Source organism: Rhinoraja longicauda, chromosome 44, assembly GCF_053455715.1.
Source record: "Rhinoraja longicauda isolate Sanriku21f chromosome 44, sRhiLon1.1, whole genome shotgun sequence".
NCBI classification, from domain to species: Eukaryota; Metazoa; Chordata; class Chondrichthyes; order Rajiformes; family Arhynchobatidae; genus Rhinoraja; species Rhinoraja longicauda.
Window position 1 is genome coordinate 2,830,305 of NC_135996.1, and position 214,412 is coordinate 3,044,716.

The 214,412-nt window shown below is 49.5% G+C and overlaps 2 protein-coding genes across 2 annotated transcripts in view; both read left to right on the plus strand.

The window, feature by feature from the left end:
* The first annotated feature begins 17,735 nt into the window (after nucleotides 1-17,735).
* On the plus strand, nucleotides 17,736-153,166 carry iqgap3 (IQ motif containing GTPase activating protein 3). The gene is made up of 35 exons (XM_078432052.1): nucleotides 17,736-17,815; nucleotides 20,163-20,319; nucleotides 23,041-23,118; nucleotides 25,831-25,907; nucleotides 26,831-26,898; nucleotides 29,418-29,531; nucleotides 37,485-37,676; nucleotides 41,544-41,624; nucleotides 54,711-54,874; nucleotides 57,217-57,377; nucleotides 58,859-58,983; nucleotides 69,383-69,546; nucleotides 73,178-73,268; nucleotides 76,070-76,237; nucleotides 79,294-79,436; nucleotides 80,281-80,451; nucleotides 82,950-83,033; nucleotides 86,455-86,526; nucleotides 90,638-90,707; nucleotides 93,782-93,990; nucleotides 97,509-97,661; nucleotides 102,148-102,311; nucleotides 107,614-107,838; nucleotides 113,562-113,702; nucleotides 117,814-117,898; nucleotides 119,696-119,928; nucleotides 128,715-128,847; nucleotides 133,615-133,717; nucleotides 134,050-134,194; nucleotides 137,433-137,520; nucleotides 142,513-142,731; nucleotides 144,438-144,604; nucleotides 144,882-145,007; nucleotides 151,556-151,664; nucleotides 153,053-153,166. The coding sequence occupies exons 1-35, from the start codon at nucleotides 17,751-17,753 to the stop codon at nucleotides 153,164-153,166; spliced, it is 4,659 nt and encodes a 1,552-aa protein (XP_078288178.1). The 5' UTR covers nucleotides 17,736-17,750.
* A 59,120-nt stretch (nucleotides 153,167-212,286) lies between these two features.
* gatad2b (GATA zinc finger domain containing 2B) overlaps nucleotides 212,287-214,412 on the plus strand; it is an 80,747-nt gene continuing 78,621 nt past the window's right edge. The window contains 1 exon segment of the mRNA XM_078431906.1: nucleotides 212,287-212,499. The gene's annotated coding sequence lies outside the window, so the exon portion shown is untranslated.

A 214,412-nucleotide genomic window follows, 5' to 3' on the forward strand; every position in this document is an offset into this window, starting at 1 on the left:
TCTCTGTGGTGTGTCTGAGGTGAAGAGGAGGCCTGTTAAAAGTATAGGGAAATTATAAGAAGCGTAGATAGGGTGGACAGTCAGAAGCCTTTACCCAATGTCAAGGACTAGAAGGCACAGCTTTAAGGTGAGAGGGGCAAAATGTGAAGATGTGCAGGGCAAGTTTTTCTCACACAGTGTGGGTGCCTGAAACTGCCACTGCCAGGGGTGGAGGTGGAGGCAGATACTATTGTGGTGTTTAAGAGGCAATTAGTTTAAGAAGCAATTGCAGATGCTGGTTTAAACTGAAGATACACAGATGGAGTCGCTCAGTGGGATAGGCAGCATCTTTGGAGAGAAGGGATGAGTGATCGAGAAGGGTCGAGACCCTTCTTCAGGCATTTAGATAGGCACATGGATCTGCAGGGAATGGAGGTGGTGGCAGGAGATCAGATTAACTTGGCATTGTGTTCAGCATGGACATTGTGGGCTGAAGAGCCTGTTCTTGTGTGCTATACTGTTCTATGAATGCTTTGTTAAACAATAAACTAAACAGGACAATATGCAATCAACTAAACCACACCATTACTTCAGCACTTTGTGTCTATCTTTGGTGTAAACCAGCATCTGCAGTTCCTTCCTACGCTAAACTAAACCATTAGGTAGACACAAAATGCCGGAGTAACTCAGTGACTCCACAGTTAAAAAGGCCCAACAGAGGATGATCTTCTTGCGGCAACTGAGGAAACACAATCTGCCACAGGCAATGATGGTCCAGTTCTATACTGCTATCATTGAGTCCGTCCTCACCTTCTCCATCATGGTCTGGTTTGGCTCAGCCACCAAGCCCGACATCCGGAGGCTGCAACGGATCGTTCGATCAGCTGAGAAGGTTGTTGGCTGCAACCTTCCCCTCATTGACGAACTGTACACTGCAAGGGCCAGGAAGCGAGCGGGCAAGATCATCTCTGACCCCTCTCACCTTGGCCACAAACTCTTTGAAGCACTTCCCTCTGGAAGGCGACTCCAGACTGTCAAAGCAGCCACAGCCAGACATAAAAACAGCTTTTATCCACGGCTGGTAGTTCTACTCAATAACCAAAGTCTGTAGTCTCTTTTTTGCCCTGGTTTATTTTCACCCACATGTTTAGACTGTAATGTTGTATCCTTATGCTAATGGCATGTTGGCCTTCATAACGAGAGGATTTCAGTATAGGAGTAAAGAGGTTCTTTGCAGTTGTATAGGGCCCTGGTAAGACCACATCTGGAGTATTGTGTACAGTTTTGGTCTCCTAATTTGAGGAAGGACATCCTTGTAATTGAGGCAGTGCAGCGTTGGTTCACGAGATTGATCCCTGGGATGGCGGGACTGTCATATGAGGAAAGATTGAAAAGACTAGGCTAGAATTCACAGGAGTTTAGAAGGATGAGAGGGGATCTTATAGAGACATATAAAATTATAAAAGGACTGGACAAGCTAGATGCAGGAAAAATGTTCCCAATGTTGGGCGAGTCCAGAACCAGGGACAACAGTCTTAGAATAAAGGGGAGGCCATTTAAAACTGAGGTGAGAAGGAACTTTTTCACCCAGAGAGTTGTGAATTTGTGGAATTCTCTGCCACAGAGGGCAGTGGAGGCCAAATCACTGGATGGATTTAAGAGAGCGTTAGATAGAGCTCTAGGGGCTAGTGGAATCAAGGGATATGGGGAGAAGGCAGGCATGGGTCATTGATTGTAGACGATCAGCCATGATAACAATGAATGGCGGTGTTGGCTCGAACGGCACGGTGGCGCAGCGGTAGAGTTGCCGCCTTACAGCGAAGGCAGCGCCGGAGATTCAGATTCGATCCTGAATACGGAGTTTGTACGTTCTCTCCATGACCTGCGTGGGTTTTCTCCGAGATCTTCAGTTTCCTCCCACGCTCCAAAGACGTACAGGTATGTAGGTTAATTGGCTGGGCAAATGTTTTAAAAAAAATTGTCCCTAGTGTGTAGTGTTAATGTGCGGGGATCGCTGGGCGGCGCGGACCCGGTGGGCCAAAGGGCCTGTTTCCGCGCTGTATCTCTAAAGGCTTCCTCCTGCACCTATTTTCTATGTTTTTATTGTTTTGATGTGTTTATGCTTTATTCTTAATTGTTAACTGTATGTTTGTGTTGTCATTTGTGAGCAGAGCACCAAGGCACATCCTTGTATGTGCACATACTTGGCCAATAAAGTTATTCATTTGGTCCCAGTCTGTTGCTCTTCCACCTCAGGTGTGCAGTTTCTTTCTCCATTCCATATTTGCCCATGGAAATAGAATACAAAAGAATTATAAGGGATGTAGGAGTACACGGGAGGGAAATGAGGAGGACGAACTGGCGATGAGGTATTCCTGGCAGATAAGATAAGAAGAATCCTAAAAGATTTAATCTTTGTATTAAGAGCGAACGGGTAATGAGGGAGAAAATAGGTCCACTTAAGTATCAGTGTATGGAGACATTTATTCACGAAATGCCGGAGTAACTCAGCAGGTCAGGCAGCATCTCAGGAGAGAAGGAATGGGTGACGTTTCGGGTCGAGACCCTTCTTCAGACTGATGTCAGGGGGGCGGGACATAGGAAGGATATAGGTGGAGACAGGAAGATAGAGGGCGATCTGGGAAGGGGGAGGGGAAGAGAGGGACAGAGGAACTATCTAAAGTTGGAGAAGTCGATGTTCATACCGCTGGGCTGCAAGCTGCCCAGGTGAAATATGAGGTGCTGTTCCTCCAATTTCCGGTGGGCCTCACTATGGCACTGGAGGAGGCCCATGACAGAAAGGTCAGACTGGGAGGGGGAGTTGAAGTGCTCAGCCACCGGGAGATCAGATTGGTTAAGGAGGACCGAGCACAAGTGTTGAGCGAAGCGATCGCCGAGCCTGTGCTTGGTTTCGCCGATGTAAATAAGTTGACATCTAGAGCAGCGGATAGTGTATGGAAACTATCAGTGTATCAGTGTAGGAAATTGCTGAGGTCTTAAATGAATACCTTTCGTCTATGTTTAGCATGGAGAAGGACATGCCTGCCTTCATTGTTCGGGGCATTGAGTATAAATTGGGAAGTCATGATGCAGCTTTTGTAGGGCTTTGGTTAGAGTGCATGCAGTTCTGGTTGTCTCGATACATGGAGGATATGGAGGCTTTACCAGAATGATGCCTGGATTAATGGGTATTAGCTCCAGGCAAAGGTTGGCAAGCTTGCCAGCAAATCGGATGATTTAGTTGCCTGATTGCAGCTGGGTAGAAAAAGGGCGGTTGGTTTGTGTGATGGTCTGGGCTGCGTCCACAATTCTCTGCAGTTTCTTGCGGTCTTGGATGGAGTTGTACACAAACCAGGCTGTGATGTATCCACATAAAAATGCTTTTGACTGCGCATTTGTAGACGTTGTTGGGGACATGCCAAACTTCCTAAGCCATCTAAGGAAGTGGAGGCATCTGGTGTGGCCATTTCTTGGCCATTGCTTTGATATGGGTGGAGACTGAATTGGAGGTTCCACCCTCGGAGAACTTCTCCCCTCTTGCCTTAAAGCTCTACCCTCCGGTGTTTTCTTGGATTGGACGTTTCCATCCTCAAAGTTTTATAAACTTCTGTCAGGTTGCCCTCAGTCTCCGTGGGATATAATTCAAGTTCATCCAAACTCTCCTTGTAGCTGGAGATAACAGGGATTGCAGATGCTGGAATCTTTATCAAAACAATGTGCTGGAATAGCTCAGTGGGTCATGCAGCATCTGTGGAGGGAATGGGAAGACAATGTCTTTTTAGTTTAGAGTTACAGCGCGGAAACAGGCCCTTCGGCCCACCGGGTCTGCGCCGACCAGCGATCCCCGCATATTAACACTATCCTACACACACTAGGGACATTTTATTTTTACATTTACCAAGCCAATTAACCTACATATCTGTATGTCTTTGGAGTGTGGGAGGAAACCGAAGATCTCGGAGAAAACCCACGCAGGTCACGGGGAGAACGTACAAACTCCATACAGACAGCACCTGTAGTCTGGATGGAACCCGGGTCTCCGGCGCTGCATTCGCTGTAAGGCAGCAACTCTACCGCTGCGCCACCGCGCTGTACCACTGCGCTGTACCACTGTCCATGTCTCAGGTTGGGACCCTTTTTCAGACTCCGAAAAAAAAAAAGAAGGGGTTCCGAAACATTGCCAGTCCATTCCGCCTCCACATGGTGTGTGTGATCTGCTGAGTTCCTCCAGCAATTTATGTTTCACTTTCCCTGTAGCTACCTTCCACCCCCGGGATCTTCCGTAGCTCTGGAGGGGTCCATGCCAACCAAGATGACGCGACTAAGCTAGTCTCATTTGCCTGCGTTCGGCCCATACCCCGCTAACCCGCTGGTTCCCAACCTCCGGCCGCTGTCCCAAATTAGGCTGCAAAGGATTGAACCTGGGCCACGAGGGTGAAATACCGGTAAAAGTTGTTGAAACAGTTGTTCTGTAGCCTAGCTGCAGTTTAGTTTAATGTGGAGATACAGCGTGGGAACAGGCCCTTTGGCCCACGAGTCGCCGCCGACCCATGATCCCCACACATTAACGCTCCCCTGCACTCTGGACAATTTCCATCTGTACCAAGCCAATTAACCTACAAAGCTGTACGTCTATGGAGAGCGAGAGGAAACCAAAGATCTCGGAGAAAACCCTTGTCGGTCACGGGAAGAATGTACAAACTCCCAACAGTATGTTTTTCTTTGGAATAAAACTTTTATATATTTAAAAAAACAAACAAAAAAAAAAAACAGCTAGCACCTGTAGTCAGGATCGAAGCTAGGTTCTCTGGCGCTGTAAGGCAGCAGCTCGACCGCTGTGCCACCGTGCCAAGTTACAGCATGCAAGGGGCAGGCGGGTATCAGCATTCAATGTCGTTACAATATTCATTGTGTGCCCGTGAATGACTGTGACTTAACTGATTCCATTCAGTTTTTCTAAGCCCACAGACAGATTGCTTTCCCCGTGGAAAGATTTTACACCATTGTCCATTTGCTTTTGTTTATACCTAGAAACAAGGACCTGCAGATGCTGTTTTACACAAAAAGACACAAATATGCTAGAGTAACTCAGCAGGTGAAGCAGCATCTCTGGAGAACACGTATAGTTTAGTTTAGAGATACAGCGCGGAAACAGGCCCTTTCGACCCACCGAGTCCGCACCGACCAGTGAATCCCGCACATTAACACTATCCTATACCCACTAAGGACAATTCTTTTTACATTTACCAAGCCAAGTAACCTTCATGCCTGCACGTCTTTGGAGTGTGGGAGGAGACGGAAGATCTCGTAGAAAACCCACGCAGGTCACGGGGAGAACGTACAAACTCCGGACGTACAGCACCCGTAGTCGGGATGGAACCCGGGTCTCCGGCGCTGCATTCGCTGTAAGGCGGCAACTCTACCGCTGCGCCACCGTGACCGCCCAGGTCACCAGATAGGTGACGTTTTGGGTTGGGACACTTCATCAGTCTGAATTTTTGACCAGCGTACAAGACCTCATGGCTTAATTCCTATACCTAACTTTGCCCAGTCCCGACCTGAAACGTCACCTATTCATGTTCTCCAGGGATGCTGCCGGAGGCATATGGGCCAAATGCAAACAAATGGGACGAGCAACATCATGGCTAGCATGGACAAGATGGGCCGAAGGGCCTGTTTCCATTTTGTACTTGTCTGATTCCACGGTGACCCATAATTAGCAGTTTGAAGTGGTGCATGGATCTGTTGTGTATTGATTTGTAATTGAAATTGATATGCAGACCCGATTTAGTACCAGACAAAGGGGGGGATTGTTTTCGTAGACATGGTTAAAGCACGTTCACTTCGCCAATTACTCTTTCTTTCCATAAATCTCTACTACGTGTGTTTAATGAGCAGCTCCTCCCTGTGGGTAAACATTGGATACTGGGCGTCTGCCAAAAGTCAATTTGTTTTAAGTAGGAAAGATTGTTCGGGCCAGTGAGTTGGTCAGATGTAATAAAATTTGATTCTGCCCCGCTAATCCCAGTGGCTGCTCCAGAAATGTTTCACTTTTTCCTTAATATAAAGAATGTATAAATGGATTCACAGAATGGTTAGTGGGTCATTTGTTGTGTCTGTCCTGTCACTGTACCTGCCTGATCTCAGTCTTTTGGAAAGGGGCCTCGTGGTTTTGATTTCCACAAAAATGCCTCTGACGTAATCTAATTCTGAGTTTTCCAATCTGCTCATCGCGTTTGACTTGCACGTTTTTAGAATAACGCGCTTGTCTAATTACTACCAAAGTTTAATTTAGGTGCTCCTATTTCTGGAATAATGTCCTCGGATTCATTCCTGGCATGGGTTTGATTTACTCACTGCATTTCAAGTGTGTAACCCCTTCCCATAAAGAGTGAGGCGCCTGTACTCGGCATCTTTGTCATGACAAGTGCTATTGACAAGGGAGGTATTTATTCACAAAATGCTGGAGTAACTCAGCAGGTCAGGCAGCATCTCGGGAGAGAAGGAATGAGCGACGTTTCGGGTCAATAGACAATAGGTGCAGGAGGAGGCCATTCGGCCCTTCGAGCCAGCACCGCCATTCAATGTGATCATGGCTGATCATTCTCAATCAGTACCCCGTTCCTGCCTTCTCCCCATACCCCCTGACTCCGCTATCCTTAAGAGCTCTATCTAGTTCTCTCTTGAATGCATTCAGAGACTTGGCCTCCACTGAAATTCCACAGATTCACTGCTCTCTGACTGAAAAAGGTTTTCCTCATCTCCGTTCTAAATGGCCTACACCTTATTCTTAAACTGTGGCCCCTTGTTCTGGACTCCCCCAACATTGGGAACATGTTTCCTGCCTCTAACGTGTCCAACCCCTTAATAATCTTATACGTTTCGATAAGATCTCCTCTCATCCTGCTAAATTCCAGTATATACAAGCCTAGTCGCTCCAGTCTTTCAACATACGACTGTCCCGCCATTCCGGGAATTAACCTAGTAAACCTACGCTGCACGCCCTCAATAGCAAGAATATCCTTCTTCAGACAAGGGAATCAAAGGAGGCATACTGTCGTTTTCACACCTTACCCTTCCATATCTCCAGTTTTCCCCCCTCCCCTGACTCCGTCTGAAGAAGGGTCTTGACCTGAAACGTCATCCACTCCTTCTCTCCAGCGATGCTGCCTGTCCCACTGAGTTACTCCAACATTTTGTGTCTATCTTCCGAATTGAAGGAGAGGACGGCAAATAGAGGAGAGTGGTGCTGAGTTTGTTTGGCTGATGGGTGGACTAAGTGACAAAGGCTTGAGATGAAAAGGAGACAAAGGGTGTCAGATAAGAGAAGTGAAATGTGAAGCCAGAATGAGGGGTAACAGAGCCTTTATACAGGCATGTGAATTTTCCGCGGATTTCCGCGTTTTTAAGATTCAGTTTCAGCACTTTTTGCATGATTTCCGTGTTTTTCACTTTGCCAAAATCGCGTTTACCAACGGAGAAAGCGGATTGAAAAAAAAGAAAATAAACGACGTAGAGCATCGTTTGTCAACCGGGGTTCTCCTATACACTGGGGTTCCGCGAGTGTTTAGCTCTCTAGCTCTCTCTGGAGCGACTAAGCTTTTATACACTGGAATTTAGAAGGATGAGAGGGAATCTTATCGAAACTTATAAGATTATTAAGGGGTTGGACACGTTAGAGGCAGAAAACATGTTTCCAATGTTGGGGCCACAGTTTAAGAACAAGGGGTAGGCCATTTAGAACGGAGATGAGGAAAAACTTTTTCAGTCAGAGAGTTGTGAATCTGTGGAATTCTCTGCCTCAGAAGGCAGTGGAGGCCAATTCTCTGAATGCATTCAAGAGAGAGCTGGATAGAGCTCTTAAGGATAGCGGAGTCAGGGGGTATGGGGAGAAGGCAAGAACGGGGTACTGATTAAGAATGGTCAGCCGTAATCACATTGAATGGTGGTGCTGGCTCGAATGGCCTACTCCTGCACCTATTGTCTGCTGCGTATGGGGCTGCACACGGAGGACCAACAACGTGTTAGGCAGGTGGTCATAACGTTTTGGTTCATCAGGTCATAATGTTTTGGCTGGCCGATCGGTGTATAGTCCGTGAGCAAGCTTATGTGAGACTTTGTTGAGTAAAACTGTGAAGCACTCGAGGCAAAAGTGTCGTGCAATTGCAAGTTGTTTATAAATCACGTGAGACTGCTCTGATATTAAGCAATAATTGTCACCCTGGAGTAAGATTTTTAGATTTAGAGATACAGCACAGAAACAGGCCCTTCGGCCCACTGGGTCCGCGCCGCCCAGCGATCCCCGCACATTAACACTATCCTACACCCACGAGGGACAATTTAAAAAAAGTTTTTTTTTTTTACATTTACCCAGCCAATTAACCTACAAACCTGTACGTCTTTGGAGTGTGGGAGGAAACCGAAGATCTCAGAGAAAATCCACGCAGGTCACGGGGAGAACGTACAAACTCCGTACAGACGGCGCCCGTAGTCAGGATCAAACCTGAGTCTCCGGCGCTGCATTCGCTGTAAGGCAGCAACTCTACCGCTGCGCCACCGTGCCGCCCCTGTGTGGGCACTGTCTGATCTTGGCCTGATAAATGACATGGAGCATTTTTTCACTGCATGTCACGGGCCATGCCCATCTGGAACAAGAGCTTCCTCCTGCACTGACACTGCATGCACCACTGCGGCACTTACTCATGGAGCTGGGAGTGTGCCATCATAGATCAGCACTTAATCAGACCGAAAGCTATCATCAGAACATAAGCTAGATACCCCAAACAAGTCACCTCCAGCTTCTTGGACCTCCCCTCTGTCTGCAGGGGACTTGGCATTGAATGCCAGCTTCATCTGCTACACAGGCTGTTCTACAAATTCTATCGCTGCCATTCATCCAGTTTAGGGTCTCTCTTTCTTTCTTCGTTAAATCGTTTGACAATTTTCTCGATTCGGTAAAATTGGAGACATAAGACTGCAGATACTTGAGTAGCCCTCACTGCCCTTCTGCGATCCCCACGCCTCTCTTGCTCTTCATCCGGGCATGTTCGAAGAAATCATTATTTTTTCCTTCTGCCTTTTGACGTAGAACAGTATTGCACAGAAACGGCTTGTCTGTGCCAACACTCTCTGTGCCGAACATGATGCCAGGTTAAACTAATCGCCCCTGCCTGCATGTGATCCACATCTCTCCAATCCCCTACAAATCCACGTGCCTATCTGAAAGCCGCTTAAATGCAGCTATGGTATCATCTGCTTCCACCACCTCCCCTGGCAGCACCATCCAATCACCCACCACACTCTGTGTTTTTAAAAAAAAATCTTGACTCACACATCCTCCGATTAAAATTTTCTCCTCTGACCATAAAGATATGCCACCTGGTTATGACATTTCCACCTTGGGGGAGGGGAGGCGGAGAAGGGGAAGGGTTCTGACTGTCTACCCTATCAATGCCTCATAATTTAAGATATGTCCATCTATCGGGCGGCACGGTGGCGCAGCGGTAGAGTTGCTGCCTTGCAGCGAATGCAGCGCCGGAGACTCTGGTTCGATCCTGACTACGGGCGCCGTCTGTACGGAGTTTGTACGTTCTCCCCGTGACCTGCGTGAGTTTTCTGCGTGAGTTTTCTCCGAGATCTTCGGTTTCCTCCCACACTCCAAAGACGTGCAGGTTTGTGGGTTAATTGACTGGGTAAATGTTAAAATTGTGTGTGTAGGATAGTGTTAATGTGCGGGGATCGCTGGGCGGCGCGGACTCGGTGGGCCGAAGGGCCTATTTCCGCCCTGTATCTCTAAATCTAAAAAAGAAGGCTTAACCTCCGACGCTCCAGAGAAAACTGTCCGAGTTTGTCCAACCTCTCCTTGAAGCTAATACCCTTGAATCCAGGCAGCATGCTGGTCTGCCATTTCTGTGCTCCGTCTAAAGCCTCCCATGTGCGTCCTGCAAAGGGCATGCAATGCTCCAAATGTGGCCAAACGAAAGTCCTATAAAGCTGCAACGTGGGCCTCGGAGTGAGAACAGTGCGCTTGGGAATCAGGGTCCTGGTGAGTGGACAGTGAGTGTTTAGTTTATTATCACGTGTACCGAGGTACGGTGAAAAGCTTTGTTGCGTGCTATCCAGTCAGCGACAAGACTATACGAGCACATGATTACAATCGAGCCGTCAACAGTGTGCAGATACAGGATAAAGGGAATAACATTTAGTGCAAGATAAAGTCCAGTGAAGTCCGTTTAAAGATTGTCCGATGAGCTAGATGGTAGCTCAGGACCGCTCCCTAGTTGGTGATAGGACGATTCGGTTGCTTGTTCACAGCTGGGAAGAGACTGTCCCTGACTCTGGAGGTGTGGTTTTCACACTTCTATATCTCTTGGCTGATGGGAGAGGGGAGAAGAGGGAGTGACCGGGCGTGAGACTGGTCCTTGATTGTGCTGCTGGCCTTGCCGAGGCTGCGTGAGGTGGAGATGGAATCAATATTCTCCCTGTGCCCTTGTGGGTTTCCTCCGGGCGCTCTGGTTTCCTCCCACATCCCAAAGACGTGGTGCGGGTTAATTGGGCTCTGTTTAAGGTGAGAGGGGCAAGATGGGAACCTGAGGGACAACGTCTCCTCTCAGTGGGTGGTGGGTATATGGATATAGCTGCCAGAGGAGTTAGTTGAGGCAGACACAATAACAAAATTTCAAAGACACTTGGACACAATGCTCTCCTACTACAATCAAGGGTCTCGACACGAAACGTCACCCATTCCTTCTCTCCTGAGATGCTGCCTGACCCGCTGAGTTACTCCAGCATTTTGTGTCTGCCTTCAATTTGAACCAGCATCTGCAGTTATTTTCCTACACAGGTACAAGGATAGTAATAGTCTAGAGGGATATGGGCCAAACACAGACTAGGTGGGACTAGCATAGATGGGGTATGTTGGTTAACATGGATATGTTGGGCTGAAGAGCCTGTTTCCATGCTGCATGACTCTATAACTGGTGATGTTGAAAGGCACCATACAATTGCATTCTGTTGTGTTTCAACTTATTGCTGCTTTGATTGAAAGATTCGGCATGGAAACATGCCGCTCATCCCACAGAGTCCACGCTGACCATCATTCATCGGTTCAAACTAGTTCTGAAGAAGGGTCCCGGCTGAAACGTCACCCATCCTTTTTCTCCAGAGACGCTGCCTGATCTGCTGAGATACTCCAGAACTTTGTGTCTATCTTGTGTCTATAAAGCAGCATTTGCAGTTGCTTTCTACACTAGTCTATTGGGTGGCAGGTGGGCAGCATGGTGGCACAGTGGTAGAGTTGGTGCCTCACAGCGCCAGAGACCCGGGTTTGATCCTGACTATGGGTGCTGTCTGGTGCGACTAGGCTTATTTATATACACTGGAATTTAGAAGGATGAGAGGGGATCTTATCGAAACGTATAAGATTATTAAGGGGTTTGACACGTTAGAGGCAGGAAACATGTTCCCAAGGTTGGGGGAGTCCAGAACAAGGGGCCACAGTTTAAGAATAAGGGGTAGGCCATTTAGAACTGAGATGAGGAAAAAAATTTCAGTCAGAGTTGTGAATCTGTGGAATTCTCTGCCTCAGAAGGCAGTGGAGGCCAATTCTCTGAATGCATTCAAGAGAGAGCTAGATAGAGCTCTTAAGGATAGCGGAGTCAGGGGGTATGGGGAGAAGGCAGGGGTACTGATTGAGAATGATCAGCCATGATCGTATTGAATGGCGGTGCAGGCTCGAAGGGCCGAATGGCCTCCTCCTGCACCTATTGTCTGTTGTCCTTCTATCCAGAGATGCTGCATGCCCTGCTGAGTTAAACTAGTTCTATATTATCCCAACTCGTTCCCATGCTTCTTTTGGCTAACGTTCCTGCCTCTAGTTGGGTCAGAACGTCTGGTGTTTTGGCCAAGTATTTATTTTTCCCGTGTGATCCTGGACCGGTGGTGTTGATGGGATACTTAATGTGACTGCGGTTTACAGCCAAGCATAAATGCTTCACAGCCTTTGCTGTGGATGATCGGCAAAGCCTGATTTTCCCTTCTGCCACAACTCCCAATCCCTCCCCCCCCGCCCCCCCCCAACCCGAGGGATAAAAACAAATTCTGACGTTGAGTACAATTTAGTATCTTGTATGCAATCAAATCATTCAGCATGAGCAGAAACGTCTGACCTGGGGGTCTTCGGGTTGATGAAGTTTAAATCGACAACAGATGGTGCTCTTTCCCCATAGCTGGTGGGGGTTTCAATGACTGGCTGCAGTATTCTTTTACTTTCGTTCATTAGGAAGTAATCTGGTTTAACTCGCTGGGAGACTATATACCGGGATAGACACAAAAGGCTGAAGCAACTCAGTGGGTCAGCCAGCATCTCTGGAGAAAAGGAATAGGTGACGTTTTCTTTTTCTCCTTTCTCCGAAGATGCTGTCTGTCCCGCTGAGTTGCTCCAGCTGTTTGTGTACACCGACACGGAAAGCTGGATTAAATCAGTGGGACAGACGGCATGTCTGGAGAGAAGGAATGGGTGATGTTTCGGGTCGAGACCCTTTCTTCAGACCCTTCTACAGTCTGAAGAAGGGACTGGATCTAAAATGTCACCCATTCCTTCTCTCCAGAGATGCTGTAGTCCCGCTGAGTTACTCAGCTTTTTGTGCCTATCTTCGGTTTAAACCAGCATCTGCCGTTCCTTCCTGCACTATTTGGGTCTATTGTAGGGACATACGGATTAGCGGGGGGGGTCTCGAACCCTCGGTTGGGCTAACGAGACACGGGATGCGGGAGCGCGAGGTATAGTTGTGTCTGGCGCCCAGCTGGAGAGATGAGATTAGATTGTATTGGCTAGTTAAGTAGTGTGTGTCCAAAGTAAGGAGTTGCAGTTTGTTACGGTTACCTACGAATAAAGACCTTTGAACAATAACGCTCGTTTTGGACTCACTACACTATCTTCATTAAACCAGCATCTGCAGTTCCTTCCTACACATATATATCAGGATTGTTTGATCCAGCCATACATTACTCTACTTGCGTGAATTTTATTTAAAACTAGACCAAGTGGACCCGTTGGGCCCAAACCTCTCCTGCATTGGTGCAGCTTACTCTCCTTGCCCCCCTCTCTCCCTCCACCCCCCCCTCCACCCCCTCCCTTCACCCCCCACCCTCCTCCCTCCACCTCCTCCCTCCACCCCCTCCCTCCACCCCCTCCCTCCACCCCCTCCCTCCACCCCCTCCCTCCACCCCCTCCCTCCACCTCCTCCCTCCACCTCCTCCCTCCACCTCCTCCCTCCACCTCCTCCCTCCACCTCCTCCCTCCACCTCCTCCCTCCACCTCCTCCCTCCACCTCCTCCCTCCACCTCCTCCCTCCACCTCCTCCCTCCACCTCCTCCCTCCACCTCCTCCCTCCACCTCCTCCCTCCACCTCCTCCCTCCACCTCCTCCCTCCACCCCCTCCCTCCACCTCCTCCCTCCACCCCCTCCCTCCACCTCCTCCCTCCACCCCCACCCTCCTCCCTCCACCCTCCACCTCCTCCCTCCACCCCCACCCTCCACCCCCTCCCTCCACCCCCTCCCTCCACCCCCTCCCTCCACCTCCTCCCTCCACCTCCTCCCTCCACCTCCTCCCTCCACCTCCTCCCTCCACCTCCTCCCTCCACCCCCTCCCTCCACCCCCTCCCTCCACCCCCTCCTCCACCTCCTCCCTCCACCTCCTCCCTCCACCTCCTCCCTCCTCCCTCCACCTCCTCCCTCCACCTCCTCCCTCCACCTCCTCCCTCCACCTCCTCCCTCCACCCCCTCCCTCCACCCCCTCCCTCCACCCCTTCCCTCCACCCCCTCCCTCCACCCCCTCCCTCCACCCCCTCCCTCCACCCCCTCCCACCACCCCCTCCCTCCACCCCCTCCCTCCACCCCCTCCCTCCACCCCCCTCCCTCCACCCCCTCCCTCCACCCTCCACCTCCCCCCCTCCACCCCCCCACCCTCCTCCCTTCACCCTCCACCCTACTCCCTCCACCTACTCCCTCCACCCTCCACTCCCTCCCTCCACCTCCTCCCTCCACCCCACCCCCCCTTTCCCCTTCCCCTCCCCCTTACCCTCAACCCCCCTTCTCCTCCCCCCTCCCTCCCTCTCCTCTCCCTTCCTAGGAGATAAATTTAAACTTTAAAATGTGAATAACTTTAAAAATATAACACCGATTTCAATAAAACTACTTGCATTATCACTAAAGTGACAATGGTGAGTAAGGTGGGTCTAAAATTGTCGCGCTACTGTGCACCGTTTTGGCTGTAGTTTGATCACAAACAAACAAACAAACAAACAAACAAAAGTTTTAGTATATAGATAACTTATTTATCTGTATTAAAATAGCCGAGAATGAAACTTCACCTGAATATAGTTTTAAACACTCTATCTTCAGAAACCATTGTGTGTTGTGGCAAGATTTCCCAGGGTTTAGAACTAAATGGGACTAAAGCAAATCATGATAATGCATCTAATTAGATAATGCAGCTAATCATTGCTGCTCCACAGGAGAAGATCTGCATGTATGTTTACTCAAGATAGACACAGAATGCTGGACTAACTCAGTGGGACAGGCTGCATCTCTGGAGAGAAGGAATGTCGAGGCCCTTCTTCAGACCGTTACTTGGATAGTTCCCCTCACTTAAATGATACAAAAACTTTGTAAGCCTTGTGGAAACTTCTCATTTCATGACAGTTTCAATAGTTAAGAAAGTTGCGTCTTTGCTTGTAGAAACAAGGAACAGTAGATGCTGTTTATTCACAAAATACTGGAGTAACTCAGCGGGTCGGGCAGCATCTCAGGAGAGAAGGAATGGGTGATGTTTCGGGTCGAGACCTTTCTTCAGACAGTAGATGCTGGCTTACCAAGGAAAGGCCCTATGATTCCTCATTCCCCTGATCCAAATCATCACCTATCCATGTTCTCCAGGGATGCTGCCCGAGCCACTGAGTTACTCCAAAATTTTGTGTCTTTCCATCCTTCTCTTCCAGACTTTTCCCTGTCCACTGTCCTCGCTTGCACGGGCAAGTGTAACAAAACGCAAGCTGACACACAGGGTTCTTGAGTAAAGCACAAAGTGCCTGAGGAACTCAGTAAGCCAGGCATCTGTGGAGGGAATGACGGACGACGTTTTGGGTGGGGACCCATCTTTAGGCTGATTGGAGTAGGAGGGAGAACGCTGGAAACGAGAAGTGGTGGTGTGACAAGGCCTGGCACGTGATACAGGTGCTGGCTGGGTGATTAGCGGATGGGGGGAGATTGTGACAAAGGCTAGAGATGAAAAGGAGACAAAACTGTGTCAGACCCAAAATTGGGTACAGGGCCCTAGTGAGACCGCACCTGGAGTACTGTGTGCAGTTTTGGTCTCCAAATTTGAGGAAGGACATTCTTGCTATTGAGGGCGTGCAGCGTAGGTTCACCAGGTTAATTCCCGGAATGGTGGGACTGTCGTACGTTGAAAGACTGGAGCGACTAGGCTTGTATACACTGGAATTTAGAAGGATGAGAGGGGATCTTATCGAAACGTATAAGATTATTAAGGGGTTGGACACGCTAGAGGCAGGAAACATGTTCCCGATGTTGGGGGTGACCCGAACCAGGGGCCACAGTTTAAGAATAAGGGGTAGGCCATTTAGAACGGAGATGAGGAAAAGCTTTTTCACGCAGAGTTGTGAAGCTGTGGTATTCTCTGCCTCAGAAGGCAGTGGAGGCCAATTCCCTGGATGCTTTCAAGAGAGAGTTAGATAGAGCTCTTAATGGTGCCTTCCATCACAGTGAGGAGGGGACTGGAGGAGACTCACTGTGATGGATGTTTCTTTTTTTTGTGTTGGTTGGGGTTGTGTAATTTGCTTATTTTATTGCTCTTATTGTTGGACTGTGGGTGACTAAATTTCGTCCAAAAAACTTGTTTTTTGGATGACAAATAAAGATATCCTGAATCCTGAATAGCGGAGTCAGGGGGTATGGGGAGAAGGCAGGACCGGGGTAATGATTGTGGATGATCAGCCATGATCACGGTGAATGGCGGTGCTGGCCCAAAGGGCCGAATAGCCTCCTCCTGCGTCTATTGTCTAACAAAGGCGGTACGCTGGCGCAGTGGTAGTTTGCTGCCTTACAGCGCCAGAGACCCAGGTTCGATCCTGACTACGGGCGCTGTTTGTATGGAGTTTGCACGTTCTCCCTGTGACGCCGTGGGTTTCACCAGGTGCTCCGATTTCCTCCCGCATTCCAAAGACGTACGGGTTTGTAGGTTAAATTGCCTTTTGCAAATTGTTCCTAGTGTGTAGGATGGGAACTTGTGATCGCTGGTCGGCGTGGACTCAGTGGGCATGGACTCGGTGGGCTGACGAGCCTGTTTTCATGCTGTATCCCTAAACTAAATGAGAGGAGGGATGCTGGATGTAAAACTGGAGGAAGCAATTTGGGTAGAAATGCACAGGTGGGAGGTGACAGAAAGGATGAAAGAGAGCTGGTGGGCGCGCTCTGGGATGGGAGAAAAGGAGCAGTGAAATGGAAAGTGGAGGGAAGAGACAGGAGAGAGAAAAGGGGGGAGGGGAGAAAAGGGGGGGATACTGACTTGTTTCTCTTTTTGAAGCGTGCAGGATTTTAACTTTTTTTCAATGGTTCATGGGGTTACCAATAATTAAGGACTAGACTTTGCAAAGAATTGAAATTAAACATAATTACCACACATGAAAATCCCAATACAAAAGATTTGCAGCTGTTTTAAGGGGTTGGACACGTTAGAGGCAGGAAACATGTTCCCAATGTTGGGGGAGTCCAGAACCAGGGGCCACAGTTTAAGAATAAGGGGTAGGCCATTTAGAACAGAGAGTTGTAAATCTGTGGAATTCACTGCCTCAGAAGGCAGTGGAGGCCAATTCTCTGAATGCATTCAAGAGAGAGCTAGATAGAGCTCTTAAGGATAGTGGAGGTATGGGGAGAAGGCAGGAACGGGGTACTGATTGAGGATGATCAGCCATGATCACATTGAATGGTGGTGCTGGCTCGAAGGGCCGAATGGCCTCCTCCTTCACCTATTGTCTATTGTTTTGAGGACTGCTCCTCGATAAATTGTCTGCTTGTGCAATAAACAGTTAAGACATTTTGGTTCTCTGGCAGTAAGTAGTGATTGTTGTTTCTTATTTCTTGGTCATTTTCTCGAGTTATTCAGAATGTTAACTTCATAGGTTATAGGACAGAATTAGACCATCAATAACCAATTATAGCATGTGGAGGAAGGAAAGGAACAGCCGATGCTGGTTTAAATCGAAGGGCCCGTGTCCTTGCTCTATCTCAAAACCAAACTAGGGCGGCACGGTGACGCAGCGGTAGAGTTGCTGCCTTACAGCGAATGCAGCGCCGGGGACTCGGGTTCGATCCTGACTACGGGGTTCTCCCCGTGACCTGCGTGGGTCTTCTCCGAGATCTTCGGTTTCCTCCCACACTCCAAAGACGTACAGGTATGTAGGTTAATTGACTGGGCAAATGTAAAAATTGTCCCTAGTGTGTGTGGGATAGTGTTAATGTGCGGGGATTGCTGGGCGGCGCGGACCCGGTGGGCCGAAGGGCCTGTTTCCGCGCTGTATCTCTAAATCTAAATCTAGTTCTATGTAGGAACAAACTGCAGATGCTGGTTTACACCTGAAACTGATTCAGTCTGAAGAAGATTCTCATCTCTGTCAAATTGTGAGTGTTTATTTTAATGTCTTCCCATCTCTTTGCAGATGGCCTGGGCAGCGAGCGCCTCACTGCGGAAGAAATGGACGAACGCAGGCGGCAAAATATCGCCTACGAATACCTCTGCCACTTGGAGGAGGCCAAACGGTGAGATGGCTTTTCAGAGGCCTTTGGTGTGTGGCTTATTTGTGGTACAGGTCTACCACTGATTTTCCGGCACTATCTATCTATAATCTATAATACTAAAACTCTCGTTTGTTTGTGATCGAACATCAGCCAAAACGGTACACGATAGTGCGACAATTTTAGGCCCACCTTACTCGCCATTGTCACTTTAGTGGTAATGCAAGTAGTTTTATTGAAATCGGTGTTATATTTTTTAAGTTATTCACATTTTAAAGTTTAAATCTATCTCCGAGGGAGGGAGGGAGAGGGGTGGAGGGGGGGTGAAGGAAGGAGGTTGAGGGGGATGGAGTGGGAGGGAGGGGAAGAGGGGAAGGGTAAGGGGGTGGAAGGGGGGAGAGAGGGAGGGTGGGGGAGGAGGGAGGGTGGGGGAGGAAGGAGGGGTGGGGGAGGAAGGAGGGGTGGGGGAGGAAGGAGGGGTGGGGGAGGAAGGAGGGGTGGGGGAGGAAGGAGGGGTGGGGGAGGAAGGAGGGGTGGGGGAGGAAGGAGGGGTGGGGGAGGAAGGAGGGGTGGGGGAGGAAGGAGGGGTGGGGGAGGAAGGAGGGGTGGGGGAGGAAGGAGGGTGGGGGAGGAAGGAGGGGTGGGGGAGGAAGGAGGGTGGGGGAGGAAGGAGGGGTGGGGGAGGAAGGAGGGGTGGGGAGGAAGGAGGGGTGGGGGAGGAAGGAGGGTGGGGGAGGAAGGAGGGGTGGGGGAGGAAGGGGGGAGTGGGAGGAAGAGGGGAGGGGGGGGTGAGGGGTGGGGGGACAGGGTGCTGCACTAATGCAGGAGAGGTTTGGGCCCAACGGGTCCGCTTGGTCTAGTTTTTTACTAAAGCACTGCTTTATTATCTGTTTTGTCGGACCACCAGAGGTCATGACCTGGGGGGGGGGGGAGGGAAGGGGGAAGTGGTTATTTATGAGGGAAGTGGGTATTAGGAATGAGTTGCCAGTAGAGATGATAAAAGCAGGTACAACTACAATGCGTAAAAGTCATTTAGACAAGTACATAGATAGGTTAATTCCCGGATCGAGCCTGAGTCTCCGGCGCTGCATTCGCTGTAAGGCAGCTACTCTTCACACAGTGGTGAATCTGTGGAATTCTCTGTCACAGAAGGTAGTTGAGGCCAGTTCATTGGCTATATTTAAGAGGGAGTTAGATGTGGCCCTTGTGGCTAAAGGGATCAGGGGGTATGGAGAGAAGGCAGGTATGGGATACTGAGTTGGATGATCAGCCATGATCATATTGAATGGCGGTGCAGGCTTGAAGGGCCGAATGGCCTACTCCTGCACCTACTTTCTATGTTTCTACCGCTGCGCCACTGTGCCGCCCAGACAGTCCAGCGAGGAGCCAATGAGGTAGATGGGAGGTCAGGAGCATTTTCTAGTTGGTGATAGGATGGGTTCAGTTGGCTGATAACAGCTGGGTAGAAACTGTCCCTGAATCTGGAGGTGTGCGTCTCCACACTTCTGTACCTCTTGTCTGACTGGAGAGGGGAGAAGAAGGGAGTGACCGGGGGTGAGACTGCTCCTTGATTGTGCTGCTGGCCTTGCCGAGGAAGCGTGAAGTGCAGATGGAGTCAATAGAAGGGAGGTTGGTTCGTGTGGTGGTCTGGACTGCGTCCACATTTCCCTGCAAGGTCTTGCGGTCGTGGATGGAGCTGACCACAAACCATCCCAATAAAATCCTTTCTATGGTGCATCTGTGGAGGCCAGCGAGAGTTGTTGGGGGGGGGACGGGGACTGCCGAACTTCCTAACCTTTCGAAGGAAGTAGAGGGTGGATACAAAATGCTGGAGTAACTCAGCGGGTCAGGCAGCATCTCGGGAGAGAAGGAATGGGCGACGTTTCGGGTCGAGACCCTTCTTCAGACTGATGTCAGGGGGGCGGGACAAAGGAAGGATATAGGTGGAGACAGGAAGATAGAGGGAGATCTGGGAAGGAGGAGGGGAAGGGAGGGACAGAGGAACTATCTAAAGTTGGAGAAGTCGATGTTCATACCACTGGGCTGCAAGCTGCCCAGGCGAAATATGAGGTGCTGTTCCTCCAATTTCTGGTGGGCCTCACTATGGCACTGGAGGAAGGGTCTCAACCCAAGACGCCACCCATTCCTTCTCTCCCGAGATGCTGCCTGACCCTCTGAGTTACTCCAGCATTTTGTGTCTACCTTCGATTTAAACCGGCATCTGCAGTTTTTCTTTCCTACACAAGGAAGTAGAGGCATTGGCGTGCTTCTCGCCTGGTGGGGGAGGGGAGGAGAGGCAGTGACTGGCGCTTGACTATGCTGCTGGCCTTGCCGAGCCTCTGAGCATTGTCTCTGTTTTTTCCTGATGTAGGTGGATGGAGGTGTGCTTGGGTGAAAAGCTCCCGCCCACCACTGACCTGGAAGAGAGTTTGAGGAACGGTGTCATCTTGGCTAAGCTGGGCCACCATTTTGCGCCCATTGTCGTCCCACAGCGGAAGATCTATGACCGCGAGCAACTGCGGTACAAGGTAAGGGGGGCATTATGCACTGATGGGTGTGCGGTTGATCTCCTGAGAGAATACCACCGGTGGACACCCTTCATCCATTTAAAGCAAGACCGATAATGTCGGTTATGTGGAGCAACAGGTCGTGTAGTAACACGCGATGGCTTGGGTTAAAGCATGTGTTCCAGGTCTGTGTTTTAGTTTTAGAGATGCAGTACAGAAACAGGCCGTTCAACCCACCGAGTCCACACCGACCAGCGATCCCAATTGCTATTGAGGGCGTGCCGCGTAGGTTTACTAGGTTAATTCCCGGAATGGCAGGACTGTCATGTTGAAAGACTGGACCGACGAGGCTTGTATACACTGGAATTTAGAAGGATGAGAGGAGATCTTATCGAAACGTATAAGATTATTAAGGGGTTGGACACGTTAGAAGCAGGAAACGTGTTCCCAATGTTGGTGGAGTCCAGAACAAGGGGCCACAGTTTAAGAATAAGGGGTCGGCCATTTAGAACGGAGATGAGGAAAAACTTTTTCAGCCAGAGAGTTGTGAATGTGTGGAATTCTCTGCCTCAGAAGGCAGTGGAGGCCAATTCTCTCAATGCATTCAAGAGAGAGCTAGATAGAGCTCTTCAGGATAGCGGAGTCAGGGAGTATGGGGAGAAGGCAGGAACGGGGTACTGATTGAGAATGATCAGCCATGATCACATTGAATGGCGGTGCTGGCTCGAAGGGCCGAATGGCCTCCTCCTGCACCTATTGTCTATTGTCACTCTGTAGGATAGTGTTAATGTGCGGGTAAACACAAAATGCTGGAGTAACTCAGTGGGTCAGGCAGCATCTCTGGAGAGAAGGAATGGGTGACGTTTTGGGTCGAGACCCCTTTTCAGACTTTCGATTTAAACCAGCATCTGCAGTTTCGGGTCGAGGAATCGCTGGTCGGTGTGGACTCGGTGGGCCAGAAGGGCCTGTTTCTGTGCTGTGTCTGAACTAAACTATGACACAAAGCGCTGGAGTGATTCAGTGGGCCAGGCATCTCCAATCTAAACTGAACTAGCACTATCCTACACACTAGGGACAATTGACAATTTTTTACCAAAGCCAATTAATCTACAAACCTCCTCCCACGTCTTTGGAGTGTGGGAGGAAACCGGAGCTCCCGGAGAAAACCCACGCAGTCACCGTTCTTTCGTAACGCTACAAGTGAAGTAGCTGATTTGCACCACGGGCCTGGAACGCATGCTTCAACGAATCCATCGCGCTGTACGTCACGATCTGAGTGGCGCAGCGGGTGGAGCTGCTGCCTCACAGCGCCAGAGACCCGGGTTCAATCCTGGCTATGGGTGCTGTCTGTCCAGAGTCTGCACATTCTCTTGTGAATGCGTGGGTTTTCCCCGGGTGCTCCGGTTTCCTCCCATATTCCAAAGTTCTACAGGCTTGTAGGTTAATTTGGCTTCGGTAAAAATTGTAAATTGTCCTTGGTCTGTAGGATAGTGTTGGTGTATGGTGTGATTGCAGGTCGGCATGGATTCGGGGAGGCTGATGGGCCTGTTTCTGCGCTGTATCTCTAAATTAAATTAAACTAAACTAAGACAAAAGCCCGCGTTCCCAATCTCGTTGTATCCCTGTACAATGACAATAGATAGAAACATAGAAAACAGGTGCAGGAGGAGGCCATTCAGCCCTTTGAGCCAGCACTGCCATTCATTGTGATCATGGTTGATCATCCACAATCAGTACCCCGTGCCTGCCTTCTCCCCATATCCCTTGATTCCTCTAGCCCCTAGAGCTCTATCTAACTCTCTCTTAAATCCATCCAGTGAATTGGCCTCCACTGCACTCTTTGGCAGGGAATTCCACACATTCACAACTTTCTGGGTGAAAAAGTCCCTTCTCACCTCAGTTTTAAATGGCCTCCCCTTTATTCTAAGACTGTGGCCCCTGGTTCTGGACTCCCCCAACATTGGGAACATTTTTCCTGCATCTGGCGGCACGGTGGCGCAGTGGTAGAGTTGCCGCCTTACATTGAATGCAGCGCTGGAGACTCAGGTTCGATCCTGACTACGGGCGCCGTCTGTACGGAGTTTGTACGTTCTCCCCGTGACATGCGTGGGTTTTCTCCGAGATCTTCAGTTTCCTCCCACACTCCAAAGACGTACTTAATTGGCGTAGGTTATTTGGCTGGGCAAATGTAATTTTTTAAAAAAAATTGTCCCTAGTAGGTTAGTGATAGTGTTAGTGTGCGGGGATCGCTGGGCGGCGCGGACCCGGTGGGCCGAAGGGCCTGTTTCCGCGCTGTATCTTTAAATCTAAAAATCTGGCTTGTCCAGTCCTTTTATAATTTTATACGTCTCTATAAGATCCCCTCTCATCCTTCTAAACTCCAGTGAATACAAGCCTAGTCTTTTCAATCTTTCCTCATATGACAGTCCCTCCATCCCGGGGATCAATCTCGTGAACCTATGCTGCAGTGCCTCAATAGCAAGGATGTCCTTCCTCAAATTAGGAGACCAAAACTGCACACAATACTCCAGATGCGGTCTCACCAGGGCCTATACAACTTCCCGATGGCAGGGGTGAAATGAGAGCGTGGCCAGGGACGTGTTGGTCTCTGATGCTGGCTGCCTTCTTGAGGCAGCGGCTCCCATAGATCCCTTCGATGGTGGATGACTGTGATGGGCCACTTTTTTGCAATCTCCTGGTTTTAATGCAGTACGTAAGAGTGTCAAATTTGTGTTTCCACAGGCAACTGGGCTGCACTTCAGACACACTGACAACATCAACCACTGGCTGAACGCCATGGCCAAGATTGCCCTCCCATCGGTACGGTGAAAGGCAGTTCCTCTCCTGATCCGTGAAGCTTTGCGGCGATCAAGCTTTTGTGATCGTGTTGGAGTCCGGAACGCGCGGACGCGAGAATCACGGGGCAGAATGATGGAACAAAGACACCAAATGAATCATTGCATTTGTTCGTTATCCTGGTGAAGCCTGAGGGTTGTTTGAGGGTAGACCGGGATCCTTGTTGGCCTGATGCCATTCCGAGTTGAGAAATGGACGAGTGGAAATGTGAAATAGAAATCAAAAACAGCTGAGGCTAATTGTCAGTTGAGGAAACTTAAAACTTTGGTGGACACAAAATGCTGAGTAACTCAGAGGGTCAGGCAGCATCTCTGAAGAGAAGGAATGGGTGACGTTTCGGGTCGAGACCCTTCTTCAGACTTTCGATTTAAACCAGCATCTGCAGTTTCTTTCCTACTATATAGCAGCCAGCCTTTAGACAATAGACAATCGGTGCAGGAGGAGGCCATTCGGCCCTTCGAGCCAGCACCGCCATTCATTGTGATCATGGCTGATCATTCTCAATCAGTACCCCGTTCCTGCCTTCTCCCCATACCCCCTGACTCAGCTATCCTTAAGAGCTCTATCTAGCTCTATCTTGAATGCATTCAGAGAATTGGCCTCCACTGCCTTCTGAGGCAGAGAATTCCACAGATTCACAACTCCCTGACTGAAAAAGTTTTTCCTCATCTCTGTTCTAAATGGCCGACCCCTTATTCTTAAACTGTGGCCCCTTGTTCTGGACTCCCCCAACATTGGGAACATGTTTCCTGCCTCTAACGTGTCCAACCCCTTAATAATCTGATACGTTCCGGTACAGGTCCACCACCGATTTTCTGGCGACTGGTGGTCCGACACCTCCTTTTAACCCGGACAAAATTACGAGAGCGCACTTGAAATCCCCCCTGGAAGTCCCCCCCAAACATGTGGTGCCCAGGCCGGGTGAGGCAACCCATCGGGACTTCCGCGGACAATCGGCGGGTCAAATGTCCTCCTTGCGGCTGGGGCTTTGAAACTCCGGCCCGACCAGAGCCGGCAAATCCGTCCCTGCAGCCGACTACCGAGACTGATCGACGGTTCCCCCTTCCGGCTGCGGCTCTGGATCTTCCCTTCCCATCATCAATCTAAGCCCTCGAGTTTTGCGCTCCCCTACCCTGGCAAAACGACTGTCCATCCACCTTATCTGTACCCATGGGCAACCTTGTCTACAATGCTCCAGGTCCCAGCCTTTGTCAATGGCACACTGATGTATTAAAGTAGTATATTATAAAAGTGCAACTTTTAAATGGCATTTTGACACAAGTAGCACGGTGGCGCAGCGGTAGAGTTGCTGACTTACAGCGAATGCAGCGCCGGAGACCCGGGTTCCATCCCGACCACGGGTGCTTGTCTGTACGGAGTTTGTACGTTCTCCCCGTGACCTGTGTAGGTTTTCTCCGAGATCTTCGGTTTCCTCCCACACTCCAAAGGCGTGCAGGTATGTAGGTTAATTGGCTTGGTAAATGTTAAAAAAAAAAAAATTGTCCCTAGTGTGTGTAGGATAGTGTTAGTGTGCGGGGATCGCTGGTCGGCGCGGACTCGGTGGGTCGATAGGGCCTGTCTCCGCGCTGTATCTCTAAACTAAACTAAATATGTGAATAGAAAGGGTTTAGTAAGATATGGGCCAAATGCATCAAATGGGACTAGTTCACAATGCCAACTTGGTCAGCATGGAAAGGTGGGCTAAAGGGCATGTTTCTATGCTGTACAACTCCATGACTCTAGTACTTTATAGCTGTAAAAAATGGTGTGATTTTAGTTTAGAGATATAGTGCCAAAACAGGCCCTTCGTCCCATCGAGTCCGCGTCGACTAAAGATCTCTGCACATTAACACTATCCTACACACACTATATACCAAGCCAATTGACCTACGAACCCGTACTGGTCTTTGGAGTGTGGGAGGAAACCCACGTAGGTCACGAGAAGAACGTACAAACCCCACACAATACAATACAATGCATCTTTATTGTCATTGTACAGGGGTACAGCGAGATTAGGAATGCGCCTCCCATACGATGCAATAAATTAATTAGCTAGTCAGTATTAATTTAAACAACCCAATGAAACAAATTAGAACAGTTTTAAACAGAATAAAGTGCAAGTAGATCTGTGCCGGTTCGCTGTGCGATGTGACCATCCGGCTCAGCAGGACCGGTTCATAGCAGCTATGGCCCTGGGGATGAAACTGTTCCTGAGTCTGGAGGTGCGGGCGTAGAAGGCCTTGTATCGTCTGGCCGATGGTAGAAGTTCGAACAGGGGTGTGAAGAGTCTTTGTGGATGCTGGTGGCTTTTCTGAGGCATCGTGTGTTGTAGATGCCCTCCAAGGCTGGTAGCTGTGTTCCGATGGTCCTCTGAGCTCTATGGACTACCAGCTGCAGAGCTTTCCTCTCTGCCTCCGTGCAGCTGAGATACCACACAGGGATGCCATGTGTTAGGATGCTCTCTATGGTGCAGCGGTAGAAGGTCGTCAGCAGCTGTTGGGGTAGACCAGACTTCTTCAGTGTTCTTAACAGACAGTACCCGAGGTCGGTATCGGTCCTGGGTCTCTGGCGCTGTAAGGCAGCAATTCTACTGCTGTGCCACCGCGCTGCCTGTAATGTGCTGTAGAACCTTTCATTGGAAGAGCGTCATTAGAAAGATTTTTTGTTCCATTGCAGATATTTTATCCGGAAACCACGGACATCTACGACAAGAAGAACATTCCCCGCGTTGTTTATTGCATTCACGCTTTCAGGTACGATACGATAGAACTTTATTTGTCCTAGCAGAGATATTGATCTGCCAACAGTCATAAAACATCAAGATATGTGAAATTAATGTAACGAGTGGAAAGGATTGGCGATATGCAAAGATTGGGAAGGGAGTCACTCTATCCCACGACAGAAGGGGGAGGAGTTGGACGGTTTGATAGCCACAGGGAAGAAGGATCTCTTGTGGCATTCTATACTATATTGGTACAATACTTTTAAGAGGAGCAAAATTAGGCCATTCGGCCCATCAAGACTACTCCGCCATTCAATCATGGCTGACCTATCTCCCCCTCCTAACCCCATCCTCCTGCCTTCTTCCCATGACCTCTGACACCCATACAAATCAAGAATCTGTCTATCTCTGCCTTAAATACATCCACTGACTTGTGGCCTCCACAGCCGTCTGTGGCAAAGAATCCCGTAGATTCACCACCCTCTGACTAAAGAAATTCTTCCTCAACTCCATCCTAAAAGAACGTCCTTTAATTCTGAGGCTGTGCCCTCTGGTCCTAGACTCTCCCGCTCGTGGAAACATCCTCTCCACATCCACTCTATCCAAGCTTTTCACTATTCTGTAAGTTTCAATGAGGTCCCCCCTCATTCTTCTAAACTCCAGCGAGTACAGGCCCAGTGCTGTCAAACGCTCATCATATGGTAACCAACTCATTCCTGGGATCATTGCATTCGAAAATCTTGTTTTAAAATTTTTACAAGTGCCGGGATGGTGTACTATCACAAAAAAAGGACTGCTTTTAACTTGAGATTGTTGTACGGGTTTGATTATGATTCCTCTGTGTGGAAGTCACGTGTGCTTGGCCACTTCTCATTGTCCTGCAGCAGAATGAGCAAGATTGGTAGATTGGTGATGTGCACTTTGGCAACTGAGCTTTCCTTTATCTTTTTGCAGCCTTTACTTGTTCAAACTGGGTCTGGCTCCACAGATACAGGACCTCTATGGAAAGGTGAATTTCACAGGTAAGACTGACTTGTAGTCATCCGATCATCACCTGCGTGGTCAGTGTATTTTAAAATTTATGTTAGTTTAGAGATACAGCGCGGGAACAGGCCCTTCGGCCCACCGTGTCCGCACCGACCAGCGATCCCCGCACGTTAACATTATCCTGCACTCACCCGCGACAATGTTTACATTTACCAAGCCAATTAGCCTACAAACCTGCACGTCTTTGGAGTGCGGGAGGAAACCGAAGATCCCGGAGAAAACCCACGCAGGTCACGGGGAGAACGTGCAAACTCTGTACAGGCAGCACACGTAGTCGTGATGGAACCCTGGTCTCCTGTGCTGTATTCGCTGGAAGGCAGCAACTCTACTGTTGTGCGACTGTCCAGCTTTATTTTAGTTGAACACAACTAAAATAGGGTGGCGCAGTGGCGTAGCGGTAAAGTTGCTGCCTTGCAGCGCCAGAGACCCCGGTACGATCCTGACCTCGTGCTGTCTGTACGGAGTTTGGACGTTCTCCCTTTGACCGCGTGGGCTTTCTCTGGGTGTTCTGGTTTCCTCCCACACTCCAAAGAAGTGCGTGCTTGTAGATGAATTGGCTTCTGTACATTGTCTGTGTCTACACATTGGGGACATTGTTTCTGGTCTTCAGACTGATAGTGAAGTGGAGAGAGCTGGCAGAAAGAGTTGAGGGGAAGGAGTTGCCACAGGATAAACTGTGACTCGAAACGTTGAGTGTCTATATCGCTCCATAGATGATGCCTGACCCAATGAGTTCCACCAGTAGTTTGTCTTTGGCTCAACATTGCAGCATCTGCAGTTTCCTTGAAGGTTTCCTTGACAGCACATCCTAAAGTCTGCCTAGGCCTATATGATCTCCCAGTTGCAAAACACTTTAATTCCTATTCCCACACTGACCTTTCTGTCCTGGGCCTCCACCACTGTTAGAGTGAGGCCAAATGCAAATTGGAGGAACAGCACCTCATATTTCGCTTGGGTAGCTTACACCCCAGCGGTAAGAATATTGATTACTCTAACTTCACGTACCCCTTGCTTTCCCTCTCTCTCTGTTCCTCGCCCACCCTAGTCCTCCAACACGTTTACTGTTCTCCTGATTAATGTTACTGTTTGGATGCCTCATTGTCACCTTTCCCCTCAGCCATTAATTAATGAACCGTTCTACATTTCCTTGATCATAGAAACATAAAAACATAGAAAATAGGTGCAGGAGTAGGCCATTTGGCCCTTCGAGCCTGCACCGCCATTCAATATGATCATGGCTGATCATTCAACTCAGTATCCTGTACCTGCCATCTCTCCATACCCCCTGATCCCTTTAGCCACAAGGGCCACATCTAACTCCCTCTTAAATATAGCCAATGAACTGGCCTCAACTACCTTCTGTGGCAGAGAATTCCACAGATTCACCACTCTGTGTGAAAAAAAACTTTCTCATCTCGGTCCTAAACGACTCCCCCCTTATCCTTAAACTGTGACCCCTTGTTCTGGACTTCCCCAACATCGGGAACAATCTTCCCGCATCTAGCCTGTCCAACCCCTTAAGAATTTTGTAAGTTTCTATAAGATCCTCCCTCAATCTTCTAAATTCCAGCGAGTACAAGCCGAGTCTATCCAGTCTTTCTTCATGTGAAAGTCCTGCCATCCCAGGAATCAATCTGGTATCATCGTCTGCTTTGATCCATTGTTTTCACATCTCACCCTTCCGTGTCTCTAGTTTCCCTCTCCCCTGACTCTCAGTCTGACGAAGGGACTCAACCCAAAACGTCGCCCCTTCCTTCTTTAGTTTAGTTTAGAGATACAGCGCGGAAACAGGCCCTTCGGCCCACCGAGTCCGCGCCGACCAGCGATCCCCAAACATTAACACCCACGAGGGACAATTTTTACATTTACCAAGCCAATTAACCTACAAACCTGTACGCCTTTGGAGTGTGGGAGGAAACAGAAGATTTAGATTTTAGATTTAGAGATACAGCGCGGAAACAGGCTCTTCGGCCCACCGAGTCCATGCCGCCCAGTGATCCCCGCACACTAACACTATCCTACACACACTAGGGACAATTTTTTTAAACATTTACCCAGTCAATTAACCTACATACCTGCACGTCTTTGGAGTGTGGGAGGAAACCGAAGATCTCGGAGAAAACACACCCAGATCACGGGGAGAACGTACAAACTCCGTACAGACAGCGCCCGTAGTCGGGCTGGAACCCTGGTCTCCGGCGCTGCATTCGCTGTAAGGCAGCAACTCTACCGCTGCGTCACCGTGACCGCTTCTCTCCAGAGATGCTGCCGCTGAGATACTCCAGCATCTTCACCCTGAAGACATGATCTTCCTCCTGCCACGGTGCATCTTGTAGCCGATGACTGTAGTTACCATGGAACAGCTACGCAGAGTGCTCAAGGCGAGAGTTGGCGTATCGGTTGTGCTGCCAGCTTCATTCTCCTTGACTGTTGTTGGAACGTCACTCGTATTTTAATCGGCTTGCTTAGCTTCTGAACTCTGCTTTCCTTACAGAGGAGGAGATCAATAACATGAAAACCGAGTTGGACAAATATGGAATACAGATGCCCTCGTTTAGTAAGATCGGTGGAATCTTGGCCAACGAACTTTCAGTCGATGAAGCAGCAGGTAAGGTGGAACACAGAACATGGAACAGCACATGGGTCGGCGCAGGGGTAGAGTTGCTGCCTCATCGCGCCAGAGACCCAGGTTCGATCCTGACCACGGGTGGAGTTTGTACGTTCTACCTGTGACCGAGTAGGATTTTCTCCAGGAGCTCCGGTTTCCTCCCACATTCCAAAGATGTGCGACTTTGTAGGTTAATTGACTTTGGTAAAGATGGTGTGTAGGATAGTGCAAGTGTATGGGGGGGTATTTATTCACAAAATGCTGGAGTAACTCAGCAGGTCAGGCAGCATCTCGGGAGAGAAGGAATGGGCGACGTTTCGGGTCGAGACCCTTCTTCAGACTGACCTCAGGGGGGCGGGACAAAGGAAGGATATAGGTGGAGACAGGAAGATAGAGGGAGATCTGGGAAGGGGGAGGGGAAGAGAGGGACAGAGGAACTATCTAAAGTTGGAGAATTCGATGTTCGTACCGCTGGGCTGCAAGCTGCCCAGGCGAAATATGAGGTGCTGTTCCTCCAATTTGCGGTGGGCCTCACTATGGCACTGGAGGAGGCCCATGACAGAAAGGTCAGACTGGCAATGGGAGGGGGAGTGGAAGTGCTCAGCCACCAGGAGATCAGTTTGGTCAATGTGGACCGAGCGCAGGTGTTGAGCGCAGGTGCATGGGGGGGATCGCTGGTTGGCGTGGACCCGGAGGGCCGAAGGGCCTGTTTCCGTGCTGTATCTCTAAACTAAACTGACATTTTACACGTGCTTGATTTACATGCGTTTAGAATAACCCGCTTGTCTTATTACGACCAAAGTTTAATTTACGCGCTCCTATTTTCGGAATAACACGCTCAAATCTATGCCTGGTGCCCTGTGGCAGCATAAGCGCCTGGCATAGGTTTGATTTGTGCGTATTTTTGATTTGCGCGCTAATTTTCAAGCACGTAACCCCTCGTATAGCACAGACGCAGGTCCTTCGGCCCACGATGTCGGTGCTGAACGTGATTCTCTGTAAAAGATTTGGGCATGCTGATAGATAGATATTGTTTTTTTTCCTAAATCTTAAAGCAAAATCCAAACCACCAGGGATATTCTTCCAAGATGGTCTTCCCTTTATTCAATGGAATTGTCAGTGAAATACTTTGTTTTTTGTACAAGCCGGTGAAATCATACAGTAGGCCTCAGTGGCACGGTGGCGCAGCGGTAGAGTTGCAGCCTTGCAGCGCCAGAGACCCGGGTTCAATCCTGACTACAGGTGCTGTCTGTACAGAGTTTGGACCTTCTCCCCGTGACCTGTGGGTTTTCTCCGGGTGCTCCTGTTTCCTCCTACACTCCAAAGACGTGCAGATTTGTCGGCTAATTTTCTTGGTAAAATTGTGTCCCTGGTGTGTGTCGGACAGTGCTAGTGTGCGGGGATAGCTGGTCGGGGTGGACTTGTTGGGATGAAGGGCCGGTTTTTGCGCTGCATCTCTAAACTAAACCTAGGCAGATAACAAAGAGTCACCAATGTTACTCAATGTAAGAGTCTCAATGTAAGAGTCTCTTGCCCAGAGTAGGGGAATCAAGGACCAGAAGACACGGGTTTAAGGTGAAAGGGAAAAGATTTAATAGGAATCTGAGTGGTAACTTTTTCACACAAAGGGTGGTGGGTGTATGGAACGAGCTGCCGGAGGAGGTAGTTGAGCCTGGGACAATAGACACCAGACAATAGGTGCAGGAGGAGGCCATTCGGCTCTTCGAGCCAGCACCGCCATTCAATGTGATCATGGCTGATCATTCTCAATCAGTACCCCGTTCCTGCCTTCTCCCCCTGACTCCGCTATCCTTAAGAGCTCTATCTAGCTCTCTCTTGAATGCATTCAGAGAATTGGCCTCCACTGCCTTCTGAGGCAGAGAATTCCACAGATTCACAACTCTCTGACTGAAAAAGTTTTTCCTCATCTCAGTTTTAAATGGCCGACCCCTTATTCTTAAACTGTGTGGCCCCTGGTTCTGGACTCCCCCAACATTGGGAACATGTTTCCTGCCTCTAACGTGTCCAACCCCTTAATAATCTTATACGTTTCGATAAGATCTCCTCTCATCCTTCTAAATTCCAGTGTATACAAGCCTAGTCGCTCCAGTCTTTCAACATATGACAGTCCCGCCATTCCGGGAATTAACCTAGTAAACCTACGCTGCACGCCCTCAATTTTGTGTCTACCTTCGATTTAAACCAGCATCTGCAGTTTTTTTTCCTACTATATAGCAGCCAGCCTTTAGAGACATACTGCACGGGAACAGGCCCTTCGGCCCAGCTCAACTATGCTGACCGAAATGTCCATATACACTCGACCCATTTCCATACATTTGTCTCGTATCTCTAAACCTTTCCTATTCCATGTTCCTGTCTTACTAATGTTGTTATTGTACCTCCCTCAGCCACTTCCTCTGGCAGCTCGTCCCATGTTAGTCACTGTGTGGAAAAAGTTGCTCCTCAGCTGCCTGTGAAATCATTCTTCTTAAACCAAGGCGCTCTAACTCTTCAATTCGTAACCCTGAGGAAAAATGCGATGTGCGTTTACCCTGTCTATTTCCCTCGCAATTTTATACACCTATAACATCATCCCCCACCACCCCCGGTCTCCTTTGCTTTGGGGCGGTCACAGTGGCGCAGCGGTAGAGTTGCTGCCATGCAGCGCCGGAGTCCCGGGTTCCATCCTGACTACGGGTGCTGTCTGTATGGAGTTTGTACGTTCTCCCCGTGACCTGCGTGGGGTTTCTCCAAGATTTTCGATTTCCTCCCACACTCCAAAGACGTGCAGGTTTGTAGGTTAATTGGCTTGGTAAATGTAAAAATTGTCTTGAGTGGGTGTAGGATGGTGTTAGTGTGAGGGGATCGCTGGTCGGCATGGGCCGAAGGGCCTGTTTCTGCGCTGTATCTCTAAACTAAACTAAAGGGGATAAAGTCTCAGCCTGTCCAACCTCTCCCTGTAATGTAGGCCCTTGAGTCCTGGCAACATCTTTTGTTTATTCTGTGGTCTTGACTTCCCATGGGTAGTTTTGTGCTCTTGTGGTCTGGCATTAAATAACTTTGCATTCTGGAGCAAGATTCAACATTTATACCTGCAGAGTTTAGTTTAGAGATACAGCACGGAAACTGGCCCTTCGGCCCACCGAGTGAAAGTGGTGGGGGAGTAGGGGCGGAGGGGGTGGGGAGAGGGGGGTCGGGGTGGGGCGGACCACTCCTGCATTGGTGCATCCCCCTCCCCCCTCCCTCCGTCCCCCTCCCTTTAAAATGTTAAAAACTTTAAAATGTGAATAACTTAAAAAATATCACACCGATTTCAATAGACAATGGGTGCAGGAGGAGGCCATTCGGCCCTTTGAGCCAGCACCGCCATTCAATGTGATCATGGCAAATCATTCTCAATCAACTTGCCACGTCGGGGCGGTCGTGGCTCCCGACATTGAAGCCCCCGCCGGGCGGAGAAAATCCCGTGGCCTATTCCAGGCCGCGCCGGACGGTGAAAGGTCCGTTGCGGGCCGACCCAAGTCCCGCGATTCGGGACGGGGGAAGACGCTGCCGCTGCCGATGTCGGCCCCCACCCAGGGGCCTGTGAGCTTCCGACGCTTGTTTGTGTAGTTTTGTCAATCCCACCCTTCAGTTTATCCCTGCAAATTATGTCCCCTAAATCAATATCTAATTTCCTGTTTTAAAAAGCCCTGACTGATTGTGATACTGAGATGCTATGAAAATATGTTGAAATTTGCTTAAATCCATTGTAAATTCAAGTCCCCTCGACCTTGTACCATAACTAATGGGGCCAGCTTCGTAGTATTTACTACCAGCTTCGTAGTATATCTCTATCCGTAATGACCCTCCTGTGAGGTGTAATTGGGATGTTTTATTGAGTTAAATGTACAACGACAGCCCAAGTTATTAATTGTTGCCAACACAACATGCTGGAGTAACTCAGCGGGACAGGCAGCATCTCTGGGTAGAAGGAATGGGTCGAGACCCTTCTTCAGACTGAGAGTTAGGGGTGAGGGAGTCACAGATATGGAAGGGTGAGGTGTGAAAACGAGACATCAAAGGGGATCAAGTGCAAGGAAAATGTAGAATAGATCATTGTTAGCTTGGGGCAGGGGACAACGAGGCAATAGACAATAGGTGCAGGAGGCCATTCGGCCCTTCGAGCCAGCACCACCATTCAATGTGATCATGGCTGATCATTCTCAATCAGTACCTCCAGGTGCGGTCTCACTAGGGCCCTGTACAACTGCAGAAGGACCTCTTTGCTCCTATACTCAACTCCTCTTGTTATGAAGGCCAACATTCCATTGGCTTTCTTCACTGCCTGCTGTACCTGCATGCTTCCTTTCAGTGGCTGATGCACTAGGACACCCAGATCTCGTTGTGCGTCCCCTGTTCCTAACTTGACACCATTCAGATAATACTCTGCCTTCTTGTTCTTACCACCAAAGTGGATAACCTCCCACTTATCCACATTAAACTGCATCTGCCATGCATCCGCCCACTCACACAACCTGTCCAAGTCACCCTGCAACCTCATAGCATCTTCCTCACAGTTCACACTACCACCCAGCTTTGTATCATCTGCAAATTTGCTAATGGTACTTTTAACCCCTTCATCCAAGTCATTAATGTATATTGTAAATAGCTGCGGTCCCAGCACCGTGCCTTGCGGTACCCCACTAGTCACTGTCTGCCATTCTGAAAGGGACCCATTTATCCCCACTCTTTGCTTTCTGTCTGTCAACCAATTTTCTATCCATGTCAGTACCCTACTGCTGAGGCATATAGAGTGATGATACAGTGTGGAAACAATAGACAATAGGTGCAGGAGTAGGCCATTCAGCCCTTCGAGCCAGCACCACCATTCAATGTGATCATGGCTGATCATCCGCAATCAGTACCCCGTTCCTGCCTTCTCCCCACACCCCCTGACTCCGCTATCCTTAAGAGCTCTATCTAGCTCTCTCTTGAAAGCATTCAGAGAATTGGCCTCCACTGCCTTCTGAGGCAGAGAATTTCACAGATTTACAACTCTCTGACTGAAAAGGTTTTTCCTCATCTCTGTTCTAAATGGCCTACCCCTTATTCTTAAACTGTGGCCCCTTATTCTGGACTCCCCCAACATTGGGAACATGTTTCCTGCCTCTAACGTGTCCATCCCACTTAATAATCTTATATGTTTCAATATATCTTGTATGAAACAGGCCCTTCGGCCCAACTTGTCCACACCGGCCAACATGCCCCAGCTACACTAGTCCCACCTGCCTGCGCTTGGTCCAGTTCCCTCCAAACCTGTCCTATCCATGTACCTGTCCAACTGTTTCTTAAACGTTGGGATAGTCCCAGCCTCGACTACCTCCTCTGGCGGCTCGTTCCATACACCCACCACCCTTTGTGTGAAAAAAGTTATCCCTCAGATTCCTATTCAATCTTTTCCCCCTCACCTTGAACCTACTGTGTCCTCTGGTCCTCGATTCCCCTACTCTGGGCAAAAGAATCTGTGCACCTACCCGATCTATTCCTCTCGTGATAAAGATAAAATGTAATCAGGACAGTCGGACTGGCTGGAGCACTCGAACGGGGGAGGGATGAATAGAGAGGGAAAGCAAGGGTTACTTGAAGTTCGAGAAATCGATCTTCATACCGCTGGGTTGTAAGCTGTTGATGGTATTGGAAACCGTTTCTGCTATCGAGCTGAAGCGAATACTGCTCCTGAACAAAGCACCTGCAGCACACCCCTTTGTTGAGGCTGAGATCAATGAACCGAACACTGCCCTGGAAAGCATTTTTATTCATTAATGAGATGGAGGCCTAGCCAGCAAGGTTGTCTCTGGTCGATGTGGCAAATCCAACAGCCTGACCGCGGGACAAGACGGCAGGGAAGAGAAAAAGACATTTTGGCCTTCCATCACAGTGAGGAGGGACTGGAGGAGACTCACTGTGATGGATGTTTCTTTTTGTTTGGTGTTAGTTGTGATTGTATGTGTTATTGCATTTTTATTGATTAATCTTATTGGTCTTATTGTTCAACTGCGGGTAATGTTTCATTTTACTACACATTTATGTGTATGTAACAAATAAACGACTATTGACTATTGATGGATATGAAACCGTGAGAGGCATGGATAGGGTAGACTACCTGAATATAGACACAGCGAATGGCTCGAATGGCTCTTCTCTGGAGAGAAGGAATGTGTGACGGTTCGGGTCCAGACTCTTCAGACTGGTCAGGGGAAAGAGAAACGAGTATATATACACAGTGATGTAGAGAGATCTCTCGTTTCCCTTTCCCCAAACTAGTCTGAAGATCTGAAGAGGGGTCTCGACCTGAAACATCACCCATTCCTTCTCTCCAGAGATGCTGCCTGTCCCGCCGAGTTACTCCAGCATTTTGTGTCTATTTTCCCTTTATCATGTATCTGTACACTGTGAATGGCTCGATTGTAATCGTGTATTGTCTTTCTGCTGGCTGGTTAACACGCAACAAAAGCAACAGGTGACAATAAACCACACTGAAACTGAAAATGCAGGAGTAACTCAGCAGGTCAGGCAGCATCTCTGGAGAAAATGGTACGGTGACGGTAGAAGGGCCGAAGAGCCAAATGGCCTCCTCCTGCACCTATTGTCTGTGTTTCTAAGAACCGCAGCTTGCTTCCGGCCACGTGATCACGTGCATTCAATGCATTTCGACTTACAATATTTTCGCTTTCCAATGAGTTTCTCGGAAGGGAACCCCCTCATAAGCTGAGGAGCACCTGTACATGATTACAATCGACCCATTTACAGCGTATTGATACCATATAACCATATAACAACTACAGCACGGAAACAGGCCCGTTCGGCCCTTCCAGTCCACGCCGACCACTCTCCCTGACCTAGTCTCATCTACCTGCACTCAGACCATAACCCTCTAATCCACTCTTATCCATATACCTATCCAATTTACTCTTAAATAATAAAATCGAGCCTGCCTCCACCACTTCCACCGGAAGCCCATTCCATACAGCCACCACCCTCTGAGTAAAGAAGTTACCCCTCATGTTACCCCTAAACTTTTGTCCCTCAATTCTGAAGCTATGTCCCCTTGTTGGAATCTTCCCCACTCTCAAGGGAAAAGCCTACCCACGTCAACTCTGTCCGTCCCTCTTAAAATTTTAAAAACCTCTATCAAGTCCTCCCTCAACCTTCTACGCTCCAAAGAATAAAGACCCAACCTGTTCAACCTCTCTCTGAAGCTTAAGTGCTGAAACCCAGGCAACATTCTAGTAAATCTCCTCTGTACCCTCTCCATTTGATAAGGGAATGTGTAGGAAGGAACTGCAGATGCTGGTTTGAACCAAAGATAGACACAATGCTGGAGTAACTCAGCGGGACAGGCAGCATCTCTGGAGGGAAGGAATGGGTGACGTTTCGGGTTAAGACCCTTCTTCAGACTAGTCAAGTCAAGTCAATTTTATTTGTATAGCACATTTAAAAACAACCCACGTTAACCAAAGTGCTGTACATCAGTTCAGGTACTAAGGACGAACATACAATGGCACACAAACATAACAGCACATACATAAACAGTTCACAGCGCCCCCTCAGAGGGCCTCAAACGCTAGGGAGTAGAAATAGGTTTTGAGCCTGGACTTAAAGGAGCGGATGGAGGGGGCAGTTCTGATGGGGAGAGGGATGCTGTTCCACAATCTAGGAGCTGCAACCGCAAAAGCGCGGTCACCCCTGAGCTCAAGCCTAGACCGCGGGATAGTCAGTAGCCCCAAGTCGGCCGACCTGAGGGACCTGGAGATAGAGTGGTGGGTTGGAAGATTTTTGATTGGCATTCCTTCTCTCCAGAGATGCTGCCTGTGTCCCGCTGGGTTACTCCAGCATTTTGTGCCTGTCTTCGTGATAATGGCGTAACGTGTAGTGGTTGTGACTGAGTGCCTGCCTTTCTTCTCCGCTCAGTGCACGCAGCTGTGATCGCCATTAACGAGGCCGTCGATCGAGGGCTTGTGGAGCAAACCGCGGCGGCTCTGCGTAACCCCAGTGCCATGCTGGTGAACCTTGTCGACAGTCTTGCCCCAGTGTACCAGGAGATGCTCTACCAGGCGAAGAGTGAGAAGGCAGCCAATGCCAGGAACCACCTTGACACGGTGAGTCGTACTCCGCAAACTGTTCATATCTGTTTTGCTGCCACCATAGTTAAGTTTTGAGCTGCGGCGCAGAAACGGGTGCTTCAGCCCACCGTGTCCGCGCCGACCAGCGATCCCCGCGCACTTTGTTGTTGTTGTTTGTCCTTCGGGTTGGAAGATGACCATGACTTCACTTTCAGTTGGAGGAATGGTGACTGTGGGTCCGGAAGTGACTGGTGAGGCCAATCCGGGCCCGGAAGGCACGCCCACACGTAGGACACAAGTGGATGCAGTGTTGCAGTGGGAGTGGAGGTAGCCCGAGCCTTGCTCGCGGTGCGTTTCCTCTGGGCCTCTGCAGTGCGTCTGTTCTCTGCTGCACGCGTTCCTGTGGTGAGCTTGCTACGCCAGGTTGGATGGTCCAGAGCAAGAGACTCCCAAGTGCTGAGGTTGATGTCCAAGTCTTTGAGGGACACTTTGAGGCAGTCCTTAAACCGTTTCTTCTGTCCTCCTACTGAGCGCTTGCCCTGACACAGTTCTCCATACAGAAGCTGTTTTGGCAGTCGACTCTCGGGCATTCTGACGACATGGCCTGCCCATCTGGCTTGGGCTTTCTGTAGGAGGGTGTGGACGCTGGGGATTCCGGCCCGTTCCAAGACCTCTGTGTCGGGAATTTTGTCCTGCCACCTGATGTGAAGGAGTCTGTGTAGGCCGCTCATGTGAAAGTGGTTGAGCTGTTTGGCATGTCTGCTGTAGACAGTCCAGGTCTCACTGGCATAGAGAAGAGTGGTGAGTACCACTGCACTTACAATATCCTACACGCACTAGGGGCAGTTTACAATTATTTTACTTCAGAGATACAACGCGGAAACCGGCCCTTCGGCCCACCGAGTCAGCGCCGACCAGTGATTCCCGCTCACATACACGACCCGACACACACTGGGGACAATTTGTAATTATACCGAAGCCAATTAACCTTCAAACCTGTACGTCTTTGGAGTGTGGGAGGAAACCGAAGCACCCGGAGACAACCCACGCAGGTCACGGGGAGAACGTACAAACTCCGTACCAACGGCACCCATAGTCAGGATCGAGCCCAAGCCAGATGGGCAGGCCATGTCGTCAGAATGCCCGAGAGTCGACTGCCAAAACAGCTTCTGTATGGAGAACTGTGTCAGGGCAAGCGCTCAGTAGGAGGACAGAAGAAACGGTTTAAGGACTGCCTCAAAGTGTCCCTCAAAGACTTGGACATCAACCTCAGCACTTGGGAGTTTCTTGCTCTGGACCGTCCAACCTGGCGTAGCAAGCTCACCACAGGAGCCCGTGCAGCAGATAACAGACACACTGCAGAGGCCCAGAGGAAACGCACCGCGCGCAAGGCCCGGGCTACCTCCACTTCCACTGCAGCAGCCATCCACTTGTGTCCTACGTGCGGGCGTGCCTTCCGGGCCCGGATTGGCCTCACCAGTCACTTCCGGACCCACAGTCACCAATCCTCCAACTGAAAGTGAAGTCATGGTCATCTTCGAACCCGAAGGACCAACAACAACAGTCAGGATTGAACCCGGGTCTCTGGTGCTGTTAGGCAGTGTCTCTCCCCTCTATGCCACCGTGCCGCCCAAAATATACCATGCCAATTAACCTACAAACCTGTACATATTTGGAGTGTGGGGGGTAACCAGAGAACCTGGAGAAAACCCAGGTAGGTCATGGGGAGAACGTGCAAACTCCGTACGACAGCACCCAATCCAGACAGTAGTCAGGATTGAGCCCGGTTCTCCGTGGCTGCAAGACAGCGACTATACAGCTGTGCCACCGTGCTGCCCTTCTGTTCCTGAGCTTTTCTCCTGAGAAAATTATTCGGTATCCTTTCTTGATGTAGGTGAGTCAAGAAGTATCGAGCAGGCAGCATGGTGGCATGACAGTAAAGTTGCTGCCTCACGGCGCCAGAGACCCGTGTTCCATTCTGACTATGGGTGCTGTCTGTACGGAGTTTGCACGTTCTCCCCGTGGCCTGCGTGGGTTTTCTCCGGGTGCTCCGCTTTTCTCCCACATCCCAAAGACGGGGGGGTGGGGGCTTCTGCACCCGACCTTGACAGTGAGGAAGATAAGACCCCCTGGTTCGTCTCACCAGGCCTTTAGTCCAGCGTCCCACTGCCATCGCTAAAACTTCATCCGATCTGTGGAATTCTTTGCTACAGACGGTATGATACTTTAATTGCCACGTGGATAGAGTGGATGCGGAGAGGATATTTCCACTAGTGGGAGAGTCCAGGACCAGAGGGCACAGCCTCAGAATTAAAGGATGTTGCTTTGGATGGTGCGGCTCGGCCGCTGGACTTAACATCGCCCGGTGCGGCTCGGCCGCGGGACGTTTCGGTGCCCGGTGCGGCTCGGCCGCGGGACGTTTCAGTGCCCGGCGCGGCTTGGCCGCTGGACTTAACATCGCCTGGTGCGGCTCGGCCGCGGGACGTTTCGGTGCCCGGTGCGGCTCGGCCGCTGGACTTAACATCGCCCGGTGCGGCCGCGGGACGTTTCGGTGCCCAGGGTGGCTCGGCCGCGGGGCCTTGCGGGGGCTGTGCGTGTCGTTTGCCTCGATAGTCAAGTCAAGTCAAGTCAATTTATTTGTATAGCACATTTAAAAACAACCCACGTTGACCAAAGTGCTGCACATCTGACTAGGAAAAAAAGAAACATACAGTGGCAGGCAGCCAAACACAACGGCGCGGCCATCTTGAACAAAATGTTAATTCAATCACCCACAGTCCAACAATAAAAGCACTAAACAGGCACCCAAATTACCCAACCCCAAAAACCCCCCAAAACACAGTCCAACAATAGAAGCATTAAATAGGCATTCAAATCACACACCCTAAAACCCCCAAAAACACAGTCCAACAATAAAAGCATCAAACAGGCACTCAAACCACCCAACCCCAAAAACACACAAAAAAGAAACATCCATCAAAGAAACATCCATCACAGTGAGTCTCCTCCAGTCCTCTCTCTCCTCACTGTGATGGAAGGCCACAATGTCTTTCCCTTCTCCCGCTGTCCTCGCCCGCAGTCAGGTTGTTGTGGTTGCAGGCCGCACCGGACGGTCCACAGCGGGCCAAGCCCAAGGCGCGTCGCGTCGCAGCCACTCCCGCAGCCTCCGAAGACGGCCGGCTCCGCCGATGACAAGTCCGATCCGGGGCGGGCGAACACGCTGTCGCTGTCGCTGCCGCTGTTGCTGCACGTCGGGGCGGTCGAGCTGCCTGTCCGTGGGTGCGGGGGGAAGAGAGGGGAAGTTTTGTTGCCTCCATCACAGTGAGGGGGTGTTTGGAGTCACTGTGATGGATGTTTGTGTTGGGGTCGGGTGTCCTGTGTTCTTTTCTTTTTTGCTGTGTTTTGTGTGACTGCTGAAATTTCGTTCGGTGTAAAAAGCCGAGTGACAATAAAGTGTTGTTATGTTATGTTTAGGAAGGAGATGAGGTGGAATTTCTTCAAGTCTGAAGGTGGTGAATCTGTGGGATTCTTTGCTACAGACGGCTGTGGAAGCAAAGTCAGTGGATATATTTGAGGCAGGGATAGATAGATTCTTGATAAGTACGGGTCAGAGGCTATGGGGAGAAGGCAGGAGAATGGGGTTAGGAGGGAGACATAGATCAGCCATGATTGAATGGCGGAGTAGACTTGATGGGCCGAAAGGCCTAATTCTGCTCCTATCACTTATGATCTTATGATTGCCGGGGTCAGTGGGATCCCGGTTCCACGGCGGGCGAGCCAGGCCAGCGGTAGGGATACGGCCGCGGCTCGCTGGGCACTTTGTGCTTTGGTCTTGGTTCCAGCACCTGCAGTTCCCTGGGCCTCCGTTCTTACTGACTTGTCCGTTGGCTTATTCTCCAGTACAAAGCGGAGCTGACCGAGGGGAAGGACGTGTACGAGGAGCTCTTGACTCACGCTGAAATTCAAGGCAATATTAACAAAGTCAATGGTAAGTAATGCCTGGCGGTAGGACTGGCGTGAGGATGAGTGTTCTCTGTGTAGAGAGGGGTAATGATCTGGACCTCTTTTAGAAGTCCCCATTGCTCTCACCGGTCCACCTCTCTCTCAGTCCCTCCTTGCTCTCCCTTGGCGGGTTCCCATCGACACCAGTAGCTCCGGGTTGATTTGGAGCCGAGCCTCCCGGGCGGGTCCTCCGCCCTAACTGGGAAGGGGGAGGGGATAGAGAGGGAGAGCAGGGACTATCTGAAGTTAGACAAGTCAATGTTCATACCGCTGTGGTGTAAACTACCCAAGTGAAGTATGAGGTGCTGTTCCTCCAATTTGCGCTGGGCCTCACTCTGACAATGGAGGCGGCCCAGGACATACAAGGAGATATACGGACTGGAGGGAAGTAGAGTTGAGATAGAGCATCTGGTGTGGACTTAATAAAAGCAGAACAGGCTCGAGGGACGGTAGTCCTCCCATGACCGCTCTGTGTTGCTTGACTAGCCCGCACCATGCTCCCTGTGATGTGTGACGTTTCCCTTCTCAGTGCAAGCGGCGCTGGAGCACGTGGACGAGGCGCTGGAGAAGAGAGATGTGCAGGCACTCAACTCGGCTCTGCAGAGTCCAGCGTTGAACCTACACGAGGTGAACCGGGAGAACACGGAATGGTACATGGACCAGCTCCTCATCGACCGCGAGCAGAAAGCACTGGTATTAAACGTTGCACTTTATTCATGTATTGGTCATGGACTCGGCACTTATCGGTAGTAAACAATGTCAATTCATTTATTTCAAGAGGGCTTCTATACAAAAACGTGGATGTAATGCTGAGGCTGTGCAAGGCGAGAATACCTGTGCACCAAGCCACCCTTTCACCAAACACTTGCGCTCGGTCCGCCAAGGCCCGCTGGATCTCCCGGTTGCTGACCATTTTAACTCCCCTACCTATTCCCACGCACAGTACAGATGCCCCTCGACTTACGATGCTTCCACTTACGATATCTCGACATTGCCCTGGTGCAAAAGCGATGCACATTCAGCAGAAACCGTACTTTGGATTTTGAATGTTGATCTTTTGCCGGGCTTTTCCCGGACTCACAGATTTAGATTTTTTTAGATTTAGAGATACAGCGCGGAAACAGGCCCTTCGGCCCACCGGGTCCGCGCTGCCCAGCGATCCCCACACATTAACACTGTCCTACACACACTAGGGACAATTTTTACATTTTACCCAGTCAATTAACCTGTCCTTGGAGTGTGGGAGGAAACCGAAGATCTCGGAGAAAACCCACGCAGGTCACGGGGAGAACGTACAAACTCCGTACAGACAGTGCCCGTAGTCAGGATCGAACCTGAGTTTCCGGCGCTGCATTCGCTGTAAGGCAGCAACTCTACCGCTGCGCCACCGTGCCGCCCAACTGGGAAGGGGGTCCTTCCTCTGGGAGGTGCAGCCCAAAAGATCTGTCTGCTGCTCAGACCGGCAACGTCTTACGCGGTACGATACTCTGGTGACGCCGGGCAACGGTAGGTTAGGTGGCTGTGATGTTGGGTAGGTTAGGTGGCCATGATGTTCAGTAGGTTAGGTGGCTGTGATGTTGGGTAGGTTAGGTGGCCATGATGTTGGGTAGGTTAGGTGGCTATGATGTTGGGTAGGTTAGGTGGCCATGATGTTGGGTAGGTTAGGTGGCTGTGATGTTGGGTAGGTTAGGTGGCTGTGATGTTCAGTAGGTTAGGTGGCCATGATGTTGGGTAGGTTAGGTGGCCATGATGTTGGGTAGGTTAGGTGGCCATGATGTTGGGTAGGTTAGATGGCTGTGATGTTCAGTAGGTTAGGTGGCTGTGATGTTCAGTAGGTTAGGTGGCCATGACGTTGGGTAGGTTAGGTGGCTGTGATGTTGGGTAGGTTAGGTGGCTGTGATGTTCAGTAGGTTAGGTGCAGGAAAAATGTTCCGAATGTTGGGCGAGTCCAGAACCAGGGGCCACAGTCTTAGAATAAAGGGGAGGCCATTTAAAACTGAGGTGAGAAGGAACTTTTTCACCCAGAGAGTTGTGAATGTGTGGGATTCTCTGCCACAGAGGGCAGTGGAGGCCAAATCACTGGATGAATTTAAGAGAGAGTTAGATAGAGCTCTGGGGGCTAGCGGAATCAAGGGATGTGGGGAGAAGGCAGGCACGGGTTACTGATTGTGAATGATCAGCCATGATCACAATGAATGGCGATGCTGGATCGAAGGGCCGAATGGCCTCCTCCTGCACCTATTTTCTATGTTTCCATGTTAGGTGGCTATGATGTTAGGTGTGTTAGGTGGCCATGATGTTCAGTAGGTTAGGTGTATTAAATGCATTTTCGACTTACGGTATTTTCGATTTATGATGGGTTTATCGGAACGTAACAGGGGCATCTGTACAGTGAAATTGTTTTTTTACATACAGATCAGTAAGATTATTGCCAAACACAAGTACAATCCTCGAGTAATGTTGCCCCCCTCCTAAAGGTCGCCCCCCTCTTAAAGGTCGCCCCCCCCCCAAGGGCTCCTCCCTCCCAAGGGCTCCCCCCCCCAAGGGCTCCCCCCCCCCCAAGGGCTCCCCCCCCCCCCAAGGGCTCCCCCCCCCCAAGGGCTCCCCCCCCCCAAGGGCTCCCCCCCCCCCAAGGGCTCCACCCCCCCCCCCAAGGGCTCCACCCCCCCCCCAAGGGCTCCCCCCCCCAAGGGCTCCCCCCCCAAGGGCTCCCCCCCCCCCAAGGGCTCCCCCCCCCCCAAGGGCTCCCCCCCCCCAAGGGCTCCCCCCCCCCCAAGGGCTCCCCCCCCCCCCAAGGGCTCCCCCCCCCCAAGGGCTCCCACCCCCCCAAGGGCTCCCCCCCCCCCAAGGGCTCCCCCCCCCCCAAGGGCTCCCCCCCCCCAAGGGCTCCCCCCCCCCCAGGGCTCCCCCCCCCCCCCCCAAGGGCTCCCCCCCCCCAAGGGCTCCCCCCCCCCCCAAGGGCTCCCCCCACCCCCCAAGGGCTCCCCCCCCCCCCCAAGGGCTCCCCCCCCCCCCAAGGGCTCCCCCCCCCCCAAGGGTTCCCCCCCCCCCCCAAAGGCTCCCCCCCCCCAAGGGCTCCCCCCCCCCAAGGGCTCCCCCCCCCAAGGGCTCCCCCCCCCCCCAAGGGCTCCCCCCCCCCAAGGGCTCCCCCCCCCCAAGGGCTCCCCCCCCCCAAGGGCTCTCCCCCCACCCAAGGGCTCCCCCCCCTCCCCAAGGGCTCCCCCCCACACCCAAGGGCTCCCCCCCCCCAAGGGCTCCCCCCCCCCCAAGGGCTCCCCCCCCCCCAAGGGCTTCCCCCCAAGGGCTTCCCCCCCCAAGGGCTTCCCCCCCCAAGAGCTCCCCCCCCCCCCAAGAGCTCCCCCCCCCCAAGAGCTCCTCCCCCCCCAAGAGCTCCTCCCCCCCCAAGAGCTCCCCCCCCCCCAAGGGCTCCCCGCCCCCCCAAGGGATCTTCCCCCCCACCCCAAGTGTTCCCCCCCAAAGGTTCTGCCCCCCCCCACATGTTCCCTTCCCCCCCTAAAGGTTCCCCCTCCCTCCTAAAGGGTGCCCCCATCCTTCCTCTGCTTTAGATTCTACCCCTCATTACACACAGTGATCAATTAACCTGCCAACCTGCATGTCTTTGGGATGTGAGAGAGAACCAGAGCACCCGGAGAAACCCCAAGCGGTCAGGGAGAGCGTGCAAACTCCACACTAGTGGGCGGACCTGCAAACTAGCGGCTCAACCGCTTTTGCCACTGTGCTGCCCTTTGGTTTAGTTTAGTTTAGAGATACTGCGTGGAAACAGGCCCTTCGGCCCACCGAGTCCGCGCCGACCAGCGATCCCCACACACTAGCACTACACCTTTTTACACGATTAACCTACAAACCTCTAGCTCTTTCGAGTGTGGGAGGAAACCAAAGCAACTGGAGAAACAAAAGCAACACAGTCACAGGGAGAAGGTGCAAACTCCGTACAGACAGCATCGGTAGTCAGGATGGAATCCGGGTCTCTGGCGCTGTGAGGCAGCAACTCCACTGTGTGTTTCTGTGTCCGCACCGCCCACTCTTATATTGCCTTTCTTACTTTTCTCTTAATGGTGAGACGGAATTCCTCCAGTGCCAGCCTTGATTCCGGCCAGGCCTGACACAGAAACACGCACAAAGGCCAGTTGTGTTTCCTCTTAATTTGTGCAAAGAATTTCCCCTCAAGGGAAACAATATATCAGTCGGCTGACAGCATCGACCGTCCTCATTTTCCCACCCGACGTAAAATGTTAGCAAGCATGAAGATTCCCTGCTTCAGTTTCCCAGGCAAATAGAGAGTGTTCTTTGATACTCGTGTCTTGTGGTTTTGTAAAGGTTCGGAAAGGCTTTGGGGCAACAGGCAGTGATTCATTCGCCAGAGGATATGTGTCCCACTCTTGTAGTCATGATGTTTGTGTGACTGGCTCTTTGGCGTATTGTTTAGTTTAGTTTAGAGATACAGCGCGGAAACAGGCCCTTTCGGCCCACCGGGTCCGCGCCGACCAGCGATCCCCGCACACTAACACTATCCTACACAGACTAGGAACAATTTTTACATTTGCCCAGCCAATCAACCTACAAACCTGCACGTCTTTAGAGTGTGGGAGGAAACCGAAGATCTCGGAGAAAACCCACACAGGTCACGGGGAGAACGTGCAAACTCCGTACAGACAGCACCCGTAGTTGGGATGGAACCCGGGTCTCCGGCGCTGCATTTGCTGTAAGGCAGCAACTCTACCGCTGCGCCACCGTGCCAACATGGATACAGCGTGGAAAAGGTGTGAAACGCCCAGGATGAGGTGTTTCACACTAGGGCTTCAGAGATGTCCACGTTCTTCAGGAAACGGGGCTTCCCCTCTTCCATTATAGATGAGGCTCTCACTAGGGTCTCTTCTACACCCCGCAGCTCCGCTCTTGCTCCCCCTCCCCCCACTCGTAATAAGGACAGAATCGCCCTCGTTCTCACCTTCCACCCCACCAGCCAGCGGATCCAACAAATTATCCGCCAACATTTCTGTCACCTACAACGGGACCCCACCACTGGCCATATCTTCCCATCCCCTCCCCTCTCTGCGTTCCGCAGAGACCGTTCCCTCCGTAACTCCCTGGTCCACTCGTCCCTTCCTACCCAAACCACCCCATCCCCGGGCACTTTCCCCTGCAACCGCACGAGATGCAACACCTGTCCTTTACCTCCCCCCTCAACTCCATCCAAGGACCCAAACAGTCTTTCCAGGTGAGACAAAGGTTCACCTGCACCTCCTCCAACCTCATCTATTGCATCCGCTGCTCTAGATGTCAACTTATTTACATCGGCGTTAACCAACCTGATCTCCCGGTGGCCGAGCACTTCAACTCCCCCTCCCATTCCCAGTCTGACCTTTCTGTCATGGGCCTCCTCCAGTGCCATAGTGAGGCCCACCGGAAATTGGAGGAACAGCACCTCATATTTCGCCTGGGCAGCTTGCAGCCCAGCGGTATCAACATCGACTTCTCCAACTTTAGATAGTTTCTCTGTCCCTCTCTTCCCCTCCTCCTTCCCAGATCCCCCTCTATCTTCCTGTCTCCACCTATATCCTTCCTTTGTCCCACCCCCCTGACATCAGTCTGAAGAAGGTTCTCGACCCGAAACGTCACCCATTCCTTCTCTCCCGGGATGCTGCCTGACCTGCTGAGTTACTCCAGCATTTTGTGAATAAATACCTTCGATTTGTACCAGCATCTGCAGTTCTTTTCTTATATATAGGCTATCTCAGGTAGATTGAAAAGGCTTTTGGCATATTGGCCTTCGACAGATCACCGCCTGACTCGTTGGGTTCCTCCAGGGGTTTGTTTGTTTTCATCAGATTCCAGCATCTGCAGTCTCTTGTTTTTTTTGTCATTTGCAGGTTGACAGTATGTTTAGTTTAGAGATACAGCGCGGAAACAGGCCCTTTCGGCCCACCGTGTCCGCCCACGCACACTAACTCTATCCTACACCCACTAGGGACGATGTTTTTACATTTATACCAAGCCAATGAACCTGCAAACCTGCACGTCTTTGGAGCGTGGGAAGAAACCCACGCAGGTCACGGGGAGAACGTACAATCTCCGTACAGACGGCGCCCGTAGTCGGGATTGGACCCGTCTCTCCGGCGCTGCATTCGCTGTAAGGCGGCAACTCTACCGCTGTGCCACCGTGCTGCCCAAAAGCGTACGTCAGCAGTGGGATATGAGTAGGCTACTCAGAGCTTTGCTGGGTTTTTTGCACTGCCAATCTCTTAATTTGGCATGAATGAAAAGTTATTTTTGTTTTGCCTCTCGCAGTCTCTACTTTTTTTAAATGGGGTAGATGGAGAGAAACATAACCCCAACCTCTGCCTCAACTTCAAACAAAGTTTTGCTTTATTTACCGGTGGTTATGCTGGCCTAAGCTGACGCTGTGCACAGTGGCGTAGCGGTGGAGTTGCTGCTGCACAGTGCCAGAGACCCGGGTTCGATCCTGACCACGGGTGCTGCCTGTACGGAGTTTGCACGTTCTCCTCGTGACCAGCGTGGGGTTTCTCCCAAACATTCATAAGGACAGCACAATGGTGCAGTGGGTAAGTTATCAGCACCAGAGACCCAGGTTCCCAGGTTGCCTTCTGACCCTGGAGGCTGTCTGTGTGGAGTTTTCAGGTTCTCCCTGTGACTGCGTGGGTTTGCTCCAGTTCCATCCCGCATTGAAAAGACGTTCACAGGTTAATTAATATATCCTTCCTTTGTCCCGCCCCCCTGACATCAGTCTGAAGAAGGGTCTCGACCCGAGACGTCACCCATTCCTTCTCTCCTGAGATGCTGCCTGACCTGCTGAGTTACTCCAGCATTTTGTGAATAAATACCTTCACAGGTTAATTGGTTTCTGTAAATTGCCACTGCAGATGCTCCTCTACTTACAATGGGGTTATGTTCCCATAAACGCATCGTAAATCCAAAATATCGTAGCTCGAAAATGCATTTAATACACCTGATTGTGAGCTGCAGCTCGTTGCCGTTTAGTTTAGTTTAGAGGTACCGCGCGGAAACAGGCCCTTTCGGCCCACCGGGTCCGCGCCGACCAGTGATCCCCGCACACTAACACTATCCTACACACACTAGGAACAATTTTTACATTCTCCAAGCCAATTAACCTGCAAACGTGCACGTCTTTGGAGTGCGGGAGGAAACCGAAGATCTCGGAGAAAACCCCCGCAGGTCACGGGGAGAACGTACAAGATGGGATGGAACCTGAGTCTCTGGCGCTGCAAGCACTGTAAGGCAGCAACTCTACCGCTGTGCCACCAAAGACTGCAAGAATCCACAGAGAGTTGTCAACCAGAATCCCACTATTGACTCCATCTACACGTTACCCTGCCTCAGAATAGCAACATAATCGAAGCCTTGTCGCACCCCGGTCATTCTTTCTACTCCCTGCTCCCGTCTGGCAGAGGGTCTCAAGCTTAACACCAAGCACCACCTGATTCAGGGGCAGCTTCTTCCCTTCTGTTACCAGGCCTCTTCTGAACGGTCCTTCCATAGGGGCGATAACATAGAACTCGTGTGAATTGAAGACAGACACAAAAAGCTGGAGTAACTCAGCGGGTCAGGCAGCTTCTCTGGAGAAAAGGAATAGGTGACGTTTTGGGTCGAGACCCCTTCTTCAGTTACGCCAGCTTTTTGTGCCTGTCTTTGGTTTAAACCAGCATCTGCCGTTCCTCCCTGCACACTAGTGTGAACGGCATGGACTCAGTGGGCCGCAGGGCCTAGAGTCATACAGTATGGAAACGGGCCCTTCGGCCTGACTTGCACACATCTACACAAGTCCCACCTGCCTGCATTTGCCCCATATCCCCCTAAACCTCAGAATCAGAATCAGAATCGCATTTATTGTCATCCAAAACAAAAACAAGTCTTTTGGACGAAATTCCATTACCCACAGTCCAACAATAAGAGCAATATAAATAAGCAATAACACACACATTCACAAACCAACACAAAACAAAACAAAAGAAACATCCATCACAGTGAGTCTCCTCCAGTCACCTCCTCACTGTGATGGAAGACTTCTATCCATACACCCGTCTAAATATTTTTTGATCGTTGTGATAGTACCTGTATCGACTACCTCCTCCGACAGCTCGTTCCATATATCTACCACCCTTTGTGCAGTTTATATCAATATGTTTTTTTTTAAAGTTGCCCCTGCGGTTCCTATTAAATCTTTCCACCTGCTCCTTAAACCTATGTCCTCTGGTTTGGTTTAGTTTAGAGATACAGCACGGAAACAGTAGCGCAGCGGTAGAGTTGCTGCTTTACAGCGAATGCAGCGCCGGAGACTCAGGTTCGATCCTGACTACGGGTGCTGCACTGTAAGGAGTTTGTACATTCTCCCCATGACCTGCGTGGGTTTTCTCCGAGATCTTCGGTTTCCTCCCACACTCCAAAGACGTACAGGTATGTAGGTTAATTGGCTGGGTAAAATGTAAAAATTGTCCCTAGTGGGTGTAGGTTAGTGTTAATGTACGGGGATTGCTGGGCGGCACAGACTTGGTGGGCCGAAAAGGCCTGTTTCCGGCTGTATATATATGATATGATGTGATAACAGGCCCTATCGGCCCACTGTGTCCGCGCCGGCCAGCGATTCCCGCACATTAACATTATCGCCACGAGGGACAATTTTTAAAATATTTACCAAGCCAATTAACCGACAAACCTGCACGTCTTTGGAGTGTGGGAGGAAACCGAAGATCTCAGAGGAAACCCACGGGGAGAACGTACAAACTCTGTACAGACGGCACCCGTAGTCGGGATTGAACCCGGGTCTCCGGCGCTGCATTCGCTGTAAGGCACCAACTCAGAAGGCAGTGGAGGACAATTCTCTGAATGCATTCAAGAGAGAGCTGGATAGAGCTCTTAAGGATAGCGGAGTCAGGGGGTATGGGGAGAAGGCAGGAACGGGGTACTGATTGAGAATGATCAGCCATGATCACATTGAATGGCGGTGCGTACAGGCTCGAAGGGCCGAATGGCCTCCTCCTGCACCTATTGTCTAACTCTACCGCTGTGCCACCGTGCAGCCCCAAAGGTTCTTGACCTTAAACCTATGTCTTCTGGCCTGTTTCCGTGCTGTGTCTCTAAAGTAAACCTACAGGCCTCCCTTGTCTTGCATAAGCTCCCTCTTCCCTGTTGCAGGATGCTGATGGTTTTCTACGTTCTGTCCTCAGGAGCTGGGGATGGTGGACCCGCTGGAGAAGGAAGAGCTCCAGGTCGCTGTTCACGCGGCCAACGAAAACGCCAGTGTGCATCTGAGCAGTGAGTAGGAAAGTTTCAACACTTTGGGAACATCGTATCTCATCGAGTCATAGAGTGATACAGTGTGGAAACAGGCCCAACTTGCCCACACTGGCCAACATGTCCCAGCCACACCAGTCCCATCTGCCTGCGCTTGGTCATATCCCTCCAATCCATGTACCTGTCTAACTGTTTCTTAAACATTGGGATAGTCCCAGCCTCAACGCCCTCCTCTGCCAGCTTGTTCCAAACACCCATTACCCTCTGTGTGAAAAAGTTACCCCTCAGATTCCTACTAAATCTTTTCCCTTTCACCTTGAACCTGTGTCCTCTGGTCCTCGATTTCCCCTTCTCCGGGCAGCATCTCTGGAGAGAAGGAATGGATGACGTTTCGGGTCGAGGCCCATCTTCAGACTCCTCTCCAGAGATGCCGCCCTGTCCCACTGAGTTACTCCAGCATTTTGTGTCCTATTGTTGCTGTAAACCAGCATCTGCAGTTCCTTCCCACACATATACCTGTTCAGGAAAAAAAGTCTGAAGAAGGGTCTCGACCCGAAACGTCACCCATTCCTTCTCTCCCGAGATGCTGCCTGACCCGCTGAGTTACTCCAGTGTTATTAAGAGGTTGGACACGTTAGAGGCAGGAAACATGTTCCCAATGTTGGGGGAGTCCAGAACCAGGGGCCACACAGTTTAAGAATAAGGGGTAGGCCACTTAGAACGGAGATGAGGAAAAACGTTTTCAGTCAGAGAGTTGTAAATCTGTGGAATTCTCTGCCTCAGAAGGCAGTGGAGGCCAATTCTCTGAATGCATTCAAGAGACAGCTAGATAGAGCTCTTGAGGATAGCGGAGTCAGGGAGTATGGGGAGAAGGCAGGAACGGGGCACTGATTGAGAATGATCAGCCATGCTCACATTGAATGGCGGTGCGTACAGGCTCAAATGGCCTACTTCTGCACCTATTGTCTATTGTCTATTGTTTTGTGTCTACCTGTCCAAATAGACAATAGACAATAGGTGCAGGAGGAGGCCATTCGGCCCTTCGAGCCAGCACCACCATTCAATATGAGCATGGCTGATCATTCTCAATGTCTTTTAAACATTGTTATTATACCTGCCTTAATTGCTACCTCTGGCAGCTTGTTCCATTTACCCACCATCCTTTGAGGAATCAGGTTCCCATTAAATCTGTCCCCACTCACCTTAAACCTATGTCCTCCAGTTCTTGATTCCCCATCCCTGGGAATTTGACTCTGTGCATTCACCCTATCTGTTTCCCCCTTATGGATTTTAAACAAAGGAATATATTCTCCTTTAAGGCACAAATATCCAAAAGGAAAAGAGATTCTTTCATTGCTGACTATTCATAAATGACAGCATTAAATCAAATAAAGTCACCAGAAACATTGGAGCATTTTAGTACTCTGAGGGGCAGCAGGGTGGAGCAGCGGTAAAGTTACTGCCTTACAGCGCCAGAGACCCAGGGTCGATCCTGTACGGAGTTTGTGCGTTTTCCCTGTGATCGCGTGTGTTTGCAACGGGTGCTCTGGTTTCCTCCCACACTCCAAAGACGTGTAGGAAAATAACTGCAGATGCTGGTACCAATCAAAGGTATTTATTCACAAAATGCTGGAGTAACTCAGCGGGTCAGGCAGCATCTCAGGAGAGAAGGAATGGGTGACGTTTCGGGTCGAGACCCTTCTTCAGACTGATCTCAAGGGAGGGGGGCGGGACAACGAAAGAATGTAGTTGGAGACAGGAAGACAGTGGGAGAACTGGGAAGGGGAGGGGAAAGAGATGGACAGAGGAGCTATCTAAAGTTGGAGAAATCAATGTTCATACCACTGGGCTGTAAGCTGTCCAAGCGAAATAGGAAATGCTGTTCCTCCAATTTGCGGTGGGCCTCACTATGACACTGGAGGAGGCCCATGACAGAAAGGTCAGACTGGGAGTGGGAGGGGGAGTTAAAGTGCTGAGCCACCGGGAGATCAGGTTGGTTAAGGCGGACTGAGCGAAGGTGTTGAGCGAAACGATCGCCGAGCCTGCGTTTGGTCTCGCCGATGTAAAGAAGTTGACATCTGGAACAGCGGATACAATAGATGAGGTTGGAGGAGACTGAAAAGACTGTTTGGGTCCTTGGATGGAGTTGAGGGGGGAGGTAAAGGGACGGGTGTTGCATCTCGTGCGGTTGCAGGGGAAAGTGCCCTGGGATGGGGGGGTTTGGGTAGGAAGGGACGAGTGGACCAGGGAATTACGGAGGGAACGGTCTCTGCGGAACGCAGAAAGTGGAGGGGATGAGAAGATGTGGCCAGTGGTGGAGTCCTTTTGGAGGTGATGGAAATGTTGGAGGATAATTGTACATCCAAAGATTTATAGGTTAAGTGGCTTCGGTATTTTTTTAAATGGTAAATTGTCCCCGATGTGTAGGATAGAACTAGTGTACAGGGTGATCGCTGGTCGATGTTGGCTCGATGGGCCGAAGGGCCTGTTTCCCTGCTGCATCTCTAAAGTCTAAAGAACTCTGCAAAAAGGGAAGGCAAGAAACCAATAAAGAAAGCAGTATGAATTATAAGATAAATAAAAATAATTGTAATAATTATAAGAGAAATAAAAACAAAAGGGAACGTACAACGAGACCTGGGTGTCCTAGTGCATCAGTCACTGAAAGGAAGCATGCAGGTACAGCAGGCAGTGAAGAAAGCCAATGGAATGTTGGCCTTCATAACAAGAGGAGTTGAGTATAGGAGCAAAGAGGTCCTTCTGCAGTTGTACAGGGCCCTAGTGAGACCGCACCTGGAGTACTGTGTGCAGTTTCGGTCTCCAAATTTGAGGAAGGATATTCTTGCTATTGAGGGCGTGCAGCGTAGGTTTACTAGGTTAATTCCCGGAATGGCGGGACTGTCATATGTTGAAAGACTGGAGCGACTAAGCTTGTATACACTGGAATTGAGAAGGATGAGAAGGAATCTTATCGAAACGTATAAGAATATTAAGGGGTTGGACACGTTAGAGGCAGGAAACATGTTCCCAATGTTGGGGGAGTCCAGAACAAGGGCCACAGTTTAAGAATAAGGGGTAGGCCATTTAGAACTGAGATGAAGAAAAATCTTTTCAGTCAGAGAGTTGTGAATCTGTGGAATTCTCTGCCTCAGAAGGCAGTGGAGGCCAATTCTCTGAATGCATTCAAGAGAGAGCTAGATAGAGCTCTTAAGGATAGCGGAGGTAGGGGGTATGGGGAGAAGGCAGGAACGGGGTACTGATTGAGAATGATCAGCCATGATCACATTGAATGGCGGTGCTGGCTCGAAGGGCCGAATGGCCTCCTCCTGCACCTATTGTCGATTGTCTATTGTCTAATCTCTAAGAAACTTTTAATACGTAGAAAGGGAAAGACTAGGAAAAACAAATATGATTACTTTGATTGCTGGTAATCTGGCCTAATCATCAAAATGGCACCCCGCTTTACAGTAAGTGTATACAGTAAATATCTATTTGGGCAGTCACGTTGGCTCAGCGAATGCAGTACCGGACACCCGAAGGGTTCCATCCCGATTACGGGCGCCGTCTGTACGGAGTTTGTATGTTCTCCCCGTGACATGCGTGGGTTTTCTCCGAGATCTTCGGTTTCCTCCCACACTCCAAAGACGTGCAGGTTTGTAGGTTAATTAGCTTGGTAAATGTAAAAAAATTGTCCCTAGTGGGTGTAGGATAGTGTTAGTGTGCGGGAATGGCCTCCTCCTGCACCTATTGTCTATGAGGCTGACTGTCTCTTTGTGCTCAGTGATGCAGTCCGTGGCCAGGATCAACGCGGCAGTATGCAAGGGGGTCCCCGCTGAGACGACGAAAGAGTTGATGGACCCCAGTGCCAAGCTGCCTGAGGTCTACCCATTCGCAGCGGCGCTGTACCAGAGGGAGCTGGCTGCCCTCCAGCGACAGAAACCACAGGTGAGCGAGCACCCTCCGCCTCCCCTTCACCGCCAGCTCAATAGACAACAGACAATAGGTGCAGGAGGAGGCCATTCGGCCCTTCGAGCCTGTACGCACTGCCATTCAATGTGATCATGGCTGATCATTCTCAATCAGTACGCCGTTCCTGCCTTCTCCCCATACCCCCAGACTCCGCTATCCTTAAGAGCTCCATCTAGCTCTCTCTTGCATGCATTCAGAGAATTGGCCTCCACTGCCTTCTGAGGCAGAGAATTCCACAGATTCACAACTCTCTGACTGAAAACGTTTTTCCTCATCTCAGTTCTAAATGGCCTACCCCTTATTCTTAAACTGTGGCCCCTTGTTCTGGACTCCCCCAACATTGGGAACATGTTTCCTGACTCTAACGTGTCCAACCCCTTAATAATCTTATACGTTTCGATAAGATCTCCTCTCATCCTTCTAAATTCCAGTGTATACAAGCCTAGTCGCTCCAGTCTTTCAACACACTGCAGACGTTCAGATCCAAGAGCGTATAATTGGCACATGTATTGGAGGTCACGGTGGCGCAGCGGTAGAGTTGCTGCCTTACAGCGAATGCAGCGCCGGGGACCCGGGTTCCATCCCGACTACGGGCTCCGTCTGTACGGAGTTTGCACGTTCTCCCCGTGACCTGCGTGGGTTTTCTCCGAGATCTTCGGTTTCCTCCCACACTCCAAAGATGTGCAGGTTTGTAGGTTAATTGGCTTGATGAATGTAAAAATTGTCCCCAGTGGGTGTAGGTTAGTGTTAGTGTGCGGGGATCGCTGGTCGGTGCGGACCCGGTGGGCTGAAAGGGCCTGTTTCCGCGCTGTATGTAAAACAAAACAAAACTAAAGAAGGGGATGTAATGCTGTGATGTCTGAAGAAACATAGAAAATGGGTGCAGGAGGAGGCCATTCGGCCCTTCGAGCCTGTACGCACCACCATTCATTGTGATCATGGCTGATCATCCACAAATGTAACCCGTGCCTGCCTTCTCCCCATACCCCTTGACTCCACTAGCCCCTGGAGCTCTATCTAACTCTCTCATCCAGTGATTTGTCCTCCACAGCCCCCTGTGGCAGAGAATTCCACAAATTCACAACTCTCTGGGTGAAAAAGTCCCTTCTCACCTCAGTTTTAAATGGCCTCCACTTTATTCTAAGACTGTGGCCCCTGGTTCTGGACTCGCCCAACATTGGGAACACTTTTCCTGCATCTAGCTTGCCCAGTCCTTTTATAATTTTATATGTCTGTGTAAGATCCCCTCTCATCCTTCTAAACTCCAGTGAATACAAGCCTAGTCTTTTTAATCTTTCCTCATATGACAGTCCCGCCATCCCAGGGATCAATCTCGTGAACCTATGCTGCACTGCCTCAATTACAATACTAATAATATAATGCCTTTGTTGTCATTCAAAATGAATTGAACGAAAATCATTTGCCACACAGCCACAACAGTACAGAGTAAAGACACACAATTTTCACACAAACATCCATCACAGTGACTCCTCCAGGCACCCCCTCACTGTGATGGAAGGCAAGAAAATTCTTCTCTCTTCCCCTATGCTTCTCCCAAGGACGTCCTTCCTCAAATTAGGAGACCAAAACTGTACTCAATACTCCAGATGCATAGAAATTTAGAAACATAGAAAATAGGTGCAGGAGTAAGCCATTCGGCCCTTTGAGCCTGTACGCACCGCCATTCAATATGATCATGGCTGATCATCCAACTCAGTATCCCATACCTGCCTTCTCTCCATACCCCCTGATCCCTTTAGCCACAAGGGCCAAAAAGACTTCCCCCTTATCCTTAAGCTGTGACCCCTGGTTCTGGACTTCCCCAACATCGGGAACAATCTTCCTGCATCTAGCCTCTCCAGCCCCTTAAGAATTTTGTAAGTTTCTATAAGATCCCCCCTCAGTCTTCTAAATTCCAGCGAGTACAAGCCGAGTCTATCCAGTCTTTCTTCATATGAAAGTCCTGCCATCCCAGGAATCAATCTGGTGAACCTTCTCTGGTTCACCTTCTCTCCCTCTATGGCAATAATGTCTTTCCTCAGATTAGGAGACCAAAACTGTACGCAATACTCCAGGTGTGGACTCACCAAGGCCCTGTACAACTGCAGCAGAACCTCCCTGCTCCTATACTCAAATCCTCTCATTGTGAAGGCCAACATGCCATGGGGGGGGGGGGGCGGGGTCTCGACCCAAAACGTCGCCCATTCCTTCTTTGCAGAGATGCTGCTTGTCCCGCTGAGTTACCCCAGCTTTGTGACACCGACTGTGCGGAGGCTGTGCGGGTGTGAGGTTGACCATGCTGTGTTGTCCTGATGCAGGGCGGGCTGACTCAGGAGGAGCTGTACGTGGCTGTGGAGATGCTCTCGGCGGTGGCGCTGATAAACCGAGCCCTGGAGGCAGGGGACGTCGGGGCGTTTTGGAGCAGCGTGCTCAGCCAGGTGACGGGCCTGACTGACGTCAAGGACGAGTGTGTGCAGAGGTAAGCAAAGCCCCCCCGCTGCAACCTGGAGCGTTCGATAATTCATTATCCGGCACGGTGGCGCGGCGGTAGAGTTGCTGCCTTACAGCGAATGCAGCGCCGGAGACTCGGGTTCCATCCTGACTACGGGCGCCATCTGTGCGGAGGTTGTACGTTCTCCCCGTGACCTGCGTGGGTTTTCTCCGAGATCTTCCGTTCCCTCCCACACTCCAAAGAAGTGCAGGTTTGTAGGTCAATTGACTGGGTAAATGTAAAAATTGTCCCTAGTGTGTGTAGGATAGTGTTAGTGTGCGGGGATCGCTGGGCGGCACGGACTCGGTGGGCCAAAGAGCCTGTTTTCGTGCTGTATCTCTAAATCTAAAAATCTAACAATTAACACCTGACCTAATTTGAGGAAGGACATCCTTGCTATTGAGAGAGTGCAGCTTAGGTTCACCAGGTTAATCCCCGGGATGGCGGGACTGTCATACGAAGAAAGATTGGAAAGACTGGGCTTGTATTCATTGGAGTTTAGAAGGATGTGAGGGGATCTTTAGAGACGTATAAAATTATAAAAGGACTGGACAAGCTGGATGCAGCAAAAATGTTCCCAATGTTGGGGGAGTCCAGAACCAGGGGCCACTATAATGCATAGAGGAAGCACAAATAGGTTGGCTTTATTTAACATGGCAGGACATGTCTGGAGTACTGTGTGCAGTTTCGGCCTCCTAATTTGAGGAAGGACGTCCTTGCTATTAAGAGAGTGCAGCGTAGGTTCACCAGGTAAATCCTCCGGGATGGCGGGACTGTCATACGAAGAAAGATTGGAAAGACTGGGCTTGTATTCACTGGAGTTTAGAAGGATGAGAGGGGATCTTATAGAGACGTATAAAATTATAAAAGGACTGGACAAGCTGGATGCAGCAAAAATGTTCCCAATGTTGGGGAGTCCACAACCAGGGGACACACACAGTCTAAGAATAAAGGGGAGCTCTGTAGCTTATAGAGACATATAAAATTATAAAAGGACTGTACAAGCTTGATGCAGGAAAAATGTTCCCAATGTTCGGGGAGTCCACAACCAGGGGCCACTATAATGTATAGAGGAAACACAAATGGGTCGGCTTTATTTAACATGGCAGGACATGTCTGGAGTATTGTGTGCAGTTTCGGCCTCCTAATTTGAGGAAGGATGAGAGGGGATCTTATATAAACGTATAAAATTATAAAAGGACCGGACAAGCTCGATGCAGGAAAAATGTTCCCAATGTTGGGGGAGTCCAGAACCAGGGGCTACAGTCTAAGAATAGTCCCGCCATTCCGGGAATTAACCTAGTAAACCTACACTGCACTGCCTCAATAGCAAGAATGTCCTTCCTCAAATATGGAGACCAAACCTGCACACAGTACTCCAGGTGCGGTCTCACTAGGGCCCTGTTCAAGGTCAACTAGGTCATGGGAAGCATCAGGCCTGTAACTGTTCCGTGTGGTCTGATTGTCAGGTACTTTGATGCGCTGAGGAGACTGAAGCACGAGAGCGGCAGGAACGGGGAGACCACGCTGTCCTGGAACAGTCTGCAGCTGTGCGTGCACGACGTCAACTCCGCCATGCAGGAGGAACACCAGAGTAAGTGTCGCCATGGGCACGGTGGCGCAACTGCCTCACCGCGCCACAGACGCGGGTTTGTTCCTGACTACAGATGACACAAAGCTGGGTGGCAGTGTGAACTGTGAGGTTGCAGGGTGACTTGGACAGGTTGTGTGAGTGGGCAGATGCATGGCAGATGCAGTTTAATGTGGATAAGTGTAAGGTTATCCACTTTGGTGGTAAGAATAGGAAGGCAGAGTATTATCTGAATGGTGTCAAGTTAGGAAAAGGGGACGTACAACGAGATCTGGGTGTCCTAGTGCATCAGTCACTGAAAGGGAGCATGCAGGTACAGCAGGCAGTGAAGAAAGCCAATGGAATGTTGGCCTTCATAACAAGAGGAGTTGAGTATAGGGGAGTCCAGAACCAGGGGCCACAGTTTAAGAATAAGGGGTCGGCCATTTAGAACTGAGATGAGGAAAAACTTTTTCAGTCAGAGAGTTGTGAATCTGTGGAATTCTCTGCCTCAGAAGGCAGTGGAGGCCAATTCTCTGAATGCATTCAAGAGAGAGCTGGATAGAGCTCTTAAGGATAGCGCAGTCAGGGGGTGTGGGGAGAAGGCAGGAACGGGGTACTGATTGAGAATGATCAGCCATGATCACATTGAATGGCGGTGCTAGCTCGAAGGGCCGAATGGCCTCCTCCTGCACCTATTGTCTATTGACTACGGGTGCTGTCTGCGCAGAGTTTGTATGTTCTCCGTGTGACCGCGTGGGTTTTCTTCAGGTGCTCCAGTCTCCTTCCACTGCAAAGATGTGCAGGTTTATAGGGTAATTTTTAGTTTAGTTTAGTTCAGAGATACAGCACGAAAACAGGCTCTTCGGCCCACCAGGTCCGTGCAGTCCAGCGATCCCCACACACTAACACTATCCTACACCAACTAGGGACAATTTTTACATTTACCATGTCAATTTACCTATAAACCTAATTTTTACATTTACCAAGCCAATTTACCTACAAAGCTGCACGTCTTTGGAGTGTGGGTGGAAACCAAAGATCTCGGAGAAAATCCACTCAGGTCACGGGGAGAACGTACAAACTCCATACAGACAGCACCCGTGGTCGAAATCGAACCCAGGTGTCTGGTGCTGCATTCGCTGTAAGGCAACAACTCTACCGCTGCGCCACCATGCCACCCTTGAAATGGCTTCTGTAAAATATTCCTAGGGTGTATGGGATAAAACTGGTGTATGATCGCTGGTCGGCGCAGTCCATAGGCCAAAGGGATTGTTTTCATGCTGTATCACTAAACTAAAAGGAAACTAACTAGAAGGAAACTAGCTAGAAGGAAACTAACTAGAAGAAAACTAACTAGAAACTATAAGGAAACTAACTAGAAACTGGAAGGAAACTAACTAGAAACTAGAAACTAGAAGGAAACTAACTAGAAACTAGGAAACTAACTAGAAACTAGAAGGAAACTAACTAGAAACTAGAAGGAAACTAACTAGAAACTAGAAGGAAACTAACTAGAAACTATGAGGAAACTAGAAACTAGAAGGAAACTAGAAACTAGAATGAAACTAACTGGAAACCAGAAGAAAACTAGAAACTAGAAGGAAACTAGAAACTAGAATGAAACTAACTGGAAACCAGAAGAAAACTAGAAACTAGAAGGAAACTAGAAACTAGAAGGAAACTAACTAGAAACTAGAAGGAAACTAACTAGAAACTAGGAAACTAGAAACTAGAAGGAAACTAACTAGAAACTAGAAGGAAACTAAAACTAGAAGGAAACTAGAAACTAGAAGGAAACTAACTAGAAACTAGAAGGAAACTAACTAGAAACTAGGAAACTAGAAACTAGAAGGAAACTAACTAGAAACTAGAAGGAAACTAAAACTAGAAGGAAACTAGAAACTAGAAGGAAACTAACTAGAAACTAGAAGGAAACTAACTGGAAACTAGAAGAAAACTAGAAGGAAACTAGAAACTAGAAGGAAACTAACTAGAAACGGTAGCGCAGCGGTAGAGTTGCTGCTTTACAGCGAATGCAGCGCCGGAGACTCAGGTTCGATCCTGACTACGGGTGCTGCACTGTAAGGAGTTTGTATGTTCTCCCCGTGACCTGCGTGGGTTTTCTCCGAGATCTTCGGTTTCCTCCCACACTCCAAAGACGTACAGGTATGTAGGTTAATTGGCTGGGTAAAATGTTTTTAAAAAATTGTCCCTAGTGGGTGTGGGATAGTGTTAATGTGCGGGGATCACTGGGCGGCACGGACTTGGAGGGCTGAAAAGGCCTGTTTCCGGCTGTATATATATGATATGATGATATGATAACTAGAAGGAAACTAACTAGAAACTAGAAGGAAACTAACTAGAAACTAGAAGGAAACTATCTGGAAACTAGAAGAAAACTTGAAGGAAACTAGAGACTAGAAGGAAACTAGAAACTAGAAGGAAACTAGAAACTAGAAGGAAACTAGAAACTAGAAGGAAACTAGAAACTAGAAGGAAACTAACTAGAAACTAGAAGGGAACTAACTGGAAACTAGAAGAAAACTAGAAACTAGAAGGAAACTAACTAGAAGGAAACTAACTAGAAACTAGAAGGAAACTAACTAGAAACTAGAAGGAAACTAACTAGAAACTAGGAAACTAGAAACTAGAAGGAAACTAACTAGAAACTAGAAGGAAACTAACTAGAGACTAGAAGGAAACTAACTGGAAACTAGAAGGAAACTGAACTTAAACCGAAGCACCCAGAGGAAAACCATGTGATGACAGGTAAAACGTGCAAACTGCATGCAGATGTTACTTGAGATGAAGACTGATCGTGGGTCTCTGGCGCTGTGAGGCAGTGGCTCTACTAGCTGAGCTGCCCGTGTTATTGAGATGAAGACTGATCGTGGGTCTCTGGCGCTGTGAGGCAGTGGCTCTACTAGCTGAGCTGCCCGTGTTATTGAGATGAAGACTGATCGTGGGTCTCTGGCGCTGTGAGGCAGTGGCTCTACTAGCTGAGCTGCCCGTGTTATTGAGATGAAGACTGATCGTGGGTCTCTGGCGCTGTGAGGCAGTGGCTCTACTAGCTGAGCTGCCCTTGGTTACTGGACCTTTACAGCCCTCTTGGATTGGAAATTCCAATAGTATAGAAAACAGACACAAAATGCTGGAATAACTCAGCGGGTCAGGCAGCATCTCTGGAGAGAAGGAATGGGTGACGTTTCGAAATGTCACCCATTCCTTCTCTCCCGAGATGCTGCCTGACTGCTGAGTTGCTCCAGCATTTTGGGTCTACCTTCGATTTTAACCAGCATCTGCAGTTTTTTTTCTTACACAGTAAAGAAAGCTCATCTCTCCTCTGAATGAGTTCTAGAAACCTTAGCCTGGGAAAGCAATGACTTCACATCTGGATTGATATGTTGATTGAGTTTACCACTCGTACATCTAACCGTAACGATTTGGACCTGGCCTTTAAAAAAAAAAAAAAATTAACTTTATTCAGAATGGAAAAAAGGAACAAAACAAAAATTTGGAGAAATCGTAATAAATTCTTTGTGTTAGTGCATTGAATATTGCTACTGTTAAATCCAGTAGTGTTGGCACCTCCTTTTTCTTATGCAGATTTTCAGTTTAGTTTATTATACCGAGGTGCAGTGAAAAGCTTTTGTCGTGTGCTATGCAGTCAGCGGAAAGACAATACTAGATGTCAACTTATTTACATCGGCGAAACCAAGCGCAGGCTCGGCGATCGCTTCGCTGAACACCTGCGCTCGGTCCGCATTGACCAACCTGATCTCCCGGTGGCCGAGCACTTCAACTCCCCCTCCCATTCCCAGTCTGACCTTTCTATCATGGGCCTCCTCCAGTGCCATAGTGAGGCCCACCGGAAATTGGAGAAACAGCACCTGCACCTCATATTTCGCCTGGGCAGTTTGCAGCCCAGTGGTATGAACATCGACTTCTCCAACTTTAGATAGTTCCTCTGTCCCTCTCTTCCCCTCCTCCTTCCCAGATCTCCCTCTATCTTCCTGTCTCCACCTATATCCTTCCTTTGTCCCGCCCCCCTGACATCAGTCTGAAGAAGGGTCTCGACCCGAAACGTCACCCATTCCTTCTCTCCTGAGATGCTGCCTGACCCGCTGAGTTACTCCGGCATTTTGTGGAAAGACAATACATGATTACAATTGAGCCGTTTACAGTGCATAGATACAAGTAACGATGGTGAGATGGAGAAATATAAAACAAATTAGACCAAGTGGACCCGTTGGGCCCAAACCTCTCCTCCATTGATGCAGCACCTTCTCCTACCCCTCTCCCTCCCCTCCCCTCCCCACTTCCCCTTCCCCCTCCACCCCCCTCCCTCCCTCCCTTCCTCTCCCTCCCCTCTCTCCTCCCTCCCTCCTCCCTCCCCCCTCCCTCCCTAGGAGATAGATTTAAACTTTAAAATGTGAATAACTTTAAATATATAACACCGATTTCAATGAAACTACTTACATTATCACTAAAGTGACAAGGGTGAGTAAGGTGGGCCGAAAATTGTTGCGCTATCGTGTACCGTTTTGGCTGTAGTTCGATCACAAACAAGATAACAAACGAGAGTTGTAGTATATAGATGAATGAAAGGTACGCAAAAAAGTAAAGATGATCAAGAATATGGTCCATTGTTAGCTGTGGGCTAGGTGAAAACGAGTTATACAGACATTGTATACAGAGTTACACACTGTCTAACTGTAAGCTCTGCTTCCTTGAAGATTGTTACTTTTTTGCATTTCTACTATTCATTTGTTCTATCTCACTGTCTATAATCTCTCGTTTCCCTTTCCCCCCCGACTCTCAGTCTGTAGCATGGTCTCGATCCAAAACGTCGTCTATTCCTTTCCTCCAGAGATGCCGTCTGACCCGCTGAGTTACTCCAGCCTTTTGTGTCTGCCTTCGGTTTAAACCAGCGTCTGCAGTTCATTCCTGCACTTAATAATCCCGTGGCAGTCTCACCAGGGCCCAGTATAATTGGAGCAAGATGTCTCTACATAAATTGACTTGTAACAAAGGTCGACCTGCAGATTGCCTTCCTAATTGACTGCTGAACCTGCTCATTACTTTTCTGCGAATCGTGTATTGCAATGCTCCGATCCAGTTGAACAAAACTACTTTTCAAACCCTCATCATTTCAAAGGACTCTGATTTTCTGTCTTGTGAACTAAAATGCTTAATCTCACATCTTCCACATTAGATTCAATTTACTTTATTGTAACTTTATTGTCAGTTTAGTTTAGCGATACGGCGCAGAAACAGGCCCTTCGGCCCACTGAGTCTGTGCCGACCGGCGATCCCCGCACACTAACATTATCCTACGCACACTAGGGACAATTTCCAATTTTTACTGAAGCAAATTTGCCTACTAACCTGTGTGTCTTTGGAGTGTGGGAGGAAACCGAAGCACCCGGAGAGAACCCACGCAGTTCACTGGGAGAACGTACAAACTCCATACAGACAGCTCCCGTAGTCAGGATCGAACCCAGGTCTCTGGTGCTGTGAGGCAGCAGCTCCATCGCTGCTTTGGGTAGAGTGAGATTATTATTTTGCGTACAGACCAGTGAGAATATTGCCATTCATAAGTACAATCACCTGTTAAGTACATTAGGTGTAGACTACTGAGTCTATATGCAAGGTCGCCAGGTCTTGGCGCCATTCCACAGTCCCAACTGCTGTTGGCCATAAAGGCTTGTTGCAGCCGTCGCCCCATATGGTCGTCCCGTGAACCGACGTCACTCCCTTGCCCGGCCTCCTTCTGTCTGAAGAAGGGTCTCGATCCATTCCTTCTCTCCAGAGGCGCTGCCTGTCCCGCTGAGTTACTCCAGCCTTTTTGCGTCTCTCTTCGGTTTAAAGGGCGTGCAGCGTAGGTTTACTAGGTTAATTCCCGGAATGGCGGGACTGTCGTATGTTGAAAGACTGGAGCGACTAGGCTTGTATACACTGGAATTTAGAAGGATGAGAGGGGATCTTATCGAAACGTATAAGATTATTAAGGGGTTGGACACGTTAGAGGCAGGAAACGTGTTCCCAATGTTGGGGGAGTCCAGGACAAGGGGCCACAGTTTAAGAATAAGGGGTCGGCCATTTAGAACTGAGATGAGGAAAAACTTTTTCAGTCAGAGAGTTGTGAATCTGTGGAATTCTCTGCCTCAGAAGGCAGTGGAGGACAATTCCCTGAATGCATTCAAGAGAGAGCTAGATAGAGCTCTTAAGGATAGCGGAGTCAGGGGGTATGGGGAGAAGGCAGGAACGGTGTATTGATTGAGAATGATCAGCCATGATCACATTGAATGGTGGTGGTGGCTCGAAGGGCCGAATGGCCTCCTCCTGCACCTATTGTCTATGGAGTTTATCCAGCCTCCCTCCAGTAAGGGCGGCAGTGGTAGAGTTGCTGCCTAACAGCTTTTTGTGTCTGTCTCCTTATAGCTAATCCACGCAACGTTCTAATAAACCTCTTTTGCATCCTCTCTAAAGACTCCACATCCTCCCTGTAATGGGGTGAGCAGAATAGCTTAGGGCCATACCGTGGCGTAGTGGTAGAGCTGATGTCTCACAGCGCCAGGGACCTGGGTTTGATCCTGACAATGTGTGCTTGTCTGTACGGAGTTTGTACGTGACCTGCGTGGATTTTCTCTGAGATCTTCGGTTTGCTCCCACATTCCAAAGACGTGCAGGTTTGTAGGTTAATTGGCTTGGTATAAATGTTTCTGCGTTGTATCTCTAAACTAAACAGCTCTGAATTGTTTCTATTTGTCCCGACCACTATAATGCATAGAGGAAGCACAAATGGGTTGGCTTTATTTAACATAACAAGGACTGGATGGTTTGGAGTTTGTAAAATGTGTGCAGGATAGTTTTTTGCAGCAATACGTAGAGGTGCCTACCAGAGAAGGGGCAGTGTTGGACCTCCTGTTGGGAAATGAGACGGGTCAGTTGACGGAGGTATGTGTTGAGGAGCACTTTGGGTCTAGTGATCACAATGCCATTAGTTTCAATATAATTATGGAGAAGGTCAAATCTGGACCAAGGGTTGAGATTTTGGATTGGAGAAAGGCTAATTTTGAGGAGATGAGAAAGGATTTAAAAGGAGTGAAATGGAACTTTTTGTTTTATGAAAAGGATATAATAGAGAAATGGAGTATATTTAAAGGTGAAATTTTGAGAGTACAGTCTTTATGTCCCTGTTCGGTGGAAAGGAAAGAATAATAATTTGAAAGAGCCGTGGTTTTCCAGGGAAATTGGACACTTGGTTCGGAAAAAGAGGGAGATATACAATAAATATAAGCGGCAGGGAGTAAATGAGGTTCTTGAGGAATATAAAGAATGTAAAAGGAATCTTAAGAAGGAAATTAGAAAAGCGAAAAAAAGATATGAGGCTGCTTTGGCAAGTAATGTAAAAGTAAACCCCAAGGGGTTCTACAGATATGTCAATAGCAAAAGGATAGCGAGGGATAAAATTGGTCCATTAGAGAGTCAGAGTGGACAGCTATGTGCTGAGCCGGAAGAAATGGGGGAGATATTAAACAATTTCTTTTCTTCGGTATTCACCGAGGAGAAGGATATTGAATTATGTGAGGTAAGCGAAACAAGTAGAGTAGTGATGGAAATTAGGAGGATTAAAGAAGAGGAGGTACGGACACTTTTGAAAAATATAAAAGTGGATAAGTCTCCAGGTCCTGATAGGATATTCCCTAGGACATTGAGGGAAGTTAGTGCAGAAATAGCAGGGGCTATGACGGAAATATTTCAAACGTCATTAGAAACGGGGATGGTGCCGGAAGATTGGCGCATTGCGCATGTTGTGCCTTTGTTTAAAAAAGGTTCTAAAAGTAAACCTAGCAATTATAGACCTGTTAGTTTGACGTCTGTGGTGGGAAAATTAATGGAAAAGATACTTATCATATCATATCATATCATATATATACAGCCGGAAACAGGCCTTTTCGGCCCACCAAGTCCGTGCCGCCCAGCGATCCCCGCACATTAACACTATCCTACACCCACTAGGGACAATTTTTACATTTTACCCAGCCAATTAACCTACATACCTGTACGTCTTTGGAGTGTGGGAGGAAACCGAAGATCTCGGAGAAAACCCACGCAGGTCACGGGGAGAACGTACAAACTCCTTACAGTGCAGCACCCGTAGTCAGGATTGAACCTGAGTCTCCGGCGCTGCATTCGCTGTAAAGCAGTAACTCTACCGCTGCGCTACCGTGCCGCCAATATATAACTTAGGGACAATATATATAATTATTTGGATAAACAAGGCCTGATTAGAAACAGTCAACATGGATTTGTGCCTGGAAGGTCATGTTTGACTAATCTTCTTGAATTTTTTGAAGAGGTTACCAGGGAAATTGATAAGGGCAAGGCTGTGGATGTTGTCTATATGGACTTCAGTAAGGCATTTGACAAGGTTCCACATGGAAGGTTGATTAAGAAGGTTAAATCGTTGGGTATTAATAGTGAGGTTGCAAGATGGATTCAACAATGGCTGAATGGGAGATACCAGAGGGTAATGGTTGACAATTGTATGTCAGGTTGGAGGCCAGTGTCTAATGGAGTACCCCAAGGATCTGTGTTGGGTCCACTGTTGTTTGTCATTTACATTAATGATCTGGATGATGGTGTGGCAAATTGGATTAGTAAATATGCAGATGATACTAAGATAGGTGGTGTAGTTAATAATGAAGTAGAGTTTCAAAGTCTACAGAGAGACTTGGGCCTTTTGGAAGGGTGGGCTGAAAGATGGCAGATGGAGTTTAATGTTGATAAGTGTGAGGTGCTGCATTTTGGTAGGACAAATCAAAATAGGACGTACAGGGTAAATGGTAGGGAATTGAGGAATGCAGTGGAACAGAGGGATCTGGGAATAACTGTGCATTGTTCCCTGAAGGTGGAATCTCATGTGGATAGGGTGGTGAAGAAGGCGTTTGGTATGCTTGCCTTTATAAATCAGAGCATCGAATATAGAAGTTGGGATATAATGTTAAAATTGTACAGGGCATTGGTGAGGCCAAATCTGGAGTATGGTGTGCAGTTCTGGTCGCCAAATTATAGGAAGGATGTCGACAAAATGGAGAGGGTACAGAGGAGATTTTCTAGAATGTTGCCTGGGTTTCAGCACTTAAGCTACAGAGAGAGGTTGAACAGGTTGGGTCTTTATTCTTTGGAGCGTAGAAGGTTGAGGGGGGACTTGATAGAGGTTTTTAAAATTTTAAGAGGGACGGACAGAGTTGACGTGGGTAGGCTTTTCCCTTTGAGAGTGGGGAAGATTCCAACAAGGGGACATAGCTTCAGAATTGAGGGACAAAAGTTTAGGGGTAACATGAGGGGTAACTTCTTTACTCAGAGGGTGGTGGCTATATGGAATGGGCTTCCGGTGGAAGTGGTGGAGGCAGGCTCGATTTTATTATTTAAGAGTAAATTGGATAGGTATATGGATAAGAGGGGATTAGAGGGTTATGGTCTGAGAGCAGGTAGATGAGACTAGGTCAGAGAGAGTGGTCGGCGTGGACTGGTAGGGCCGAACGGGCCTGTTTCCGTGCTGTAGTTGTTATATGGTTATATGGTTATATGGCAGGTCATGTCTGGAGTATTGTGTGCAGTTTTGGCCTCCTAATTTGAGGAAGGACGTCCATGCTATTGAGGCAGTGCAGTGTAGGTTCACCAGGTTAATCCCTGGGATGGATGGACTGTCATGTGAGGAAAGATTGGAAAGACTAGGCTTGTATTCATTGGAGTTTAGAAGGATGAGAGGGGATCTTATAGAGACGTATAAAATCATAAAAGGACTGGACAAGCTAGATGCAGGAAAAACGTTCCCAATGTTGGGCGAGTGCAGAACCAGGGGCCACACAATCTAAGAATAAAAGGGAGGCCATTTAAAACTGAGGTGAGAAGAAACTTTTTCACCCAGAGAGTTGTGAATGTGTGGGATTCTCTGCCACAGAGGGCAGTGGAGGCCAAATCACTGGATGGATTTAAAAAGAGAGTTAGATAGAGCTCTAGGGGCTAGTGGAATCAAGGGATATGGGGAGAAGGCAGGCACGGGTTACTGATTGTAGATGATCAGCCATGATCACAATGAATGGCGGTGCTGGCTCGAAGGGCCAAATGGCCTCCTGCACTTATTTTCTATGTTTCAATATTTCTATGACACCCATATCCATGAATCCCACTGGGAATATAAGGAGAAAACGGGTGTCAGTGGTTATGGGGAGAAGGCAGAAGAATGGAGAGATAGATCAGCTGTGATTAAATGGCAGAGTAGACTAGATGGGCCGAATGGCTTAGTTCTGCTCCTATCACGTCTGAACTTCCATCGGCACTCGATGACTGCCCTGAGTGTGTGACATCTTCTCCTCTCCACTTGGGTAACCTCCGCACTTCTCTGCAGAAATCGCCGCCATCGGTTTAATAAACGAAGCGCTGGACCGCGGAGATCCCGAGAGAACCATCGCCGCTCTCCTCATGACCTCCGCCGGGCTGGCTGCACTGGACTTCCCCGCGGCCATCCGTTACCATCGTGTGCTTGCCGCCGCCAAGCGCCACAAGGCCAAGGTAGGAGGAGGCGTCCTTAAAGACGCAAGGACCTGTTCCCGCGCCTGAGGGTCGAACCCGGGCAGCGTTCATATCATATCATATCATATCATTATATCATATATATACAGCCAGAAACAGGCCTTTTCGGCCCTCCAAGTCCGTGCCGCCCAGTGATCCCCGTACATTAACACTATCCTACACCCACTAGGGACAATTTTTACATTTACCCAGCCAATTAACCTACATACCTGTACGTCTTTGGAGTGTGGGAGGAAACCGAAGATCTCGGAGAAAACCCACGCAGGTCACGGGGAGAACGTACAAACTCCTTACAGTGCAGCACCCGGAGTCAGGATCGAACCTGAGTCTCCGGCGCTGCATTCGCTGTAAAGCAGCAACTCTACCGCTGCGCTACCGTGCCGCCCGTAGCGTCCCAATAAAAGGTCAGTTATTGTCATTGTGTTACGGCTATGTTCTCTGTAGACCAGACAGTGAATGGCCAAAGTTTAAGCTGGAAACTGAAATCCTTACCAATGATCCGGAGGTCAAACAAGACATTGTAGTGAATGTCATTAGTAAGGGGGCCTACACCCAGACAGAGACAGACAACTGACTGTAAGCTATAACTACATTTCATCCCCGAGAAGTAATGGCTATCGAAGTGGGATTTCGAGATGGTATAGAAACTGCCATGCTCACCATCCTCCGAGTCTAAACTGACCTACAACCTCGGTCACCACGCTAGCCACCTCCAATCTAGACACTCCCCATTACGCATTAAGTCACACCCACAAGCAGGCAAAAAAGACATCAACTAGAAATATTAAAGCATAGCCGTAACACAATGACAATAACTGAATTAAGCATAAATGGCTCCTACAGGTAGACACAAAATGCTGGAGTAACTCAGCGGGTCAGGCAGCATCTCGGGAGAGAAGGAATGGGTGACGTTTCGGGTCGAGACCCTTCTTCAGACTGATGTCAGGGGGGCGGGACAAAGGAAGGATATAGGTGGGGACAGAAAGATAAAGGAAGATCTGGGAAGGGGGAGGGGAAGAGAGGGGCAGAGGAATTGTCCCAGTCTGACCTTTCTGTCATGGGCCTCCTCCAGTGCCATAGTGAGGCCCACCGGAAATTGGAGGAACAGCACCTCAAATTTCGCCTGGGCAGCTTGCAGCCCAGTGGTATGAACATCGACTTCTCCAACTTTAGATAGTTCCTCTGTCCCTCTCTTCCCCTCCCCCTTCCCAGATCTCCCACTGTCTTCCTGTCTCCACCTATATCCTTCCTTTGTCCCGCCCCCCCTGACATCAGTTCTGAAGAAGGGTCTCGACCCGAAACGTCACCCATTCCTTCTCTCCCGAGATGCTGCCTGACCCGCTGAGTTACTCCAGCATTTTGTGCCTACCTTCAAGTACAGTGGGGTACAGGTTCAATGAAAGTCTTGCTCGCCGCTACATCACAGGCTCACAGACTCAGTCCAACACACAGAAGCATGAATTAGACATACAATAAATAATTTCTGCAGGATGGTTTAAAAAAAACTGCAAAAAACAACCGATGCAAAAGTATACGCTTAGAAAAGAAACAAAACCATAGGGTTATTAAGGGGTAGGAAGGAACTGCAGATGCTGACTTACACCAAAGATAGTCACAAAACGCTGGAGTAACTCAGCAGGACAGGCATCATCTCCGGAGAGAAGGAATGGGTGACGTTTCGGGGTAGAAGAAGGGACTCGACCCGAATGGTTAATTCCCAGAATGGCGGGACTGTCGTATGTCGAAAGACTGGAGCGACTAGGCTTGTATACACAGGAATTTAGAAGGATCAGAGGGGATCTTATCGAAACGTATAAGGGGTTGGACACGTTAGAGACAGGAAACATGTTCCCAATGTTGGGGGAGTCCAGAACAAGGGGCCACAGTTTAAGAATAAGGGGTAGGCCATTTAGAACGGAGATGAGGAAAAACCTTTTCCGTCAGAGAGTTGTGAATCTGTGGAATTGTCTGCCTCAGAAGGCAGTGGAGGCCAATTCTCTGAATGCATTCAAAAGAGAGCTAGATAGAGCTCTTAAGGATAGCGGAGTCAGGGGGTATGGGGAGAAGGCAGGAACGGGGTACTGATTGAGAATGATCAGCCATGATCACATTGAATGGCGGTGCTGGCTCGAAGGGCCGAATGGCCTACCCCTGCACCTATTGTCTATTGTCTATCTGGAGATGCAGTCTGTCCCGCTGAGTTACGCCTGCATTTTGTGTCTACCTTCGATTTAAACCAGCATCTGCAGTTTTATTTCCTAAACGTCTTTTGCATGGAACTGGAACTTGTGTGCGGGACTGACTGCTGATGAAAGAAGGGGTCGACTGAGCTTGTATTCACTGGAATTTAGGATGAGAGGCGATCTTACAGAAACACATAAAATTATTAAAGGGTTGGACAGGCAAGATGCAGGAAAGACGTTCCCGATGTTGGGGGACTCCAGAACCAGGGGGTCACAGGTCAAGAATAAGGGGTAGGCCGTTTAGGACTGAGATGAGGAAAAACTTTTTCACCCAGAGAGTTGTGAATTTGTGGGATTCTCTGCCACAGAGGGCAGTGGAGGCCAAATCATTGGATGGATTTAAGAGAGTTAGAAAGAGCTCTAGGGGCTAGTGGAATCATGGGATGTGGGGAGAAGGCAGGCACGGGTTACTGATTGTGGATGATTAGCCATGATCACAATGAATGGCGGTGCAGGCTTGAAGTGCCGAATGGCCTCCTCCTGCACCTATTTTCTATGTTTCTATGATCATGGTAGGGAATTGAGGAATGCAGTGGAACAGAGGGATCTGGGAATAACTGTGCATTGTTCCCTGAAGGTGGAATCTCATGTGGATAGGGTGGTGAAGAAGGCGTTTGGTATGCTTGCCTTTATAAATCAGAGCATTGAATATAGAAGTGGGGATGTAATGTTGAAATTGTACAGGGCATTGGTGAGGCCGAATCTGGAGTATGGTGTGCAGTTCTGGTCGCCAAATTATAGGAAGGATGTCGACAAAATGGAGAGGGTACAGAGGAGATTTACTAGAATGTTGCCTGGGTTTCAGCACTTAAGCTACAGAGAGAGGTTGAACAGGTTGGGTCTTTATTCTTTGGAGCGTAGAAGGTTGAGGGGGGACTTGATAGAGGTTTTTAAAATTTTAAGAGGGACGGACAGAGTTGACGTGGGTAGGCTTTTCCCTTTGAGAGTGGGGAAGATTCCAACAAGGGAACATAACTTCAGAATTAAGGGACAAAAGTTTAGGGGTAACATGAGGGGTAACTTCTTTACTCAGAGGGTGGTGGCTGTGTGGAATGAGCTTCCGGTAGAAGTGGTGGAGGCAGGCTCGATTTTATTATTTAAGAGTAAATTGGATAGGTATATGGATAGGAGGGGATTGGAGGGTTATGGTCTGAGAGCAGGTAGATGAGACTAGGTCAGAGAAAGTGGTCGGCGTGGACTGGTAGGGCCAAACGGGCCTGTTTCCGTGCTGTAATTGTTATATGGTTATATATTGAATGGCGGTGTAGGCTGGAAGGGCTGAATGGCCTACTCCTGCACCTATGTTTCTATGATTGGCTGACAGGGTTGTTCCTTCCTCTCTCCCTCCCTCCCTCCCCTCATCCCAGGTCACACGGGACGAAGACGCCATGCTTTGGGTAGAGGAAATTCAGGAGGGGATTCACAAGGCCAATCAAGACAGTCAGATGGCGAGAAAAAGTGAGTTGTTCCATCAGTAGCTACATGCGGAAAGGCCCAATCGTGGCATTGAGAGCCCGGTGTCAAATGAAACTAAAATACAAACTGCAGATGCTAGATGTCTGAAATAGGGCGCGGCGGTAGAGTTGCTGCCTTACAGCGAATGCAGCGCCGGAGACCCAGGTTCCATCCCGACTACGGGTGCTGTCTGTACTATCTCCCCGTGACCTGCGTGGGTTTTCTCCGGGCGCTCCGGTTTCCTCCCACACTCCAAAGACGTGCAGGTATGTAGGTTAATTGGCTTGTAAAATGTAAGAATTGTCCCGAGTGGGTGTAGGATAGTGTTAGTGTGCGTGGTTCGCTGGTCGGCGCGGTGGGGCGAAAGGGCCTGTTTCCGCGCTGTATCTCTAAACTAAACTAAAAGCGGAACATACTGGGAACATTCAGCAGAGCCGGCAGCATCTGTGGAAAGGGCAAAGGAAACACTCGAGGCTTTGGGTTAAACTGAGAAATGTTCGCTGTGCCTCTTTGCATGGATGCTGCCTGACCAGCTGAGTTGTTGATTTTGAGCTTAGTTTAATGTCACGAGTACCGAGGTGTGGTGAAAAGGTTTTGTCGTGTGCTGACCGGTCAGCGGAAAGACAATACATGATTACGTTCGAGCGAATGGTTGTTATCTCGATGCCGGGACACGAGGTTGTCATTCTCTTTCCTGAACTCCGTCTCATCATTATTTTAATATCCGGCCCACAGTGGTGGTGTCGTCTGAGAATTTGAAAATTGAATTAGATTTGTACGTGGCTGTGGGTGTACAAGGAGTAAAGAAGGGGGCTGAGAACACTTCCTCGCCGAGCACCATCCTTGCGGGCTTTCTCCGACTTACAGGTTCGTCGGTTAATTGGTTGCTATAAATCGTTAAAAAAATTGTCCCTAGTGTGTGTAGGATAGTGTTAGATTAGTTTAGAGATACATCGCGGGAACAGGCCCTTCGGCCCATCGAGTCCGCGCCGACCAGCGATACACATTAACACTATCCTACACCCACTAGGGGCAATTTTTACATTCACCAAGCCGATTAACCTACAAACCCGCACGTCTTTGGAGTGTGGGAGGAAACCGAAGATCTCGGAGAAAACCCACGGAGAGAACGCCACTAGCGGCACGGTTGCGCAGCGGTAGAGTTGCTGCCTTACAGCGAATGCAGCGCCGGAGACCCGGGTTCCTCCCGACTACGGGCGCCGTCTGTACGGAGTTTGTACGTTCTCCCCGTGACCTGCGTGGGTTTTCTCCGAGATCTTCGGTTTCCTCCCACACTCCAAAGACGTGCAGGTTTGTAAGTTAATTGGCTGGGCAAATGTAAAAATTGTCCCTAGTGGGTGTAGGATAGTGTTAGTGTGTGGGGATCGCTGGGCGGCGCGGATCTGGTGGGCCGAAGGGCCTGTTTCTGTACTGTATCTCTAAATAAAAATAAAAACACCGTACAGACAGCACCTGTAGTTGGGATTGAACCCGTGTCTCCTTCGCTGTAAAGCAGCAACTCAACCGCCAGGCCACTGTGACCGCCCTTGTGCGGGTATCGCTGGTCGGTGCGGACTCGGTGGGCCGAAGGGCCTTCCTCCGTGCTATTAGTCTAAACTAAACGCGGGACAATTTGCAATCTTTACCAAAGCCAATTAACCTACAAACCTGCACGTCTTTGGAGTGTGGGAGGAAACCGGAGCGCCTGGTGAAAACCCACTTGGAGAACTTACAAACTCTATACAGACAGCACCCGTAGTCAGGATGGAACCCTGGTCTCTGGCGCTGTGAGGCAGCAACTCTACCGCTGTGCCACCCCGCCACTCCTCCAGCACTTTCTTTTTGTCTTGTACGGAGTTTGGCTCAAAGGGGCAGGACTTGAGGTCGGATCTTTGCCATTTTCTCCTTTTGTGGTACGTGGTTGTCAAATGAACTACTTGATGGAACATTTGGTGATTGTCAAAAAAAAGGGTGCAAAGGCTTTGTCCCGCCCCCCCCCCCCATCTCGTTTCCAGCTCTCTTTTGCCCCCCACCCCCCACTACAATCAGTCTGAAGAAGGACCCTCCCAAACCGAAATGTTGCTTATCAATATTCTGCAGAGATGCTGCCTGACCCGCTGAGTTACTCCAACACTTTGTGTCTACACCGTTATAAACCAGCATCTGCAGTTCCTTCCTGCACATCTATACTCAATACCCTGACTGATGAAGGCCAATGTACCAAAAGCCTTCCCGACCACCCTATCTACCCCACTTTCAGGGAACAATGTACCTGCGCTCCTAGATCCCTCTGCTCTGCAACACGCCATCTACCTGTGACGCCACTTTCAGGGAACTATATACCTGCACTCCTAGATCCTTCTGCTCCACAACACTCCCTATCTACCCGTGACCCCACTTTCAGGGAACTGTGTACCTGCGCTCCTAGGGCCTTTTTTTTGTCTTTTTCTGTAAACCAGCATCTGCAGCTCCTTGTGTCTCCATTAAATGTATGTCATTGGTTGGAAGGGGCATTAGGATGCCCTGTCTCCGTTTGGTATTTATTCACAAAATGCTGGAGTAACTCAGCAGGTCAGGCAGCATCTCAGGAGAGAAGGAATGGGGCACGTTTCGGGTCGAGACCCTTCTTCTCGACCCCGAAACGTCGCCCGTCCCTTCTCTCCAGAGATGCTGCCTGTCCCGCTGAGTTACTCCAGCTTTTTGAGTCCATCTTCGGTTTGAACCAGCGTCTGCAGTTCCTTCCCACACATGACCTTTGTATTCCTGTGTAACCATCTCTGGTCTGGTCTGGCTTTTGTTTTCAGTGTCGCTGGGGATGGCTGCCATTAACCAGGCGATCAAGGAGGCCAAGGTTTCTCAAACGCTAAGGGTCCTGCGGTCGCCAGAGGTGGCGCTGTGCAGCGTGGTGGCGGAATGTGCCGGTGCCTACCAGAATGAGCTGGCCATGTTGGCGCGGGTCAAAGTGGAGATGGGTAAGACACCTGTTGAGTGAGGTTTCTTCAAATGATTGTCGGGGCGGCATGGCGTTCACGGCACAGAAACCCGGACTCAATCCTGACTCTGTGTGGAGTTTGTACGTTCTCCTTGGGACCTCGTGGGTTTTCTCCAGCTTCATAAGTTTCTTTGAGCAAAATTAGGCCATTCGGCCCATCGCGTCTACTCCGCCATTCAATCATGACTGACCTATCTTTTCCTTTCCATTCCCCTGCCGTCTCCCCATAACCCCTGACACCCATACCATTCAAGAATCTGGCAAACTCATTCCCAAACCAAGGTGTGATGCATCCTGATAAAATGCTTTATCCGGCGCATCTGTAGAAGTTGGTGAGAGTTGTCGGGGCACAGTGCTGAACTGCCTAAGCCTTCTAAGGAAGTAGAGGCGTTGGTGTGCTTTAGCAAAGTGACCATATCTGAACGCAGTACTTGGATCTACTTCTGAAACAAGTTCAAAGAAAAGATTTGCAAGACTGTCGTAAAGGGGCGGGTAAGGAGGTACAGCAGATTGTAGAGGTGTGATTCTTTGGCTGGATCGACGCTCCAACCGCGCACGGCCTGCAGACTTTAACGTCAAGGAGCTCGCAGTCTCGGGTTGAGACCGAAGTCGGGAGCTCCAAGCTGCACGAGGTTCGACTGGTCCCAATAGACAATAGGGTGCAGGAGGAGGCCATTCGGCCCTTCGAGCCAGCACCGCCATTCAATGTGATTATGGCTGATCATTCTCAATCAGTACCCCGTTCCTGCCTTCTCCCCATACCCCCTGACTCCGCTATCCTTAAGTGCTCTATCTAGCTCTCTCTTGAATACATTCAAGAGAGACGTCTGTGGTGGGAAAATTAATGGAAAAGATACTTAGGGACAATATATATAATTATTTGGATAATCAAGGCCTGATTAGAAACAGTCAACATGGATTTGTGCCTGGAAGGTCATGTTTGACTAATCTTCTTGAATTTTTTGAAGAGGTTACCAGGGAAATTGATAAGGGCAAGGCTGTGGATGTTGTCTATATGGACTTCAGTAAGGCATTTGACAAGGTTCCACATGGAAGGTTGATTAAGAAGGTTAAATCGTTGGGTATTAATAGTGAGGTTGCAAGATGGATTCAACAATGGCTGAATGGGAGATACCAGAGGGTAATGGTTGACAATTGTATGTCAGGTTGGAGGCCAGTGTCTAGTGGAGTGCCCCAAGGATCTGTGTTGGGTCCACTGTTGTTTGTCATTTACATTAATGATCTGGATGATGGTGTGGCAAATTGGATTAGTAAATATGCAGATGATACTAAGATAGGTGGAGTAGTTGATAGTGAGGTAGATTTTCAAAGTCTACAGAGAGACTTGGGCCTTTTGGAAGGGTGGGCTGAAAGATGGCAGATGGAGTTTAATGCTGATAAGTGTGAGGTGCTGCATTTTGGTAGGACAAATCAAAATAGGACGTACAGGGTAAATGGTAGGGAATTGAGGAATGCAGTGGAACAGAGGGATCTGGGAATAACTGTGCATTGTTCCCTGAAGGTGGAATCTCATGTGGATAGGGTGGTGAAGAAGGCGTTTGGTATGCTTGCCTTTATAAATCAGAGCATCGAGTATAGAAGTTGGGATGTAATGTTGAAATTGTACAGGGCATTGGTGAGGCCGAATCTGGAGTATGGTGTGCAGTTCTGGTCGCCAAATTATAGGAAGGATGTCGACAAAATGGAGAGGGTACAGAGGAGATTTACTAGAATGTTGCCTGGGTTTCAGCACTTAGGCTACAGAGAGAGGTTAAATAGGTTGGGTCTTTATTCTTTGGAGCGTAGAAGGTTGAGGGGGGACTTGATAGAGGTTTTTAAAATTTTGAGAGGGACGGACAGAGTTGACGTGGGTAGGCTTTTCCCTTTGAGAGTGGAGAAGATTCCAACAAGGGGACATAGCTTCAGAATTGAGGGACAAAGGTTTAGGGGTAACATGAGGGGGAACTTCTTTACTCAGAGGGTTGTGGCTGTATGGAATGGGCTTCCGGTGGAAGTGGTGGAGGCTGGCTCGATTTTATTATTTAAGAGTAAATTGGATAGGTATATGGATAGGAGGGGATTGGAGGGTTATGGTCTGAGTGCAGGTAGATGAGACTAGGTCAGGGAGAATGGTCGGCGTGGACTGGTAGGGCCGGACAGGCCTGTTTCCATGCTGTAGTTGTTATATGTTATATGTTATTCAGAGAATTGGCCTCCACTGCCTTCTGAGGCAGAGAATTCCACAGATTCACAACTCTCTGACTGAAAATGTTTTCCATCATCTCCGTTCTAAATGGCCGACCCCTTATTCTTAAACTGTGGCCCCTGGTTCTGGACTCCCCCAACATTGGGAACATGTTTCCTGCCTCTAACGTGTCCAACCCCTTAATAATCTTGTATGTTTCAATATATCTTATATGAAACAGGCCCTTCGGCCCAACTTGCCCACACCGGCCAACATGCCCCAGCTACACTAGTCCCCTTAATAATCTTATACGTTTCGATAAGATCCCCTCTCATCCTTCTAAATTCCAGTGTATACAAGCCTAGTCGCTCCAGTCTTTCAACATACGACAGTCCCGCCATTCTGGGAATTAACCTAGTAAACCTACGCTGCACGCCCTCAATAGCAAGATCGGGTAGATTCCCCGGCGCGGGGGAGCTGAGATTCCCCCCGATGCAGGAGCTGGATCGCCCCGACGAGGAATGCCCGCCGCCCGCTACGAGAGTCAAGATCGCCCGTCAACGAAAGGTTCGAGGTCCCCGACCGCTGGAGGACAAAGAAGGGAGAGATTGAACTTTTTTTCCCTTTCCATCACAGTGAGGGACGGGGAGGACTCACTGTGGTGGATGTTCAAGTTAAAATGTATTTTGTGTGTCCTGTTGCGTTTTATTGTGATGACTGTACGGCAAATGAAGTCCCTCGCACGTTGCAGGACATACTTGGCTGATAAAGTGTTATTGTGATTGTGATTGTCCGACCGGTGGAGAAAAATAAAAAAACTTGCTTGAAACAAAACTTTCCCGGCTCTTCAGGAGACAACCGAAGCCCTTGGGTCAAGCACTCGCTGAAGGATGGGTCCACGTACTACTTCAACCTGCAGAGGCTGGAGGGAAGCTGGGAGCGCCCCAAGGCATTTGTGCAGAGCTCCACACAGCTGAACAGGGATGAGATTCAGGTATGGAGCTGCTCCCCCCCCCCCGTCATCCACTTCATCAGTTCCACCAGCAGAATTAGGCCATCATCTACTCCGCCATTCAATCATGGCTGGTCTATCTTTCTCTCTCAACCCCATTCTCCTGCCTCCTCCCCATAACCCTATATGGCAGTGGAGGCCGATTCACTGGATGAATTTAAAAGAGAGTTAGATAGAGTTCTAGGGGCTAGTGGAATCAAGGGATATGGGGATTTAAATTTTTTTTTTTTTTTAGATTTAGAGATACTGCGCGGAAACAGGCCCTTCGGCCCACCAGGTCCGTGCCGCCCAGCGATCCCTGCACACTAACACTATCCTACACCCACTAGGGACAATTTTTACATTTGCCCAGCCAATTAACCTACAAACCTGCACGTCTTTGGAGTGTAGGAGGAAAACGAAGATCTTGGAGAAAACCCACGCAGGTCACGGGGAGAACGTACAAACTCCGTACAGACGGCGCCCGTAGTCAGGATCGAACCTGAGTCTCCGGCGCTGCATTCGATGTAAGGCAGCAAATCTACCGCTGCGCCACCGTGCCGCCACAGGGAGAAGGCAGGCACAGGTTACTGATTGTGGACGATCAGCCATGATAACAATGAATGGCGGTGCTGGCTCGAAGGGCCTAATGGCCTCCTGCACCTGTTTTTTATGTTTCTATGTTTAACCCCCTGACACCTTTACGAATCAAGAATCAGCCATGATTGAATGGCGGAGTAGACGATGGGCCGAATGGCCTAATTCTACTCTTATTCCTTATAAGCTAAACCAGCATCTGCAGTTCCATTTTATTACTAAATATTGACAGATCTCTTTCCTCCCCCAGTCCACTGTTGCTGCCGTTACAGCAGTTTACAATCGAGAGCGACTCTGGCAGGCTAGCCAAGACCTGATCGTCGGGCTCCAAGCCCACATGAAGGGTTACCTCATACGAAACGATCTGTCTGCTCGCAAATACTTCATCCGGAGGCAACTACCAGCCATCGTCAAGATCCAGGTACGGACCATCTGTGTAACTTACCCTGCCTGAACCATTGGTGAAACGAAGATAGGCACAAAATGGTGGTGTAACTACCTCAGCAGGACAGGCAGCATCTCTGGAGAGTAGGAATGGGTAACGTTTCGCGTCTTCAGACCTGACAGGGTGGCGCTCGCTTGCAGCGCCAGAGACCCAGGTTCGATTCCGACCACGGGTGCTGTCTGTGCGGAGTTTGTACGTTCTCCCCGTGACTGCGTGGGTTTTCCCGCACTCCAAAGACGTACAGGTTTGTAGATTAATTGGCTTGGTGTATGTGTAAATTGTACCTAGTGTTAATGTGCGGAGATCGCTGGTCGGCACGGACCCAGTGGGCAGAAGGGCCTGTTTCCTCGCTGTATCTCCAAACGAAACTGTATCTCCAAACGACTCGTCCCGAGATGTTTCGGCCCAAAACATCACCCGTTCCTTCTCTCCAGAGATGCTGCCTGTCCCGCTGAGTACTCCAGCATTTTTGTCTATCTTCGGTATCTGCATCTGCAGTTCCTTCCTGCACAACCCATTAGTGTTCCAGGTTTGTAACCACAGGCCGGTCCGCCCACCTTGGGTTTCTAGTGTGTAGGAAAAAAACTGCAGATGCTGGTTAAAGTCGAAGGTAGACACAAAATGCTGGAGTAACTCAGCGGGTCAGGCAGCATCTCGGGTGAGAAGGAGTGGGTCAAAATTCGAAGTACGGTTTCTAATGAATGTGTACGAATTTTGCCCCATCATAAAGTTGAAAAATCGTAAGTCGAAGCATCGTAAGTCGGGGCGCGTCTGTATACAGATTCATTAGAAATCAATACACATTCATTAGAAACATTCACATTCATGTGAATCTGTGGAATTCTCTGCCTCAGAAGGCAGTGGAAGACAATTGTCTGAATGCATTTAAGAGAGAGCTAGATAGAGCTCGTAAGGATAGCGGAGTCAGGGGTTATGGGGAGAGGGCAGGAACGGGGCACTGATTGAGAATGATCAGCCATGATCACATTGAATGGTGCTGCTGGCTCGAAGGGCCGAATGGCCTCCTCCTGCACCTATTTTTTTTTTAAACCCATATTTTGAATTTTGATCTTTTCCCGGGCTTTTCCCAGACTCACAGTCCGCCGCTGCCCCATTATCTCCTCAGCCCGGCCACAGGATCAACATTTACCCACTGCCACATCACTCAGCAGCGTCACTCAAACGGCCTCCTGGGAGCATTCAATGCATTTTCGAGGGAGTAGAAATAGGTTTTGAGCCTGGACTTAAAGGAGTGGATGGAGGGGGCAGTTCTGATGGGGAGAGGGATGCTGTTCCACAGTCTAGGAGCTGCAACCGCAAAAGAGCGGTCACCCCTGAGCTTAAGCCTAGACCGCGGGATAGTGAGTAGCCCCAAGTCGGCCGACCTGAAGATAGAGTGGTGGGTTAGAAGATTTTTGATATGGGGGGGGGGGGGGGCAAGCCCATTTAGGGCTTTGTATGTGAATAGGAGGAACTTGAAGTTAATTCTGTACCGCACTGGGAGCCAGTGGAGAGAGGCCAGAATCGGGGTGATGTGGTCCCTTTTACGGGCACCCGTCAAGAGTCTCGCTGCGGCGTTTTGGACCGATTGCAGGCGGGACGGGGATGATTGGCTGATCCCAGTGTATATGGAGTTGCAGTCGTCTAGGCGGGAGGAAATGAATGCGTGGATGATTTTTTTCAATGTCGTCAAATTGGAGGAATGGTTTGATTTTAGCTATGGTAAGAAGCTGGCTTTTACCACAGCGTGGACTTGCTTGTCAAACTTTAATGCAGAGTCAAATATCACGCCAAGGTTTTTGACATGCGGTTTGACTAGGATGACAATGGGTTTGTCGGAAAGTAACCCCATCGTAAGTCAAGGAGCATCTGTAACATTAAATGATCTGAAGGGAACGCGTGCATAAGAATGCAGAAAAATTGTCCCTAGAGTGTGTAGGATAGTGTTAGTGTGCGGGGATCGCTGGGCGGCGCGGACCCGGTGGGCCGAAGGGCCTGTTTCCGTGCTGTATATCTAAATCTAAAAAATCTAAATGCTTTTCACTGTACCTCGGTACATGTGACAGCAATAAACCTACAACCTCCAGTTGCTGTTGGAGTATTAAATGATTTTCCCTTTCTTCCTTTGCTGTATTTAATTGTTCAAAGTAACAAGTTTAGTTTAGAAATACAGCGCGGAAACAGGCCCTTCGGCCCACCGAGTCCGCGCCGACCAGCGATCCCCGCACACTAACACTATCCTACACACACTAGGGACAATTTTTCTGCATTCTTCTGCATGCGTTCCCTTCAGATCATTTAACTCTCTACAGACAGCACCCATAGTCAGGATGGAACACGGGTTTCTGCCGCTGTGAGGCAGCAACTCTAATCGCCGCGCCACCGTGCCGCCCTTGTGAACGGTTTTATAAATTGTACTAATGTGATGCCAATATGTATGGGGCAGAAAGTTCTCAGCTCTTTTTATTTTTCAGTCACACTGGAGAGGTTACAGACAAAGGAGAGATTACCAGGCAAGACTCTATCACCTCTATGACAACACGGAATCCGTAATTAAGGTACAGTGTGCTTGGTTATGGCCACTTTGTGCCAAGGCCTATCAATTAAAGTGACAGTCTGGTGCCATAACCATGATGATTATTTCCAAGCATCTCCAGTGGGTTTAGTTTAGTTTAGTTTAGAGATACAGCGCGGAAACAGGCCCTTTTGGCCCACTGGGTCCGTGCTGACCAACGATCTCCGCACATTAACACCATCCTATACCCACTAGGGACAATTTTTACATATACCAAGCTAACTAAGCTACCAACCTGTAAGTCTTTCGAGTGTGGGAAGAAACCGAAGATCTCGGTGAAAATCCACGCAGGTCACGGGGAGAACGTACAAACTGCGCACAGACGGCGCCCGTAGATTTAATTTTTTTTAGATTTAGAGATTTAGAGATACAGCGCGGAAACAGGCCCTTCGGCCCACCGAGTCCACGCCGCCCAGCGATCCCCGCACACTAACACTATCCTACACACACTAGGGACAATTTTTACAGTTACCCAGTCAATTAACCTACATACCTGTACGTCTTTGGAGTGTGGGAGTAAACCGAAGATCTCGGAGAAAACCCACGCAGGTCACGGGGAGAACGTGCAAACTCCGTACAGACGGCGCCCGTAGTCGGGATGGAACCCGGTTCTCCGGTGCTGCATTCGCTATAAGGCGGCAACTCTACCGCTGCGCCACCGTGCCGCTTGTTTGGTAGAACTCTGTCCAACTGAGTTGCTGAGTTCCTCGGACAAGATTGAAACCAGGGACAATTCACAGCACCCGGGCAGGGGTTGGGTGCGATGTGCAGCTCTCATTCCTAGGTGGGGTGGGGAGGCGGAGGTTTGGGGGAGATGGGGAATGGAAGTGTGGGGCGGGAGGGTGCGTAGGTCTTCGGGAGGGGAATTCAAGTTGACACTTACCTGTGTGTGTCGGCTGCTCTGACACCTGAGCTCAGCGGTAGAGATGCTGCCTTACATCACCAGAGACCCCGGTTCCATCCCGACTACGGGCGCTGTCTGTATGGAGCTTGCACGTTCTCCCCGTGACCTGCGTGGGTTTTCCCCGGGTGCTCCGGTTTCCTTCCACACTCCGAAGACGTACAGGTTTGTAGGTTAATTGGCTTGGTATAATTGTGAATTGTTGTTAGCGTGTGTAGGATAGTGTTAGTGTGCGGGGATCGCTGGTCGTCGTGGACTCAGTGGGCCGAAGGGCCCATTTCAGCGCTGTATCTCTAAACTAAGCTAAACAAAGTTGGATTCATCCCTGGGTGGGATGGTGGCAGAGGTTTGTGGGAGATGGGGACGGTGGTATTGGGGAGGGGGATTCATGTTGGCTTGTACCTATTTGTGTCGACTGCACTGACACGTGGGCGCATGGTGGCACAGCAGTAGAGATGCTGCCTTACAGCGTCGAGAGACCCAGGTTTGATCCTGACTATGGGTTCTGTTTCTACGGAGCTTGCACGTTCTCCCCGTGACCTGCGTGGGTTTTCCCTGGGTGCTCCGGTTTCTTCCCACACTCTAAAGGCGTACAGTTTTGTATGTTAATTGGCTTGGTATAATTTTAAATTGTCCCTAGTGTTGGTAGGTTCGTGTTCGTGTGCGGGGATTGCTGGTCGTTGGAGCGGAATTGAGCCATTCGGCCCATCGAGTCTGCTCCACCATCTTGTCATGGCTAATCTATGTTTCCCCCTCATCTCCATTCTCCTGCCCTCTCCCCATAACCTTTGGCACCCTTACTAATTAAGAACCTACTCTGCTTTAAAAATACCCAAATGACTTGGCCTGCACAGCCATCAGTGGCAATGAATTCCACAGATTCACCACCCTCTGACTAAAGAAATTCCAAGGAAAATAACTGCAGATGCTGGTACAAATCGAAGGTATTTATTCACAAAATGCTGGAGTAACTCAGCGGGTCAGGCAGCATCTCTGGAGAGAAGGAATGGGTGACGTTTCGGGTCGAGACCCTTCTTCAGACTGATAGAAATTCCTCCTCGCCTAAAGATGCATTCTTTTATTCTGAGGCTGTGTCCTCTGATCCTGGACTTTCCCACTGCTGGAAACATCCTCTCCACATCCACTCTATTCAGGCCTTTTCTTTATTCGATAGGTTTCAATGATATTTCCCCTCAACCTTCTAAACTCCAGCGACGTACACCGAGATCTGGGTGTCCTAGTGCATCAGTCACTGAAAGGAAGCATGCAGGTACAGCAGGCAGTGAAGAAAGCCAATGGAATGTTGGCCTTCATAACAAGAGGAGTTGAGTATAGGAGCAAAGAGGTCCTTCTGCAGTTGTACAGGGCCCTAGTGAGACCGCACCTGGAGTACTGTCGTAGTTTTGGTCTCCAAATTTGAGGAAGGATATTCTTGCTATTGAGGGCGTGCAGCGTAGGTTTACTAGGTTAATTCCCGGAATGGCGGGACTGTCGTATGTTGAAAGACTGGAGCGACTAGGCTTGTATACACTGGAATTTAGAAGGATGAGAGAGGATCTTATCGAAACGTATAAGATTATTAAGGGGTTGGACACATTAGAGGCAGGAAACATGTTCCCAATGTTGGGGGAGTCCAGAACCAGGGGCCACAGTTTAAGAATAAGGGGTCGGCCATTTAGAACGGAGATGAGGAAAAACTTTTTCAGTCAGAGAGTTGTGAATCTGTGGAATTCTCTGCCTCAGAAGGCAGTGGAGGCCAATTCCCTGAATGCATTCAAGAGAGAGCTAGATAGAGCTCTTAAGGATAGCGGAGTCAGGGGGTATGGGGAGAAGGCAGGAACGTGGTACTGATTGAGAATGATCAGCCATGATCACATTGAATGGTGGTGCTGGCTCGAAGGGCCGAATGGCCTACTCCTGCACCTATTGTCCATTGTCTATTGAGTACAGGCCCAGAGCCATTTCACACTCCTCATACATTAACCCAATCATCCCTGGGATAATTCCCGTAAACCTTCTTGGGATCTCCTCTTATGTCAGCACATCCTCAGATATAGGGCCCAAAACTGATCACAATAATATTCCTTCCTCTTCCTCTCTTCCATCTCGCTTCACCCCCCCCCCCCCCCCCCAACACAATCAGTCTGAAGAAGGGTCCCAACCTGAAACATCAACGATTCTTTTTCTCCAAGGATGCTGCCTGACCCGCTGAGTTACTCCAGCATTTTGTGTCTATCATCATAATATTCCAAAAGTGGTCCGATCATTTGATAAACTGTGTAGGGAGGAACTGCAGATGCTGGTTTAAACCGAAGATAGACTCAAAATGCTGGAGTAACTCAGCGGGACGGGCAGCATCTCTGGAGAGAAGGAATGGGCGACGTTTCGGGCCGAGACCCTTCTTCAGACTATCCTTGCTTTTGTATCGTAGTCCTCTCAAAATGAATGTTAACATTGCTTGTGTCTTGTTGATAATTGCTGCCTTTGCTTCAACCATTCCCAGATCCAGTCGTGGGTGAGAATGTGGCGGGCACGGAGGAGGTACAAGGCAAGGCTTCAGTACTTCAAGAGGAACGTAAGTCCTGATCAACGTGAAGATGTAACCAAGAAGTTTATATAATAAGGCAGCATCTCGGGAGAGAAGGAATGGTTGACGTTTCGGGTCGAGACCCTTCTTCAGACTGATGTCAGGGGGGCGGGACAAAGGAAGGATATAGGTGGAGACAGGAAGATAGAGGGAGATCTGGGAAGGAGGAGGAGAAGAGAGGGACAGAGGAACTATCTAAAGTTGGAGAAGTCAATGTTCATACCACTGGGCTGCAAGCTGCCCAGGCGAAATATGAGGTGCTGTTCCTCCAATTTGCGGTGGGCCTCACTATGGCACTGGAGGAGGCCCATGACAGAAAGGTCAGACTGGGAATGGGAGGGGGAGTTGAAGTGCTCGGCCACCCAAGAAGTTTGATGAGGGCAGAGCTGTGGATGTTGTACATATGAACCTGCAAAGTCTGAAGAACATCACCCATTCCTTCTCTCCAGAGATGCTGCCTCTCCCACTGAGTTACTCCAGCATTTTGTGTCTAACTTCTGCAAAGCATTCGACAAGGTTCCACATGGTAGGCTGCTCTGGAAGGTTAAGTCACATGGGACACAAGGAGAGATAGCTGAACGGATAACACATTGGCTCCATGGAAGGAAGCAGAGGGTGATGGGGGAAGGTTGCTTCTCGGACTGGAGGCCTGTGACTAGTGGTGGGCATCAGGGTTCGGTGCTGGGCCCATTATTGTTTGTCATCTACATCAATGATTTGGATGAGAACACACAGGGCAAGATTAGCAAGTTTGCTGATAATAATAATAATAATAATAAACATTTATTTTTTATAGCGCTTTTCCAAATGCTCAAAGACGCTGTACAAAAACAGTCAAGACATAAAAACAAACAAACAAACTGTCCTGACGGAGAAGCGGCGAACAAATAGCGCCAGCGTCCTCTCACGTCAGGGTCCGGCACTGGACAATAAAGAACACATGACACACAATTACAATTTTTAACACAAACAGCCATCACAGTGATTGCTCCAGGCACACCCTCACTGTGATGGAAGGCAAAGAAAAGTCTTAGATCCTCCTCATTCTTCTCCCGTGGTGCCACGAGGCGATCAAGGCTCCCGACTTTTGAAGCCCCCACCGGGCGATGGAAAGTCCCAGGGCCGAGCCGAGCAGGCCGATGAAGGTCCTGAGCCCCCACCGGGCGATGGAAAGTGCCGTGGCCGAGCACTTTGAAGGGCCTGCGAGCGGGTCAATCAAACCTTGCGCTTCGAGGCGGTCGAAGCTGCTACGGCTGGAGCTCCCGAAAGCCGGTCGTCAGCCGGGGACCTGCGATCTCCCGATGTTGCGGTCTGCAGGGCCCACGGCCGAAGCCTCCGAGATGGTAAGTCCAGGCCCTGCGACCGGAGTCTTCAAGGTCGATCCCAGCTGGAGGCCGACGACTCCACGGTGTTAGGCCGTAGCGCGAACGGAGACACAACACGGTAAAGGTCGCATCTCCGTTGAGGAGGAGATTGGGAAAAAAAGGTTTCCCCCACCACCCCCCACATAAACAGAGTTAAAAATAAATCAAAAGAAACATTTAAACGATAACAAAGACAAAAACAAAAAAAAACAGAGAGACTGCCGGTGAGCCACAGCTGCAGAACACAGCCACGCCCCCTCACTGATGATACAAAAGTGGGTTGTTTTGCAGATAGTGAAGATGATTGTGAAAATTTTGCAGCAGGATTTTGATCAGTTGGCCAGGTAGGCTGAGGAATAGTTGATGGAATTTAACACAGAGAAGTGTGAGGTGTTGCATTTTGGAAAGTCTAACATGGGCAGGACCTACACAGTGAATGCTAGGGCTCTGGAGAGTGTTATAGAGCAGAGGGATCTAGGAGCGCAGGTGCATGGTTCCTTGAAGTTGGAATTGCAGGTAGATAGGGTGGTCTAAAAGACTTTTGGCACATTGGCCTTCATCGGTCAGAGTGTTGAGTATAGAAGTTGGGAGGCCATGTTGCAGTTATATATAAGACGTTGGTGAGGCCACATTTAGAGTATTGTGGACACCATGTTACAGGAAAGATGATGTCAAGCTGGAAAGGGCACCGAGAAGATTTACGAAGATGTTGCCAGGACTAGAGGGTGTGAGCTACGGGGGGAGGTTGAGCAGGCTGGGACTCTATTCCTTGGAGCGCAGGAGGATGAGGGGCGATCTTATAGAGGTATATAACAACATCATGAGAGGAATAGATCAGGTAGATGCACTTGAGTCTCTTGCCCAGAGTAGGCGAATCGAGGACCAGGGATTTAATAGGAATCGGAGGGGTAACCTTTTCATACAAAGGGTGGTGGGTGTATGGAACGAGCTGCCGGAGGAGGTTGCTGAGGCAGGGATTATCGCAACATTTAAGAAACAACTAGACCAAGTGAACCCGTTGGGCCCAAACCTCTCCTGCATTGGTGCAGCACCCTCTCCTCCCCCCTCCCCCCGTGACCTGCGTGGGTTTCCTCCGAGATCTTCGGTTTTCTCCCACATTCCAAAGACGTACAGGTTTGTAGGTTAATTGGCTTGGTAAATGTAAAAAACATTGTCCTTAGTGTGTGTAGGATAGTGTTAGTGTGCGGGGATCGCTGGTCGGTGCGTACCCAGTGGGCCGAAGGGCCTGTTTCCGCGCTGTATCTCTAAATTAAATTAAAGTAAATGAAGGATGAGGGAGAAGAGAGAAATGGGGGGCGAGTTCAGGTGGGGCACAGGGATAATAGACAATAGGTGCAGGAGGAGGCCATTCGGCCCTTCGAGCCTGTACACACCACCATTCAATGTGATCATGGCTGATCATTCTCAATCAGTACCCCGGGCCCGAAAAGGCCTGTTTCCGCGCCGTATATATATGATGATATGATATGAAATCCATCCAGTGGATTGGCCACCACTGCCCTCTGTGACAGAGAATCCCACAAATTCACGACTCTCTGGGCTCTATAGAGGTCTGTTATTGCGCGGGCCTAATGATCTGGTGATTGTGTACTTTTACAGGAAGGTTTCGATGAACAAGATCAAAATACTCACCTCGTTCTCACCTAGTAAACAGCTAACAATGGCCTGTTTCCTTTATCATCGTGACTTTTTTTCATATCTTTCATTTCTTTGCTCCATACCTCTCTACATCACTGTCTATACCTCTCGCTTCGCTCCACCCACCCCCCCCCCCCCACCCCCGACTCCCAGTCTAAAGAAGGGTCCTGACCCGAAACATCACCTATTCCGTTTCTCCAGAGATGTTGCCCGATGACCCACTGAGTTACTCCAGTTTGTTGCGTCCATCTTCGGTTTGAACCATACGGGACTGTCATAACAGGAAAGATTACAAAGACTGGGCTTGTATTCACTGGAATTTAAAAGGATGAGAGGGGATCTGAGAGAAACGTATAAAATTATAAAAAGACTGGGCAAGTGAGAGGCAAGAAAAATGTTCCCAATGTTGAGGGAAGTCCAGAACCAGCGGCCACACATAGTCTAAGAATATAGGAGTGGCCATTTAAAACTGAGGTGAGAAAAAAACTTTTTCACCCAGAGAGATGTGAATTTGTGGAATTCTCTGCCACAGAGGGCAGTGGAGGTCAATTCACTGGATGAATTTTAAAAGATCTTATCGAAACGTATAAGATTATTAAGGGGTTGGACACGTTAGAGGCAGGAAACATGTTCCCAATGTTGGGGGAGTCCAGAACCAGGGGCCACAGTTTAAGAATAAGGGGTAGGCCATTTAGAACGGAGATGAGGAAAAACTTTTTCAGTCAGAGTTGTGAATCTATGGAATTCTCTGCCTCAGAAGGCAGTGGAGGCCAATTCTCTGAATGCATTCAAGAGGGAGCTAGATAGAGCTCTTAAGGATAGCGGAGTCAATAGACAATAGACAATAGGTGCAGGAGTAGGCCATTCAGCCCTTCGAGCCCTCCTCCTGCACCTATTTTCTATGTTTCTAAACCAGCATCTGAGGTCCCTTCCTACACGTCAAAATGTGCGAGCCTTTTTGTCCCGCCATTTCCATTGGCAAGTGCGTCCGTCCCATTTGTAGGCCTGGCAGAGGTTCCTGGCAGCGATGTGGTTCCCTGCATAATCTAATAACTCAATTTCTTGCGATCCCACAGATTGCTTCAGTGGTTAAGATCCAGGCGTTCGTCAGGGCAAATAAGGCCAGGGCAGACTACAAGATGCTGGGTAAGTGCCTTAAACCCAGCCATGTTGTGTGGATTACAAGTACTATTTTGAAATTGGCAGTGGTTTCCTTTCTGTAAGCATTACCAGCTGCGGTCATTTCGCCCCCAGAGCTCGCAATGCAGAAGATGCCGTGTGGAATTCACAACTCGTTGTGTTTCATTTTGTTCCCATTTCCCAGAAAGCTCCAACAGCTGGAAGCACTAAGGGCCCGATTTCAGGGGGCGTCTGCAGTGCATTGATTTAGATTTAGAGATACAGCGCGGAAACAGGCCCTTCGGCCCACCGAGTCCGCGCCGCCCAGCGATCCCCGCACACTAACACTATCCTACACACACTAGGGACAATTTTTACACTTACCCAGCCAATTAACCTACATACCTGCACATCTTTGGAGTGTGGGAGGAAACCGAAGATCTCGGAGAAAACCCACGCAGGTCACGGGGAGAACGTACAATCAGGCTGCTGGGGGTTTGTGACCCGCACACAGACCTATGTGCCCAGCCCAAACAAGTCAAGTCAAGTCAAGTTTATTTGTCACATACATCTACAAGATGTGCAGTGAAATGAAAGTGGCAACGCCTGCGGATTGCGCTAAAACTACGGACGGTGAAAGGTCCGCGGTGGGCCGACCCAATAGGTGCGGGCGAAGACGCTGCCGCTGCCGGAGCTCCCGATGTCGGCCCCCACCCAGGGGCTGCGAGCCTCCGACGTCCTCGCGGCCGGAGCCTCCACAGGCGAGTCCCAGGTGGAGGCCGCCAGCTCCAGGTGCATGGCTGATGGTAGGCTGCAGCGGGAACGGAGACACCGCCCAGAACAAAAGGTCACGTCTCCGTTCGGAAGAGACAACTTTACATTTACAGTCCCCCCCCCCCCCCCCACATAGTACACACCCCAAAAAACGACATCACATTTACAGTACAATCAAGACAAAAAAACAACATAAAAACACAAAGACAGACGTACTGCAGGTAAACCGCAGCTGCCAGGGCAGCGCAGGCACAGAGTCCTCCCACATGTAGGATGTAGATCTAACTAATAACAATTGCTCCCAGCCTACGCTTCCGACCTCCTGCCTAGTAACATTGTGGGAGGTCACGGTGGCGCAGCGGTAGAGTTGCCGCCTTACAGCGAATGCAGCGCCGGAGACCCGGGTTCCATCCCGACTACGGGCGCCGTCTGTACGGAGTTTGTACGTTCTCCCCGTGACCTGCGTGGGTTTTCTCTGAGATCTTCGGTTTCCTCCCGCACTCCAAATATGTACACGTAATTGGCTTGGTAAATGTAAAAATTGATACCTAGTGGGTATAGAATAGTGTTAATATTGCGGGGATCGCTGGTCGGTGTAGACTATGTGGGCCGAAAGGGCCTGTTTCCGCGCTGTATCTCTAAACTTATTATTGATTGTACGCCTCGCTGTCATCTTCCCCTTAGCCAACAATGTGCCATTCTACATTTTCCTTGACCATCGTCCCCTTTGGTCTGCGTTTTCACACCTTACCCTTCCATATCTCTGTGTCTCCCTCTCCCCTGACTCTCAGTCCGAAGAAGGGTCTCGACCCAAAATGTCACCCAGTTCTTCTGTCCAGAGATGCTGCCTCAGTTAATCCAGCATTTTAGAAACATAGAAAATAGGTGCAGGAGGAGGCCATTCGGTCCTTCGAGCCAGCACTGCCAGTCATTGTGATCATGGCTGATCATCCACAATCAGTAACCCGTGCCTGCCTTCTCCCCATATCCCCTGATTCCACTAGTCCCCAGAGCTCTATCTAACTCTCTCTTAAATCCATCCAGTGATTTGCCCTCCACTGCCCTCTGTGGCAGAGAATCCCACACATTCACAACTCTGGGTGGAAAAGTTCCTTCTCACCTCAGTTTTATTTGAAGCCTCTCCTTTATTCTAAGACTGTGTGGCCCCTGGTTCTGGACTCCCCCAACATTGGGAACATTTTTCCTGCATCTTACTTGTCCAGTCCTTTTATAATTTTATATAGGAAAATAACTGCAGATGCTGGTACAAATCGAAGGTATCTCAAAAAGCTGGAGTAACTCAGCAGGGCAGGCAGTATCTCTGGAGAGAAGGAATGGGAGATGTGGAATAATTTTATACGTCTTTAAAAGATTCCCTCTCACCCTTCTAAACTCCAGTGAATACAAGCCTAGCCTTTCCAATCTTTCCTCAGTGGTGCTGGCTTGAAGGGCCGAATGGCCCACTCCTGCGCCTAGACAGTAGACAATAGGTGCAGGAGGAGGCCATTCGGCCCTTCGAGCCTGTACGCACCACCATTCAAAGTGATCATGGCTGATCATTCTCAATCAGTACCCCGTTCCTGCCTTCTCCCCATACCCCCTGACTCCGCTATCCTTAAGAGCTCTATCTAGCTCTCTCTTGAATGCATTCAGAGAATTGGCCTCCACTGCCTTCTGAGGCAGAGAATTACACAGATTCACAATTCTCTGACTGAAAAAGTTTTTCCTCGTCTCCGTTCTAAATGGCCTACCCCTTATTCTTAAACTGTGTGGCCCCTGGTTCTGGACTCCACAACATTGGGAACATGTTTCCTGCCTCTAACGTGTCCAACCCCTTAATAATCTTATACGTTTCGATAAGATCCCATCTCATCCTTCTAAATTCCAGTGTATACAAGTCTAGTCGCTCCAGTCTTTCAACATACGACAGTCCCGCCATTGAGGGAATTAACCTAGTAAACCTACGCTGCATGCCCTCAATAGCAATAGCAAGAATAGCCTATTGTCTATTGTCTCATACGACAGTCCCGCCATTCCAGGAATTAACATAGAAACATAGAAAATAGGTGCAGGAGTAGGCCATTCGGCCCTTCGAGCCTGTACACACCGCCATTCAATATGATCATGGCTGATCATCCAACTCAGTATCCCATACCTGCCTTCTCTCCATACCCCCTGATCCCTTTAGCCACAAGGGCCACACCTAGTAAACCTACGCTGCACGCCCTCATTAGCAATAGCAAGAATAGCCTATTGTCTATTGTCTCATATGACCGTCCCGCCATCCTGGGGATTTTGTGTTGGAAATAAAATCTTGTCCTCCCCAGTCCACGCCGAGAACCCTCCTCTGAACGTGGTGCGCAGGTTTGCCCATCTCTTGGACCAGAACGACCACGACTTCCGCGAAGAGTGGGAGCTGATGCAGCTGCGGGAGGAAGTGGTCCAGCGCATCCGCTCCAGTCGCCAACTGGAGCAAGACCTCAACGTCATGGACATCAAGATCGGACTGCTGGTGAAGAACAGGATCACCTTGCAGGTAGGAAGGTGCTCCGTCTCTTCAGCTCTGGGGCCCTGGGCGTGCGGCACGGTGGCAGAGTTGCCGCCTTACAGCGAATGCAGCGCCGGTTCCATCCCGACTACGGGCGCCGTCTGTACGGAGTTTGTACGTTCTCCCCGTGACCTGCGTGGGTTTTCTCCGAGATTTAGATTTTTTTTTAGATTTAGAGATACAGCGTGGAAACAGGCCATTCGGCCCACCGAGTCCACGCTGCCCAGTGATCCCCGCACATTAACACTATCCTACACACACTAGGGACAATTTTTTTTAACATTTACCCAGTCAATTAACCTACATACCTGCACGTCTTTGGAGTGTGGGAGGAAACCGAAGATCTCGGAGAAAACCCACGCAGGTCACGGGGAGAACGTACAAACTCCGTACAGATGGCGCCCGTAGTCAGGATTGAACCTGAGTCTCCGACGCTGCATTCGCTGTAAGGCAGCAACTCCACCGCTGCGCCACCGTGCCGCCGATATCTTCGGTTTCCTCCCACGCTCCAAACGCGTACAGGATTGTAGGTTAATTGATTGGGTAAATGTAAAAATCGTCCCCAGTGGGTGTAGGATAGTGTTAGTGTGCGGGGATTGCTGGTCGGCATGGACCCGCTGGGCCGAAGGGGCCTGTTTCCACACTGTGTCTCTAAACTAAACATTGGTTGACCTGCTCTTTCCATGGTTGCAACCAATATGGTTATTTTGTACAGTAAAACATTTGTACTGGAGTTGCAGGGGTCGGCAGGCAAGGTGATGTTGCCGATCTCAGCAGAAAGACAGATGTACGCGCCGTTAGTTTGAATGTTTAAGGAGTGTGGATATCTAATTTGCCTGTTTGTTTTTCTGTTTTGGGGGGCAAAGTGGTAGAGTTGCTGCCTCACAGCGTCAGAGACCCGGGTTCCATCCTGACTATAGGTGCTGTCTGTACGGAGTTTGTACGTTCTCCCCGGGACCTGCGTGGGTTTTCTTCCACACCCCAAAGACGTACCGGTTTGTAAGTTAATTGGCTTGGTATAATTGTAAAATTGTCCCTAGTGTGTGTAGGATAGTGTTAGTGTGCGGGGATCGCTGGTTGGCGCGGACTCGGCGTGCCGAAGGGCCTGTTTCCGCGCTGAATCTCTAAACTAAACTAAACTCTCGCAATAAAGGACCTCTGTATGGCGGTTTTCAGTTATAGCGGTCCGCTATATCTGCCGTAAAAATATCCAGTGACTTGACCTCCACCGCCGTCTGTGGCAATGAATTCCACAGATTCACTCGTGGTCAGGATGGAACCTGGGTCTCTGCCCGCTGTGAGGCAGCAGCTCTACCCGCTGCGCCACCGTGTCAGTCTAATGGTGGACAGAAAAGTCTGTGTTCATGTTCTCTGGTTTGTTTTATGTGGGGGGGATGGGGGGGAAACATTTTTTCAATCTCTTACCTTGCCGGAGATGCGATTGTTTTCCGGATCGTATCTCCGGTCGCTCTGCGGCCTAACATCGTGGAGCTGGCGGCCTTGCCTGGGACTGACTTTGAGCCCCACCGTAGGGCTTGGACTTAACATCTGAGCGTGCGATTCCTTGCCTGGATCGACGCTCCAACCGCGGCCTGCGGACTTTAACATCAAGGAGCTCGCAGTCTCGGGTTGAGACCGAAGTCGGGAGCTCCAGGTTGTTAGAGGTTCGACTGGTCCCGACCCGGGGTAGATCGCCCGGCGCGGGGGAACTGAGATCTCCCCCCCCCCATGCAGGAGGTTGATCGCCTCGACGAGGAAGGCTCACTGCCGGCTACAGGAGTCAAGATCGCCCCATCAACAGGAGGTTCGAAGCCTCCGACCACTGGAGGACAAAGAAGGGAGAGATTGAACCTTTTTACGCCTTCCATCACAGTGAGGGATGTGGAGGAGTCACTGTGGTGGATGTTCGTGTTAACATGTATTTTGTGTGTCCTGTTGCTTTCTATTGTTATGACTGTACGGCAAATGAGGTTCCTCGTATGTTGCAAAACATACTTGGCTAATAAAGTATGATTGTGATTGTAATGGCCTTCATGACAAGAGGAGTTGAGTATAGGAGCAAAGAGGTCCTTCTGCAGTTGTACAGGGCCCTAGTGAGACCGCACCTGGAGTACTGTGTGCAGTTTTGGTCTCCAAATTTGAGGAAGGACATTCTTGCTATTGAGGGCGTGCAGCGTAGGTTTACTAGGTTAATTCCCGGAATGGCGGGACTGTCGTATGTTGAAAGACTGGAGCGACTGGGCTTGTATACACTGGAATTTAGAAGGATGAGAGGGGATCTTATTGAAACATATAAGATTATTAAGGGATTGGACATGTTAGAGGCAGGAAACATGTTCTCAATGTTGGGGGAGTCCAGAACCAGGGGCCACAGTTTAAGACTAAGGGGTCGGCCATTTAGAATGGAGATGAGGAAAAACTTTTTCAGTCAGAGAGTTGTGAGTCTGTGGAATTCTCTGCCTCAGAAGGCAGTGGAAGCCAATTCTCTGGATGCTTTCAAGAGAGAGTTAGATAGAGCTCTTAAGGATAGCGGAGTCAGGGGGTATGGGGAGAAGGCAGGAATGGGGTACTGATTGTGAATGATCAGCCATGATCACATTGAATGGCGGTGCTGGCTCGAAGGGCTGAATGGCCTACTCGTAGAAACATAGAGGAGTAGGCCATTCGGCCCTTCGAGCCAGCACCGCCATTCAATGTGATCATGGCTGATCATCCAACTCAGTATCCTGTACCTGCCTTCTCTCCATACCCCCTGATCCCTTTAGCCACAAGGGCCACATCTAACTCCCTCTTAAATATAGCCAATGAACTGGCCTCAACTACCTTCTGTGGCAGAGAATTCCACAGATTCACCATTCTCTGTGTGGGAAAAAAACTTTCTCATCTTGGTCCTAAAAGTCTTCCCCCTTATCCTTAAACTGTGACCCCTTGTTCTGGACTTCCCCAACATCGGGAAAAATCTTCCTGCATCTAGCCTGTCCAACCCCTTAAGAATTTTGTAAGTTTCTATAACATCCCCCCTCAATCTTCTAAATTCCAGCGAGTACAAGCCGAGTCTATCCAGTCTTTCTTCACATGAAAGTCCTGCCATCCCAGGGATCAATCTGGTGAACCTTCTCTGTACTCCCTCTATGGAAAGAATGTCTTTCCTCAGATTAGGAGACCAAAACTGTACGCAATACTCCAGGTGTGGTCTCACCAATGCCCTGTACAACTGCAGCAGAACCTCCCTGCTCCTATACTCAAATCCCCTCGCTATGAATGCCAACATGCCAACATACTCCTGCACCTATTGCCTATTGTCTATTATCACATTGAATGACGGTGCTGGCTTGAAGGGCAGAATGGCCTCATCCTGCACCTATTGTCTATGATCATTGCATGTATTTACTCACGCGTGAGGCCGAGAGACAAGTGGTTTTCGCTGAGCCAGCCCAGAATCATCTTTAGCTCCCGAAATTCACCTGAAGGTGGAAACGTGTTTGATTTTAACCTTTGGTTTGCAGGAAGTGGTTTCCCACTGCAAGAAACTGACCAAGAAGAACAAGGAACAGCTGTCGGACCTGATGGTGATCGACAAGCAGAAAGGGTTAAAGGCCCTGAGCAGAGAGAAGCGGGAGAAACTGGAGGCTTACCAACACCTCTTCTACCTCCTGCAGGTACTGTACGACGCGAGCGGCCATGATCTCCTCCTTTGCTGTTCCGTCCAGGGTTGGGGGCTGAGGGCAGGATGGGCTCTGTAGAGGATGAAGTCAGTCATGGTGCAGAGACGTAGTGGTAGAGTCGCTGCCTTGTGTAGGAAGGAACCGCAGATGCAGCTTTAAACCGAAGATATGGACCAAGCGCAGGCAGGTGGGACTAGTGTAGGTAGGACATGTTGGCCAGTGTGGGCGGCCACTTGGGCCAAAGGGCCTGTTTCAACACTGTATCACTCTGAGCCTCTTATTATCTTCCCTACCACTGATGTGGGCCAATTCCCTGGGTTCTCTCCCCTTTCCCTTCTAAAATAAAGGAACAACATTAGCAGTGTGCAAGAAGGAACTGCAGATGCTGCTTTACAACGACCATTATACAAAATAGAAGAATCAGAATCGCCTTTATTATCATCCAAAAAAACAAGTCTTCAGGACGAAATTCCATTACCCACAGTCCAACAATAAGAGCAATAAAAATAAGCAATAACACACACAATCACAAACCAACACCAAACAAAAAGAAACATCCATCACAGTGAGTCTCCTCCAGTCACCTCCTCACTGTGATGGAAGGCCAGAATGTCTTTTTCTCTTCCCCTGCCGTCTCCTCCCGCGGTCAGGCTGTTGAAGTTGCCACGTCGGGGCGGTCGTGACTCCCGACATTGAAGCCCCCGCCGGGCGGAGAAAATCCCGCGGCCTATTTCAGGCGGCGCCGGACAGTGAAAGGTCTGCGGCGGGCCGACCCAAGCCCCGCGATCCGGGGCGGGCGAAATCGCTGCCGCTGCCGGAGCTCCCGGTGTCGGCCCCCACCCAGGGGCCTGCGAGCTTCCGACGTCCACGCGGCCCGCGGCCCGCGGCCGGAGCCTCCGAAGGCGAGTCGCAGCCGCTCCCGCAGCGCCACCACAACCTCCGAAGGCAGCCAGCTTCGCAGATGGTGAGTGCGAACCAGACCCCAAGGTGGTCCCAGCTGGAGGCCGCCAGCTCCAGGTGTTTGGCCGATGGTAGGCGGAGATGGAGACACGGCCCAGAAAATAAAGGTCGCCTCTCCGTTTACAGCCCCCCTCCCCCCCCACACACACACACATAACACACAACCACAAAAAACACTGCATCACATCTAAACACTACAATTAGGACACAAAACAACAAAAAGCACAAAAGACAAACGGACTGCAAATGGCAACATCCTTGTGCAGGCAGTACACGCGTACTGGAGTAACCCAGCGGGTTAGACAGCATCTCGGGGAGAGAAGGAGTGGGTGGCGTTTCAGGTCGAGACCCTTCTTCAGTTGCTGCCTTACAGCCAGACTCCCGGGTTCCATCCTGACTACGGGCGCTGTCTGTACGGAGTTTGTACGTTCTCCCCGTGACCTGCGGGGGTTTTCTCCGAGATCTTCGGTTTCCTCCCGCACTCCAAAGACGTGCAGGTTTGTAGGTTAATTGGCTTTGGTATAAATATAAATTGTCCATCGCGTGCATGGGATAGTGTTAGTGTGCGGGGATCGCAGGTCGGCACGGACTCGCTGGGCTGGAGGGCCTGTTTCTGCGCTGTATCTCTAAACTAAACTCAACTTCACGGGATTTTTCCCGGCTTCTGACCTTCGGGTCGCCGATCCTTATTCCCACCCCCCCAGCACTTCTGCCAGCACCTGCAAAACTGCCAACACACCATCTTGGAAACAACGTCAAGTCAAGTCAATTTTATTTGTATAGCACATTTAAACACAACCCACGTTGACCAGAATGCTGTACATCAGTGCAGGTACTAAGGACGAACATACAATGGCACACAAACATAACAGCACATACATAAACAGTTCACAGCGCCCCCTCAGAGTGCCTCAAAGGCTAAGGAATAGAAGTAGGTTTTGAGCCTGGACTTAAAGGAGTGGATGGAGGGGGCAGTTCTGATGGGGAGAGGGATGCTGTTCCACAGTCTAGGAGCTGCAACCGCAAAAGCGCGGTCACTCCTGAGCTTAAGCCTAGACCGCGGGATAGTCAGTAGCCCCAAGTAGGCCGACCTGAGGGACCTGGAGATAGAGTGGTGGGTCAGAAGATTTTTGATATGGGGGGGGGCAAGCCCGTTTAGGGATCTGTATGTGAATAGGAGGAGCTTGAAGTTGATTCTGTACCGTACTGGGAGCCAGTGGAGAGAGGCCAGAATCGGGGTGATGTGGTCACCCAGGTGTAAGGGGAGGGATCCCCAGGGTGATTGACATAGCCCCACGCTGACACTGAAGAGCTCAACATAAGCTGCAACAACAGCCGCCTGAACCAGTGATGAAAGGCTCACTTCTGCAGATGGCATCTGCACCTGGAAACATAGAAAATAGGTGAGGGGAGTCGGCCATTCGTCCCTTAGAGCCAGCACCACTATTCAATATGATCATGGCTGATCATCCAAAATCAGTACCCTGTTCCTGCTTTCTCCCCATATCCCTTGATTCCGTTAACTCTCAGAGCTAAATCTAACTCTCTCTTGCACATGCCTTGTTTTAAAGGGAAACTAGACCTGAAGTAACTCAGCGGACTAAATCAGTCTGAGGAAGGGTCCCGACATCACCTCTCCAGAGATCCTGACCTGCTGAATTACTCCAGCTCTTAGTGTCTTTTCAGTCATAAACACATAAAGGGTGGAAACAGGCCCTTTGGCCCAACTAGCCCACTCCGGCTGCACTAGTCCCACCTGCCTGCGTTTGGGCCCATATCCCTCCAAACCTGTCCTATCCATGTTCTCCAGCGATTGGTTCCATCTCAAAATATTTGTGACCAGCTGCCTGCTTTTCAGCCCCATGTACACAAACAAACACGACTTCAAGGAGAAGGGTCTCGACCCGAAATGTCACCTATTCCTTCTCTCCAGCGATGCTGCCTGGCCCGCTGAGTTACTCCTGCACTCTGTGACTTTTCATTTGCTTTCAGAAGTATTTTTAAATGCTTCTGTGTGTAGACATCATCGTGACCCTCCCGATGAATGATCACGTTCCACTCCCACCCAATTCTTCTGCTGAGCACTCTCTTGGCTGTTTCGGTGTACACGAGGAGCGTCTGATTACTGAAATTAGTATTGGTGGGAATAAAAGTGTAGCCTTAATTAGTCAGTGTGCAATAATTATTTAGTCGTACATAGACACAAAATGCTGGAGTAACTCAGCGGGTTAGGCAGCGTCTCTGGAGAGAAGGAATGGGTGACATTTTGGGTCGAGACCCTTCTCCTTGAAGTCAAGTGTTTGTGTACACTGGGCAGAAAAGTAGGCAGCTGGTCACAAATTCTTTGAGATGGAACTAATGCTATAATTGAAGATAGACACAAAATGCCGGAGGAACTTATCGGGACAGGCAGCATCTCTGGGGAGAACCTCCATTTTAAATTCCATTTGGAATATTTTGGAGGACCAAGAACCAATGGGTGACGTTTTGGGTCGAGACCCTTCTTCAGACTGAATCAGGATCAGTCTGAAGAAGGGTCTCGACCCGAAACGTCACCCATTCCTTCACTCCAGAGATGCTGCCTGTCCCGCTGAGTTACCCCAGCATTTTGTGCCTTTCTTCGATTTAAACCTGCATCTGCTGTTCCTTCTTACACATAATGCTCTAATTGGTTATTGGTGGTCTGAATGGTCTCATTCTCTCCCATAACATTCGGGTCAGAACCCACCATCAGACTGAGAGTCAGGGAGGGGGGAAAGTAGAGGTATGAAAATGTGCAGAGCCTGCATCGATGATTCGATATGTTTGTGTTGTTACTTGCGAGCGGAGCACCAAGGCACATTCCTTGTATGTGCACATACTTGGCCAATAAACTTCATCCAAGGAAGATGCCACACCTGTCCCTTTACCTCCCCCCTCAACTCCATCCAAGGACCCAAACAGTCTTTCCAGGTGAGACAGAGGTTCACCTGCACCTCCTCCAACCTCATCTATTGCATCCGCTGCTCTAGATGTCAACTTCTTAACATCGGCGAAACCAAACGCAGGCTCGGCGATCGTTTCGTTCAACACCTGCGCTCAGTCCGTCTTAACCAACCTGATCTCCCGGTGGCTGAGCACTTCAACTCCCCCTCCCACTCCCAGTCTGACCTTTCTGTCATGGGCCTCCTCCAGTGCCATACTGAGGCCCACCGGAAATTGGAGGAACAGCACCTCATATTTCGCCTGGGCAGCTTGCAGCCCAGCGGTATGAACATCGACTTCTCCAACTTTAGATAGCTCCTCTGTCCCTCTCTTCCCCTCCCCCTTCCCAGATCTCCCTCTATCTTCCTGTCTCCACCTATATCCTTCCTTTGTCCCGCCCCCCTGACATCAGTCTGAAGAAGGGTCTCGACCCGAAACGTCACCCATTCCTTCTCTCCCGAGATGCTGCCTGACCTGCTGAGTTACCCCAGCATTTTGTGAATAAATGGCCAATAAACGTATTCATTCATTCATTCATTCATTCTCTTTGTGCCAGACCAAGCCCATCTACCTGGCCAAGCTGATCTTCCAGATGCCTCAGAACAGATCGACGAAGTTTATGGAGTCTGTCATCTTCTCGCTGTACAACTACGCGTCCAACGAGAGGGAGGGCTACCTGCTGCTGGGTTTGTTCACCACTGCACTCCGGGAGGAGATTAGGTATGTGATGGTACCAGGGACATTTCCCACCCCTCTCCTGCTTGTCCATGCCTTGCCAAAGCACAAAGAGCAGTGGTAGAGTTGCCGCCTTACAACGAATGCAGCGCCGGAGACCCGGGTTCCATCCCGACTACGGGTGCTGTCTGTGTGGAGTTTGCACGTTCTCCCCGTGACCTGCGTGGGTTTTATCCGAGATCTTCGGTTTCCTCCCACACTACCAAAGACGTGCAGGTTTGTAGGTTAATTGGCTTGGTAAATGTAAAAATTGTCCCTCGTGGGTGTAGGATAGTGTTAGTGTACGGGGATCGCTGGTCGGCGCGGACCCGGTGGGCCGAAAGGCCTGTTTCCACGCTGAATCTAAATTATACTAAACTAAAAACTCTAAACACAACCTGCTGTGTACAAACCGATAGACACAAAGTGCTGGAGTAACTCAGCGGGACAGGCAACATCTTTGGAGGGAAGGAACGGGCGACGTTTAAGGTCGTGATGCTTTAAACCAGCATCTGCAATTCCTTCATGCACGTTTCGTGTACAAACCCATGCTGACTGTCCCTAGTTAACCCACTCTCTTCCAGCATAAACCCCACGCTAAAGAATCACTGAGACGCATGGAGTCTTTTGCCCAGAGTAGGGGCATCGAGGACCAAAGGACACAGGTTCAAGGTGAAGGAGGAAAAGATTTAATAGGAATGTGAGGGGTAACCTTTTCACACAAAGGGTGGTGGGTGTATGGAACAAGCTGCCAGAGGAGGTAGTTGAGACTAGGACTATCCCAATGTTTAAGAAACAGTTAGACAGGTACATGGATAGGACAGGTTTGGAGGGATATGGATCGGCACGGTGGCGCAGCGGTAGAGTTGCTGCCTTACAGCGAATGCAGTGCCAGAGACTCGGGTTCGATCCTGACTACGGGCGCCGTCTGTAGTGAGTTTGTACGTTCTCCCCGTGACCTGCGTGGGTTTTCTCCGAGTTCTTCCGTTTCCTCCCACACTCCAAAGACGTGCAGGTATGTAGGTTAATTGACTGGGTAAATGTAAAAATTGTCCCTAGTGTGTGTAGGATAGTGTTAGTGTGCGGGGATCGCTGGGCGGCGCGGACTCGGTGGGCCAAAGGGCCTGTTTCCGCGCTGTATGTAAATAGGAAATAGGACCAAACGCAGGCAAGTGGGACTAGTGTAGCTGGGACATGTTAGCCGGTGTGGGCAAGTTGGGCTGAAGGGCCTGTTTCCACACTGTATTACTCTGTGACTCTGAGCCTCTTCATTAACTTCCCTACCACTGATGTGGGGCTGGCTCACTGCCGGGAATTTCCTGGATTATCTCCACTTCCCTCCTTAAATAAAGGAACAACATTAGCAGTGCGCAGGAAGGAACTGCAGATGCTGGTCTAAAACGAAGATTGACCTGGAGTAACTCAGCGGGTCAGGCAGCATCTCTGGAGAGAAGGAATAGGTGACGTTTCAGGTCGAGACCCTTCTTCACTGTTGATCTGTGAGACCGATGGATGAAGAGCATGGGAAATACTGCCCACTGCTCCTAGCCTATGTGTATCCCCCAACTCTTGGTTAGTGCGGGTGTCAGGGGTTGTGGGGAGAAGGCAGGAGAATGGGGTTGAGAGGGAAAGATAGATCAGCCATGATTAAATGGCAGAGTAGACTTGATGGGCCGAATGGCCTAATTCTGCTCTGACAACTTATGAACCACTCTCACTAAACCAGATCATTGCTAGAAAAGCAAAATACTGCAGGTGCTGCAAAATCTGGAATAAAATAGGAAAATGCTCTAACTAGAAACATAGAAAATAGGTGCAGGAGTAGGCCATTCGGCCCTTCGAGCCTGTACGCACCGCCATTCAATATGATCATGGCTGATCATCCAACTCAGTATCCCGTACCTGCCATCTCTCCATACCCCCTGATCCCTTTAGCCACAAGGGCCACATCTAACTCCCTCTTAAATATAGCCAATGAACTGGCCTCAACTACCTTCTGTGGCAGAGAATTCCACAGATTCACCACTCTCTGTGTGAAAAAAAACGTTCTCATCTCGGTCCTAAAAGACTTCCCCCTTATCCTTAAGCTGTGACCCCTGGTTCTGGACTTCCCCAACATCGGGAACAATCTTCCTGCATCTAGCCTCTCCAACCCCTTAAGAATTTTATGTTTCTATAAGATCCACCCTCAGTCTTCTAAATTCCAGCGAGTACAAGCCGAGTCTATCCAGTCTTTCTTCATATGAAAGTCCTGCCATCCCAGGGATCAATCTGGTGAACCTTCTCTGTACTCCCTCTAAGGCAACTCAGCAAGTGGACCAGTATCTGCCTCACACCGTCTAACCTTTTGCATCGGGATATTGTTGCCTTGCCACCTGGAGGAGTTTACTGTGCAGAGCAGTTGCTATACTGTGCTTGGAGTCAGACAGCACGGGAACAGGCCCTTCAGCCCACCTTGTCCATGCCAACCAAGTGGACAATCTAAGCTAGTCCCATTTATATTTTATTTTAATTTTTATTAGCAAGGAAGAAAGGGAATTACAAATATAAAGGTTATGGGGATAGATCTGGGAGATGATGAGTATGGTTGTACATCCAACCCTAAACTCAAGTTTTAACTTTAGTTTTAAATTTTAGTTTTGTGTCAAACCCATTTACTTTTTTTAAAATTCAATAAATAGAGACCAAATTTTAAAAAATAGATCTGGTTTGTCAATTAAGTCCCATTTGTCTGCATTTGCCCATATCCTGCTATACCTGTCCTCTCCACATACACCAATCAGCCAAAACATAATGACCACTGACAGGCAAAGTGAATAACATTGACTATCTTGTTACAATGGGAACTGTCAAGGGGTGGGATATATTAGGCAGCAAGTGGGATCTATTAGGCAGCAAGCAGTTCTTGAAGTTGATGTGTTGGATGCAGGAGAAATGGGCAGGCGTAAAGACCTGAGCGACCTTGATAAGGGACAAATTGTTCTGGCCAGACGACTGGGTCAGAGCATCTGTGAAACGGCAAGGCTTGTGGGGTGCTCCCGGTCAGCAGTGGTGAGTACCGACCGACCGACAGTGGTCCGAGGAGGGACAAACCACACACCGGCGACAGGCAGGGTGTTGGGCGCCCAAGGCTCATCGATGCGCGAGGGCAACGAAGGCTATCCCGTCTGGTCCAAACCGACAGAAGGTCGACTGTGGCACAAATCACAGAAAATGTTAATGGTGGTCACGGGAGGAATGTGTCACAATACACAGTGCATCGCACCCTGCTGCGTATGGGGCTGCACACGGAGAACCAACAGCATATTAGGCAGGTGGGCATAATGCTTTGCCTCATCAGGTCATAATGCTTTGGCTGATTGGTGTATGTCCAAATGTTTAGTTTGGTTTAGTTTAGAGATATAGCATGGAAACAGGGCCATTGAGTCCAGCCTCTCCATGTAGCTAATACCCCCTAATCCAGGCATCATTCTGGTAAACCTTCTATGGAGTGGAAACAGGGCCCATCGAGTCTGTGCTGACCAAGTCAAGTCAAGTTTATTTGTCACATACATATACAAGATGTGCAGTGAAATGAAAGTGGCAATGCCTGTGGATTGTGCTAAAACTACAAAACACAATAGAAAAAAGAAATTTTAACACAAAAAATAAATTAATACAGTAAATTAAATGAGTCCCTGGAGTTATAAGAGTTAACAGTCCTGATGGCCTGTGGGAAGAAACTCCGTTTCATCCTCTACGTTTTCGCAGCGTGACAGCGGAGGCGTTTGCCTGACCGTAGCAGCTGGAACAGTCCGTTGCTGGGGTGGTAGGGGTCCCCCATAATGTTGCTGGCTCTGGATCTGCACCTCCTGATGTATAGGTCCTGCAGGGGGGCGAGTGTAGTTCCCACGATACGTTCAGCCGAACGCACTATTCTCTCCAGGGCCATCCTGTCCTGGGCAGAGCTGTTCCCAAACCAGACTGTGATGTTGTCGGACAGGATGCTCTCTACAGCCCCAGAGTAGAAGCACTGAAGGACCCTCAGAGACACTCTGAATTTCCTCAGCTGTCTAAGGTGGTAAAGGCGCTGCCTTGCCTTACCCACCAGTGCAGCAATGTGTGTTGTCCATGTCAGATCCTCTGTGATGTGGACTCCCAGGTATTTAAAGCTGCTCACCCAGCGATCACCCGCACACTAGTTCTATCCGACACACTAGGGACAAGTTACAGAGGCCAATTAATCTACAAACCTGCACGTCTGTGGGAGGAAGCTGGAGCACCTGGAGAAAACACACACGGTCACGGGGAGAGCGTTCAAACTCAGTACAGACAGCACCTGTAGTCAGGATGGAACCCGGGTCCCTGGCGCTGTGAGCAGCAACTCTACCGCTGCGTCACCGTGCCACTATGTCTTAAATTGTTCCATAGCTTAAAATGCATTGGGACATCCTGACCACAGTGTGAATAGCGCTGTAGGTATACAAGCCTCACTCTTGTCGGAAAAAGAACTGCAGATGCTGGTTTAAATCGAAGGTAGACACAAAATGCTGGAGTAACTCAGCGGGACGGGCAAAATCTCGGGAGAGAAGGAATGGGTGACGTTTCGGGTCGAGACCCTTCTTCAGACTGACGTCAGGGGAGGGGGGCGGGACAGGAAGACTAGTGGGAGAACTGGGAATGGGGAGGGGACAGAGAGGGGAAGTAGGGACTACCTGAGGTGGAAGAAGTCAGTGTTCATACCACTGGGGTGTGAGGTACCCAAGTGAATTATGAGGAGCTGTTCCTCCAATTTGCGCTGGGCCTCACTCTGACAATGGAGGAGGCCCAGGACAGAAAGGCCAGAATGGGAGGGGGAGTTGAAATGCTGAGCCACCGGGAGATCAGGTTGGTTGAGACGGACTGAGTGGAGGCGTTCAGCGAAACGATCGCCGAGCCTGCGCTTGGTCTCGCCGATGTAGAGAAGTTGACACCTGGAACAGCGGATACAACAGATGAGGTTGGAGGAGGTGCAGTTGAACCTCTGCCTCACCTGGAAAGACTGTTTGGGTCCTTGGATGGAGTTGAGGGGGGAGGTAAAGGGACAGGTGTTGCATCTCCCGCGGTTGCAGGGGAGAGTACGGGTGCTGTCTTTCCGAGTTTCTCGATCCGAAACGTCACCCATTCCTTCTCTCCCGAGATGCTGCCTGACCCGCTGAGTTACTCCAGCATTTTGTGTCTACCAAGTCTCTCTCTTGTTTATTTAGACCAGGGGATTTGAGTCAGGCAAGGGGGGGTGGCAGTAAAACGTTTCTCTCTCTGGTGCAACCCTTTCTCTTTCGCCCTGCAGGTCGAAGGTTGACCATGTCCACGAGATTGTGACGGGAAATCCCATGGTGACCAGACTGGTGGTGAGCTTTTACCGGAACATACGTGGGCAGAACGCCCTGCGGGAGATCCTGGGGCCGGTGGTCAAGGAGGTTCTGCAGGATAAGACCCTCAGCATCAAAACCGACCCTGTCGACATCTACAAGAGCTGGGTGAACCAGATGGAGAGTCAGACTGGGCAGAGAAGGTAGGGGTCATAGTGGACCGCCATTTTGAGCCCCTTTTAGTTTCAGTTCAGTTATAGACAATAGACAATAGGTGCAGGAGGAGGCCATTCGGCCCTTCGAGCCAGCACCGCTATTCAATGTGATCATGGCTGATCATTGTCAATCGGGGCGGCACGGTAGCGCAGCGGTAGAGTTGCTGCTTTACAGCGAATGCAGCGCCGGAGACTCGGGTTCGATCCTGACTACGGGTGCTGCACTGTAAGGAGTTTGTACGTTCTCCCCGTGACCTGCGTGGGTTTTCTCCGAGATCTTCGGTTTCCTCCCACACTCCAAAGACGTACAGGTATGTAGGTTAATTGGCTGGGTAAATGTAAAAGTTGTCCCTAGTGGGTGTAGGATAGTGTTAATGTACGGGGATCACTGGGCGGCACGGACTTGGAGGGCCGAAAAGGCCTGTTTCCGGCTGTATATATAATGATATGATATGATGATAATCAGTACCCCGTTCCTGCCTTCTCCCCATACCCTCTGACTCCGCTATCCTTAAGAGCTCTATCTAGCTCTCTCTTGAATGCATTCAGAGAATTGGCCCCCAATGCCTTCTGAGGCAGAGAATTCCACAGATTTATAACTCTGCACCAATGCAGGAGAAGGTGCTGCACCAATGCAGAAGAGGTTTGGTGTAGTGTGCTTTGTGTAGTGTGCTCTAATTTTGCACACTAATCTCTTGTGTGGGACCTTGTCAAAGGTTGGTTTTTTTAAAGTCCAGATACACCACATCTATTGCCTCTCCCTTATCCTCTCTCTTTGTTACATCCTCAAATAATTCAAAAGATTAGTCAAGCATGATTTTCCCCTCCAGAAATCCATGCTGACTTTGTCACTGTTTTCCAAATGTCTTCACTCATTTTATTTTGGGGAGGAGTCTCTACAGGACTGGAGTATTTGAGTTCAGTTTAGTGGACTGGACAAGCTAGATGCAGGAAAAACGTTCCCAATGTTGGGGGAGTCCGGAACCAGGGGCCACACAGTCTAAGAATTAAGGGGAGGCCATTTAAAACTGAGGTGCGAAGAAACGTTTTCAGCCAGAGAGTTGTGGATTTGTGGAATTCTCTGCCACAGAGGGCAGTGGAGGCCAACTCACTGGATGAATTTAAAAGAGAGTTAGATAGAGCTCTAGGGGCTAGTGGAATCAAGGGGTATGGGGAGAAGGCAGGCACGGGTTACTGATTGTGAATGATCAGCCATGATCACAAAGAATGGCGGTGCTGGCTTGAAGGACCAAATGGCCTCCTCATATCATATCATATCATATCATATATATACAGCCGGAAACAGGCCTTTTCGGCCCTCCAAGTCCGTGCCGCCCAGTGATCCCCACACATTAACACTATCCTATACCCACTAGGGACAATTTAAAAAAAATATTTACCCAGCCAATTAACCTACATACCTGTACGTCTCCTCCTGCACTTATTTTCTATGTTTCCATGTTTATGGTCACATGTACCAATAGACAGGAGTAGGCCATTCGGCCCTTCGAGCCAGCACCACCATTCAATGTGATCATGGCTGATCATTCTCAATCAGTACCCCGTTCCTGCCTTCTCCCCATACCCCCTGACTCCGCTATCCTTAAGAGCTCTATCTCGCTCTCTCTTGAATGCATTCAGAGAATCGGCCTCCACTGCCTTCTGAGGCAGAGAATTACACAGAGGTACAGTGACAAGCTTTGTTGTTGCGTGCTATCTAGTCAGCGGAAAGACAATACACGATTGCAATCGAGCCGTCCACAGTGTACAGATACAGGATAAAGGGAATAATGTGAATAACGTTTAGTGCAAGATAAAGTACGTTCAAAGTCTGATAGACAATAGACAATAGGTGCAGGAGGAATCCATTCGGCCGTTCGAGCCATTCAACGCGACTATGGCTGATCATTCCCAATCAGTACCCCGTTCCTGCCTTCTCCCCATACCCCCTGACTCCGCTATCCTTAAGAGCTCTATCTAGCTCTCTCTTGAATGCATTCAGAGAATTGGCCTCCACTGCCTTCTGAGGCAGAGAATTCCACAGATTCACAACTCTCTGACTGAAAAAGTTTTTCCTCATCTCAGTTCTAAATGGCCTACCCCTTATTCTTAAACTGTGGCCCCTGGTTCTGGACTCCCCCAACATTGGGAACATGTTTCCTCCCTCTAACGTGTCCAACCCCTTAATAATCTTATACAGTTCGATAAGATCCTCCTCTCATCCTTCCAGTGTATACAAGCCTAGTCGCTCCAGTCTTCCAATATATGATAGTCCCGCCATTCCGGGAATTAACCTATTAAACGTACATTGCATGCCCTCCACTGATAGTTCATAGATAGGTCATAGATAGTTCGAGGGTTTCCTATGAGGTAGATAGTGAGCACTGACTGCACTGTAGGGATCCAGTGGCAGACCCAAGACCCAAGGGGCAGCACAGTGTCGCAGCGGTAGAGTTGCTGCCTCACAGCGCCAGAGACCCGGGTTCGATCCCGACCACGGGCGCCGTCTGTACGGAGTTTGTACGTTCTCCCCGTGACCTGCGTGGGTTTTCTCCGAGATCTTCGGTTTCCTCCCGCACTCCAAAGACGTGCAGGTTTGTAGGTTAATTGGCTTGGTGTAAATGTTAAAAAAAATGTCCCCAGTGTGTGTAGGATAGCGTTAATGTGCGGGGATCGCTGTATCTCTAATCTGAAAACGAGACCAGCTGAAGTTTAGCTGAGGTGATTGTTTGCAGCTTGCCATCCTGCATTCCCCACTGATTCCGTGCGTGGACAGAGCGTTTGGTATGTGCAGCGCGCTCTGCAGAGAAGACGAGGGAAACGTAGAATGATGGCAAAATTACCAACATGAACTGTTGAAAACAAGATCTATTGATTATTATGTTAGCCGCTGCTGAGGGAGGCACTGAAGCGTTGTGATACTCCTGACCCTCGCTCCAGCTACTCGCTGCTATCAATTACAGCTCCTACAGAGACTCCACCTGACAGAAAATCACTACAGCTATTGCATCCATTGTGGAAGGTTTAATCTCTTGTCAGTGGCTGTATCCTCCCCCACTGTGTGGCTGCTCTGATCTGCTCGATCCCAGGGATGGTGGAGGTTTAGTTTATAGACAATAGACAATAGGTGCAGGAGGAGGCCATTCGGCCCTTCGAGCCAGCACCGCCATTCAATGTGATCATGGACAATAGACAATAGGCGCAGGAGGAGGCCATTCGGCCCTTCGAGCCTGTACGCACCGCCATTCAATGTGATCATGGCTGATTATTCTCAATCAGTACCCCGTTCCTGCCCTCTCCCCATACCCCCTGACTCCGCTATCCTTGACAGTTCTATCTAGCTCTCTCTTGAATGCATTCAGAGAATTGGCCTCCACTGCCTTCTGAGGCAGAGAATTCCACAGATTCACAACTCTGACTGAAAAAGTTTTTCCTCATCTCCGTTCTAAATGGCCTACCCTTTATTCTTAAACTGTGGCCCCTGGTTTTGGACTCCCCCAACATTGGGAACATGTTTCCTTCCTCTAACGTGTCCAACCCCTTAATAATATTATACATTTCGATAAGACCCCCTCTCATCCTTCTAAATTCCAGTGTCTACAAGCCTAGTCGCTCCAGTCTTTCAACATATGACAGTCCCGCCATTCCGGGAATTAACCTACGCTGCACGCCCTCAATAGCAAGAATATCCTTCCTCAAATTTGGAGACCAAAACTGCACACAGTACTCCAGGTGCGGTCTCACTAGGGCCCTGTACAACTGCAGAAGGACCTCTTTGTTCCTATACTCAACTCCTCTTGTTATGAAGGCCAACATTCCATTGGCTTTCTTCACTGCCTGCTGTACCTGCATGCTTCCTTTCAGTGACTGATGCACTGGGACACCCAGATCTCGTTGTACGTCCCCTGTTCCTAACTTGACACCATTCAGATAATACTGCCTTCCTATTCTTACCACCAAAGCGTGGATACAGGGTGGAACTAGGCCCTTCGGCCCACTGAGTCCGCACCGACCAGCGATCACCCCGCACACTAACGCTCTCCGACACACACTGGTAGTATAAGAAAATAACTGCAGATGCTGGTACAAATCGAAGGTATTTATTCACAAAATGCTGGAGTAACTCAGCAGGTCAGGCAGCATCTCGGGAGAGAAGGAATGGGTGACGTTTTGGGTCGAGACCTTTCTTCAGACTCAAGGGTCTCGACCCGAAACGTCACCCATTCCTTCTCTCCTGAGATGCTGCCTGACCTGCTGAGTTACTCCCGCATTTTGTGAATAAATACCTACACACACTGGGGACAGCTTACAATTTTACCAAGCCAATGAACCCACAAACCTGCACGTCTTTGGAGCGTGGGAGGAAAAAACGAAGATCTCGGGGAAAACCCACGCGGGTCACGGAGAGAGTGTACAGGCGGCACCCGTGGTCAGGATCGAATCCGGCGCTGTAAGGCAGCGACTCTACCGCCGTGCCGCCCAAAATGCGTGGGCGCAGGGGCAAGGTAGAGGATGGTGGAGGGGGGGCCCAATTAGTCCCCATGCCTTTTGATGTGAGCCAAATCCCTTTACGATTCCCGTCCTTCCGGTTGAGCTTGAGCTTGGGAATTGATTTAGGGGAAGAAAGTTTCAATTAGAAACGGAGGGGGAGAGGGGGGGAGCAGGATTGATGACCTGTCTGCTTTTAAATCGGCCTCACCTTATCAGCAAATGTAGTTCTTGCCTGTTACTCTGAACCCGGCATCCTGCTTCATTCACACCTCCTGATTGTGATGCAGTCGATTTTCCTTTTTAATTCCTCCAGGGACATCCTTCAGATCTGTGGTGATTTTTCAGGAGGAATAGACAATAGATAATAGGTACAGGAGGAGGCCATTCGGCCCTTCGAGCCAGCACCGCCATTCAAAGTGATCATGGCTGATCGTTGTCAATCAGTACCCCGTTCCTGCCTTCTCCCCATACCCCCTGACTCCGCTATCCTTAAGAGATCTATCTAGCTCTCTCTTGAATGCATTCAGAGAATTGGCCTCCACTGCCTTCTGAGGCAGAGAATTCCACAAATTTACAACTCTCTGACTGTAAAGGTTTTTCCTCATCTCAGTTCTAAATGGCCGACCCCTTATTCTTAAACTGTGTGGCCCCTGGTTCTGGACTCCCCCAACATTGGGAACATGTTTCCTGCCTCTAACGTGTCCAACCCCTTAATAATCTTATACATTTCGATAAGATCTCCTCTCATCCTTCTTCCTACACAACTACGAAACCCCCGTGCTTTTCTCATTTCTATCATCGCTAGCAGTTAACTCGGTGAATGCGATCTGTGCCGAGCGGTGCTGTTCACGTTCATCAGTGACAGGAGCAGAATTAGGCCATTCGGCCCATCAAGTCTACTCCACCATTTATCCTTCCCTCAACCCCATTCTCATGCCTTCTCCCCATAACCCCTGACACCCGCACTAATCAAGAATCCAGCTATCTCTGCCTTAAAAATACCCACTGACTTGTGGCCTCCACAGCCGTCTGTGGCAAAGAATCCCACAGATTCACCACCCTCTGACTAAAGAAATTCCTCCTCGTCTCCTTTCTAAAGGAACATCCTTTAATTCTGAGGCTGTGCCCTCTGGTCCTAGACTCTCCCACTGGTGGAAACATCCTCTCCACATCCTCTCTATCCATGCCGCTCACTGTTGTCGTGTTTTCTTTCCCTGCAGTCAATTGCCGTACGAGGTGACGCCGGACCAAGCCTTGACCCACCCGGAGGTCCAGCGGAGACTCGACATATCCATCCGCAACCTGAGGGCGGCCACCGACAGATTCCTCGACGCCATCGTTTCGTCCGTGGACAAGATACCGTAAGTGCTCAGTCGTCCTTCCTCCAAATGGCAGTCGTCTCTACCTCGTGACCTGGCTGTTGACGGTCAAGGTTTGGCACTTCCTCGCCGCTGGGACCAGCCCCCACCCTCTTCCAAAAATAGTTTAGAGACACGCCGCGTAAACGGGCCTTTTGGCCCACCGGGTCCGCGCCGACCAGCGATCCCCGCACACCAACACTATCCTACACACACTAGGGACAATTTACAATTATTCCAAGTGTACAAACCCAAGCCAATTAACCTACAAACCTGCACGTCTTTGGAGTGTGGGAGGAAACTGATGTTCTCGGAGAAAACCCACGCAGGTCACGGGGAGAACTTACAAACTCCGTGCAGACGGCACTCGTAGTCGGGATGGAACCCGTGTCTCCGGCGCTGCAAGCACTGTAAGACAATAGACAACCGGTGCAGGAGGAGGCCATTCGGCCCTTCGAGCCAGCACCGCCATTCAATGTGATCATGGCTGATCATTCTCAATCAGTACCCCGTCCCTGCCTTCTCCCCATACCCCCTGACTCCGCTATCCTTAAGAGCTCTATCTAGCTCTCTCTTGAATGCATTCAGAGAATTGGCTTCCACTGCCTTCTGAGGCAGAGAATTCCACAGATTCACAACTCTGACTGAAAATGTTTTTCCTCATCTCCGTTCTAAATGGCCTACCCCTTATTCTTAAACTGTGTGGCCCCTGGTTCTGGACTCCCCCAACAATGGGAACATGTTTCCTGCCTCTAACGTGTCCAACCCCTTAATAATCTTATATGTTTCAATAAGATCCCCTCTCATCCTTCTAAATTCCAGTGTATACAAGCCTAGTCGCTCCAGTCTTTCAACATATGACAGTCCCGCCATTCCGGGAATTAACCTGGTGAACCTACGCTGCACACCCTCAATAGCAAGAATATCCTTCCACAAATTTGGAGACCAAAACTGCACACAGTACTCCAGGTGTGGTCTCACTCGGGCCCTGTACAACTGCAGAAGGACCTCTTTGCTCCTATACTCAACTCCTCTTGTCATAAAGGCCAACATGCCATTAGCTTTCTTCCTTTTAGACAATCTTCTTCACATTAGACAATATTTTTTCACTTTAGACACTTTAGTGCAAGATAAAGCCAGCAAAGTCTGATCGAGGATAGTCTGAGGGTCACCGAAGAGGTATATAGCAGTTCAGCACCGCTCTCAGGTTGTGTGGTAGGATGGTTCAGTTGCCTGAGTGGCATGGGCCAAACGCGAACAAATGGAACTAGCTTAGATGGGGCATCTGGGTCAGCATGGGCAAGTTGGGCTGAAGGGCTTGTTTCCATGCTGTCTGACTCTATAACAAGGAGATTATAACCTCTAATCCATGTGCTGTGAGCTTCAGTGACATCAGGCTGATAAATGACGAGATAATTTTGTTAAACTATGTTCACTGAACATTAAAATCAATGCCAGAGTGAAGAGTATTTAATTGTCATATGTACCAGTAATGAAATTCTTACTTACTACGTCCTGACATGCTCCAAAAAAGCATCCTACCTAGCTTCCAGTAGTGGAGAGTTAGTCAGAGTCAGCACAGAAACAGGACCGTCGGCCCAAATTGCTCATGCAGATCAAGATGCCCGTCTACACTAGACCAAGGGTTGCCAACGATTTCTCCGAGATCTTCGGTTTCCTCCCACACTCCAAAGACGTGCAGGTTTGTAGGTTAATTGACTGGGTAAATGTAAAAATTGTCCCTGGTGTGTGTAGGATAGTGTTAGTGTGCGGGGATCGCTGGGCGGCGCGGACGCGGTGGGCCGAAGGGCCTGTTTCTGCGCTGTATCTCTAAATCTAAATCTAAAAACACGCATAAATCTTCTCTACTTTATCCTGCTCTTTGATGGTCATACCCCTCTATGAAAACACCCCTCTCCGGGATCTCTGGTTTCCTCCCACACTCCGAAGAAGTAGGTTAATTGGCGTGCTATGATTGTAAATTGTCCCTGGTGTGTGTAGATTAGGGATAATAATAATAATAATAATAATGCATTACATTTATATAGCGCTTTTCATACACTCAAAGACGCTTTACAGGGATTTAAAGAACATAGGGAAGTGAATAAATAGATAAATAAGTAAACGAACAGAGAAAGGAGACAGAAGGTGAGGTGACCTTCAGTGGTTGAAGGCAGTACTGAACAGGTGAGACTTCAGCGATGTTTTGAATGTGGTGAGTGAGGAGGAGTCTCTGACGGTTTGAGGTAGTGAGTTCCAGAGGGTGGGGGCAGCGATGGAGAAAGCCCTGTCCCCCCAGGATCTGAGTTTGGTCCGGATGTGGGGGGATAGGAGATTGGCAGCAGCAGAGCGGAGGGTGCAGGTGGGAGTGTGCCTGTGGAGGAGTTCAGTCAGGTAGGATGGGGATGTGCGGGGATGTGCGGGGATCGCAGGTCGGCGCGGACACGGTGGACCGATCGGCCTGTTTCCACGCTGTTGTATCTCTAAACTACCACAGATTTCGGCTCACTAATCTCTTGTTCCCAGGCTTTTCCCTGCAGTCCCTCTTAAACAGAGGCACAACATTTATAAAATTACTGGACCAAGTGGACCCGTTGGGCCCAAACCTCTCCTGCATTGATGCAGCACCTTCTCCTCCCCCCTCCCCCCTAGAAGAGACTGAAAGGAAGCATGCAGGTACAGCAGGCAGTGAAGAAAGCCAATGGAATGTTGGCCTTCATAACAAGAGGAGTTGAGTATAGGAGCAAAGAGGTCCTTCTACAGTTGTACAGGGCCCTAGTGAGACCGCACCTGGAGTACTGTGTGCAGTTTTGGTCTCCAAATTTGAGGAAGGATATTCTTGCTATTGAGGGCGTGCAGCGTAGGTTTACTAAGTTAATTCCCGGAATGGCGGGACTGTCATATGTTGAAAGACTGGAGCGGCTAGGCTTATATACACTGGAATTTAGAAGGATGAGAGGGGATCTTATGGAAACATATAAGATTATTAAGGGGTTGGACACGTTAGAGGCAGGAAACATGTTCCCAATGTTGGGGGAGTCCAGAACAAGGGGCCACAGTTTAAGAATAAGGGGTAGGCCATTTAGAACGGAGATGAGGAAAAACCTTTTCAGTCAGAGAGTTGTGAATCTGTGGAATTCTCTGCCTCAAAAGGCAGTGGAGGCCGATTCTCTGAATGCATTCAAAAGAGAGCCAGATATATCTCTTAAGGATAGCGGAGTTAGGGGGTATGGGGAGAAGGCAGGAACGGGGTACTGATTGAGAATGATCAGCCATGATCACATTGAATGGTGGTGCTGGCTCGAAGGGCCGAATGGCCTCCTCCTGCACCTATTGTCTATAGTCACCCGTAGTCAGGATGAAACCCTGCACCTATTGTCTATTGCGATGGTGCTTCCATTCTAAGTAGTGGATGAAGACTTCCAAAGGGAATAATTGCAGAGCTATGGGGCGGCTGTGGGAGGTGGGTGGGTGAAAAACTTGCCTAGGCTTTTGGTCCGCCTGCAATTGGTCCAAAACGCCGCAGCGAGACTCCTGACGGGTGCCCGTAAAAGGGACCACATCACCCCGATTCTGGCCTCTCTCCACTGGCTCCCAGTGCGGTACAGAATTAACTTCAAGCTCCTCCTATTCACATACAAATCCCTAAACGGGCTTGCCCCTCCCCCCCATATCAAAAATCTTCTAACCCACCACTCCATCTCCAGGTCCCTCAGGTCGGCCGACTTGGGGCTACTGAATATCCCGCGGTCTAGGGTTAAGCTCAGGAGTGACCGCGCTTTTGCGGTTGCAGCTCCTAGACTGTGGAACAGCATCCCTCTCCCCATCAGAATTGCCCCCTCCATCCACTCCTTTAAGTCCAGGCTCAAAACCTATTTCTACTCCCTAGCGTTTGAGGCCCTCTGAGGGGGTGCTGTGAACTGTTTATGTATGTGCTGTTATGTTTGTTTGCCATTGTATGTTCGTCCTTAGTACCTGAACTGATGTACAGCACTCTGGTCAACGTGGGTTGTTTTGAAATGTGCTACACAAATAAAATTGACTTGACTTGACTTGCCTAGGCTTGGTGCCCTGCATGAAATCTAATCTTCTTCTTCCTCTCACTTGGGACAAGGTACGGAATGAGGTACACGGCCAAAGTGCTGAGGAGCTCACTGCGGGAGAGGTTCCCAGGTGCCACCGAAGAGGAGTTGCTCAAGGTAAGGCCTCAGCAGCGGCAGTGGAAAGCCCCCCAGAGCCCTCGCTTTGAGGGGCTCATCTCTGACCCCTCTCACCCTGGCCACAAAAGCACTTCCCTCTGGAAGGCGACTCCGGACTGTCAAAGCAGCCACAGCCAGACATAAAAACAGCTTTTTCCCCCCGAGTAGTAGCTCTGCTGTTGTTGGTCCTTCGGGTTGGAAGATGACCATGACTTCACTTTCAGTTGGAGGATTGGTGACTGTGGGTCCGGAAGTGAGTGGTGAGGCCACTCCGGGCCCGGAAGGCACGCCCGCACGCAGGACACAAGTGGATGGGTGCTGCAGTGGGAGTGGAGGTAGCCCGGGCCTTGCGTTTCCTCTGAGCCTCTGCAGTGCGTCTGTTCTCTACTGCACGGGCTCCTGTGGTGAGCTCGCTACGCCAGGTTGGACGGTCCAGAGCAAGAGACTCCCAAGTGCTGAGGTTGATGTCCAAGTCTTTGAGGGACACTTTGAGACAGTCCTTAAACCGTTTCTTCTGTAGCTCCACTCAATAACCATAAGTCTGTAGCCTCCTTTTGCTATGGTATTTTATTTCATTCACATGTTTAAACTATAATGTTTTATGCTTTATTCTTAATTGTTTACTGTATGTTCGTGTTGCTACTTGCGAGCGGAGCACCGAGGCACATTCCTTGTATGTGTACATACTTGGCCAATAAACTTGAGTCTGAAGAAGGGTCTCGACCCGAAATGCCACCCATTCCTTCTCGCCCGAGATTTTTTTAGATTTAGATTTAGAGATACAGCGCAGAAACAGGCCCTTCAGCCCACCGAGTCCGCGCCGCCCAGCGATCCCCGCACACTAACACTATCCTACACCCGATTTATTCACAAAATGCTGGAGTAACTCAGCAGGTCAGGCAGCATCTCGGGAGAGAAGGAATGGGTGGCATTTCGGGTCGAGACCCTTCTTCAGACTCAAGTTTATTTGCCATCAGTCTGAAGAAGGGTCTCGACCCGAAACGTCACCCATTCCTTCTCTCCCGAGATGCTGCCTGACCTGCTGAGTTACTCCGGCATTTTGTGAATAAATCGATTTGTACCAGCATCTGCAGTTATTTTCTTATAGTATCCTACACCCACTAGGGACTTTTTTACATTTTACATTTTTCACATTTGCCCAGTCAATTAACCTGCAAACCTGCACGTCTTTGGAGTGCGGGAGGAAACCGAAGATCTCGGAGAGAAAACCCACGCAGGTCACGGGGAGAACGTACAAACTCCGTACAGACGGCGCCCGTAGTCGGGATCGAACCCGAGTCTCCGGCACTGCATTCGCTAGTCCTGCATTCGCTGAGATGCTGCCTGCCCTGCTGAGTTACTCCAGCACTTTGTGCCTGGCCAATAAACTTATTCAATTCAATTCAATTCAGAGTCCCCGGCCATGTTTCGTTGGGTTGTTGTTGTTTAAATTGATTAAATTATTGCATCGTATGGGAGGCGCATTCCCAATCTCGTTGTACCCCTGTACAATGACAATAAAGATATATTGTATTGTATTGTATGTTCCACAACGGCCCGTGACACAGTTGAGTGACCGTGGGCTGCCCCGTCCCGCTGCCTTTCCCCCGCGCGTTACTCCAGCACTTTGTGTCTCTCCAGCCCGTGACTGTGACGGTCTCCTCTGTTGTTGCAGGTGGTGTGGAACCTGCTGTACTATCGCTACATGAACCCTGCCCCCCCCCCCCTCCCGCGCGTTACTCCAGCACGTTGTCTCTCCAGCCCGTGACTCTGTGACGGTCTCCTCTGTTGTTGCAGGTGGTGGGGAACCTGCTGTACTATCGCTACATGAACCCTGCCGTGGTGGCCCCGGATGGCTTCGACATCGTGGACGTGACGGTGGGAGGCGGGCTCCACGCGGACCACCGCCGCAACCTGGGCTCCGTGGCCAAGCTGCTCCAGCTCGCCGCCTCCGGTAAAGCCTGCGAGGGCCACAACGCTCAGCTCCGCACCATGACCGACTACTTGTTCCGGGCCCAGCAGAGATTCAGGTCTCCACTTTCTCTCGCTTCCTCCAAATGTATAAGATTATTAAGGGGTTGGACGCGTTAGAGGCAGGAAACATGTTCCCAATGTTGGGGGAGTCCAGAACAAGGGGCCACAGTTTAAGGATAAGGGGGAAGTCTTTTAGGACCGAGATGAGAAAGTTTTTTTCACACAGAGAGTGGTGAATCTGTGGAATTCTCTGCCACAGAAGGTAGTTGAGGCCAGTTGATTGGCTATATTTAAGAGGGAGTTAGATGTGGCCCTTGTGGCTAAAGGGATCAGGGGGTATGGAGAGAAGGCAGGTACGGGATACTGAGTTGGATGATCAGCCATGATCATATTGAATGGCAGTGCGTACAGGCTCGAAGGGCCGAATGGCCTACTCCTGCACCTATTTTCTATGTTTCTATTGTCTATTGTTTTTCCTGCTTTCCTTTTAGATTTAGATTTTTTTTTAGATTTAGAGATACAGCGCAGAAAATGGCCCACCGGGTCCGCACCGCCCAGCGATCCCCGCACATTAACACTATCCTACACCCACGAGGGACAATATTTACATTTGCCCAGCCAATTAACCTACAAAGACCTTGCTATTGAGGGTGTGCAGCGTAGATTTACTAGGTTAATTCCCGGAATGGCGGGACTATCATATGTTGAAAGACTGGAGCGACTAGGCTTGTATACACTGGAATTTAGAAGGATGAAAGGAGATCTTATCGAAACGTATAAGATTATTAAGGGGTTGGACACGTTAGAGGCAGGAAACATGTTCCCAATGTTGGGGGAGTCCAGAACAAGGGGCCACAGTTTAAGAATAAGGGGTCGGCCATTTAGAACTGAGATGAGGAAAAACATTTTCAGTTGGAGAGTTGTGAATCTGTGGAATTCTCTGCCTCAGAAGGCAGTGGAGGCCAATTCTCTGAATGCATTCAAGAGAGAGCTAGATAGAGCTCTTAAGGATAGTGGAGTCAGGGGGTATGGGGAGAAGGCAGGAACGGGGTACTGATTGAGAATGATCAGCCGTGATCACATTGAATGGCGGTGCTGGCTCGAAGGGCTGAATGGCCTCCTCCTGCACCTATTGTCTATTGTCTATAATTAAGAATAAAGCATAACCACATCAAAACAATAACGATACAACATTACGGTCTAAACATGTGGGTGAAAATAAACCAGAGCAAAAAAGAGACTCCAGACTTTGGTTATTGAGTAGAACTACCACTCGTGGATAAAAAGCTGTTTTTATGTCTGGCTGTGGCTGCTTTGACAGTCCGGAGTCGCCTTCCAGAGGGAAGTGCTTCAAAGAGTTTGTGGCCAGGGTGAGAGGGGTCAGAGATGATCTTGCCCGCTCACTTCCTGGCCCTTGCAGTGTACAGTTCGTCAAAGGGGGGGGGGGGAAAGGTTGCAGCCAACAACCTTCTCAGCTGTGCGAACGATCCGTTGCAGCCTACGGATGTGTGCAGGATAGCGTGAATGTGCGGGGATCGCTGGTCGGCGCGGACTCGGTGGTCCGAAGGGCCTGTTTCCGCGCTGTATCTCTAAACGGAAAACAAGGGACTATTTACGATTTTGCAGAAGCCAATTAACCCACAAACCTGCACGTCTTTGGGATGAGGGAGGAGGTCACAGAGGGAGCACACAAACTCCGTGCAGACAGCACCCGTAGTCAGGATTAACCGGGGTCTCTGGCGCTGTGAGGCAGCAACTCTACCGCTGCTCCACCCTGCCACCCTCACTGGAGGGACACAAGGTAGGCTCGACAACTAGTGAGGGGTGTTGGCTTCCATCGATTGACTCGATCAATACTATTTATCGGTGTTTCTGATGCACTGTGCTACCAAACGGAAACAGTCTTCAACTTCATGATGGAAGCCTGTGCATATTTTATTGGCAGATGATTAAAAAATATCAGGGATTGATAGAGTTGTCAAATTAAAAAATAACACGGCGTGAGGCTTTCTGCGATCGGCTTGCATTAAGGCACTTCATTATTCCTGGCTTGTCACACGGATATGGTGGGATGTGGATTACATGCAGAGTCAAGAGTGTTATACTGACATGCTGGCAGCACAACACTATATGTGAACATAGTGCTCTGTAAACAATTAATAAACAAGAACAGAACGATCAATGTGTGTGTGCACACACGCGCACACACACACACACGCACACACACGCACGCACGCACGCACACACACACACTCTCTCACTCACACACACACACTCTCACTCACACACACGCACACACACTCTCACTCACACACACACACTCTCTCACTCACACACACACACTCTCACACACACACACACTCTCACACACACACACACACACTCTCACACACGCACACACACTCACACACACACAAACTCTCTCACACACACACACACACAAACTCTCTCACTCTCACACACACACTCACACACGCACACACACATACACACAAACTCTCTCACTCACACACACTCTCACACACACACGCACACACACACACACAAACTTACTCTCACACACACACTCTCTCACTCTCACACACACTCTCACACACACACACACACTCTCTCACACACACACACACACACACACACAAACTCTCTCACTCTCACACACACTCTCTCACTCTCACACACACACACACACACACACACACTCTCACTCACACACACACACACACATATGTGTAAATATATAATATATTTATAGACACAAAGTGCTGGAGTAACTCAGCAGGACAGGCAGCATCTCTGGAGAGAAGGAATGGGTGATATTTTAGGTCGAGACCCTTCTTCCTTAGGACCCAAAACGTCACCCATTCCTTCTCTCCAGAGACGCTGCCTGTCCCGCTGAGTTACTCCAGGACTTTGTGTCCACCTTTGGTTTAAACTAGCATCTGCAGTTCCATCCCACACATTCCGTCTGACGAGGGAAGGTAGCTGGCTGCTTTAATGTCTGGCCTTTTGATGCCGGGCGTGTGTTTGGGGAAGGGAGGTCTGGCCTTGCTTCTGATGCACACCGGGAAGCTGCCTCTGTAACAGACTGGGGAAGGAGGCAGCACCTCTCAGTCACAGCCTCTCGCGGGTGCCTGGCAGCCAGGCTTGTGTTCACTGTCAGACTGCCGCACGTTAACTCACTCACTCACTCACTCACTGCCAGAAGGTTCTCCGCTTGATCAGGCTGTGTTTTGCCCTCAGCTGATTGAGCTCCAGTCACTTTTCATCTTCCTGGGTTCGGGTGAGAAATATTAGAGTGGGTTTTTAATCCGTTTTACAGATACTGTATAACATATATAACCATATAACAACTACAGCACGGAAACAGGCCCGTTCGGCCCCACCAGTCCACGCCGACCACTCTCTCTGACCTAGTCTCATCTACCTGCTCTCAGACCATAACCCTCTAATCCCCTCCTATCCATATACCTATCCAATTTACTCTTAAATAATAAAATCGAGCCTGCCTCCACCACTTCCACCGGAAGCCCATTCCATACAGCCACCACCCTCTGAGTAAAGAAGTTACCCCTCATGTTACCCCTAAACTTTTGTCCCTCAATTCTGAAGTTATGTCCCCTTGTTGGAATCTTCCCCACTCTCAAAGGGAAAAGCCTACCCACGTCAACTCTGTCCGTCCCTCTTAAAATTTTAAAAACCTCTATCAAGTCCCCCCTCAACCTTCTACGCTCCAAAGAATAAAGACCCAACCTGTTCAATCTCTCTCTGTAGCTTAAGAAAATTGACTTGACTTGACTTGACTTAAGTGCTGAAACCCAGGCAACATTCTAGTAAATCTCCTCTGTACCCTCTCCATTTTGTCGACATCCTTCCTATAATTTAGCGACCAAGTCAAGTCAAGTCAAGTCAAATTTATTTGTCACATACACATACTCGATGTGCAGTGAAATGAAAGTGGCAATGCCTGCGGGTTGTGCACAAAAATAATTACAGTTACAGCATATAAATAAAGTTAATAAGTTACTAAACATAGCACAAAAAGTGTCGACAAAAATTTAGTCTCTGGGGTTATCAAAGTTGACAGTCCTGATGGCCTGTGGGAAGAAGCTCCGTCTCATCCTCTCCGTTTTCACAGCGTGACAGCGGAGGCGTTTGCCTGACCGTAGCATCTGGAACAGTCCGTTACTGGGGTGGCAGGGGTCCCTCATGATCTTGCTTGCTCTGGATCTGCACCTCCTGATGTATAGGTCCTGCAGGGGGACGAGTGTAGTTCCCATGGTGCGTTCTGCCGAACGCACTACTCTCTGCAGGGCCATCCTGTCCTGGGCAGAGCTGTTCCCAAACCAGACTGTAATGTTGCCGGACAGGATGCTCTCTACAGCCCCAGAGTAGAAGCAATGAAGGATCCTCAGCGACACTCTGAATTTCCTCAGTTGTCTAAGGTGGTAAAGGCGCTGCTTAGCCTTACCCACCAGTGCGGCAATGTGCGTTGCCCACGTCAGATCCTCTGCGATGCGGACTCCCAAGTATTTGAAACTGCTCACCCTATCCACAATAGACCCATTTATCTCCAGTGGCGTGTACGTCCTTGGATGTTTAGCCCTTCTGAAGTCCACAATCAGCTCCTTTGTTTTAGTGACATTCAAGAGGAGGCTATTGTCCTGACACCAGAGTGCCAGATCAGCCACCTCCTCCCGGTAGGCCTTCTCATCGTTGTTGGAGATCCGGCCCACCACCACAGTGTCATCAGCAAACTTGATGATGGAGTTTGAGCTGAACCTGGCCCTACAGTCATGTGTGTACAGGGAGTACAGTAGGGGGCTAAGGACTGCACACCATACTCCAGATTCGGCCTCACCAATGCCCTGTACAATTTTAACATTACATCCCAACTTCTATATTCGATGTTCTGATTTATAAAAGGCAAGCATACCAAACGCCTTCTTCACCACCCTATCCACATGAGATTCCACCTTCAGGGAACAATGCACAGTTATTCCCAGATCCCTCTGTTCCACTGCATTCCTCAATTCCCTACCATTTACCCTGTACGTCCTATTTTGATTTGTCCTACCAAAATGCAGCACCTCACACTTATCAGCATTAAACTCCATCTGCCATCTTTCAGCCCACCCTTCCAAAAGGCCCAAGTCTCTCTGTAGACTTTGAAACTCTACTTCATTATTAACTACTCCACCTATCTTAGTATCATCTGCATATTTACTAATCCAATTTGCCACACCATCATCCAGATCATTAATGTAAATGACAAACAACAGTGGACCCAACACAGATCCTTGGGGTACTCCACTAAACACTGGCCTCCAACCTGACATACAATTGTCAACCATTACCCTCTGGTATCTCCCATTCAGCCATTGTTGAATCCATCTTGCAACCTCACTATTAATACCCAACGATTTAACCTTCTTAATCAACCTTCCATGTGGAACCTTGTCAAATGCCTTACTGAAGTCCATATAGACAACATCCACAGCCTTGCCCTTATCAATTTCCCTGGTAATCTCTTCAAAAAATTCAAGAAGATTAGTCAAACATGACCTTCCAGGCACAAATCCATGTTGACCGTTTCTAATCAGGCCTTGTTTATCCAAATAATTATATATATTGTCCCTAAGTATCTTTTCCATTAATTTTCTCACCACAGACGTCAAACTAACAGGTCTATAATTGCTAGGTTTACTTTTAGAACCTTTTTTAAACAACGGCACAACATGCGCAATGCGCCAATCTTCCGGCACCATCCCCGTTTCTAATGACGTTTGAAATATTTCCGTCATAGCCCCTGCTATTTCTGCACTAACTTCCCTCAATGTCCTAGGGAATATCCTATCAGGACCTGGAGACTTATCCACTTTTATATTTTTCAAAAGTGTCCGTACCTCCTCTTCTTTAATCCTCATAATTTCCATCACTACTCTACTTGTTTCGCTTACCTCACATAATTCAATATCCTTCTCCTCGGTGAATACCGAAGAAAAGAAATTGTTTAATATCTCCCCCATTTCTTCCGGCTCAGCACATAGCTGTCCACTCTGACTCTCTAATGAACCAATTTTATCCCTCGCTATCCTTTTGCTATTGACATATCTGTAGAACCCCTTGGGGTTTACTTTTACATTACTTGCCAAAGCAACCTCATATCTTTTTTTCGCTTTTCTAATTTCCTTCTTAAGATTCCTTTTACATTCTTTATATTCCTCAAGAACCTCATTTACTCCCTGCCGCTTATATTTATTGTATATCTCCCTCTTTTTCCGAACTAAGTGTCCAATTTCCCTGGAAAACCACGGCTCTTTCAAATTATTATTCTTTCCTTTCCACCAAACAGGGACATAAAGACTCTACTCTCAAAATTTCACCTTTAAATATCCTCCATTTCTCTATTATATCCTTTTCATAAAACAAAAAGTTCCATTTCACTCCTTTTAAATCCTTTCTCATCTCCTCAAAATTAGCCTTTCTCCAATCCAAAATCTCAACCCTTGGTCCAGATTTGACCTTCTCCATAATTATATTGAAACTAATGGCATTGTGATCACTAGACCCAAAGTGCTGCTCAACACATACCTCCGTCACCTAACAGGAGGTCCAACACTGCCCCTTCTCTGGTAGGTACCTCTACGTATTGCTGCAAAAAACTATCCTGCACACATTTTACAAACTCCAAACCATCCAGTCCTTTAACAGAATGTGATTCCCAGTCTATGTACGGAAAATTGAAATCACCCACAATCACTACTCTGTGCTTACTACTAATATCTGCTATCTCCTTACATATTTGCTCTTCCAATTCTCGTTCCCTATTTGGCGGTCTATAATACACCCCTATAAGTGTTGCTAAACCTTTCTCATTTCTGAGTTCCACCCAAACAGCCTCCCTAATCGAGCCTTCTAGTCTGTCCTGCCAAAGCACTGCTGTGATATCCTCCCTGACAAGCAATGCAACACCCCCACCTCTTGCCCCTCCGATTCTATCACATCTGAAACAATGAAATCCTGGAATATTTAATTGCCAATCGCAACCCTCCTGCAACCATGTTTCACTGATCACTACAACATCATACTTCCAGATGTCAATCCAGGCTCTAAGCTCATCCACCTTTCTTACAATGCTCCTAGCATTAAAATATACACATTTAAGGGACCCATCATTTCTTATTCTCAGTTTATTTCTTTTCATTTCTTTCTCTCCTACATATTGGGTCTGAGTGTTTCCCTTTTCTGCCTCCTGCCTCACACACAACCTATTAGCTATCTGTGTTTGAGTCCCTCCCCCCAACCGTACTAGTTTAAAGTCTTGTAAACCGTACAGTTTTATAAACAGGCCCTTCGGCCCACCGAATGCGCAGGGACCACAGATCGCTCGTTCATATTCGTACTGCAGCTTCCCTCTTCCCCCGATTCTCAGACTGAAGAAGGGTCTCGACCCGAAACGTCACCCATTCCTTCTCTCCCGAGATGCTGCCTAACCTGCTGAGTTACTCCAGCATTTTGTGAATAAATACCTTCGATTTGTACCAGCATCTGCAGTTATTTTCTTATACTTAAAGTTTAAATCTATCTCCTAGGGAGCGAGGGAGGGAGGAGGGAGGGAGGGGGTAGGAGGGAGGATAAGGGGGGTTGAGAGGGATGGAGGGGGATGGGAAGGGGAGGGGGGGGAGGGAGGAGAGGGGAGGGGGAGGAGAGGGTGCTGCACCAATGCAGGAGAGGTTTGGGCCCAATGGGTCCACTTGGTCTAGTATCCCTATAAACTTTTTCGATCCATGTATCGGTCCAAACGTGTTTTTAATTATTTTATTGTACATTGCACCTGCCTCAACTACTTTCTCTGTTGAAGAAGGAACAGCAGATGCTGGTTTACACTGAAGATAGACACAAAATGCTAGAGTGACTCAGTGGGACAGGCATCATTCTTGGATGAGGTGACGTTTCTGTCTGATACCCTTCTTCAGAAGAAGGTCTGAAGAAAGTTCTCGACCCGAAACATCACCCATTCCTTCCAACTGCTGCCTGTCCCGCTGAGATACTTCAGCATTTTGCGACTATCTTCAACTACTTTCATAGAAACATAGAAAGCAGGTGCAGGAGTAGGCCATTCGGCCCTTCGAGCCTGTACGCACCGCCATTCAATATGATCATGGCTGATCATCCAACTCAGTATCCTGTACCTGCCTTCTCTCCATACCCCCTGATCTCTTTAGCCACAAGGGCCACATCTAACTCCCTCTTAAATATAGCTAATGAACTGGCCTCAACTACCTTCTGTGGCAGAGAATTCCACAGATTCACCACTCTCTGTGTGAAAAAAAACGTTCTCATCTCGGTCCTAAAAGACTTCCCCCTTATCCTTAAACTGTGACCCCTTGTTCTGGACTTCCCCAACATCGGGAACAATCTTCCTGCATCTAGCCTGTCCAACCCCTTAAGAATTTTGTACGTTTCTATAAGATCCCCCCTCAATCTTATAAATTCCAGCGAGTACAAGCCGAGTCTATCCAGTCTTTCTTCATATGAAAGTCCTGCCATCCCAGGAATCAATCTGGTGTTTAGTTTCACTGGCTGTTTATTTTAGTTTAGAGATACAGCGCGGAAACAGGCCCTTCGGCCCACCGAGTCTGCATCAACCAGCGATCCCCGCACACTAACACTATCCTGCACACACTCGGGACGATTTACATTTATACCAAGCCAATTAACCTGCAAACCTGTACGTCTTTGGAGTGTGGGTCGAAATCAAAGATCTCGGAGAAAACCCATGGGGTCAACGTTCAAACTCCTTAATGTTTTTTCTGATGGTGTGATTTTTAAAAAATTCCAGGGCATATTTCCGTGCAGCCTGCAACGTTCCAGAACCGGAGGAGAGGTTTAACATGGATGAGTATTCCGAAATGGTCAGCCTCCACAAGCCGGTCATCTACATAACCGCTGGGGAGCTGATTAACACTCACAAGGTCAGTGATCCACCAGGAGAAGAGACTTGAGGAGCTGAATAGTCATCTCCTGTTTTGTATAGAAGGGAGACACAAAATGCTGGAGTAACTCAGCGGGTCAGGCAGCATCTCAGAGAAGGAATGGGAGACCCTTCTTCAGACTGATGTCAGGGGAGGGGGCGGGACAAAGATAGGATGTAGTCGGAGACAGGAAGACTAGTGGGAGAACTGGGAAGGGGGAGGGAAAAGCTACCAGCCTTGGAGGGCATCTACAACACACGATGCCTCAGAAAAGCCACCAGCATCCACAAAGACTCTTCACACCCCTGCGACAGTCTGTTCGAACTCCTTCCATCGGGCAGACGATACAAGGCCTTCTACGCCCGCACCTCCAGACTCAGGAACAGCTTCATCCCCAGGGCCATAGCTGCTATGAACCGGTCCTGCTGAGCTGGATGGTCACATTGCACAGTGAACCGGTACAGACCTACTTGCACTTTATTCTGTTTTAAAACTGTTACAATTTGTTTCATTGGGTTGTTTAAATTAATACTGACCAGCTAATTAAATTATTGCATCGTATGGGAGGCGCATTCCCAATCTCGTTGTACCCCTGTATTGTAAAGAAAGGGACAGAGGAACTATCTGAAGTTAGAGAAGTCAATGTTCATACTGCTGGGGTGTAAACTGCCCAAGTGAAATATGAGGTGCTGTTCCTCCAATTTGCACTGGGCCTCACTATGGCAATGAAGGAGGCCCATGACAGAAAAGTCAGACTGGGAGTGGGAGGGGGAGTTGAAGTGCTCAGCCACTGGGAGATCAGGTTGGTTAAGGCGGACTGAGCGAAGGTGTTGAGCGATACGATCGCTGAGCCTGTGTTTGGTCTCACCGATGTAGAGAAGCTGACATCTGGAACAGCGGACACAATAGATGAGGTTGGAGGTATTGTTCAGTTTATTGTTAATTCATTGTCACGTACAGTGAAAAGCTTTTTTGCATGCTATCCAGACAGTAAAAAGACAGGGATGTAAAGCTGAGGCTCTATAAGGCGCTGGTCAGGCCGCATTTGCCACAGACGGCTGTTGGGACCAAGTCAATGGATATTTTTAAGGCAGAGATAGATAGGTTCTTGATTAGTACGGGTGTCTGGGTTTATGGGGAGAAGGCAGGAGAATGGGGTTAGGAGGGAGAGATAGGTCAGCCATGATTGAATGGCGAGTAGAATTGATGGGCCGAATGGCCTAATTCTGCTCCTATCACTTATGCCTGCACATGATTACAAGTGTGCAGGAAGGAACTGCAGACGCTGGTTTACACTGAAGATAGACACAAAATGCTGGAGTAACTCAGCGGGACAGGCAGCATCTCTGGAGCGAAGGAATAGGTGACGAATCGGGTCGAGACCCTTCTTCATGGTTACAACCAAGCCGCCTGAGTGTACAGATACAGGATGAAGGAAATAACGTTTAGTGCAAGGTAAAGTCCAATTAAAGATAGTGCGAGGGTCTCCAATGAGGTAGACGGGAGGTCAGGACCGCTCTCTAGTTGGTGAGAGGACGGTTCAGTTGCCTGATAACAGCCGGGAAGAAACTGCCCCTGAATCTGGAGATGTGCGTTTTCACACTTCTGTGCCTCTTGCCCCGATGGGAGAGAGGAGAAGAGGGAGTGACCGGGGGTGAGACTGGTCCTTGATTGTGCTGCTGGCCTTGCCGAGGCAGCGTGAGGTGTAGATGGAGTCGGTGGAAGGGAGGTTGGATTGTGTGATGTTTTGTGCTGTGTCCAAAATTTGTTGCAATTTCTTGCGGGTCTTGGATGGAGCTGTTCCCAATGCATCGTGATGCAACCCGTTAAAATGCTTTCCACAGCGCATCATGAAGCCCTTGTGTTCCAATGTGTACCCTCCTCGGTTCCAATTCTATTGTTTGGACCTGGGTTGATAACTGGATCCTCCTCCTGATCTCAGTTCATAAGACATTCGGTCTATCGAATCTACTCTGCCATTCAATCGTAGCTGGACTATTTTTCTCCTCGACCCCATTCTCCTGCCTTCTCCCCGTAACCTTTGACGCCCTTGCGAATTTAGTTTAGCTGAGAGGAACAGCGCAGAAACAGGCCCTTCGGCCCGTGTCCAGTGTTCGCTACACATTAACGCTATCCTGCACACACTAGAAACAATTTACATTTACACCAAGCCAATTAACCTACAAACCTGCACGCCTTTGGAATGGGAGAAAACCTAAGATCCCGGAGAAAACCCACGCAGGTCACGGGGAGAACGTACAAACTCCCTACACTCCCAGCAGCTGTGGTTGGGATTGAACCCGGCCGGGTCTCTCGCGCTGTAAGGCAGCAGCTCTACCGCCTTTGTTTCAAGATTTCCTGGGTATATCTCATTGGTGGACTGAGAAACATTTGGTGAGGTGAGAGCTTGTGGAATAAGAAGATAACTGCAGATGCTGGTACAAATCGAAGGTTTTTATTCACAAAATGCTGGAGTAACTCAGCGGGTCAGGCAGCATCTCGGGAGAGAAGGAATGGGTGACGTTTTGGGTCGAGACCCTTCTTCAGACTGATGTCAGGGGGGCGGGACAAAGGAAGGATATAGGTGGAGACAGGAAGATAGAGGGAGATCTGGGAAGGGGGAGGGGACGGGAGGGACAGAGGAACTATCTAAAGTTTTAGAAGTCGATGTTCATACCACTGGGCTGCAAGCTGCCCAGGCGAAATATGAGGTGCTGTTCCTCCAATTTCCGGTGGGTCTCACTATGGCACTGGAGGAGGCCCATGACAGAAAGGTCAGACTGGGAGTGGGAGGGGGAGTTGAAGTGCTCGGCCACCGGGAGATCAGTTTGGTCAATGCGGACCGAGCGCAGGTGTTGAGTGAAGCGATCGCCGAGCCTGCGCTTGGTTTCGCCGATGTAAATAAGTGGAAGTTTATTCCTGCTATATTTCTCGAGGGTAAGGCAGAGGTCAACGTTGACACAACCTTTCTCACTGAAGATAGTGGAGAGGCCATTGGTGACTGCTCTGATCCACTCTGTACCTCTAGTTCCCCTCTCCCCTGACTCTCAGTCTGAAGAAGAGTCTCAACCCGAAACGTCACCTATTCCTTTTCTCCGGAGATGTTGCCTGACCCCCTGAGTTACTCCAGCATTTTATGTCTTTTTTCGGTGTAAACCAGCATCTGCAGTTCCTTCCTTCACAACCTTCTCACCTCCCTTCAGAGAAGGGGGGTGGCCATGGTTTAGACTGGGTCTCCTCAGCCTCAGGCGGGCTTCTTACCATTTTTTATTCAGCTCTGAGGAGTCTATAAGTGTGAGGCGTTTGCTTTTACTAATATCGCAGTCGTCTTGTTCAAATCCTCCTTATGTCCAGATGTGGACCTGCCTCCTTTACTCCTGCTCCTTCTGCTCATTGGTTTGGTTTAGTTAGAAACATAGAAACAAAGAAAATAGGTGCAGGACTAGGCCATTCGGCACTTCGAGCCTGTACGCACCGCCATTCAATATGATCATGGCTGATCATCCAACTCAGTATCCTGTACCTGCCTTCTCTCCATACCCCCTGATCCCTTTAGCCACAAGGGCCACATCTAACTCCCTCTTAAATATAGCCAATGAACTGGCCTCAACTACCTTCTGTGGCAGAGAATTCCACAGATTCACCACTCTCTGTGTGAAAAAAACCATTCTCATTTCGGTCCTAAAAGACTTCCCACTTATCCTTAAACTGTGACCCCTTGTTCTGGACTTCCCCTTTAGAGATACTTTAGAGATACAGCGCGAAAACAGGCCCTTCGACCAGCGATCCTCTCACACTAACACTATCTTATACACACACACACGAGGGACAATTTACGATTATGCCAAGCCAACGAGCTTACAAGCCTGTATGTCTTTGGAGTGTGGGAGGAGCACCCGGAGAAAACCCACGTGGTTACATAGAGAGCGTACAAACTACATATAGACAGCACCCGTAGTCGGGATCGAACTCTGGTCTCTGGCGCTGTAAGGCAGCAGCTCTACCGCTGCACCACTAAGCCGTCCTGGACAGGTACATGTGTCGGAAAGGTTTAGAGGTCACGAACAATGGGACGTTGTTTGGATGGGAATCTTGGCCAAGTTGCGCTGAATGGTTATTTCCGTGTTTATGACTCTTGTGTCTCCTGCCTGACTTCAATATTCCCCTCTCCTCGGTGGGAGAATTACACAATACACAATAGGTGCAGGAGGAGGCCATTCGGTCCTTCGAGCCAGCACCGCCATTCAATTGGATCATGGCTGATCATTCTCAATCAGTACCCCGTTCCTGCCTTCTCCCCATACCCCCTGACTCCGCTATCCTTAAGAGCTCTATCTAGCTCTCTCTTGAATGCATTCAGAGAATTGGCCTCCACTGCCTTCTGAGGCAGAGAATTCCACAGATTCACAACTCTCTGACTGAAAGAGTTTTTCCTCATCTCCGTTCTACATGGCCGACCCCTTATTCTTAAACTGTGGCCCCTGGTTCTGGACTCCCCCAACATTGGGAACATGTTTCCTGCCTCTAACGTATCCAACCCCTTAATAATCTTATACGTTTCGATAAGATCTCCTCTCATCCTTCTAAATTCCAGTGTATACAAGCCTAGTCGCTCCAGTCTTTCAACATATGACAGTCCTGCCATTCCGGGAATTAACCTGGTAAACCTATGCTGCACGCCCTCAATAGCAAGAACATCCTTCCTCAAATTTGGAGACCTGGCTCTGAAGCTGTTCGCCAGTCTCTGACGTGTTTGTGTTTCTCCAGCTCTTGCTCCAACATCAAGATTCCCTCTCGGTGGAACACGGTGACCCACTTCATGAACTGCTGGAGGACCTTGGCGACGTTCCCACCGTCGAATCACTCCTCGGCAAGTATATCATCGCCGCTGGGTGGGTGTGTGACTGACCAGGACGTTGCCAGGACTCGAGGGCCTGAGCTACAAGGAGAGGTTGAACAGGCTGGGACTCTATTCCTTGGAGCGCAGAAGGATGAGGGGTGATCTCATAGAGTAGTGTCAGAAAATAACTGCAGATGCTGGTACAAATCGAAGGTATTTATTTCACACAAAGTGCTGGAGTAACTCAGCAGGTCAGGCAGCATCTCAGGAGAGAAGGAATGGGTGATGTTTTGGGTCGAGACCCTTCTTCAGACTTCAGACTGCCTCACTGATGTTGTGCATGTTCTCTTCTCCCTCCAAAGGTGACGGTTGTGTGAGTGTAAACGATGCCCACGAAGACCATTTGGCCCAACTCTACAAAATGGAGGTCTCACTGACCCTTACCAATAAATTTGAACTCTGTAAAAGTGGCAATGCAACGAGTGATACCAGAGGTTTGTTGCTCAGGTAAGCGGGGAGGGTCTTGAGACACACAACACGGAAACAGGCCCTGCACCTATCCTTTAAACATTGCCCCTCTGACTGTAAAGCTATGCCCTCTAGTCTTTGGCATTTCCACCCTGATGAAAAAGGTTCTGACTGTCTACCCGATCTATTATGCCTCTCATGATCTTATATATGCTTTATCAGGTTTCCCCTCAGCCTCCAATGCTCCAGAGAAAATAACCCAAATTTAGATTTTTTTAGATTTAGAGATACAGCGCGGAAACAGGCCCTTCGGCCCACCGGGTCCGAGCTGCCCAGCGATCCCCGCACACTAACACTATCCTACACACACTAGGGACAATTTTCACATTTTACCCAGCCAATTAACCTACATACGTCTTATACAAATTTTTATCCAAACTCTCCTTGTACCTAATACCATGTAATCCTGGTAAAGTTTAGGGATACAGGGCAGAAACAGGCCCTTCGGCCCACCAAGACCGCACTGACCAGTGATCCCCGCACATTAACACCATCCTGCACGCACTTGGGACAATGTTTTACACATACACCAAGCCAATTAACCTACAAACCTGCACGTCTTTGGAGTGTGGGAGGAAACCGAAGATCTGGGAGAAAACCCAGGCAGGTCACGGGGAGAACGTACAAACTCCGTACAGACGGCGCCCGTAGTCAGGATCGAACCCGGGTCTACCACTGTGCCACCGTGCTGCCCCAAAGTCTGAAGAAGGGTCTCGACCCGAAACGTCGCTTATTACTTTTCGCCAGAGATGCTGCCTGACCCGCTGAGTTACCCCAGCATTTCAATAGACAATAGACAATAGGTGCAGGAGGAGGCCTTTCGGCCCTTCGAGCCAGCACCACCATTCAATGTGATCATGGCTGATCATTTCGTGCCTAGCATCCTGGTAAACCTCTTCAACTTTTTCAAAGGCTCCACATCCTTCTTGCAATGGAGCGAACGGAACTGCAGCCCCATGGCACAGCGGTAGAGCTGCTGCCTCACAGCGCTGTCGACCCGGGTTCCATCCTGACTACGGGTGACAATACACAATTGGTGCAGGAGGAGGCAATTCGGCCCATCGAGCCAGCACCACCATTCAATGTGATCATGGCTGATCATTCTCAATCAGTACCCTGTTCCTGCCTTCTCCCCATACCCCCTGACTCCGCTATCCTTAAGAGCTCTATCTAGCTCTCTCTTGAATGCATTCAGAGAATTGGCCTCCACTGCCTTCTGAGGCAGAGAATTCCACAGGTTCACAACTCTCTGACTGAAAAGGTTTTTCCTCATCTCCGTTCTAATTGGCCGACCCCTTATTCTTAAACTGTGGCCCCTGGTTCTGGACTCCCCCAACATTGGGAACATGTTTCGTGCCTCTAGTGTGTCCAACCCCTTTATAATCTTATATGTTTCGATAAGATCCCCTCTCATCCTTCTAAATTCCAGTGTATACAAGCCTAGTCGCTCCGTCTTTCAACATACGACAGTCCCGCTATTCCGGGAATTAACCTGGTGAACCTATGTTGCACGCCCTCAATAGCAAGAATATCCTTCCTCAAATTTGGAGAACAAAACTGCACATTACTCCAGGTGCGGTCTCACTAGGGCCCTGTACAACTGCAGAAGGACCTCTTTGCTCCTATACTCAACTCCTCTTGTTATGAAGGCCAACATTCCATTGGCTTTCTTCACTGCCTGCTGTACCTGCATGCTTCCTTTCAGTGACTGATGCATTAGGACACCCAGATCTCGTTGTACGTCCCCTTTTCCTAACTTGACATCATTCAGATAATAATCTGCCTTCCTATTCTTACCACCAAAGTGGATAACCTCCCACTTATCCACATTAAACTGCATCTGCCATGCATCCGCCCACTCACACAACCTGTCCAAGTCACCCTGCAACCTCATAGCATCTTCCTCACAGTTCACACTGCCACCCAGCTTTGTATCATCTGCAAATTTGCTAATGGTACTTTTAATCCCTTCATCCAAGTCATTAATGTATATTGTAAATAGCTGCGGTCCCAGGACCGAGCCTTGCGGTACCCCACTAGTCACTGCCTGCCATTCTGAAAGGGACCCATTTATCCCCACTCTTTGCTTTCTGTCTGCCAACCAACTTTCTATCCATGTCAGTACCCTACCTCCAATACCATGTGCTCTAATTTTGCCCACTAATCTCCTATGCAGGGGAAAGTGCCCGGGGATGGGGCGGTTTGGGTAGGAAGGGACGAGTGGACCAGGGAGTTACGGAGGGAACGGTCTCTGCGGAACGCAGAGAGGGGAGGGGATGGGAAGATGTGGCCTGTGGTGGGGTCCCGTTGTAGGTGACGGAAATGTTGGCGGATGATTTGTTGGATCCGCTGGCTGGTGGGGTGGAAGGTGAGAACGAAGGGGACTCTGTCCTTGTTACGAGTGGGGGGAGGGGGAGCAAGAGCGGAGCTGCGGGATGTAGAAGCTGTTTGCTGGTCTGCTCCACACACGCAAGGCTGCTGATGAACGCAACCCCCAACGATGCATGTTGGCGTTGTACCGGCCGACCCCTGTGTGGAGCCGGTTCAGGGTGACCCACTCTTTGCGGGGCATGTCGGGACATTCTTGCCATAGAGGGAGTACAGAGAAGGTTCACCAGATTGATTCCTGGGATGGCAGGACTTTCATATAAAGAAAGACTGGATAGACTCGGCTTGTACTCGCTGGAATTTAGAAGATTGAGGGGGGATCTTATAGAAACGTACAAAATTCTTAAGGGGTTGGACAGGCTAGATGCAGGAAGATTGTTCCCGATGTTGGGGGAGTCCAGAACAAGGGGTCACAGTTTAAGGATAAGGGGGAAGTCTTTTAGGACCGAGATGGGGAAGTCTTTTAGGACCGAGATGAGAAAACATTTTTTCACACAGAGAGTGGTGAGTCTGTGGAATTCTCTGCCACAGAAAGTAGTTGAGGCCAGTTCATTGGCTATATTTAAGAGGGAGTTAGATGTGGCCCTTGTGGCTAAAGGGATCAGGGGGTATGGAGAGAAGGCAGGTACAGGATACTGAGTTGGATGATCAGCCATGATCATATTGAATGGCGGTGCGTACATGCTCGAAGGGCCGAATGGCCTACTCCTGCACCTATTTTCTATGTTTCTATGTCCGAGCCGGGTGGGGCTGTGGTGTTCGGTGCGACAGTGAATTGAGGAGGCAAGCTGTGAAGGATCTTCTCGATTCTGTCTTTTTCTTTTCAAAGCACAAAGCAACTGATTGTGGATGTGATCCGATCCCAAGCTGGAGACTCGTTGACCGAGATATTGCAAACATCGGCCTCAACAGATCAGGCAAGTCGAGGGATGTGGGCGTAGTCGTGGGAAAGAACGGGAAAACATGAACTCTGTTGTCAGTCTAAGTACATGCACGCTGACCGTAGTTTACCAGGATGTTGCCAGGACTCGAGGGTGTGAGCTACAGGGAGAGGTTGAGCAGGCTGGGACTCTATTCCTTGGAGCGCAGGAGGATGAGGGGTGATGAGGTGGTGGGCCAGATCTCCAACAACGATAAGAAGGCCTACCCTACCGGGAGGAGGTGGCTGATCTGGCACTCTGGTGTCAGGACAACAGCCTCCTCTTGAATGTCACAAAAACGAAGGAGCTGATTGTGGACTTCAGAAGGGCTCAACATCCAAGGACGTACACGCCACTGGAGATAAATGGGTCTACTGTGGATAGGGTGAGCAGCTTTAAATACTTGGGAGTCCACATCACAGAGGATCTGACATGGGCAACACACATTGCCGCACTGGTGGGTAAGGCAAAGCAGCGCCTTTACCACCTTAGACAGCTGAGGAAATTCAGAGTGTCTCTGAGGATCCTTCATTGCTTCTACTCTGGGGCTGTAGAGAGCATCTTGTCCGGCAACATTACAGTCTGGATGGGAACAGCTCTGCCCAGCACAGGAAGGCCCTGCAGAGAGTAGTGCATTCGGCAGAACGCACCATGGGAACTACACTCGTCCCCCTGCAGGACCTATACATCAGGAGGTGCAGATCCAGAGCCAGCAACATTATGGGGGACCCCTACACCCCAGCAATGGACTGTTCCAGCTGCTACGGTCAGGCAAACGCCTCCGCTGTCACGCTGTGAAAACAGAGAGGATGAGACGGAGTTTCTTCCCACAGGCCATCAGGACTGTCAACTTTTATAACTCCAGAGACTACATTTTTGTCTACACTATAGTAACTTATTAACTTTATTTATATGCTGTAACTGTAATTCTTTTTTGTGCACAATCCGCAGGCATTGCCACTTTCATTTCACTGCACATCGTGTATGTGTATGTGACAAATAAATTTGACTTGATAGAGGTGTACAAAGTCACAAGAGGAATAGATCGGGTACTCTCGTGCCCAGAGTAGGGGAATCGAGGACCAGAGGGCATATAGTAGGTTTAAGGTGAGGGGTAACTTTTTCCACACAAAGGGTGGTGGGTGTGTGGAACGAACTGCCAGAGGAGGTAGTTGAGGCTCGGACTATCACAACGTTTAAGAAACATTTAGACGGGTACATGGATAGGACAGGTTTAGAGGGATATGAGCCAAACGCAGGCCAGTGGAACTAGTGTAGATGGGACATGTTGGCCGGTGTGGGCATGTAGGGTCAAACCCCCTGCTTCCACGCTGTATGACTATATAAACCGGTGAGCTTTGAATTCAATCCCCAATCTGTGTCGGCCAAACTTAGCCGCATCCTAATGCATTTGAGCTTTGTGTTTGATGAACGTGAACAGCTGGAGTGTTTGTTCCTGATCACCGTCCTGTATCAACAGTAGATGTGCCACCTTGGCCAATGTTTCCCTCAGAGTGTCTGGCCCCCACACTAATGGCCACTGAATTTGAGGGAGGGCCGTGCATTGAACTGTCTGTAGAACAGTGACAGTTGTCTTCCTCAGAATAAAACCTAATGGCACAGCGGTCGAGTTGCTGCCTTACAGCATCAGAGACCTGGGGTTCAATCCCGACTACGGGTGCTGTCTGTACGGAGTTTGTACGCTCTCCTCGTGACCTGCGTGGGTTTTCTCCGGGTGCTCCGGTTTTCTCCCACACTCCAAAGACGTGCAGGTTTGCAGGTGGGACTACTGTAGCTGGCCAGTGTGGGCAAGTTGGGCCGAAGGGCCTGTTTCCACACTGTATCACTCTATGACTCTAATTGGCTTGGCATAATTGTAAATTGTCCCTAGTGTGTGTAGGATAGTGTTAGTGTGCGGGGATCGCTGGTCGGCGCGGACTCGGTGGGCCGAAGGGCCTGTTTCCACGCTGTATCTCTAAGCTAAACTAAACTAAAAGGACGCCTCAGAATAAAAGGGCGTACCTTTAGGAAGGAGATGAGGAGGAATCTCTTTAGTCAGAGGGTGGTGAATCTGTGGAATTCTTTGCCACAGACGGCTGTGGAGGCCAAGTCGTTGGGTATTTTTAAAGTGCAGAGGTTCTTGTTTAGCACAGGTTACGAGGAGAAGTGGGGCTACGGTCAGGCAAATGCCTCCACTGTCACGCTGTGAAAACTGAGAGGATGAGACGGAGTTTCTTCCCACGGGCCATCACGACTGTTAACTATTATAACTCCAGGGACTAAATTTTGTCTTCTCTGTATTAACTTTAATTTATATGCTGTAACTCTAATTCTTTTTTTGCACAATCCGCTGGCTTTGCCACTTTAATTTCACTGCACATCGTGTATGCGTATGTGACAAATAAACTTGACCTGACTTGACTTGACTTGACTTGAAAGGGGTTGAGAGGGAAAGATAGATCAGCCAGTGGAGTAGACTCGGTGGGCCGAATGGCCTAATTCTGCTCCTAGGGCGTGCAGCGTAGGTTTACTAGGTTAATTCCCGGAATGGCGGGACTGTCATATGTTATCATATCATATCATATATATACAGCCGGAAACAGGCCTTTTCGGCCCTCCAAGTCCGTGCCGCCCAGCGATCCCCGTACATTAACACTATCCTACACCCACTAGGGACAATTTTTACATTTACCCAGCCAATTAACCTACATACCTGTACGTCTTTGGAGTGTGGGAGGAAACCGAAGATCTCGGAGAAAACCCATGCAGGTCACGGGGAGAACGTACAAACTCCTTATAGTGCAGCACCCGTAGTCAGGATCGAACCTGAGTCTCCGGCGCTGCATTCGCTGTAAAGCAGCAACTCTACAGCTGCGCTACCGTGCCGCCCACGTTGAAAGACTGGAGCGACTAGACTTGTATACACTGGAATTTAGAAGGATGAGAGGAGATCTTATCGAAACGTATAAGGGTTGGACACGTTAGAGGCAGGAAACAAGTTCCCAATGTTGGGGGAGTCCAGAACAAGGGGCCACAGTTTAAGAATAAGAGGTAGGCCATTTAGAACTGAGATGAGGAAAAACTTTTTCAGTCAGAGAGTTGTAAATCTGTGGAATTCTCTGCCTCAGAAGGCAGTGGAGGCCAATTCTCTGAATGCATTCAAGAGAGAGCTAGATAGAGCTCTTAAGGATATCGGAGTCAGGGGGTATGGGGAGAAGGCAGGAACGGGGTACTGATTGAGAATGATCAGCCATGATCACATTGAATGGCGGTGCTGGCTCGAAGGGCCGAATGGCCTCCTCCTGCACCTATTGTCTATCAGCCATGATCACAATGAATGGCGGTGCTGGCTCAAAGGGCCGAATGGCCTCTTCCTGCACCTATTGTCTATTGTCTATGACTTATGAACTTAATTAAAAACAGTCTACATAACGAACATGGAAATGAAATATTGCCAATATTAACTGCTCAGCAGGATATCAGCAGGAGGTCGGACAGTCTGGGCTTATTTTCTAGGAGGCTGGCAGGTGACCTGATTGAAACGTGTAAGATTATGCGTGGCATTGGTCAAGGTGGACAGTCAGAGTCCTTTTCCAGCAGGGTGCAGGTTTAAGATGAAAGGTATGAGTTTTAAAGGGGATCTGAGAGGTATGTTTTTTTTACACGCAGAGTGGTTTATATCGTGAACGGGTTGTCAGATGAGATCAGATGCAATCACTGTGTTTAAGAGACATTTAGGCAGACACTTGAGTAGACGAGGCAGTAAAGGATATGATCCTAATGCAGACAAATGGGATTAATGTAACCAAGCAATCTGCTAAGCAACTCAGCAGGTCAGGCATCTTCCGTGGGGGGATGGGGGGGAGGGGACTGTCCGTGCTTCGGGTGGAAGTGCTGCAGGTTTTCCATTCAAAGTCAACAATTCCTCCGGTCCCCTCCACCACGGATGCTGCTCGACCCACTGCGTCCCTTCCCCTGCAACCACAGGAGATGCAAGGAAGGACTCTCTAAAAGGAAGCATGCAGGTACAGCAGGCAGTGAAGAAAGCCAATGGAATGTTGGCCTTCATAACAAGAGGAGTTGAGTATAGGAGCAAAGAGGTCCTTCTGCAGTTGTACAGGGCCCTAGTGAGACCGCACCTGGAGTACTGTGTGCAGTTTTGGTCTCCAAATTTGAGGAAGGATATTCTTGCTATTGAGGGCGTGCAGCGTAGGTTTACTAGGTTAATTCCCGGAATGGCGGGACTGTCATATGTTGAAAGACTGGAGCGACTGGGCTTGTATACACTGGAATTTAGAAGGATGAGAGGGGATCTTATCGAAACGTATAAGATTATTAAGGGGTTGGACACGTTAGAGGCAGGAAACATGTTCCCAATGTTTGGGGGAGTCCAGAACCAGGGGCCACAGTTTAAGAATAAGGGGTCGGCCATTTAGAACGGAGATGAGGAAAAATATTTTCAGTCAGAGAGTTGTGAATCTGTGGAATTCTCTGCCTCAGAAGGCAGTGGAGGCCAAGTCTCTGAATGCATTCAAGAGAGAGCTGGATAGAGCTCTTAAGGATAGCGGAGTCAGGGGGTATGGGGAGAAGGCAGGAACGTGGTACTGATTGAGAATGATCAGCCATGATCACATTGAATGGTTGTGCTGACAAAGGAAGGATATAGGTGGAGACAGGAAGATAGAGGGAGATCTGGGAAGGGGATGGGGAAGAGAGGGACAGAGGAACTATCTCCACCTATATCCTTCCTTTGTCCCGCCCCCTTGACATCAGTCTGAAGAAGGGTCTCGACCCGAAACGTCACCCATTCCTTCTCTCCTGAGATGCTGCCTGACCTGCTGAGTTACTCCAGCATTTAGTGAATAAATACCTTCGATTTGTACCAGCTTCTGCAGTTATTTTCTTACACTACCTCTGGGCGTTTGTCAGAGCTCTAGCTGACGTGTGCAATGACCCTGCTTGTCTGATTCCCTGTCCCCCCTTGTCTAGGTGGCAGACCACCACCACATCGTGCAGAAGCGGGCGATACGCGATGCACGCACCCCGGAGAAGATGAAGATGAAGCGGAACCGCTCCTTGCTCCTCGACAACAAGCTTCCCATCGAAGAGAAGAAGAGGAAAATCGTCCGGAGCCTGAGGAAGCTGGAGGCAGCGGGGGTCGTGTGCACCTCCAATGACCACCAGGAGCTGATCAATGAGATAGCCAAGGTGAGAGAATGGGAACCCTTCCCTCCCCATGTACATGTGTGGTTTAGCTTAGAGATACAGCGCGGAAACAGGCCCTTCAGCCCATCAAGTCCGCGTCGACCAGCGATCCCCATACACTGTTTAGAATCATAGAAACCTAGAAAATAGGTGCAGGAGGAGGCCATTCGGCCCTTCGGCCCTTCGAGCCAGTACCGCCGTTCATTGTGATAATGGCTGACAATAGACAATAGGTGCAGGAGGAGGCCATTCGGCCCTTCGAGCCAGCACCGCCATTCATTGTGATCATGGCTGACAATAGACAGTAGACTCGAAGGGCCAAATGACCTACTCCTGCACCTATTATATTTCTATTTCTATGTCCATGCTTCTAGAGCGAAACTCAACAAGACGACAGTGAAACTAAGATGACAATAGACAATAGACAATAGGTGCAGGAGGAGGCCATTTGGCCCTTCGAGCCAGCTAATTAGCGTACAAACCTGTATGTCTTTGGAGTGTTGGAGGAAACCGGAGCACCCGGAGAAAACACACGCAGGTCACGGGGAGAACGTACAAACTCTCTACAGTCTTTTAGAGATACAGAAAGGAAACTGGCCCACCAAGTCCACCCTGACAAAGAGGAGTTAAGTACAGGAGCAAAGAGGTCCTTCTGCAGTTGTACAGGGCCCTAGTGAGACCGCACCTGGAGTACTGTGTGCAGTTTTGATCTCCAAATTTGAGGAAGGACATTCTTGCTATTGAGTGCGTGCAGCGTAGGTTCACCAGTTTAATTCCCGGAATGGCGGGACTGTTGTACGTTGAAAGACTGGAGCGACTAGGCTTGTATACACTGGAATTTAGAAGGATGAGAGGGGATCTTATTGAAACATGTAAGATTATTAAGGGGTTGGCCACATTAGAGGCAAAAAGCTGGAGTAACTCAGCGGGTCAGGCAGCATCTCTGGAGAGAAGGAACAGGTGACGTTCCAGGTCAAGACCCTTCTTCAGACCCAGACAACATAGTGCTCTGTAAAAAATATAATAAATGAAAAGAAGTTCCATATACAGTATATACAGACACACAAAAGCACACGCAGACAGACTGACACACACACACAGATACACACGCACGCACGCACACACAGACGCACGCACACACACACAGATACACGCACACACACATACACACACACACATAGCCACACACACACTCACGCACAGATACACACACAGACACAGACGCACACACACAGATACACACACACAGATACACACACACACAGATACACACACACAGATACACACACACACAGCCACACACACACACACACACAGCCACACACACACACGCACAGATACACACACACAGATACACACGCACGCGCACACCCACACAGATACACACACACACTGACACACACACTGATACACACACACACAGATACACAGACACACACGCATGCATGCACACACACACACACAGACACATACACACAGATACACACAGACACACACACAGATACGCATGCACACACACAGCCCAGTGAATGCAGGGGGCATCCTTGCCTCAAACCCCCTCTCAGGAGCAGAATTAGTCCATTTGGCCCATCGAGTCGACTCGGCCGTTCAACCATGGTTGATCTGTGTCTCCCTCCTAACCCCATTCTCCTGCCTTCTCGCCGTGCCCTCCGCCAACCTTGCGCTCTACCCTCTCTGCCCTGCTGCAGGACATCCAGAATCATCGTCGCTACCGGCAACAGCGTAAGACGGAGCTGAGCAAGCTGAAGCAGACGCTGCGTGGCATCAGCTCCAAGACCACATTCTTCGAGGAGCAGATAGATTACTACAACCAGTACATCAAGACCTGCCTGGACAACCTGACAGCCAAGGCAACGTAAGTCACAGCGTTGATCCAACAACCAGCTGCCAGCCAGATTACAGGCACCTCGCCTTTTGCAGGGGGGGGTTAGTTTAGCAGGGAAAAAAACTGCAGATGCTGGTTTAAATCGAAGGTAGACACAAAATGCTGGAGTAACTCAGTGGGTCAGGCAGCATCTGGGGAGAGAAGGAATTCCTTCTCTCCAGAGCTGCTGCCTGACCCGCTGAGTTACTCCAGCATTTTGTTTCCGCGCTGTATCTCTAAACTGATATCTCGTGTGTGATGTTTACAGGGGCCCCGGGAAGAAGCCTGCCGAGGCCAAGGGGAGAAAGAGCAAAGCCCTGAGTCTCAACTACACAGCGGCCCGTCTGCAGGAGAAGGGGGTGCTGCTGGAGATCGACGATCTGCCCACCAGCCAGTAAGTTGCTGACCCCATTACATCCTGGCTACCTCCTGCACCCAAGCAGATCTCATGGACTTCACTCAAATCATCCGCCAACATTTCCGTCACCTACAACGGGACCCCACCACTGGCCACATCTTCCCATCCCCTCCCCTTTCTGCGTTCCGCAGAGACCGTTCCCTCCGTAACTCCCTGGTCCACTCGTCCCTTCCTACCCAAACCACCCCCTCCCCGGGCACTTTCCCCTGCAACCGCACGAGATGCAACACCTGTCCCTTTACCTCCCCCCTCAACTCCATCCAAGGACCCAAACAGTCTTTCCAGGTAAGACAGAGGTTCACCTGCACCTCCTCCAACCTCATCTATTGCTTCCGCTGCTCCAGATGTCAACTTATTTACATCGGCGAAACCAAACGCGGGCTCGGCGATCGCTTCGCTCAACACCTGCGTTCAGTCCGCATTAACCAATCTGATCTCCTGGTGGCTGAGCACTTCAACTCCCCCTCCCACTCCCAGTCTGACCTTTCTGTCATGGGCCTCCTCCAGTGCCATAGTGAGGCCCACCGCAAATTGGAGGAACAGCACCTCATATTTCGCCTGGGCAGCTTGCAGCCCAGCGGTATGAACATTGACTTCTCCAACTTTAGATAGTTCCTCTGTCCCTCTCTTCCCCTCCCCTTCCCAGTTCTCCCTCTGTCTTCCTGTCTCCACCTATATCCTTCCTTTGACCCGCCTCCCTGACATCAGTCTGAAGAAGAGTCTCGACCCGAAACGTCACCCATTCCTTCTCTCCCGAGATGCTGCCTGACCCGCTGAGTTACTCCAGCATTTTGTGAATAAATATCATGGACGTCACTACTGATTTCGATCCCGCACTTAAATCCACTTGGACCATCTCCAACATCTCCTTTCCGTTTCTTGATCTCACCATCTCCATCGCAGGAGATAGGCTATCGACCCTCGCTAGGGATAAAATTGGTCCATTAGAGAGTCAGAGTGGACAGCTATGTGCTGAGCCGGAAGAAATGGGGGAGATATGAAACAATTTCTTTTCTTCGGTATTTACCGAGGAGAAGGATATTGAATTATGTGAGGTAAGCGAAACAAGTAGAGTAGTGATGGAAATTAGGAGGATTAAAGAAGAGGAGGTACGGACACTTTTGAAGAATATAAAAGTGGATAAGTCTCCAGGTCCTGATAGGATATTCCCTAGGACATTGAGGGAAGTTAGTGCAGAAATAGCAGGGGCTATGACGGAAATATTTCAAACGTCATTAGAAACAGGGATGGTGCCGGAAGATTGGCGCATTGCGCATGTTGTGCCTTTGTTTAAAAAAGGTTCTAAAAGTAAACCTAGCAATTATAGACCTATTAGTTTGACGTCTGTGGTGGGAAAATTAATGGAAAAGATACTTAGGGACAATATATATAATTATTTGGATAATCAAGGCCTGATTAGAAACAGTCAACATGGATTTGTGCCTGGAAGGTCATGTTTGACTAATCTTCTTGAATTTTTTGAAGAGGTTACCAGGGAAATTGATAAGGGCAAGGCTGTGGATGTTGTCTATATGGACGTCAGTAAGGCATTTGACAAGGTTCCACATGGAAGGTTGATTAAGAAGGTTAAATCGTTGGGTATTAATAGTGAGGTTGCAAGATGGATTCAACAATGGCTGAATGGGAGATACCAGAGGGTAACGGTTGACAATTGTATGTCAGGTTGGAGGCCAGTGTCTAGTGGAGTGCCCCAAGGATCTGTGTTGGGTCCACTGTTGTTTGTCATTTACATTAATGATCTGGATGATGGTGTGGCAAATTGGATTAGTAAATATGCAGATGATACTAAGATAGGTGGAGTAGTTGATAGTGAGGTAGATTTTCAAAGTCTACAGAGAGACTTGGGCCTTTTGGAAGGGTGGGCTGAAAGATGGCAGATGGAGTTTAATGCTGATAAGTGTGAGGTGCTGCATTTTGGTAGGACAAATCAAAATAGGACGTACAGGGTAAATGGTAGGGAATTGAGGAATGCAGTGGAACAGAGGGATCTGGGAATAACTGTGCATTGTTCCCTGAAGGTGGAATCTCATGTGGATAGGGTGGTGAAGAAGGCGTTTGGTATGCTTGCCTTTATGAATCAGAGCATCGAGTATAGAAGTTGGGATGTAATGTTGAAATTGTACAGGGCATTGGTGAGGCCAAATCTGGAGTATGGTGTGTAGTTCTGGTCGCCAAATTATAGGAAGGATGTCGACAAAATGGAGAGGGTACAGAGGAGATTTACTAGAATGTTGCCTGGGTTTCAGCACTTAGGCTACAGAGAGAGGTTGAACAGGTTGGGTCTTTATTCTTTGGAGCGTAGAAGGTTGAGGGGGGACTTGATAGAGGTTTTTAAAATTTTGAGAGGGACGGACAGAGTTGACGTGGGTAGGCTTTTCCCTTTGAGAGTGGGGAAGATTCCAACAAGGGGACATAGCTTCAGAATTGAGGGACAAAGGTTTAGGGGTAACATGAGGGGGAACTTCTTTACTCAGAGGGTTGTGGCTGTATGGAATGGGCTTCCGGTGGAAGTGGTGGAGGCTGGCTCGATTTTATTATTTAAGAGTAAATTGGATAGGTATATGGATAGGAGGGGATTGGAGGGTTATGGTCTGAGTGCAGGTAGATGAGACTAGGTCAGGGAGAATGGTCGGCGTGGACTGGTAGGGCCGGACAGGCCTGTTTCCATGCTGTAGTTGTTATATGTTATATGTTATATATGTTAACCCGAAACGTCACCCATTCCTTCTCTCCTGAGATGCTGCCTGACCCGCTGAGTTACTCCAGCATTTTGTGTCTACCTCCGATTTGAACCAGCATCTGCAGTTATTTTCCTACACACTCTCTATCAATAGACAATAGACAATAGGTGCAGGAGGAGGCCATTCGGCCCTTCGAGCCAGCACCACCATTCAATGTGATCATGGCTGATCATTCTCAATCAGTACCCCGTTCCTGCCTTCTCCCCATACCCCCTGACTCCGCTATCCTTAAGAGCTCTATCTAGCTCTCTCTCGAATGCATTCAGAGAATTGGCCTCCACTGCCTTCTGAGGCAGAGAATTCCACAGATTCACAACTCTCTGACTAAAAAAGCTTTTCCTCATCTCCGTTCTAAATGGCCGACCCCTTATTCTTAAACTGTGGCCCCTGGTTCTGGACTCCCCCAACATTGGGAACCTGTTTCCTGCCTCTAATGTGTCCAACCCCTTAATAATCTTATACGTTTTGATAAGATCCCCTCTCATCCTTCTAAATTCCAGTGTATACGCCTAGTCGCTCCAGTCTTTCAACAAATGACAGTCCCGCCATTCCGGGAATTAACTTAGTAAACCTACGCTGCACGCCCTCAATAGCAAGAATATCCTTCCTCAAATTTGGAGACCAAAACTGCACACAGTACTCCAGGTGCGGTCTCACTAGGGCCCTGTACAACTGTAGAAGGACCTCTTTGCTCCTATACTCAACTCCTCTTGTTATGAAGGCCAACATTCCATTGGTTTTCTTCACTGCCTGCTGTACCTGCATGCTTCCTTTCAGTGACTGGTGCACTAGGACACCCAGATCTCGTTGTACGTCCCCTTTTCCTAACTTGACACCATTCAGATAATACTCTGCCTTCCTATTCTTACCACCAAAGTCCTCACCTTCCACCCCATCAGCGCTCACGTACAACACACAATCCCACAACTTTTTTTTGCACCCCTTTCCGCAGAGATGGCTCCCTCCGCAACCCCCTTGTTGACTCGTCTCTTCCCACAGTAACCACCCCCTCCCCAGGTACTTTCCCCTGCAAACTGCAGGAGATGCAACACCTGTCCCCATACCTCCTCGCTCGACTCTGTCCAAGGACCCCGACGGTCCTTTCAGGTGAGGCAGAGGTTGACTTCCACCTCCTCCGACCTCGTCTGCTGTTCTCAGGCTCCTAAATATCGGCGAGAATAAGCGCAGGCTCGACGTACATTTCGCTGAAACCACAGCACAGTCCACCTCAGCCTACGCTGTCTCCCGGTGGCCAAACACTTTAACTCCCCCTCCCACTCCCACACTGACCTTTCTGACCTGGGCCTCCATTGTCACAGTGAGGCCCAGCGCAAATTGGAGGAACAGCACCTCATATTTCGCTTGGGCAATAGACAATAGACAATAGGTGCACGAGGAGGCCATTCGGTCATTCGAGCCAGCAGTCAATCAGTACCCCGTTCCTGCCTTCTCCCCATACCCCGTGATGTTTCGGGTCGAGACCCTTCTTCGGACTGATGTCAGGGGAGGGGGTGGGACAAAGATAGGATGTAGTCGGAAACAGTGAGACTAGTGGGAGAACTGGGAAGGGGGAGGGGAAGGAAGAGAAAGCAAGGGCTATCTGAAGGGCTTCATCCCCGTCCCGCCTGCAATTGGTCCAAAACGCCGCAGCGAGACTCCTGACGGGTACCCGTAAAAGGGACCACATTACCCCGATTCTGGCCTCTCTCCACTGGCTCCCAGTACGGTACAGAATCAACTTCAAGCTCCTCCTATTCACATACAGATCCCTAAATGGGCTTGCCCCCCCCCCATATCAATAATCTTCTAACCCACCACTGTATCTCCAGGTCCCTCAGGTCGGCCGACTTGGGGCTACTGACTATCCCGCGGTCTAGGCTTAATAATAATAATATTCATTTATTGTCATTGCAACGAGTACAACGAAATTAAAAAATAGCCAATCCTGACGGTGCGTACAAACATATATGCAATAAATGCAAAAACAAATAAATACATAAATACAATTAAATACAATTATGTTAAGTACAAGATTTTTTAACGGTGTTGCCTAGTGCAAAGGTAGTGTTCAGTTCTCGTATGGCCCTGGGGTAAAAACTGTTCTTAAGTCTGTTTGTTCGGGATTTGATCGACCTGAAACGTCGACCAGAGGGCAGATGAACAAACAGACGGTGGCCGGGGTGGGATGGATCTTTTATTATTTTGCCTGCTCTACTGAGGCAGCGTAGTCTGAACAGGTGCTCCAGGGAGGGCAGTGAGCAGCCGATGATCTTCTGGGCCGTCGTGATGACCCTCTGAAGGGCCTTCCTGTCCTTTTCTGAGGACCGCGCTTTTGCGGTTGCAGCTCCTAGATTGTGGAACAGCATCCCTCTCCCCATCAGAACTGCCCCCTCCATCCACTCCTTTAAGTCCAGGCTCAAAACCTATTTCTACTCCCTAGCGTTTGAGGCCCTCTGAGGGGGCGCTGTGAACTGTTTATGTATGTGCTGTTATGTTTGTGTGCCATTGTATGTTCGTTCTTAGTACCTGAACTGATGTACAGCACTCTGGTCAACGTGGGTTGTTTTTAAATGTGCTATACAAATAAAATTGAATTGACTTGACTTGAAGTTAGAGAAGTAAATGTTCATACTGCTGGGGTGTAAGCTGCCCAAGCGAAATATGAGGTGCTGTTCCTCCAATTTGCGCTGGGCCTCACTCTGACAATGGAGGAGGCCCAGGACAGAAAGATCAGACTGGGAATGGGAGGGGGAGTTAAAGCACTGAGCCACTGGGAAGATCAAGTAGGTTAAGACGGACTGAGCGGAGGAAACCCAGTGGTATGAGTATTGATTTCCCTAACTGCAACTAACCCTTGCATCCCCTCGCTCTCTTCACTGTCCCTCCCCCATCCTAGTTCTCCGACCAGTTCTACTGTCCTGCTGATTAAATATTACTGATTATTATTCACAAAATGCTGGAGTAACTCAGCGGGTCAGGCAGCATCTCAGGAGAGAAGGAATGGGTGATGTTTCGGGTCGAGACCCTTCTTCAAACGGATGTCGGGGCGGGACAAAGGAAGGATATAGGTGGAGACAGGAAGATAGAGGGAGATCTGGGAAGGGGGAGGGGAAGAGAGGGACAGAGGAACTATCTAAAGTTGGAGAAGTCGATGTTCATACCACTGGGCCTCACTATGGCACTGGAGGAGGCCCATGACAGAAAGGTCAGACTGGGAGTGGGAGGGGGAGTTGAAGTGCTGAGCCACCGGGAGATCAGGTTGGTTAATGCGGACCGAGCGAAGGCGTTGAGCGAAGCGATCACCGAGCCGGCGTTTTGTTTCGCCGATGTAAATAAGTTGACATCTGGAGCAGCGGATGCAATAGATGAGTTTGGAGGAGGTGCAGGTGAACCTCTGTCTCACCTGGAAAGACTGTTTGGGTCCTTGGATGGAGTTGAGGGGGGAGGTAAAGGGACAGGTGTTGCATCTCCGATGCCTTGTCACTTTCCCCTCAGCCACCAATGAACCGTTCGACATGACCTTGAACAATGCCGCCTTTGATCTGGAGGCAGGTGGGACTAGTGTAGCTGGGACACGTTGGCCGGTGTGGGCAAGTTGGGCCGAAGGGCCTGGTCCCACACTGTTAGACTCTACGACTCGGTGAATTCTGATTGTTTTCGGGGGCTGGGGTGGGGGGGTTCACCTGGGCCGCTATCAACCACTGCAGGGAGCTGCCGTTTCCCCTACTGACGTTACCCTCATCCTCTGCCCCCCTCTCCCAGGTTCAGGAACGTGATTTTCGACATTGTGCAGAGCGAGCCGGTGGGAACGTTTGAGGTGAGGGCTCGGTTCATGGGCGTGAACATGGAGAAGTTTCAGCTGAAGTATCAGGTAATCGGCTGTTCACACAAGTTACACAAGTAGAACTGCTCGAGTAGAATTAGCGATGGAGTTGCCGCCTTACAGCGAATGCAGCGCCGGAGACCTGGGTTCCATCCCGACTACGGGCGCTGTCTGCACGGAGTTTGCACGTTCTCCCCGTGACCTGCGTGGGTTTTCTCCGAGATCTTTGGTTTCCTCCCACACTCCAAAGGCGTGCGGGTTTGTAGGTTAATTGGCTGGGTAAATGTAAAAATTGTCCCCAGTGGGTGTAGGATAGTGTTAGTGTGCGGGGATCGCTGGGCGGCGTGGACCCGGTGGGCCAAAAGGGCCTGTTTCCGTGCTGTATCTCTAAACTAAACTAAATTAGGCCATTCGGCCCATCGAGTCTACGATAACTGTGCTTGGGCAAGTTGGGCTGAAGGGCCTGTTTTCATGCTGTCTGAGTCCATGACTGCACATGATTACAATCAGACGGCAATTAACCTACAAACCTGCACGTCTATGGAAAGTGGGTGGAAACCGGAGCACCCAGAGGAAACCCACGAGGGGAACGTCAAAAACCCGTACAGACAGCACCTGGACAGAGTGGAGGGGGGAGGTAGAGGGACAGGTGTTGCATCTCCTGCGGTTGCAGGGGAAGGTACCTGGGGAGGGGGTGGTTTGGGTGGGGAGGGATGAGTTAACCAGAGAGTTTAGTTTAGAGATACAGCGCAGAAAATGGCCCTTCAGCCCACTGAGTCCGCGCCGACCAGCAATCCCCGCACACTAACATTATCCGACACACACTGGGGACAATTTACACTTATACCGAGCCAAGTTACCTAAAAACCTGTACGTCTTTGGAGTGTGGGAGGAAACCGAAGATCTCGGAGAAAACCCACGCAGGTCACGGGGAGAACGTGCAAACACCGTACAGACGGCGCCCGTAGTCAGGATCGGTTTCTGGCACTGTGAGGCAGCAGCTCTACCCGCTGCGCCATCGTGCCGCCCTTGCGGAGTTTCAGTTGCGGAGGGAACAGTCTCTGCGGAAGGAGAGTGTTCCCGGTGCGGTGTGGGCCCTGGATGAGTTGTTGGGTTTGGCCGAGGGGCAGGGGTTGCCAACACTGTCTGGGCCTACACTGTCCGGGCCTACACTGTCCGGGCCTACACTGTCCGGGCCTACAGTGTCCGGGACTACAGTGTCCGGGCCTACAGTGTCCGGGCCTACAGTATCCGGGCCTACAGCGTCTGGGCCCACAGCGCCCCCAGAGCCTAATACGGGACAAGGGCGGTCCCGTAGGGGACAAACCAATTTATCCCAATATACGGGCTGTCCCGGCTAATACGTGACAGTTGGCGACCCTACCGAGGGGCCCGAGCTGAGATTCTCTGCCTCTCTCCCCCCCCCCCCCCCCCAGGACCTGCTCCAGCTGCAGTACGAGGGTGTGGCCGTGATGAAGATGTTCGACAAGGCCAAGGTTAACGTCAACCTGCTGATCTTCCTGCTCAACAAGAAGTTCTTCAAGAAATGAAGAGGTCCCCCGTCTCGTCCCTCACCGCTTCTGCCGGCCGACATGTAACCAACCGCGTGTTTCTGCTGGGCAGACACGACCAGCACTATGACTCTGGCATGGTAGATTAACCCACGGTGCACAGGTGTGCCCTCGCCCGCTTATATATTTAATATATTATCGCTTCTGATCAACTTTGGACTCCATTCGCCAGGAGTAAAGGGTCCAGAATCATGTCCTTGTACAAAGTCGCGCAATCAAGCTCTTTACCAAAGAATTTCAAAATCCACCTTCAAGCAGAGAATGAGAATGTTTCTCGTTCTCGATGGGCCGAATGTCACCCGTGGTCCTGATGGTGACAGGTCCCCCCCCCCCCCATCTATGGCCTCAACGATCTCCTCCAAGCTTCCCCTGGTTCACACCAAAGAGAGACACACTATGCTGGAGTAACTCAGCGGGACAGGCAGCATCTCTGGAGAGAAGGAATGGGTGACGTTTCTACCTTCAGTGTAAACCAGCACCAGCAGTTCCTTCCTAAACATTTCCCCTGGGTAGTGACAGGGCAGGGGCCATTTTGTTGGTTACTATGGTCTTGGTTCCTGTTTCCATCAGTATCGATCAATCAGCTTCCCCCCCCGCTTCTCCCCTTCTCCCCTCCTTCCTTCTCCTCCTCTCCTTTCTCCTCCTATCCCTCTCTCCTTTACCTCTCTCCTTTACCTCTCTCCTTTACCTCTCTCCCCTCTCTCCTCCCTCACCCTCCACCCTCCCTCTCCTCCCTCAGCCCTCTCTCCTCTCCCCCTCTCTCCTCCCCCTTCCTCTCCTCTCCCTCTCTCTCCTACTCCCTTCCTCTCCTATCCCTCTCTCTCCTCCCCCCTCTCTCTACCCCCTACACCCCTCCCTTCCCCCTCTCTACCCCCCTCCATTTACCCCCTCTTTCTTTACCCCCCTCTCCAGCCCCCCCTCCAACCCCCACTCCCTCCACCCCTCCCTCATCTCCCCCCCCCTCCTCTCCACCCCAACCTCCTTCACCCCCCGCCCGCCAACCCAGCCCACATTCTGTGTCATGAACGCTCCCCGCTTACCCCTGGCTTGCTGTCGATTCTCCATCTGTACTCTCGGGTCACCGGTCTCAGCTCGGGGTAACAGCCGACTGGGGTTTGCCCCCTACAGTGGGCACGGCATGTCACCCTACCCATCCACGTGCCAACATGTTCAGCCTGTGACACTAAACCAGGCTTTCCACCTCTGCCTATCTCCCCCCCCCCCCCCCCCCCCCAATCACCCAGACTCCTACCATTTATCATGTAATGAGGAACTGCAGATGCTAAAGATAGACACAAAGCGCAGGAGTAATTCAGCGGGTCAGGCAGCATCTCTGGAGAAGGGTCCTAACTCGAAACGTCACCTATCCATGTTCTCCACAGATGCTGCCTGACCCGCTGAGTTACTCCAGCACTTTGTACCTATCCATGTTCTCCACAGTTGCTGCCTGACCCGCTGAGTTACACCAGCAGTTTGTACCTATCCATGTTCTCCACAGATGCTGCCTGACCTGCTGAGTTGCTCCAGCACTTGGTTTAGTTTAGCTATGCCTGCTCTCCCAAGCTAGCCGTCTGTGTTAAAAGATTGAGCCAGCGTATGCGAACTGAAAACAAAAAATCACTGAAGACAGAGGGTGGCACTTGGAGTTGCTGCCTCACAGCGCCAGATACCCAGGTTCGATCCTGACTACGGGCGCTGTCTGTACGGAGTTTGTACGTTCTCCCTGTGACCCTCGTGGGTTTTCTCCGGGATCTCCGGTTTCCTCCCACACTCCAAAGACGTGCAGTTTGTAGGTTAATTGGCTTTGGTAAAAATCGTAAATTGTCCCTTGGGTGGGTGTAGGATAGTGCTAGTGGCCGCTGGTCAGCGTGGACTTGGCGGGCCGAAGGGCCTGTTTCCGCGCTGTATCTCTAAAGACTAGTGCCTACTTCAGAAGAGGGTGCACAGGCCGGTACTACAGCCTCTGAGCGGAAGAATCACAACTAGGACCAGATGCCTTGAAACTCATTGCTTTCGAGATGGCGAGGGGAGGGAACAAAACGTTCCCAGATATTGGTGACCATTCCGGCATCAGGTAGTATAAGAAAATAACTGCAGATGCTGTTACAAATCGAAGGTATTTATTCACAAAATGCTGGAGTAACTCAGCAGGTCAGGCAGCATCTCGGGAGAGAAGGAATGGGTGACGTTTCGGGTCGAGACCCTTCTTCAGACTGATGTCAGGGGGGTGGGACAAAGGGAGGATATAGGTGGAGACAGGAAGATAGAGGGAGATCTGGGAAGGGGGGGCGGTGGAGAGAGAGGGACAGAGGAACTATCTAAAGTTGGAGAAGTCAATGTTCATACCACTGGGCTGCAAGCTGCCCAGGCAAAATATGAAGTGCTGTTCCTCCAATTGCCGGTGGGCCTCACTATGGCACTGGAGGAGGTCCATGACAGAAAGGTCAGACTGGGACAGTTCCTCTGTCCCTCTCTTCCCCTCCCCCTTCCCAGATCTCCCTCTATCTTCCTGTCTCCACCTATATCCTTCCTTTGTCCCGTCCCCCTGACATCAGTCTGAAGAAGGGTCTCGACCTGAAACGTCGCCCATTCCTTCTCTCCTGAGATGCTGCCTGACCCGCTGAGTTACTCCAGCATTTTGTGAATAAATTCCGGCATCAGGGGTCAGTTGGAGCTTGTGGTCTGGAAGCAAACTTTAACAGTTTAGCTCTGGAGATAGGGCCAGAGTGTTTAGCTCTGGGATAGGGCCAGAGTGTTTAGTTTTAGACGGTTTGGATTTAGTTACTGACTTGAGGCATCCTTGTCCTTCTCACGGTCAGGCAGCATCTCTGGAGAACGTGGATAGTTGACGTTTCAGGTCGGGACCCTTCTTCAGACCAAGTCTTGATGGATTGAGTATAGAAGTTGGGGCATCACCTTACAGTTGTACAAGGCGTTGGTGAGGCCACACTTAGAGTCATACAGGCCCTTCGGCCCAACCTGTCCACATCGACCAACATGTCCCATCAACACTGGTCCCACCTGCCTGCATGCGGTCCATATCCCTCCAAACCTGTCCTATCCATGTACCTGTCCTATTGTTTCTTAAGCATTGCAATTGTCCCAACCTCAGCTACCTCCTCTGGCAGCTCGTTCCATACATCCACCACCCTCTGTGTGAAAACGTTACCCCTCAGATCCCTCTTAAACCATTCCCGCTTCACCTTAAACCTGTGTCCTCTGTTTCTTGATTCCATTCCAAGAGACTCTGTGCATCTACCCAATCTGTTCCTCTCATGATTTTGTACACCTCTATAAGATCGCCCCTCACCCTCCTGCGCTCCAGGGCGTAGAGTCCAAGCCTGCTCAACCTCTCCCTGTAGCTCACACCCTCGAGTCCTGGCAGCATCCTCGTAAATCTGTACCCCTTCCAGCTTGACAGCATCTTTCCAGTAACACGGTGCCCAGAACTGAACACACTACTCTAAATGCTGCCTCACCAACATCTTAGATAACCACCCAACATGACCTCCCAACTCCTCAGTCTGAAGAAGGGTCTCGACCCGAGATGTCACCTATTCCTTTTCCCCAGAGATGCTGCCTGACCCGCTGAGGTTTTGTGTCCCGTCTTCTCTACTCAATACGCTGGTTGGAGAAGGCCAACCCTCCTCTCTTTGCCACCCACGAGCCTTGCCATGGTCGGGAGCAAGCGAGCTTGAGCCGATCGTGAGACGCCCACCAACCCTGGGCTGGTGTGGACATGGGCACTGACCAGAGAAGCTCGAAGGACCATCGTACCCCCAGCGTGAGGCAGCAGCTCAGGGGACAAGCACGAGGTATGTAGGCTCTAGATGATTAGGAAGGGATCGGGAAAGGGTCTTTGTGACCAGGGGTGATGCTGTTTTGACCCTTGAGGGAAGCCATGTTCTCCCGTATAACGGTACAAAAAAACTAAACTATGGAGTGTGGCTGAACTCTCATCCAGATATTTGCTCGAATCACTACACGCTGTAAATGTCGGTGCTTGTACATACTACTCCTATCTTCATTATCTGCATCTATTTCAGAAGCTTGTATTTCACTCTGTGTGTGTTTGTGTGTGTGTGCACTCCTGTGTGTGCGTGTATGCGTGCACTCTGCGTGTATTTGTGTGTACGCGTGATGTGTGTGTATGTGTGCGCTTGTGTGTGCACTTGTGTATATATATGTGCGCTTTGTGTGTATGTGTGCGCTTGTGCGTGTGTGTGCACGTGTGTGTGTGTGTCTGTCCTTGTGTATGCGCGCTTTGTGTGTGCACTTATGAATGTATATGTGCTTGTGTATGTGTGCACTTTGTGTATGTGTGCACTTGTGTGTATATATGTGTGCGCTTTGTGTGTGTATATATGTGTGAGCTTTGTGTATGTGTGCGCTTTGGGTGTGTGCACTTGTGTGTGTATATTTGTGTGCGCTTGTGTGTATGTGCACTTGTGTGTATATATGTGTGCACTTGTATGTGTGCACTTGTGTGTGTATATGTGTGTGTGTGCATTTGTGTGTATATATGTGTGCACGTGTATGTGTGCACTTGTGTGTGTATATGTGTGTGTGTGCATTTGTGTGTATATATGTGTGCACGTGTATGTGTATATATGTGCGCGCTTGTGCGTGTGCACATATGTGTGCTCTGTATGTGTATGTGTGCTCTTTTTGTGTGTATGCGCTTTGTGTGTGTGTGCTCTTTGTGTGTGTATGTGTGCGCTTTGTGTGTGTGTGTGTGTGCTTTGTGTATGTGTGCGCTTTTGTATGTGTGTGTGTGCTTTGTGTATGTGTGTGTGCACTTTGTATGTGTGTGTGTGCTTTGTGTGTGTATGGATTTTGTGTGTGTGCACGTGTGTATATGTGTGCGCTTTGTGTGTGTATGGGTACGCCCCGAGTTGTGTGTATGTGCGCGCTTGTGTCTGTATGCGTGTGTGTGTGTGTATGTATGTGTGTGGGTGGTTGCGTGTGTGTGTGCACTCCTGTGTGTGCAGTTTATTTTCATTTGTACGTCAGCGCTGGAGGCTACAGAGTATTTAAAGCAGCCACAGTATGTGTCTCGATGCGCAGACTATAACATAAGCCAGACACTTAAATGGTGGACAGCCAGGAGGGGCAGTGAGTTACTTCACTGCTGAGCGAGAGTCCGATCCCAGCGTACAACACTGGGATGGGCTGCAGGTCTCTCTCTCTGTCTGCTGTGGAGATTCACACCGTGTCTCACACAGGCAGAGGCAAGCTTGCCGTTTGAAACTGTCGCCCATATGTTTGTTGAGCCCAATTTCAACAAATTCACTCTTGCCGAAATATCAGCCTTGGGAAATGGAATAATTCTGCCTTCGCAATAATTTCACTGGAATTAGGATCTAAGTGTTTCTCTTTTTGCCTTGAATACTCTTTTTTTTGTGTGCGTATGTGCGTGTGTTTTGTTTTAATCTACCCCCTCAAAATAAATAAAAGCAACATCAAAATACTAAACTTGTGTCAAAATGTGTTTGTTATATGAAGTTCACCTCAGACTCCTCTCCCAGTGGATAGACAATAGGTGCAGGAGGAGGCCATTCGGCCCTTCAAGCCAGCACCTCCATTCAATGTGATCATGGCTGATCATTCTCAATCCGTTCCTGCCTTCTCCCCATACGCCCTGACTCCGCTATCCTTAAGAGCTCTATCTAGCTCTCTCTTGAATGCATTCAGAGAATTGGCCTCCACTGCCTTCCGAGGCAGAGAATTCCACCGATTCACAACTCTCTGGGTGAAAAAGTTTTTCCTCATCTCAGTTCTAAATGGCCGACCCCTTATTCTTAAACTGTGGCCCCTGGTTCTGGATTTCCCCCAACATTGGGAACATGTTTCCTGCCTCTAACGTGTCCAACCCCTTAATAATCTTATATGTTTCGAAAAGATCCCCTCTCATCCTTCTAAATTCCAGTGTGTACAAGCCTAGTCGCTCCAGTCTTTCAACATATGACAGTCCCGCCATTCCGGGAATTAACCTGGTGAACCTACGCTGCACGCCCTCAATAGCAAGAATATCCATCCTCAAATTTGGAGACCAAAATTGCAGACGGTACTCCAGGTGCCGGGTTTTCTCCGGGCGCTCCGGTTTCCTCCCGCACTCCAAAGACGTGCGAGTTTGTAGGTTAATTGGCTTCTGTATAAAATTGTAAAGTTGTCCCTGGTGGGTGTAGGATAGCGATAATGTACGGGGATTGCTGGTCGTCATGGACACGGTGGACCATAGGGCCTGTTTCCACGCTGTATCTCTAAATCAAACTTGACGCCTCTGTTCCCGCAGCCTGCTCTTTGGGCCAATTTGGCCTACTGGGGCCTGCGGCCTAGTTGGAGCCCATTCAAACTCCAGGTTGTCAAGTTACTGATGAAGTGTGAAGAGAGATGGGCCCCATGATCAGGTTGCACCAGGCAATTGGCTGCACCGCCTGTCAATCACCCGCCATCCACGCTCCCGCCCACCGACGGGGGGGGCGGGTCTCTCCATAACTGGGCACATGATGGGCCCGCTCCTCCGTCCGTCACGACGACTGTCCTCTCAGAACGGTGATAGGGGGCGGGATTTCTACAGGATGGGCGTGTACTGGACGGACCCGCCGTCGGTCAGGGGTGGCTTGGCCAATGGTGAGGGTGGAGGAGGCGGGGTTCCAGTTGGGGGCCTGGGCCAATCACACTGGGATGGGGGCGGCATTTCTCGCTGCTGCCTCAATCCGATTGGTGTGCACGGCCGTCCGTTACACGGCCCGTCCTGTCAGAACGGGTTTAGGGGGCGGGACTATTCCAGATCCATTCCCATGGATCCACGCCGATCAATCAGAGGTTGGTGGGCGGGCGCTGGATGGTGAGTGGGCACATCCGCCGTCGATCAGGGTCGGGTTGGCCAATGGGGAGGGGGAGAGGGCGGGCGCTGGACGCTGAGTGGGCGCATCTGCCGTCGATCAACGTTCGATTGGCCAATGGTGAGGGTGGAAGGGCGGGCTCTAGACGCTGAGTGGACGGAGCTGCCGTCTATCAGCGGTCGGTGGGCCAATGGGAAGGGGGAGAGGGCGGGCGCTGGACGGCGAGTGGATGGAGCGCCGTCGCTCAGCGGTCGGTTGGCCAATGGGGTGGGAGAAAGGGCGGGCGCTTGACGGTGTGTGGACGGAACGGCCGTCGATCAGGGGTCGGTTGGCCAATGGGGAGAGGGAGAAGGCGGGCTCTGGACGCTGAGTGGACAGAGCGGCCGTCGATCCGCGGTCGGTTGCCCAATGGGGAGGGTGGAGGGGGGCGGGCGCTGGGGAGCGGCGGCGGCAGCGGCGGCGGTTGTGTTGGAAACGGGCGGCCGGGCGGGAGGAGAAGAAGGTGAGTGCGTTGGCGGCTTCATCTCCATCCTCATCCCCATCCCCATCCCCTTCAACCCTCCTCCCCCATCCCAGCTCCACGGCGACACCGCGGCTCCCTCCCCGGGCCGGGCCAGGCCGCGCCGACCGGCGAACCGGGCGCTGAACCCCCCCCCCCACCCCCCTCACCCCCGGCCTAGGCCCGAAGCCTGGGGCTGGAGTAGAAGCGCCACCCGACCCGACCCCGGGGAGGCGCCACCACCACCACCACCGCCTGCCAAGCAGACACTCAAAGCGATCAACAACTCGACATCAACATCAATGGCACCAGAAACAACTCAACAAATTTGCAATTGGGCATCTTATCAAATTATCATCAAATTATGTGAAGTTCAATCTAATTATCAGTACATTTGCATTAATGTGAAATTGACATTTTAACATCTAAAAACGTGCAATAAAACACGTTGCATTTGTGTACAAGTTGCAGGATTTAGATTCAAATCATTAATATCAATATTGTGTGCAAATCAATATATTGTATCTATATATATATATATAGATATATATAGATATATATAATCTATATATCTATATATATATATATATATATAGATACAATATATAGATTTGCACACAATATTAATATTAATGATTATATATATATATCTATATATCTATATAATCTATAGATTTATATCTATATATATCTATATATATATCTATATATCTATACATTTATATCTATATATATATATTTATGTTTATATATATATATTTCTATATATTTATATCTATATATATATTACAAATCTATATATTTATAATATATTTAATCTATATATATTTATATATCTATGTATTTATATCTACATGTATTTATATATATATTACAGATCTATATATTTACAATATCTATATATTTATATCTATATATATTTATATATATTACAAATCTATATATTTATAATATATTTAATCTATATATGTAATCTATATTTATATCTATATATATTTATTTATGTATATTACAAATCTATAATATATTTAATCTATATATATATATTTATATGTTTATATATTTATATGTCTATATATTTATATCTATATATATTTATATCTATATATATTACAAATCTATGTATTTATAATAATTGCTGCTGTTTATATTTATATCAATGCTAATATTTTAATGTGCATATTCGAAAGTTTAACTTGCAAGGGTGAATTGCAAATTTTTAACATTTTAAAGTAGGTGCAAATTGAAATAGGTAACCCTGTGGAATACAATATATCTTTATTGTCATTGTACAGGGGGTACAACGAGATTGGGAATGCGACTTCCATTCGATGCAATAAATCAATTAGCTAGTCAGTATTAATTTAAACACAAGGTATTTATTCACAAAATGCTGGAGTAACTCAGCGGGTCAGACAGCATCTCAGGGGAGAAGGAATGGGCGACGTTTTGGGTCGAGACCCTTCTTTTCAGACTGATTTAAACAACCCAATGAAACAAATTGTAACAGTTTTAAAACAGAGTAAAGTGCAAGTAGATCTGTGCCGGTTCGCTGTGCGATGTGACCATCCGGCTCAGCAGGACCGGTTCATGGCAGCTATGGCCCTGGGGATGAAGCTGTTCCTGAGTCTGGAGGTGCGGGCGTAGAAGGCTTTGTATCGTCTGCCCGATGGTAGAAGTTCGAACAGACTGTTGCAGGGGTGTGAAGAGTCTTTGTGGATGCTGGTGGCTTTTCTGAGGCATCGTGTGTTGTAGATGCCCTCCAGGGCTGGTAGCTGTATATAAGTATATAAGTGTACACGTATATAAACAACTGTGGGTTTAACAGGAGACGCAATTTTGTTCCTGCCCTTAATTCTCTTGTGCGTAGCTTCTTCGCCTGGAGTGTTCTTGCTATTGGTTTGATTTTGCTTTCAGATATCAAAATAGGTAGCAGTAGTATCAGAAGCAGTAATCACAGTTTTATTGATGGAGGTGTAGGAAGGAACTGCAGATGCTGGTTTACACCGAAGATAGACACAAAATGCTGGAGTAACTCAGCGGGACGGGCAGCATCTCTGGAGAGAAGGAATGGGTGACGTTTCGGGTCGAAACCCTTCTTCAGACTGAGAGGGCGGCACAGTGACACAGCAGCCGAGTTGCTGCCTCACAGCACCAGAGAACTGAGTTTGATTCTGACCACGGGTGCTGTGTGTAGGGAGTTTGTACGTTCTCCCTGTGACTGCGTGGGTTTTTCACCAGGTGCTCCGGTTTACTCCCACACTCCAAAGATGTAAGGGTTGTAGGTTAATTAGCTTCAGTTAAATTGTCCCGAGGGTGTGTGGGATAGTGTTAGTGCATGGGGATTGCAGGTTGGGGGCAAAATGTCACATATTCCTTTTCCACAGATATACTGCCTGACCCGCTGAGTTACTCCAGCATTTTGTGTGTATGTTGATGAAGGGACTGGAGAAGGTGTATAAAAAGCCTAAATTATGTAAGTGATCCAAGATTCTGGTGTCTGAAGACCCTTGTGTCTCCTGTCTAAATAATGTCTGTGATAGTGGAACTGTGGTTACAACTACAGTATTCAGTACAGAATTCAGTATTCTGTAGTATAAAATCATGAAAGGAATAGATCGGGAAGATGCACAGAGTTTCTTGCTCAGAGTAGATGAATCGAGGACCAGAGGACATAGGTTTAAGATGAAGGGGAAAAGATTTTTAATAACCCTAAGGTGTAACTTTTTCCCAAGGGTGGTGGGTGTATGGAACGAGCTGCCGGAGGAGGTAGTTGAGGCTGAGACTATCCTAACATATAGACAATAGGTGCAGGAGTAGGACATTCGGCCCTTCGAGCCAGCACCACCATTCAATGTGATTATGGCTGATCATTCTCAATCAGTACCCCGTTCCTGCCTTCTCCCCATACCCCCTGACTCCGCTATCCTTAAGAGCTCTATCTAGCTCTCTCTTGAATGCATTCAGAGAATTGGCCTCCACTGCCTTCTAAGGCAGAGAATTCCACAGATTTACAACTTTCTGACTGAAAATGTTTTTCCTCATCTCCGTTCTAAATGGCCTACCCCTTATTCTTAAACTGTAGCCCCTGGTTCTGGACTCCCCGAACATTAGGAACATGTTTCCTGCCTCTAACGTGTCCAACCCCTTAATAATCTTATACGTTTCGATAAGATCTCCTCTCATCCTTCTAAATTCCAGTGTATACAAGCCTAGCCGCTCCAGTCTTTCAACACATGACAGTCCCGCCATTCCGGGAATTAACCTAGTAAACCTACGCTGCACGCCCTCAATAGCAAGAATATCCTTCCTCAAATTTGGAGACCAAAACTGCACACAGTACTCCAGGTGCGGTCTCACTAGGGCCCTGTACAACTGCAGAAGGACCTCTTTGCTCCTATACTCAACTCCTCTTGTTATGAAGGCCAACATTCCATTGGAAGGTTATAGAACATGACAGTAAGGAAGTAAAAGGGTTGGGAGGGTGTAGAGATTTACCTGCAGCTGTAGAGAGGTTACCTGCACAGGTAGGTTTACCTGTAGAGGGACAGCACGGTGGCGCAGTGGTAGAGTTGCTCTCTTACAGCGCCAGCGACCCGGGCACGATCCTGACTGCCGTTGCTGTCTGCACACAGTTTGTACGTTCTCCCCGTGACCTGTGTGGGTTTCTGCGGGTGCTCCGGTTTTCTCCCACGCTCCAAAGACCTAAGACGGGTTTGTAGGTTAATTGGCTTGGTAAAAATTGTAAATTGTGTAGATTACTGATAATGTGCAGGGGTCGCTGGTCGGCGTGGACCCGGTGGGCCGAAAGGGTCCTGTCTCCACGCTGTATCTTTAAACTAAACTAAAAAACTAAACCAGGATGGTGACTGGATTAGTGATACTGAACATGGAACACTAGAGCACATGAATAGTGTAAGAATATAACTGCAGATGCTGGTACAAATCAACGGTATTTATTCACAAAATGCTGGAGTAACTCAGCAGGTCAGGCAGCATCTCGGGAGAGAAAGAATGGGTGACGTTTCGGGTCGAGACCCTTCTTCAGACACTTCTTCATAGGTCCTTCGGCCCACAATGCCTGTGCTGAACACAAATGGTAGAGTAAGCTAATCTCGTTTGCCTGCACGTGATCCATATCCCTCCATTCCCTGCACATTCATGTGCCCATCTAAAGTGCCACTATTGTATCTCCTTTCACCACCACCTCTGCCACTACTCTGTTAAAAAAAATTGCCCTACACATTTCTAAACTTTGATCCTCTCATCTTAAAGCTATGTCTAGTCTTTGATATTTTCATCCTGGGAAAAAAAAGTTCTGGCTATCTATTATATCTAGGACTCTCATAATTTTATATACTTTAATCAGGTTATCACAATCTTTGTTGCTCCAGAGAAAACAATCCATGTTTGTCCAAACCTTCCTTGTAGTTAATAAACTGTAATCTACGCAGCGTTCTCTGTTTTTAATAAAAACGACACAAAATGCTGAAATAATTCAGCAGTTCAGACCTGTGGAGAACATGGATAGCTGACGTTTCGGGTCGAGACTCTTCTTCAGATTCAGTTAGTTTAGTTCAGAGATACAGCGTGGAAACAGGCCCTTTCGGCCCACCGAGTCCGCGCCGACCAGCGATCCCCGCATATTAACACTATCCTACACCCACTAGGGACAATTTTAAAAAACCCATTTACCAAGCCAATTAACCTACAAACCTGCACGTCTTTGGAGTGAGGGAGGAAACCGAAGATCTTGGAGAAAACCCACGCAGGTCACGGGGAGAACGTACAAACTCCGTACAGACGGTGCCCGTAGTCAGGATGGAACCCGGGTCTCCGGCGCTGCATTCGCTGTAAGGCGGCAACTTTACCGCTGCGCCACCGTGCCGCCCTTGTAATGAGTTCATAAGTTCTCGGAGCAGAATAAGGCCATTCGGCCCATCAAGTCTACTCCGCCATTCAATCATGGCTGATCTATCTCTCCGTCCCAACCCCATTCTCCTGCCTTCTCCCCATAACCCCTGACACCCGCACTAATCAAGGATCTCAATCTCCGCCTTAAGAATATCCATTAACTTGGCCTCTACAGCCATCTTTTGGCAAATAATTCCACAGATTCACCACTCTCTGAGGAGATAATCGGAGGGAGAAAGCTGGAAGAAAGTTCCGGTAAACCTCTTCTGCACCCTCTCCGCATCCTCACAATATTGATCGGCAGTGTGGATACTTTGGAGCTATTCCTCTTGGGATATTCTCTGGGATAAGGAGCCTGCCTTGTAGATCTCAGATGAGGGATGGTCTTTACTGGAGGGCTGTAGATTCCCTATTCCATGGAGTAAATATGGATGGCACGACGGTGCAGCAGTTAGTGCTGTTACATCACTCCCCCAGCAACCCGGCTTTGATTCTAACCTCAGGTGCTGCCTCACACTCTCCCTATAACCATGTGGCTTTCTCCCGGGTGCTCCTGTTTCCTCCTACGTGCCAAAAACTTGCTGGTAGGTCATTTGCATTCTTATCTGCTGTCCCGTGATGGCATCAGCTGATATAGACAATAGACAATAGGTGCAGGAGGAGGCCATTCGGCCCTTCGACCCAGCACCGCCATTCAATGTGATCATGGCTGATCATTCTCAATCAGTACCCCGTTCCTGCCTTCTCCCCATACCCCCTGACTCCGCTATCCTTAAGAACTCTATCTAGTTCTCTCTTGAATGCATTCAGAGAATTGGCCTCCACTGCCTTCTGAGGCCGTGAATTCCACAGATTTACAACTCTCTGACTGAAAAAGTTTTTCCACATCTCTGTTCTAAATGGCCGACCCCTTATTCTTAAACTGTGGCCCAGTCTTAAACTGGACTCCCCCAACATTGGGAACATGTTTCCTGCCTCTAACGTGTCCAACCTCTTAATAATCTTATATGTTTCGATAAGATCCCCTCTCATCCTTCTAAATTCCAGTGTATACAAGCCTAGCCGCTCCAGTCTTTCAACATATGACAGTCCCGCCATTCCGGGAATTAACCTGGTGAACCTACGCTGCACGCCCTCAATAGCAAGAATATCCTTCCTCAAATTTGGAGACCAAAACTGCACACAGTACTCCAGGTGCGGTCGCACTAGGGCCCTGTACAACTGCAGAAGGATCTCTTTGCTCCTATACTCAACTCCTCTTGTTATGAAGGCCAACATTCCATTGGCTTTCTTCACTGCCTGCTGTACCTGCATGCTTCCTTTCAGTGACGGTGTAGGAGGTGATATATAGAAACATATAAAAAATTGTTAAGGGATTGGACAGGCTAGATGCAGGAAGAATGTTCCCCATGTTGGGGGAGTCCAGAACTAGGGGGGTCACAGTTTAAAAATAAGGGGTAGGTCATTTATAGAGTTGTGAATCTGTGGAATTCTCTGCCACAGAAGGCAGTGGAGGCCAATTCACTGGATGTTTTCAAGAGAGAGTTAGATTTAGCTCTTAGGGCTAACGGAATTAAGGGAATATGGGAAGAAGGCAGGAACGGGGTACTGATTTTGGAATGATCAGCCATGATCATATTGAACGGTGGTGCTGGCTCAAAGGGCCAAATGGCCTACTCCTGCACCTATTTTCTTTGCTTCTATGTCTCATCTCAAACCCAATCTCTCCTGAAGTACTGGCCCACCACTGATTTTTTGGGCAACCAGTGGTCTGGCACTTCCTTTAGTTTAGTTTAAAGATACTGGGCGGATACAAGACCACCGAGTCCGCGCCGACCAGCAATCCCCGCACACTGACACTATCCTACACACACTAGGGACAATTTTACATTTATACCAGCCAACTTTAGAGATACAGCGCGGAAACAGTTCCTTCGGCCCACCGAGTCCATGCCGACCAGCGATCCCCGTAACTTAACATCATCCAACACACATTAGGGACAATTTACACATACACCAAGCCAATTAACCTACAAACCCGTACATCTTTGGAGTGTGGGAGGAAACCGAAGATCAAGGAAAGCGGGTAATGGGAAGAACGTACAAACCCCGTACAGGAAACACCCGTAGTCAGTGTAAGAAAATAACTGCAGATGCTGGTACAAATGCTGGAGTAACTCAGCGGGTCAGGCAGCATCTCAGGAGAGAAGGAATGGGTGACGTTTCGGGTCGAGACCCTTCTTCAGACTGATCTTGACCCGAAACGTCACCCACACCCGTATTCAGGATGGATCCCGGGTCTCCGGCGCTGCAAGTGCTGTAAGGTAGCAACTCTACCGCTGCGCCACTGTGCCTCCCATTTTGTCTTTAACCCGAACAAATGTACGAGAGCGCACTTGAAATTCCCCACGAGAATGCAGGCCGGGCGAGGAGGTCGATCTTGGCCTGGTCGGGACTTCCGCGGTGGGACTCGGTGCAATTCGCCAATGGCGCTGCCAACTCGGTGGTGTGAGCGTTGGGAAGTCCCCCCGAAAATGCAGCGCCCAGGCCGGGTGAGACGGCCGATTCTGACCCGGCCTCGCGTTGCCACCCAGGGACAGCGAGCCTACCAGGGACGCAGCACCTCACCCTGGCGGCGGCGGCCACCGGTCCGACCCGACCATCATCGGGACTTCAGAGGGCAACTCGTTAACCGGCCACCGGGCTGCCCCAGCAAGAAATTGAAGTTTTGCTGTAAATTGAATCTACACGGTGATTCTACACGGTGGCGCAGCGGTAGAGTTGCTGCCTTACAGCGAATGCAGCGTCGGAGACTCAGGTTCGATCCCGACCACGGGCGCCATCTGTATGGAGTTTGTACGTTCTCCCCGTGACCTGCGTGGGTTTTCTCCGAGATCTTCGGTTTCCTCCCACACTCCAAAGACGTACAGGTATGTAGGTTAATTGACTGGGTAAATGTAAAAATTGTGGGGATCGCTGGGTGGCGCGGACCCGGTGGGCCGAAGGGCCTGTTTCTGCACTGTATCTCTAAATCTAAAAATATACACAAAGTGCTGGAGTAACTCAGCGGGTCAGGCACTTGGGAGGAAAGGACCAGGTGACTTTTCAGGTCGGGAGACGGGTCGCGACCGAAACGTCCCCTAACAATGTTCTCCAGAGATGCTCCTTGACCCGCTGAGTTACTCCAGCACTTTGTATCTTTTTCTGGCAAGTGATAGGTGGATACAGGAAAGGAGGGTGGATAAAGGCCAGAGATGAAAAGGTCCCGTAAGGAGAGAAGTGGAGTGCTCCCTGAAAACTACAATCTCCACCTATCACTCTCCGGGTTTCCTGTTTCACCCATTCGTTCTCTCCAGAGGTGCTGCCTGACCCACTGGGTTACTCCAACACTTTGTGTCTATCTTCAGTATAAGCTATCTTCGGTGTATAGCATCCCCATTTGCTTCCCACACTCAAAGTTTCTTGCTTTCGAGTTGTAGACTCTTCAAGTGTGAGGTATTTATTTCACAAAATGCTGGAGTAGCTCAGCAGGTCAGGCAGCATCTCGGGAGAGAAGGAATGGGTGACGAAGGAATGGGAAACGTCACCCATTCCTTCTCTCCTGAGATGCTGCCTGACCTGCTGAGTTACTCCAGCATTTTGTGAAATAAATAGCTTCGATTTGTACCAGCATCTGCAGTTATTTTCTTGCACTTCAAGTGTGATGTGTGTGGCCAGTTTGTGTAACCAGCTTGCGATTATCGGAACAACCTTGGGTATTGGAGCTTGGTGGTGACAGTTCTGCCGTCCTGTGCTTTCAGGGCAACACAGACTGCATCCAGCGTGTTTGCTTATCCCCGGAGATTCGGTGCTCTTGATAAATATCACTTGCCTCAGCTAGGGCGGTTTTAATCTCTACCTAGAAGTGAAGGTGGGCACAAAATGCTGGAGTAACTCAGCGGGACAGGCAACATCTCTGGAGAGAAGGAATGGGTGACGTTTTGGGTCGAGACCCTTCAGAAGTCTGAAGAAGGGTCTCGATCCGAAACATCACCCATTCCTTCTCTCCAGAGATGCCGCCTGTCCCGCTGATGGGAGAGGGGAACCCCCGTTCCCTAAAGAATGAGGACCTCTCGGATGTCCGATTATGGAGCACATCAGAGTTTTTCTTTTGTCACGCCGGCAGTTAGAAATAAAAAGGTCGAGAGAGGGGAGAAGGTCTGAAGAAGGGTCTCAACCCGAAACATCACCCATTCCATCTCTCCATAGATGCCGCCTGTCCCGCTGGGTTACTCCAGCGTTTTGTGTCTACCTTCGATTTAAACCAGCATCTGCAGTTCTTTCCTACACATTCCTCGTTCTTTCCTAGATGTGATTCTGTGGTGGGAAAAGGGAGCTCCTGGTTTAGTTTAGAGATGCAGTGTGGAATCAGGCCCTTTGGCCCACCGAGCCCGTGCCGACAGTGGACTGCCTCAGAAGGCAGTGGAGGCCAAGCCTCTGAATGCATTCAAGAGAGAGCTAGATAGAGCTCTTAAGGATAGCGGAGTCAGGGGGTATGGGGAGAAGGCAGGAAAGGGGTACTGATTGAGAATGATCAGCCATGATCACATTGAATGGCGGTGCTGGCTCGAAGGGCCGAATGGCCTCCTCCTGCACCTATTGTCTATTGACCAGCGACCCCCGCACACTCACACTATCCAATAACACTATTATTTACAATTTACAATTATACCAAGCCAATTAACCTACCAACCTGTACACCTTTGGAGTGTGGGAGGAAACCGGAGAAAACCCACGCAGGTCACAGGGAGAACGGCCAAACTCCATACAGACCCATAGTCAGGATGGAACAGGGGTCTCTGGCACTGTGAGGCAGCAGCTCTACCGCTGCACCACCATGCCGTCCCGTAACTAGTTGGAGAACGCTGGAGTAACTCAGTGGGACAGGCGGCATCTCTGGAGAGAAGGAATGGGTGATGTTTCAGATCGAGACCCTTCTTCAGACTTCGGGAAGGGTCTCGGCCCAAAACGTCACCCATTCCTTCTCTCCAGAGATGTTGCCTGTCCCGCTGAGTTACTCCAGCATTTTATGCCTGCCTTCACTTCTAGGTAGAGATTAAAACCGCCCTAGCTGAAGCAAGTGATATTTAGCAAGAACACCGAATCTCCGGGGATAAACAAACACGCTGGATGCAGTCTGTGCCCTGAAAGCTAGATAGAGCTCTTAAGGATAGCGGGAGTTAGATAGAGCTCTTAAGGATAGCGGAGTCAGGGGACACAGGGAGAAGGCAGGAACGGGGTACTGATTGAGAACGATCAGCCATGATCACATTGAATGGCGGTGCTGGCTCGAAGGGCCGAATGGCCTCCTCCTGCACCTATTGTCTAATGTCTACCGTTGTTACGCGGTGTTAAGTGACGTTAGCGCCACCTTGACCAGCTTTTGGTATAGAACGTGCACCAGTGCAGTGTGTAGTTTCTGGTTTTCACCAAAGATAGGCACAAAATGCTGGAGTAACTCAGCGGGTCGGGCAGTATTTCCGGATAAAAGGACGAAGTGACGTTTGGGATCGAGTCCCAGTCTGAAGAAGGGTCTCGACCTGAAACGTTTGCTGGCTGCTTTTCTCAAGAGATGCCATCGCGGTGGCGCAGCGGTAGAGTTGCCGCCTTACACCGAATACAGCGCCGGAGACCCGAGTTCCATCCCGACTACGGGTGCCGTCTGTACGGAGTTTGTACGTTCTCCCCATGACCTGCGTGGGTTTTCTCCGAGATCTTCGCTTTCCTCCCACACTCCAAAGACGTGCAGGTTTGTAGGTTAATTGGCTTGATAATTGTAAAAATTGTCTATTGTGTGTATAGGATAGTGTTAGCGTGCGAGGATCGCTGGTCGGCGCGGACCCAGTGGGCCGAAGGGCCTGTTTCCGCGCTGTATCTCTAAAACTGAAACTGAAAACTAAAGATGCTGCGTGACCCGCTGAGTTACTGCAGCAGTTCAGCGCAGGAACAGGCCCTTTGGCCGACAATGTCCGTGCTGAACATGATGCCAAGTTCAGCTAATCTTCTCTACCTGCACATGATCCATATCCCTCCATTCCCTGCATATCCGTGTGCCCATCCAAAAGCCTCTTAAACACCACTATCGTACCTGCCTCCACTACCACCCCTGGCAGCGCGTTCCAGGCCCCCACCCCCCTCTGTGTGAAAAAAACGTTCTCCTTTAAACTTTGCCCCCCTCACCTTAAGGCTGTGCCCTCTAGTCTTTCACATTCCACCCTGAGGGAAAGATTCTGGCTGTGCACCCTATCAATTCCTCTCATAATTGTATACACTTCTGTCCAGGGAAGAACTGCAGATGCTGGTTTAAATCGAAGTTAGACACAAAATGCTGGAGTAACTCAGTAGGACAGACAGGCAGCAACTCAGGAGAGAAGGAATGGGTCGAGATCCTTCTTCAGACTGATGACAGGGGAGGGGGCGGGTCGCCCATTCCTTCTCTCCCAAGACCCGCTGAGTTATTCCAGCATTTGTGTCTACACTTCTGTCTAGTCACCTCTCGACCTTTGACGATCCAGAGAAAACGATCCAAGTCTGTCCAACCTCTCATCTACATACTAAAACTCTCGTTTGTTATCTTGTTTGTGACTGAACTTCAGCCAAAACGGTACACGATAGCGCGACAATTTTAGGCCCACCTTACTCACCATTGTCACTTTAGTGATAATGCAAGTAGTTTTATTCAAATCGGTGTTATATTTTTAAAGTTATTCACATTTTAAAGTTTAAATCTATTTCCTAGGGAGGGAGGGGGAGGGAGGGATGGGGGAGGAGGGTGGATAAGGGGGGTTGAAGAGGAAGAGAGGAGGGAGGGGGGTAGGAGAGGGTGCTGCACCAATGCAGGAGAGGTTTGGGCCCAACGGGTTTACAACTAATAGCCCTTAACACAGGCATCATTCTGATAAATCCTCCACCAACTGGGGCAGTGAATCTGTGGAATTCTTTGCCACAGATGGCTGTGGAGGCCGTCAATGACAATAGGTGCAGGAGGAGGCCATTCGGCCCGTCGTGCCAGCACCGCCATTCAATGTGATCATGGCTGATCATTCTCAATCAGTACCCCGTTCCTGCCTTCTCCCCATACCCCCTGACTCCGCTATCCTTAAGAGCTCTATCGAGCTCTCTCTTGAATGCATTCAGAGAATTGGCCTCCACTGCCTTCTGAGGCAGAGAATTCCACAGATTCACAACTCTGACTGAAAAGGTTTTTCCTCATCTCCGTTCTAAATGGCCTACCCCTTATTCTTAAACTGTGGCCCCGTGTTCTGGACTCCCCCAACATTAGGAACATGTTTCCTGCCTCTAACGTGTCCAACCCCTTAATAATCTTATACATTTCGATAAGATCTCCTCTCATCCTTCTAATATGGATATTTTTAAGGCAGAGATAGATAGATTCTGAATTAGTACGTGTTCACTGGTTATGGGGAGAAGGCAGGAGAATGGGGTTGAGAGGGGAAGATAGATCAGCCATGATTGAATGGCGGACTAGACTCGATGGGTCGATTGACCTAATTCTGCTCTTGTCACTTATGAACATAAACTATTTCAAAGCCTTGTAAAAGATGTAAGTAAACCAGACAGAAAAAAAATATTAAAAAAAGTTTTAAAAAAAAGGCAGATGCTGAAAACCCAAAATGAAGACACAAAATATTGAGCAATTTCAAGCACGAGGTATGGGGAGAGGAACTGAAATAATGGGCACATTTTAACCCTTCAAAACCAGATGATCAGACCGAGGGGCATAAAATCACGAGGGGCACAGGCAGGATTAATGGTGAATCTTTTCCTCCAGTGTAGGGGCAATCAAGAACCAGAGGAGATTGGTTTGAAGTGAGAGGGGATGGATTTAGTAGGAACCTGAGGGGTAACTTTAATTCCCCCTCCCATTCCCAATCTGGCCTTTCTGTCCTGGTCCTCCTCCATTGTCAGACTGAGGCCCAGCGCCAATTGGAGGAACAGAACCTCATATTTCGCTTGGGTAGCTTACACCCCAGTGGTATGAACATTGACTTCTCCCACTTCAGGTAGCCCCTGCTTCCCCTCTCTATCCCCTCCCCCTTCCCAGTTCTCCCACTAGTCTTCCTGTCTCCGACTACACCCTATCTTTGTCCCGCCCCCCCCCCTGACGTCAGTCTGAAGAAGGGTCTCGACCCGAAACATCACCCGATGAAACATCTCTTCGGAGATGCTGCCTGTCCCGCTGAGTTACTCCAGCATTTTGTGTCTGCCTTCGATTTAAACCAGCATCTGCAGGGGTTTTTTCCTAACCAACTTGTATAATCTTTATTCCAGATCTCGTAATTGGGAAATTCTGGCCTGGACTGGGAGTATTAGTGCTTGTTGCTCATTGCTGCGGGCTGGTTAAATCAGCAACGCATTGAAGCTGTTGGGAATTTGATGATTACAATGCTGGGAACTATTAACTAATGTGGATGGCGATTGCCAGTTGATGTATTGTACCCCACCCTTCCCTGCCTAGTGCATCCAAAGCCTTTGGTGCCCATCTCTGCTTCCCTAATACGGACTCGCATTTTCTCTTTCCGTCTATGTTTCATTGAAAAGACCGGGCTTGTATTCACTGGAGTTTAGAAGGATGAGAGGAGACCTTATAGAAACATATAAAGTTATAAAAGGACTGGGCAAGCTAGATGCAGGAAAAATGTTCCCAATGTTGGGCGAGTACAGAACCAGGGGCCACACAGTCTAAGAATAAAGGGGAGGCCATTTAAAACTGAGGTGAGAAGGAACTTTTCCACCCAGAGAGTTGTGAATGTGTGGGATTCTCTGCCACAGAGGGCAGTGGAGGCCAAATCACTGGATGGATTTAAGAGAGAGTTAGATAGAGCTCTAGGGGCTAGTGGAATCAAGGGATGTGGGGAGAAGGCAGGCATGGGTTATTGATTGTGGACGATCAGCCATGATCACAATGAATGGCGGTGCTGGCTCGAAGGGCCGAATGGCCTCCTCCTGCACCTATTTTCTATTTTCTATGTGTAGGAAAGAGAAAAAAAATCATTACCAACTTGGTGCCTCAGAATATTTCCTAGATTAAGCTAATTCTTCAAATACCCATATCTCTCTATCCTGGGCCTCCGTTGCCAGAGTGAAGCCAAATGCAAAATGGAGGAATAGCACCTCATATTCCGCTTGGGCAGCGGTGTAAACAAAGCTTCCAATTACAAGTAACAAGCCCCACCCTTCCCAGTTCGCCAACTAGTCTTCCTGTTGCCATAGAGGGAGTACAGAGAAGGTTCACCAGATTGATTCCTGGGATGGCAGGACTTTCATATGAAGAAAGACTGGATAGACTTGGCTTGTACTCGCTGGAATTTAGAAGATTTAGGGGGGATCTTATAGAAACTTACAAATTCTTAAGGGGTTGGACAGGCTAGATACAGGAAGATTGTTCCTGATGTTGGGGAAGTCCAGAACAAGGGATCACAGTTTAAGGATAAGGGGGAAGTCTTTTAGGACCGAGATGAGAACGGGTTTTTTCACACAGAGAGTGGTGAATCTGTGGAATTCTCTGCCACAGAGGGTAGTTGAGGCCAGTTCATTGGCTATATTTAAGAGGGAGTTAGATGTGGCCCTTGTGGCTAAAGGGATCAGGGGGTATGGAGAGAAGGCAGGTACGGGATACTGAGTTGGATGATCAGCAATGATCATATTGAATGGCGGTGCTGGCTCGAAGGGCCGAATGGCCTACTCCTGCACCTATTTTCTATGTTTCTATGTCTCCGACTACACCTTATCTTTGTCCCGCCCCCTCCCCTGGCATCAGTCTGAAGAAGGATCTCGACCCATAACGTCACCCATTGCTTCTCTCCAGAGATGCTGCCACTCTGGCTGAGTCTATCTTCGGTTTAAACCAGCATCTGCAGTTCCTACACACCCCTACCCTCTCTCTCTCTCTCTCTTTCTCTCTGTCCCATGCCTCATTTCCTCCTCCACCCAACAGCCTGCTCCTTTCTCCTCCTAGTCCCTCATTTCACTTTGATCTCTCCTTCTTACCCCTTCTCTCCCCCCCCCCCCCATCTCCTTTCATCCACCAGTCCCTTTCTATCCAGAAGGGTCCTGATCCCAAACGTCAGGTCGACTCAAAATGCCGGAGTAACTCAGCGGGTCAGGCAGCATCTATTTTGTCCCGCCCCCTCCCCTGACTTTTCCCGACCCGAAACGTCGCCCATTCTTTCTCTCCTGAGATGCTGCCTGACCTGCTGAGTTACTCCAGCATTTTGTGAATAAATACCTTCGATTTGTACCAGCATCTGCAGTTATTTTCTTACACTAAGATAAAGTAAAGTCCGATTAAAGTTAGTTTGAAGGTCTCTGGAACTCCAGCCCGGCCGGAGCCAGCAGCAGCGTGGGTTTTCCCTGGGTGCTCAGGTTCCCTCCCACATCCACTCCCTACGGGTTTGTAGGTTCATCCGCCCTCTGCGAACTTGGCCCTAGTGTGCAGGGAGTGGATGAGAAAGTGGGATAACGTAGAACTAGTGTGAACGGGTGACCGATGGTTGCCATTGGTCTCGGTGAGCCGAAGGGCCTGTTTCCATCCTGGTATCTCTACCATCGGAATCCATTTTGAATAACTGATCAAAATTTGTAAAGAGCCTTGTTTTTATTAATTGCTGTACTCCTGTCGTGGCCTGCTGTTGACCTCTGCAAGCTGGGAGAAGTAAGGCAACTGAATTATCATCACGAGAGGTGTGACTTTCACCCACGGATGAGTCAGAATCAGCTGTGTTTTAATTCCTTTCTTGTGCAATATATCCGAGCTATTCACACACGGGCGTTCACAGATCGGTGACGTTTCAGCAGGGGAGAGACACAAAAAGCTGGGGTAACTCCGCGGGTCAGGCAGCATCTCTGGAGAGAAGGAATGGGTGACGTTTCGGGTCCAGACCCTTCTTCAGACTGAGAGTCGGGGGAAAGTCAGATGGTGGTGAATCTGTGGAATTCTTTGCTGTGGAAGCAAAAGTCTGGGTATATTTAAGGCAGAGATAGATAGATTCTTGATTAGTGCGGGTGTCAGAGGTTATGGGGAGAAGGCAGGAGAATGGGGTTTGGAGGGAGGGATAGATCAGCCATAATTGAATTGCGGAGTAGACTAAATGGGCCGAATGGCCTAATTCTACTCCCTATCACTTATGATCTTCTGCTCATGAAATGGAAACGAGAGATAGACGGTGATATCGAGAAATATACAACAAACTAGACCAAGAGAAGGTGGGAAGACTTTGGGAGGGATTCCAGAGTCCAGGTGCCTGGGCAGCTGAAGGCACAGCTGGCAGTGAGGGAATGTGGAATGGCCACGAAAATTGAAATGGAGGAGTGTTGTAGGCGTGAAGAGTAAGAAGATGGAAGTGGAGGAAGAGAAGACGATGGGATAGATCGGGTAGACAGAACCTTCTTCCCTGGGTAGAAATGTCATGGACTAGATGTCATAGAGTCATACAGTGTGGAAACAGGCCCTTCTGCACAACTTACCCACACCGGCCAACATGTCCCAACTACTTTTGCCCCACTTGCCCATTTTTGTCCCACACTCCTCCAAACCTGTCCTTTCCATGGAACTGTCTAAATTTTTCTTAAACGTTGGGATAGTCCCTGCCTCAACTTCCTCCTCGGGCAGCTCGTTCCATACACCCACCACCCTTTGTGTGAAAAAGTTACCCCTCAGGTTCAATAGATAATAGACAATAGGTGCAGGAGTAGGCCATTTGGCCCTTCGAGCCAGCACCGCCATTCAATGTGATCATGGCTGATCATTCTCAATCAGTACCCTGTTCCTGCCTTCTCCCCATACCCCCTGACTCCGCTATCCTTAAGAGCTCTATCTAGCTCTCTCTTGAATGCATTCAGAGAATTGGCCTCCACTGCCTTCTGAGGCAGAGAATTCCACAGATTCACAACTCTCTGACTGAAAAAGTTTTTCCTCATCTCAGTTCTAAATGGCCTACCCCTTATTCTTAAACTGTGTGGCCCCTGGTTCTGGACTCTCCCAACATTGGGAACATGTTTCCTGCCTCTAACGTGTCCAACCCCTTAATAATCTTATACGTTTCTATAAGATCCCCTCTCATCCTTCTTAATTCCTAATAAATCTACCCCTTCACCTTAACCTATGTCCTCTGGTCCTCGATTCCCCTACTCCGGGCAAGAGACTCTGCATCTACTCCTCTCATGATTTTATGCTCATGGCTTTAAGGTGAGAGGGGCAAAGTTTAAAGGAGATGTGAAGGGCAACCTTTTTACAGAGGGTGGTGGGTGCCAGGAACGCGCTGCCAGGGGCGGTGGTGGAGACAGGTATGATGGTAGCGTTGCTGAGGCTTTTTGGATAGGTGCTTGGATATGCAGGGAATGGAGGGATGTGGATCACCTGCAGACAGAGGGAACCTGCACGTCTTTGGAGTGTGGGAGGAAACCAGAGCACCCGGAGAAAACCCACACGGTCAAGGGGAGAACGTACAAACCACGTACAGACGGCACCCGTAGTCAGGATGGAACCCGGGCCTCTGGCGCTGTGAGGCAGTAGCTCTTACCAATGTGCCGCCCACTCTGTGTGTAGGTGGTGAATGCAATAGGTAACATAGAACTAGTGTGAACAGGTGATCGATGGTCAGTATTCAACTCGGTGGGCCAAAGGGCCTGTGTCCACACTGTGTCTGTAAACATAAACTAAACAACCCAGCGGGTCAGGCAGCATCTGTGGGGGGAATGACCAGATGGCATTTTTGATTCATTTGAGCACTCCTTTAGTTTTAGATTTAGAGACACAGCGCGGAAACAGGTCCTTTCGGCCCACCGAGTCCGCGCCGCCCAGTGATCCCCGCACACTAACACTATCCTACACCCACTAGGGACAATTTTTACATTTACCAAGCCGATTAACCTACAAACCCGCACGTCTTTGGAGTGGGAGGAAACCGAAGATCTCGGAGAAAACCCACGCAGGTCACGGGGAGAACGTGCAAACTCCGTACAGACGGCGCCCGTAGTCGGGATGGAACCCGGGTCTCCGGCGCTGCATTCGCTGTAAGGCAGCAACTCTACCGCTGGTGTAAGAAAATAACTGTAGATGCTGGTCCTTCCTTTGTCCCGCCCCCCTGACATCAGTCTGAAGAAGGGTCTCGACCCGAAACGTCACCCATTCCTTCTCTCCTGAGATGCTGCCTGACCTGCTGAGTTACTCCAGGCGTAACTTATCAACGTTCCCCAATTCTTTTCTCAGAGTCTTCACCGGCTGCTTACTCGAACTTCCTCTTTCATTTCTTGGTTGATCTGAGGATTTTCAGGTTTTGATGGGGAGCGATGATATTGGCAGATTTATTTCCTTTTATTTGTGGGTAGGCAGTTCCTCAATAATTTAAATATAGCTTTGACCGATCAGAGCTGAGCTGGGTGGACAATGAGGTAGACACAAAGTGCTGGAGTAACTCAGCGGGTCAGGCAGCATCTCTGGAGAGAAGAAGGGTCTCAGCGGGTCAGGCAGCATCACTCCAAAGACGTACAGGTATGTAGGTTAATTGGCTGGGTAAATGTAAAAATTGTCCCTAGTGGGTGTAGGATAGTGTTAATGTACGGGGATCACTGGGCGGCACGGACTTGGAGGGCCGAAAAGGCCTGTTTCCGGCTGAATATATATATATATATAAGGGTCTCGACCCGAAACGTCACCCGTTCCTTCCCTCCCGAGATGCTGCCTGACCCGCTGAGTTACTCCAGCATTTTGTGTCTACCTTCGATTTAAGCCCGCATCTGCAGTTCTTTCCTAGACACTTCCCGTCAAATCGGGTGGAGTTGAGCCGGGGCCAGACCATAGTACTGTGCGGCACCGACCGGAACCATTCGGCCCACAATGTCGGTGCCCAACATGATGTCAAGACTGACACTTATCTTCCTGCACGTGATCCAGACCCCTCCACTCCCGGCATATCCGTACGCCTGTCCAAACGTCTCGTCAACACCACTACCGTGTCTACCTCCGCCACCACCTCCGGCAGTGCGATCCAGGCCCCCACCACCTTCTGGGTAAAGAAAAACGTGCCGCGCACATCTCCTTTACACTTTGCCCCTCTCACCTTCAAGCTGTGCCCTCTAATCTTGGACATCTCCACCCTGGGGGAACGTTTCTGGCTGTGCACCCTATCAATGCCTCTCATATTTGTACACACTTCTGTCTAGTCTCCTCTCAACCTTTGATGATCCAGAGAAAACGATTTAATGATCAGCCATGATCACATTGAATGACGGTGCTGGCTCAAAGGGCCGAATGGCCTCCTCCTGCACCTATTGTCTATTGATCTAAATCTGTCCAACTTGTCTTTGATTTTTCTATCCTGGGAACATTTTTCTGACTGTCTACCCTATCTATGCCGCTCATCATTTTATGAACTTCTATCAGGTCTCCCTGCAACTTCTGACGTTCCAGAGAAAACAATCCAAGTATGTCCAACCTCTCCCTGTAGCTGATGCCCCCCCTAATCCAGGCATATTTCCGTTAAACCTCCCCTGCACCCTCTCTAAAGCCTCCCCATCGTCCCTGTAATGGGGGCGACCAGAACAGCACTCAATACTCCAAATGGGGCCCGATAAAGCTGCATTGTGACTTCCTGACTCTTGTACTCAGTGCCTCGACTGATGAAGGCAAGCCTACCATATGTCTTTACCATGCTATCTACTTGGGAGACTTAGTTGGGAAAGTGGCTTTATTCAGGATGGTAACAGAAACGAGTTGAGTATAGGAGCAAAGAGGTCCTTCTGCAGTTGTACAGGGCCCTAGTGAGACCGCGCCTGGAGTACTGTGTGCAGTTTTGGTCTCCAAATTTGAGGAAGGATATTCTTGCTATTGAGGGCGTGCAGCGTAGGTTTTCTAGGTTAATTCCCGAAATGGCGGGACTGTCGTATGTTGAAAGACTGGAGCGACTAGGCTTGTATACACTGGAATTTAGAAGGATGAGAGGAGATCTTGTCGAAACGTATAAGATTATTAAGGGGTTGGACACGTTAGAGGCAGGAAACATGTTCCCAATGTTGGGGGAGTCCAGAACAAGGGGCCACAGTTTAAGAATAAGGGGTAGGCCATTTAGAACTGAGATGAGGAAAAACTTTTTCAGTCAGAGAGTTGTGAATCTGTGGAATTCTCTGCCTCAGAAGGCAGTGGAGGCCAATTCTCTGAATGCATTCAAGAGAGAGCTAGATAGAGCTCTTAAGGATAGCGGAGTCAGGGGGTATGGGGAGAAGGCAGGAACGGGGTACTGATTAAGGATGATCAGCCATGATCACATTGAATGGCTCGAAGGGCCAAATGGCCTCCTCCTGCACCTATTGTCTATTGTCTAAACCTTATGAGGTAATGTTTCAGGTCAAAGACCCTTCATCGGGCCTGAAACATTAACTCTGTTTGTGATTCCACAAACACTCTGAGCTTCTGAATGTTGACAGCGTTTGTAAAGAGATGGTAAATCTTTTTAAAGAATCCGGTTCGGCCAGAACTGTGGTGTCCAGTTCATGTTGTAGGAGCAGAATTAGGCCACTCGGCCCACCGAGTCCACTCCGCCATTCAATCGTGGCTGATCTATCTTTCCCTCTAAACCCCATTCTCCTGCCTTCTCCCCATAACCCCTGACACCCGCACTAATCAAGAATTTGTCAATCTCCGCCTTAAAAATATCCACTGACTTGTGGCCTCCACAGCCGTCTGTGGTAAAGAGTCCCACAGATTCACCACCCTCTGACTAAGGACATTCCTCCTTGTCTCCTTTGTAGGTGTGTCCATTTATTCTGACACTATGGCCTCTGATCCTGGACTCTCCCACTAGTGGAAACATCCCCCCCACATCCATTCTATCCAGGCCTTTCACTATTTGGTAAGTTTCAATCAGGTCCCCTCCTCATTCTTCTAAACTCCATCGAGTGCAGGCCCAGTGCTTTCAAACGCTCATCGTATGTCAACCCACTCGTTCCTGGGATCGTTCTGATAAACCTCACCCAGGTTTGAGCCTGACTACGGGTGCTCTCGGTACGGAGATTGTATTGTTCTCCCTGTGACCATGTGGGTTTTTTCCGGGTGCTCTGGTTTCATGGGATGGCGGGACTTTCATATGAAGAAAGACTGGATAGACTAGGCTTGAACTCGCTGGAATTTAGAAGACTGAGGGGGGATCTTATAGAAACATATAAAATTCTTAAGGGGTTGGAGAGGCTAGATGCGGGAAGATTGTTCCCGATGTTGGGGGAGTCCAGAACCAGGAGTCACAGCTTAAGGATAAGGGGGAAGTCTTTTAGGACCGAGATGAGAAAACATTTCTTCACACAGAGAGTGGTGAGTCTGTGGAATTCTCTGCCACAGAAGGTAGTTGAGGCCAGTTCATTGGCTATATTTAAGAGGGAGTTAGATGTGGCCCTTTTTGCTAAAGGGATCAGGGGGTTACTGAGCTGGATGATCAGCCATGATCATATTGAATGGCGGTGCAGGCTCGAAGGGCCGAATGGCCTACTCCTGCACCTATTTTCTATGTTTCCTCCCACTCTCAAAAAAAACGCAGGTTAATTAGCCAAGGTAAAAAATTGCAAGTTGTCCCCAGTGTGTAGAATAGTGCTAGTGTACAAGGTGATCACTGGTTGGCGCGGACTCGGATTGTTTCCGCCCTGCATCTCTAAACTATAACAGCAGGATCTGTCTCAGGGTAAAGAACCAGCAGACCAAATACAACGAAATACCAGCGGTACAAAAGACCAAAATCAGGAGAAATGTCTTCAGGCAGGGTGGTGAATCTTTGTTATCCTCTCCCCTGTACATCTGTTGAGACTCGGTCGGTCACTGCATTCAAATTGGAAGTCTATAGACTTCTGGAGTGTGAGGGAATCCATGGATATGGGGATAGGTCGGGCAGGATATTAATATATGAGGAAAACATTTCACCGTGATCTTGTGAAAAAACAGAAAGCGAGGTGGAGAAGAAAATGAAGAAAACGTCACCCATTCCTTCTCTCCAGAGATGCTGCCTGTCCCGCTGAGTTACTCCAGCATTTGGTGTCTATCTTCGATTTAAACCAGCATCTGCAGTTCTTTCTTGGACAGGTGTATACAATTATGAGAGACATTGATAGGGTGCACAGCCAGAATCTTTCCCTCAGGGTGGAATGTGAAAGACTAGAGGGCACAGCCTTAAGGTGAGGGGGGCAAAGTTTAAAGGAGAACGTTTTTTTCACACAGAGGGGGGTGGGGGCCTGGAACGCGCTGCCAGGGGTGGTGGTGGAGGCAGGTACGATAGTGGTGTTTAAGAGGCTTTTGGACGGGCGCACGGATATGCAGGGAATTGAGGGATATGGATCACGTGCAGGCAGAGAAGATTAGCTGAACTTGGCATCATGTTCAGCACGGACATTGTGGGCCGAAGGGCCTGTTCCTGAGTTACTCCAGCATTTTGTGTCTATCTTCGATTTAAACCAGCATCTGCAGTTCTTTTCTACACAAAATAAAAACGTAAAAACATAGAAAAATAGGTGCAGGAGGAGGCTATTCGGCCCTTCGAGCCAGCACCGCCATTCAATAGACAACAGACAATAGGTGCAGGAGGAGGCCATTCGGCCCTTCGAGCCGGCACCACCATTCAATGTGATTACGGCTGACCATTCTTAATCAGTACCCCGTTCCTGCCTTCTCCCCATACCCCCTGACTCCGCTATCCTTAAGAGCTCTATCTAGCTCTCTCTCTTGAATGCATTCAGAGAATTGGCCTCCACTGCCTTATGAGGCAGAGAATTCCACAGATTCACAACTCTCTGACTGAAAAAGTTTTTCCTCATCTCCGTTCTAAATGGCCGACCCCTTATTCTTAAACTGTGGCCCCTGGTTCTGGACTCCCCCAACGTTGGGAACATGTTTCCTGCCTCTAACGTGTCCAACCCCTTAATAATCTTATACGTTTCGATAAGATCTCCTCTCATCCTTCTAAATTCCAGTGTCTACAAGCCTAGTCGCTCCAATATGATAATGTCGATTCATGTCTAGTCCTAGTCGATTCAATATGATCATGGCTGATCATCCACAATCAGTACCCCGTTCCTGCTTTCTCTCCATATCCCTTGATTCCGTTAGCCGTAAGAGCTAAATCTAACTCTCTCTTGAAAACATCCAGTGAATTGGCCTCCACTGCCTTCTGTGGCAGAGAATTGCGGAAAACGATGATGGATATTGCAGAGAATTGACTGTCAGCTCTGGCAAAGAGACTACTGTAGGCCTGGAAACTGAAGTGAAACCAAACCGCTGGAAACAGCGCCAGAGACCCGCATTGGATCCTGACTACAGAGTTTGTACGTTCTCCCTGTGAAGCTGAAAACATCTTCCTTTTGGGTCTTTCGAAGAAAGCTGCACACTTTGGCGGTCACGGTGGCGCAGCGGTAGAGTTGCTGCCTTTCAGCGAATGGAGACCCGGGTTCCATCCCGGAGCCAGGGCATCCATAAACAAGCTCCTTTCAATGAGGCCGATCTATCTCGGGCTCTGACTGGGATCAAGGTGCCTCCATTTTGCAGCACATCAATCATGCAGGGGAATGAATGAAGATAGACACAAAATGCCGGAGTAACTCAGCAGGACAGGCGGCATCTCCAGTCGTTCATTCGTCACCCATTCCTTCTCTCTCGAGATGCTGCCTGTCACACTGAGTTACTCCAGCACTTTGTGTCTGTCTTTGGTTTAAACCAGCATCTGCAGTTCCTTCCTACACATGTAAGCAGCTAAGTTTGGAACAATGTTTCCTACTTCTCTGGTTTGTCAGGCGGTCACGGCGGCGCAGCGGTAGAGTTGCCGCCTTACAGCGAATGCAGCGCCGGAGACTCGGGTTCCATCCCGACTACGGGCGCAGTCTGTACGGAGTTTGTACGTTCTCCCCGTGACCTGCGTGGGTTTTCTCCGAGATCTTTGGTTTCCTCCCACACTCCAAAGACGTGCAGGTTTGTAGATTAATTGACTTGGTGCATGTGTAAAATTGTCCCTAGTGTGTGTAGGATAGTGTTAGTGTGCGGGGATCGCTGGGCGGCGCGGACTCGGTGGGCCGAAGGGCCCGTTTCCGCGCTGTATCTCTAAAACTAAAACTGAATGTTTGAGTCTGAAGAAGAGTCTTGACCCGAAACGATACCCATTCCTTCTCTCCCGAGATGCTGCCTGACCCCGCTGAGTTACTCCAGCATTTTGTGTCTATCCACAACTGAATGCATTAGTCGTCACCATCTTAGCTTCGAATTGGGCTGGTAAATTCAGATCCAGCAGCGTTCTGATCAAGTCGTTTGAGTTTCCAACTATGCGCCTGGAGGGAATTGTTATTAACCTATTTATTTCCTCTTCAGCCACGAGCTTGTGACCAGAGATGCTGCAACTCAGCCGTGAATAATTGACAGGCCTCAATCTTTTTTTTGTTTTGCAGAGGATGTAGTGTCTGGAAGCTGATGGTGTCTCATTTCGCCCTCCGCCCCTTGCTTTCTGCCATTGGTTCATCGCCCAGGATGTCTCGGCCCATTGCGTGACTTTCCACACTTTCGGTCGCTGCCTCGCGAGATTGTGGCAGGTAAGGGGATTCCAGAGACAGCCTCCTTCAGCTGTCTACCTGCAACATCCTGGTATAGTCCCAGAGTGGCTTCGTGGAGGGTGAGGGGGGGGAATGTCTGAAAATGGTGCTGACATCGTTGGGCCGAAGGGCCTGTTTCTGTGCTGATTCTAATGGGGTTGCAGTGGCTCTAGCACTGGCATTCTGGAAGGGCAGGAGCTGTACTGGGGATGGTGCACATCAACGCTGGTGTCTAACGATGATGAGGCAGAGTTGCCGAGCAGGCAGTGGTGAGGGAGGTCTGGTCGTTGTCCACTGGTCGTTGCCCACTGGTCGTTGTCCACTGGTTGTTGTCCACTGGCTGCGGCTGCTGCTTACCTGTCTGCAGAGGGAGAGAGTGCTGGCACCGTGCTCTCAAGGGGATAGGGTGAATACAGTCGGTCAGTTTTACACTTTACAATAGACAATAGGAGGTGCAGGAGGAGGCCATTCGGCCCATTGCGCCAGCACCGCCATTCACTGTGATCACGGCTGATCATCCACAATCAGTACCCCGTTCCTGCCTTCTCCCCCATATCCCTCGACTCCACTATCTTTCAGAGCTCTATCTAGCTCTCTCTTAAATGCATTCAAAGAATTGGCCTCCACTGCCTTCTGAGGCAGAGAATTCCACAGATTCACAACTCTGACTGAAAAAGTTTTTCCTCATCTCCGTTCTAAATGGCCTACCCCTTATTCTTAAACTGTGGCCCCTGGTTCTGGACTCCCCCAACATCGGGAACGTGTTTAGATTTTTTTTAGATTTAGAGATACAGCGCAGAAACAGGCCCTTCGGCCCACCGGGTCCGTGCCGCCCAGCGATCCCCGCACACTAACACTATCCTACACACACTAGGGCTAATTTTTACATTTGCCCAGCCAATTAACCTACATACTTGTATGTCTTTGGAGCGTGAGCCTTGAGCGTGTCCAATCCCTTAATAATCTTATATGTTTCAATAAGAACCTCTCTCATCCTTCTCTCTCCTTGAGTCCGAAGCCATTGAGATGAAGCAGTGATGGTGGATGAGACTTGATGGGCTGAGTGGCCTAATTCTGCTCGTATCACTTCTGACCCTCTGTTTGATGCTTGGGTCCCTGCTAGTCATAGAACTGTGTGGCACAGTTAGGGTGGCACGGTGGCACAGCAGTAGAGTTGCTGCGTTACAGCGCCAGAGACCCGGGTTCCATCCTGACCGAGGGTGCTTGTGAGTACAGAGTTTTCACCTATACACAAAATGCTGGAGAAACTCAGCGGGACAGGCAGCATCTCTGGAGAGAAGGAATGGGTGACGTTTCGGGTCGAGACCCTTCTTCAGACTGATGCCAGGGGAGGGGGCGGGTCACAGCCCCTGCACGCAGAGGGAAGCAGATTCCCTATCTTTGGAGGCCAATTCACTGGATGTATTCAAGATGGAGGCCAATTTACTGGATGTATTCAAGATGGAGGCCAATTCACTGGATGTATTCAAGATGGAGGCTAATTCACTGGATGTATTCAAGATGGAGGCCGATTCACTGGATGTATTCAAGATGGAGGCCGATTCACTGGATGTATTCAAGATGGACGCCAATTCACTGGATGTATTCAAGATGGAGGCCGATTCACTGGATGTATTCAAGATGGAAACCGATTCACGGGATGTATTCAAGATGGAGGCCGATTCACTGAATATATTCAAGATGGAGCCCGGTTCACGGGATGTATTCAAGATGGAGGCCGATTCACTGGATGTATTCAAGATTGGAGGCCAATTCACTGGATGTATTCAAGATTGGAGGCCAATTCACTGGATGTATTCAAGGTGGAGGCCAATTCACTGGATGTATTCAAGAGAGAGTTGGCTATAGCTCTCAGGGCTAACGGAATCAAGGGATATGGGGAGAAAGCAGGAACGGGGTACTGATTCTAGATGATCAGCCATGATTATATTGAATGGCGGTGCTGGCTCGAAGGGCCGAATGGCCTACTCCTGTACCTAATCTCTATGTTTCTAAGTGATGGGAGCAAAATTAGGCCATTCGGCCCATCAAGTCTACTCCGCCATCCAATCGCCATGGTTAAATGTGTAGGAAGGAAGCGCAGATGCTGGTTTAAAACAAAGATGGACACAAAGTCTCTGCAGAGAAAGAATGGGTGAAGCTTATTCAGGTATTTATTCACAAAATGCTGGAGTAACTCAGCAGGTCAGGCAGCATCTCGGGAGAGAAGGAATGGGTGACGTTTCAGGTCGAGACCCTTCTTCAGACCCGTCTCGACCCGTCACCCATTCCTTCTCTCCCGAGATGCTGCCTGACCCGCTGAGTTACTCCAGCATTTTGTGAATAAATACCTTCGATTTGTACCAGCATCTGCAGTTATCTTCTTGTGCTACTTGAAGCTTCTTCAGACTGAGAGTCGGGGGAAAGTGAAACGAGAGATGTGAAGTAGACACTTTGCGTCTATATTCAATCACGGCTGATCTATCTCTCCCTCCTAAACCCATTCTCCTGCCTTCTCCCCATAACCCCTGACACTGGAACTCTCCCTGGTAAACCGATATCTCCGCACACATAGTGAATGGGCCACTGCTAGTTTCAGGGCTACCAATATGCCCTTTTATTCTAAGCGTTGTTTCGATTTCCCACCGCATGCTTCTCTGTCGGTCATTGATATTAGTCTTCTATTGATTACCTATAAACCAGTCTGCACTGTAAATCATTTTCCAGGAAGGTGTCAGACAAAGCTGCAAATACGTTCGCAGAATTACTAAACCCATTTATGTCCCGAAGCACCACACTACTGGGGAGGGGGTGACTTTGTGGTTTCGGAAGTACAACAGATTGTTTAGGCACAGTGAGATTTCACAGACAGCAAGAACCACTTCATCTGTTTCTAGTTCAGTTTAGAGATACAGAGCTAAAACAGGCCCTTCGGCCCACCGAGTCCACGCCGACCAGCGATCCCTGCACACAAACGCTATCCGACACACAATCTTAAATGTCACCAAAGCCAATTAACCTACAGACCCGTCGCCTTTAGAGTGTGGGAGGAAACCCGAGCTCCCGGAGAAAACCCACGCAGGTCACGGGGAGATCATACAAACTCTGTACAGACAGCAACCGTGCTCAGGATGGAACCCGGGTCACTGGCGCTGTGAGGCAGCAACTCTACCGCTGCGCCACCGTGCCACCACCATCTGATTTAGGGATGCTGGTTGATTTTTAGATTTAGAGATACAGCGCGGAAACAGGCCCTTCGGCCCACCGAGGCCGTGCCGCCCAGCGATCCCCGCACATTAACACTATCCTACACACACTATGGACAATTTTTACATTTACCCAGTCAATTAACCTACATACCTGCACGTCTTTGGAGTGTGGGAGGAAACCGAAGATCTCGGAGAAAACCCACGCAGGTCACGGGGAGAACGTACAAACTCCGTACAGACGGCGCCCGTAGTCAGGATCGAACCTGAGTCTCCGGCGCTGCATTCGCTGTAAGGCAGCAACTCTACCGCTGCAATGTGGAGAGGATGTTTCCACTAGTGGGAGAGTCCAGCACTAGAGGTGTAAGAAAATAACTGCAGATGCTGGTACAAATCGACGGTATTTATTCACAAAATGCTGGAGTAACACAGCGGGTCAGGCAGCATCTCAGGAGAGAACGAATGGGTGACTTTTCGGGTCGAGACCCTTCTTCAGACTGATGTCAGGGGGCGGGACAAAGGAAGTATATAGGTGGAGACAGGAAAATAGAGGGAGAACTGGGAAGGGTGAGTGGAAGAGAGGGACAGAGGAACTATCTAAAGTTGGAGAAGTCAATGTTCATACCGCTGGGCTGCAAGCTGCCCAAACGAAATATGAGGTGCCGTTCCTCCAATTTCCGGTGGGCCTCACTATGGCACTGGAGGAGGCCCAGGACAGAAAGGTCAGACTGGGAGTGGGAGGGGAAGTTGACGTGCTCAGCCACCGGGAGATCAGGTTGGTTAAGGCAGACTGAGCGAAGGTGTTGAGCGATACGATCGCCGAGCCTGCGTCTGGTTTCGCCGATGTAAAGAAGTTGACATCTGGAGCAGCGGATACAATAGATGAGGTTGGAGGAGGTGCAGGTGAACCTCTGTCTCACAGATGAGGAGGAATTTCTTTAGTCAGAGGATGGTGAATCTGTGGGATTCTTTGCCACAAAAGGCTGTGGAGGCCACGTCAGTGGGTATATTTGAGACAGAGATAGATAGATTCTTGATTAGTACGGGTGTCAGAGGTTATGGGGAGAAGGCAGGAGAATGGGGTTAGGAGGGAGAGATAGATCAACCAAGATTGAATGACGGAGTAGACTTGATGGGACGAATGGCCTTATTCTGCTATCACTTATCTTCTGATAGGGAGTTAAAGGGGAGGGGACAGAGAACATGGAACAGTAGACGATGTCTGTGCTGAACATGATGCCAAGACCAACTATATATCCCTCCAATCCCTGCGTAAAAAGTTTCTTAAGCACCACTATCGTATCCGCCTCAACCACCACCCCTGGCAGCGGGTTCCAGGTCCCCACCACCCTCTTCCCGAAATTAATTCTGTCCTGAGAAGGAGTTCCCTGGGACAAATTTATTTTTCCCTCGCATATCCAATAAATTATCCTTCAACGAGAGTTGTAAATCTGTGGAATTCTCTGCCACAGAAGGCAGTGGAGGCCAATTCACTAGATGTTATCAAGAGAGATTTAAATTTAGCTCTTAGGGCTAACGGAATCAAGGGAAATGGGGAGAAAACAGGAACGGGGTACTGATTGTGGATGATCAGCCATGATCATATTGAATGGCGGTGTTGGCTCGAAGGGCCGAATGGCCTCCTCCTGCACCTATTTTCTATGTTTCCATGATTGTTTCTGCCACTGACACAGTGGCCCAGCGGGCAGCGCCTGAGGGCGGTGAATCTGTGGAATTCTTTGCCACAGACGGCTGTGGAGGCCAAGTCGGTGGATAATTTTATGGCAGAGAAAGACAGATTCTTGATTAGTAGAGGTGTCAGAGGTTATGGGGAGAAGGCATTGGTTTGGTTTATTTTAGGGCGCTTACAGTGGTGCAGCATTAGAGTTGCTGCCTTACAGCGAATGCAGCGCCGGAGACCCGGGTTCCATCCTGAATTTATACGTTCTCCCCGTGTACTACGTGGGTTTTCTCCGAGATCTTAGGTTTTCTCCAAAGACGTGCAGGTTTGTAGGTTATATGGCTTGGTAAACGTAACAATTGTCCCTAGTGGGTGTAGGATATTTTTAGTGCGCAGGGATCGCTGGTCGGCACGGACCCGGTGGGCCGAAGGGCCTGTTTCCTCGCTGTATCTCTAAACTAAACTAAAAGGCGGGAGAATGGGGTTAGGAGGGAGAGATGGATCAGCCATGATTGAATGGCAGAGTAGTCTTGATGGGCTGAATGGCCTAATTCTACTCCTATCCCTTGCAACAGCGCCAGTGACCCGTGCTCGATTGTGAGGCATTGGCTCTACCCGCTGCGCGCTGTGCTGGGAAGGTGGAGTCAAGATGGTGCAGGGATTTGACAAGGATGTGAATTTTCAGTGTGGGCGCTGGACAAACAGTTGCCAGTCCACGAGTACAGAGGTGGCCGGCCGGCTGCAGATATTTCCTCTTCCACACACAATCTCCGAAGCAGCACAATGAATCCTGTTACACAGGAATAAGTCCTCAGGGCAGGGTTTTGCCTGGTGCATATTTTAAACAACAGCGGGGAAGAAGGGCCGTGTTTCACTGTGGCTGGGGGCAGAACATTGGCCAGAATCCCAGAAGAAATCCCTCCTGTATCCATTGGAAAACTGGCTCAGATTCTGCTCGCGGCACCTCCACAAGGCAGGGCCGTTTTATTTGATTTTGCTCAGCACCCTGGGAACACGCACAGTCTGCTGCAAGTAGTCAGTGTTCTCCTCCATTTCATTCCCTGCCTCCAACACACCAAGCAAGCCAGCTACAGGGTAACTGGAGGCTGGATGCATCACAGCACAGTTTGGGATCAGCTGCATCCAGGACCGCAAGATATTGCAACGAATTATGGACACAGCCCGCACCATCACACAATCCAACCTCCCTTCCACTGACTCCATCTACACCTCACGCTGCCTCGGCAAGGCCAGCAGCACAATCAAGGACCAGACTCACCCCCGGTCACTCCCTCTTCTCCCCTCTCCCATCAGGCAAAAGATACAGAAGTGTGAAAACGCACACCGCCAGATTCAGGGACAGTTTCTTCCCGGCTGTTATGAGGCAACTGAACCATCCTACCACAACCAGAGAGCAGTGCTGAACTACTATCTACCCCATTGGTGACCCTCGGACTATCCTTGATTGGACTTTGCTGGTTTTACCTTGCACTAAACGTTATTCTCTTATCATGTACCTATACACAGTAAATGGCTCGATTGTAAACAAGTATTGTCTTTCTGCTGAATGGTTAGCATGCAACAAAAGCTTTTCACTGTACCTCAGTACACGTGACGATACAGATGCTCCCTCCCCGACTGACGATGCTTTGACGTACGATATTTCGACTTTACAATGGTGCAAACGCTGGGCCACGGCAGCGACCCGCAGCTCGCTTCCGGCCTCGTGATCACGTGTATTAAATGCATTTGGATTTACGATATTTCCGGTTTACGATGGGTTTATCGGAACGTAATCCTATCGTAAGTTGAGGAGCACCTGTAAACTAAACAGCATTGAACTTAGATTTTTTAGATTTAGAGATACAGCACGGAAACAGGCCCACCGAGTCCGCGCCGCCCAGCGATCCCCGCACACTAACACTATCCTACACACACTAGGGACAATTTTTACATTTGCCCAGCCAATTAACCTACATACCTGCACGTCTTTGGAGTGTGGGAGGAAACCGAAGATCTCGGAGAAAACCCACGCAGGTCACGGGGAGAACATGCAAACTCCGTACAGACGGCGCTCATAGTCAGGATCGAACCCGAGTCTCCGGCGCTGCATTCGCTGTAAGGCAGCAACTCTACCGCTGCGCCACCGTGCCGCCCTTGAACTGAGTGAACTGAGTACTGAGCGGGTCGGGCAGCATCTCTGGAGAACTGGATAGGTGACGTTTCAGGTCCGGACCTTGCTTCAGATTGAAGAAGGGTCTCGTCACTCTCCCGAGACGCTGCCTGACCCGCTGAGTTATTCCAGCTTTTTGTGTCTGTCTTCAGACTGATTGTTTTGGGGAGGAGACTGGAAGGAATAAAAACACCAGGACAGGCCTCAGGCAGGGAGGTTCCCCAATAGGCCGATTGTTGGCTCGAGACAGTGTGAGCCCAAGAGGGTTACATCTCGTTGACAACTGTGGAACTAGGTTAACTGACATTTAGTGGAGGAGGAGGAGAGGTGAAGGGGGTGAGAAGTGTTGTAAGCTACCCTAGTGAAATATGAGGTGCTTAAGGCTTTATAGATATAGCATGGAAACATGCCCTTTGGCCCACCGAGTCCACACCTTCCAGCAATCACCCCATACACTAGATCCATCCTATATAATAGTGACAATTCACAATGGTGTCAGATTAGGAAAAAGGGAGGTGCAACGAGACCTGGGTGTCCTAGTGCATCAGTCACTAAAAGTAAGCATGCAGGTACAGCAGGCAGTGAAGAAAGCCAATGGCATGTTGGCCTTCACAGCGAGAGGATTTGAGTTTAGGAGCAAGGAGGTCCCTCTGCAGTTGTACAGGGCCCTAGTGAGACCGCACCTGGAGTACTGTGTGCGGTTTTGGTCTCCTAATTTGAGGAAGGACATTCTTGCTATTGAGGGCGTGCAGCGTAGGTTCACCAGGTTAATTCCCGGGATGGCGGGACTGTCATGATGAAAGAATGGGTCGACAGGGCTTGTGTTCACTGGAATTTAGAAGGATGAGAAGGGATCTTATAGAAACATATAAAATTCTTAAGGGATTGGACAAGCTAGATGCAGGAAAAATGTTCTTTATGTTGGGGGAGTCCAAAACCAGCAGTCACAGTTTCAAAGAATAAGGGGTAGGTCATTTTGGACTGAGATGAGGAGAAGCCTTTTCACCCAGAGAGTTGTGAATCTTTGGACTTCTCTGCCACAGAAGGCAGTGGAGGCCAATTCACTGGATGTTTTCAAGAGAGAGTTAGATATAGCTCTTAGGGCTAACGGAATCAAGGGATATGGGGAAAAAGCAGGAACGGGGTACTGATTTTGGATGATCAGCCATGATCATATTGAATGGCGGTGCGTACAGGCTGGAAGGGCCGATTGGCCTACTCCTTTTTTCTATGTTTCTATGTGTGCTGTCCATGTTGTTCCAGAGATGTAGAAACAAGGTGTTGGTTTACCAAACAAATACACAAAGTGCTGGAGTAACTCAGCGGTTCGGGTAGCATCTCTGGATTCAAGTCTGTCTGAAGAAGGGTCCCAATTGGAAACATCACTTATCCACGTTCTTCAGAATGCTTCACGACTCATTGAGTTACTCCAGCACGTTGTGTCACTCCAGAGATGCTGCCCGGCTCACTGAATTACTCCAGCACTTTGTGTTCGACTCACGATTCCAGAATCAACAGTTCCTTGTGTCTCCTAAAGTCTCGGCTACATCGAATCACGTCTAAGGCCTTATAAGGCGCTGGTCAGGCCACATTTGTAATATTGTGAGCAATCTTGGGCACCGTATCTGAGGAAGGATGTGCTGGCTCTGGAGAGGGTCCAGAGGAGGTTTACAAGAACCATCCCAGGAATGAGTGGGTTAACATATGATGAGCGTTTGTCGGCACTGGGCCTGTACTCGCTGGAGTTTAGAAGGATGAGGGGGGGGCCTCATTGAAACGTACAGAACAGTGAGCGGCCTGGATAGAGTGGATGTGGAGAGGATGTTTCCACCAGTGGGAGAGTCTAGGACCAGAGGGCACAGCCTCAGAATTAAAGGACACTAGACCAAGTGGACCCGTTGGGCCCAAACCTCTCCTGCATTGGTGCAGCACCCTCTCTTCCCCCACTCCCCTCTCCTCCTCCTCTCTCCCCCCTCCCTCCCTCTCCCCCTCCCTCCCTCCCTCTCCCCCTCCCTCCCCCCCTCTCCCCGTCCCTCCCCTCTCCCCGTTCCTCCCCCTCCCCTTCCATCCCTCCGTCCTCCTCCCTCTTCCTCTCCCCCTCACCCCCACTCCATCCCCTCCTCCCGTCTCAGATAGATTTAAACGTTAAAATGTGAATAACTTTAAAAGTATAACACCAATTTCAATAAAACTACTTGCATTACCATTAAAGCGATGACGGTGAGTAAGGTGGGCCTAAAATTGTCACGCTATCATGACTGTTTTGGCTGTAGTACGATCACAAACAAACAAACAAACGAGAGTTTTAGTGTATGGATATGTTTAGAAAGGATGTCACCTTGCTCCCCCCCCCCCCCCCCCCCCCCCAGCCTTTCTCAACATCGGAGGAGCATAGGTGAGTGCATAAGCCTCCCATCACCAGATGGTGATCCCAAGTTGACATCCAAATTTATCCCAAGTTGACATCCCAAGATATCCCAAGTTGACATTTGGCACTTTGGATTTCTAACATCTTGTCCTGTGTATTTGGAAACGTTTGTAATTTTATTGTACACGTACGGCATTTTCTTGGAAAATTCTTGGGTAAGTTATTGTTTTGCTGCCTCTTCTTCTTCTTCTTGCGTTTGAGGCAGCAGAAGTGATGAAGCTGCTTCTGCTTCTGCTGTCTCTGTTCGTTGTCGTTCGCCGGACTCAGGTCAGTTGACGGGGCTCACCACCACGGGGAGATCGACAACGTCAGACCCTTATTTTTTGCTTAAACCAGTTATCAGAAAAATATATTATGTTTGCCTTAAGAACTTTAAATTTATGAGAAAGAAAGAAAGATTGATAAAGATATATAATCGTTTTTATGTAGGGGTTCCCTGAGACATGAAAATTATTTCAATAGACAATAGGTGCAGGAGGAGGCCATTCGGCCCTTCGAGCCAGCACCACCATTTAATGTGATCACGGCTGATCATTCTCAATCAGTACCCCGTTCCTGCCTTCTCCCCATACCCCCTGAGTCCGCTATCCTTAAGAACTCTATCCAGCTCTCTCTTGAATGCATTCAGAGAATTGGCCTCCACTGCCTTCTGAGGCAGAGAATTCCACAGATTCACAACTCTCTGACTGAAAAAGTTTTTCCTCATCTCAGTTCTAAATGGCCGACCCCTTATTCTTAAACTGTGGCCCCTTATTCTGGACTCCCCCAACATTGGGAACATGTTTCCTGCCTCTAACGTGTCCAACCCCTTAATAATCTTATACGTTTCGATAAGATCTCCTCTCATCCTTCTAAATTCCAGTGTATACAAGCCTAGTCACTCCAGTCTTTCAACATATGACAGTCCCGCCTTTCCTGGAATTAACCTAGTAAACCTACGCTGCACGCCCTCAATAGCAAGAATATCCTTACTCAAATTTGGAGATCAAAACTGCACACTTACTCCAGGTGCGGTGTCGCGGAAAAGGGATGGGTGATGTTTCTGGTCAAGTCCCTTCAAATTAACATCAAAGAACCCTTCAGGGTCTCGACCCGAAACGTCACATCCCTCCAGAGACGCTGCCCGACCTGCTGAGTTACTCCGGCTTTTTGTGTCTATCTTCGGTTTAAACCAGCATCTACTGCTCGTTCCACTCTTTGTGTGAATCTTGTGTGTGAGTTTGATTATAAATAACTGCTGCCAAGCCTCATTCCATTGTGTTGCGTTCGTGGTCCTGTGACTAATGATAAAACAATGACCACTTTCCATTGGAGACTGGACGTGTCTGCTTTCCAAGAGTTTTAAGAGATGTTGTTGACCAAACAAAGCAATTCTGGCCTAAAGATGAGTGCTGACTCAACTCGAACGTTCCCTTTCAGCCTTCACCAAGCAACCGCTGAGAGAACCGCTCATGTGTTGGTGGGTGTTTAGACAGCGCAGAAACAGGCCCTTCAGCCCATCGAGTCCGTGACGACCAGTGATCCCCGCACACGAGCACTATCCTACACACACACACACACACACACACACACACACATGGGGCAATTTAAAAAAAAACTATTATACCAAGCCAATTAACATACAAACGCGTCCCTTCCCACCCAAACCACACCCTCCCCAGGTACCTTCCCCAACAACCGCAGGAGATGCAACACCTGTCCCTTTACCTCCCTCCCCCTCGACTCCATCCACTGTAAGGCAGCAACTCTTCCACTGCGCCCTTCATTCAAGTTCATTTTCAGCAGGAGAGAAGATGGAGGAGCAATGTGCAGAAGAAAGGTCTGTGTCAATAGACAATAGATGCAGGAGGAGGCCATTCGGCCCTTCGAGCCAGAACCGCCATTCAATGTGATCATGGCTGATCATTCTCAATCAGTACCCCGTTCCTGCCTTCTCCCCATACCCCCTGACTCCGCTATCCTTAAGAACTCTATCTAGCTCTCTCTTGAATGCATTCAGAGAATTGGTCTCCACTGCCTTCTGAGGCAGAGAATTCCACAGATTCACAACTCTCTGACTGAAAAGGTTTTTCCTCATCTCAGTTCTAAATGGCCGACCCCTTATTCTTAAACTGTGGCCCCTTGTTCTGGACTCTCCCAACATTGGGAACATGTTCCCTGCCTCTATCGTGTCCAACCCCTTAATAATCTTATACGTTTCGATAAGATCTCCTCTCATCCTTCTAAATTCCAGTGTATACAAGCCTAGTCGCTCCAGTCTTTCAACATATGGCAGTCCCGCCATTCCGGGAATTAATCTAGTAAAGCTACGCTGCACGCCCTCAGTAGCAAGAATATCCTTCCTCAAATTTGGAGACCAAAACTGCACACAGTACTCCAGGTGCGGTCTCACTAGGGCCCTGTACAACTGCAGAAGGACCTCTTTGCTGCTATACTCAACTCCTCTTGTTATGAAGGCCAACATTCCATTGGCTTTCTTCACTGCCTGCTGTACCTGCATGCTTCCTTTCAGTGACTGATGCACTAGGACACCCAGATCTCGTTGTTCCTAACTTGACACCATTCAGATAATACTCTGCCTTCATATTCTTACCACCAAAGTGGATAACCTCACACTTATCCACATTAAACTGCATCTGCCCACTCACACAACCACTCACAGTTCACACTACCACCCAGCTTTGTATCATCTGCAAATTTGCTAATGGCACTTTTAATCCTTTCATACAAGTCATTAATGGTTGGTCATGCCATTATGTTTGGCACAGAGGGATCTAGGAGTCCGGTGTGTCACAGTGGCGCATCGGTAGAGTTGCCGCCTTACAGCGAATGCAGCGCCGGAGACTCAGGTTCGATCCTGACTACGGGCGCCGTCTGTACGGAGTTTGTACGTTCTCCCCGTGACCTGCGTGGGTTTTCTCCGAGATCTTCGGTTTCCTCCCACACTCCAAAGACGTGCAGGTTTGTAGGTTAATTGACTGGGTAAAAATTGTCCCTAGTGGGTGTAGGATAGTGTTAATGTGCGGGGATCGCTGGGCGGCGCGGACTCGGTGGGCCGAATGGCCTGTTTCCGTGCTGTATCTCTAAATCTAAATCTACAGATACATAGTTTGTTGAAAGTGGCATCACAGGTTGATCGGGTGGTCAAAAATGCTTTTGGCACAGTGGCCTTCACCAGTCAGTGTATTGAGTATAGAAGTTGGGAGGTCATGTTGCAGTTGTATAAGACGTTGGTGAGGCTGCATTTAGAGTAATGTGTTCTGTTCTGGGCACCATGTTATAGGAAAGTTGTTGTCAAGCTGGGAAGGGCGCAGAGAAGATTCACGAGGATGTTGCCAGGACTCGAGGGCCTGAGCTACAGGGAGAGGTTGTGCAGGCTGGGACTCTATTCCTTGGAGCGCACGAGGATGAGGGGTGATCTTATAGAGGTGTACAAAATAATGAGAGGAATAGATCGGGTAGACGCACAGAGTCTCTTGCCCAGAGTAGGTGACTTGAAAACCAGAGGACATAGGTTTAAGGTGAGGGGGGAAAGATTTAATAGGGACCTGAGGGTTAACCTTTTTTACACAGAGGGTGGTGCATGTGTGGAACGAGCTGCCGGAGGAGGTAGTCAAGGAGTCAAGAGTGTTTTATTGTCATATGTCCCATGTAGAACAATGAAATTCGTACTTGCAGCAGCATAACAGAATATGTAAACACAGAACAATGTAAACCATATAATAAACGAGGAGAAAAAAAGTCCAGTGTGTGTGTATATAGAAAATGTATTCACAAGTATACACACACACACACATATATATATATACACACACACCTAACACACAAAAAACAATAATACTTCAATAATAATAATAGTCTATGTAGTTGTATACATTGGAATTTAGAAGGATGAGAGGAGATCTTATCGAAACGTATAAGATTATTAAGGGGTTGGACACGTTAGAGGCAGGAAACATGTTCCCAATGTTGGGGGAGTCCAGAACAAGGGGCCACACACAGTTTAAGAATAAGGGGTCGGCCGTTTAGAACTGAGATGAGGAAAAACCTTTTCAGTCAGAGAGTTGTGAATCTGTGGAATTCTCTGCCTCAGAAGGCAGTGGAGGCCAATTCTCTGAATGCATTCAAGAGAGAGCTAGATAGAGCTCTTAAGGATAGCGGAGTCAGGGGGTATGGAGAGAAGGCAGGAACGGGGTACTGATTGATAATGATCAGCCATGATCATTTTGACTCGAAGGGCCAAATGGCCTCCTCCTGCACCTATTGTCTATTGTCTATTGCTTTCTTTACCAATTCGACTTGCAGATTCACTTTTTGGGAATCCAGCACCAGCTCTCCCAAGTCCCTTTGCACCTTACGATTTCTGGATTCTCTCCCCATTTAGAAAATAATCTGCGCCTATTTCCTCCCGTTTCTTCCCACACTACAAAGACGTACAGGTCTGCAGGTTAATTGGCTTGGTTCAATTGCAAATTGTCCCTCGTGTGTGTAGGATAGTGCACTGGTCGGTGCGGACTCAGTGGGCCGAAGGGCCTGTTTCCGTGGGGTATCTCTGGACTGAACTAAACTGTTCGCAATACTCCAAGAAAGGAAGAAGGGTAGATCATTTCCCCAAGTCTTCAGTGTCTTTGGCCAATGTCAGTGGCAGAGATGATTCTTTTTACAGTTTGGAGGATTTTTCCCTGCGTGACTAGACACAGGAGTTGGCTGTAGAATACTTTGGACAGTGCCGTTATGACAAACACTATCCAAACGCCAAGCTAGTTTTCCATAAGGAATGAGGAGGTCACAGGAGGGAAATGGTCTGTTTTTTTTCCCAAGAATATTATTCCTTGTGCAAGGGCTTGCTTTAACATCACATCATTAGGCAGTGCTGCTGCCTCAAAGCTTCAACGCCCCCGATCTCTGCTGCTGTCTGTGTGGAGTTTGCACGTTCTTCCAGTTTAGATTTATGATTTATAGACAATAGGTGCAGGAGGAGGCCATTCGGCCCTTTGAGCCAGCACCGCCATTCAATGTGATCATGGCTGATCATTCTCAATCAGTACCCCGTTCCTGCCTTCTCCCCATACCCCCTGACTCCGCTATCCTTAAGAGCTCTATCTAGCTCTCTCTTGAATGCATTCAGAGAATTGGCCTCCACTGCCTTCTGAGGCAGAGAATTCCACAGATTCACAACTCTGACTGAAAAAGTTTTTCCTCATCTCAGTTCTAAATGGCCGACTCCTTATTCTTAAACTGTGTGGCCCCTGGTTCTGGACTCCCCCAACATTGGGAACATGTTTCCTGCCTCTAACGTGTCCAACCCCTTAATAATCTTATAATTTAGAGATACAGCGCAGAAACAGGCCCTTCGGCCCACCGAGTCCGCGCCGCCCAGCGATCCCCGCACACTAACACTATCCTACACACACTAGGGATAATTTTTAAAAAAACATTTACCCAGTCAATTAACCTACATACCTGCACGTCTTTGGGGTGTGGGAGGAAACCGAAGATCTCGGAGAAAACCCACGTAGGTCACGTGGAGAACGTACAAACTCCGTACAGACGGCGCCCATAGTCGGGATCGAACCTGAGTCTCCGGCGCACATTCGCTGTAAGGCGGCAACTCTACCGCTGCGCCACCATTTGCTCCGGTTTCCTCCCACGTTCTGACAGCATTGCGTTCGTAGATTGATTGGACGTTGGAAAGTAGTAACCAACTCCTGGTGTGTGGGCATGTTGCAAAATCTGTGGGGGAAAAAAAAGTTTTACAGATCTTTTACTAGATCTGTAAAATCTAGTTAACTTAAATCTGGTTATCACTGGGTTAACTGGATAACCGCATCTAGTTAATGGGAATGTGGGAAGAAAAAGTTACGGAAAAGTAGTGAGAAAGTCACGTTCATAAGTGATAGGAGCAGAATTAGGCCATTCGGCCCAGCAAGTCTACTCCCTCATTCAATCGTGGCTGATCTGTCTTTCCCCCTCCTAACCCCATTCTCCTGCCTTCTCCCCATAACCCCTGACACCCGCACTAATCAAGGGAGGGCCTGTTTTCACGCTCTATAACTCTACGACACCCATGGCTTGCCCAAACGTCAGACCACACAACTCGCCTGGAAGCACCAGGAGGAGTCCATTCAGCCCACTGAACCAGTACTATCCTGATTATTTCCCTACCTTTGCAACAACTCCCTTGACCACTGTCCCTGAAAGTAGTTCGTTTCCTTGAAATTGGCGTCATAGGTTGCTAGGGTGGTGAAAAAGGCCTTTGGCACATTGGCCTTCATCAGTGTTGAGCATAGAAGTTGGAAGGTCACATTGCCGTTATATAAGACGTTGGTGAGGCCACATTTGGAGTATTGTGTAGGAAGGAACTGCAGATGAAAAGTGGGCACCCCTTATATGAAGTGGGCACCCCTTATATGAAGAGTGGGCACCCCTTATATGAAGAGTGGGCACCCCTTATATGAAGAGTGGGCATCCCTTATATGAAGAGTGGGCACCCCTTATATGAAGAGTGGGCATCCCTTATATGAAGAGTGGGCACCCTTTATATGAAGAGTGGGCATCCCTTATATGAAGAGTGGGCACCCCTTATATGGTGGCCACCCCTTACATGAAGAGTGGGCACCCCTTACATGAAGAGTGGGCACCCTTTATATGAAGAGTGGGCATCCCTTATATGAAGAGTCGGCACCCCTTTATATGAAGAGTGGGCACCCCTTATATGAAGAGTGGACACCCCTTATATGAAGAGTGGGCACCCCTTATATGAAGAGTGGGCACCCCTTATATGAAGAGTGGACACCCCTTATATGAAGAGTGGGCACCAATGAAGAGTGGGCACCAATGAAAAGTGGGCACCAATGAAGAGTGGGCACCCCTTACATAAAGAGTGGGCACCCCTTATATGAAGAGTGGGCACCCCTTATATGAAGAGTGGGCACCAATGAAAAGTGGGCAACCCTTTATATGAAGAGTGGGCACCAATGAAGAGTGGGCACCAATGAAGAGTGGGCACCCCTTACATAAAGAGTGGGCACCCTTTATATGAAGAGTGGGCATCCCTTATATGAAGAGTGGGCACCAATGAAGAGTGGGCACCAATGAAGAGTGGGCACCCCGTATATGAAGAGTGGGCACCCTTTATATGGAGTGGGCACCAATGAAGTGGGCACCCTTTACATGAAGAGTGGGCACCAATGAAGAGTGGGCACCCCTTTATATTATGTGGGCACCCCTTACATGAAGAGTGGGCACCCTTTATATGAAGAGTGGGCACCCCTTACATGGAGTGGGCACCAATGAAGAGTGGGCACCCCTTTATATGAAGAGTGGGCACCCCTTATATGAAGAGTGGGCACCCCTTTATATGAAGAGTGGGCACCCTTTATATGAAGAATGGGCACCCCTTATATGAAGATGGGCACCCCTTACATGGAGTGGGCACCAATGAAGAGTGGGCACCCCTTTATATTATGTGGGCACCCCTTATATGAAGAGTGGGCACCAATGAAGAGTGGGCGCCCTTTATATGAAGAGTGGGCACCCCTTATATGAAGAGTGGGCACCCCTTTATATTATGTGGGCACCCCTTACATGAAGAGTGGGTACCCCTTATATGAAGAGTGGGCACCAATGAAGAGTGGGCACCCTTTATATGAAGAGTGGGCACCCCTTATATGAAGAGTGGGCTCGGTGGGTTAATCAGCCACTGTGCATCACGCTGCAGTCTGGGGGTGAGGAGGAGAGTCTGGGGGAGGACGTTGAATAAAATGGGTTGTGGGTGGGCTCAACTGGGCCTGGCTCCAAACTGCCAGTGAGTTCAAAGAAGGGTCCCGACTCCCAAACATCACCTATCCATGTTATAGAGTCATAGAGTGTGGAAACAGGCCCTTCGGCCCACACCGACTAGCATGTCCCGTCTACACTAGTCCCACCTACCTGCGCTTGGTCTATATTCATCTAAACCCGTACTATCAATGTACCTGTCTAAACGTTGCGATAGTCCCAGCCTCAACTACCTCCTCCGGCAGCTCCTTCCGCACACCCACCACCCTCTGTGTAAAAAAGTGACCCCTCAGGTTCCTATTAAATCTTTTCCCCCCCTCACCTTAACCCTACATCCTCTGGTCACCGATTCCCCTGCTGGGGGCCATGTTCTCCTGAGATGCTGCCGGTCCTGTTGAGTTACCACAGTACTGTATGTCTTTCACTGGCCTGGGTAACACCTGCAGAACAGAGAGAGAAGGATTGCTATTCCTGTGTCCCCATCACTGCAGTTCAAGTTCAGGCCCGGTCAGTCAGCAGGTCACTGCCTGCATTTAAAAGAGAGTTGGACAGAGCTCTAGGGGCTAGTGGAATCAAGGGATGTGGGGAGAAGGCAGGCACGGGTTACTGATTGTGGATGATCAGCCATGATCACAATGAATGGCGGTGCTGGCTCAAAAGGCCAAATGGTCTCCTCCTGCACCTATTTACTATGTTTCTATTATGTATCATTACTGGCTGAGGCTGAAACTCTCGCCCTTTAGATTTAGATTTAGAGATACAGCGCGGAAACAGGCCCTTCGGCCCACCGAGTCCGCACCGCCCAGCGATCCCCGCACACTAACACTATCCTACACACACTAGGGACAATTTAAAAAAAAACATTTATCCAGTCAATTAAACTACAAACCTGCACGTCTTTGGAGTGTGGGAGGAAACCGAAGATCTTGGAGAAAACCCACGCAGGTCACGGGGAGAACGTATAAACTCCGTACAGACGGCGCCCGTAGTCAGGATCGAACCTGAGTCTCATTCGCTGTAAGGCAGCAACTCTACCGCTGCGCCACCGTGGAAGCCAGTAATCCGTCTATGAAACAGTGTTGATCCCTCTCACAGTCTCGCTCACAGATGGACTGATGTTAGAGCTGCTGTCTCACAGCGGCAGAGGCCTTGGTTCCATCCTGACCTCGGGTGCTGTCTGTACGGAGTTTGTACGTTCTCCCCGTGACCTGCGTGGGTTTTCTCCGGTTTCCTCCCACACTCCAAAGACGTACAGGTTTGTAGGCTAATTGGCTTTGGTAAAATTGTAAATTGTCCCCAGTGCGTGTAGGATAGTCTTAGTGTGCGGGGATCGCTGGTCGGCGCGAACCCGGTGGGCCGAAGGGCCTCTTTCCACACTGTATCTCTAAGCGAAAAAACTAAAGATTGTCTGCTCAGAGGCTGTACAAGAGGCTGTGCCAATGACACAGGCTAGGGCTGAACTACTGCTTGAGCTGTGAATCGTGTGTGGTTTGTTTAAATGATCCCACCCTCAGCTAATCTATGACGGGACATGACAGTGTCGTTCCATCCTGACCTCAGGTGCTGTCCATGCGGAGTGCGTACGATCTCCCCGTGACCGCGTGGGTGCTCCGATTTCCTCCCACATTCCAAAGATGTGCAGGTTTGTCGGACAATTGGCTTCTGTAAATTGCCCCTAGTGTGGAGGCTAGAAAGGGCGATCGCTGGTCGGCACGGACTCTGATTGCCGAAGGGCCTGTTTCCACACTCTATCTTTAAACCAAACCAAACTAGAGACACAAGCTGTTTGAAGCCAGCAGGGGGAATTAAATTAATTAAATACATCTTGAGCTTTTTTTTAATAATTAGTGTTGGTAACCAGCTTCTGATCTGCTGTAAACCCTTCTCATAATTAGTTTAGAGATAGACTACAGACAATAGGTGTAGGAGGAGGCCATTTGGCCCTTCGAGCCAGCACCGCCATTCAATGTGATCATGGCTGATCATTCTCAATCAGTACCCCGTTCCTGCCTTCTCCCCATACCCCCTGACTCCGCTATCCTTAAGAGCTCTATCTAGCTCTCTCTTGAATTCATTCAGAGAATTGGCCTGCACTGCCTTCTGAGGCAGAGAATTCCACAGATTCACAACTCTTTGACTGAAAAAGTTTTTCCTCATCTCCGTTCTAAATGGCCGACCCCTTATTCTTAAACTGTGGCCCCTGGTTCTGGACTCCCCCAACATTGGGAACATGTTTCCTGCCTCTAACGTGTCCAACCCCTTAATAATCTTATATGTTTCGATAAGATCTCCTCTCATCCTTCTAAATTCCAGTCTATACAAGCCTAGTCGCTCCAGTCTTTCAACATATGACAGTCCCGCCATTCCGGGACTGATACAATGCGGAAACATGCCCTTCGGCCCACCAAGTCCGTGCCGACCAGCGACCACCCGGTACACTAGCGGTATCCTACACACTAGGGTCAATTTACAATTTTACCAAAGCCAAATTAATCTACAAACCTGCACGTCTTTGGAGTGTGGGAGGAAGCCGGAGTACCCGGAGTAAACCCATGCAGTCACGGGGAGAAACCCCTTGTTTTATGCAGGTCAATTCCAAACTCTCCAAATTACTTTAGACTTTAGAGATGCAGCGTGGAAACAGGCCCTTCAGCCCACCGAGTCCGTGCCGACCAGCGATCCCCGCACACTAGCACTATCCTACACACGTTAGGGACAATTTACAATTTTACCAAACCCAAATGGCCTTCAAACCTGCATTTCTTTGGGATGTGGGAGGAAACCCACGCAGTCACCAGGAGAACGTACAAACTCTGTAGAGATAGACAATAGACAATAGGTGCAGGAGGAGGCCATTCAGCCCTTCGAGCCAGCACCACCATTCAATGTGATCATGGCTGATCATTCTCAATCCGTACCCCGTTCCTGCCTTATCCCCATACCCCCTGACTCCGCTATCCTTAAGAGCTCTATCTAGCTCTCTCTTGAATGCATTCAGAGAATCGGCCTCCACTGCCTTCTGAGGCAGAGAATTCCACAGATTCACAACTCTTTGACTGAAAAGGTTTTTCCTCATCTCTGTTCTAAATGGCCGACCCCTTATTCTTAAACTGTGGCCCCTGGTTCTGGACTCCCCAAACATTTTATTTAATAATTAGCAACCGTAGTCAGGATCGAACCGGTATCTCTGGCCCTGTGAGGCAGCAACATTACCGCTGTGCCACCGTGCCGACCACAGATGGATAGAAAAGCAGCCATCCTTATGCAGTCTGGAGTGAGAATGTAGAGAACCCTTGCATCAGGCAGGGGCAATAAATGCCAAAGTTGCCAGCAACGTTTGCGTCTCATGAAGAGGTTGGCAAGTGTATCCGTTACTGCCTTACTCCAGACCAGGTCGACAGATAGAACACGTTCACAGCCAGCGTTTGTGGCAATGCTGTGCAGCAAGAAGCGTGGAAACAGGCCCTTCAGCCCAACTTGCCCACGCCGACCAACATGCCCCATCTACACTAGTCCCACCTGTCTGCGTTTGGTCCATATCCCTCCACACCTATCCTATCCACGTACCTGTCTCAATGTTTAATCCCTCCTCCAGCAGCTCGAAACATACACCCACCACCCTTTGTAAAAAAAGTCACCCCCCAACATCCTACTAAATCTTTCCACCATCAGCTTAAACCTCTGGTTCTCGATTCCCCTACTCTGGGCAAATGATTGTGCATTTACCCGATCTATTAAGCTGCACGGTGGCGCAGCGGTAGAGTTGCTGCCTTACAGCGAATGCAGCACCGGAGACCCGGGTTCCATCCCGACTACGGGCGCCGTCTGTACGGAGTTTGCACCTTCTCCCCGTGACCTGCGTGGGTTTTCCCCGAGATCTTCGGTTTCCTCCCACACTCCAAAGACGTGCAGGTTTGTAGGTTAATTGGCTGGGCAAATGTAAAAATTGTCCCTAGTGGGTGTAGGATAGTGTTAGTGTGCGGGGATCGCTGGGCGGCGCGGACCCGATGGGCCGAAGGGCCTGTTTCCGCGCTGTATCTCTAAACTAAACTAAACTAAACTTTGGAATGTGGGAGGAAACTGGAACACCCGGTGGAAACCCACATGGTCACAGGGAGAACGTGCAAACTCCAAACAGACAGCACTCGAGGTTAGGATTAAAGGTGGGTCTGTGGCGCTGTGAGGCAGTGGCTCGACCCGCTGCGCCACCATACCGCCCCATCTTATGGAAGGGCTGTTCGGAAGCCTGATAACAGAGGGGAAGAAGCTGTTCCTGAGTCCGGTGGTGCGCGCTTTCAAGCTTCTGTACCTTTTCGTTTAGTGTAGTTTAGAGATACTGCGCGGAAACAGGCCCACCGGGTCCACGCCGCCCAGCGATCCCCGCACACTAACACTATCTTACACACACTAGGGACAATTTTTACATTTACCAAGCCAATTAACCTGCACGTCTTTGGAGTGTGGGAGGAAACCGAAGATCTCGGAGAAAACCCACGCAGGTCACGGGGAGAACGTACAAACTCCGTACAGACGGCGCCCGTAGATTTAGATTTAGATTTAGCGATACATCGCGGAAACAGGCACTTCGGCCCACCGGGTCCGCGCCACCCAGCGATCCCCGCACACTAACACTATCCTACACACACTAGGGACAATTTTTTACATTTACCCAGTCAATTAACCTACAAACATGCACGTCTTTGGAGTGTGGGAGGAAACCGAAGATCTCGGAGAAAACCCACGCAGGTCACGGGGAGAACGTACAAACTCTGTACAGACAGCGCCCGTAGTCAGGATGGAACCCGGGTCTCCGGCGCTGCATTCGCTGTAAGGCAGCAACTCAACCGCTGCGTCACCGTGACCACCCTCTACCGCTGCTCCACCTTCTGCCGGATGGGAGTGGGGAGAAGAAGGAATGTCCGGAGTGGGACAGGGACAAGTCTTTGATTATGTCGGCTGCTTTGCCGAGGCAGCGTGAAGTGGAGATGGTGTCGATGTTGGGGAGTTTAGTTTAGAGACACAGCGCGGAAACAGGCCCTTCGGCCCACCGGGTCCGCGCCGACCAGCGATCCCCGCACACTAACACTATCCTACACCCACTAGGGACAATTATTACATTTACCAAGCCAATTAACCGACAAACCTGTGCATCACGGGAGTTTAGAAGGATGAGAGGGGATCTTATAGAGACATATAAAATTATAAAAGGACTGGACAAGCTAGATGCAGGAAAAATGTTCCCAATGTTGGGCGAGTCCAGAACCAGGGGCCACACAGTCTGAGAATAACGGGGAGGCCATTTAAAACTGAGGTGAGAAGGAACTTTTTCACCCAGAGAGTTGTGAATGTGTGGAATTCTCTGCCACAGAGGGCAGTGGAGGACAAATCACTGGGTGAATTTAAGAGAGAGTTAGACAGAGCTCTGGGGGCTAGTGGAATCAAGGGATATGGGGAGAAGGCAGGCACGGGTTACTGATTGTGGATGATCACCCATGATCACAATGAATGGCGGTGCGAACAGGCTCGAAGGGCCGAATGGCCTCCTCCTGCACCTATTGTCAATTCTTCCTGTAGTGGGGGCGAGCAGAACCGCAAACAATATTTCAATTGTGGTCTAACCACTATTTGCTATGTCTTTGGAGTGGGGTCTGTGCGATGGTCCACAACTTTCTTGTATGAGCTTTCCCAAGCATCACTGTTTCCCTCGACCCTCTGTGGCTCGGTTATTTTTAACAGCCTCCTGAACATCTTGTCCACAAAAAAGGACCACACTAAAAGCTCACTGTCTGTGCTGCACTAGATCAACGGTCAGAAGAACAGTGGGCCTTGGACCCAAGGCCTTCTCCACCCGGTGGCTAGTTCAGTTCAGTTTATGGCTACGTGAAAAGCTATTGTTGCGCGCTGTCCAGTCAGCAGAAAGACAATGCATGATTACAATCGGGCCGCTTACAGTGTGCAGATACAGGATAAGGGAATGTAAAGGAAAGAACTGCAGATGCTGGTTTAGACATTCTGGCCTTCCATCACAGTGAGGAGGTGACTGGAGGAGACTCACTGTGATGGATGTTTCTTTTGTTTGGTGTTGGTTTATGATTGTGTGTGTTATTGCATTTTCATTGATTATTCTTATTGGTCTTATTGTTGAACTGCAGGTAATATTTCATTTCACTACACATTTATGTGTATGTGACAAATAAACGACTATTGACTATTGATATTGAGATCGAAGGTAGACACAAAATGCTGGAGGAACTCTATGCTGTGGAAATGCTGTGGAATTCTCTGCCTCAGAAGGCAGTGGAGGCCAATTCTCTGAATGCATTTAAGAGAGAGCTAGATAGAGCTCTTAAGGATAGCGGAGTCAGGCGGTATGGGGAGAAGGCAGGAACGGGGTACTGATTGAGAATGATCAGCCGTGATCACATTGAATGGCGGTGCTGGCTCGAAGGGCCGAATGGCCTCCTCCTGCTCCTATTGTCTACTGTCTATTGTCTATTTCCGTGCTGTAGCCTTAAACTAACAACCACGAGCTTTCTCATCTGTTGAGCTGAGGTTACTCCCAGCACAGGAGACCCGGGTTCAATCCTGAGCTCGGGTGCTGTCTGTGTGGAGTTTGCATGTTCTCCCTGTGAAGGCGTGGGTTTCCTCCGGGTGCTCCGGTTTCCAGTCACATACCAAAGACGTGCCCGTGTGTGTTTGTAGGTTGATTGTAGCTTTGTAAAATGCATCCTAGTGTGTAGGGAGTGGATGAGAAAGTGGGATAACGTGGAACTAGAGTCAATGGGTGATCGATGGTTGGCATGGACTCGGTGGGCCGAAGGGCCTGTTTCTGTGCTGTATCTCAAAGACAAGGCCTCTGACACGCAGCATCCTCTCAATACCCAGCGGGGTGGGTAACGGCTTTGTTTCTGGAGTGGGATGAGTCTAGTTTATTGTCCCGTGTACCGAGGTACAGTCAACAGCTTTGTTGCTGCGTGTTATCCAGTCAGCAGAAAGACAACACACGATTACAATCGGTGTCCACAGTGTACAGATACAGGATAAAGGGGATGACATTTAGTGGAAGATAAATAAAAAGCACTCCTAGGGTCTCCAGGGAGGTCAGGACTGACAGGCCAAGTCGATGGATATTTCTAAGGCGGAGATTAATGGATTCTTGACTAGTACGGGTGTCAGTGGTTACGGGGAGAAGGCAGGAGAACGGGGTTGAGAGGGAGAGATAGATCAGCCATGATTGAACGGCGGAGTGGATTTGATGGGCCGAATGGCCTAATTCTGCTTCTACAACTTATGAACGTATGGATGGAACCTGGTGTCTGGCGCTGTAAGGTAGTGGCTCTACCGCTGTGCCACCGTGACACTCTACCGCTATGCCACCATGCCACTCTACCGCTGTGCCACTCTACCGCTGTGCCACTCTACCGCTGTGCCACCATGCCACTCTACCGCTATGCCACCATGCCACTCTACCGCTGTGCCACCGTGACACTCTACCGCTATGCCACCATGCCACTCTACCGCTGTGCCACTCTACCGCTGTGCCACCGTGCCACTCTACCGCCGTGCCACTCTACCGCTGTGCCACCATGCCACTCTACCGCCGTGCCACTCTACCGCTGTGCCACTCTACCGCTGTGCCACCGTGCCACTCTACCGCCGTGCCACTCTACCGCCGTGCCACTCTACCGCTGTGCCACCATGCCACTCTACAGCCATGCCACTCTACCGCTGTGCCACCCTGCCACTCTACCCCTGTGCCACCGTGCCACTCTACCGCTGTGCCACCGTGCCACTCTACCGCTGTGCCACCCTGCCACTCTACCGCCGTGCCACTCTACCGCTGTGCCACCCTGCCACTCTACCGCCGTGCCACTCTACCGCTGTGCCACCCTGCCACTCTACCGCTGTGCCACCGTGCCACTCTACTGCTGTGCCACCCTGCCACTCTACCACTGTGCCACTCTACAGCTGTACCACCATGCCAATCTACCGCCGTGCCACCATGCCACTCTACCGCCGTGCCACCATGCCACTCTACCGCCGTGCCACCATGCCACTCTACCGCCGTGCCACCATGCCACTCTACCGCCGTGCCACCATACCACTCTACCGCCGTGCCACCCTGCCACTCTGCCACCGTGCCACTCTACCGCCGTGCCACCATGCCACTCTACCGCTGTGCCACCATGCCAATCTACCGCCGTGCCACCATGCCACTCTACCGCAGTGCTACCATGCCACTCTACCGCCGTGCCACTCTACCGCTGTGCCACTCTACCGCTGTGCCACCGTGCCACTCTACTGCTGTGCCACCGTGCCACTCTACTGCTGTGCCACCCTGCCACTGTACCGCTGTGCCACCGTGCCACTCTACCGCCGTGCCACTCTACCGCTGTGCCACCGTGCCACTCTACTGCTGTGCCACCCTGCCACTGTACCGCCGTGCCACCGTGCCACTCTACCGCCGTGCCACCGTTGGGTAACAGTTACTAGTTGGCCCCAGTCGGGCAAGTTTGACTAAGCGGGTTTGGAATGGTCTGTTCTCACCTGGGTCAGGTATGGCTCACCTCAGGCTCCTGTCCCACTGAGTGAGGTGTTGCAGAATACAAGCACCTTGTGCTCTGATTATTAGACATATGGACAGGTACATGGATAGGAAAGGATGCGAGGGATATGGGCCAAATGTGGGCAGAAACAAGAAACTGCAGATGCTGGATAACACAAAAGGACAAAGTGCAAAGTGCTGGAGTAACTCAGCGGGTCAGGCAGCATCTCTGGAGAACATGGGTAGGTGGGGGTATGTTGAAAGACTGGAGCGACTAGGCTTGCATACACTGGAATTTAGAAGGATGAGAGGAGATCTTATCGAAACGTATAAGATTATTAAGGGGTTGGACACGTTAGAGGCAGGACACATGTTCCCAATGTTGGGGGAGTCCAGAACCAGGGGCCACAGTTTAAGAATAAGGGGTCGGCCATTTAGAACGGAGATGAGGAAAAACATTTTCAGTCAGAGAGTTGTGAATCTGTGGAATTCTCTGCCTCAGAAGGCAGTGGAGGCCAATTCTCTGAATGCATTCAAGAGAGAGCTAGATAGAGCTCTTAAGGATAGCAGAGTCAGGGGGTATGGGGAGAAGGCAGGAACGGGGTACTGATTGAGAATGATCAGCCATGATCACATTGAATGGCGGTGCGTACAGGCTCGAAGGACCGAATGGCCTCCTCCTGCACCTATTGTCTATTGTTTCGGGTCAAGACCCTTTCTCAGACTGATGTCGGGAGGGGGCGGGACGAAGATAGAAGTAGTCGGAGACAGGAAGACTGGTGGGAGAACTGGGAAGGGGGAGGGGATGGAGATAGAGAGGGAAAGCAGGAGCTATCTAAAGTTAGAGAAGTCAATGTTCATACCGCTGGGGTGTAGGCTGCCCAAGCGAAATATGAGGTGCTGTTCCTCCAATTTGCGCTGGGCCTCACTCTGACAGTGGAGGAGGCCCAGGACAGAGAGGTCAGTGTGGGAGTGGGGGGGGTTAAAGTGCTGAGCCACCGGGAGAGCGGGTAGGTTGAGGCGGACTGAGCGGAGGCGTTGAGCGAGACGATCGCCGAGCCTGCGCTCGGTCTCGCCGTCGTGGAGAAGTTGGCACCTGGAACCGGCAGACCTTAAAGGGTTAAAAGCGAGAGGGGGATGAGTTGGTCGGCGGCCAATTCTGAAAGGGAGCCGGACGGAAGGCGGCGCTGAAAGAGTTAACCCCCCTGAAGCCAGACACTAAGAATCCAGCGGGCGCCGGCAGGCAGCTTGCCAGGGAGCTGCCGAAATAAGGAAAGGAAGAGTGGGGGGGGGGGGGGGGGGGGGAAGTTATTTTTTTGGGAGATTACCCGGGGGCCTGAGGTCAGGACCGGCTGGAACCGGTTCTTTTTTTTACCTCGGCTTGGGAGCGGCGCGTGGCATTGTGGGCCTGGGCTCCCCTCCTCTCTCTCTCAGCACTGTAAACAGAGAGCCTGGCAAGGTGTGCCCGCCTGCAACGCTGCCCACCCGCCCGTCCGCCCGCCATCCCGGGAGGCATGGCACAGAACGTGGGGCTGCACCGCTGCCGTACGCAGGCCAGCTCTCACTCACTCCCTTTATTCTTCAAACAGCTGTGGGGGGCAGCGGTACAGGAGAGGGGTGGAGTCTGAACTGTGAGTAAAGCAAGAAATGTGCGTGTGGGTTTTTTTTGCAGAATGCCGTGTGGCATTGGGTTGTGTGCCTGTCTGTGTGTGAAGGGTGGGATTTCCCATCCACTTCCCCATCCAACACGCACCACTGAAATTCCTTTGTCTGAAAACAAACACACACTCACACACACACACACACACACACACACACACACTCACACACACACACACACACACACACACACATACATACGCACTCAGATGTATAGAATAACACACACACACATACGCACAGAGACACACACACACACACTCACAGATATACACACTCACACACACACACACACACACACTCACAGATATACCCACACACTCACACACACACACACACACAGATATACCCACACACACACTCACACACCCACACACACACACACACACACACACACACACTCAGATGTACTCACACACGCACTCACAAATATATAGGCTAACACACACACACACACATATACACACACACACACACTCACTGAAATACCGACACACACACACACACACACACAGATGTACTCACACAAGCACAGAGACATACACACACAGTTACGCAGGCACACACACAGACTCGCACACTCACGCACAGAGAGACAGACTCACACTAACAGAAATGCACACACTCACACACACACACACACACACGGACTCACACACACACACATAGACACACTAACAGACGCGCGCACACACACACACACACGGACTCACACACACGCACACACAGACACACACACACACACACACACACACACACACACACACACACACACACACACACACATAGGTGGGTGTGAGCCGGCCTGTGCAAATGCCTTGTGAGTGGCGACCTATTCTCGAGGCAACACTGTGTGAGTGTGCCTGGCGCCGAGCCAAGAATGCCCTGGCGTCGCGCACTACAAAAGGGTGGTCTGCAGTCGGCAGGAATCACAGGCCGTTAGACGAGGAAGTGTGCAGGAAGCAGCGTCTGTCTACGCCGCTCAGCACGCCCCACAGACAGACAGACAGACAGAGAGAGAGAGAGAGAGACAGAGACAGAGACAGAGAGAGAGAGCGTGGCTCCAGGCAAGGGGCACGTGAAGAGATCAATCCCCTCCCCATCCTCCCCCTCCTCCTCCTCCTCCTCTTGCCTCCAGCCGCTCAGATCCGTGTGGATCCAGATCGCCGCCTCCAGCCGGTATTTATTTTTCTCCTTAATAATTATGCAGGTCCCTGGGAATCTCCGGCAGGCAGCTCCCCTCCCCACACACCACCCAGAACCTGGCTGCCTGCCACGCTCATTATCAATGCCGCTCATTCATGGAACCCCCCTCCCTCCCCCTCCATCTCTCCCTCCCTCCCACCTCCCTCCCACCTCCCTACATCTCTCCCTCCCTCCCTCCCTCCCTCCTTCCTTCATCCCTCTCCCTCCCTCCCTCCCTACATCTCTCCCTCCCTCCCTCCATCCCAGACTCCCTCCCTCGCTCTCCCCTTCCCTCTCGCCCACCCTCCCATCCCTCGCCCCCTCTCTCCCCAACCCTCCCTCTCTCTCTCCCTGCCCCCTCTCTCTCCCTGTCCCCCTTTCTCTCTCTCTCTCCCTGTCTCTCCCTCCCTCTCTCTCTCTCTCCCTGCCCCCTCTCTCTCCCTGTCCCCCTCTCTCTCTCCCTGTCCCTCTCTCTCCCCCTCTCCTCCAACCCCCTCTCCCCAACCCCCTCTCCCTCTCTCTCCCTCCCTCGCTCTCTCTCTCTCTCTCTCTCTCTCTCTTCCTCGCTCCCTGTCCCCCTCTTTCTCTCTGTCCCCATCTCTCTCTGTCTCTCCCTGCCCCCCTCTCCCCTTGCCCCCCTTCTCTCTCTCTCCCTGCCCTCTCTCCCTGTCCCCTCTCTCTCTCTCCCTGTCCCCTCTCT

Coding starts and splice junctions, on each gene's coding strand:
- iqgap3 (XM_078432052.1), top strand. CDS start 17,751: ATGGACGAACGCAGGCGGCAAAATATCGCCTACGAATACCTCTGCCAC. Junction 54,875..57,216: donor TCCAGCGACAGAAACCACAG/GTGAGCGAGCAC, acceptor GTCCTGATGCAG/GGCGGGCTGACTCAGGAGGA. Junction 57,378..58,858: donor AAGGACGAGTGTGTGCAGAG/GTAAGCAAAGCC, acceptor TCTGATTGTCAG/GTACTTTGATGCGCTGAGGA.